At 39.4% G+C, this 288,358-nt stretch overlaps 4 protein-coding genes across 17 annotated transcripts; 1 reads left to right on the top strand and 3 right to left on the bottom strand.

Annotated features, from left to right (window-relative positions):
* The first annotated feature begins 41,035 nt into the window (after positions 1–41,035).
* Positions 41,036–52,727, top strand: IRAK1BP1 (interleukin 1 receptor associated kinase 1 binding protein 1). 2 transcript variants are annotated; one of them, XM_051615341.1, is made up of 4 exons: positions 41,037–41,369; positions 47,108–47,173; positions 51,264–51,394; positions 52,404–52,727. In XM_051615341.1, the coding sequence occupies exons 1-4, from the start codon at positions 41,094–41,096 to the stop codon at positions 52,672–52,674; spliced, it is 744 nt and encodes a 247-aa protein (XP_051471301.1). In that variant the 5' UTR covers positions 41,037–41,093; the 3' UTR covers positions 52,675–52,727. The 2 variants fall into 2 exon arrangements, with proteins under 2 accessions (XP_051471302.1, XP_051471301.1); XM_051615342.1 differs by lacking the exon at positions 47,108–47,173 and having other exon boundaries at positions 41,036–41,369.
* Positions 52,728–63,771: 11,044 nt separating this feature from the next.
* PHIP (pleckstrin homology domain interacting protein) lies at positions 63,772–169,648 on the bottom strand. 4 transcript variants are annotated; one of them, XM_051613752.1, is made up of 40 exons: positions 169,323–169,648; positions 169,118–169,176; positions 168,909–168,938; positions 168,694–168,753; positions 157,894–158,044; positions 157,686–157,784; positions 149,570–149,730; positions 142,793–143,014; positions 142,082–142,182; positions 135,469–135,539; positions 134,600–134,700; positions 134,452–134,492; positions 133,225–133,323; positions 131,216–131,369; positions 129,148–129,282; positions 115,479–115,607; positions 110,311–110,536; positions 107,217–107,354; positions 105,970–106,153; positions 105,188–105,311; positions 97,943–98,083; positions 97,205–97,281; positions 96,267–96,498; positions 94,516–94,635; positions 90,540–90,647; positions 89,999–90,123; positions 89,741–89,823; positions 85,273–85,384; positions 85,000–85,061; positions 84,145–84,300; positions 82,075–82,195; positions 79,968–80,093; positions 78,018–78,090; positions 77,570–77,620; positions 77,142–77,291; positions 75,364–75,516; positions 73,103–73,266; positions 72,347–72,627; positions 71,883–72,044; positions 63,772–70,096 (listed from the first exon to the last, which is right to left on the bottom strand). In XM_051613752.1, the coding sequence occupies exons 1-40, from the start codon at positions 169,372–169,374 to the stop codon at positions 69,453–69,455; spliced, it is 5,478 nt and encodes a 1,825-aa protein (XP_051469712.1). In that variant the 5' UTR covers positions 169,375–169,648; the 3' UTR covers positions 63,772–69,452. The 4 variants fall into 4 exon arrangements, 3 of the variants coding, with proteins under 3 accessions (XP_051469712.1, XP_051469715.1, XP_051469714.1); XM_051613755.1 differs by having other exon boundaries at positions 63,772–70,093; XM_051613754.1 differs by having other exon boundaries at positions 105,188–105,308.
* Positions 169,649–186,436: 16,788 nt separating this feature from the next.
* HMGN3 (high mobility group nucleosomal binding domain 3) lies at positions 186,437–210,691 on the bottom strand. Of its 7 annotated transcripts, XM_051614795.1 has the most exons (7): positions 209,869–209,959; positions 196,531–196,581; positions 190,542–190,571; positions 189,862–189,909; positions 187,440–187,553; positions 187,224–187,323; positions 186,437–186,926 (listed from the first exon to the last, which is right to left on the bottom strand). In XM_051614795.1, exons 1-7 carry the CDS (start codon positions 209,914–209,916, stop codon positions 186,913–186,915), a joined length of 405 nt encoding a protein of 134 aa, XP_051470755.1. In that variant the 5' UTR covers positions 209,917–209,959; the 3' UTR covers positions 186,437–186,912. The 7 variants fall into 7 exon arrangements, with proteins under 7 accessions (XP_051470755.1, XP_051470756.1, XP_051470758.1 ...); XM_051614796.1 differs by lacking the exon at positions 209,869–209,959 and adding an exon at positions 210,453–210,691 and having other exon boundaries at positions 186,437–187,323; XM_051614798.1 differs by lacking the exons at positions 187,224–187,323; positions 209,869–209,959 and adding an exon at positions 210,453–210,691.
* Positions 210,692–267,757: 57,066 nt separating this feature from the next.
* Positions 267,758–288,154, bottom strand: LCA5 (lebercilin LCA5). Of its 4 annotated transcripts, none has more exons than XM_051615995.1 (9): positions 288,067–288,154; positions 283,535–283,684; positions 282,241–282,580; positions 279,251–279,780; positions 277,620–277,757; positions 276,271–276,367; positions 275,134–275,279; positions 271,378–271,516; positions 267,758–269,800 (listed from the first exon to the last, which is right to left on the bottom strand). In XM_051615995.1, exons 3-9 carry the CDS (start codon positions 282,431–282,433, stop codon positions 269,001–269,003), a joined length of 2,043 nt encoding a protein of 680 aa, XP_051471955.1. In that variant the 5' UTR covers positions 282,434–282,580; positions 283,535–283,684; positions 288,067–288,154; the 3' UTR covers positions 267,758–269,000. The 4 variants fall into 4 exon arrangements, with proteins under 4 accessions (XP_051471955.1, XP_051471954.1, XP_051471958.1 ...); XM_051615994.1 differs by lacking the exon at positions 288,067–288,154 and adding an exon at positions 286,008–286,027; XM_051615998.1 differs by lacking the exon at positions 283,535–283,684 and having other exon boundaries at positions 288,067–288,101.
* Positions 288,155–288,358: the final 204 nt, after the last annotated feature.

Here is a 288,358-nt window from a genome sequence, read left to right as displayed (position 1 = left end):
AATGTTAAAAGTTTATTTCTTAACTGAGGGGGGGGGGGGGGAAATGGGAATAGTATTCCATAGTTAATCTGAGTCTATCTGACTGTTACATTCCTCTCACTTTCAGATCAACCACCAATAAATTTCAGAAGGTTTATTGTGGTTACAGGTGGGAACCTCAGCCCTGTTATGCCTGGTTATCTCAGTCTCACAACCCATTTGATGTGACCTAATCCTATAGTATTTATTTTCCCACTGAAGGCCACAGCCATTATTTCCCCTCTCATACATGAACAGACATAACAATAACAGCAAAGAAAGATCAGGTGACAGACTCTACAACATAAACGTCATAGTCAGAAATCTTCTATGCAATAAGCACCATCAACAACACCAAACTTAATCATAACTGGCAGTGGAACAGAATAAATAAACAACTAAAAGTTTCAAACACAACAATGACACATTGGGAGTAAAGATGAACACTCCAATATTTCTCTTAGGAGAGAGAAATTAAATGCCTAGTTCTATGAGGAGCAGAGATTATGAATCATAGAATCATAGAATCATAGAATCTTAGGGGTTGGAAGGGACCTCGAAAGATCATCTAGTCCAACCCCCCCTGCTAGAGCAGGGTCACCTAGAGCACATCACACAAGAACGCATCCAGGTGGGTTTTGAATGTCTCCAGAGAAGGAGACTCTACAACCTCTCTGGGCAGCCTGTTCCAGTGCTCTGTCACTCTCACAGTAAAAAAATTTTTTCGTATATTCACCTTGAACCTCCTATGCTCCAATTTCCACCCATTACCCCTTGTCCTATCACTGGTCATCACTGAGAAAAGCCTAACTCCATCTCCCTGACACTCACCCCTTACGTATTTGTAAACATTAATGAGGTCACCCCTCAGTCTCCTTTTCTCCAAGCTAAAGAGACCCAGCTCCCTCAGCCTCTCCTCATAAGGGAGATGTTCTACTCCCTTAATCATCTTTGTAGCTCTGCGCTGGACTCTCTCAAGCAGATCCCTGTCCTTCTTGAACTGAGGGGCCCAGAACTGGACACAATACTCCAGATGCGGCCTCACCAATGCAGAATAAAGAGGTAGGAGAACCTCTCTTGACCTACTAACCACACCCTTTCTAATGCACCCCAGGATGCCATTGGCCTTCTTGGCCACAAGGGCACATTGCTGGCTCATGGTCATCCTCCTGTCTACCAGGATTCCCAGGTCCCTTTCTCCTACACTGCTCTCCAGCAGGTCAGCCCCCAACCTGTACTGGTGCATGGTGTTTTTCTTCCCCAAATGCAGAACTCTACACTTGCCCTTGTTGAACTTCATCATGTTTCTCCCCGCCCAACTCTCCAGCCTGTCTAAGTCCCTCTGAATGGCAGCACAGCCTTCTGGTGTGTCAGCCACTCCTCCCAGCTTAGTGTCATCAGCAAACTTGCTGAGGGTACATTCTATACCCTCATCCAGGTCGTTGATGAAGATGTTGAACAACACCGGTCCCAGTACCGACCCCTGAGGGACTCCACTGGTCACACACCTCCAACCAGATTCTGCCCCATTGACTACAACTCTCTGACTCCTTCCTTTCAACCAGTTCTTGATCCATCTCACTACCTGATCACCAAACCCATACCTTAGTCTCCTGCAGAACTGTATCTTAGGATGCTCCCCTCTGGACTCTCTGAGGTCTAAGCAACATGGCTTCACGTCAGCTTCTCTCCTGATGGGGCTTGAACCTTCTGCTGCATTACCTGACCAACTATTTTTTAAAAACTTGAAGAGGTTTATTATTTTTTTATATTTTTACCATTCTGACAAGTTTGGATTAAATCAGGCCAAAAGTCTGGGGCCAGTTGGGGCAGGACTGTGGACAACTATCAACAGCCAGCCAGGCAAATGTAGGATGGCTTTGTAAGTCTTGTTTGCTCAGGAAAAAAGACAGGCTAAAACAAAAACTTGCCCTTGAGCCAAAAGTTGAACACAGTTATCATTTGCAGGGTTAAATGCAGAGGAAGAAGAGAGAAAAAGAGAGATAGACAGATGGACAGACAGACCATATTTGGTAGAGATTTGATACAGAGGTGGAAAAAGGGAAGTAAAATCTGAGAAGACAAAGGTTGGGAGAAGGCAATGGTGGAGGTGAATTTGCTGATGAGATAAGGAACTCAGGATTCTGCCAGGCCATCTCTGGCACAGCTTCTGTCACCTCATCCTTCTTCTGAGTTTTACTTCAGTGCTACAAAAAGGCTGCAAATCAGTTAGTACCATGTCTGTGGAGGCAGAAAGCAGAAGATGATCCTTGCCATGGAAGGATACAGGGAGGGAACCTCTAGCTCCACACCTGAGAGCAGGAAAAGAGGGAAAGCGCTACATCAAATGTAAAAAACCACCGTCATGAGAAAAACAGTTCCTTGGAAAGAACAGCAGGAGCCTGTATTCCAACAGCCTGGAAACAAAACTCTACCATGTCCACCAAAATGATCTGAATCATTGCTGAGAGCAAAGACAGAAATCGCAGGCGCAGTAAGTGCCGCTTACCTGCAAGTTATTCTGTGACTCATCTGTTGGTGTAATTTTCATCTGAATGATTCTCAGAAAACTTCTGAAACCCACTAAGAAAAAAAAAAAAAAATAAAAGAGGTAATGGCACTTTCCATTTAAATAACATCTCTTTCTTTGACCTATTCCATTGAAGAAGAGAGTGAGCTGTCTGCTTTCACTAGCCAATAAATTATTCCAAGTGAAGAAAGTACCAGACAGCTTTTAAGAACGTGAATTCATTTGTGCTAATGGACTTTCTGTAGGGCACATAAGTGTGTTTGAATGCTACCTCTGCTAAAAGCAAGGGTAGAAGCGCTGCTTCCCTGGGCTGTGGTGTTCTGGAGCTGCAAGTTTCTCTCTGGCTATTGCACTGTGCTTACCTGTGTTGCACTTGACTCAGAGCAAAGGGGAAAGTTAGGGAGGACTAGTTAGTGACTGACAAATCTAGCTTGTGTTACTGTCTGACTGCTGGCCTGTATGAAATTATTTTATCTCCGTAACTTCTCATTATCTCTTCAACCTCTTGTCTAGCTGAGTGTTTGTATAACATGTAAATCAGAGTACTACATTAGTTAGAAATGGGCCTAACTGAAGCAAAATTCGGTATCACATTCAGTTTTCAGCAGGTTGAGTTTTGAGGCACAAACCCAGACTGGTCTCATCAATACTTTGCAAAAGGAGATGAGTAATTCTCTTCTGCAGAAAGTCCTGGTAACACACATCCAAAAGTAGGAGCTCCATTTCCACTCAGACAGATCTGTTACATTCAGCCTCTCCTCCCATGAAAGGGAGTGTAAGAGGTCCCTGCTTTCACTCTGTGATTGCTGTAGTGACAAAAAAGACACCCATAAATCCTTCCCTCAGCAGCCTGAGAAGACATGGGTGAGGGGTATAAAAGACCAGACATGAGCCCAAGTGGATCTCCTGGCTTTGCCCATAGAGAGGAATGGAGGTGGTACTTGTATCTGTGTCCTCGATGACAGGGAAGTACCTCCCTTGAACCAGAGTCAGAAGAAGCTATGCAGGTATTTACCTTTGAGCCTCTCATCCCTAAAGCTGTACAGATTACATCCTGTATTGTTTCCTAGTGAAGACTAACTTGACTTGGACTTTGGATTTTAAATAAGCTGAAAACACAAACCCAAACCAACCAACCAAAACAAAACAACAATACACACACACCAAAAAAAACCCCAAACAAACAAAGAAACAACTTACAGGAGTTCCTACCTGTTCCATAAATCGCTAACTAAAGTTTACTACCTGGACCTTAAAGTCAAGGCTTTAACAGGGATTTGAAGACTGAATTAAATTAACTTTCAAGAGCAGTGTCATGGGGTTCTGTGCAGCACATGAGTATTCTGAAAGTGTTTTTCACAGAGCTGAGAAATCTGGCTTAACAGCACAAAGGTTCTCCTCTTAAAGCACTTCAAAAGCTTTGCCCTGGACTGAGGACTGCCAAACTGCTGCAGGAGTGGCACCTCCTTAGTCCTCTACTGGCCAGAAGTGGAGGCACTGGCCTCCTCAGGTCACTGCTCCTACAGAAGCCTCCCCGACCTAATCCTGAAAGGATATCCCAGCTTATGCTGAGCAGGGAAATTATATTGCACAGCCATGTCTCATTTACACACAACAGCTCTCCAGAAAACATGAGGCAACTTCTGGAAGAATGAACCCTTGCGTGGTTGAGTGTATGGCAAATGTCTCAAGCTTTAATTTCATCCTGTTCCCACTGCTGTGGGGCTCTGAACTTCAACAGAAAAGATGCTGATTAATAATTCAGCTCTGGGAGCTCCAACTAATTTAAAGGAGAAAAACATACCCTTTGAAAAAGATCTGATGGGAATCTTCTCTTTCAAATCTCTCCTCAAGACCTGCTTCTGCTGTGATATCTATCAGTCAAATAACAATCCTTGCATGTTAACAGCAGTCAGGGACAACACACATTCCTTATTAAAAGTGTTTTCTAATGCTTCAGAAACACCATGCTGGGTCCATGGATAATTTCTTGTGATATCATCTTCACTTTCTTTAATTCCTTATTGCCTCCTTCCTCTTTAAATTATTTGTTATATTTTTTACAAGACCCTATTCTCCTCTGGTGTTGGGGCAGCAGGGGATGCTAGTCAGATAGCACTCATCCTGCAACTGAAGTTCTGTGCTGATATCTGAATATTTGTTTTTCAAGGAATATTAATTAGGTCCCTTAAATACACATAATTATATTACTTGAGAAATAGAATATACTTAGCATGATCAAATAAGAGATTGCATCTGTCAGAATAACACTCTGTAAGGAAAATGCTCAAACACAAAACTCTGAATACTTTTTTCCCTTGGAAGTCATGCAAGATAGAACCAGATGTGTCATCATTTTAAGTTAATTTGAAGAGTTACAGAATCACTGCTTGTTTTACTACCCTTATATACATTGTAGAATTGCTTACAATATGAAAAATGTTTGCCAATAAAGTGGTAGGTAAAGCATGGCAAGCTAAGCTGAAAATAGTTTTAGGCTATTTGGTCTTGAGACAGGGGTTGTTTATTGCTGTGGAGGACAGCCAGCCCTCTTTGAAATCAATTAGAGCTTTGCCATCATGACTTCACCCAGGCCACTGTGCTGGGACACAGACCAGGGTTTCAGTTTGATTACCTGGCTGGAGTTCTTCAACCAGTGACACTCATGCACGGAAAAATTAAACATCAGCAATAATGAAATATCAGCTCGTTATCCCATTTGGGAAATAAATCTTTCAGTATCCTGGCAAGTTTGCATGAGTGGCTATGGATGGATTGTGGTCCTGTTTATCCAGCTGACTGTGACAAAGCCACTGGTGTATCTGAGAGCAGCTTTACTGATTATGCAGGAATCTCCCAGTTCACTCATGAGTGCAACACACTTCTCCATGGGCTGCTCCCTACATAGAGCCTATTGCATTCAAGACTACAAACTTCTCCTTTTGGATGCCCAAATTCACTTGCTTAAGTAGCTGTCAGTGACTTTTCTCCAGTGCTGAGTAACATCAGCTGAGGTTCATGCTTTGACCAAAGGACAGAGGAGCAAGGTCCTAGTCCCATTAAGACTTCGGGAGGCTGCTTGAGAGTACCAATTTTTCTGCCCATCCAAAAGCTCTTTAAAAGTTTCACATCCAGCTGAATGCTACAACCATGGCAGATTTTTTAATAAAAGCAGTGGAGTGGAGCTGAAGAGTATGATCTAGAGGTTACAAGAGAAAGCAAACTCTATCCTGGGCTGCATCAAAAGAAGCATGGCCAGCAGGTGAAGGGAGGTGGTTCTCCCCCTCTGTTCTGCTCTCGTGAGACCCCATCTGGAGCACTGTGTCCAGTTCTGGAGCCCCTAACATAAGGAGGACATGGAGCTGTTGGAGCGAATCCAGAGCAGGGCCATGAAGATGATCAGAGGGCTGGAGCATCTCTCCCATGAACACAGGCTGAGACAGCTGGGGTTGTTCAGCCTGGAGAAGAGAAGGCTCCAGGGAGACCTTATAGCAACCTTCTATAAGGGGCTACAGGAAAGCTGGGGAAGGACAGTTTACAAGGGCTTGTAGAGATAGGACAAGGTGTAATGGTTTTAAGCTGAAAGAGGGTAGATTTAGATTAGATGTTAGGAAGAAATTCTTCACTGTGAGGGTGGTGAGACACTGGAACAGGTTGCCCAGTGAAGCTGAGGAAGCCCCTTCCCTCAGAGTGTTTAAGGTCATGTTGGATGGAGCCTTGAGAAACCTGGTCTAGTGGGAGGTCTGGAACTAGATGAACTTCAAGGTCAAATCCAAAACATCCTATGATTTTAGAAAGTCTTTGGAACTGCCTGCTCACAACCCTGAACACATTAGAGCAGCCTTACTGCTCACCACTTCCAAAGCCACCCTGTCACCTGGACACTTTGCCCACCTATAGGACTTCCAGCAACCAGGAGGGAGGTAAAAGCTGATGCAGTGGTTTTTTACTATATGAAAGTCTCCTCAACAAAGCTACATTCCTTAATGCCTGAAAAAACCCTATATGTGAGTTTCACATCTTTTAGTCAGCATGAGGCTGTCTCCTAGAGGAGAGAGTCTGTTCTGTGCTGCCCTTTGGATTTCCAGTAGTGTTTCCCTTATGAGTTATCAAGGAGCATTCTCAAAATTCACAATTATCACAGCCCATATGAGAGAATATCAAGGTCAGAGAGCCAATCTGTAGAGCTGAATTATGCTAAACAGAATGCTACACTATGCACTAGAATATTATGCTAAAACCTTCACCACTGCGAAGCCTCCAGACCTCTTACTATGTCTCAGAACCAGTCTGAAGGTAAGGACTACAAATCACCTTCTGTAAAGCAGGCCAGAAATCAGATGTACACAGTAAAACAGCTTTATTATTATTATTATTATTATTATTATTATTATTATTATTATTATTATTATTATTATTATTATTATTATTATTATTAGAAGCCCATGGTTGCCACATAGATTGAGCAGCTGCTGTGGCTGAGATATGGTCATTCTCAGCTCCTGTTTCAAGCCAGTTGTGGTATTATGTACACCACCATTAAAAGAACATGGCAGAAATCACTGCAATAACTCAAAGACAAATAAAAACTGGAAGAGCTGCACCAACTTGATTTAAAATATACAAAAGCTACAGAAATCAGATTGTAGGGAGTTAAGTCTGTAGAGAAGCTTGCAAAAGCTGCATAGATAAAGATCAAAATTAATCTCTTTCCATCTGCCTTTATACTACTTGTCTACATTCCCCTTGGACCAAGCAATGTGCTTGCAGCCAGATCTCCTAGCTAAGCTATGGATTTTCTCTACAGAGTGTCTCACCTCCCTAAGTAAAATATGAGCTGGCACTTTGGACTTGCTGAGCCATAAGCCACCCAAACGCCTGTTTCTGTCTCTAGTAGCACAGAAAAGAGAGTCTACCCACCAAACTACTTACCACTGCTGCTGAACTGCAGACCAACACCAAGTTTTCAGGCATGTCCTCAATATTTTGCATAGTAGAAGAGTTTAAATATTCTGTTGCAATATAATAGAAAAACTCCTGACGAGAATTTAAACAGGCTTATTAAACCCGACTTCAGAACAATATAAACCAAGTGATATTTCAAACTATATCCTGAAAAATCACTGACCAACAGAAATTACTTCAAAATTATGTTACCTGTGCATTTAGGTTGTAGCTCCATCCAGGCTTAATTAGGTCCCATTGAATATAGTGGCATAGACCCCACATCTTCATCCTTTATTTGCTATCTCCTAGAGCCTGGATATTTAGTTTTTAATAATCTACAGATAGGAACACATGTTAATGTCCTTTTAACTTGTAGGCTTTCCATATATCCTTTTTGGCCACAATGCAGCTTCAGCACAGCTTTAGAATTGTTTTTACTGTCAAAAAAAAATCCAAATACCCGCCTGTTTTCTAAGAACGAATTCAACTGAAAGTGTACCAGTTTCTGGCATAAGCAGAAGATTGTAATGCCATCAGAAGGAGGGAGAAACATTTCCTGGTCACTCAAAATTAAAACAAACCCCACAGATTCTCCTTTGCTAGAGGAGAATTTGAGGGGTGTTAGGCATTCATGAGTCACACAAACTTGGACAAAATGCTCTTTCTACTGTCTTGCAGCGAAGTCTATGTCCCCAGAGTGCATCTGCCCACCAAAGGAGTATGCTATAGGAAAATAATTTATTTTATCCCCATTTAAATACTCATGTACAATTAAATAAATATGTGTCAAGCCCTGCTGTAATCAAGTACATGGGAAGAGCAGCACAGCACTCCAGGGCACCTATTGCCACAGAAGTGGTCAATGGCAAGTCAGGGCTGGGTTCACCAAAAGCCTTTAAGCTGGATCAGGAATGAACCCAAAGTATCTGGAACAAGTCCCTGAGCTTCACCAGTCACCACTCTGGCTATACTTTGTGTAGCTTATTTCACAAGATATTTATCTAAGGGGAAAAATATATATATATACACATCAACGTGCAAAAAGTCATTAAAGAATTCTAAATGAAACTAAAGTTTCCATGTGTCTCTCAACTCTTGTGGCCTCCCAAAGGAAAAAAAAAAAATAAAAAGCCTGCCATTTGGTGCAATGCAGTGTATTCCAAGGGTGAGAACTTTTGTTCTTCAGAATTATTTTTATAATGTCACCTCTGCCAGGAATGATTTAAGAGCTTCCAGATAAAGGAATGAATTTCATCAGAGGCAGAGAGTTCACCTCAAGACTCCCTTTAGCTTCTTGCTGAATCAAACACCCTCCCCAGCCCTCTCCAGCATCTTGCTGCTCTCTCAGAAGTCAAACTTTAAAGCAAAGGAAATTATTTGTGTATCAGTCTAAAGAACATCTTCAAAACAATTAAGAAATTAAACATAAGTGCACCGAGTAGAGATGAGCTCATTGACTAAGCTTTAGACAGCTTTAAAAGTGAGACTGTCTTAAATCAAGTGTATCCAAGCTACTCCTCTGAACAGATATTACTAAGTAGCACCACCATGCCTGCAGCAAGTAAGAACAAAATGTACCTCACATTTTCAGGAAGAGAAGGCTTTTGTAGTGTTTCAGGTGTCTTGCATGTGGGAATTGCTACTTGCTATTGCCAATGGCTAATTGTCATTCCTACTTGCATGTAGGAATCCTCTCTCTAAAACTAACTTACACTTCTTCCAATGCTACATACAACATGAGCAACCCAAAAAAGCACTATGCCAGGTGGCCAGGGGCTGGACTTGCAGAAGACCCTGGGATAGGAGCAAGGATGAACTGGAAGTGTCCTACACAAGTTCCTTGGGTTCATCATGCACCACTCAGGCTATTCTTCATGTAGCTTATTTTTAATGTTGAGGTATTCTTTTCTGTTCTACCAGGATCTTTTCACTTGGAGATGCTTGATCTGGAAGGATATTTTGTACAAGTCTCCATAATCTTCATAGTCATCCTACTTCTTACACATAGACAGCAGAGAAGCAGCATTGTTGGGTTAAGCTCTTACAAGAAAGGCCTCAGCTCACATAGTACTTGCATTTCCTAAGAGCTTATGTTAAAGAAAGAGGAACTCAGGAACTCAGACCAGTACATACTCAGGGAACACTGGTTAGGGGACTGGTGAAATGGAGATTCGTCTCAGAAGGGGACACTATTACAAAATTACTTATTCAGCTTAAAAAGTGCCAAGACACCACATCCTGAGACAGGATGTGATTGTGCTACAAATACTTCAGGGAGAAAACACAAGAGAAGAACTCTCCAAGCTCACAGACAGTGTTGGCATATGAAGAAAATGGCTACTAAGAAGTGAGACTTCCAGCCATCTGGAGGCTGACGTTCTGGAACAGATTTCCAGAAAAAAAATACTAAGAGGAAAACAGAAACCCTTGATCAGTTTCCAAGACAGGGCTGGGTGTGCTTGCAAAAGGGGATTATTTGGCATGGTTTCACAGAAGGAAATCCACCTCAGTACTGTACCTCCTGTTCCCAACCTAGGAATAACCTACAAACATTTCTCAGGAATCAAAGCATCCAAGGGCTGTTTAAGCAAACAGTTGATCACATCAGTCTCCTATGAGGTACAATAAAGCATTATAACGAAACTACAGCAAACTTCAGAAAAAAATGTATCTGAAATATTTAAGCATGAAGAAACAGACAAAGTGAAAGCTTTACATGTTCATTTATGGAAAGAGCTATCTACAGTGCACAGCATCTTGAAGGGCAAGGAATGCAATTAGTGCTCACTGCTGTATTTCAGGAGTCCTTGATCATTTCTTCTTAGCATGTCATTTACATATTAATACTGGAAATGCCATTTGTTTGTCCATTGCATTGTCACTCATTGATAAGCATGTGTCATTAACGCATACAAACAAGAAGCTTCCACCTGTCTGCTAGGAAACAGAGCCAGAAGTTATTTACAAAGGAGTTGTATCCAGTCTGTTTCATACTATAATGAATCACCTGCCTCATTAGTAGACATCTTTTCTCCTTCCACATCAAGCAGGCAGAGGAGGATCCTGATAACAGAGTTTGTTCTGATTACTGCATGCTGGGTAATAACACCCCAAGAAGTTTGGCTATGAGACCAACATGCAGATGTGCTGGAATTGTGCCCACGTGCCTCCTCAAGGAACCACCTTGTAAAGCTGTTCCTTGCAAACAGAAGTTAAAATCCAGTTTTTTAAAAAAACAAGGTTTGGGAAGCAAAAAGAAAGTCCAGGACAGTTACAGAAGTGCTGGTGAAGTCTGAAAGCAGGGCTAGCTACACAGTCACAACCTCCCACCACTGGCAGACAATCCAAGCCACGGCAGCCACCTGAGTCCTCTGGCACAGGCCAGCCTTTGATCACTCAGTCAACAGCAAAGACCAGGGTTGACTCCATGTAACCAACAGCATGGATACGAGCACAAATATTTTAAGACCCTTTGGGCAGACTAAAGGTCCAGTTGCTCCTGTAGGCAGTCTCTGGCAGTGGTTATCAGCAGGTGCTACTGCCAGGACACACAGCACCCAGAGAGCCCTGATGGCCGTGTCTGATGTTCCCAGCAAGCAGGTTTTTGAGGCTGATCCATGCCAGAGTTTGTTCTTGAAGGCCTTTCTTCTCCAAATCGACCCAAACCACTCAACACGTTTTGTACTTTTACATCTAATACATCATCTGGCAATTAGTTCCTGAGCTGTATTACAGGCTGTGTGGAAAATACTTCCTCTTGGCTGTTTTAAGGCAGATGTCTAATAGCACCATCACACCACCCATACTGCATGGGCTGTGAGACATAGGGAATGATCATCCCCAGCTGAACTTCACCACATACATCTCAGTTGTCTCTTTCACAGATTTCAGATTTCTGGTTAACAGAATCACAGAATCACCAGGGCTGGAAAAGATCTTTGAGATCATCAAGTCCAGCCTATGACCAACACCACCACATCAGCCAGACCATGGCACTAAGTGCCACATCCAGCCTTTCCTTGAACACATCCAGGGATGTGTTCACTGGGAAGTCCATTCCAATGTCTAATCACCCTCTCCATGAGGAAGTGCTTCCTAATATCCAACCTAAACCTCCCCTGGTGCAGCTTGAGGCCAGGCCCTCTCGTCTTGTTGCTTGTTGCCTGGAAAAAGAGCCCACCCCCCACCTGACTACAACCTCCCTTCAGGTAGTTGAAGAGAGTGGTAAGGTCCCCCCTGAGTCTTCTATTCTCCAGGTTAAACAACCCCAGCTCCCTCAGCCTATCCCTATAAGACTTTCCCTCTAGTCCTTTCACCAGCCTTGTTGATCTCCTCTGGACCTGCTCCAGCACCTCAATATCCTTCTTGAAGTGAGAGGCCCAGAACTGCACACAGTACTTGAGGTGAGGCCTCACCAGTGCTGTGTACAGGGGGAGAATTACATCCCTATTCCTGCTGGCCACACTATTCCTGATACAAGTCAAGATGCCATTGGCCTTCTGGGCCACCTGGGCACACTGCTGGCCCACATTCAATCAGTTGTCAACCAGTACTCCCAAGTCCCTGTCTGCTGGGCTGCTCTCCAGCAACTCTTCCCTCAGTCTGTAGCACTGCCTTGAGGTGACCTTATTGTCCTTCTCTGTGTCTTTTCTAGCTCTATTGTATCTTTTTGAAATTAAGGGCTCAGAAGCGAGCTCCCTATTCAACACCCTGCATATGCTTGGAGAGTGATTCTTCTCTTTCTAATGACTTTTCCAAACCCTCTTCTGGTAACATATCATATTGAGAGAGTTCCTCAGACTTGCCTCCTATAAAGGAAGGTTTTATGGTAGGACACCTTCCCCAGTGAATATTGATTAAAATAATTCATATTAAGCTTAATTCCCTTCTTTCACTGGGCTCCCTGTAATTCCCTTCTGCTGAGTCTGAGATGTCAGTGTCTTCATTTAAAATCAGCTACTCTAGTTCATACCTCTTCATCTTTAGACTTATAGAACTGGTAGAAAAGTACTCATATTCATATGAGTTTTTTCCAATACATACAAACTCAATCAAGCTTCCTATTTCTGTGCCTCATGCTTAAACAGATTATATTTATTAATTAGGTTTTTTTGTAATAACAAGCAGTGGAAAACAGGGATCTTATTTACCCATACACACTCAGTTATGCAGTCCCGTGTTTTATAGCGTCCTACACCTAAGTGTAGGACTCTATCCCAGAAGACCTAATACTCCCACTGATAAAAGATAAAAGCACAAAGAATAAACACAAGAAACTCACACTTACACTCCTCTGTAAATTAGTTGTTTTCCCACCACCAACCCCCCCAAAAATTAAATTGTATTGAAATCGGAAGGCTAGAGTATATTATTTAGGCACAGTCTTAAATGTGAAAGGAAGGTTTATGTTTCCACTCGGGGTTTATCATAGGTCTCTGGACACAAAGCAAGTGTTCAATGTCATTTTTATATCAACACATGCTGTCATTTTTCCTGCCTGAGAGACTCCAGGGAATGTGCTTTCTGCCTATCTGCAGTTGTGAAAGTATTTAAGCTGCCATTTATACCACAAACCAGCAGCAGGGAAAGAAAGAATGAAACCATACTTCTAAAACCACATAAAATACCCTGGCTGAAATTAACCACCACCACTTCAGCACTCACAAAAAGACAGCACTGTTATCTCTCTCCAATGATACTTTGTCTTTCACAAGTTATCTACATTGGATGCTGCTTTCATGATGAGGCTGACAAATTATTTCTTTTCACAGTTCAGCATCTCCAAATATTTGTCAGCAGCATTTGCTTCTCCTTACTTCTAAGTATTCTGTAAAAGAATTGTGTCTAGATCTACTGTAATGGCAATCTTATCCATGCCTTATAATGGTGAGCTTTTCAAACTTGAGTATCCATTGAGAAACTTCTGGCTCTAGACAGGCATATATACATCATTGTTGTATAACAATTGGGGTTCCCCCCAAGTAGTGTACCTGGTATTGTGTTGATCTGAGCTGCCTGGCTGCCCATTGCCTCCCCTGCCTCAGAACATAAGCATTAAGCTGCTTAACGACCGGGACCACCACCCAGATATCTACAACTTACACTGTTCTGCTCATCTCTTAACCTGCACACACTCAAATACCTGACAAGAGCAGTAGGCAATGAAAGTGTGTAATAAACACTCACATATGTACTCACACTTGTGTGTATGAATGTAACTCTGACAGCCCAACTACTAATATGCTGCTTGCAGATTTGACCTGAAGCCGTGAAAAGATTTTCCTGAATTATTACAGGCAGCAACTATCTCAAAAGCAAGCACAGTCTGGTCACTAATAATAACTCGTGTGTGCCTGCACACTCCTCAGGCAGCTCACAGGAAAACCACAAAACAGAGGCACAATGCCAGTGAGAATGTCAGCAAGTTTATACAGAAAGATCGCACGCACTTGGCATCACAAGGACACAGGTTTGAGTGCTCACTTCATCTTATGTGGGGCAGAGGCTTAACTACAGGCTGTACCTCTGCTACCCAGCCACCAAAATTTGGGAAGGGGAATCTGACTTTCTTTATTGAGAACTTTGGCATAACTGTGTGACCAAGATAAACTTCCAGGAGAAAGTCCATAGGCAAGGAAGAGAAGAGCACCTATCTTTGGGATCTTGTCCCTCAGCAGCCTGGGTTAAAAGCCACTGAGCTGGCAAAGTTTTGAGAGGTCACAGAACCACTCCATTCACCAGCACTGGGGAAGAACAAAAGCATGAGAAGTAGCAATGCCTAAGCAAATGCTCCTGCAGATATGAGCACTTTTTTGGGACTTACCTCAGTACAAAATTCCATAGCTGCCAAAATCTATGAACCTTTCTCACTACAAACCTCAGTAGGACTCCTTACACAATTAAGGACTAATTGCATGAGAAGAGATTGTTTGATGAGGTTCTTAGACTTGCATTTTTCTGGTCAAGTCATCAACTGATGTCAATTAGCACAGATTCAAAAAATCAGTTAAATTATGCTGAAGGCCCATTATTTGTGTGTTTTAGAGGAAAGGTAATGGAGACAAAATATTTTGTATGAGAAAATTGTGTCTCTACTAACATATTAGAATTCTTGTCAGCAGTCTAATAGGAAAAGTAGGCTGGTAATTTATTTGGATTTTCATTAACTTCTTTTTAAAGCTATTAAAGAAAATAATTAGGCATGGGTTAAATGTCAAACCTCTGTCCTGGCCTTTGAAACAGATTAAAAGATACAAATGTAGAAAATGTAGGCATGCAAATGGGAAGAATTTAAAAGTAGCTGTAGAGGGCAGTATTATTTAGTATTTTTAAGTTATTAGCAAACAATGACAGAATCTCAGAATGGTTTGGCTTGGAAGGGACCTTAAAGATCATCTAGATCCAGTCTTCCTGCATTGGCAGGGACACCTCCCACTAGATCAGGTTGTTCAGAGCCCCATTCAACTTGCCCTTCAATAGTAGCATCCTGTGTCATCAGATCAATCATAGAGAAATAGCAGGTCAACCAAGCATTTGTAGAAGCTGCCTTCTAAATCAAAGTGTGGTTACATTTGTGCTGGGACACTGGAAATAGGATGCCTGCACTGTCAGCACCTCACAAATGCAGCCTCATCATCTGAAAACAGCAAGACACAGAGAAGGAAGTAAAATTTCAAACTTAATCCATGTTATCTGCAAAACAAACAAACAAACAAACAAAAAAAGGTAAGTAAACCAGTTAGATAACTGAACCATAGGAGTACAAACATACAGTAGGACAGTGAGGAATATAAGCAGAAGAAAATTCCTGGCTTTTTACCATTACTGTGATGTTGCAGGCAGTAGGTGTATTAACTTAGCTAAACTTAACATTGCAAACACATAGTGAATTCAAAGCTCAAGTTCTCCTTAAAAGCAGACAAGAAGCGGTCTTTAGATGTTTCTTGAGGCTGCTACACAGATGTGAATTTTATACCAAATTCATAGCACATCCACTTCTTTTGCATGTTTTCAGCCACTGCAGAACACTTTGTCAATGACAGAACTTCCCAAGTACATAGGTGCTTTACAGCAAACTCACAAAATACATTCCTATTTCTGTGCAGAATGTGTGGTCAAAACATGGTGCTGCTTCTTACACCTTAGTCAACAGCTCTCTGGAGCAAAAGACACACTTGGGGTTGCTCATGGCATCTTCTGTCATTTTACACCACTATGCCCTGGTCTGTAGATAAGTCAAAGGCAAGAAGTCATCAAGAGATCCATAGCAGCTGTTTAAATGTTAAATAAGAAAATGTTCATACTCATCCATCAAAAATACACAGATAAAAATGCGAAGGAACAGTCGCTGTTTTAAATAGATAAAAAAACACTAAAACAATTGTTGTAAACCTGACTTGTGTCTCTAGCACCACTTCCTTTAATTCAGTGTTAGACTTGGGAAAAAAAAATTTTAAAGGGTGGTGGTGCTTCAGAAAAAAAAAAAAAAAAAAAAATCTGGGGCTATTTTCATGACTCCTGTGGTGATTGGAACTTACCTTATGTGATTAGCTGTCCAGACATGACATCGGAAATACAGGTCCTGCAAAAGACAGCATAACTTTCTTCAGGTCCAATGGCACGATATATTCGCTGCTTGGAAGGAAGGATTTGTTCAGTGACACAATTGGAACCTGGTTATGTGACACCACATGGGACTGGGAATAAACAGAAATCAAAGACAGCACCATGAGAAAGAACATGGAAGAGACCTAAGCAGCGTGTATCTCCAAGCAATGCGTGCCAGAAAAATGGAAGGATTGTCAAGGGAGAGGTTTAATTCTGGCAGTCTCCAGCTGTGAGATAGCAGACGTGTTTCATGAGTTTTCAGTTAATTTGAGCAGATGAAACTACAGTGTGAAGGAACTCTGCCTTCTGTGCAGAAGTGACACTCCTGGCTGGCTGGCCCCAGGCTGGATACCCCAGGGTTGGGCAAGCTGGTTTGCTCTTTCCCAGGATTCCCATCCTACAGAAATCTTGCTAAGTCAGTCCCATTCAATTTTAGGCAACCACGTCTTCCTTCTCTATCCTTTCATGTGTACCTAGAGCATCTATGCCTTGCTGGGACACTCACCTAGGTGGTACAAGGTGGTTCAAATCCTTTTGGTGGAGAAGGGAATGGAATTACATCTCACACAAAGTATCCCGTCCCTTCCAAATTACACAATAAAGATTATACATAAAGAAAACACTGTAACTTTCTCACTTCTGTTTTATGGGACATTACAGCAGCCAAATCTGCTGGTGGACCTCAGCTCATGTCACTGTGTGGGAGAGCCCTCAGGTTGGCATTGACACACAGTGAGCAGAGCACACAGACACCTGCACTACTGCTGCCAGTGCCACACAGGCAATGACATGATTTCTGTCACCACTGGGGCCAGGCAGTTGAACATTCTTTGTAAGTGCTGTGTTTTCTTTCTTAAAAATTATTAGGATACCGACATTTAATGCTCCCTGATTTGCATATAACTAAACTATTTTGTGTGGTAATTTTTGCTTTGTTTCCTTACATATTATTTCTATTGCTGCCATAGTCTTATGAGATTTGCCATCTGTGCCCTGAGCATTAAAGAACTCTATGGAATGCCACCTATCTTAATCCTCTTTTGACATTTTTCATATATAAAGTTCCCTTTACAGTGACAGGTTCAGTGTTGTTAAAAAAACAGCAGGAGAAAAACCCAATTAAACTTGCTGTTTTCCACTGAGCAAAGCACACACGCAATATGCCTGCCAGATTACTTGCTCTGTCCTTGCCCATACAGGACGTATCTACAAGATTTTCCCCTGTGGGTACAACATACCCCATTTCCTAAAATTCTGCTACTTTTCTGCAGAGAAATATAAATAAAATATGTCCATAATGGTTTTCTTCACATCAAATATATATACTGAATTTACATGAAGGGTGAACATTTAATATGATTCTCCACATCCTTGAAAGCCACTCGTCCTTTCAGTTGCACGTTCCTTGCACACACAGAAAAGAGTTTGTTTACCACATTTTTCAGGCTATTTTGGTGTGCAACTCCTCCACACTTACGTAATCTTTTAATTTTCTCACATGCACAATTACAGGAGGAAGGATGGACAGACATTTATGTTCAGAGAGCTGTACTCCTTCTTTGAGATCCCATCTGCACTTCAAAATCAATCATATTAAGGAACTCCCGGTGCGATTCACAGTGAACCCAAACTGATTTATAGCAGACCCAGAGTGCAATTTGTCTCCCAACACTTCAGCTGTCTGCAAGCTCAACATTTAAGGTAAGCAAATCTTCTCAATTCCCTCCATACTCAAAGGAATATTTTTTTTATACAGATATCTTTCTGCTGAGTGATACATCACCATGTCCTGTTTCAGGAGGTGCCAAGTAATTTTCTGGATGTCCCTCTCTGTCTACTGATTAAGAGACTAAATCACTTTTGTAGACTAAACAGATTACTTAAATGCAATTAATGTTAGGAAAGATGGATCTAACCCCCAATTAAATCGTTGGTTTTATGTCAGGAATAGCACTATGACAGAAATCTCAGACTGAACACTGCTCTGACAGTCAAAAGTCCAAGAGTCCTAGGTGTTAATCTCTGCTCAAACACTACTTATGGACTTATAACCAGAAAGCATAGATAAATTGCATTAATAGTCATAGGAATGACACCTTTCTCCCAAACTGTTGCTCTTACCATGACCTGAATAGTGTCAGGCCCCTTTTTCTTTGTGTTCTTGGAAGCTTCCACTCCTGGCTACCTGCTGGTCCAGCTGCAATGGGATGACTGCAAACAACACTTGCGTGGAGTGGTTACTGGCCCAGCAGAAAGGCACTTCCCATTTTGCCTGGCTGAGAGCTGAATTATTACAGAAAGAAGAAGCATTTCTATTACTTCCCAATAAGAACATCAGTTTCCTATCCAAAGGCTGATCACCTGAGCCCATGAAATAGTTTCAGGGCTGCAAATCCCAAACTCTCCTAAGCATCTAGAGGATGGGGAAGCAATGAGACAATTCTGTTTCCACAGGCTCTTTCAATGCATCCCTGTGGGCTGTCTATTGCTAACACCAACCCCAGGTGCACTCTTAGACAATCCCTATTAAATTCAGTATTTAACACAATCTTACAAATTATATTTCCAGAAGAGGTGCTTAATACTGTGTACAGGGTGAAAAAATTAAATGGAATTTGAGTGCCTGGCCCTTTCCTGAACTGCTGAATACACTTCCCTAGGAGTCTGGAGACACCTTGTGTGGAGATCACAGATAGTTACTAATGATCCCTTTTACAGAGAGTAAGTGCAAATTCCATGAGAGAAGACATAGCAACCATAATATCACTGGAATAGCTTTGGTAGTTAGAACATTTCTTTAGATGCATTATCATGTAGGCAACCCACTGACCTTTGGATTTTTAAATAGGAATTTCTTTTAGCCATGCTAAAGTAAAGGCATAAGCATCCAAACTGAGATGGATTTGCTCAATGCCTTGCAATAGACACATATCATGTAAAGTGAATTTCTTTGCTTTTTAACTTAGCATTGCTATTAGGAAAATAATTTGGAGGGTCTGGTGGCTGGAGATCTGTTGACAGAGGGAGGGAATATAATTCTGACCACACTTCCAGACAGCCTACAGGCAATGGTTCTTGAGAGAGACCTGCAGACAGTGGTGATAAATCCTCCCAACAGTCAGGTGTTAGGCATCTCATTGCAGTACAATCTAAATGAGACTAGGGCTGGAGGAAATTAAGGCATAAAATGACATTTATGGGTAATGCTTCTGAGGATCTGGCTGCACCAGCCACCATTTTCTCTTCCATCCTACCTGGTGGGTACACGCACAATGCAGCTCAGTGGTACCCAAATAATCAACATAGCTGGAAACAATAAGATCAGATCATCATTACCATAACCTAGATACTCTGCTCCTCAGCAAGAACAGGTCCTGCAGCATCTCAGCTATCCTGCTTGGGGAACTGCAGCCCTTCACCTGGGCTGCCCAGCACAACATTGCCTTGTGCCCTGCACACAGACCCTAGGAGTCAGAGGAAGTACAGACAGTCACAAAGATTAGGGAAATGACACCACCCCAAAACAAGCTGTCAGCCCACCAAAATCTCTCCCCTGCCCAATAGCAGAGAACAAGAGGTCATAAAAAAAACTGTACACACGGGGAAATCTTCCTGGAGGTATCTCCTGGACAAGCAAGGGCAGAATCAGTCAGGACCACACAGTCCCTTATTAAGTTCTCCTTACTTGAACACTGTCTCTCTTGTGGAAACTTCATATAACATCACTTTTATTAACCCAGGACACAGCTCAGAAGTGATCAATAAAACAGACCAAATATAAATGTCTATTCAGATTTGACAATCTACAAATGAATAGTGTGAAGCAGCTGAAATTGGGCACCTATGTTGGCATCAAGAAAGCCTCACAGGGCAGCATTCCTCAACCTACAGTCTATAAAATGTAAAATATACACCACAAAGAAAAAGGGACGCTTTTCATATTATGCATTGGAAAGATGAGAATTGCATTTCAAAGGCCTGGATGTGCTCCTAGCACAAGGGAACATAGCTCCTTTTGCCTTCACAAAATGAAGCCTTCATTTCTGCTGAAACCTTCCATCTGTGAAGCCACTGCTGGAGTTATATCAAGCTTTTTGACTACAAAAGCATGTGAACCCCTGTTCAATATCTCCGTGGCTATGTTTGCTCATGCAAATTGTACCCAGCAAACTCAAACCCAGCTTTTTTAAACATCAAGAAAAATCGTATGTTTGGGGGAAGTCTGTAGGTTTAAAATTCAGAGATATTCTTTCGTAACATTTACTCCTGGTTATTAATCCTTACAAACCACAGTTTATATCAGTCTGAGATCCAAAACTGAGCCAGCAGAGCCGGTCTTATAACCACCTCACTAGAACATTGCACCTGCATTGAAATAATGACTCAGCATAAGAGAGGGCCTAAAATTCTGAACAGATCACAATCATATACATAAGAGATCTTTTAATCTATATATTCATGTTTAATAACTTTGTTCATCTACTGAGACTAATGAACAGCTCACATTATTTAACATGTTTGCTGAGTTACTAGAGTTTACAAAACCATCTGGGATCAGTACTACTTTGTGTATTATTAATAAACTATTCCACTGCATTTTATTTTGTGCCGGGGACACATGTCAGGTCTATGTTTGAATCATGTGCTTGTAGTTGAACTCCAAACCCATGAAGACACAAAGACAAGCAACCACAGTCATTCTCCTGCAAACTCCTTAAAACCTTTCACGGGGCACAATATGAAGTAGAGGCTGTAGCTATACCAATGGTGAGGTGTGGCAAGTCAACCTGGGCATGGATATAACTGTTTTACATAGAAGTATTTTTAGCTTCCTGTTTAAACCTAAGGAAGGCACCACAATATAAAAAAGGCATCAAGCTATTGGAGAGCAACCAAAGGAGAGTCACGAGGATGGTGAAGGGTCTGGAAGGGATGACTTATGAGGAGCAGCTGAGGTCACTTGGATTATTCAGCTTGGAGAAGAGGAGGCCTAGGGGTGATCTCACTGCAGTCTACGGCTTCCTCACGAGGGGAAGAGATGGGGCAGGTACTGATCTCTTCACTCCTGTGACCAATGACAGGACTTGGGGAAATGGCAGGAAGCTGAATCAGGAGAGGTTTAGGTTGGGTATCAGGAAAAGGTTTTTCACCCAGAAGGTGGCTGAGCACTGGAACAAGCTCCCCAAGGAAGTGGTCACAGCACCAAGCCTGCCTGAGTTCAAGAAGCATTTGGATGATGCTCTCAAGCACAGGGTGTGATTCCTGGGGAGCCCTAACAGGGACAGGAGTTGGAATCGATTATCTTGATGCGTCCTTTCCAACTCAGCATATTCCATTATTCTATTTCCTCTGTAATTCTCAGGCTCAGAAACACACAGATTACAGGGAAATGCCGCTCACAGAGAATTGTTAGAGCCTTCTTGAGCACTAGCCTCAAAACCAACTTGAGGGGAAATTATTATTTTTTCTTGAAAACACATGAAACAGGATTTTCATTTTTCACTGACATTCTTGCTTTTGGTTGATTCATTGTTGTACTTGGATACGTTTATAAGCAAAAAAAAACCCGTTGAGTTTATTCAGAACAGAGTTTATCAGGCCAGCTAATCCTAAAACTTTGGAGGAATTAGTGCAGGATTCAGAAAGGATGATGAAAGATTGTTTTGATGAGTACCAGTCAAAATATTTCTGAAAACCTGAAATCTAAGGATCTTCTTAAGACAGGAAAACAGATAAATAAAGAAAAATTTACCTTCATAAATTTAACACTAAAGCCTTCCTGCAGTAACTTAAAATTCTGGCTAACCCAACAGAGCATTGCAATGAAAATAAACTAACTTATTTATATATTTGGCAGATGTTTTTATTATTAAGCATTTTGATTAATTAATAACAATAATTTAAAATATTTTACAATACACATTGGACTGGTTTATTATATATTTTGCTTTCATATTTTGATGACAGCTCGTATTAACTTCAGTAAGAAGCATGTCAACAATTGTGTCAAATGGCTTACTGTATTTTTTTGAAATACTCATTAAGTGTAGAATCAAATATTAAACATATACCTAAAATCAAAGGACTATTTCCATGTGTCAGAGAGCTGACCATTTCTTAACAGATAGTATAGGTAGGATTCAACTCCACTTGCTACAACAAACTTTAATTTATGTATCTGTTTCAAGAGAAGAATCTGGCAACTTCAACCTACATTATGTCTCACCATAATGTTCACAGTGTTTCATGAGCAGATCTATTTTATTTGCAGTTATTTTTTCTAAAAAAAAAGAGAAGCCAAAATATGTGTCCCAAGTGATAATAATTTCCATAAGAGATCACATGTGTCTTATCAGACATGCCTCCATTTTGACTACTAATTTCTTAAGAATTTTTGTTTGCAATGAACCAAAATGTAGCACTTGAATAAAGAGATATGGTCCACTAAAAGTAATAGGATTTATATTCTAATCAAATAACTTTATTTCAAATCTGAGTACAAAATCACAAATTCATTCAATATCCAAGTCTGAATTTTCAAAAGTATCTAGATAATAACTGCCTTAGTAGCCCAAATAAGCTTTCAAATTCAGTTTCAAATGTCATTGGCTAATAATGAGTTTGAAGGTCTAGCAGGAAGATTTTGGTCTTTAAACAGGCAGCATTACAGAAAATCCCAATATGCAAACTCACGTATTTTTAGAAGCCAAATACCTTTAAGGATCCAGCTACTAGTAAAAAAAATATCCTTTGAAAAAGTGATAAAAATGAACCCAGACCAACTCAGTAACCAAGCTGTCTGAACAAAGTGGCTGCCAGTTTATCTTCTCCATGGCAGGAAACAGAGGGTACCTTTTGTTTCAAAGCATTTTCCTTCTGCATAAAGGACACAACAATATTATCTAATTTATAATTATATGAGGAATGAAATGAAATTATTTCTGTACCTATTCTCCTGAATAAATGTTGGTCTAGATGTCTAAAGTTATGAACTTAATCCTAGTCAATGTTACCAGTCTTTGGTTTCGGTAAGAATGTGTTGCCTAGATACCGTCTTTAATGCAGTCCTAAGAGCAGCAGCTGGGATATAGGAAAATCAGGTTTCAATTCCTGCTAACTTATTGTTGAAAGGAGTAGAAGGAACAATAGAAGATATTTAAACAGTTCAGGAGGAATACAGAGGTGCAGCTGAACTTTGAGCTGTGTTCTCATTGCAAATAATCTCACTCAATAGTTTATTCAACTGGAATTATTACTCTTGAATCAGAAAATTCCGATTTTTTCAGAGAAAGGAGAACTTATGGAGGTAAAATTGTTATCTATCTCCTAGATTCGATTTTTCTAGGGGAAAGCACAGGGTAGACCTATCAGAGTATCAGAAGGGTGCCTTTTTCAGCCAGCAGACCTAAATGCAATACTGTCTTCACGGCTATGAGGAGGAAATGGGAGAGAGCAAGAGAGAGCAGTAGCAACAGCTACTTCTACAGATTCCCTTGACAGGGATTTTCTAACTTTATCATCTAAAAGTCAGGTACCTAAATGTCAGCTAGTCCCCTGGGATCCTTTAAAGTCAAAGAAAAGAAAAGAGGCACCTCCAGAAGGCAATTTATCTCATCCTAAAGTACATATCTAAAACAGGTTCAATGAATCACTATCTTCTTTCTTTCTTATCCTATGGCTATGAAGGGAATGTGACAAGTAACTTTTAGATGCCTGAGTTTGGTCAGATGACTCCTGCCCTAGCCTCATTTTTCACTCCACACTGAAACTTCACTTTTGCATTTTCTTCACCTTTGTGGTCTTTGGGTCTTGGTTCCCTGTCTTGCCACTGCTGCCAAGCTTCATGATGCCTGACCTGATCTCACTCACTGACCCAAGCCACTGCCCACTGGAAGATCCTCTTTGCTGTGAGTGATCTTTGGATCAGACCTTAAGAGAAAAGCAGAAGAGCAAAGGCCTTCATCAAGTTTATTACAGAGCAGCAAATTGGTTTACTCAAGTCTCTGCAGGGAAAGCTTTCCCTTGAATCTTTAAGACAGGGCCAATGTATTCATTAGACCCCTTCAGTCCAGAAGGCTAGCAGTTTTTTGACCTCATATCCTGCATTAAATTTTTCCATATGGTTGTTGTTCACTTCTGGCCAGTAGAAAGGCCAATGAGAGGTGCCCATCTGCCTCCAAAATCTGCACTGCAAGAGTCTTTCTGTAACAGACTGATGAAAAATGGACTTTCAGCCTAAAACAAGGAGCTAACCAGAATTTTATTAGGCTTGAGCAATATGCAAAGATATTGTTGTTTAAATGGGTCCACGATTGTCACTGAGGCAAAATGTGATTAATTGTGATTAACTAAGTGATTTCTTTCCCTCTCATGAGAAGAGGATCAGTTGAGCATATGAACAGTCAGCTCTTTCTAATATCATACAGCAACATCATAAGAAAGCAAATACAACCGGGGTTGCATTCAGTAACTGTATGAAAATTTTCCCAATTCTTCCACCCTGAAAGTGTAACATTAAAGATGTCTTACTGAAATAAAAAATTGCTTGCACTGTGCAACAAAATTGCTTGCATTATTCAGAATGGTGGAGAAGGGGAGCCAGATGATAAAACAATCTGGAAAGTGTGTTATCACCGAACAGGGGCTGTCATTCATGGAACTCCACCGCACATCACAAAAATGGCAAGAAAATGGACCCTGACTTGAGAGCATCCATTCTCTCTCATGTATGAGAAAAACAAAGCTGGCATGTAGATAATTTACTGACTTCCCTATATTAACAGAGCTCACATTGAAAGGCAGCATTTATCAGACCAGGAACTCAAAATCTGGCAACTTGGTAAACAGTGGCCCATGCCTGAAATGAACAAGGAAGGCTGGTTGAACAACAAAAACCTCAAAGCCCATGGAAGCCTACCTGAAAGCTTCCAATTTTGAAGATCCCAAAGGTGAAGAATAGGAATAAAAAGCACCATTGCACTTCAATGTGCAAAAAAATCTCATATACATACATAACAATTTTTGGTACAAAACCCATAAAAAGATTTCTAAGCAGACTAAAGGAGAAAAATTCACACTTTCAGTTCAGGTATATCTACCCATCTGTCTACAGAATTTAAGTAAATTAAACACACCAATGTGAACTTCATTAAATCAAACTGTGATATTCTTTACTTGATTCAATCAAAATCCAAGGATCCTTATCACTTTCTCATCAGAATTAACAGGTTACAGCCACATTAAAATGTGCAGTTATTGGAATTTCATTATTATGTAGTGCCATGCATTTACTATTATAATGAAAAATAACATTCAAATCTCTTGGTCCAACATGGATATTAAGACCAAATCAAAACTATTATCTAAAGGAATGGAAAGCAGCAGCTATTTCTAAAGTTACTCTGTCTTTCTCACAAACATGATGTAAATGAATGTTTTAAGTCTAAAGTTGGACATCATTTTTCCTACTCCTAGCAGGAAAAGCACTAGTTAAGTACTTGTTATGATGTGTTTATTACCTTTGCTTTCCTATATATGTATGTATAAGTGTTATACTATGCAGTTGCATTTTTAATATGAAGGTTAATGATGTTAGTGCAATATTGTGTCACTCTATGCCACACAGGTGAGTTTTACAAGTCTTTCACAGCTTTTGTCAATAGGAAAATCCACGTCCTTTCCAGTAGATACTGTCACCCAGGACAGTTAATCTAGTTTAAATACCTGTCTCCAACAGAGTCCTATAGCAATTGTTTAGAGGAAAAAACAAAAATACAGGGTGTGAATAGAGTGACTTCTCCAGGCTATACCTCCCAAGAAACCAGCACAGGCCTTGAGATTTCCTCTGCAGATGTTCATATCCATCCTCCCTATCTTCCATTCACTTATCATAAAAGGAGTTTCTAACCCATCTATGAACCCATCTATCCTAGTGCAAATGTAGATAACAGGTGTGACAGATTCTGCATGTTTTGTTCAGCATTAGCTGCTCAATTCACTTGAATACAGCACAACTCTAGAGAATGATTGGGTCAGGAGAAATTGTCTGGAGGGGAAAACTACTCTGGCACTGGTATGGACTGAGGAAGAGGAGACTGCAGAGTGAAAGAACAGGGAAGAAGAAAGAAAAAAGGACAAAAAGAAAGGAGAAAGGAAAAAAGGGAGAAAGTGGAAAGGAGAATAAGACCAAGGCAAGACCAAGAACAAGAAGGAACAACAATAGCATGAAAGCTCAGCAAGGGAAGCCTACAGCAGAGTAGGAAGAATGAGTCTATGTTAGGGTGTCAGTTGGGGCAAAGAGTGAGCTTTTGAAGAAAATCTTCCAATTGTCACATCATGGAGTGGTCTCTGAGCATATTAACTGGATTCTTTTTGGACAAAAATAAATTGGCAGATGCCCTCCAGGACTCTAAGTCCCTGTCTCAAAAGAGTATTCAACATAAAGGACCACAACAGACTTAGTTTGAAGTAGCTGTGCATACTGGGGGAAGTGGGTCCTCAGCAGCAACTGCTCCACAAACCTAGCTAATAGCTCCCGCTACTTGCCTATGAAATTATAGCCTGAAAAACTTCCCAATGGAGCAGAAGGTGGCACAGCAACCCTCAACGGTGACAGGGTGACCAAAAAGGACGGTACAGACTGTGCTACAACCTGCTATGTCTCCAAGTTGACTGAAAATACGCTTGGAAGCCAGGACCAGCCTTCAACATTGCAGCAGGCAGTGGACAATTTTTTTTCTTGAGGTGTTTTTTCTACTCTGTTTCACATATTCACTTTATTTTATTAAAAAAAAAAAAATACAATTCCTCTACCTTTACTCTAAAAAAAAAACTGTCTTTTTTAGTTTAAAAGCCATTTTGGCCTTCAGGGAAGAACAATAAACAGAAAAATCCTCAGTAGGGCCATTCCAGAGCTCTGGCTAGTTTCAGATCACATTACAAAAAATTATATTATCATGGATCATAATGAGAGTATAATCCATACTTACATTTGGTTGCTGGATCACTGCTAATCTCCCCCCAGGACACTGGGATGACACAACAGCCATATGCATGATTTGCATTACTGATAGAGAGCCCACAGATGCTGCATCATGGTCTACAATGCAGAGAAGCTGTCTATGCCACATGTGATCAAACACAGTACTGAGAAGACACATGATAAAATGCCCACTTGACTTTTCCAGAAGCATCATTATTTTTAAAATGCTTAAGTAATAACAATTGACCTTAACTTTTCATTTCCTGAAATGTTAAAACCTTGATTGGAAGGAATCAGGCTCAACGTTGTGGTCAATGGCTCAATGTCCAAATGGAGGCAGGTGATGAGTAGTGTCTCTCAGGGGTCAGTAATGGGATCAGTGCTGTTTAACATCTTTGTTGGAGACATGGACAGTGGGATTCAGTGTATCCTCAGCAGATTTGCTGATGATACCAAGCTGTGTGGTGTGGTTGACACCCTAGAGGGAAGAGACACCATTCAGAGAGACCTTGACAGGCTGGAGAGGTGGGCCAGTGCCAACCTCATGAAGTTCAACAAGGCCAAGTGCAGGGTCCTGCACCTGGGTTGGCATAACCCCAGGCACAAATACAGGCTGGGGGGAGAATGGCTGGAGAGCAGTCCTGAGGAAAAGGACTTGGGGGTGGTAGTTGGTGAGAAGCCCGACATGAGCCGCCAGTGTGTGCTGGAGCCCAGAGAGCAACTGCATCCTGGGCTGCATCAACAGAAGTGTGGCCAGCAGGGCCAGGGAGGTGATTCTGCCCCTCTGCTCTGCTCTGGTGAGACCCCACCTGGAGTCCTGTGTGCAGTTCTGGGGCCCTCAGCACAAGGAGGATACAGACCTGTTGGAGAGGGTCCAGAGAAGGGCCACCAAGATGATCAAAGGCCTGGAGCACCTCTGCTATGAGGACAGGCTGAGAGAGTTGGGGCTGTTCAGCCCAGAAAAGAGAAGGCTCCAAGGACACCTTAGAGCACCTTCCAGTACTTGAAAGGGGCCTACAGGAAAGCTGGGGAGGGGCTTTTCATCAGAGAAGATAGTGATAGGTCAAGGGGTAATGGTTTTAAACTGAGTGAGGGGAGATTTAGGTTAGATATTAAGAAGAAATTCTTCACTAAAAGGTTGTGAGGAACTGGAATGGGTTGCCCAGGGAGGTTGTTGATGCCCCATCCCTGGAGGTTTTTAAGGCCAGGTTGGACGAGGTTTTGTGCAACCTGATCTAGTGGTAGGGTTCCCTGCTCATGGCAGGGGGGTTGGAACTTGATGATCTTTAAGGTGCCTTCCAGTCTTATTGATTCTATGATTCTATGATGCAAACTACAGTGAAACAGGATCTTACACTTCAAAAATGAAAATACCCATATCACATTGTAATCTATTTCCTGGCTTACAGACCAAGGTCTTCATGGAGCAGGACAAATCCACATCAGCTTTCTAAATGCCAGTGTTGTATTTTGACCTCTGGCTTAGGTTTCAGATAAAAATCACACATAACCACACAACTCCCTAGTGATTGCATTAATGCACATGCTGAAAAGGATCCCGAATTTTGAGCTAAAGTCATCACAAACTTAGGCAAACAAAAAAATTTCTTCCACATCTACTTTTTCCTGAGAAAACAGAGCTTCAGCAATGCATTGCTAGGCACTTTAGAAAACTCTTATTGCTTATCATTGCTTTTTGTCAATTTTACTTTGTTTGATCAAATAAAGCCCTTTTTGGTAAGTGATATGCGAAATATAAGGCACTTTCAGATCAAAAGATTAAAAGCACTAGCTAAAAATGCTATCATCATTTCCACTGCAAAGGATTCAGAAAATATGAATCTTTTTGTTTCAGAGGAGCATGAAGTATATATACACTGGGGCTATAGAATGTAGCTTGAAATGAGAATGTAAAGTTGCTTCTGAAAATTGCAACACAGACCTAATGAAATAATGGATACTAAGAAATTACATACCTGTATTTTGCCAGTAACCCATATGTATTTATTTATTTTTTTTTTGGCAATGCTCAAGTTGGAGAAATCCTGCTGGAATCAGTCTCCAGAAAGACAACCCTCTCTTTTTCTCCTGCTCCTTTTCATACCATTACTACAAATACCAATTACATTAATATTCAAAACTCATCTCTCTGGCCAAGAAAAAGCACTCATATGTTTCCAGGTCATCACCCTGGACTGAAAGGTTATGAAAAGACCCTAAAGTGAAGAACCTAAACAAATTTCCCTCAGGGCCCACCAGCTCTACTCTCATTGGAGCAAGCACAGGCCCCAGGCTTTGGCTAAACCTGCCAACAAGGCTCTAGGCCCACAAGAACCTGTCCTCCACACTGGAGTTTAGCAGGGGATGGTCCCACGTTCTTCACGTTGCCCACACTTCACTAGGAAGGCTGTAAAGCTGTGCCTGTCTTACTGACGTGGTTGTTTCGACCTACTCTGTTCCTATCAGCACATGATGCCATATTTAATACGACTCTAAATTTGGAGTCGTTTTCATACAGCACAGATAAAAAAAATATGAGCAGTGAATTTTAAGCTCTTTCACGCAGATGGCAATGCAGTGTGAAATACCAATCCCTTCTCCTACACTCAGATAAGAAAGTATAAATGTCAAAAAAACCTGGAGATTTTCCTCTGAGGAAATGAAAAACGCAAAAAAGTTAGAAACCAGTGCCTAGACGGAACTCAGCAGCCCCCATTTTGTTATACAATCATGTTTATTGCAAGCCAATGAGTTGATTAACTGGAATGTGTAGCTCCAAAACACTATATTTTGCAATCTCTTACTGCCATCTTATGCCATTTTTTGTCACTGCACAGCCCTTGACATATTAAAAATTGCCAAAGAAATGTTTTCTTACATATAGCATTTCCCTTCATAAGTCTTTGTCATCCTATCAGCTCGTTATCATTTGGCCTTCATTTCTGCATCCCCAGTTCTTCAAGAAAATATTGAACACTGAATTCTCTTTGAAGTCGATGAGAACTGAGAGCTCTCAGCACTTCTGAGGATAGTGTCAGGAAGGCTACTAACAAGCTGTCCCCTTCAAAACTGTTCCTTCAGTTGCTCATTGCTTTTCAAACATGTGGCTTGATTCTCATTTGCACTGATTGACTTCAGGTTTTCCATTCAAGTCCTGCACAGGGACTACAAAGTAAATGAGGTCATTCAGCTGTATTTTTCCTTCTGTAAAACAGATGCCCATAAATGGTGAAAACAGATTCACAGTATATACTACTCATGCAGAAGTAATTTGGAAAAAAAAAAATGCTGATTTAAACAGCATTAAATGATGGAACACCAAAATGAGTGAGGCACAGGAAAAAACAGTGGTTTCTAATGAGCCTTACTTAAAAAAAAGATATATATATGTTTTGGACTTCTATGGGCGTCTTCTTTCTTGAATTCCACATCAAACTTTCACACCACTGGGTACCTTATTGGCAAAGCATAAAATTCAACCTAAACTCTATGAGTTAAATTGGGTTTTCTCCTTTTCTGGTATCATCAACTCTAGCAGTTAAATTTTCCACCAGCCAAGATATTTCCCCAAGCACTACCTGTAAAAAGCACTCGATTTCATTTCAGCTCTAGACATTGATGGTCAGAGTTTAGTAAAGAAAGTATCTTGTGGCTGATACATTAGAGCAAATACATGAATTTCTCTCCCATTCCCTTCTCCTACTCAGTTGTAGTGTTCTTCTTCTTGTTGCTACACTGATGAAAATTAACATGGAGCTCAGCTTCCCAAAACACCCAACATAAAAAAACCTTCCAATTCACAGCAAATTCTGCAGTCACATTTTATGCTACATAAATTCCATTTTCATAAAATGCTTTGACTTCAACTGTTCCCAGCCACTGTAATCCAAAGCACAATGTTGCAAGACAACTAACGTTTGTATTGATTTTTTGATACGAGCGGCGATAATTCCTTTTTAACACACTTCAGCGATCACTCTCAATGACAACGCAATCAAATGAGAGCTGCAAAGTGTTTCATTGTTTGGCTTTCCCTAATGCTGGAGCAATTCCTTTATTTCACTTAATAGCACGTTCACAGGAGAATCAACTAATGCAGTAAGACCCCACCATCTAAAAGCAAAATTATTTTCTTCTGTGCTCAGTTTCCTGAGAGACTAATATTACGCATAAAAAGGACAAATGGATGTGATGTTCTCCACTCTTAGACATCATTTGGTCCTCTACTCTGTGGCATGCTCTATTGTGGGGAAATCTAAACAATAATAAGTCACCACTTTCTGCTTACTTGCAAGGAGTGCAGAAACTAACCTTGAAAATTCCCAAAACACACAAGATTGGTATAAACAGAACCATATGGTTAATCTTGCAATTATCTGCTTTCCTTACTATTTGTATATCTCTCTGTGGTCTGTATTTTTAAAAGTAAGAGACCTAATGCATCATTTCAGGAGCAAAACAGGGCCCTTAGTGTAAAAAAGGCATATTAGAGTCATACTCAAGGTCATTAAAAGTATTGGCAGGTTTGCTGGAGTTTTTTTTCCCCAAATCTAAACCTAGTTATTTTAAGATCTTACTACTACAGAAAGAGGCAGAGCAAATCTAGAGAAAAAGGGCATGGATTAACAAGGCCAACCTATTTCTCATTGATAACACTGGTGTCCTGAAAATTGCAGGGAAGTACAGTTAGCAGATATGAAGTTCAACTCATACAGAAGCAGAAAAAATTTAAACAAAATGTAGTATCAGAGAATTATAGAATGGTTCCGGTTGGAAGGTACTTCTAAAAGTCATCCAGTCCAACCCCCTGCAATGAGCACAGACATCTTCAAATAGATCAGGTTGCTCAGGGCCGCATCCAATCTGACCTTGAATGTTCCCAGGGATGGTGCATCTACCACCTCTCTGGGCAACCTGTTCCAGCATCTCATCACCCTCATAATAACAAAATTCTTCCTTAGATCTAGTCTGAATCTACCCCCTTTTAGTTTAAAATCATTATCCCTTCCTTATCACTACACTTCCTGCTAAAAAGTCTGTCCTTTCTTATAAGTGCCCTTTATGTATTGAAAGGCTGCAGTAAGGTCTCTCCAGAGTCTTTTCTCCTGGTAGAAGAACCCAAACTGTCTCAGCCTGACATAACATATATGATATATTTTTAAGTGCTGAGGGGCAGAGATTATTCAGAGGGGAATTCAAGACATTAAAGTGCAGAGACCTACAATGTAATAACTTGCCAGCTTAACTTCAACAGCAAGCAAACACATACTCTAAACCAAAGATGATGCATTTCTTAGGCCACAGAGTATCCTACATATTCCCTAGGTATGCAGAAAGTGCCCATGGAAATTTAAGGTAAAAAAAGTTTCACAGTACAGAGAAAAATAAAAAAGTCTCTCTCTGATACCTTAAAAAAATATAATGCATTGTCTGGGGGGAGGGAAAGAAAGTTTTTTTTCTATGCATCATGCAAGGCTTTTAGACAGATCCTGATAATTTGTTATTTCTACATTAGTGTTTAAAAATATCAGTCCCTCAGGGTTATTAACTGCAATGCCGGTCTGCTCCACTTCACAGCTACTTCACAACTGCTTAAAAGTTTCTTCAGAAATCAGTCACCTCTACTTCTGAACTAATTTTACACTTTGCAATATTGCAAATCTTCAGATTCATAGGCCACATGCTCACAAATGTTCTCTTGAGATACAGCGCTGAGATAATAGACCTCTCTACCTTGCTGGAATTGTTGCCCTGATACCATCTGCTTTGACAGCTCTTCTTTTGTCATCCCTTCTCTGGCATTTGCTAGGCATTGTCCTACTGTCTCTGCAGGTGTTACCTGTTCCATTTTCTCTCCCTGGCACTTAGCTATTCTTTATTAGAGAGCCTCCAGAACTCTTCAAAAGCATTTTTACTGGCAATTTTTCCTGTGAACATTTTGTCTTGGCTGATCTTTGAACAATCATTTGGCTTCTCTCTTGCCGTATCACTTATCTTTCCACTAACCCAGTTGCTCTTGCAATTGCAGTAGCTATTCTAAAACTACTTACCTCAGACCTTCCTGCAAAACACTTGAGATATCATTTCTTTAAATCCCAGTTACTAAGTGATCTACTTTGTGTGTTTAGTTACTCATTCCCAAGCCACATTACATTACTTCTTCTATTTCAAACTCTAGAAACATCTTTTCTACTAACCAAAAATAAGAACAGGAGACATAGGTCCCAACTCTTCCACTCCTGGGCAGTTGAGCTGTTTGAGGACTGGTCAGTAGGCTGCCTGATCAAAGTGTCCCAGTGACAGGTAACTGTTGCAACAAGCATTTGTACTCGGGAGCAACCACACTGCTGTGCCAAGAGTCTGCTCTGGACTCAGGAACATCAGAAAGCCAAAGACACTCTTTGACAACAGAACACCACCTCTTTGTGTTGTGTAGGGTGGTATTCGGGGCATGTGCTCAGGATGGTCCCTTGCAGAAAGCCTGTGGGTTCAGGGAGAGGAGGTTTCGGTGGTTGTCATGTAACTTCCCCTTCCAGCATTTAGGAACCATGCTGAACTGTCTTTTCTGCCAGAGAAATAGCCTCTAAAAACAGACAAAAAATATCCAGGAAGATGAACATCAGGCAGTGAACACTGGTAGTGTCACTCTACAGTTTCACACCACATCACATCCTTGGGTATTTTCCTATTCTAAGTGTTTAATAGTAGGCTTAACTTTTCATAGGGAACAGGATTAATGTTTCTAGGGAAACCTTTTCTGAGGAAGGACATGAAGACGACAGTGGTAACACAGTAAATGTAGTCCTCCCATGAATTCCAGAAATGTGGGGGAAATATGTAAAAGGTAGAGAAGTAGGTGAAAAACACATTAGATTGAGTTAAGTGAGTTGGGAAAGGAAGGAAGCAAAAGCCACAGGATATAGCCAAAACCCAGGGTCTTCAAAGGGAAAACTGAACCCTCATCAAGGAAAATTTGAGGGGTAACAAATGCAAACTTGCCAAAAACACTGAGAAAACATCAATTCCTGTTACCTTTTCCACAAACTTCTTCTGTATGAGAAAAAAGTCTTGGCATAAAAGTTTGGGAGACATTTCCAACACCGTTTCACTTACCCTTTTAAGGTTGCCACTGTGTCACTATCTGCTTCTTTCTAATTTTCATTCCCATGAGTACCTGAACGCACCCACAGTCTCCTGCTGTCAGCTGCCCTGGCCTGATAGCTACCACCTCTAATTCCTCTTCTCATTGAAATTCTTGCATGTCATATTTCAGCTGATTTCTGAATTCTCACACCCTCCCACAGCTATTCCTACATAGAATCATAGAATTATTTGAATTGGAAGCAATCTTAAAAATCACCTAGCTCCAACCCCCCTGTACGGGCAGAGACACCTCCCACCAGACCAGGTTGCTCAGAGCCCCATCCAACCTTGAACACTTCCAGAAAGGGAATATCCACAGCCTCCCTGAACCACCTGTTCTAATGTTTCACCACCCTCATAGTAAAGAGCTTCTTCCTAATATTTAATCTAAATCTACCTGGCTCTAGATTAAGAACCTTCCCCCTTGTTCTACCACTACTAGCCCTTGTAAAAGGTCCCTCCCCAGCTTCCCTGTAGGCCCTTCAGGTACTGGAAGGGAGGTTTCCCTAGAGCCTTCTCTTCTCCAGGCTGAAGAACCCCAGCTCTCTCAGCCTGTGTTCATGGGAGAAGTGCTCCAGTCCTCTGATCATCTCTGTTACCCTCCTCTGGACTCTCTCCAACAGCTCCATGTCCTTCTTATGTTGTGAACTCCAGAACTGGATGCAGTGCTCCAGGTGGGGTCTCCTGAGAGAAGTATCGATTTTTAACAGTAATCTATTTTCTATTGTGTAGTTTCCATTACAGTAACAGAAATGTGAGCAAGTAGACAGATTCCAGGAATAGGCTGGATAAAAGCTGCCCTGGGGAAAAAAAAGCCCTGGGCACTTCAGCGTTTAAGGCTTGTTTACAAAACAGACCACACCCATGAACAAATAATAGGGTCTAAGAACTGAGAGACAGAAAGACATCCATTTGGGATAAAAACTCCTTTCCTTTGCAATTTGAAGCTGGAACAAAGGTCTCTGCAATAAGTTGTGAGAGACAGAAGTCAAAGAGATGGTGCAAACCTTGTTTGAAATAAAGGAACTGTGCTACTGGAAAGAGGGAGACTATGGTCTCTTAAAGCAGTGTTTCTGCCTTGCTGCTGATTATAATTAAGCACTGAGTCAGTGCATTCCTTGCATCTCCTTTAATCTTCCTTGACAAAAAGAATGTAAGCAAACAAGAGACAGTCAGGACAGCTTAGGCATCAGGAAGTGAAAAAATCTAGTATCAGAGAGCCTAAAGTCTGCTAAGGACTGCATGGAAAACAATATTTTTAAATTCTAGCCTTTTCTAATCTGCATTTTCTGATAGTCTAGGTGGCATATAATTTAACCAATTTTTATCAATCAGAATAATTAATCAATAAATATCTGCCCAAGAACAGCAAGAGGCTCTCCAGAACATGAAATCTTCCTGTCAAGATAACACAGTCTTCCAAGAGTTTGGTCAACTCACTTCTAAACTTCTGAAAGTTGTATAGCCTCTTACAGAGGTCAGGACACAGGGATTTATTTTGATCTTAAAATCCAGCATTCCCTAATTCTCCCTAGTTGTATGCTTGCCTCCACAAAGCTCCTTTAAAGTGTTCCTGCTGATTACAGAATTGCTAGAACTTCCTGGTAGTAAAATTACAGAGGTGTATTGCCATTGTGGGCAGTTAGCATTAAGATGCTTGGCAGTGCTTATATATGAGAAGTATACATATATGTTCATTCACAGTCATTGTGAACTTCTAAGAAAATATAAAATTACAGACAAGACAAAATATATATTATTTCTTTCACAACTCAGGAAACCTCAAACTATATTTTCAATAACAACAAACTGAGACTTAGTATTAAATTGTTAAGCATGTAAATTTTAATTAAGAATTGCTTATCATATTTTGAATTACATTTTAATTATCAGATTCTGCAGGATTACTATATTAAAGTTATGAATTTATTCATACTTTATTTTTTTAATATTGCTTTTTTAACACGTAATTTTTTTGCAAATATTTATTTCTTACAGAGAATAATTTCAGGCCCTTTCCTCACAAATACAATGAAGACCATTTCTGGGAGTCATTTAGCCTTTTTGTAATGTTCATGAGCTTGAACAGAGACAGTGACTTTTTTCACTTTTAGGTGCTTCTGGGCACAGAACACAAGACTTTTCAGTGACATCTACATGAGAGATCAATGTCAATCTTATTTCTACTAGCCTTAATCTAACTTTGTCTCTGGCAGCATTATTAGTGTCAGAATGCTCTGTGATTTTGAGCTTCAATCAGTTCTGACCAAAGAAAAATCACAGTCTCTTAACTGATCTCAGTAGAAACTGCATTAAGTTCTTTACAGTTTTACAGAAATGGTCAGTAATGGTGTTCCAATGGTTTTTTGTACTGCGGGCTGTTGGCCAGCATACTAAATCTATCAGCTCACTTCACAGACAGCTAGCTACAGTCAGAGAACAATTTCATTGCTCACATTATATACTGAGGTTGACTTGGAAAACCAGAGTAAAGAAATCTCCAATTTCACTAACAGGACCAATATGAAACTAGAAGTCAGATCACATCTGAGCCCAGCCTAAGCCAGTGGTTTTGTATGGAGTTACCTCTAAAATCACTTTATCCTGCCAAATCGCTATTTAGGAGGAAGCCTGGGAGGAAGAGAAATGACAGATGTCTTTTCCGAATCTGTGAGAGCTGAGCTGTCTAAAGGGGAGTAACAATGTGACAAATCCAGTGGTATTTCCAAGCAATACTGACACTTCATTCTTGGGCTGCAAATTCTACTCGCGGGAGTGTGTCCCATGTAAGTGACATCTGAGCAGAGACTCACTGACCAACCTCCTGAGCCACAGAAACTGTTAACAGCCCTTGGAAATTCTGTAGGCAATGTCAGAGTGAGAAGACCGAAGGCATTTCTTTCTCTATAGACTTCTGTGTGTTGTTAAAGGGAACGCCATTGTTTTGCTTTAAAACTCTCACCAGCCTCACCTCCTGTGAACACTAGGACGTTCTCCTCAAGCCACAGCAAGATATTCTCATTAGTCCATGCAGGAAAAAAAAGCCTCCTGATGACACACACTTCCTGTGTATAGGAGATTTCACAGAAATCATCTAAGTTCTACACTGGCTCCAGCTAATCCAGTAATTTTTGATCTTGGAAAGAAAACACCAGTAGGGGTGGGGCCACAAAATTTGTTCTCACTTCCTTCCATGCATGTTTCTTCCTGAAAGATAAAAATATGCTCTCTGGTGATAGTTATTAAGTTAAGAATTCAGAAATTTAGAACTCTGAAAAACTAATTTTAAATCTTGAATAATAACTTTCTGTTTTCTCAGATCTAACCTTCTCTAATTTTGAGTCTTGTGTGGTTTTAAAAAGGCAACAAATCTGGCTTACAGTGGATATTTATTTGCCCTACAGAGTGACTGTCAGCACCATGTAAGAAGTGGGTACCCGACTGACTTTGCATAAAAACGTTGTAAGGAATAGCCAAGTAATAGACAGACATGGCACAGGGCCCCCACTCATTAAATGTTATACAGCACAGCACAGCCAGCATCCGAGACACGACAGAAAGGCATCAGTCAACATGCCTACTGCAAATTTGTCCTTTCACAAAAAAGGCATTTGGCAGCAGCTTGAACAGATATTCCCTTGTCACATACATTCCAAACCTCAAAAATCCTACCTCACCAAATAAATCTATTTCCACAGCTAAATTCATAAGCAACGGAGCACTTCACTTGATACCATACAGAAATAGATCCAAACAAAAAACTCATCTGTTTCCTAAGGAAAAAAACAAATCCCCACACGCAATTTAGCACCTTCTCCATCTCTTCACAGTCTGCAGTTACGTTTTCAAGGTTTTAATTCAACTGTAAGTCAGCAGAATGATATTCACAATTAAATTAGCTTTTCCAACTCTGAAACAACAGTTTAATCCATCATTTTCAAAAATTCTTCCTACTCAAAGTGTAACTCAGAAAAATTTTATTATCCATAGTATATTACATTAAAATTCTGAGTGACAGACTCTCAGTATACCAAGTCGGTAGCTTTGCAAAGTACCCTTAAGAAGTGCAAAGTAAAAACGTGGGTATAGTTATTAAATTATCCTTAGTGCATGATGTTCTCATAGTGCATGCTAACTACTCAATAACACTTGACCTTGTTTCACAGGAAAGCATTTTTTCATAGATTAATTTGCATCTGAGGTAATTTTATAACTGGCCTTAGAAAAGGTCTTCTAGGATTTATCCAATTAAGCTCTTAATTATCACACCTCTTTGTAATATTTCTACAAGACACGCCGTGTTCCCAGAAAGCTGAAGACCATACGGCATTAAATTATGAAGGGCATAACACGTATGAAATGTCATTGCCCTTCTATATACATGCATGTGACTCCTTCAACAATTGTTGTCTGATACAGGCTGTCTTTCATAAAAGGCAAATCCCTTTTAATCAACTATTAACTCTCAGGATAGTCTTGAACACACAAAAAACCCTGGAGCCTACATAATTTGGCTTCATGACACTATCCAACATTTCTTTAAAAGCTTTATTTATTATTTCTTGATAAGCAGCATTCAATACTTAGAGTGTGTCTATTGATATCCTTAAATATTTAGATAAATCCTCTCAAAATATCTTGGCTAAACAAAAAAAAAAGGAAGCAAGCAAAGCATTTTTAACTCCCTGTTTAACAAAGACTTTGTTTCTGAGTAATACAAGCGTATAATTTCTTCTGTATTAATTTTCCTTTATATTTTATTTCTTAAAGTCAGCAGTGCCCAGAATTTATTCACGTAAGCTCTCAAATTGTTTTATGTTAAGTGAATAGGCACCATTTTTTTATTCTGTTACAAGCTTCTTCCTTGTCTTGTCATATAACTTTGATCAAAATTGTAGGTGTCTCTACTTCGGTTATTCCTGCTGAGAAACATGGAGTGTCATCTCCAGAGGTAATAAATACCTAACAGGTTCAATCCTTTTCATTAGAGGCTTTGAGTGTTCAGCAAATACGGAGAGAAAACCAGATACAAAGGCAGAAGACTCAAAACTCATGTGGCATGCAAAAGTCATTGATAACTCTTAAGGCAGATGTGATATTAATGATGGGCAAGGAAGTTTGTACAGAATCTCCCTAATCAGGAGACTTGAAGCACACACTGCACCAAGCAGATTAATGAGAGGGAAAAACACAGGGCTCCAGTTCTCTTAACATTTCTCTTTCCTGCCACCTCCAAATCTACATCCGTTTTGTAAAATCAGGTCTTCATGTCTTGTAATGTTTTCGTCTAGAAGGAGAGAATAGCAATCTTTATCTGTATCATGTCATGCAGACTTTCCAACACTTGCAACATGAATTCCGAAGGCTGTATAAACATACAGCATTGTCAGCTTCCAGCCTCAGTGCCAGACTCCAGATCTCAGGTAAGGTACCATAAATTTAAACAGTAATGACACAGCCACGGTCCTTTCCAAAAATCCCCATCTAAACAAGACCAGACACCCAGAGCTAGTCACTGAGCTAGTCATTTCACAGTCACTCAGACAGGCTGGAGAACCGGGCGGAGAGGCAGCTCGTGAAGTTCAGCAAGGGGAAATGCCAAATCCTGCATCTGGGGAGGGACAACCCTGTGCACCACTGCACACTGGGGCCTGACTAACTGGAAAGCAGAAAAGGACCTGAGGATCCAAGGGGACAACAAGCAGATGGTGCACCTAGGTGGCAAAGCAGGCCATCGGCATCCTGGGCTGGACTAGGAAAGGTGTTGCTAGCAAGGTGGAAGGAGGTGCTCCTTCCCCTTTGCTCAGCACTGGTGAGACACACCTGGGATGCTCTGTTCTGTTCTGGTCTTCCCAGTACAAGAGAGATATGGACAGACTGGAGAGAGTCCAACAAAAAGCAACAAAGATGACCGGAGCATCTCTCCTACGAGCAAGGGCTGGGTGAGCTGGGTCTGCATTGCCTGGGGAAGGTTCAGGGGGAATCATACTGTATGCAAATGCCTGATGGGAGAGAAGGAAGACCAGGGGGTCACAGGAAGACCCAGCCCGGGACCCAGTTACAGGACAGGACACATTGAACACATAAAGACTCTGCATGAATGCAACAAAACACTTTTACTGTGACTGTGGCCAAACAGCGGCATGGGTTGCCCGAAGAAGTTCTGGAGCCTCCACCTTTTAAAATATTCAAAACCCAATCGGACGCGGTCCTGAGGAACCCGCTCCGGCTGACACTGCTTGGGCCAGGGGCTGGGCCCCCTCCCAGGCCTCCTCCCCCCAAAAGCATTCCGTGACCCTGAGAAGCCGAACTGCACCCCCCTGCCCTCCCTGAGCAGAGGGCAGCAGGAGCAGGACCCGGCCACCAGCAGAGCTCGGCAAAGCAACCCCTGCCTGCTGCAAGGCCTCCTCAGCGGAGACCCAGCAGCGCTGCCCCTCCAACCGCTCCCGCCCAGGCCTTGCCAGCCGGGGACACAGAAACCCCCCCCGAGACTTCCCTCCACTGACAGCGACTACAGCCCTTTCTCCCCCTCACCTCCTCGGGTAGCTCCAGACCGGAACCCGCTGGGGAAATACTATAACTCAAAGCTGCCAGGAGCGGGGCGGCGTTTCCCCAGAGAACGCGCACCTAACACCTCCCCCGCTACCGCCCCGCTGCCCACCGCGGCCCGCCCGCCCCAAGCCCGGGGCCGCCCTGCCCCGCCTCGGCTGCTCCCCCGCCGCCGGCAGCGCAACCACCTCCCGCCTCGCTGCCCACCGCGGCGGCCGGCAGCGGGGAAGGGGCGGCCGGCAGCGGAAGGGCGGGCGCCCGGCGGGCCCCTCCCAGGGCTGGCGCCGGTGGCGGCGGAGCCGAGCGCGCCCCGCGGCCATGGCGCTGCCGGCCGCGCCCCCCGCCCGCCTCTTCGCCGAGCTGGTCCCGGCCCAGCTGCCGGGCCAGGCCCCGGCGGGACGCAGCCGTTCCCCGCCGCCGCCCCCCGGGCGGGAGGTGCAGGTCAGCGGCAGCGCGGAGCTGAGCGCCGGGCCGGACCGGGCGCGGGTGTCGGTGCGGCTGAGCAGCCGGAAGGGGGCGGCCGGCGAGGCGCGGAGCAGCGTGGCCCGGCGGCTGGAGTACATCGCGCAGAGCGCCCGCCAGCGCGGCCTGCCGGTGAGCGGGGCCGGGCGGGGCCGAGGGGCGGCCGGAGCAGCACCCCCCGGGCCGGAGCAGCACCCCCCGGGCCGGAGCAGCTCCCCCCGGGCCGGAGCAGCACCCCTCGGGCCGGAGGGGCCCGGGCCCCGGGGAGAGGGGTGTGAGCGCTCGGCCCCGGGGAGGCGGCGGCCGCCGGGGCGCTGCGGTGAGGGCCGCCCGTCTTTGGGAGGCTGCAGCTTTGCCAGCCTCTGCGGAAAGAAAAAAAAGGCGGAATGTGGCGCCCCCGGGCTCTCCAGCAGCTCCCTTGTGCTGCGTGGGAAAGCGTCCTGCTTGGGCTGTGGCTTGTCCTGGCGGGGGGCCCTGCTGGAGGGGCGCGCAGCGGCGCGGCCCTGTGCAGGTGTCAGTGTGAGGATGCGATTGCCACAGCTCGGCGGCAGGTGCTGCCGAGTTGTGTGTTGTTGGGTTTTTTTTTCCTTTTTCTTCATCCGCTGAAAGCAGAGAGGTATGAAAGAATTATCCGATCAAGACAGCCGAAGTGACAGAAGGTCCTTGTGGACTCAGGAAGTTCCTTTTCCAAAAGTTTTGGCCTCAGGAAGTAATGTTATTACGATAAAAAAAGCATAGATTTGCTTTCAAGGCTTTGTCCGCGCTTTGTAAGGGTGGTATCCGTCCTAGCAGTTTCGGTGCTGATGTTTTTGGTATGTATAGAACAGCTTTATACAGTGTTCCAAACCTAGGAGTCTGAAAAAAACTGATCTTTGATGGAATAAGGGGTTGGTTTTCAAAGTTATTATTGAAGTTCCCCAGGAAGTTTGTGCCTCTTGAGTGTATTCACAACTGAGCAGGGGTGACAGAGATTGTGATCAACACCAAAATGCTCAAGGTAGTAAAAGAGAAATAATTGCAGAAGGGTTTCCTGATACTGCATGATATTACAGGGGAATTCAGTATTAGTAAGTGCAAAGTAGGAGAGTAAGATACTCAGCCTAACAGCGATCTGTTTACAGTGCAATGACATGCCCACCTCTCGAAGGCTGCATTTGAAGAGAAGTGCTGACTCCAACTTTCTTTTTTTCAAAAAAAAAAAAAATAGGATTTACTGTTTTCTTTTAAAACTGATAGTGATGCTGCCTCCTTTTTTTCTGTAGTAGGTAAATAAAGCGTTGTTCAGGAATAAAGAAGACAATAAAAAAGATCCCTTAACCCCTGACTTAGGAAGAGGTCATGTAGCAGGTGTGGGACTAGATGGCAAGGAGACGCGGAGGCTGCTGTTGGCTTGATGTGTGATCCTGCTCCCTTCGTTTTTCCCCTGCACACAGCTGGGTGTGTCTGTCATGGGAATTCCACTGACACAACGCATTTTTATGGGATTACAGGTTGAATGCCTTCAGTTTCTACTAAGTGAGTTAATAGGACTTTAAAGTCTAGTGGATTTTAAGACGAATGGGAGAAAACGTGGCAAGTTATCATGCATTCATCTTTACTAGTAGAGAACAAGATAAGCTTTGTGCCCACCACCATGGTGAGCTAGCAGATCATGGGGTATTTTCATCCTGGCTGCAATTAAATAGCTCTTCAGAGTGTGAGTATATTAGAAAAGATATTTGGAGATATTTACCCTATGGTGAATCTGAATAACAGACGTCCAGTTTTGATGTGAGCCTGGTTGAATTAGGTAGCAGGGAGCACTCAACATATAGCACATGGCACACAAAAGGAGTAGGCAGGTTGTTAAGTAAGTGAGAAGGCTTTACAGGGTCTCTGCACAGTACTCCAGACTAGCAAAAAATCATTTCAAAATTAAGTATGACCAGGACAAACAAATGGTTGTATTTGGGTGCATGCAGTCAGATTCAGAAACGTAACAGGAGCAGGTAAGCAGTGGTGGTGGTAAACCAGGTGGTGGTAAACCAGGTGGAAAGTGGACTGTTTTTACATGAGAGCATTCTGTGTCTTATTTTAGTTCTAATAATTTCACGGTCATCTTTTGCTGTTTCAGAGATGCCATGAGTTGGAGAATGGAAATGTCAGTTCTTTCTGCTTACTTGAGTGATTGTGAAATGCTGCTTAAGTTGTGGGTTTCTCAGTGTTAGCAAAGTGTTAGCTCTAGGGAACTCTGAGAAAAACAAAATGTAGTTTGGGGTTATTTTCAGAGTAGTTCCCTGTGGTATAATTTTTAGTGCTTTTTTCCATCCAATTTTAAATCACTCCACTGCTGGAGCTTTTATCTGCCTTGTAGCTTTTCTACTAACAAATCTCACTGCTGGCAATTTGTTCTTAACTGCATTTGCTAACACCGCTTGTAGTTAATACCATTACAGACTACTGTAAAATTAATACCTCTTCACAATCTCCATATGGTTCCAGTTGTTGCAAGCTTATCTAAGGCCTCTTTAGAAATCAGCTGGCCATTTTATATGTTTATTTTTAATTAATCCAGAGAACAATTTCCTTAGCTCTTGTTGCTATCATAGGAGGTCTGTGAGATCATAACCTCTTGAGTGCATAACCTTTGCAGTAGCAGCAGCTTGCATTAACAGCTTAGCTGTTAGGATGCCTGGGGGCAACACCTAATTTCCATATATATTTACACAGGATTTTAATGAGAAATAGATGCACACAGTAGCATTTATTTATAGAGGGCTGTAAGTATATGCAGCACTGCAGAGCACAGAATCTGCTTTGAAGGCTGCAGGGAAAGTAAAATCAATGGGCAAACCAATCTCTTCTTACTCAGCTGCTCAGAGTAATGTTTTTTTACTCTTTCTCTAGCAATCTAATTTTATATTTAATCTGTTATTTAGGATTCACAGTTACGGATGCACATCCATACCATCAGTTAAAAAGAAAGATTTTGAAGCTTTACTCGGTTACCAAATTTTCCCATTTCAGTATATCTTTGAGTAAGAACCTGCATAAGGCATCACCTTTTTTTAGACTTCCCACTGACTTTAAGAAATACCCCCAAAGTAATCCTTACATTTTCTGAGTACAAATCTGCTTTTTACCTTTCCTAAAGTAACTTACATATACTTCTGTCATTTCTTGAATATGCATGAAGCAGCAGAAACTGCTTCACTGTAGATTTTTAGGGTGTCATTCTGTCCCATGCCAAACAGGCTGGAGCATAAGTACCAGATGCTCAGCTGGGGTACATGCTGGCTGTAGGTGCTTATCATCCCTAGTTGTTCAGGGCTGGATGGACTGTTAGGAGATACAAGCATACATCAGGACTCTCTTTAGTACTAAGAAGAAAAATGTTATGTTCAGGTGGAAAGAACTAACTCTTTTGGTCGTTTAAATATCTTTCTTTTTCATAATGTAAAGTTATATTGGATAGATCAATGCAATTGTACAAGTATATTTTAAGAGATACTTCCAGGTGTCTCAGATGTTTTAATTTATAGCTTTGCAGATAGGTAGGAGGAAGGGCTATGTAAGATTTTGTTCTCTTGGAAAAAAAAAGGAAAATACAAAGCAAAAGACAGCTCTAGACTTGGTGTTATAAGCTCAGTGGGATATTGACTTTCTTCTTAGTTTTCAGAGTTCTGCAGCAGTGATGGTTTATGTCGCTGCTGGCACAGAGAAGTGGCTGCATCAGCAGAATGCAAGTGTGATTCTGTTGAGAATTATTCAATGGCTTCTGGGGTAATTGAGCAATGACATAACAATTATGTTGTACTCAGTTTTCCTACAGTGATTCTTGGTGCACAGGTTTAAAAAACAGAGAAAGTTACTCCAGAAGTCCAGAATACCTGACACTTCAGAAGTGGAACTTGCCCTAAGTCACAGTGAAAACAGTTTTTCCTCTGGGTAGTGCAGTCAAATGGATAGTTCCTCAGCCAAAATACGAAACAGTAGACAGGAGCAGTGAGAAGAAAAGCCTTTTGCTTTTGATGTAGTCGAAGCCTGAATTCCAGTGTAAAATTCTCTCGTCACCTACCTGTCGTTTCTGTCTCTTTATCCGAACACACTCCCAAACCAGAACAAAGTGTCTAGCAGAAGATGCATCAAAGGAGGCCACCTTGTTGTGACTTCAGCAGTTATTTCGTCCATTTATTTCTTAACAACGCAGACAGCTAGTGTCAGATCTGGTGGGATAAAAATTAGCTGTGAGGGAAATGTTCTAGTAGGTGGCACAAAATGATCTTTCTCTCCGGTTGCGTTGATCCTGCACTAGCACCTGGAGCCACGGGATGGCAGTGTCCAGAAATACACAGGAACCTCCTGGAGGGCAAAGCCAAATGAAAAGAGACAACTCCGTTGAGCAGGACGGAGAACTTAACTTGTAAAAGGATTAAGGAGCGGGGACAAGGGAAAGCAAACGCACTTTTTCTTTGAGTTTTTATTGCAGCATAGTTATTTCTGTAAAATATGAGTTGTAGAAGAAAGCTTTTCTGTGTGGTTATTTCTATAAGATATGTAAGAGCTCTAGAAAATATCTTTCTGGTCAGTTGTACTTTGATTCTATCATAAATCATAAGATTTGCTCCTTTTTGTAAATTAAATGAGTTGGTGATGCTGGGCTGACTTGATCTCTCTTTAGCAAACCACAGCCAGCCAGGTGGCCAAAGTCGCTCAAACCTATGACTGCAGAGTTTTTAGTGACTAACTGGCCCTGGTTCTTGCCCTTACTAGAAGAGATTATCCAAAAATATGACTGTTGTGCTTGTATTTGAGCACTGAAATTCAGTCACAAAACTGAAATTTGAAAATTTGTTTCTTATAGGCTGCTGTGCAATTGTAATTATGGATCTAATTTCCATAGGATATTTGAAAAAGAAAATGCTTTTCATTATTCATTTCATTTTTATAAATTTATGCATGCCTGATACATGATAAACTTTAAAATGTGAGCCTCTGTAGGAAATAATCTGACACAAAGCATCTTTTGAGATGTGTCACCACTGAAAGCAAATACTGTATTCCTATGCAAATTAATTTAGTAAGTAAAACTTTTTCAGTAATTGGAAGGCTTATTATCTGCTCTCTTATGGCTCGTGGGTATTAAATGCAAAGTTATATTTACAGTTAAATTGTAAACTGCAGTTTTTGTTGTGTTGTAGTCATTTGACAATAAATTGTTCCCTCAGACTTTACTGAAGAGCAAAATGGGTAAAAGAAATGTGATTGTTAGACCACTAGCAGGTTGGTCAAATATTCAGGTGTAATTGGAGTTATTCTGTAACTGACTTCAGTATCTTATAAGTCTTACAGGCTTTGCTGGTGTTCTGTGCAGCCATTATGTAGAATAATATAGCTGCTGTTAATGTGAATGTAGCACAGCCTCTTTTAAGGGTTGCCATTCTGCCAGAACAACCAGTGCTCAGTCTCTATTCAGATCACCTTGCTACAAGCTGCTACTGTAAAAATATCTGTTAAATATACTGTTAAAATAGGGGCCCAAAATGCACTTTGCAAATAGTAGCTTTCAGAAAACAATCGAAGCTTCTAGTTTTTTGAACCAGGTGAATTTACAGTTACACACTTGATACACACAGCTTCTTGTTCTTTTCAAATGAATAGCAGCAAAATTACATTATAGAGCTACTGTATAATTTAGTTTAAATAATGTCAAGAAGTCTTAACATCCAGCTAGTTTTTAACTGTTTTCCACGGAAAATTCCAAATTTCTGTTGATAGGTCATAAATGATAAGCCGAAACAGTTCAACTTGTACAGGACACAATGTATATACATTTCCAACAAATGCTCAATTTCTGTCTTTTAAGATTATATTCTTATACTTTGTTTTAGGAAGAAAATATGACTATAATGGAGGATTTTAGTAGAGTAGAAAACACTTACCAAATGGAAGCAGAGGTATGTATTCAACATAACAACAAAATAATAATAAAAAATAGTAAGTGCTAATAATAATTTTAAAATAATGATAAGTGCCAATAATAAGCCAGGACCAATGAAAATTTGCAGATTGTCTTTCCTCATACAGAGGAGCAGATGTTCTGTACAGTAAAGGCAGAATAGGCCAAAGAAACTATGGAAGGACTGCAGCTTAAAGCAGAGCTCACCTTCAGTCTTCTGTTGTGTGCAGAACTTGTTTTCTGCTACTGTAATATAGAAATAACTCTCTTCTTCTGAGATTAATGTGTGATTTTTAAATCCTACATGATGCTACAGAAGGAATTATTTGGTTCTGGGGTTCTACAGTTGTCACTCTGTGGCCAGGTGAGCAAACCCACGATTCTGCACTGTCCTTCACCTCCTTCACCCACAGCTCTTCATGCCCTCTGATTCTTGCAAGAAGTTGCATGTAGGTAATCAGGTGATAGTTCAGTTCAGAAAGCTGTTCCAGTTTATTACTTTCTTTTTCCAGATTATTATTTTTTTCATTATTTTAGCTTCCTGAACTGGAGGCAATGCAAGACAGAGGACAGAAGCGGATGGGGGACAACAGTGGTGTGGCAGCCCTAATCTAGATCTGTTTAAGCTACAGATAAGCAGCACCTAGACTTTGGTCTGCGTGACTCTGCCATCAGCTTCCAGCAAGTAAAGCAAAACTAATTGTTTCCTAGGTAATTGACTTGGAATTCTGTAGGTAAAAAGTGCTGTGTTAAAGCTAAATATTATGGGAATAATCCCATTTACTTCAGAAGCCACTTGAGGGAGTATATTTTTGCATGTTCATGCTACAGTAAGAAATAAATGCTGTGCTGGAAACATTGACTGAGGGAAACAATGTGTTTTCAGTCAGTGGATCTTTTTAGAGCATCAAACTTCAATCACTACCCAGGAAATGGACAGATTCTCTTATGAAGTAAACCTGGAAGCCTGAAATAGAATGATAGCTGTTTTACAGAGCTGTCATTTGCAATCCCCTAAAACAGGTTTCAGTCTCTTTAGTTTGCATGCCTTGAGGCATATTCACATCTAAATAACAGCAACAAATACAGAAATAGAACAAAACTTGGAATTTAGAATGAGTCTTAAATGGTATGCATCTTTGTCATAATCTGAATTATTTTAACCTCATAGTGTAGACACCTACTGTCATGAAAGCTTAAATCACGTTGTGTTTTAGATGAGCCGTACTTAAAAATTAATAAAATTGTATGGAGTTACCATTTAGGTACAGACAACATCAGTCTTCAAGTAGTAACTAAACCAATTGTCTCCCTTCTGCTAATGATTTTTATCCAACAAAGGTTGTATGTGGAGAGCTAGTTACACGGGTTTAGTGTTCCTCTGTAGGCAGCTTGGACCAGCTGTGGTTGCTGTTCAAAGGCTGTATGGTTGCCTTGGACCTGGGTGTCAGAACTTGAAACATCTTACCATGGTGCTGCTTGCTGTTGTGGCTGCTCTGTACACTGAAGCAGCAGTGTGCTCACTCTTTATGCAGAGATTAGTTTATCATAACATACTGGTTTCAGTAGTGCAGCTTCATAAACCAGTGAAGTTCCATTGACCAGTGTGTTGGCATACTTTAACAACATAAATTAATTTAAAATTAACTTCCACTCATTTCTTTACTAAAGACTTTGCCATTGTGTTACACGTAGAATCATGGAAGTAATGCATTCTTTCATTCTAAAAATTCTTTTTACCATTTGTCTAATTAAGAGTTTTTAGAAGACTGAAGAAATTCCCAGACAAATAGCTGTTCTAAGGTGTAATTAAGAATTCAATATATTCTTTCAACTGTAAGGAGATAAATTTTAATTCATGCTATAACAAAGGCAAATATGCAGAAGGATGAAGTTGTGCATGAGATCACAAAGTTCTATAATATCTTAATTGTAATAGTTCATTTATTGCATGAGAACCTCATGGGATGAAGATTATGTTGGGTCTGTGCGTTTCCTAATATACTTGCCTCCTGATAAACCGTAACTTCTTGTCCTTTACAGCTTTACCCAATTTTGCAGTGTCTACATGGTTTTTCATACCTTTGTATTACTTTTTCACACTTTTTAACTTTAGTCATAATTGAATAAATTGAAATGCTGCTTTCCATTTTAATGCTCGGGTATCCTCCCTAAATGGAATTGGATCTAGCTCCAAATGAAAACTGTGATTTTTAGGGGGGAAAACCAACAAAAATTTAGAGTTATTGCTTAGTTGTTTTCTGCCGCTGAGTGTACCTGAGTGCCCAGAGCTGCACCAGTCTGAGTAGCTTATCTCTTGCTCAAGACCCACAGTTCTTTTGTTAGATCATTCTTTTATTTCTTCCCCTTGAGGCAACTAATCTTGTAAACACTAATAGCAACCTGGAAGACACTAGGACAGTCCTCACAGTGAGACTTTCAACTTTCCACAAAAGGCCACTATGACAGTTTTCTGGCAAAACAGCACAAGAGGGAGGGTATATGCTTTTTGTACATGGCAAGAACACCCACTGAAGAAAGAAATCTGTGCTTAGTCTCATCTTCAGTCTTGGTCCAAATTGGTACTGCTCCTTCCCCAAACTGTTCCAAGCCCCAAGTTACAGATGCACAGCTGATATGAGGATGCAGACTTGGTGCAGTTTTGCATAACAAAAAGCATTACCTTTTGTCCTTGTGGGAGATGGGATTGCCCTGCTGCTCTGTCTTGGTCAGTCTTTAAGGCCCTAAGCCCAGCTTTGGCTCACATGTATGAAGAGCTGCTGAGCCAGTGCAAGGATTCAAGCTAACATGAGCTACATGTACTGCACCAAGAGGCTACCAAGGGTAACATGATGTGTATTTTCATTACTTTGTGGTAATTTTTGGTAGCCATTTTTTACCTTACCCTGTATATGAAGTAGTCCCCTCCTCTCTCACTGAGAGAGTCAACTTCCTTGAATCACCTCATTTTCCACAAGGTAAATCTGTGGTGTGCACACAGGAAGCTACCACAATGCAGTTGATGTGCCATGGCTTGGATTTCTGTACCATATGCCTTCCTGGGATAGGCTGCTGCAGTTCATGCAGAAGTCCCAGGGGGTGACTGTACATCACGGGTTGGCAGTGGAATTTTCTTCAATACAGCTTTTTCCTTCCCCTCTTGTTGAAGCTGTGTTACTGTGCAGAAAGAAGGAGTCAGGGAGGGGTAAGAGGGAAGGTGGGCCTGGGTGAGAGTGCCGTACTGGCAAGTGAGGTTGAGGGTTTAGTTCTCCTAAAAAAAGTGTTTGAAACCCAGGATTTCTGATTCCTGAATGCTGTAGCAGTTCAGCATCATTGCTTCACTACTGCAGGCTCCTACCTGCGAAGTCACCACCTGGCTGGGACACTCCCACAAGGAGGGCTGTAGGACTCTGGACCGATAGTGATGTCTGCTTAGTAGCACTTGAGAAAGCACCTAAATTCCTGATGCATGTGCATTTAATGTTTCTTACTGCCAAAGCTGCTGACAGATAGATGTTCAAATTGCTTTTAATCCAAGTCTGAAGTGCCCGGTTCTCTGTAGGCATTGGAGTGAGTCTGTTCAGCCAAAATATGGTTTTGAGCCCACTGGACTGGGCTAGGCTTAGTTTAATCTCATAGTTTAGGCTTCTTGAACCTAGTGCTTGAAATTACAATGTAATTTTCATTCCTGCACAATGATTTCCACATTGTTTTGCTTGGGCTTCTGCATAATTAACATCTAGTAATGTGAAAAGGGAAGAAGCAGGATGCATCTAGTCATGTGTCCCAAAGCACATGCATTCTTCAGATTGTCTACATACCAAAAGTGCTGTACTTCCTCACAAAAGAGCATTTCTTAATCCTCAATTTTAAACCATTTTATGAATTTCTTTCTATTGCAAACTTAATGATAGTTTCTAGGGCTATATAAAAGCATTCCAAGTAAATAAATGTTGGGAGTTATATACAGGAGTAGTATGTTTAGTTAGTTTGTACATGTATGGCTTTACACTGATTTAAATACAAGTGTTGAATCATAGGGAAAAAATGAAAAAAAAATTACTTATCATGTCTGTGTTCACTCCCAGGTCTGTATGATTTTCAGTGATTTTGGAAAAATGCAGAACGTTTGCAATCTACTGATTGAAAAGTTAGGAACCTCTGTTACCATCTGTCCACCTCATTTCTACCATACACCAGAGGCCTTAGACACCCTTCGGTAAGTTCCCTTTTGTGCCACACATTTTACAGCCTCAGATAACAGTTAATGTGAATACATAATCTGTACTGTTTGTGAAGGGAGCAGAGAGTTTCCTTCATACCTATTAAAATGTATGTTCAAAGATTGCAGTATTTGTTTTAAATAAACTTACAAATTAATTCAGCCTACAAGATACAGCTTGTTCTTTCTACTGTGTCCCTGTGCAAAAGCAGAGTTAATAAAAACATTTCCCCACTGATTTCCATTGGAAGTGTAATTTACTGTGAATATGAGGTCAACAGAATTTGACTTTTGTTACATCAGCAAGTGTAGATTTAATCTGTATTTATTCATGAAGGTACAACTGTGTTACCAGACATAGATCTAAGTACCCTTGCCAACTCCTGTTACTCTTAGCTGCTGACATGATCTGAAAAGAACCATGCCCAGTGCTTGCGCAGCATCAAAATGTGAAGCTCATGGTCTTGGTTTTTTAAGCGTTAACTATTCAAAATCCTGCTTTTCCCATTGACATTGGGGAGGCAGAAGGAAGTTTAATCTTCATTGGGGTTTTGCCTTCTTTAAAGAACAGAATCATGCCTGCTCCAAGAAGTGCTCAGCTAGCTGCTGCTAACGGTTCTGGAGATGTCAGCAGTGTATCACAAAGGTATCTACACAAGAATCTGGAGATCAGGCCAGTGAGGTTATATAGGTCCTAGCATACCTTATAGCTGTGTCACCTGAGTGCCTGGAGCAAGGGTTGAACTCTTGCTCTGCACCACCACCACGGATGCCTGCAGCACGCAAGTGTTAGAAATGCTTCATCAGAGCTGATGAGGATGCTCACATCTTCTCCACACACTTCTCCCTCTAACTCCTAAACTAGCACCCAGAAGCTGGGGAAGGTGATGTGCCTTACATTTATGCAGTTACAGAAGCTGGGACATTAAAAAAATAAATGGTTGGCAGGAATTCTTGTGCATCAGTTGGCCATGCTTCTTACTGTGCTGCTTTTTCTACCTCTCAGCCGTCAAGTATGCGTTGCAGCTGTGGGAAACACGCGTCGGAAAGCTCAGGAGGTCTGTCGACTCTTTGGCCAGTCCTTGGGAAAACCTTTACTAATAAGAGAAGAAGAAACAAAAGAATGGGGAGGCCACATAGACAGTCATGTATTGAACTCCCCAAATTCACTGACTCTGCAGGAAAGAATCCAGAATGCTACTGTTTATGCTTCTTGTAGAGTGTTTGCTGTGTTTGAGATTAAGGGAAAAGAAAACAGAAGAAACAAGTTGCACTAGAAAAAGTCAAATACTACATGTTTTCTTAATAAAACTTTTTTTATTGTTGTTGAGTTTTTTTTTGTTGTTTTCTACTTTATTCTTACAATAGCTGGTAGAGTTAAAAGAGGATATTAAGAATGAGGTTTGCATAGTGAGCCAAAGTAGGAGGTTTCTTAACATGAATCTGTTGTCTGGACATTCATTACATGTACAAACACATAAGTACTGTGGTCACGAGGACAGATTTTTTTTCAAGTATGGCTGCATAATGTATTTTGATCCATCATATCCACTGAAATAGGCTTTTCTACCAGGGTGATGTATCTAGGAAAATGTTTTAAGTTGAATAAGCACCAGAATTAGTAATAAATACAAACTGATACTTAAAATAATCATTGAAGTTAGATAACTTCCAGTGGGATTTTTCCATGTGCCTTAACCTAATTTATGTCATCAGAACTGTAGCTTTCTCAAACTGCCAAAGTACTCTACAAACACGGAACGTGTCTCATGAGATATGTGCTAATTCTACGCTGGCAGTGATGTTTTAAAATCAGCAGTATTTCTTATTGAAGTAGTTGCCACTTACTTGTTGCCAGTAGAGCTATTTGGGGTTTTTTTTTCAGCTGGTTCAGTTATATAGTTCAATCAGGCAGCAGGAACAGTATAAAGAAGCAGCCAGGGAAATGGTGACGACAGCAAGTTGATTGCCTTAGGTACCACAGTATCCAACTTGAAGACACAAATCCACAAAGGGCAATCCAAGTTACATGCCTTGTCATGATGAAGAAAGCCACAGTAAGCAAGTTAGAACTGTTGACTGGGAAAGGGTCAGAACAAGTCTAAGCATTTTCTCATCAGTCTCAACTCTTCAGGAACTTACTCTGCCCCTCAGGCAGTAGGAAAGGCTGAGTAAGGACAATCCACAGAGCTTTTGAACTTGAGGTATAGGCATGACTCACCACTTGTAATTAATCTCAACTAGACAACTTTCAAATACCTGATTTTATGAGCTTGTTACCATCAGATCTTCTAATAATTGGTGAGGAGAATTAGCCTGTCATGCAGATGAATAAAACAATCTTGCATCTTAAAGGCTAGTTTACAAAAGGTAAATGTTTAAGGTAAGATAACTGTTTCTCCCCATGGACTATAAAGGTAACCAAACGTAGCCAGCTGACTAACATAATGCAAGGTGCATTTTTAGACACTTAAGTTAGAGTGGTCAAAACCCAGTTTTAAATCCTTATGACACTTCTCTGAGATAGTATCACTCCTGCTACTAAGTTCAGGCATATTAGCACATTTTATATTACAATCAGTGCCTAAAACAAAAACAAGGACTTGAACTAAGGGTTCTCCCAAATAAGAGAAGAAAGAGTGTTACACTGTTGGGCTCCATTGATTGAGGGGAGTCCTTTATGTGCAGTGGCACAGTTTAAAGAGCCATGGAGAGTCTTCAGGTCAGCCTTACTTACACAATTCCTTTGGTAACCTCCTCTGTTTGACCAGACAGATCTCCCCTTGGATCAGTGGTTCGGCTACTTGCTGTTATTTAAAATGCAAGCACTTCCACTATCCACAGTGTAAAAGAAGGCAATCACAGCAGCACTGGCTTCCTTGCAAAAAGGTGTGTGGCAGGCATGCCTCAAGGCCATTTTCTGGAGCAGAGTCTCTGACTACTTTAAGAATCATGTACCGTGCATAGGCTAGAAATCAAAAGCTACCAAGACCGTGATACAAAAACCAGAATTTTTGGCTCCCAGAGAGTTTTGCAGTTAAGAATCATAGAATGCTAGGTTGGAAGGGACCTCAAGGATCATCTGGTTCAACCTTTTTAGGTTGGGAGACATCATTCAGTCTGGAAAGCAGATGAGCAGGAGCTGTTTGAAATGCAGATTTTTCAGAGTGGAATTGAGAAAACACTGCGCTTTGCTAGATCCAGTAGAAAGAGATTAAATGACTTCTCCAATTTAGGTAGGTCAGTAAAATCCTAAAAAAAACCCTCCATGACTCTAAAAGCCAGTACATAACTGAAGTCAAGTTGCTAAAATACAAAACTAGGCAGTTGGAAACTCTGAAGTAGGCAGTACCTGGGTTTGGTAATTTATCACCTTTCAAAAACAAATACTTGAAAGTACAGCAGTAATTTATCTGCTTTCTTTACTAGTTTTCACTAACTTTGCAAAATAGATGGTATCTATTAAGCCAAAGGTCAGCCAGCTTTTAAACATACAGGGTAACAAGTTGCAAATGAAGAAAAAATAAATACCACCTCTAATCCCATAATAATTGTTATCTCTTCCTCAGGAACATAAGTTGTAAATTTGCCAAATCCATTTGCTTTGTTAATGAGGATTCGATAGTGAGGAGTATCTTTTAGATCCTGTAAAAACAGAAGGAAAATAAAAAGCCTCAAGGGGAGATGATGACTAAAGATTACATTACATAAATCTGGTAGCTCTCACTAGGCTTACAAAACTTAAACCCACTCAACACATAAAAGTTCATCTTTATGATCTTACAAACATCAGCCTGGAAAATTAAATATAATAATCAATCAAAATTGCAATATATTAAATTCTTGGCATATCTGAAGTATTGCTTAAAAGTCAATATTTTAATTAACCTTTTATCCCATAGATCATGCAATAAACATGACTCAAAATGCTTTTTGTATATAGGTCCCATAACAATTTGTTAGTCACCCTTCTTCCTTCAGAAGTGGCAACAAAGAAGACCAGAGAGCAAGAGGCAAATTCAGAGCACAATACCACCTCTGACAATCTTGGTCCTGATCCTGGACAGAGCTACGGCAACTTCTGTACATATATATAAAAATCTTCCAGCCAAGAAAGTAAAAGTGTGGCTTACTGTTATCTTTACAATGAAAACAAATCATAGGGCCACTACTATCCATAAACATTCCTGCCCAAAGTAAACCACAATCTAAACACAAAAAAAGTGATGGATGAATGCAGACAGATAACTGGAGTTTATGAAGCAGTTAGTATGGATCAATGTGACAGGCAGTGGCCTCTGCTCAGCAAATTACTAAAGAACTGAAAGTCAAAGGCAAGGAAAAGTTGGGCTGAAAGCCTGGCTGATGTTTAGAGGGGATTTGCAAGGACCAAGCTTAGCAGCTGCCTTGTAATGGTCAGGAGGCATTTTGCACAGCTGATGCACGTAACAAAACAAAACAACAAAAAAAATACACACTTAAACCATGTCATTACTATTGAAATTAAAACAATAAAGATGAACTCACAGAACAGAACAATATAAGGTACATAAAAAGAATCAGAATATTTGATGGGAAATACTCAGGTGTTCACCTGGGTACGATACTGAGAGGAGAAAAGGAGTGGAGAAAAAGATAACAAGGATGCAGGTGTTTTAGAAGCCAAAAATGAGTGGCAGGTGGATAAAACTACTACAGTAGGGAAGAAACAAAACGCACAAAACTAGGATGGAATGTCTGCCTCCAGCTGAACGTTGAATTCTCTGCTAAAGGCAAAGTTTTTAATTCTTTCTCATTTTCAGTCCTCTGACTTAAGGTTTAGTGCCTTCCTGCCACTTAAGCAGCCTGTCCAGCAGCCAACCCACAGAACAGGCCACACTACATTGTCAGACACAGCACTGCCAGCAAAGATTTAGCATCTCATTTGCAAATACAACAAGGACTTAGGGTAGAGAATTTCAAAAGCTTAAAGAATTCTAACAAAAAGACATTGATAAACAGATTTACATTCCAAACATCCAGATCACCAAAAACATTGCTTTCTAACTGAAATTTATCAAACACAATGGCTTACTCACATTTCTTAGGTGCAATGAAGAGGTTACCTATTATACCTACACTGGAAGATCAGATAAAGGATTTAACAACCTCTCAACTTCAGCAACAGAGCCTGAGAAATTCCTTCAAACATTATCTGTTGACACTGGTACTTTAAATACAACACTGTGTATGAAAAGGGAGCCATTCTAATATGAGACATGTCCAGTACAACCCTGACCACTGAAGCTTAACCAGTCAGTGGTGCAAAAGCAAAGCTCTACTGGGACAACAGTGCAGAAGAAGGGGAGGGGCTCTCAAGTACTTTCCATCAGGTTAGCAGGAAGTCTCTCTGTAGAAGTGTTTCTGAGGGTTTTTTTTAACCTGAGTTATTCTGTGTATGTATTAATAAAGAAAGAGTTAAATACATTCAAACCTGTTTTGCTGGGGGCTATTTGCACTGTAGCCATTCTTCTGGAGCTTTGGCTTTTACATCCCATCCAACGACAACTCCTGAATAGCCAGATCTTTTGTGAACTATTAGCTGTCCCACACTGAACTGAATACATTCAGGCTTTGGACTGCAAACATGACTGAATGCTAATTTAACAGAGAAAGAGACTTAGCAAGGATAAGTGTTTGATCAAGTCTGTTAAACACTTAAACAGACATTCTCCTGACTTCTACCAGAAGAGAAGCAATAGATTAATATGCAAAGTAAACAAGGGAACAGGTACTTTGTTTTTTCCCCCTCAGAATTTTACTATATTTGACAAAGCAGCATCCACTAAGGAACAAATTTTTTTATGTGTGCCCTTTGGTATTATGTAGGGGTCTTAACAGAGTTTTGGAACACATAAACTTTTGTATGTATTGATCATCACTTAAGCCTTACATACCATATTTTACAGTGCTTACACATGCTAACTGATTTTGCCATCGCCATCCATTCCACAGACACCTGCCACACCTTACCAATGCACTAAGATATTCACAACTCTTCCCTCCTTCCCCATCAAATTAAGATATTCACCTTCAGCTGAGGAGCAAGGTCTTTTTTTATTTATGAGGGGTTTTCAAATCAGAACTAAGACTTGTTGAAATGTTAAACTTGTATCTTCTACACAAGTGTTCTCAGAACGCAGAGGTTTACTGCAGCATTCAGAAAGTCATCTACATCCACTCTGCCTTCTGTCTCACTGGTCTCCAGTAGTGTCTGTGACAGTCTTCTCTGCTCTCTAGGAAAACGCACAGCTTGCAAGCACAAGTGAATTGTTTCAGTTGTTTCCAAGATCCTTCAAGTTCCTGCTGTCCTAATTAATGTCATTGACAAAATAATCTGGATGACTGTAATAGATTGAGTACATGTGTATGTGGGACACTAGGTTTATGAAAACTGCCTAGCAAAGGTAGCCATGAACAAAAAATAATCCTGAAAGAGGCTTGAGGGATCTGGTAAGGAACACGGACATACCTGTGCGTGTGATGAACAGCTGCCAGGAGCTATAATTTCCATTTCTGCAGTACCTGCTTTGGAGTCCGCAGCAAAGAAAAAACGACTCCCGGCTGTAGACACGACTGGTAGCTGTACATCTGGAGTCCTTGTCTTTTTATTGAGGGGTGGGGGGAGAGGAAGAGTCACTTGGACCAGCTCAGGGAAATAACCACAGCGCCTGCTGGGCTGGTGGGGACAGGACCTGAAAACCCCTCAGAAACAGCTGCTGGCACCACCGCAGCGCAGGCAGCCGGGGGCCGAGGGACGGCCCCGCCGCCCTCCTCCCGCGGGGCTGAGGGGAGCCCGCCCCGCCACCCTTTCCATGAAGCTGGGCAAGCACCTTTAACCAGCTATGAACAGACTCTGGGGACGTTCTTTAGTGGGAAGCTTCGGCAAAAGGCACCGTGTTAACATAAGCTTCTAACCTGGCCTCACCGCGTGCCGCTAACCACCTGGGCTTTCAGAGAGCACGTGGTGGTGGCCCCTGGCCTGATTTTGTCCCAGATGGATTAAGGCATAGCTGAAACCAAAGTTTCCTGCCTGGTTTTGACCTCGCACGTGTCAGCCGTCAAGCAGAGCCTCCCTCTGGGCCTGTGACTGCTGAGCTGCTGCGCGGGGGTCGAAGCCTGTTCATGTGTCTCCTCCTTGTCAGGGATTTCTTTGGTGTAACTTTAGCAGCCATCAAAGTTGTTGATGACACCCAAATATCAGTGTCGGGGCAAACAAGAGGATAGCCTCAAACTGCAAACCCAGAGAGGTGAGAGCAACAGGAGCATTACAGACGACAGGAGAAATGCAGCAGTTCCAAATGTCGAGTCTTACCAAGGGAGAGGAAATGTTCTAGTTGTCTCTTGCTGAGCATATCTGTAAAGGACAATACTGTGTAAAAGAAGTGAAAACATTAGAGTTGTACCTAGTTCAAGAATGTAGCTTACTTTTAATCATTTCTTTACAGAATCACAAAATTACCTTGTTTGGAAAAGACCTTCAAGATCATCAAGTCCAACAATTAACCTAACACTGACAAATCCTAACACTGATAGTCTTTAACTAAACCTTATCCCTGAGTACTGTGTCTTCAGTAACATATCTGTAGTTACGCTTTTCAAATTAAAAACTTACAGTACTTCTAAACATTTTTGCTTTAGCAAAAAATTTATTTTCCAGAAATAAATTGAAATATGCGGGAACTACACTGTGTGATGATACAGGCTGAAATATCTCCAGCTTTCTGTTGTGGAAAATACTAGCAATGTATAGTACAAATAAAGGCCCAATATACAGTATTATTAGACACCTAACAAATCATTCTGTCTCTTCTTCATCAACAGTAGGAAAAGGGGTAATGGTTTTAAGCTAAAAGAGGGTAGATTCAGACTAGATATAAGGAAGAAATTTTTTACAGTGAGGGTGGTGAAACACTGGAGCAGGTTGCTCAAAAAGGAGGTAGACGCCCCATCCCTGGAAACATTCAAGGTCAGGCTGGATGGAGCTCTGAGAAACCTGAACTAGTTGAAGATGTCCCTGCTCACTGCACGGGTTGAACTACATGACCTTTAAAGGTCCCTTCAACCCAAACCATTCTATGAATCTCTAGACAGGGAAAACAGTGTAGTACCTCCTGCTGTAGTACTCTCCTGCATTGGAGAGAGCAGGGGAGTGGTGGCAGCTTCTAAGTGCAGCACGTTGTTGACTGGAACAGTTTGCCTTGTTGGTTGTGCTGAACAGAGTTGTCTTGGGCAGTGCTTTTGGGCCTGGACTTTCTTGCTTTGGGGACTGCCTGTGGTTGTCAATTGTAAGGTTGTAGAAAGATGAGGGGTTGGTAAAAATTACAATAGTGATTTCAAGACAGCATTTGCGGAAAATACATCACGTGGGAACTAAGTGGCCAATCTTAGGGTTTTGTTTGCTGATGGATTGAAACCCATGCAACACTGCAGGTATGCCCAGTTGAAAACTCACATGAACACTGACCTAGACTAGAAATACAAATTTAACCTAAGAAAAATGTTTTTTAAAGATAACCAATCAAGTTGTTTCTCTATAAATAAAATAGAATGGAAATAGCTTAAGTTGGATAATTTAAATGTTATTCTTCAACCCAATTAAAATCTTATTATAGGGGGAACATAATAGGTTATGTTTTCTGAAGGTATTTAGGAATAGCTTATCATGAAGGTGTCACAGACCGTGGTCACATCAACACAAGAGAAGATGCCTGTTTATCTCCTACATAGCCACTGCAGTAACAGAAGAATGAGTTTAGAACCTAAATAGGAAAAACTGAAAGAATGTATTTCTTCTAGGAGCCCTGCTTTCCTTCCAGTTCAGTCAGCATCAAAAGGCAAAGCAAATCTGAGTAACAGGAGAGAAGAGAAACAGGGACAGAAAAGCATGTTTAGTGTCCGGAAAGCCTTTCTGCAAGTGGATGCTCAGTGCTCAGACTGCCGTGAACAGCATATTACCTATGCACCTTTTCAAAAGAGAAAAGGTTTTCTTCAGCTTTTTTCCCCAGCATGGAAAAAAAGCATGCCCTGTACCGAAACAGAGATCAGAGGCTGTTTTCTAGGGTTCTTGTACACAGAAAGATTGGGAAAACAAAAATGAGAATAATTAGCTATTGAAAAAGAAACAGCAACAAAAACCGGAACAAACCAAAAAGCCAGCCCCAAGCTTGTGACTCACTGATGACACTACCAGCTTTATCATTTGAGAGGCACCAGAAGCCAAGCCAGTACTACATTTACCATCCCTCCAGTCTCACTTCTCTGCTAACTGCAGCTCACAGCAGTAATTGCTGGCCAAGTTTTATAGATTTAACTCTGATATCAGTTGAGCAGCAAAACCATTTTCATTAGTACAGAGCTAAAGCTTTTCAGATGGAAGATCAAGTGAAACTCAAGCCGTCGAAAACCAGTAAGAACTACTTAAAGTACATATTCCATGCAGGCTTAGACCCCATACAGCAGCTGACTGAAAGTGCTCCAGCAACAGCATGTAGCAGAGAAAGTAATTTGGAGCAGATGGACAGAGCTGTGTTTGAAATACAAAACAAGCATTAGGCTTGGCTGCTGTCTCACCTCAGGTGCCTCCTTTCAGCATTACTTCATAGGATTTTCACCCATAATGAGATACAAGCCAGGTGATTAAGGAGTAGAGGCTTAAGGGTGGGAAAGCACAGCTCCCGTGCTAGCTGGTATTCTACACCAGTAGCTGAAGGGCTTCTAAAACACGGCAGACACTGTGCTTACTTGGTCAGTAAGCCAAGGGTGGGCAGAGCCAGCTAGTCCAAAGGCTGAGTGAGAAGGAATGTGCTGTACTTTTGGAAAACTGCTGCAGTGTTAGAGGGAGGTTGCACAGTCAGTACCTCCACTTGGAGGATCCTGGTCTGTTTCCTCTCCATCTCAGCTACCAAATGTCATCAGGAAACCACAGTCATGTGACAAAGATTTTGTTAATTTTTTTTTTTTTAGTGTCAGTTTATTTTTGTAAATAAATTAATTATTTCTAGCATTTTAGTCATATTCTAACTAGCTTTGCACTATAAGTTAGTCTTTATTATTTTTAATATTCTTGTTCAAAGTCAAATTCAGAGAACTGAGACAGAAGCACAAATTAACAGACAAGGCTGCCTGGCCCTTGAATACTAACATTTAGTTTGAACTGAGTGTCTTCAGGCATATGAATTGATTACCTGCCTCTGCTCTCGATTCCTCTTTTACTTGTTTTTTCACTCACATGCCTACCAGCTACAGTAAAATCAGAGGCAAATAGGACCGAGAAAAGGAAGCATGAAGGAAATTAGTAGGTCTGTTACCAGATTAGAAACAGCATTCCAGAATTCTCTACCCTGTCCTCCCTTCAGTGCACACACGGATTTCAAAGTACAAGACAGGATTCATAAATCCTCACTACACTCTCAAAAAGGAGCCAAGTTAAGCCTGTTGTGCAGGTATCTAACACACAAGATTTCTCAGAGCTAGAAAAACAACCTGACAGTCTGAGCCTTGAGTTTCCTGTCCACGTTAGTAAGACCTACAAAAATTACATTTTGCATGCTAATTTTGTGTAAAATAACTCAATTATATGCTATTTAAATTCCAGTCAGCTTCTACACTGCTTGTTGGTTTTAGTTTTCTGGCACTTGCTTTATTTTCACATGTGCTTCAAATAGAGACATTAATTTGTAAAGCCATTACACTTTGCTCATTTGTCTGTGGGAAAAATGACAATCTTTTGTGAAGATCATATTGATTGCCAGAGCAGAAAAGAACATAAGTTTTGGTACAAGAACTTCTCGTTTTGGAAACAAAATGGTCAGCTTCAACCATTATATATAAATTTCCTTTGTTTAATGAGCATTATAGGAGTGAATGGTATTAACAAGGTAATGAAGCATTACACAGTCAGCATTTAGCTGTCAGAGACCAACATTTCACAGCATCTGTTAATCCTAAGCCAAGTCTTGATTCCTATTTAAGTATAATAACCATGGTAGGTTTCAAAAAGGCACCTGTCACACAAGTGAGAACTGGGATTTGATTGTATTTGAAGGATTCTGTACAGGATTCTGTTACACAGAAAAAGATCTTTTAAAAAGACTGTAGGCCTTACAAAATCTCCCTTAGAAGACACAGTTATGAACTGCTTATGGCTATTCACAGTAACAACACTAAAATCAGACCTAAAACTAAAACCCTGGCCCTGGGGTGGTTTGTTTTGGAGGAGCACACTGTCATTATTATAATACTGCAATACTGAAGATGCCTATACAATAAAAGTAGCACCTCCAGTACTTAACAGAAACATGGAGGGAAGTGTGTTGCATTTTCAGAATTCTAAAATTACTTCTCTCCAAGCAGAACACACCAATTACTAAAATTCACACAGATGCTTCAGACACCAGAGGTTTTTTGCTCATTCGGTAAAACAAGCCTTGCTTTTACAACAGACTTGTGGATGTGTCTGGAAAGCTACAGGAACTCAATTCGTTCCCCTCTGACCATTCCTCAGCCCCACTGCTCAGCAGCCCACATACCTGCACCTGGGAGGGCAGTGAGGGTTTCTTCTAGCACATCCTTGTGATTTCATGTGAGGCAGATAAGGAGGAAGAGATCATCTGATAAAGCAAATGATGCATAAAATGAAACAGGAGCCACACGGTGCAGTTTTTGAAATACTAAAGGTTTCTTTTGTCGTCCACCTGTTGAGCAGAAACATGCAGGTATAGACAAACAAACCCCACAGCACATCCTGCCTGGACACTGCTATGCACTGCCCGTTCAGGGCAGCAGGACCAGAGGCCAGTATCTGCCTGCAAGAAGGTGGGGGACTCCTCTCTGCTTGGCTGTTAGTAGCTTCTCCTAGAGCTGTTGGGAAGCGGAGATTCCCACACAGACTAGATGCAGCTCCAGTACAAACAGCTGTCACCTGAACACAGGTGGCTTCTTGGGAGGATGAGGGGTACCCTGCTGCACGTGCCAACTGAGCGAAGAGGACTGGCAACACGTCTTCAGTGCCAGATGCTAGTGCCTTCATATTGCCACAAAAATTGTGTTTTTTAGTAAAAACCCCTACAAAATATCAAATTTTCTCTCTGTCATGTTTTGGTTGTAATTTTGTCTGCTCCCACAGAATACATGATACCATGCTAGCATATACTGCTACGCCATATTCACAGAATCACAGAATCCTAGGGGTTTGGAAGGGACCTCGAAAGATCATCTAGTGCAACCCCACAAGGAATCAAAAGGAGCTGACTTCAGGCTGTTTTGAAGAACACATAAGCAACTGTCCAGTAACACAGTAAATCCCTAGATAGAAACAAACACTGTTGGACAGCTTAGAAAAACATGTTTTCTATTTATTTAAAAATAAGTTTGTAGTTACTACATTGCAGTGACAGTAATCTTACACATACATTCTAGTTTGTATAAAAGGATTCAAAGTATTATGCATCAAAACTAACATAGAAAGTGTCCACATAACAGTAAAGAAATTTCCAATCCATATGTACAAAAAAGAAAGGGCACTGTTATCCTGGTGAGATACTTCAGGTTATAACATGGTAATCCAGATTTCTGGAAGGAAAAAAAACCTTGATAAAGCTAAAGAATTATAGTTTTCAAAACTGTTACTCATTACATACAACAGATTTGGGTTTTACATAATTCTGTACAAAATAAGCATAATTTTTAATCTGAAAATGTGTCAGTTTAAAAATTAACCTTTCTAGGTAATTTCCTCGAAGTTGAGCTCCATTCTATACATATTTAAACATTATGACAGAACTTAATTCACACAAGATCATTATCCAGTTGTCTGCCACACTTCTGCAGTTTCAGTATGGTCCAAAAATGTAACTTCTGTACGGTCCCAATGTATTAGCAAACCAACACACAGAGTTGTAAGCACAAAAAAGTACACGTACATCATACAGGCATGTGTACATGATAGGTACTCACATTTATTTCTACTCCTAACTTGTTTGACCTCATTCTTTTTTCTTTGTGGGTAGAAATTTATAGTATAGTACTACCCTTCCATCCCTAAAATGTATTGTTTGCACTATTTGAAGTGAATTTCCTGATGTATTTATCTGCATTAAAAAGGATTCAAATGATTACTTGTCTCACTATCTACCCCCTAAAAGCTAAATTTATTCACCTTTATTTTATTGCAGCATATAAGGTTTCCCTCTAGAGTGCCTTGAGGCTGTTATACCCGTGGGGAAAGAAAAAAAAACAAAAACCAACCTTATTGCCTTTTTCTGCAATTTAAGATGTGTTTTAATCCAGCTTTCCTCACATTTCCTCCTCTTAATACACTAAAGTGACAGGGTGAATCCCCACATTAAAATAAGCACCTAGAGATGAGCTCTAGTTTAAAAGCTACCTGTTATTTTCCCCAGACGTAGCATACAAGCTGTATTCCTGATTCAGAAAGAGGAAACTACATAAGCTGTCAATACCAAATTTGTTACTGGAAACACAGTGTCAAGCCTTGGCCAATTTAATAAAATTTAATACACTTTCCTCTGTGTATGAACAAGTATGTATATACAGTAATTTACAGCAGAAAACTAACAGCCCTTTTATCAGTTGAATATCTAAGTCCCCTTGGAAACCAACCTGTTAAAAGAACTTCTGTGATAAAGAAAATAGTAATTTTAAAGTTAATTTGTCTTCATTAGGTAGTAAACAGAAAACGAGCTTTTGCTGTTCGTAGGTGAGGTTTTAAAGCCCTCTAACTTCTGCATCACAGCACTGTTGCAGAGTTGTATTTAAATTCTTCTCAGATACTCAACTGTGTTAAAAAAAAAAAGCCAAAACAAAAAACCTCTGAAAAACTACTGTGGACAGTAGTTAGTTACCTTAGAATAAGGTAATGACTCAGGACACAGTGTAAGCATTGTGGCATGGCTGTATCTTGATTGACTGGTAACATGTTAAAGCTACCTCAGCAAGATTCACATGCTTCAAACTAAATGTGGATGTTGGTGAAAGGGAGCTTAGAAACCTCTAACCTCCAATTCACCACGTAAGTATGGGGTGAAAGGGTCCCATCCAGCTAAGCCTACTGCTTTTACAGGACCAACCATTTAACATGTGCCTAAATTCAAATTACACACTAAAGCACTTGCTTGTAGTCCTTGATCCAACAAATGTGAGCAAAAGATTTAACAACGTGGTGTAAAAATTGTAAGAAGCTTGAAGTTACTGATTGGACTATTTTTTGTGTTGTGTATAGTAAGACAAAAGCCTCTGGCACAGAATGAGAATTGGTACTAGAAAAATATTTGTACAGCAATACAGTAAGTTGTCTCTACACTACAATTTATTTTGTTATAGATATCAATATATCCTACGTGCTGCATCAGGGTCCTTTATCAATTTAAGTTTTACAAATATTAAGCCATAGTAATATTTAATTCAACCAACTCAGTCTTACAAGTCTATCAACAAACTGATCACATGTACAAACCGACACTGTACAAATAAACATATGCAGATATATATCACAGCAGCCTAATCACTGGAGGAAGACATTTTTCTGTCAAGTTGTATCACTGGTTATTGCCGAGTGACAAAGAGCTCTAGTTCAATATTGACAATAATGAACACTACAGTGGTCAAATTTAAGTTCCGTTCCCAGAGAACACACTAACAACAGAAACAGAATGGTGAAAGAGCTGTGAAGTAGGTAGGCACAGGCACAATGATTTCTGTTAAACACTTAGAGCACACTGGTATCACAGAAACAGAAGTTATTTCTTCATTGGTACTTAGAGAACACTCTGTTATTGAGATACCCCTCAGTGGTAAATACCAATTTTAATGTTTCCCAGTATAATGCAGCAATACCAGAAGAGTATCCTCATATCCATGTCAAATATAAATGAATTTAATGAATGTGTTAATTGCCACCAGGTCTGTAAGACAGATTACTCTGACCCTATGTCATATTTACAATGCATATGGAAATGAGCACACAAGACTTTGATACTCCATTTTATGAGCCAGCTGTTAGGTACTTGAGATGGCATTATAAACCATGCATATAAGTATAGTTCTTAAATTATTTCAGAACATGGACCAACAGTTTATTGCTCACATTTAAAAACTTAAGAAAAAAGATCTTCTTCTGTGTTAATATAGTATGTCACAACCTCAAATAATACATTTTTCCCCAACAAAAATGCAGTCTGATGGTGACTAAAGTCTCATAAATAAAATTTGAAACTTAGTGAAATTAAATTATAAAAATAGAGCTTTAAAATAAATCTGGTATTAAATTCTAATAATTTTTTAATGTTACTTCTATTAAAAAAAAATTGACTCAAATGATCCACAGTTTCTTTTCAAAGCAAAAATATTAATGTGTCTAATATAAATTTTAAAAAGTTACTGGCTAAAGTCACTGGTATTACTGGGTGGGAAGTAGTACCCATGTTCTGCAGGTAAGGCCTTTTATCCTTGTAAAATTAAGATGTACAATTTTCTACCTATTGTTAAGGGAACGCATATTATTTCAGCCTCCGAAATTTACATACAAGGTATTTCTGATATATAAATATATACATAAGCATGCCATATAAAACATTATTACAAATGGAGTAAATACAGAAGTTGAATTTTAGATAGAATCTATTTCATATATTACAATGCAGATAACATCAGGAAATTACACATTTTCAAATGATTGCCTTCATCCGTGAGATCTGACAATATGAACAAGTGGAATCAATTAGCTTTGCACTGGGAAGCTGTATTGCAACTGTATCACCATCGCTTCTTATCTTACCACACATTTGGTGACTCCATTTTTAACTGAATGAAAAATTCTTGCTAGAGAAAAATTAACGTACCAACATACGAAATGCAAACTAATTTCTGCTCACTCAGATTTACACCGTAACAATTCAAAGAGGATCTGGAAAATATTTTAGTCACTTTTTGTAGCAAAATGCACAGTGAACTACAGAAAAGTAGGTTTAGTAGATACCAATTTGCTATCCAGAGTAGCATGTTTCTATTCCTCCTGGGGCCAGATAACAGTGTTACTTGTTCAACCATTCAAGCTTTTTTTGTAATAGAAAATAAAAAGAGAGTGAAGAGTTAGGCCTCAAATAAGTATACAGAATCTGTGCAAATTTACTGTCTTAATTCTGTATGCCCTCCCTTCCAGATATTGCCAATGATGTTTGGGAAAAAAAAAAAAAAAAAAGAGTATTATTATAAAGTAAGGGTGTACAGAATTGAGGTTTCATTTCAGATTTATTTTTCAACTAATTTAAGGTCACACACATCAAAAAAAAAAAAAAAGAAAAAAAAAAGAAAAAAAATCTTTCACACTACCCAAATTTCCAAATTAATGAATAACCAGAACAGTTTGGTTACATTTTTGTACCATACCAGATCTCAGAAAATATGACAACTTCTGTATTTTGTTTCCTTAAAACTGGACAATACTTTAAGTGATAGAAAATGGTATTAAAGTTTGTTTGTAAAGGTATAAAATAACTAAATGTACCATAAACAAATAAATAACTGCTTTTCTTTTCCAGAGCAGTACATATAACAATACATTCCCCTAAGTCATATAGTTATCGTTTACAATAGACAACTTAATTTTACTAAGGATGCAAGAAATAATAGAATACAAGGCACAATCATTAAATGGAACTTTTCTTTAGGGTGTATATTGACTTATGTCAGCGTGATATACCATAAAAAGTGCAGAAAAACACAATGTGCAATGAGACCACTGTATAAAACATGATTGCATAAAAAGTGATTTGGCCTTTTAACCTTAATAATTGAAAATAACCAATCTTCCCCTTAAAATTAAACTATAAAGTATGACATTTTAAAATTTATTTTCAACTCTAGTGCTATCTAAAAAATCCTGAAAAAAATTTATACCTGGGTAATATTTTATATGTATGTGTTTATGTATATATTAATATATACACATACACTCTTCTTTGTAGGTCATTTTAGCCTCTTAAGCACGTCTGAAGTTGTAGAAACAACAATCAATCTGGATCAGAAAGTAAACATCATAATTCCATACCTGTCCTGTAATTTCCTTGAATCCTTTAACCAATTATACATTTTGTCTAAAACATCTCTGTCAAAGGACCCCACCAGTGCATTATTTTCTACCAGAAGTACCAAAAAGGATACATTTCAGAACAATGTTAACAACTTACTATTTAAAACGATACACAGCTTTTATCACTGCAAATGTTATGCTGTACTGACACTCAGAAAGAAAGAAAGGCTTTCCACTGCACTGATTCTCAGTCTTTGGCACAATAAACAGAGATTTAGCGATTGATACAAGAATCAAGGTCTGAAAAATTAGACATTAGTCAAACTTTTTCCAATGTGGATATATATATATTTGTGATTACATTTTTGCTATGTTTGGCAGAGCTTGGATAAACCAACTGCCTGTGCTAGGCTTCTTTTGCAGTTGAACGTTCCATCACTACTGAAATTAAGCATTTTCAGATTAGCAAAGTTTGGTATTTTTGTATTTAATAGAAACCTAAGTGAATTTACTGCCACTTTTTCCAAACCCTGCCTTCCTACGCAACTTGACTTTATAATACAATCAAAGCGTACCTTGCTCAGTTAAAAATAGACATCTCTTTTCAGTTTGTGGCATTTAAAGTTCTATCACCTTTTTGTAACTGTGTAGAGATACTATGCATTACTCAAGCAGAGTAGTTCTCAACTCTGTACGTCGGTCAGAAATTGCGTCAATTATTGTCAGCTGTGAACAAACAGACTGTTGAAATGCATAACCTATTTGGAGGGCAATAAATAGCAAAAGTTTAAAATATATATTTCTTTCAAGGCCTGTTCTCTCAGTTTATTTTTTGCTAATTTTTTTCTCCCCAAATCAGAACATATTCTTCTAACCCATAATAGCAGCAGGGAAGCAGAAGTCTGTTCCACTGTTCCTTAACTGTACCTACTTCATAGCATTCTGAAGTAAAACCCTTGGTAAAAATTACCAACCGATTAAATTAGCTTTTGCTTTTTCAGTCAACTTTCGGACTCTGCCTCTGCTAGATGTTCCAAAAGTCAAGGAGGTGTCCTCAAACAATAGCTGCCTTTGCTCTTCCTCAGAGTCATCTTCATTGTAAAAGGCTGTCCTCCTACCCTGGTTTCTAGTTCTCATGTGTGGTTCAGAATCTTTAAGCTCTTCAGACCCCTCCTCCATTGGCTCATGTATCTTTTTCCTCCTGCTTCTTGTTTGCATTTTAACATTCGCAGGTACTAGGAGGTCTGAGCCTTGCTGATGGGTCTTCATCTTCCTTTTTGGCTTTCTACCCCCACGGCCTTTTTTTTGTAGCAAGTCTTCCTTCATATTATTTTCAGAAAGAGAATTGCATGCAGTAGAAGCAGATGCTTCTTCTGGTACATCCCTTGTGGTCTGGATTGTATTCTGCTCTGCAACCTTTTGCTGTTCAACAACTTGTAGCTTTTTTGGTTTTCTGCCTCTTTTCTTGTGCACCACTTCACAGCTACTGTTATTGGTCTCCACCTTCGGTTTCCGTCCAGGACCTCTTTTCACTGGAGGTTTTGAAGGCTGTCCTCCATGTCCATTTACCTGAATGCTTCCTGATGCCAAAGCATTATTCTTGCAATCTGCTGTAAAGAAATGAGAGTACTTATCACATACCAGATTTGCATTTAAACACATTTTCACACTGCCTCAATAAAACTCTGACTAAAATATCTGAATAGATTCACAGTGATTGTCAATCTGTCAAAATCTAAGAAACCAAAAGTAGGGCTCAAAGAGCTTCATGCCAGTATGCAATGAGGACTAACTTCTAGTTGGGTTTAGCTCAAGGCAGCTTGAAGAGGAAAAAAAAGGAACAGCTGAAGTGTTTTTTCTTGGCTGATACACCACCAGTGGACAGACAGAAACCTCCTATATGGCATCTGCAACAGCAAAAAGTTGCTCAAGAAGCACTGCTTCAAGCATCAGGAATGCTTCATAGGAGGTCATCTATGGAGAAAAAGTTTCTTTCAGCCTGAGGCAGCATCCTTTATAGCTAGTTAATTAGAAGCAGGGTTATTCCAACAGTAAGTGAGGAAAAGAGCAGAAACTTGGAGGACTTTAACAAAAGAATAATGCAATTTGTACAGATTTCTCACACTAACAGACACATGGCAGAAAGTGTTTTCTTGAAGACTTTCATAACCTATGAGTTTTTCTTGGGTGAGTAGGACTCAGCTTCCTCAGTGGGGCATATCACAAGGACCCCTTACAGAGATGTTTGGATACCACAGCCCTTGCCTAGAACATGACCAGGAACAGACTCATAGCCAGCACAATAGCACACCCAGTCAGTCCTTCCATGGAACATTCACACACAGCTCCTGCTGTGTTTAAATGTGCCCCATCATGCACTGAAAGCACAGGCCTCCACTGTCCTATGAGTAGATGTGTAGGAGAGAAAGGATTACATCAACATGCAGATGCCTCTAGCATGACCAAACATCCAGTTTGCTAATGGGTAAACACTTAGCCATGCAGTGTGGTAACAGCTGAGGCCTTTGAGAAAGCTAGTGAAGGGAATGGACAGAATATTTATCAGACCAGAAGCTGCTGTTGCAGAAGCATGGAAAAGAAAGAAAGAACAGATAATCCTCTGGGCAATGAGGACTACAAGGAGTAACCAGATTAATTATCTGGGGCCCAATTTCCACACTAGTTTCTCCATCTTCAGAAAAAAGATGCTTAGTGGATCTAGCTGCTTCACAGCAGCTTCATAACAACTCAAAGCTCCTTCATAAACAGGAAAGTTTCTGTGTCTAGATCTTAATTCAGTCTCCATAGAAGCTTTGAGTTTTAAGGTATTCAGACACCAAAAGAGCAAGTTCAGTCAGAAGATTACATGAAATGAGGTCTGATCAGTCCATACAAATAAATAAACATATGCAATAAACACTGCATAGTTCTATCTGGCCGTGGCTAAAAATGAAATAAAGAAATTGCAGCTGGGACGCTCTGGTCTTTATGCTCATGGTTGTGGAGAGTGTCATCACACTCAGTGTAACTGACTCAAATCTAACCTATGTAAGTTTTATTAGGTAAAACCCACAGGATTTAAAATGTGACCCTGCAGAAGTTTGCTTTGGAATCTGAGGACCCATAAATGACCCTTGTAATAATCTAAATGAACGTACAGATATGTTAATGTATCCAAATTGGCTAGACAGCTCGGTTACCACACCATGAGATGGTGTTAAGAGTAGACAAAACCACATTAATTTATCAAGAAGGAAACAACTGTGTCTGAGTTGTTCCATTTGACTTCTCTATTCTACTAAATCATAATGCATACTAATTTCACCACCCCCAAATTATCACAACTGAAGTACAACACCACAGCCACTGCATCAATAACTGGTGGAGAAAAAGTACCTTGTTGATTAACAGTTGAAGATTTTACTTTGCGCTTGATTTGCTTCTCTTTCTCAGGATTTTCTCTTGTGGAGTTAGTCCTAGTGTTATGACTGTAATCAGATTGAGTAGGGATTGATAGAATATTCTGGTTCTTGGAATGTTTGGTTGAATTCTCCAGTACTACAAGGAAAAAAATAAATAAAAATAAATTATTCCAGGTAAGTAGTTTATACCAGATTCTGGCTAAAAAGGAAGTTATGTCCTACTACAAACAATTTGAATCAGTGATCTAGAAGAGAGAAAGCTTGCTGGGAAAAGTGACACAGCCTAAGTTGTTCAGTTTCCTTGTGACAAACCTCAAAGGCCCAGCAGCAGCTCAAAAAAACAAAAAGTCTTAACAACAGATTTCCAAAAAGCAAGTTTACATTTAAAAACATTCACAGCTTACAAAAACCCCCCAAATATTCAAGAAAACAACTTGCCTGACTTCCCTGGCCCTGCAGTGGTATTCGGCTTTGTAATTAAAGGCTTTATTGTTAAAGGCTTTGCTCCTGAAGAAGTCGATGGTTGCTCTGTAACAGCCACATCTGCTATCCCCCTAGTGCTTCTAGTCCGCACCAGGGAAGAGGTTTCAGCCGCTTTTCCGTTCACCTGAGGTGGAGCATGTCTCAGGGCTGTTGACCGGGCAGGTGCAGAAGATGAAGAGGTGGCAGAAGTTTCTGCCTTCAGCTGAGGTTTTATTAATCTCCTCTTCCTTTCAGGGCTGAAAAAGGAGGAACAATTTGTATCCTGGGTGAGCACTTTTTTATTTTACAGGAATAAATAAAATTAATTGCTAGTGTCTGAGATCGTGGGAGTAAAACAATCATCTCCGTATGAAGTATGTTAAAAAAAATGACATTTACTGTGGAAATTCATGTAGTTGTAAGCCTCTGAAAAGTGAATCTTTACAATAAATGCTATAGTTATATGACAAAGCATGATGCTGTAACTATCCTAACGATGCTGTTTTACTGTACATGTTTAGCAGTTATTTGAATTTTAAGCACTTACACTAGGATAGCTCTAAGTAAAGTTTAAAACTCTTCCACATCATAGGGACTTGCATGTCAAAGCTATCATTCTGCAATATAGGGAATAGTAAAGGAAGTATTAAGAAAAAAACACAGGAAGTTCTACTGTTTAGGTATGTTAAACTTATGCAGTGTGTCATGAATACTATAAAGGAATTACTGTACCTGGATGCAACACTACTGGAAACTGAGCTGCTTCTGCTTCTTTTTTTCCTTCGTTTCTTTATCGTATTTCTTTTATGAAAGCGTAGGGCAGATTTATAATCTGATAAAATAGAACTTATGTGTTCCTCAAAGAAAGCAGAAAGGCGCAAACTCATGCTGTAGATCTAAAAAAGAAAAGCCAGTAGACAAGCAAGTTTTACACTTTTCCAAAATATCACTTCATGTATTTATCGTTGAACAAAAGCTAGAAAAATAAACTGATTAATATGGAAATATTCTAAGGAAATTCTCCTGTCAGTCTCAACAAATGTACACTAATCCATGTGCAGGTTTGCTTCAGCTATTTTCATGGGTTTGAAACAACTGAAGATGACACGCAAGGAATAATTAGAAAAGCCACCTTTACAACTGCCTTTCCAGAAAGCATCCCCTCCTAGCTTCAGCAGAAACCACAAAGAGAGATCCTTAACAGAATTGTATTGTATCATGCCTAGGCTCAATAAATGGAATTTTCTTCTGTACTAAGTTGCATCCTTATATCCTACATTTGAACAACAGCCTATTCCTCTTATGGATCAATTGATAAATACCAGTGAACTGGTTGCAACAGGTACAATAAATGTATTGGAATTATGTAGATGCACGTTTTTTTCCCATTTTTTTTTTCCTCTAGCCTTAGATGATTTACAGAAAGACCCAATCAAATTCAGCGTAGATCCCAACTAATTATGTGAGCACAGTTGCTACTAATTCTGGAAACAAAACCACAGAAGTGAACTGTCTAGTTACTTCAAGAGAGAACATAGCACCTTCTCTGAATAAGATGATATTGTAACAGTTGCCTACCTAATGACACACCAGACAAATAACTGGAGTGACAGACTAAACAGTAAGTGTGACAGATTCCAAATGCATTACTGGAGAGGACCTACAAAGAAATTTTGTAAGAAAATATGTAAAAAAAAAACCTATATAAAAATGTGTGTCTAATATACAATGGAAAAAAAATGCTGATGGGTTTAGGTTTACACTTCAAGTAAGCATCAGTGATGTGAAGTAAGATGCTGAAAGTATCACTGAATGATAAGTCAGAGTAAAAACATTGCCATTTAACAACTAACTACATGGTGCACAAACGGAAAGTTTTGAAGTTCTGGATTACTGAAATTCTTTACATCAGAATCTTTCACTTCTACTTCAAAGTAAAATAAAGAGCTACAAGTTTACTACTATACACTATACCAGTCAGTCTGCAAGAAACAGGAAAACATAAGAAAATGTCAGAAGAAATCGTTCACTACAATCTGTGAAACCACACCCAAGCAAGATTATGTCAAGCATTCTCCTACCTTAGTTTGAGGAAATCAAGAAAAGACAGATAACACAAAAGAATCCAGACCTGCCTAAAAAGCCCTGCCCTTTGATGCAACCAAAAGACAAGAGACTCATTCTTAGGCAACCTGAATAGTGGGTGGGATTGTCTTACTACTGACTGAAGAGAGAGAAATGCCTGATCAGTCCTTCTTGCTAGTCACCTGTGATGGAATTTGTTCCTGTGTTTTAATGAAGTCCTGATGATCTGCTGTTTAGAAAAGCCAAACCTGAAGGCTATTAATAATTCTAGTCTAACACCTAAGGTGTGTTAGTAGAAGAAAAACTACACCGAAGCCTTGAACATGCTAAGGCCACATTTAAAACTTTCCCTGCTAACAGATACTGCACCAACCAGTCAATTTGAGAGAAAACATTAACTACCACTGGCAGGGCACTTCAGTATCAGCTCAGTAAGAACAGCTCCGTAGGCTCATACTTCCTGTTTCCTAGAAATATTAAGTGCTTCATTGCAATCTCACTGCGTTCTGATGAAGAGCATATAAAGTCATTATCCTCTTCTCTCTATACCTGGATATTTCAGGTTGGGGAAACCTACAAAGCGGAGGAGTTTGGGGCTCTGCATATGTTTTGAAACATGTTCTTTCCTTCAATGTGGCTCTCCCTTTAGATAAATTTTCAAATATTTACTTTTGAAACATACCTGCACAACATCACAACTTTAGGCATTTAAACAGCATGTGTTCCTTTCCTTTAAAATAAAACGCTTTACTACTGTCTCAGAAATACTCATATCTGAAGATGAGAAAGAATTACCTTTCTTCTTAAAGTAATCAACTACACTGTCTCTCAGGTTTTCCGTCCTCTTTTTCAGACAGAATTATTCTTTCAAATAAAAAACAAACAAACAAAAAAAGACAAAGTCTTACCCTTGATCTTTTACTTGGTGTATAGGCCTTGGAGTTGCTGAAAATAAGTCTCACATCTTTACATAACTCCATTGGTGACTCATAGTTTCCAGCTTCCAGTGTTTCTCTAACAGTAGCAAAATCCATGGGAGTGTCAATAATATCTCTATAATCCTGTTAAAAAGAGCAAAGTCGTGTATTACAATTTTTTTTCCAAGTCTCTTAAGTATAATTTTCATTATTTAAACCAAACATCCTCTTTAAATAAGTATAGAAAACCGCTAAAGACATTTTGCTCCTTACTACTCATACACAATGTAACTCTTTACAGAAAGACTCATCAGGATTGAGGTTAGAAGTTAAATGATGCAAGATTGAATTAATTTTGTAACCAGATTTACTGAAATACAGGGCTCAACATTTTTTATCCTAAGGGTTATATTACTGACACAATGTGATGAAGACAACCATGATATCAAAGTGTGACTACAAACTCTCTGGCTGGCTTTACAACTCAAATGTGGTACAAAGCCTAATACTGTTTTTGCATATCAGCTTTAAAATATGAGGTTTCAATATTTGAACCTGATCAGAGGCTTAGCATATCCCTGCTGAAACCTGAGCAGTTTCCCAACTGAAGACCTGACAATTTAGGAAAGTAATATTAAAATAATGAAAACTCCACAGGCTTAAACAAGGCCCTGTTCAAGTAAATGACAGAACTTTCTTTCTAGACTATGGAAGAAACAGAGGAATATTCCTATGACAAAACGCTTAAATAACAAAATAAACCAAAAGTTAACTTAATCCATCAGAGCAAACATAACCTGTGTGAGCACTTCTGCATGTTAAACAGGTTTGTGGCACCAAAGAGCAGACTGCTTCATGCTCAAGCCTAGTAAACTGCTCTCTACCAGAACATTTGAGGATCTCAAACACAAAAGGCCACTTGTAGTTGCCCAAGACATTACGTAGTAGTTCAGGACACTTCAAAAATTATGCCTGCAGAAGCACCAAGACAGACCTACTAGTGACTTCCAAATGAGAAGCATTTCTTTTCTCTCATTGGGATTATTAATTTCTGCCAAGTTACTCACCTTGGAGTGCTATCTTAAATAAAAACTTGAAGACATGCTAGAAGGAAAGCATGCAAACCTTTGTTTTGTTACTTAAACTAGCCTAAAAAGCTAGAAGAGATCCAAGGCAACCAGACTTTTGTGTTAAAATACTCCACAGTTGCAAACGGCTGCTGATGGCTATCTGAACTCTTAAGTGTTACCACTCAGGCAGCAAGCAAAGTTTTGGAAAGTTATTGTTACTACAGTTAATGGTTTACTACTGTTCTTCAGTGGGTACATTTTCTGCATCAAGCCCAGATGACAGTGATATGAAAATTACTAGTTTTTATACTTCTGAAATTAAAAAAATAAAAATCACCCACTACATCTGTCACATGGAACAACCAAACACATACACTTCATATATGAACATTTTTCACTCAGAAAACTGAAGATGCATCTTCACTTCAAAAGCTATCATTTACTTAACACAGGCATCCCTGAATACAAAACATTTTGCAACTAAAGTATTTAAAAGAGCAAAGAAGTAGAATTTTTTTTTTCATTACTTAAAAAAGACAATAAACATTATTATCAGATAACAATCAAGCACTGAAAACAATTTCTGTCACTAGAGCTGCCTGAAGTTTCAATTAAATAATTGGAAAAATGGGTGCGGTTGAAAAAACTCAAACACCTAATAACTGGATTATAACCAGACTGTCTTTTTGAAGTACTCACTGGATATTCAAGGAGATCCACTGGTTGTCGAAATGGTTCAGAATCCTCACACTGAAAGATGAGATTCAGCAGCTCCTGACACTGCTTCTTCCATGACTGAATGTCGTATGACTGAGCTCTATTACGTAGCCGCCGCTTCGGCTGATGATCCTAAAATTACAATATTGTCTGGTATAGATTAAATAAACTAGCTGCTTTTACAAAAATTAATGGAAAAGGTACTCTGCAGGATGTAAATTCTGATTAATGAATTTGTAACAAGCAGCAGCAGAGAGAGAAATGCTTTTACATTCAACAGCTCAGCAGAACATGTCACTTTCTAAAAGCTGACATTAATGATAAAAAAAATTTCTGTTTTACATTCCTTAGTTTATAAATGTTTTGTAATTACTTATAGCACTCTAAATCTAAAAATATAAAATATTTACCTTTCTTTTTCTAGTAGAAGTTCCTGGCACATTTGTATCTTTCTCTTCTTCCTTTGAGCAAGATAATGAGTCGCATAAAAAGGTTAAAAAAATATAAGCATATATGAGTAGGTGAGTTCTTTCATACTTCACTTATAATTTGAGTCTTTACAGTTCTATCCCTGTCCCTCTGGGAATCATTTCAATGTGACTGCCGGCTTTGAGACCCTCTCAGAAGTCTAAGCAGCATCTAAATCTAAACTTTTATTAAAGTTAAAACTCTCTGCACTAGAGGAGGAGGCTGGGTTTTACCCACTTTCTTAGCTGACAAACAGAAACATTTAAATGACAGAAAAGTGCACTCCACTCCTTACAGTGACTGAAAACAATACTTTCATATCCAGTAGGTCAGAGACAGCAATCCTATTTCTCCTGTCTATCAATGCCAATGCCTGACACAACCACTTACCTCATCAGAGTCAGACAACACTTTCTTCTTCATTGCATTGTATAATGGAATTATGTCATAGCAACTCTGGTCTCTGTGTAAAAAAAGAAATACACACTAATGTTTATTTTCGATCTTCATCTAAGGAATCAATGGTATTTTGCTTAGAATAAGCAAAACATTTATGTAGCCATTTCCAAATAAAGTTTTTAGTGTTACATAAATGCTAAGAGGACTGCAGTAACAAGAAAAGCTAATCTTCTGCTCAAAAACCTGTAAAATATTATCTGCACTCTGTAAAATACAGATCACTTAACCGTGTCAAAGTGTAAAATTAAAAATCATAATCCTTTACCATGAATTCATTAGCATTAGAAAAATCTGATACTATACCACATAAACAGCTTTGGGGCCCATCTAGCTTTGTAAGAAACACATTTAGTGCACAAAAGTGCAATTTAATACATTTAGCACCCATAATGTAAGACATTTGGAATGTAATGTCTATTTGTGTAAGGACTGTTATTGTAGAAACCTGCATAATTAACTCAGCAAAGCAAAAAACTATTTTCAATTCATATACAAAATAAAGCTCCTACACTGGAATCATACTCCATAATACAGGCTACTGCAATTATCACTAGAACAGCTGAGGAAAAAAAAATCATCTAGCAACACCACCCCACCTCTCTCCCCTCACACCCCCACTTCTGCTTTTCAAAAGACCTAGTTAACTTAAGAAACTAAGCCTTAGATTCTTAGAGGTATCTAGAGATTTCACTCTCATTAGAACCATGGGGCTTGCCTTCCATGGTTCAGGCCTTCTACCCTACAGTTAGAACCTTAAAAAAAAGTCTGGGCCTTATATGTATTGCTAGTTAATTTATGAGTATATTAATAGACACAAGCTATAGGCCATTATTAAATAACAAGATCCAAGTGTTGTGCTAATATAGCTAAGCCAATTAAAAAGACACTTTGAAAAACCCTGAGCTGCTTAATTAATCAGACAAAAATCACACAGGACAAAGTTGTTAAAGAACAAAATTAGTAATAGTGAAGTTGTTTAGATACGTATCTGTTCCTAAGGATGTACTTCACTAAAACATTTAACACCTGAAGCAGTTAAGTAATTTCCACTCTTCAGCCAGTATCACAAATCACAGGCACTGAAGGTATCAAAGATTTATGTATGGAGTCTAAGTCCTAGTTTTCCAAATACATAATGCAATTTTAATATTCTTAAGAACACACAAAATTAAAAAAAAAAACAAACCAACAAGATTCAATTTAACACTAACTGAATCACTAAAAATGTCACTCTTTTTGTTGAAGCAATGAAGTATCTTGCTGTTTCTACAAGGTGGGAACAGCAGGATTCCCTGTGCACAAGCAAATCAAGGCAGTGGACACAGTAAGCTCTTCTTACAAACTTCAGATCTGCAGATGTGTCAGCTGACTGAGAAATTTGGAACACCTTTCACTGAGTTTTTCTATAGACAGTAACAAAAAAGAACATTTGAAAGACAACTATTTCTGTCATCTAAAGCCTCCAATTTTTATTTTCCATATGAAACATAACATTCAATCACACTACAAACTGTAAAGACTTTAGAATTAAATGCCTGTAATTATGTTAAGATAGGCTGTATTGAAACTCAAAATTAAAACCCTAACTTATCTATAAATGTATCTATCACTCCATGAAGATTCTCAGACTTATTTTATCTTTTAGCACAGTCTCTTGAAATAAAACACCATGCCAATCTTTGCCAATCAACGTATTATAAAACTTCAGCTTGTTTTGCAAACTTTCTCATTCTGTCTTGAGATAAGCTTTATTCTTTTCTGCCCAACAGCAGACAACCAGCTTATTAAAGCTGTAGAACTATTTCACTTTAAAATCCAGTTCTGTAAAAGGCTCAATACCTTGGTAAGTGGCAGGAATAACAGACCTACTAAACAACTCACTTTATGAAGTGTAGCAGGAGATCTGTGACAAATTTGGCAGATTTGACAATAGGGCTTCCAGGTTCATTAAATGTGCGAGTATTATGTTCTATGTATCGGACTTCCCACATCAATGAAGAAAGGCGCCTGTATTGGAAAAGAGGGAAAAGGGGAGGGGAAAAAAACACAGACTTTATTTCTAGTAACACAGATGAAACAGGAGAAAAAGCCTTACATTTTTCTTCCAATGTATTATGCCATTGATAATTTTTTTACATTAAATCAGCATGCACACTTCGATATGCTGTCCTGTGTGACCAGAAGGAGCTTCCTCAGGCTTCCTGCTCCATGTCATGTCCTGCTGTCATTTATACAAATGGCTTTAAAAATACATAGCTGATGCTTCTCAGGAAAATTCTGCTTCAGCTTTTATTATTCCTTTATTATATACATAACCCAACTTATATCACACCTCTCCAGTCACAGCTGAGATTTAACAAAACAGTAATATAAAATTATTAAGTATACTTTTTTCTGACAGATTGACAACTATCAGAATTCCTCATACAGCTCTGATTTAATGACCTAACCACAGAGTAGCCACAACGTTATTAAAATTTGCACAAAAGCAAAAATAACTGAAAAAAATTTTATCAAAATTTTTAAAAAGCAATTAAAAAATAAAATCCATACTGTTTCAAATAAAAACTCTGACAACACAGAAATCACAATTACATTCAATCTTCTGTTTTCATGCTAGTAAAACATGATGAAAAGAGATGCTGCACAAGTAGAGTGAAGTGGGGCATCATTTAAGATGTTTAGAACAGCATAAGCATTTAGATGCAATATGATCATGTTTATGGGTCCAGCACTTAACTCTATATAATGCCAGCAGTGACTGGGAAAGATAATATTTTTTCTGTTTTATTTTGTATTCTATTTTGTATTTTCAGAAAACATAGAGGCATGCTAACACTCCTGAATCAGAAAAGAAAAAATATGTTCTGAGGTAAGTCTCATGAAAAGCTACCAAAATCAGAAGCAATCTGAACAATCCCTCCCTGCAGAAGGTAAAGGAAAAAGTTTCACTGAAAAGCACAACACAGGGTGGTTGCTTATTACCTAACAAGGCCTTGGAAATACTACAAACTAACAAAACTGCATTTACTGGAGAAGATACGGTCATTAACAAAAATAAGTGCTTAGTCTTCTGACAAGAGAAACAAAATTCAGTAAAATGTCCTTGCCACCTCTGACTGCAAAGCAGTGCATTATGGAAGTCAAAGCTGGATTACCTTATATCATCACACCATAAACATGGAACAATAACTGTGCAGTAATAAAAGCTAGGTTGGTTTATCTTTAGATGATAACTTATATTAATTTAGAATTCAATCTTCAATTAGTATGCATGAAGTACTACAAATTAGTTTTGAAATTTGGCCCAAAACAAAATTTTATCCAAGTTTATTCAAAACAAGTATTTGAGGGACAGTGATTTTCAAACCAGAAATATCCCAAGAAACACAGAAAAACGAAGTAATTTAAAGGAGTATAATCCTACCCAGTATTTACTGCAAAAAAATACAGCAATTGCAATCTGTTTAGGACAACATAAAAACAGTGTCAAATAGTTCAATATTGTTTTTGTTGCTCTCCAACTGTTTAAAATTTCAAGGCAAAAAATTTAAGAAGCTATTTTCTTTGCAGCTTCTGAAGTGACAGTGCAAGATTATTATCTTTTTTTTTAAAGAGCATTAGGACAAAAACACTTGACATATTTCTCAGGTTTCACTTTAAAAAAACTGATTTTAAAAAAAATTAAAGTGGAAACTTAATCCTTCTGATTAAGTCACTTTACTGACCTCGTCTGCAATTTGTATCTCACATGATGCAACTAATTTGCATAAGGGGTAACCTGAATGTCACATAATTTTAAATTACATTTTGAAGATGACATGTTCAATCCTTTTTAAAACTGTATGAAATGGAAACCTAGATCCAGGATAGAAGATGGGAAAAAGCGGAAGAGCACACCTGAACTCATCTCCTAGTTGTGTGTGACAAGACAGAGAGCTGCCAAAAATACAGTACTTCAAAGCAGGAACTGAGAATCGGATCTAACCTGTAAAATCTGCTTTCCAGTCTTTGTTTAATGGTACTGAGGTCTGTGGGATATGCCACAACGGTGCAATACATTGGGTAAGCTTGAAGATCCACGGGTGCCACAAATGCAGAAGCAATATCTAGATAGAATTAAAAAAATAATAATAATAAAAAAAATTTGACAACTCCAGCTATATACTCCAAAAGTAATTCTGCAGTTTAAAGATTTTCAGCTCCCCCCCCAAGATATACTGTTTCTTTATGTTTGAAACAACCAGCATTTTCCCCAAAATAACAACTACGCTAGATATTCTGCACAGTTTGTGATATTTTTACACATCAAAGTGCTTGCTGACGTGTGTGCTTCAAGTACAATCGTTGCAGTGACAACCCGCTCCGCTGCGCACAAAAAGCCACACTCCTCACAGGCTTGGCAAATGTATGCAAAACACACACATTAGTAAAGTAGATTTAAATGCATAAATCATACATATATGAAGACATGCAATTCAGTATTGTTATCTACAACATGGACTTGCATAATTTGGTTTCATATTGCCACTCTCCCATCTTCAAACAAAACGATCATTAAATTCTTACCATAAAAGCTACAGTACTATTTCCATCTCATTAGGATACAGGGAAAACCCAGACTCAGAAAACAGAAACACCATCTTGTGTCCCTACCTAACAGCAAAGAAGCCTTCTAAAACTAATCCACCATAATGCTAGAAGACTGCTGAGCAATTTACAAGTATGTACACCTACGAACTTCTTTTTTTTCCTCCTGTGCTTAAAAGCATCATGCTAATGTTTTACACCTCAAGCAAAAATACAGTAATACAATAACATAAAAACCCTTTAAAGTCTCTAAAGTCTTTAAAAGCAGAAAATGCTGTTGTTAAACAGACTGCTCTTCTTCTAAAAGCTGTTTACTTACTCTCATGTATTTTCTAGCAACCTCTACTTTGCACTGATATGCACCACAGATGCTAGTTAAACCCCAAACTGAGCAGTAGGCCACACAACACAGCACAAAATATAAACTCATTACAGAGACAACACAGTGAAAACAACTCAAACTTCATTTCCTCAGAGTTTTTAAAAAAATGTAATTCTGTAATTTGGATTACTACACTGTGTGGATACTTCCTTTCCTTTGGAAAAAATGGAAGCTAGATAGCAAATGCAGTAGGTCACCGAAGAAGTAATCATGTGGTAATCATGTGGGACATTTAGGTATCAGAAATATCTCAAGACTTAAGAGTTTTCTGGCTTTTCTGAAATGTCTTGCCTTGCTTCAAGTACTTCCAAAATCAGTTAAAAAAATAATTATCTGTGACAACTTAAATGTTTAATTTATGACCATTGCTACCCAAAAAACCTAAGACACCTTACTTAACACATTTTGCTCATCATGAAACATCCGAGACTTACAATTCAGCCTGTATTTACTGATGGATCTCCACCTCACACACTCACCTTAGATCAGTGATGTGTTTAATGTTTTAACAGTTACCTTTCCACAAGCTGCCTAGAAAGAGTAATTGCTCTACAACCAAATAGCAAGCAGCTTTTCATAAGGAAAACAGTTACTTCAGCCTCAACATTCTGCTTTTTCCTAACATTTTGCACAACTAAAGCAATGCCTGCAAGAAAACAGGCATTAGAAAAAGCTACCAACACAGGAGAAATCTACACATAGATATCTGTTCTCCAAGTATATAAGATTTTTTTCCTATCTGTCTATAATCTAGTTAATACACTGTTCACCATAAAGTTTGCAATTTTAACCTCAACAAGAGGTTCTGATAGCTAAAGTAAAAAAATCTGTAAAACCCAAACTCCTAGCATATGTCAAATTTATCTATCAAAAAGCAACAGTTATGTTTGAAAACAGGAGAAAATTTACGTTTCGTATGTGCTCACTACAGGAAAAATTTAAAAATGTGCAATGAGAAAGTTTTGTTCCAGTTAAGGGGTAAAAAGGTATGTTTTATCACATTAATTTTGGTAGTGTCAGAAGTATACATGAGCATAGTTTGAAACATATAACACAAAAACGTTTCCTATGTTATTCAGGATTTACCTAGAGTCATGAGTTGGTTTATCCCTGCAATGATTCGGTCACACTCCTCGTCTCGGGTCCTGGAACCCCACTCTCCATCCAGTGGTTTGTAGAGCAACGTTCTACGTTCATCATCTGTTAAAGGAACACTAGTTCCCAGTTCTTCTGGAAATACAGCTAGAATGTAACATGAAAACTAAATAAAACATAAACCTTGTCTTTTGTGTAATACATATATACCTGCAATTCAAAGATATGTAACATCATTTTACTAACCAAAATAAACTCAGTATTCTTGGATTTCCTCAAAAGACATTCTGGATGCATCCAGTATTCTTTCTGTATATTGCTGCATACTAAATCCAAACCGTTAAAATGCAGTTTGGTCTGCAAGTTCTCCATGAAACAAGATTTATCCTCTTCCAAATAGCTAATGGGAGTATTTAATTTAGAAACCACTAAGACACTCTTTTACCACAATTGAATTTTTTTCTTTGTTATTTAAAAAAAACAAACTAGAATTCTTAGCAATAAATTATTTTGGTCATAAAACACTCAGTGATTTTCAAATGGAGTTTAAGATAATGACTTTTATGTTAATGCTAAAAATCAACAACTGTACATCACCTGTACATTCTGTAAGATTTCTATTTCCAACACACACTTAGTCTGCCTGAGTCTGGTTTTATGGTATTTTGCAGTTCATTTACCTTGATATACTTTTATTATTGATTTAAAGATGTTCTTCAAATGCAACTGGTTTGTGGGCCTTTGGTCCACTCCCAAAAAAAAATGTGATTATTTAGGTAAAACGATACAACTTTTTTCTTCTTTACATACACCTTTAAAGCAAATTGTATTATTAATGTACCATACCATTAGTTGGTATCAGCTCCATGTCCCAAGGGCTCATCTTCTCAGTATCCCCATTGTCCCAGCTTAAAAATAACCACAATTAAGTTATCCACTAATATTGCTTCAACAATATAACTATTTAATGCTTGTAACATAACTTATTTATATACCACAGTATTATAATTAACTGGTACTGTGAGATGCAGAAATGAATTTAATGAAAGCAGGTTGCTCAGTCAGTACTTCAAATAAAGCAGCTAATTTAAATAAAAGGTTGAAGATAAATTTGCTAACCAGACATTGTAGCACTGAAATAAGCTATCAGGATAATCAGGCTGAAGAGGTTCCTGGCTTTCAATTGTTCCAAACCACCAAGCATCATCTATCACTGACCTGAAACGATCACCTAGGTAAGAACACAAAATAATTTCATTAATACAAGGCACCTTGCTCCTACCAAGAAAAGCAGGTTTTAGATACCTTTGACTTGATTTTGAATACAGAAATCCTTTTGAACACGTGTAGCATCAACAGGCAAACATTAGTCATACTCAATTTTTAAAAAATATTACTAAATTCTTTCTGAATGCTGCCTTTAAACCAAAATAAAAATTAATATGGCATTTAATAAATAATTTGCAAATCTATCAATATATTCTCTCTATATTATTTCTTTAATTCATATGAAAGATAAGGCATTTCAATGCTCTAACTGTAAGACTAAACTTCACTTGCATTAAACACTACATGCTACCTTAAAATAACTGAGCATTATGATGCTTCTGTATGGGGAATATATGCTGCTGAGCTTCTTCTCCTTAGTTTCTGAAGTGCTTTTTCAGCTACCCAAATGTAACTCTGAGATTAATTCCCTTTACTATGCAGGCAATTTGACTGATAAAAGAATAAAATTTATTAAATCTTCTTCAAAAGGTTAGGAAAGTAATTTACTGTGACTCGAAATGGTTTCACTACTGCAAAGCATTTGCCTAGCTGACAAAAAAGGTCAGAAGCATTATTAAAAAAAAAAATTACACATGAGAATATGTGTAATACACACCACCATCAATTCTAACATTTTCTATGACACACACCACAAAAGTTAGAAACAATTTTTAGTGGAATATTCAGTTCACTCAATGCAAGAATTAACGTAATTTGAGATTCCAAGAACTGCACATTTTTGTTTTAATGGGATTTGAATATAGACACACTTCCTCAACTGATGCAGTGTTTGTTCTATTTCAGTATAGCTACATTCTGCCCAAATGCTTGCTGCAGTTGTCTGAATTCATAGGAAGTATATGTATTGTCAAAAATGTTCTGCTTTCTTTACTCTATTTAAAAATAAAAGAATTACAAGTAATTCTAGTACAAAGATTCCATTAATAGTTCTAATTGTGCTGATTGTAACAGAACCAAGCATACCAGAAATATCTGAAATGCAAGATGAAAAATGTAAATAAGGGTTCATGATTTATTTTAAAGAAATAAATTATTCTGAAGAGCTCTTGAAGTACAGTCTCCCAATATGGCATTCCCTAGTTTTCAGTTTTACAAAGAAATGTGTGTAGGTACAACTGTGGATGCCTTCATGGGGCTGAACACCAAGCAGTTCAAAACCACTTAAAGGAGTGTACTAACTGGCAGCTGCTTTCGATTTCTCAAGAGCCCCAGCACTGCTATAGACAGCAAAAAACAACATGACTGGAAAATCCCATGGAATAAGATCTTAAGTCACTATTTTTCCAATGTCCTCTGTGTAGTCTCATTTATGCAGACAGCAGGACAAAAATTCTTATTAGAATAAGGATTTTGCATAATTTTACAGAACTATGAGTCACCAGAAGACATTCTCTTGATGAAAATATAAAATGTATATTGAACTTAATTGGCTGCTACGTAAGAGACAAGTATGCAAACCTGCCCAAGACACACCAAAAGATACAGGAATCCTACTAGAATAGCTTTTAGCTCAAGTATTGATCTTGTAAACTGTAATAAGACATAGATATGCAATAAATAGAATCTGAGTAGAAGTAAGAACCTGTAACTTCTCAAACTTTCTAAGTTTGTCCTTTCTGAAAGGATTAATACATAAATATACACTTAATATTAAAAAGTATAAATATCTTAGATAAGCAAATATCCTTACCTCATACAAACAAAAATTGTTAAGCCATTAAAACATTGATCAGAAAATTTAATATCCAGAGACTCTCCAAAAAGTAGCTATAAAAATACTGATTTGTAGGCTAAGTGCCAGAAATCATAGAAGAATAAGAAAAGATAGTAACAGTAGTCCTCAGAGACCAACCAGCATTTTGGGGATTTCAAATTCACGTGGTTAAACACTCAGAGACAGTTTCATGTCCAGTTCTAACGAATTTCTCCTTATCTTGGTAGAAAGTATTATCTGCTTTCAAGGAACACTTTATATTGTGTTCCACACTGCAACAAACAGTGCATGGTTTATTTTAAGTACATAAACTGGTAAAATATCCAAACTGTCAATGCAGAGAGTAGGGAAGCACACTGGAAGGCCCCTGGAAGACCTGGAGCAGCTTTAACAGCAGTGTCTTTGCTATCTCTGCTTTAGTAGTTCATACAGTCTTAAAGGAGGAGACTATTTTACCATGATTTTTACCACCCAAAAGAGGAACTGAAGAATGAACTCTAAGAAGTGTGCGTTAAGAATTACAAAACAGTATTAAAAACTACTGGCCTGAAACTCACATTATTTAAATTAAAGGTTTGAGAAAACCTCCTGGCACTTTCAATACTTTTGTGTAGCTCTGCAATTTTCTAGAAATACAGCTGCCAGCCCAGCAAGCAGATGCTACTTGTGCTTGCAGTCTTGAGAGAAGCAAAGGTAACATTTCAAAGCCCCTCCACTACTCCTGTATTTCTATCATGACATTTGACAGATGACTTCTGACTTTTGGGAAAACATGTATGGCATGGCAGAGCAGAAGATCACAGATCCAATAACCATGAGGAAAGAGGAAAGCTTGGTGATGTATTAGTAGGTGCTGACAAACCTTGGCTCTGAAGGGATCTTTAAACTGAATTTATCTTTAAAGAAGAAATAAAGGTTTAAATTTCCTATTGAATCACAAGCCTAGGGCCTTCATTAAATTGCCTACAGAACTGAAGATTAGCTATCTTTTCAGACAATGTAAAGTAATGCATGAGATGGTATGGAACTTATTAAAATGGTATAATGTAATTTATACATCTACTGCTAAGGCACACATCCTAAGCAAGAATAACAATTTACATCAACACACAGGAGATCAAGTCATCTTTCCTGGCAGAAAAATCAGGTATGAAACAATAAAAAAAGAGCTTTTAATATCCAGCTGGGACATTTCTTCAGGTTACTAGGCTACAATGAACTTGGACAGAAAACAGCTAACAGGCTAAGAAAGCAGCATATTGGCAGAAATGTATGTTGGATCAGTTTTTGTTATACAGGTAATCAGATACACAATCACGTTGTTGCATTAAAAGTCTCCACTCTCCTCTATGATGCCTCGCCTGAAGTGGCAAGAAATGCTGCCAAGTCAGCTGTGTACATGCTAGCCTGGCTCCTGAATGGAAGAACCTCAGGAACTGAGCTGGCACAGTAATTGCTGCTACTTTACAGAAAACATGTTTAAAATTGAGACTTCTTTAAAAAAAGAAAAAAAAAAAGAAAAAAAAGGTGGCTACCAATATTTCACTTTTGGGAGGATGTAACTTTGCAGAATATACTGAGGTACTGGAAAGGACAGTGCCTGTAATTCTGTACATGGCACCAAATACAAATTCCTCTCTTGGGGGAACATATTACAAAAATTACATCCTGAACTCTGAAGAATCAGCAATACTTGCTTCATTCTCTAAGTTTCAGGGACAACCTAAGACTGTTCTTATGAATAAGAACATATGTATTTCCTGACCTCCTGGAAAAAGAAAAAAAACACCTTAAAGGATAATTTTGTCATAATGCAGCTTTCTCTTCCCCTAGTTACATTTAAGTGTTGAAAGCTGATCATTCTTATATGCAATTGTCATTATATGGAAAAGATGACCAAGAAATAGATCTGACTGGAGGACAAGCCTCTGTCATGGAAATCCTCCAGTATCAAACACTCTGAAATAACTAAAGTACAGGCAAAAGTAACACAAATCAAAAGCAACTCCACATCACACAGCTGTGAATTATAATTTTAAATAATTTGAAAGATAAGAAAAGCTAGTAAAAAGAGACGGGAAGGGCATTCTCTTTGTACAATCTAGAAATTATAAATTTCAAATATTGGAGAATGTTGTTTTCATATTTCAAGCAGAAATTCCAGAAAGTGACAAGTAATAAATAAAAATGTCTAAAATTCTAAAAATGCAGTTATAAAAAAGCCTTCAATTAAGAAAAAAAAAAAAAGGCAAGCCATATGTAGGGTACAATACATTATCCGTTACCAATAAACACCGTATTTCTAAAAAGCACTGTTAATTCCTCTCTCCAAACACACAACTGAGATTGCCTTTGCACCTTCTTTTGCAGATCACCTAAAGTATTCTTTTTGTTTGCTGTAGCTTCAGTCAAGGACAAAGTAGGACTCCACATCCAAATATGGACAGAGGTAATTCTCTGATTTCATAGCCGTATTACAATTTATTTACCGTAACCTACTTTTAGTAAGTTATTATTAAAATAAGTAGACACTTAGAAATACAAACAAAAAACAACACCAAAAAACTCCCCTGCACAACTCACCTATATTCCATCGCCTGTGTTTTGCATCATCAAACTGCTGCCTCAACACTAGGAAGTCTATGACATCTGGCATATCATGGTACCTGATTGCAACAGAACACACAACTACTAAGCGATAAAACAGCAAAAGCACAAAGTGAAGCACTTACCTACAAAGTTAACTCTTCAAAAGCAAAAGCTCAAGTATCTCTTAACTCTCAACCCCATCTCCCACCACAATAAAAGCCTGCAATTTGAATATAACATTGCTTTCCTTACTTCATGGTGAATGATCCTCCAGTTAGTTTACCCGTATCAGGGTCAAGAAAAGCTAGTTTAAGACAGCAGAGAGTAGGCAATCCCACTTCATACTTAATCCCAACTATTTTCATCAGCTCTTGCTCCTGGAACAAAGAAAGTGTTATGTACCACCACTGAAGTTAAGATGACTATAACAGCTTTCTGACACATGAAAATATGGGTATACTAAGACCACCAGATTTCTGCCAGAACATGTCAAAGTCAAGTATTTGAAATTTTAGTCTTTCAAAACACGCTATTAAATCACAATGTAACTTGTTTGAAAAGTATTTTACTATGAAGTGTAACCACCTCATCTGCTCAAGCAGATGCTAAATAAATACAGTTTAATGTCTGATTTCATTTGACTATTTATTGAGCTAACTCTTTCCCCCTCTTTTAAAATATGAAGAGCACAGTATAAACATCTGTATCAAGCAAGAATCTTCTTTCAGTTAGTTTTAGTTTGTTTTTTTTCTTAATATTAAGTTACTATGCAAAAATGAAAAAGAAGTCATACCCGTAATTCCATTTTATGCCATGGTTGTTTTTTGGGATTAATACTATATATTTTGTTCTTCTTTGCCATTACAACGTATGCTTCATGACCTTGTCGGAAATAGTAGACCTAAAAATGAAATGTGAGGAGCTGAAATGCAGCATATCACTGCCATGCAAGGCATGGATTTTTTTAGTCAACTTTTTTCCTCTGTTTTCCTGCAAAAGTCATAGATTCTCAAAAAATTAAGGAGTGGAAAATTAAAGCAGGTATAATTGAAATGTTTACAGAAAAAGTAGGAAACATTTAGAACACTATTCTACCTATGAGCAAAATACTGTGTTACACAAGAGGACAATCAAGTATCACTAAATTCACTATCTGGCTACGAATATATATATACATATTTATTATTTTTTTATAAGAAACACATTTTAGAAGGAAAATCAGCTGTTTGTACTTATTCTGGTTAGATTTTGGTGTTTGTTTCCACATCACCAAACAAACCATCTAACCAAGATGTGACCAAACTGAAAATAAACATTTCAAGTACTTATTAAAAAATTTCAAATCCTTCCACTGTAAATCGCCATGGTTCAGACATTCAGAGTCTCTTAGTTCTACTTTGATCCCATTGTATATGGTACCACGTGGATAAATATTTTTGTTGAAAACAGTAACTGTAATGAGGTAATAAGCTGAAAGCCTTGAACACATACTCAAGGAATGGATCTGAAACATGAAACAGAGCCAATGGAGGCTACGAGGATGATTAAGGGACTGGAACACCTGCCTTAGGAGGAAAGGCTGAGAGACTGGAGGCTTTTCAGTCTAGAGAGGAGAAGACTGAGGGGCAACCTAATGTCTATAAATACACGAGGGCTGGGCATCAAGAAGGCAGGGATAACCTCTTTTCACTTGTGCCCTATGATAGGACGAGGGGCAATGGATTAAAACTCAAGCACAGGAAGTTCCACCTCATCATGAGGAAGAACTTCTTTACTGTGAGGGTGACAAGAGCACTGGAACAGGTTCCCCAGAGAGGCTGTGGAGTCTCCTTCTCTGGAGACTTTCAAGGCCTGTCTGGACATCTTTCTGAGTGATCTGCCCTAGATTTTTTTGGGCCTGCTCTGCACAGGGGTTGGACTCAATGATATTTGGAGGCCCCATTCTGTGATTCTGTGATTAACAGAGGTTTTTCAAACTAATTAGGACAAATATCTGGCAATAGTTGAACTCCAGGTATGATGCATTCCAAATAAAAAGTTCTCTAAAAGTGCCCCAAGCCATAACCATGAAACTTCTATCAAGTAGAATGAGGGAACAATATCTTAAATGTGAAGGCCTAACACAATGAAAAAAGTGGAGTGAAAAGCGCTCAGTAAGTTTAAAAATACATGTATACAAATAAACACACTAATATTTGTATTTCCACATGCTTTCCAAACTGTTGTATTAAAAGTAAGTGTCTATCAAGCTTCTACATTAACAGTCACTGAACTTCCCTAATGTAACATGGCTATTATTTATTTTTAAATGGAGAAGGACTCTTCAGCTTCACATCACGTATTTTTTTAAACTCTTGTTTTTCAGAGTATTCAACATGCACAATATTCTCACAGGGAAAAAAATGCATAGTAGTTATAGAAGGCAGGAAAGCTGTGAGAATCTCCTGTCAGAATCTAACTGGCAGGAAAAGGAACACAGGCTACTGAGAGACAGATCTAAAATAACAACAACTGAAATTACACTTTCAACATTGTGACAATTGTTTCCCTTACCTTCCAGTGAATAAAACAAACAAACAAAAAAATCAACTTAGTGGCAAAGGCTAGGTACAATTCCTCCTACACTTGCTGTTTCTGATACAGCTCTACATAAATTCAACCCACTGTTTGCAGAAGTGAAACATTTGTACCCTGTAAATGGCTCTAAGCATTGCATCTTCTGTAAGAACAAATTAGACATCTATGGAAAAAAGGATTTGTGCCTTTTTCCAGGAAATTATATTTTAATCTTGACAAATTCCTGCTTCTGTATGTTTTGTGTAGTATCCAGACAGACGCATTCTTTATCACATTAATGGCAGAACACTACAAAGAACATGCATTGTATTTCGATAATCAGACAGGGAAAGGGCAGTCCCATCTCTGGTGTGTTCCCACTGATCCTCAGGACACATGACAAAGGTCTGTAAATGGCAGCATTCAGAAAGTGAAAAGGGATGGTAGGTGCTATTCTTATGCACAGAGTATAACTGAATACAGCACAATCGGTTTTTCTTACTTGTTTGAACAGAACAAATCTGAAATCTCTCCTCCGAAATGTTATAAAACATACCAACCATCCACCAAAATGTTTGAAGGCTACACAAAGCCTCTTCTCATCATATTTCTCTAATTTAACTGATCTTTTATTTCTGTGGATCTCAAAAGTGACTTTCTAGATGCATAGCGTCCTTTCACAGCTTAAATCTGGAAAGGGCAAGTGTCAAGAGATGGAATTTTAGACAGAACAGCTTGATTACAAACGTCCTCTCTTGGACGTTCCCTTGGTTCAACTGCTATTACCTTCTAGGCAGGAATTTTCCTGTTCACCAATATAAAGTATTTTTCAGCAAAAGAATGTAGCCTACTTAGATATTCCTAGTACACATTGCTCAAGCTATTCAGCAGGTGCCAAACACAGCAGCTTATCTTACTAAACCAATCAGATGTTAAAAGTAATAAGGTATGGATAAATCCTTGGCTGCTTCACTGTATCCAGACTGAATCAGGCACCAAATACATTGACTTGGACTTGATCTTTTGAATAGCAGTCTCCAAAACATGCTTGCTGGAGGGTGTAAATAGATAAGCATTTTCTCTAGTTACAACTCCTGACCTGAAGTACTCCTTCTCCCTCTCACTAGCAATGCAGATGTCATTTTCGCATAGCTGTGCAGTGAACTGCATGAGTGAAGTGATCCAGGAAAAACAGAACTAATTGCACATGCAACCTCTGCTCCTGGTTCAGTTTCTAAGGTGGCACCTACAAACAGCTCTAGCTCAGGACGAAAATTAATCAACTTTGCTATGTCAACTATTTCTCCAACTGAATTCTGAAGGTGTGAGCTATCCAACAACCCTGTTTAATACCTCAGAAATACACAGCTCCCTGAAGAGCCAACAGTCTACACATTGCAGTATAAGCCAGTTATTTCCTCTTATTTTAACCTGAGGGGACTTTAGGAAATATGCACTGCATCTAGTTTTCAAGATTCTCTTCTACCTGGTATCACTTACTTTCAACTCACTGTAATGTTCACATGCTGCAGATTTCAAAGTAGAAACTGGGTGGGTGCCCTGTTCCTACTGTATTTTGAAACATCTGGGCCATGTTTATTAAGTGTTTACAGTCTAGTTCATATACAATACACCTATATAAAACTTCTCGTGTGGTTTTCTGTTGTAAGAGACCAGCAGGAGTTTTCAGCTATCAGAAACACAAGTGAAGAGGAAAATACTTGCTTCAGAAGAAATGAATTTTAAAAAGAAAACACAAAAAACCCCACACTCCCCCAGAAGTTCAATTCCTGGTGTTCACTTTAAGTCCTAAACTGAAGTTTTCCAAACAACTTAATTTCCAATTTCAGTTCTTACCTACAGTCCAGCATACAAGATGCTCTGCAACTACAGACTAGTTTCATTAAATTAAAACATCTCACACCGCTTATATAAGTGTCATTTAACATTCTGCACATACTACAATGAGTGTTGCTGCAACAGCATAGAATAAAAGAAAGTCAAAGCAACACAGAATATTTTTTAAGTATGGGAAAGACTAAAGGAGACAAAAGCAAATTTTAGCCATATCAAAGAATGTTTTGAAGAAAATCCAAAGTATTCTGATAAGAAATAGTATTAAACACGTGGAAAAAAAAGGCATGGATGAAAATTAAAAAAAAATTTAAAAAAAGCTGAAAGAAGCAAGAACATAGAGGGAAAAACTACAATACCTCATCCCCCATCTGTGGCACAAATGGGCATCGACGAGGAACAGTGTCTGTAATCCATGCTGAAGGCAGCCATTCTTCCAGTGTCAAACCATTTTCTGCCAGAACTCCCACAGCCAGCCTCTGAAAAAAATGCACGTTAGATTAAAATGAATAAACTAACATTTGGGTAAGACGTGTATATTGGAAAGTGTTCTATCAAAATCGACTGCCAATTCTTAAGTATATTTAATGTAAAACCAAAATTAGTGCCAGCGTGAAGAAAAATCTTACTTCTTACAGTAACACCAAGACCCAAAACATTAATAAGCTGAAAAATTAACTGTGTTTCTAGGTGGTTTTTTAATTTATTGTTTTGGGGGATTGGAGGTGGGGACTCTTCTAACGAAGACTGAATTTATTAACACTTCAGTAACAACCTCTCATGCCCAAAAAGTAAAACTGAAATATGCCATTCTCTTTAACCATAAGAAACTACAACTATACAGCTGCTTCCAGTTAAGGAACACCACAAAATGAGGAAGAGCTTAACGAACATAAACAAAGGTAAAGCATGTGGAAAAAAACCTGGACTGTGTACATACATGTTACCTACTAGCATATTTACTACAAGGTCCTGTAGAGCAGCATTTTCAGACTGTGTGTCCACATCTGTAACTAACTGGCTGTCAACCAGTCTTTTATAATGAAAATCTAAATTAAGAGATTTCAACCATTAAACCCTGTCTGTTTTTCTGATCTCATAACTTCTGGATTCAGACTGTGTAAATGCCAAGAAACGATTAGTATTTAAACTACAAACAGCGACTGTGTATTAAAAGTAGACTAACCGAAGAGTAAAGACTACCACCTAACACCTTGTACATCTTACCAAAGATTCACAGTAAAGCTGATACTATGCCAACCTGCACAAACAGCTGTTTTGTCAGCCTACCTTTTAATAAGGCCCAAAACACTGAAATAATATTCTTAAGGAATGATGAGGATGCCTAATCTTATAAATAAACAAAATAGTTATTTAGTTACTTAGATGATACAGTTGGTTTCCTTGGGTATCACAAAAGTAGAAGCTACGAGCTTAAGAAAGCAACTGGTATCTGCCAGATACACCACTTCTGTCTCTGTAAAGAAAGAACCACCCAAGTTTTCAGATCTAACAACTAAAAAAAAAAAAAAAAAGCACCAAACCCAAACCATAGTCCCCCAAAACCACAACACACTCAAAATAACACGTCACTGAAAATTTCCAAGTACTGATATAAATCTGGATGACATGGCTAGATCAGAAAGCAAACAAAAAACAGTCAACAAAAGAACTGTGATCAAGTGAAACTTCCATTGAGGGAAGTACAGTAGCAAGCATAAGGCAAATATTGAAAAAAAATGACATGACTGTGCAGACCTAAAAGAAATTCCAGTCAAGCAGGGCAACAATCAGTACAACTGAAAAAATGCAGGCACATGTTAAACCAATACTTGATACATCCATAGAGAGAAAGCTTCTGTTCTGAGAGAAGATGGCATTAAGGACATGAGAAATGTTACTTAAGTGAAACACATCTAATTTAAAAGACATATCATTACAGCAATCTAGAATTAGATTTCCAAGAGCCAATACTTCTAATTTATTACTAGTAAAAGCTCTGATGTGTTTTCAAAGTAGAAAAGATTAAGTTGCAGAGGTAACTGAGTCATTCATCTAATTCTAAGACAGCAGGAGTGAGCATCCTTGTAATATACCAAGAACATCTAACCTTTTGTTTTCTCTCTTTGGGTTTCCTCTTCTTTGGTGATGTTGATGGTCCATCTTTCTCCTCAATACCTTTTTTCCTTTCCTTCTTAATTTGCTTCTTTTGTTTTTCAGGTTCTTCTTCATCCTCTGAACTACTTTCTGCTTTTTTTGTTTTAATTTTAGGAATTTTCTTTGGTGGTTGCAGATTGATTCCTGCATCTGCCGTCCAGTCAGAATAATCACTAGAGTAATCACTATGTATGATACAGCAGAGAAAAGAGAAATTAGGAAAACAAAAAGTCAAAAAGCAATTCAGAGTGCCTTGGATTATAGAATATAACCCACTATGAGATTATAGTTAACAATCTAGATAAATAAAAGAGTTAAATAGTTAAAACCAGGGCCTAAACACCTATACTCTACCTACAATTTAAAAGGTAGGAAAGAAAAAGCCTTGAGATCACTCTGTCTTGTAAGAAGCTTAACTTCTAGCACCACTAGAAGTAAACCCACTGTTCACTTGGTCAATTCAAGGTGATACATAATCAAGTCTGGATATTGTTCTCAGAACATCTGGTTTTGAATACCTTTGAACAAGGTTTAACATAAAAACAAAATCTGCTTAAGAAAGAAAGCACAGTTTGAAGCTAACTCAATCTTTGCTCTCTAACAGAGACTATCACACAGCTCAGACTGATAGTCATAGGAAACTGCTACCACGTGCCTGGAACACCCTCCCTGCAAAATCAGTTGGAAGAAGGTCTCTGGCAAACAAGGATGAAACCTTCCCTAAATTTTAATTAGTAATAAAGATAAAAATGAAATCCTGAAAGTTTTAAATTATTTTAAATATTTTATTCTAAATGTGCACAAGTTTTACTTATTACTAATTAAATGCTTACAGAGAAGATTATTTAAAATTTATCAGGAATTTCCTCTATAAGGTATACTGTCACTTACCTAGAACTGCCATCACTGTGCCATGCTCTTTCATCATCTTCTGATGTTCCACCACTGGCAACAACTACTTCTCCTTCCTAAGAAGAGGAGCAGGGCAGAGGAAAAGGCAGGGAAAAGAAAGCATTTTCTTTGGAACTCAAATACATGACAATATGACTAAGACTCTTCCAGGCTTTGTTTGTGTTAGAAACATATAGCATTATAAAAGATTTCTGTTGTTAGAAAAATACTTTTTTTTGCAGATACTTTAATTAACTTAAGTAAGTGAAAACAAGTAAGAAAATATCTATGCCTGGATAGATGCACAATGTAGAGCAACATTTTTTGAACACACAGCCAGTGGAGACCTGAGTGCTTCTCAATCTCCATCTAAAAAGGCTAGCTTACTTTTGAAAAGTATTTCCAGCCCTTTTTTAACATAGTATTTCCACATCTTTTCAATTAATATAACACAAAATCCCAGTACAAATCTTACATACTCTTATTTCTCCAGTGTAGCTAACAGAAGCACAGAATACTTGAGGCTTTGGAGGTCATGTTGTCCAACCTCCCTGTTCAAGCAGGGCCACCTAGAGCTGGTGACCACACTGACAGGCCATATGGGCTGTACTAACTAGGCTCATAAATACAGGCTATATTTAACACTGCATACACATACTTTGAAACATGTTTAATTAGCTGAAACAAGAATGAGTGGAAATGGAATATATAAGATGGTGTAATGAATAACAATCTTACATCTGAAGAACTGTGTCCATTTTCTAACTCTTCAGCAGGCCTTGCAGTTTCTTCTACTGCATATCGTGTACGGTAGTTGTGCTGATTAGCTTGCTGTTTTCTTGAGTCACTAGTGTCTAGTAAATTATCATGAGAATGATTCTGTGGAGACATGAAAGTCAAAATACAAAAATTTTTAGCATACATTTTATTACTACATGGCATTTTCCTGAATAATAGTATTCCAGGAAGCCGCTTTTGCAACAGCAAAAAGGCAAAAGTTTCAACATCACAGAACTCCAAACAGGACACCAGTCCAAACTGAAGATCTGCTAAAGAAAACACTCTACATGCATAGTCGTAAGCACAAGTAGTTCAGCATATTAAACTTTCTTTCCAGATATCAAAGAAAATTCTTATACTGAATTATTAGAACTCTTCATTCTCTACAATGTATCAGTTAACTACTGACAGGCAGTTAAGAGAGTGTAACAGTTCAAAATTACACAGAAATGGCCATCAGAGGAAGAGAGACTCTTACAGAGAACTCCAGGATGTGTTACTCTGCAGCTGAGGGGACAGATGTATTAGAAAGGAGACTCATCCAGTCATACAGCCCTCAGCACACCAAGATGACTATTACTGAGTGAAGGCCTTTAAATAGTATGATGATGCATGGAAGAGTTCAAATGAGTAAGTCAGTTGGAAAGAATGAGAGTTCTCATGAAGCTTGTAAGAATGAAATAAGGCTGTAACTAAGAAATACTTCATACTCCAGTATAAAGTGATATCAACCCTCCCATAGAATACACATTATGCAAACAGTTGCTCTCAACACAAAGTGTGTAATCTTATATTAGTCCCCAAGATCTAGCAAAAAAAAATGAAGACCTACAATCTTGGTTTCAAGAGTTTTGTGCTCACTTCTTTTGGCACCCATATTTGAACCTCAGTCTAGCTCAGAGCCAATAAAACAGTTTCTGGACGCACTCCTAGATCCCACAAAAGGAGGTACACTTCCTCAGTGCTTTCTTTCTTCCATAAAGGACATCTCAGATATATGATCTATTAGGTGCTGATATAGTTGAAAAAAAAAGCACCAAAGATGAAGAAAGCAGAACTGGAGCAAACCAGAGAAAGGTAACAGTATTATCTTGGATTTTTTTTTCTTTTATAGTAAAGAGAAGACCATTCCTGTCAGGTGTGATGAAAGCTGGTTCATTAGGTTACATTTTCTTGTTAAGGAAAAAAACCCAAACACGTCTGGTGAAAACTACAACTTGGGTATGCAGCAGTAGCTAAGATTTAGTTTTCCTTAGCCACAACAGTTTTCTTTACAATACACAACTCTGACAGCTAGAGCTTTTCTCCTACCCTCCCGTTAGAAAATGTATGTCTTTTCAGGCATGACTACAACAGTTCAGTAGTGGAGGCCAGCACACCATTCCGTACAACTGCAATACAGTTTTCACCAAAGCACACAGAACCAACACAAAACTGCTCTATGCTCTATTCAGTGAGAACTGTTCCTGTTGTTTTGTCCAGTTAATTCAAACTGGGGAAGCTACCACTGACAACACACCTGCCAAAGACACTTCTAATGGGACTGCTCAGCAATCGGCACTTTAACACTGCCAAGACTTTTGAGACCTGAGGCGTTTCTTCTTCTGAAATCAAACCATCAGTACATACCAGATCTCCTCAAGCTGCTCTGACCTGACGCAGCACAGCTCCAGGGCAGCCCTAAGACTAGTGGCTGAGCTCATCACACAGCCTCTGTCCCTCAGGCTTCTGAGGCTGCTCACTTCTCATCAAACTCTCAAGATTCATTGCTGAAGCAGAGATCACAAAAGCCAGCGTTACAGCAACTTGCTTCTGCTACTGAATTGTGACTTTTTTATAAAGCTCATCTTAGCATCATAAAACATGGTATGAGGAAGCATGTACAACAGAAATTGAATAAATCCAACAAAACAAATTAGTTAAGTATCCTTTACAATAATGAGGACATATTCTGTGGAAGCTACATTACAGCCCAATTGCAATGCTCACGTTTTCCCTCTAGAAAAAAAAAAAAAGTCTGAAAAATTTACATCCCCGTTTCTATTCAGGTGAAATTTCTCAAACGGTTATTATAAATATAGCATTTCCCTACTTATGCTAGAACTACAGATCTTTGGAAAACTGAAAAACTGAAGCACTTTGCATTACATTCTGCTGCTGGAAAGAGTTCTCTCTTGGCAGTTCAAAGCTTGAGGGTGGGGGGAAAAACAACACACCCCAGAACTCCCCCCAAAAAATCACTTTTTCATGGAAGCAAGTTAACATCTATATGTATAAATATTGGGCAACAGTGATGCCAAAGGGTAACAAGCTGCTTTGGGAAAGATGCAATGCCAAAACAAGAATGGAGGGGAAAAAAGGAAACAAAACCACAAATAGTTATCTGTAAGTAACAGAATGACTGAAGTTGGAAGGGGCCATGTCCAACCTCACTGCTCAAGCAGGGACCAGAAAAGCGACCATAAGGTTTACATCTTCCACAACTTGCCAAAGAATCTATTTTCACATCGCTCCTATTCAATACAACTTTGCCAAAATCTGCTAAGAAGCTGCACTTCAGGCAGATCTTTATTTATTTGGGGGAGGGGTGGAGTGTGAAGGTTTGACTGAAAAGAAAGTATCACAAGGTTTTTCTGACAAAATATAATCTATCACCAACATTTTCAACAATGACTGAGGAAAGACAGCTGATGGTCTTCCCCCACCCCCAATATATATCCTAAAGAAAGAGCTTGAAATTGGACTCCCTGCTCTAATGGGAGGCTTGGAAATAAAGATAAGCTGTGATTTGAGGTTCACTCCTCACTTTCATCTTTCGATACACTTTGAGGAACAGTCATTATACACTGACAAGTAGCCTGTCTCATATCCAAGGCTTCCAGTCAATATTTATAGATACATTAGATACATTTTGTCAGAAAAGTTCTGCTAAGTATAAATTATGGCATTTCCTTTATTTAAGGGGGATAGATACAAACATGTAATCTGGACATTGCTGAGGGTCTTTGTAGCACCATTTGTGAAAGATGCAGTGGAAACTCAGTGGTGTCCTCACACGTCAGACTACTGCATTCAGTTGTCCTTATGACCCTGACTCCACCAAGCAGCACAGCTTTGCTGCGCTTTCACACAGGGCTGTAGCAAATTTGGAAAGGTTTGGCTGCAGCAATTTCATAGTATTTCTTCACCAGTAGTATCTACTTGTGAAAATGGTTCCTCTTTCCTTTCAACGGCAGCAATTAGCCTCTATCAGAAAGTTAAGCAGGGGCAGGGCACAAGCCTATGTTCAGCACCAAAACTCCAACATTAAATAGATGCTCACAGCCTCTTTAAGGTAAAGAAATTAAACTCTGGCTTTTTTGTCTGCATACGCTTTTCACAACATTATGTGTGAAATGCTAGCTGAGAAAAATCAATTTGTCAAGTAGCCTGAGTGTTTTTATTCTTAACTAGATAAGCTATTTAAAGTCTTAACCCCAACATTCACCTCTGAACTTAAATTTATCCTTACTGAATTTCAGTTCTTAGTTTTCCGGAGAGGGATGCTTTTGCATTACTGAGGCCTTTGCCCAAATTTAACCTTCTTTAATGACCTAGAGCTCTTCCCAGATGACAAATAAAACAAATCCTCCAAGCTGTTAGTTCATAAAGCAGTTTTTATTTCACAGAATCTGGAATTTTAAATATCAGACTCCTTATGTGAATTCCATCCAAGCTGCAGATATTGTTAAAGAAGAAAGACTGAGATATAATTCTGTACTACTTTTAACACAACCTATAATGACTCAAGAATAAAAATTAGTAATAGGACTTTGGCATCTCCTCAAAAAGTAATTACAGCTGCTCTGTGTTCTTCCTTACTGACCTACACTTAAGCTTGTGATCAGAAATGCTAACATTTGGTACCATCTTCCTTTCCATTTTAGTTCTCTATTTTTGACTCAGTTGGAAGGGAACAGAAGAAAATATTATTTTATCATTATTATATGAATGGAACAGATAAATTTCAAAAGTTGGTATAAAAAAATCAGTATTTCCTACCGGCATGAATACAGCTGAATTTGCATGAGGACTAAGTTTTAATACAAACATTGTTTACTATGTTACCAGACCAGTTGACAGTACTGCAGAAATGACACACTTTCTAGAATTTGTAACACTGTAATTCTTAGACCTATGGATTACTGTAAGATATTTCCTCCTGTATTTTGTTTGAGGTACTTCCCATCTCCTCTAGATCACATATCTCTCATTACACCCTTAAGAACTCACTATGCAACACAGAAAGGCCTCCAATCTCTTAACACTATTGTAATAAAAATTACAAGGTATCAGCAGTAAAACCTACTGCCTGCACTCAAGGAAGAGGAAGATTTACACAGTACTCTTCAGTTCTGTCTTTAACCTTACACAGCTTGTATTTAAGGCCACAGTCACTGTAAAGAAAAGCAACTGAAGAGCTGACACAACTAAGTTACTTATTTCCATATTTTAAAAAACAGAAAAATACCACACAACAGCTCTTGGAGTGCAGACCATCTTCCCCCTCCTCCCAGGTGTTTATTTGACTTTACTATGGACACTACAGAAAGAGACAGTTTCAATTCACCATTCCTATTTGCACTCACTACTGAGCAAAAGTGTTGCTCATGCTTGTCACAATCAACAGTAAAAATTGCTAAAATCTGAGCAGTTTAATTGGGAGACTCAATTACTTCAGATCAAGCACCTTTTCCTCTTGCATATTTGTTTATTTAAAATCCATTTGATACCTACTCATTCCTGAATCCCTCTGAGATTCCTCTCAAGGGATTTGAATTAGTTTACTTCTCAACAACCTGAGTCCTTCAAAAAAAGATACATTTAATAAAGAATAAGCTACGGCAGGATATGATTTTTTTGTCCCGAGACAGGATAAGAAGTACTCTCTAGAGTCTAAGAAAGACTAATTTAAATGTTCTGAAAGTGTTACTGAATTCAGCAATAATTTCTATATGGAAAATTTACTGATGTGCTTAAGTGCAGAGACCGTGACCATCTGCTTTTTGCAGTATTTCCTCAGGACAAAGGTGGGAATTGACTAAAGCATTTACCAAGTTATCTCTCCCTCAAATTCTGGGCATCAGAATCCAGATCACAGACCCTGCAGGGACTGAAATAAATGATGGGCACATACCTCTCTAGGTAAATTTTCCTAAGCAAGCTTTTTCTGTGAAGGATTTTAAGGGTATAAATAACTATGATAAAAACATGGGGCTCAAAAGAATCCAGTGCTACCTTTAAAGTTTAGAGACTAAAAAACTCTCTTCTGAGAAAGATTTTCAAAAACATGCGTATCAATTTTCTTTGTTTCAAAGATGTAAGTAATTGCTGAAACCAAAATGCTGGACCTACTAGCCTACTCTATTTTTATGTCCTAGTGATATTTTAGGAAAACTGTAACCCAATTACAAATTTAAGGGTAAGTTGTTAGGAATTCACATTGCCAGGAAGATCTTTTGACTGAGATGCAGCCAAAGGGAAAAAAGAAGAAACCTCTGAGAAGTGTAACAGTTTAATTAAACTAAAAGAAAGTATGTAATTCAGCATGAAAACACACTGCCTCATGACAATTTTTTCAAAACCTGAATTCGTGAGGCCCATTTTTCTTTTATTCCCAAGAGTAGGAATTGCTATGATTTCTGATGTCCTGGTATTTCTGTAATGAGCACTGCCATAGCCACCTTCAAAACCCTACGTGGCAAAGAGTTTCCTCCCTCTACATACAAAAACTGGAGATAAAACTGAAAAATAATTGGTTTGCTTTATTCTGGGCAAACATACTTAATGTTGCTGACTGCAGCATTGAAATAAGCGTATCAGTACCACCTCTTAGGATAGCAAAGCACGCAATTTTAATACCAGAAAGATACCGAAGAAAAATTCAAGAAATGTTATAAAGAAACTGAAAATTATTAGGGAACTGTTTGGAGGTGGGGCAGCCTTTGTCTCACTTCTTTTGAAAGCTTTAATTTGGTTGACTACAAAAAAATAAGGAAAACTGAACACTGAAATTTATTATCAAGTAGAATTTTGCCCATCTTCAATTTACTCCTCCTAGTGCATATAAAATTAATTGATTATTATTAAAAAATACAGAAACCCTACTAAGCATCTGAAATGTATTTATTTTCTGATTGCTTTCAATCTTGGTCCTTTCCTCCCCAATAAAACGAATAATAAACAGCACAGGCAGTAAGGACAGCACTCTGATAAAGTTAAGAGCTGCAGAGTCTTTTGTATACTTATTATTAACATATCCTTTTTTCATTTTTCCACCTTGAACCCCAGAAGTTATTTTTACTTTTCAATGTGCATTCTTGAAAGCCTCTATTTTACTAAGCTTTTGATTAAGAGTTGAATAGTCCCATGTAGCACAAGTGTATGACAGAACCCAAAGCATGGGTTTCTCCTTTATAGTTGCTCAAATCTTTCTGTATTACAAACCAGAGTTAGTTATTTAGCTAGAAAAGCAGACAGGCATACCACATGCACAGACAAAAGTAATTTCTAACAACAACAAAAAAAAGTAGAATTTACATCCTTCACATTTTCTTATTAGCACAAAGGCATAAGCCTAAATTTTTTTGCAAGTTATGTGAAAACATCAGATCAGTTCTGACAATTTCATTTTTAATGTAACTCATTCCCTTTTATTTCACCTATCTTCTTTTCCTCTTTATTGAAAAATACACTCCAGTGCTAGCAAGAAGCCTGACTTAGAAACACCCTATACAAAACAGCAGTATCAGGGTACCATGAGAGGAACCAACAATTCTGTATTTCAGGAGGTATTTAAATGTGTTAAGAGCTATGACTCAAGTTTTAATCTAACCTTTCCACAGAACAGTATGTCAAACAGCAGACAACAGTAGCAGAATGTATTGATTAACACTGACAGACTCCCTACAGCAAATCATGTCCCTAGCACTAGATTCCAAGGGCTGCCCACTTGGGAGTTCTAAAATCAAGCCCAGTTGTTTATTCAGAACACAGTGAAACATCAGTAATGACATGCCTTCTCATTCTGGGGGAGGTAAACAAATTCCTCTACCCCTGTTTTTTAAATGTAAAACTGAGAAGAGGAATGTAAATTTATGCACCCTAACACAATGAGTTAAATTTTATGCTTCTCACTACAATAAGGTACAAGTGGCTATTTACCTTAGGGAAAGTAGGTATTTTATTTTCTCTTGGCATGTGACTTGTTAGATGTTTTCGTTTCTCTTCTGACCGATACACTCTTACTTCTTCTTCTCCCTTTGCTGTTCTCCATTCTTCCTGCCTACTGCAAGAAGAAAACTGAGATGTTAATTTTAAAGCAAAATACTACAACTGAGTCTAATAAAAAAAAAAAAAGTGGTGTTCAACTCTTACTCTTTGAACAGTAGTTCTCTTTACAGACAGAATGTAGCATCAAAATTACCCTCTCTGAACACAGATTTCAATCTTATTTCAAAAAGCTAGAGCAGGTTATGTTTGATTGTGGCTAGTATGGTTTTCTGCCTTACTGATGTAAGTATTCATCAAAAGAGTTAATTACTGAATGAAATAAAGTTCTAGTCTGGAAATCAAAATTCACCTCAGGCACCTAATGGATTAGCTCAGTGTCCCAGTCATAAAATGCTGTAAAGTGCCAGAAACAAATAGAGTAAAAACAAAACAAACACTGAGAAACCACTGAGACAGCTAGATCACATATCCAAGTTAAATTTACCCTGTCATCTACTAAATGGCTTTTATTCACAATACGTTTATAATTCTCAGATTTTTCAAGAGATATGCAAACAACTTTTTTCAAACTGTAACAGATTTTGTAAGAAATATGAGACCACGGAGCAGACAAATACCACACAAATAGTTCTATGGCAACATGAGTTCCAAAACTTTTCAACTTAACTAAGTTCACCAAACCAAAACTCACTGCAAACTTGGCCTGTATTTACCTGGCCACACCAGAAGACAATTCAGGCACCACAACCCTTCGACTCCAAGCCACAAGGTCTCGCTCAGTGGCTATTTCACTTCTCGGTGCATTGCTGTGCATCTGACGCACACCTTCAATTTGTCCACTACGTCTTAATCCTATATTTGGCGGTGAATGTACTTCTGAGGTAGAGCTTACAGATCCTAAAAAGTCAAAAAGCAATAGTTGTACTTGGTCTGAAATTCTAAGGGAAGTATTTAAAAAGAAAACCTCAAAATTAGAGGAAAAAAAATACATGATCTGCTACTTCAAAAGAAATAATGTACTAACTGAATGTAACTATTTCAGCAATTTCCATAGTCACCACAACACACACACTTAAACAGCTGCTGGGCTGCAGCAGTATCTAAATATTCAAATTGAAAAGGAGCAGATGTATCAACAATCTGAAGTGAAGCAAATGTTTATTTTTATTTGGTTTGCTTTTTCTTTGGAAATTCTTCTGAAAACATTCACGCAAAGCTGACTATTGCTACTGCACTCTAGATACATATTATAAAACAGTGAGCTATCTCACTGAATCAGTGCATTCTTTAAACAGTCTTGCACTTCCAAAAAAACTGGAGCCACAACACTAGAAATCATCAGGAGTCAAAGCTGTAAAATTTACAGACAAGAAATTGAAATGACCGAAAAAAAAAACAACAACCCACAACTAAACCACGCACACATGCAAGATCCTTCAAAAACCTACACTGTAGCAAAATTTCAAAACATTTTCCACATCTTTACACACACAAACTGTTCTTGCTTACTCAGGTGGATTGCCAATCATGATTTCTTAAGCGTTGAAAACTACTGTGTAATCTAGTGCAGGATGTTGAAAAGTGATCAGCTGTACTGAGAAACAAGCAGATTCTTCCTCTTTTCTCCCTCCTGTTTCCTTATCTGAGACAATTCAGATTTCAATCAAGTAGATTGCCAATTCCAGATTAAACAGTAGTGTAGTTACTTTTAAGGGAACACAGGTGCTGCAAGTTCCCTGAGTGAGTAAACAATAATTTTAACAAAGATAAATTCATAAAGTTAAGAACCCTAAGTGGAAGAAAGGTAAAAAAAGATGGGAGAGCTGTATTATTTTCTGTGGCTCCTCCTTTCTAGTAGTTCAACAAAATGCACAAATCATGCACAATGAAGTGCCTTACATTTTCCAGCTCCCAGCTGTTTCAATAGAAAAGCCACAACACCCATCCCCCACTAACCTACCTCTGCTTATCCGGCTGGTACTACTGGTTCCTGCCTCCCCGGAACGTCTCTGGTCCTGCTCTTGCTGAAGTCTTTGAATCATGCTGTCCAACGGACTCACTTCTTGATTTGCTTGTTGACTAAGAACTTGATTCAATCCTGTAAAGTAAAATATACAAAAGAACAACACACAAATATTGATTTGAAGAAACAGATGTTAGAAACAACTCACCTAAGTTTTAACTTTGAAATTTACAAGTACAGTATATAATCACATGTAAGTTGTGGGCTAATGCATATTTCTGCAACAGCCATTTTTTAAACAAGACAGCTTTTTGCTTAATATTGAGAGCACGGCATTTTCTGGGGCAGGGTCTAGATGACCACATGTCACTCCTAATAAAAGCTTAAATTTGATCACATGCCAACAAGTCACAGAAGCTTCATACAACTGCTGTTTGTCAGCTTAGTCAATGTAAATTGTTCAAATGCATGCTTAGCCTGTCACAAACGCATTATAAAACACTGTAGTGTAAGCCTCAACATAAGATCTACATTGAGAAGGTCTAACTGAATAAGAAATTAATTTTCTATACTGGAGAACAGTGAGTACTAAAAATGCTTGACTGAGTTCAATATAGGCATAAAGAAGACAGGTTAACTAATGCTGATTTTCTTTGCTATGTCAAACAGCCAGGATATCTCCTTTTGGGTAGGTCTCACAGAAGTGATTACAAGGTGATAACTGTTTCTGGGCAGCAAGCAAAAAGTACATCATGTAAACATAAACACCACAAAACCTCTTACACTCACCATGGTCAAAAATTAGAAAGGTATGGAGAAAAAGGCAAGGGACACAGTATTCATTTGAAAAGGAAGTCAGATACCTCCACACAGAATACTTAGATTCCCATTACACAAACAAGAAGCTCTGGTCAAGAGAAGCAGAACTTGAAAAACTTTTTAATGAGAGATGACAATATTGAAAGAAACAAGTTACAGGAATTATTTTTCCAGCATGATTTTGAAGAGGTATCATAGTATAAACTGGATTTAGCAAGATCAAATACAAAATATTACAGTAATTGTGCTATGAAGAGGTTTGATTATGTGGCTAGACAGAAGCAGCTGTCTCTTAATAGATGATGGTATGCAGAAAGAACAGTTAAGAAAGTGCTCTAAGGGCTTCAAGGTTAGTCTGGTTGAAGTCAACCTCCCTAAAGTAGCAGAAGCTTGGAATCATGGAATGAGCTCTGGTATAACCACACCTGGATGTCTTCCGATTCATGTGACAAGACCCTCAGATTTATTTGGTGATCTCATGAGCCAACTGTCTACTGAAAACACTGGGAAATACTAATAATCCAAGAATAATATTACATAAGGAAACTGCTACCTAGACAAAATTAATGTTCTCTATGCGACTAGCTTATGAATTTTTGCTTTCACAAGTAACAGCAAGTTGTTTTGTTTTTTTAATGAAATAATAAAGGCACTGGTACGTATTTGATTTTTTCAAACAATTTGGTTTAAAAGAGCTTCACATACATCTAAGCAGCAGATCAAGCATGACCACCTGAATTCCCTACTCTTACACACATGCCTCTACAGAAAACTTGACAAGAAATGAATTGACGGTGCTCTGAAGGAGATCAATGAAATCCCACAATAAAGTTTCAGAATGCAAGAAGCTTCCTTAGTGGCAGGAAACATATGAAATAGATGAACATAGCTTAGCTCTGCATAAGACTGCATGTATTGTTGCTGAAGTGTAAAGAGGTAGAAAAAACATCTTCTGTCTCTCCAAAATCTCTGGCTGTCAGCCTGGCTGATGGCTTCCTGCTATTGAACAGAACACTATGGACATCATATTCCTATAGGCATTCATGTGTCATCCAGCCACGGCATTAAACTTAGTATTGCTGTGTCTGAAGTCTTGAGTCTGTGAAGAGTCTGACTTGTTTCAAGGTATTATACTGAAGAATGTGCATATGACATTTTCAAACGTGGAGAATTTTAAAATGTCATGGCTCTGTGCTGTAATTGTAACAACAGGGTAAATTCGCATCCTTCCTTGGAAATCAATTTAGCTTCAAAGCCACTGGCTAAGAAGGTATGAGAGAAAACACAGCATACATTTGCCAGAAAGGATTTTATTCCTTCTTGCAGTTCCTTCTCAGGTAGCATTTGTTCCTATAATTTTGGAGGAAGTAAGTAATAATTTTTAATGAGCTTTTATGTAAGAATTCAATAGCTTGTTAACCTCTAGTCTACAAATGAGGATAAAGAGATCTTTTGGTAACAACACTGTTAGTTAAACTTCCTGGAATGTCTGACACAAAATATGCTTAAGTATATGGGGTACATATAAAGCTCTTTACAGGCACAGTCACTTTTTCTGTATTTTCAAGCATATTCAAAAACAATGGTTATCTTGAAAACATTTAAAGCCACTTTCAACCAGTCAGTTTGCTCATTCATATGAATATCAAACTAGTGACATGTAACAAGCAGGCATTGTTTTTACATCCCCACCCATGTGGGCCACCTTTCCAACAACCAGTCACTGGCCCAAAATATACATGTTCCTCCCATACTGTGTGCATGGAGAAAACAAATGTCAAAGAACTTTCTAGGTTTTGTATCCTCATAAAGTCTGCAGAGCTCTCAACCAAACTATCACATCTTAAGTTGAATGACTTCCTTCGTCTCAAGGGGAAGATGCTTTTGTATGTTTAAGGTGTCCTCTCAACTTTCTCATCTTGTAGGTATTATCTGTTACAACTGCTCTGCAGAAGATCAGTCTACTTCCTAGGTTTTCTGAAGCAGGAAATCTTACCCCAAAGAGATCAACTGAAAGCTCACTCAGCATCACACACTGTTCCAATAACAAAATGAGCTCTAAGCTAACTGGCATTATAGCATCAACTACTACTGACTTAATCTGTGAAATATTGTTAGTGAAATTGTCACAGTCAGTGCTGAGGCCACTGCAATTCTTCCACACTACATGAACTACTATGCCCATAAATGAAGAAAAAGGAAGAAGTGAAAGTGAAAGTGTAGAACATCTGAAGGTAATGACTACTGTGTACTGAAGTAAAATTTTCCATACCTGAAGATGTCACTCCCATCTGAGGAATAAGCTGTTCCTCCCTGCAGTTCTCACGACCAGGAACTAGTCTTTGATACTTTGCAGGATGAGGGTTGCCATCCACATCAACCAAAAATGGGGGAGGCATAAGGTGTGGAGCCTGCTGTGTCTGTTCATCCAGGACAAAGTTGTTGGCATCACGGATAAGGGGCCGATAATCACTATGAAAGAACATCTGATCTGCTATCTGTAAACAAAGTCATTTTGTAATTTTTTTAAATAATCTATTAAAAAAAGCATACAGGAAATAGCTACCAAAAGTGTTTTTAACAATGTTACTATTCACTTTTGCAGAAACACAGTTATAAGCCAATCTGCTTATCTCAGTTTAAAGTGGAAAATTTAATGACTCTGATTTTTTTTTTCTCTATTACAGAGCAAGAAAAATTATCTACATGTACGACAGTGGGGAGCATTTAAAGAATAGGGGAATGGGGCAGTATTAAATGTTACAAATTTTCTTCTATATTCTGAATATATGAATATATATATATATTCTGATAATACAAACTGTGTCATGGACTTATGAGCTAAGGAGCAGGAAGAGGAGGAACCGGATAATATTTATCACATCACACCATTGCCCAATATTTTAACATCAGCAGTCACATGTATATATTCCTATTATAATGCCAGATATGTGGAAAAAGTTCCAGTAGATAAAATGAAAATGATCTAAAGTTGAATTCTTCAGGCTCAAATACATATTTTTTTATTTCAGTCCATTTGCTCTCAATTTATTCTAGATTACTTTCCACAGACACTCAAGACTGAGAAATTTTTGTCCAAATAGTCCCTTGCTGATACATGAATCTCAGTATCATGCAACCAGAAAGACAGTGAACCACAAGGAGAAAAGTGTACAGAAGACAAGCTGATGTGTATGCTATACATCCCAACTGTCAAGAAAATCCCTTGGCAGGTCATGTACTCCGTTTAACTTCGAACAAGTAAAAATAAAATCATAAAACTAACATTCACACAAAATAGATTTCCAATGTGGCATAAGACTTATTAAATAATTGACTCAAAGCATAGAGATCTCAAGAAAATCTTGTCTTGTGCGTTAAAGACAGGCATTTGAGCATGGATGGAGGAATGCCTGAGATGTCGTAAAGCATGCTCTGATTTCTGAAGTGAATGCTCTACCATGACTGTCCATAACATAGTTTCCAGTAACTTGTTATGTAGAAATCAGTAAGGCAGGTTATATCATTTACTCAGAGGTTTGGTCTCTCGATGACAAAGTTCTCTCTTGCATGTGACAAGACCAGGAAGGAAATATGGTGACAAACATCTGCCCATTGTTACATCAGCAAGTGCCTACATGTATCCACATGAAGTGGTTTAAAAATAAATAAATACATAAATAAAATCATAGGAATCATGAGATCCAGAGCCCCCAAACATCAGAAAAGTAACAGGAAGAAAATTGGCAAGATGCATGAAAAGATACCATCACAAAGAATTCACTTCAGGGATTCAAAAGGTGTGAAGTGCGTGTGAAGAAGGTGACATCCCACTGCAGTAAGAACCCCTGACTGGATGAGGTCTTGTTGCCAGATTCTTTGTTAACTTAACAGAGGCTGAATGACAATCATAAAAGTACTTTTATGTGCCTGACGGACAGAATCAAGGCCTGCTTAACAATTTTGTTCCTTCAGCTCAAATAGCTGAAGGGCATCAAAGAGAGGATAAAGATTCATGTCCTCTCGAAGAACTTAGGGTCTTCCGTAGAATCATAATGGTAGGGTATCCAGTACCCTCATCTAGTGTAAATCTTCCTATTAAAGTACTTCCCACACTGAGAAAGAAGAGTTTCTAATAGCATGATCATACAGACTGAGTTTTCATGTGCTGTGACTTGGCTACAGAGTGTTGTCTGCATTTCAGGTTTGGTAAGCAAGGGAGTATCTGAAAATCCTTCCTTAGATTCAGTGACCTCAACCAGAAGAGCCTCTGATGCAAAATCATGAGAGACTTGGCAATTACCCTTCTGTGTACACTGCACTGCAATCAAGCACAATAGAGAGAATAAACAATATTTTTTTATTGCATGAGATAAGAATGGCATTTCATGGAGAACCCAGGTCCAGATCAAATGTCAGGTAGAACACTGGAATGTCCCTACTGGAATCTGGGTCTATGATCTTACCCTCAGGCTATTCCAAGTCCTGAGAAAAATCAGAAGAAGTAGATGTTTTAGAGAATCTTAAATGGCTATGTTCAACAGGCAGGCATTTAAAAGTATTAGAAATTAGAACTATTTCTTGATGTACTATTAGAGATCAAATTAACGACAAGAAGAAGATACATCACCACTTGGATGACTTCTCAAACTCCACTTCGGATTCAGTGGGAAAGCTTTCCACAAGATCAGAGGTCTACAAATAGATTCTCTTTCAGCAACTACAATCCATATTCAGAACACCCAGTTTCTCTAAATGGGCACACCTACATAAACGCAAACAGGTTTCCCCCCTGCTACTGCACTAATCCATCACACAGGAGCTGCTAACTTGCAATAAAGAACTGTGGTTTAGGCAGTCTACAGGAACTAAAGCCTTAGAAAGCTCAGAGATCGATTCCAATCTAAGATTTAAAATCAACAAAAAGTCACCTTATGCTTTAGGACAGTTAGGCATTCCTGGGCCAGCTTCCACCTAAGCAAGAACTTATTTAAGTGCACATGTCCTATTGACAGTGAGTTCAGCTCATCTCTCTCATCTCTGATGACCTTCACACACTCAGAAATCTCAGCTGAGATTGGCTCTAGGTTCCCTTAACTGGGTCAAATAACAAAGGAGCCCTAAACAAGTAGCAAATGTATTCTTCCCCCTCCCCACTGCCCCTCTCTATCCCCAGAGTTACCTCACAAAAACATCTGTCAGCAAAAAAGGAAAAAATAAAACAAACTAAGAGCACCTCTTTGCATTCATAATGGCCAAGATCACACTGGGGGAAAAAAGGCCTGGGCAGTGGTTCCAGTCAACTAGGAAACACAGATACTGTCAGAATACAAGATGGAGAAACATACATGTGGAAAACCAGGTGCCTGATCTCTCAGCAGAGCTAGCACTACCTCAGCTATAGCCGTCCTGAGTCCAACTCCCAAAGGCCGGAATACAGGAGAAGTTACCACACTCCCTTCTGTAAAAACCGTTCCCCAAGATGGATGGAAAGCACTTTAAAGCAAAAAAACCCACAGATCCTACCAGAGTATATTCTCACAAAGTGTCTGAAAAAAACACAAGTATCTGAGGGTGGCAGGATAGAAAAAAAGAACACCTTATCTCCAGCACCCACCTGCCTGTAGGTTTATTTTTCCATAAAGTCAGACAGAAATGGAAAGGGGAGATGGAACCAGACAAGGAAGAGACCAGAAACTTCCAAGCTAAGTTTTCAGAGAGATGAAAAATGAGATTAAAGAGGTAACAAATATAAGTCCTATTTGCTCCCATTTCTTCTATGACCAAGAAAACCAAGATGACCACTGGCACAGTAACAGCTGGAAAGGATAATTTTAAAATGACCCAATAAGTGAAAAAATGTACACATTTTCTCAGAGGCTGCACCCAAAACTCCAACAGGAAAAAATCTGTAGAATTCAAGAAGTGAAAAGCGATTCCTTTCATTCTATAAACAGATCTAATCGCTCACAAGGTAAATTCTCAAGTGACAGTGTAAAGGAAATTCCTGGTCCATCACAGTAGAGACAAAAAGACTCAGTTTCAATTTAATTTCCAACATTTCTGAGTAGCAGAGGAGTATACACTTCAAAGATGACTGGAGGGAAAAATGAACCCGGAACAGCCCATTGGACATGGTGAGAAAAAAAAAAATGTTACAACAGGCTTTAAAGTTCCGAAGAGCAAGAACTCCAAAAGACAAAGACCTTGAAAATTATTTAATAATCCTGGTTTTCCTTGCTTGTGGTTTGTCTCCTCGTTTATTTCTTTGGGATGGAAGGGAAATGCCCAGCTATTAATAGCTGAGGGATAGCAATAGCAGCCAAGTACCAAGTACTTCAAATTATAGTTACAAGACAAAGAAAAGAAAAAAATCCTGAATATGCAAATACTGCTTAAACGAGCACCAAAATAAGAGCTGGGAGTTTACAGAAAGAAATGCAATGGTTTACAAGACAAAGACTAAAATTCCTTCTGGTCTCCCTTCTTCAGCCCTGTGTTGCTGTTTGCCAAAGTGCTTTCAAGGTCAGCCAGAGTCCAAAGATCCAAAGCAGGAGGCAAGATCCAGAAGCCAGCATTTCATCAATAAGCTTCCAGTATCAGCTACCAAAAGCAGAAATGAAAATCCTGGAGCATATACATCTGCTTCAGTCTTAGAAAGAGGGAAAAGCAACACACTGTTTCCTGGGTAGTAAAAGAAGAACTAGGACCATGTGAGCATTCCAAATTAGATAACCTGCATGGTTCACAGGGTACATTCATCCACAGAGGAAAAAAACAAACATGTATCTTTATAGTCATGAGAGTCTGTGGCAAGACACCCACACTTAGAATACACAATGTAGACTATAACATTAGAATAAAGACACAGTATCTTAACTACACGGTAACGGTGAACGTTGTTGTGTAAGCACCAACGCATTCACAACAGAATTTCACTAGCAAATATAAAACTATATCACTAGAAGAAATAGTACATTTATTGTAAATAACAGTCTCCCAGCCTATGCAATATTAAAATACAGAGGGCAGGATTAGTTCTATTACATGCCCCCTAGCCCCCTTTTTTAATATTAGTTAAAGCAAAATGTTCAACTATTATTGTTTCCACTGCACTTCATTCACATTATCCATGTTGATCCCTTAGTAGACACTTGTAACATTGTCACTTAAAAGAGTAGACAGTGACTGATGAATTTTTTTAAGTTTTTAAATAATTTTCAATTTCTCATTTAAACAGTAGCTTAACAGTACGTTTTCATAGTTTAGAAAAAGACAGTGAAAGAAAGCTCAATGTCAACAAACAGAATCTGAAATACTCCTTATAAATGGCTCAAAAATTGTGTTAAGATACACCCTCTTGAAATGAAGCTCTGAAGGAAAGTTTGCACAAACGCATTCAACATAGACAAACATTTTTATTTTCATCTTGCACTGTACCTTGTCATATTTGCTACTGGAACCAAAGCCAAAAATCAGAAGGTGACCGTGAGAATCAGTACATGCAAAATGCTGTCCATCAGGAGAGCACTTGCAGTCAAAAACTGCACCATGTCCTTGTCCTTCAATCTGAAATACATCAACATACAAAATAATTAAGTTACCAGAAATAGTTATCAATTATGATTCGCAAAACTGTGGTGGTGATGTTGAAATTTATTATAAAATCTGTAAGACAGTATACTGCTAGATAGAAGTTATTTTAAAACATACTTTAATTTTAACCTATTCATTTAATTATCAAATTTTGTAATAATGCTCATGAGAGATGCCAAATTGATAGTAGTAGAAACTGACAGACTTTATCCACAAAGCAGGCACAGTATAGGAAGTGAAAATAAAAGCTTCCCCTTGAACGTCCTGCTAATGAGCCTAACCAGAGAGCTGGGTCCAGTTCAGGGCTTTAGTCACTACACTCTTCCAATCCTCTGCCTTTTTGCTAAGCTAGCCCAGTAGCATTGGCTGCTGCGGTGTTTCAGAACACCTGCCCGCTAGGAAACGCACTGACATAGACAACCCACATTACACAACTTAGCAACTGCCTGTTTCTGCAATTCCTACTCCTAATTTATTGGAGTGGGGGAGGTGTAGATTTGTGTAAAAACTCCACTTTTTAAAGGAGAACTGCAAAGATTTTAAAAAAGGAATTTTTACCTGATACTCATTTTCTGTTTTCCAGTTCCATTAAGCCAGAACAAATGGGTTTTTGTTTTTCCCTGCAACCTGTCAATCAAGCAGAGGTGACCAATCACCACTCTGAATTTTCATGTCTTCAGCACCTCTTCAGAAAGCCCCTTTCTATTCTCCCCAGCAAAGCACTTTTGCATTTTCTTTAGAGACACCAAACAAAATTCTTTCCCTAACTGTGGCAGGCCTATACAGTGCCAGAAAAAAACAATGGTATTGAGCCTGCAGCCAGTAACACTATGCACTTCTGTAGCACCTTCCAGAGGCCACCAGTATTATTTTAAAAAGTTAATGAACCAAGCCTGGAAAAACCTGTGAGGTAAGTACTCTTCTTACTAACTTACAGGCTGAGACAAAGGCAAGAAGTCCAATTCTTTCGCCTGTGGTCTTACAACACATCCACACCCACACTCCTGCACACACCCCCAGTGTCAGAGGCTGCTACACCTACTATCAACACTTTCAGGTATTTGACAAGGTATTTTCTTACTACGGGTACCTTCCGTTAAGTCAAATGAGTTTCTGGATTAGCAAAAGAGGAACATAAGTCTATGCAAGCTTTATGTTGTTTTGCCCATTATTCCAGAAATGAATCCTTAACAGAAGTATTCTATAGAAAGAGATGGAAAACAAAAAGTTTCAAGTGAGTGACACTAACACCACAACAGTTAAGAAAGCAGAAATAACGTAAGCTAAGCAAGATCCAACAACCAAGGCAAAGTTACAACTTTGTGCTGCTTTTTTATGTAGAAAGCTCACCGTATTACAGGGAGACACTTGGGGAGGCAGGTGGAAAGGGTAAGGAAATGCAGACAAGATTAAGCTTTTCAGATGTATAGTAAAAACCTGGGAAAAGAGTACTTACACAGAGATTGCTCTTCCCCTTCCCTTCCTCCAGCAAAGGAAACATGAAAGTTTCAAGCTTCCTAACGAATTCAAGTCCTTCATAAATAGGAGTTCAGGGTTCTCCCAGAGCCTAAGATTTGAAGATTTTTTTGCTTTACAAAGGCAAAATAGGCATGCTATGGGAGAACTATTTGCTCACCATTGTTAGGGGAAAAATAAGAAATAGAAGAAAAAACAAAACAACAGACTATTAAAGATGATGGGTTTTTTTAATCCTTCCCAGCAAGAAATTATTTGTAAGACCATTTTCAAGAAAACCCTGGGAATTAAAGAGACTTAATTGGAAGAACAGTGAACTACGACTACTCAGTGATTAGTACAGTGCAAATAGTTTTATTCTAAGTGTGGCTACAATCTGCTTTCAAAAGTGCTTTTGGAAAGGATAGCAGTAAGACCTTTTAGTACATCCACTCAAGTCTGATGTACAATTATTTGGAAATAAAAGATTTTTAATATTGTAAGAACAAAACTACTGATGGGGATAAATTTCCAATACAGCAGTCCTGTTACAAATTAAAGGACAAAGCATGCCAGAGTGTGTAGTCAGTAGAATTTTCATAACCAAAGCATTCTGGCATTAATAAATTATACTTTACAATGGATTTTCTTCAATGAAACTAACACAGAGGAATGAAATTAAATGTTAAGTTGCAAAAGGGGAAGCTGTAGTAATTCAGTGAACCTGTAACTTCAGCAAGTTAAATAAAGAACTTCAGCAAGAAGGCAGATGCTTTCCTCACTCCATTTCTTTTAAATGCAAGATGCAAGAACTATAAAAAGACCATATCTGAAGCAGATAATCTGTTCATTCTGTCTGGAACATTTCCCTGCTGAAAGACAAGATATCAATGGTGAAGGAAAGAGACTGTTCATGAGAACAGAGAAAGCACTGGTCAGTTAAGAGCTGTCCCACAAAGGGTTTCCAAGAGTGAACATGTTAAGATGCTACTGGTAGCAAAGGAAGTAGCAAGGATTCCTTGGTCACAAACAAGGAAGAACCAGTGATGCTACACAAAAAGGACTAAGGTAAAACTACTTTTAGTCTTAACACCAAGAATTAAGCTATTTGCTCACATTTTAACTAGTAAGGAAACAGATGGACCTTGGTACATCACAAAGAGAGGAATGTTAATGAAATAAAGAGAATGAAAATGGGAAGTTATTATTTTCCTTTCAGTGTTGAAGAGAGCTTATTGTTCTCCCCAAAACCAAGGAGAACAGATGTGAAACTAGTACACAAAGTAACACATCTTAGATCCATAGAAATAATTTGTTATATGAAAACAGAGTAGTCTCAACTATACAGAGAGCTCAATAATCCACCTTTCTGACCTGTTATCAACAGATAGTATTTCACACTTAAACCCTAGTTTTTAAGAAAAGACAAAGGAGAAAAGGAAAATAAATAGAGTAAAATTAAAATTAGTCAAGAGTATAGAGTACCAGGTAAACTTAGCAGACTTTCTTCAGTAAAATAACTGATTTTTAATACAAAGAAAATACAATTCATTCAACCTAACTAGGTTTCACAGCCATACGGCACTGAAAACTTCCTTCAAATTGAACATACAGTGATTACTAGAGGAAATGCAGAGCAGGTAAACTTGCTAAGGAAAAGGTAACAGTTACTGGTTTTGGAAAGGCATAAAGAGCTGAAAGGATGTTATCAGTTAAACTCCTCAAGCCTACAGAAAAAAAAAAAAAATAAGAGCCTGTTGATTAAATGAACATTAGGAAATCATCCACTGAGAACAGATTTGGAACACAGCACAAATGACAGCGACTGAAGCAATTAAAAGTCAACAGGACAAAATGCCAACAGGCCATGAATCTAGTAAGATTATTAGAAATAACTTAAATAACATACTAATACACATACTTCCAGAAACAAAAAATTGGAACTTGTGTTACAAAATAACACTATACGTTTCTGTCACACTTTCCAATACAAGACAGCTTAAAAAGTCAGTGAGCTAAGGCTCTACTAGCCTGAGGTAGATAATGTTCTCTCATGTCCTTCACACTGAGAGACTGAGGCAACTAGTTAGAAACACAAGGAGAAAGATCACTGTGTATTCATTACAATGTATTGCATATAATGCAACAACAAAAAATCCTAAAATATACCAAAAGTCTGTCTAGAAAAGAAAAGAAAGAGCACACATGCTAGACAGGCAGATAACAATAAGAAAAAACTCTTTCAAAGCAATATACATAATTTTTGCTTTCCATGTTAAAGGTAAGTAAATTCTAAGAGGAAGAGTTACAGAGAAATGTTTCAATTCATCATAACACAAAACCTAAGAGCTCAGATTCTTCACATGGACACTAAGGAGAGGACTGCTTTATATGCAGGTACAAAAAGAACTTCAGCAGGAGAGAACTACTCTACATAAATGCATAGGAACAAATGAAGATTAGTGACGAAGCAACATTCAAACTTGAAAACTGAAATTTAGATTCTAATGATCACAAAAATGGTATGCCAGAACAACTTTCTAAAACTAGCAAAAAAAGCAAAGTAAACAAATAGTTATTAAAAACATATAATCTCTTTCATAAGTGATGAAACTACATCGTAGCTGCTCAAGTCAAACGACTACCCAAGTATTCTGAAGTGCTTTTGCAAGTTTGTTGCCTTTGCTTTATGAAACCATTTCTCATCACAACATGCTTACAATGGTAAGCCAAAAAATAGGTACCATTTTCTGCAAAAGGAAGAGAGGTTGCTGCAGATCTGGAGGAGTAGAAAAGAACTTAGTTTTTATTAAGCCAGTTTAAAAAAAATATATATCAAAATTAACAGGGCTTCTACACTGCTTCCAGAAGGGTAACAAAGACTCAAATGGTAGGAAGAGGACAACAAGTAATTAAGAGTAAACATTTACTAGAAATGTTTCTGTCTTCCTACCATCCACGTCAGTTATCCATTCAGGAATGCTATATATATTTTAAAGATAAAGATACTAATGAAAAGATCTGAGAGATCACCCACCATATGGATGCCTGAAGTTACATAAAGGCTATATAAAAAGGATTTTCTGCCTTTAAAAAAAAAAAAAAAAAAAAAAAAAGGGTGGACACAATTTTTCTTAATAAATATTCTACAAACTCAGTACTGGCTTCTACTTGGACTACTAGAGCATTATGCTGGCTTTGCTCTTCAGGATATGCTTTTACATACTACTCAAAGGTAGAACCTCTCAAAAAAACCCCAAAAACATTTCAATAGGAATCCACACTGTCTGATTAAAAAATAATACATCTATAATCTTATTCTAAGTAATTTTGTATTTCAGGAGACTACAAAACCAGGTCTAAAAAACACAACTCCATATAATCCCAGCAAAACTGGAAGTCGCTTCAGAGTTTATGAAGGTCATACATAAAAATAACCACTTTAAAATCTCTAGTTAACACTTGAGATTACAGTGTGTTGTCCATGAGCGAGCAGTTGCCTTTTCAGACATTAGTCCAAAAGAAATCACCTCATGGGGCAGAAAATCCACGTACAGATCATTCTGCTGAGCTGCCCTAGATGGAATCTGATCTTCCATTTTGCTCTTCTGACAGACATTCCTGTTTTTTGGTATGCCATTTAGGCTAAAACTAATCAAGTAGTTATCAACAAAGATCTAGGTGGGCCATGCAGGTTAACTCATTAACAAAAAAGAAACAGTATTGTAACTGATAATGCTGTTAGGGCTTCAGAGTTTAACAGACTGCGCTGAAAGCAGAAGTAGCATTAGAAAGTAAGGAACTGCATCACACAGATGAGAGAAAGCTCACACCTCGTAAGATGTGGTAGGAAAAGCATTAAGATACACAGACAGAAGGAGGCACAGTATAGGCATTAAGTGTTAAGTAATTAAGTGTTCACTCAAAACTAAAAATAAAGGACAGTTAACAACCAGCTCTCTGAGGGAGCAGGAGCACATGAAAAATCCAATTACAACTTAGTAGCCTCTGCTTGATTGACAATTTGCAGGAAGAAACCCTTTTGACCTGTAACATTCGATGCCACAGCACTGGCAGTAAATTTTAAGCAAAACAAGGATTAAACTCTACTAAAACATTCAAACAGTCATTAACAGGGGATGTGTGTGTCCAAATTCACAAAAACTAGACATCATCATCATTATGAAATACATTACTACTATCACCTCCATGAGGTTTCCCAATTTTTCTCACTGATTTATATAAAAACATAAGACACGGGAAGAGGGCAGAGAGACTTAGGGGTGAGGAACAACCAACACATCACTACATCCAGACGGTCTGATTCTTCAACTGTAGTGCAGACTCTCCATTAACTTCAAGTAGGGTCAAAATTACACCCTCTACAATTTCCATAGTATAAATCAGCAAAAATTCTTATGGGCTGCTTGAGCTTGACCTTTTTATGGTCAAGTTTTGTATATGACAATTTCAGTCACTGCTTATGCTAATAGCTTCAAATAAACCAACAATATATCCAAAGCTCACAAACCTAAGAAAATATTTCTGTTAAAAAATATCAACAGATATATTACGTGTCAGAAAGTTGGGGACAACGTGTAAGCTTGAAGAAGGGCCATGCAATGCAACTACCATACATCCTATAAAAGTAATTAAGGACCCATTTGGAAAGAAATGTGGAACTAGGAATAGCATCAGACAACTTTACTTTTAATTAGACAACCACATAGCTACAGATGTGAGGACAAAAACCTCAGACATTAGCTTCAGCAATCTTGTCCTTAATTCCTTAATATCTATGTGGCCAGAATTTTCAACCTGAACACCAACATGTGTTTTGTTGTTTGTTTTTTTTATATAAAACATTTCTCTGCATTACCAGTTTTACACTGATTAACTAGTACCTGGCTATGAAAAGGCATATATTTACCATGGTAACTTCACAATGTAGGTAAAGCAAAATTAGTATGAATGCATCCCCTTGCCTCAAGCTTTCTCACTGGATGCATGACAGTACACATTTCAATTTCAAAACCAAGTTTAATGCTCTAAACACAACTTAATGTTTTAATACACATCACTACATTTTCTGATGTAGCGCCAGCATTTTTAAGAAGATTCATTAAGACACCATTTGGAAGAGCAGCAGCACCTTAGAGCTATACAAACCATTATAATAACATAACCAGAACAGGGTGGCCTTACAAGGCAGGTTAGTATTTGCTTGCTGATACTATCAGCCTATTTGTTTTCAAAGGCAATCAAATGGAATAAAGGAATTTCAGAGATCATCTTCAGAACAAGCATATCAAATGCATTTTTTTTATTTCCTCAGCCCAAGGCTTCTCAAGAAAAAAGCAACCTGAAAACTAAGGACCAAAAAGAGGTCCTTTTTTCGTCACTATAGCTCAGTTGCAAGAGCCTGGATCTAAACTTTAAGGTAATCAAAAGACCTAAAAATAACTAGAGTATTCACAAACAAAAGCTCTGTTCGTTTGATCATATGAAAGCATTACATACTTCACTACATAAAAAGACAGAACTTAATCTAATGAAAGCTATTGCACTAAAGTAATTAAGGTGTTAATGGGCAGTCACTGTAACATCACAAGATCCTTCCAACACACCTTTTCTTCCACCTAACCTTTCTAGCAATAACTGTTAGAAAGACAGTCATGCTGTAACCCATTAAGCGTGGGAAGCAGATACTGGAGTCTCATCTTCTCAAATACAGAGACAAGAGATCTTCTAGTGAAATAAAACTTACATTTTACCCAACTATTACTTCAGGAATACCTGACCTCTTCATGTACCTGACATGGATGCATAGAGATTAAAAAGGAAATTTAAAATTAACTGATAATTAAAGTAACAATGTATAGTCCTTTCTATAAAAATTAGCATTGAGGAAGCCATTATACATATTTGCTTGAAAACTACATAATCAAGCTTTGCTATTTTTTCCCTTTTCAGAATATTTTCTCTTTAATTTGTGCCAAAAGATACTAAGTTGGTCTTAAGTCCAGCTAAGAAACCCTGATCAGCTTCCTCAAGCACAGCTCTGCATTTTAATATTTCACATATTACTAAATTAATATTAAAATTGCAACTGCAAAAACATTAACTTGTTATAAAATTGACAATTTTCAAGTCAGCTGCTTAAAGTATACTTGGTTTTATGAAGGGTTTTTAATACAGATGGAAGAAACCATGCTCATCACACTAGCCAAATCTTTGAATAAGCTATTTAACATTATGTGAAATAAACACAAAAGTGTTTCAGTCCTTACTTTGTTTTTAAAATGTTCATACTTAAGGTGTAAGTTTCATAATTTGCTGCTATTTAATAAGCATTTTGGAATGAACACACGCAAGTCACAAGCCTCCTAGTTCTGGATACAATGCCTATTTCCATAAAATGTAAGCAATGTATTTTACATGAAAGCGCGGGACTATGGATCATGTGCTTCCAATAGAAAAGTGCCCACAATGCAAGCAAACAGCTAGGATTCTGGTACAGAGATGTAGATTAAAATATGCCCCAGGAAACAAAAGTTCACAGAGGAATTTTTTTTCCTTCCTTCTTGTCAAAAAAGAATCAGAAGCTTGTTTCAAATGACTAGTTTACAGAGCTTGAACAATAATGCATTTCTGAAACACTCATGGTGTCCCATATGCTGTAATGAAATGTGTTTCAGACATCCTGGTCTCTAAATTGGAAAGATACGGATTCGATGGATGAACCACTCGGTGGATAAGGAATTGGCTGGATGGTCACACTCAAAAAGTAGCCATCAACAGCTCAACATCCAAACAGACCAGTGACCATTGGCATTCCCTAAGGGTTGGTACTGGGACTGGTGCTGTTTAACATTTTGTCAGTAACATGGACAGTGGCACTGAGTGCACCCTCAGCAAGTTTGCTGCCGACACCAAACTGTGAGGTGAGGTCAATATGCTGTAGGGAAGGGAGACCATCCAGAGGGACCTTGACAAGACTTGAGAGTTGGGCCCATGCCAACCTCATGGAGTTCAACAAGGCCAAGTGCAGATCCTGCACCTGGGTCAGGGCAATCCCATGCACAAATACCAGTTGGGCAGAGAATGGATTGAGAACAGCCCTGAAGAAAAGGACTTGGGGTGTTGGTTGATAAGAAGCTCAACATGATCTGGCAATGTGCACTTGCAGCCCAGGAAGCCAACTGTGTGTCCTGGGCTGCATCAAAAATAGTGTGGCCAGCAGGTCAAGAGGTGATTCTCCCCCTCTACTCTGCTCTCCTAAGACCCCACATGGAGTACTGTGTCCAGTTCTGGAGCCCCAGAGATATATAGTGTGACCTTTAAGTGTCAAAGGCTAAGGAGGTTTAGCCTTTCAGGAATTCAGATAAAGTCACAAAGGTAAGAGGATTTTGAAGTATTCAGATCAGTGAAATTTAAAGCAAAATCATAAAAATATTCTTTTTGTATCAGTACTTCAAAGTGTTCTTCAGAATATGATGACAGGACTAAGGTCACCTTTGCACTGAGTTCAAAGTGGGTTCCAGAACTACCACCCACCCAGAGTGTGTTACAGAGAACATCAAAATATGACAGTGCTCAGAGAGTCTTAGCACTAAATTATTGTACAAAGAATCAGCCCAAACAAACTCTTCACAACCACTAGGAGGAACACATTAAGATTACAAACAAGCAAAAGTCTGACGCAGGCATTCAGGCACACAGGAGGCCCCTCAGGCACGTGAATCATGTCAGTCATAAGAAAGCCTACTACCAGCTACAGCAAAGCCCAGCTTCTCAAAGATGCAACTCACAATGAGAGTCAACTCAGTACAACAAAAGAACAATACCTAATCATTAAAGATCTTTTGGTTGTTGGTTTTGTTTGTAGTTTGTTGGGTTTTTTTTAATCTGTTGACTGGGAGAACCATTTCTTAGCAGTATTCCCACTTGATTCATTTTTACATGACACAAGAATTTCTTAAATGCTGTAAGGTTAATCCTTATCAACTAGAAACAAGCTTCTCAGTGCAGTAGTTGCAATGCCTGCTGAGTCACGTAACAGGTTCAGACAAAGCCATTACATTCAAAGATATAGTACAAAAATCCAATATTATACAATGACTGTAAAAATGCTTGCTCTCCAATAGTCTCTCATTCTTGCTACTGTAGGACAGCTTTCATACTTACAATGACATACTTTTAAGTAACTGCAGTCACCATATGTTTCTGCAACTGTTCATAAAGCTCTGCTGTAAACAAAACAAAACAAACAAAAAAAAGAGAGAAAGATAAAAAGAACAGAGCTACAGACCTGAACATATCCTGAAATCTTTTAGGGAACTTTTAAAAATATTCTTCTACCGGGTAGCTCACTCATGGGACAAGTACTATCAGTTTTACCACAGGAGAATCCTACACTCTAAGGTTCCAGACACTGCCTTTTGCAAGCAGTGTGAATCAGCAGAAGAGCTCAGTCCTAAGAGGTACTGCTTCAAGGAAGCAATTTAAGTCCAAAAAAATACAAATCAAGGGCAGCACTGTAATACCATAAACCTGTTTGGAGTCAGATTCAAGGAACACCAGTACTTCATATCCAAACTGCAACACCAGGAAAAATCCAATTACCAAATCAAACAGAATTGTCATGGTTGGAAAGGACCTCTGAGATCACTGACTCCGACCATCAACACAAAAACAAAACAACAACAAAAAAAACCACCCCAAACCAACCAAACAAAAAACACAAACAAAAAACAAACCACAAAACCACAATGTTGGCCACTAGAGCATGTCCTGAAGTACCAAATCTACACAGCTTTTGAATGCATCCAAGGATGGTGACTCCACCACCTCCCTGGGCAGACTGTTCCAGTGCCTGACCACTCTCAGTATAGAAATTCTTCCTAATACCCAATCTAAACCTCCCCTACCGGAACTTCAGGCCATTTCCTCTGAACCTGTCAGTATTCACTTGGGAGAAGAGGCCAACACCCACCTCACTACAGCCTCCTTTCAGGTAGTTGTAGAGAGCGATGAGGTCTCCTCTCAGCTTCCTTTTCTTCAGACTAAAAGGACAAACAAAAACTCATGCACCCACTGGACACTACTAGGCATCTCCTTTTTGATGTGCAAGATTTTCAAGTCCCTGTAGCTTTCTTTTTCCCCTCACACATTCTCAGAATTGAGAAACTTCTGCTTAAAGTCTACAGGAACTGTAAGCATTGAGCTAAGCTACAGCACATACTATCTGAGTGCCAATCCTGGCATTCCTAACAAACCAACAGTGGCAGGACTATTAAGAAGGACCTTAGTGAGAACACCTGAAAGAAAATAGATCCTATGACAACTGGTGTACACTTTTTATTTATGACATAACAGAGCAATAATCCCACAAGTTCAAGAGCTTGCCTGAAGCTTAAAGCCACTTTTGACTTTACCTAGATGATGAATTCCATAACCAGGAAAACAAACCTAGAAGCACCTAAACCCACAGGCTACAGATTCATGCCTCTCCACAGTGGAACAACTTCAAAAGAAGCTGGAAAAAATTCCTGTCTAGACAGTTATAGCTGAGACACCCTCCTGGGTAAGTGGCAGGTGTTGAACTGAACACCTTGCTACTGAGGAGAGAACAGAAACTAGGTCTGCTATTTCTCAGTTCAACAGCTTAACATTAGTTAAGGCAATCCCAAAAGATGACTGCCACCTGCTCCTGTGCCCTGCTTTTTGGAGAACAGGGAGCTCTCTCAGTTCTTGGAAGGGTGCCTTGCTGCACAAGGAATCCAGATACCTCACTGCAGGTTTGAGTAAGAAACTGCATTCCTAACGTAACTCTATGTATGATATCACACAGTGCTTATCACTAGACAACCTCACCACCATTCAGTGTATTTTTTTTTCCTGGATGACCCACTAAGACACCTAAATCTCATTTACTGCTCAGTAAACTGAGGATTTGGTAGGATACTGCATTCCACTTCAGAGACTAAGGATCTTGGTTCCCAGTAATTTAGGTGCCTCAACAGTTAAGGCCTCCAGTGAATCTAGGCCCTGGGAAATGAGGCACAATTTAAACATTTGAAAGGATTTGTGCTGTCCTTTTGTAGCAAAAAAAAGTGTGGTTCCTCCAGATAATGTTCCCTGTCTCATCCAAAAGAACCCAATCTGCAAAATCTTCCCACCTCTGAATAAAAATACTGTTTTTCAGAACTATGAGATGACATATTGAGCAAGTCAATAAGGGTCACAGCAGTTATCAGAATAATTTAATAGTGGCTAATCTAATGATGTTCCCAGCTATGTCAGCTAGGACACTGGGAGAAGACTGGCAGCTCTGTACGTATTCATGCCCTCCCTTACTGAAACAGGACGTCTAACATTTGCAAATCTGCAGAGGTGACTATGCAATCAAGTCTCATGGTCTAGAAGCATCTCCCCCTCCATATCACCTAAGAAAACCCTTAATTTCCACCCATGTCTTTTGAAGCATCAAAGACTGGTGAAATATTCAGAGACTGTAGAGAGGTGCCTGTCCTGCATACCTGGCTCATATGACTTATTCATTGGTTTGAGACAAACTGATTACCAGATTTACAATTCCCCTCACCTCACACAGCAGGCAGACTTTCTCACATTCATTTCCAGCATGAAGCACAGATTACTAGCTGCTGAGATCTGATTGTCTACATGTTTCTCTGACTCCAAAGATCTGAAAATGTACGTGACTTTTAACTTTTCTAGGTATTTGTGTTGTATTGTGTCCTTGAAATAAATATTTCAGTCTCACAGGGAGGATACCTAATGTCACAGGCATCTGTAATTCATATTCTGATGGCTCTTAAATGGACTTTTATAAAATGCAGATGTGCTCAGCCTCTTTTGACCTTAAATTTCACGGAAACTTATGAGATATCCATCGCAACAGTGGAAAGGCAACCTAACCACATAATGAGAACATACACCTCAATTGGTTACAGTGAATAGTACCAAGTAATGAAGATCTGTGCTCATAACTCCAAGATGATTGTCTGGACCCTTCATAAATTCAGTTACAGAAATCAATGCAGAGAGAACAACATTGAACCTAGGTCAGTGCTGAAGGAGTCAGGGCTGCTCTCTCCCATTAAGCTTGGCAGAATTTCTTCAGAGACTTTATGAACTGCATTGTACACTGCACATCTCAAAATCTTTTCTACAGGTTCAGAGTGACCTTCCTGGCTTGACTTAGTTTCTAAACGCCCTTTATTTTTGTAAGTACAACTATGGCAGGTCTCTTCTTCAGATGATCTTCTTTATGCTGGTCTCCAAGACTGCCATCCCACTACAGCTGAAGGCTCAATGAAGTCAATTTGCCTACTCTCAGCATTCTCAATGATTTTTCATATTCTAGAAAGACTTTTGTAATTTTCTCCAGGAGACAAAGTATGAATTGCACAACACATCATTACCTTTTTGAGGAAAGAGGTATGTACAAAGACCCATGTAATACCAAGAAACAGATGGAAATACCAGTTGCATCCATCTTCCAGAAGAATAAGTTTAGTGAAGAACAGACCAAATTTGAACCCCGCATGTGGAGGAGCTCTACACAGAAAGGCTGACAGTATCCAGTACAATGGGCCAAGGGAGCATACAACAACATTGCATGAAATCAGGTGACTCCTGAAGAAACAGCTTTAGCCAGATTGAGAATTAGTAATGCAAAAATAAATCAAATTTCACCTTGGTTCCCCAGACAGGAAACAGAGCACTAAAGGAGGGTCTCTGTCATCCCGTCTCTTACACATCGTCTCTGACAATGTAAATTAGCACTCCAATTTCACATGGAAGCAGCATATATAAAGATGACACTACAAAATACAGCTGAAGAAACAACTTTTTACATTTTACAGATTTAATCTCAACCCCACTAAACTGAATAGGAATTTCTCTTGACTTCACTGGATGCAGGATCTTGCCCTATACAAATGCATGCTTCAAGATGGCCTATATAAGAATGTACTAAAGGCAAAGTTTAGAAAGGTTGCTTTGGCACATCTGGATAAAGCATAATAATTACCATATTGAAGTAAGACCGGATTTTGACTCCTCTTGCCAAATCCCAAACTATGACATTTCCATCATGTCCAGCAGAGAACAGAACTCTTGGATCAAATGGATGGGGCTCAAGTACAAACACTTCATCTTCATGTCCCTGCAATTAAAGATATAGCAAGATGAGCAAGAGGATTGTCTCAAATACTTAACTCAGGAATTCAGTATGATAACACTGGCAACTGCCAAGATTCATCTATGAAACTGTCCAGCAAACCACAACTACTTTGACCACACATTTCTTTTTGTAGCAGTGTATTATACACTTCCTTTTGCAGATGTCAGACTAAGAAGTCTGTCAAGTATGCCACCTTCACAAGTATGTGCCAATAGTTTAACCATAATTTTACATTACTAGAATCCACAATGTTTGGTATTTCTGGTCTTAATGCTCCACAAATTTCAACTTGTTTAGGCAGAGTAGTAGATAAAAAGTAAATTTAATTTAAAAAAAGAAGTTACTATAGAATCAAATATGTAACTAAAAGTTAGGGAACATAATCTCAGAAACTAATACTACATTTTAAAGCTTTGCGTGAAATATGTCAATCTCTAAATCTCCACTGTTCAGTGGATAAGGAACTGGCTGGATGGTCGCATCCAGAGGGTAGTGGTCAATGGCTCAATGTCCAGATGGAAAATGGTGACAAGTGGTGTCCCTCAGGGGTCACTGCTGGGCCCAGTGTTGTTTAGTATCTTCATTAATGATATCGACAGTGCCATTGAGAGCACCCTCAGCAAGTCTGCTGATGACACTGAGCTGGGTGGTGCAGTTGATCTGCCAGAGGAACAGGAGGCCATCCAGAGGGACCTGGACAAGCTGGAGAAGTGGGCCCAGGTGAACTAGAGAGCAGCCCTGTGGAAAAGGACTTGGGGGTACTAGTGGATCAAAAGCTGGACATGAGCCACCCATGTGCAGCTGCAGCCCAGAAGGCTAGCTCCATCCTGGGCTGCATGAAGTGTTGCCAGCAGATCAAGAGAGGTGATTCTGCCCCTCTACTCTGCCCTGGTGAGACCTCACCTGGAGTACTGTGTCCAGCTCTGGAGCCCCCAACACAAGAAGGATATGGACCTGTTGGAACATGTCCAGATGAGGGCAACAAAAATGATGAGAGGGCTGGAGCACCTCTCATATGAGGACAGGCTGGGAAGTTGGGGTTGTTCAGCATGAAGAAGAGAAGACTTCAGGAGGACCTTACAGTGACCTTCAATACCTGAAAGCGGCCTACAAGAAGGCTGGGAAGACCTGTTCACCAGGGCATGTAACGATAGGACAAGGGCTAATGGTTTCAAGCTAGAAAAGGGTAGATTTAGGTTGGACATTAGGGAAAAGTTCTCCAATATGAGGGTGGTGGATCCCTGGAAGAGGTTGCCTAGAGAGGTAGTGGAGGCCCCATCCCTGGAGACATTCAAGGTCAGGCTTGATGGGGCTCTGAGCAACCTAATCTAGTGTGACATGTCCCTGCCTACTGTCTGGGGGTTGGACCAGATAACCTTCAGAGGTCCCTTCAAACCCAAGATATTCTATAATCCTATGATTCTAACAGAGCACCTAGTTACATAGATTTACCTATTTTATCAGTTAAAAAAAGTATCAGACTTAAGTAAAAATGTTGGATTTATTCCAGCTAGACAATTATTTTTTTGTACTCATGGAATGCTTAGGTTGCAGAAGTGTCTCCGGTTTAAAGAGGACAAATTTATCCAGTAATGTATTTTAAAGTATTTGTCATATTAAATAAAGGTAAAAAAAAACCCAACTGCTTCATTCTCTCCTTCAAGAGAGCATTTTAGGAAAAAAAAAAAAAGTCGTCCAAAACTGGTTTCAGACATCTTGAACAGTCATGGTTATTTGTGACTTTAAAGCTTTATTTTCTAATAAGCATCTGACAAACATGCCTATTACAATTCAGTTAACTGGATACATATGTTAAGGGACTTTCAGACAGAAAAAAAATGTATAAAGAAGAATTTTGATGATGAATATGCCAATTTTGTATTCAGGACTGATAAATCAAGATGAAACACCTTACCATAAGAATATGGATGAGTTGTCCAGTGAAAGAATTCCAAACTTTCAGAGTCATGTTATTTACTGCAGTTATAACAGAGTTGTCGTGGCGGTCCCATGCCACCATGGTCACTTTCAGCTTTGTGATTTTATCTTCAACTCCTTGTAAACTTTGTCTAAAACAAAAGTGCAAGAAGTTTCAAAGCAATCCTAGTTTACCAAAATATTTATGTCCCTCAGAAGTTAAAATACTCCTGTATTTTGCTTTATTAAGAATAGAAGCATTGCTTCTTCAAGAAATTGGAAAAATTAGAGATGTTTTTCATTATGTGGCTCATATAACCACAAAATAATTTTAAATGTTTAAACAATGACTTTAGTGTACTCTTAATATCTTAAGGAGTATGTTGATCTGTTTTTCCAGAAAATACCCTCTGATACATGACCTAACCCAATTAGATTTGATAGCTACAGTATCTGTTGTGACATTTGAAGACCAAAAATCCAAACTAGTCAACCAGTGAACAGTAGCTCATTCAGGAAAATCTCTGTAATAAGTAGTCATAAATATAGAGAGAAGTATTCAGCTACCTTCACATGAGTTAGATTCTCAGGCTATATTCAGTACTATACCACCACTCTTACATCACTTTACTACCAGCAACGATGGCACTTAACTTTACATGTATTTTATTTTTATCCCTATGAAAATCAAACACTAGTCATCTATAACAATCTACCAGAATACTCAAAAAACTACATCATTGTCAGTGTGGTTGAAAGATGAAACACCACTGAATTCTCTAGCACATACATTTCTGGGAAAATATCAACCAAATGTACCAATAGCATGTTACCACCAAGTAGGAGACAAAACATAGAATCTTCCTTCTAGTAAGCACTACAATACACTGCACAATAGCATATATATTGTACAACCCAATAATATAAAATGTAGTTATAGTCAGATTCCTTTCTAGAATCAAGGCAGAGCCCACGAGGCTTTATAAGTTGAATTTACTCTTTCCTTTCAGTGCAGCAATTTAATTTTCTTTGATAAAACTGTGCTTGTGCAGAAAAGATCAAATTTGGAACTGCACTTAACCCTCTAGTCAAAAGGACAAAACAGAATTCAGCTAAAGGTACTGTAATGAAATGAACAGTTCAGCGTCTCGAAGTTCAGCACTTGTGACCACAATGAAGAAGAATCCTTTCCTATTTTTCCCATGATCGGATAGAACTATTTTTACAGGCTGCATTTTCAACAGAGAGTAACTTAGCCTGCTCTCAAAGTACCAATGTTTCATACACTCTTTCCCAACAGTTTTATATTCATGTTTTGTTACATCTGCCCACAACTGACAAGATACTGTCAAGAAACAAGAAACATCTAGCTAAATTACAGCTTATTCAGCCTTGTCTTCCATCCCTCTCTTGGTCTTTCAGATATCCTTCCACAGGATTACCCCTGAAACAACTGAAGTATATTGTACTGAGTCATCCTCCATCTCCAAGACTACTCAGTTGCTTCTTCTAGCATACAGAAGTTTTCCATACCTACAAAGCCTTGTAAATCCTCATGTTGTTTAAAGAAATGAGAACCCATTACAGAGCAGGCGATTTATTTGCTCTGGTATGTGGTATGAAAGAGCCCAATGCCGCTTTTCTGGGCACACAAGACTCCACAATATCCTAAAGTCTTACTAAAATGCAAGCAATCTCACTAACATATCTGACCTGGTATTCTTTCTCCAGAAATAAATAACTGTGTAAAAAAACATATAAATGTGACCCTTAATGTGGACCTATTAGCAGGAAAAGCTAGTTTCCACAGGTGAATATGTAGTCAAATATTTCTTTCATTTGACTTCAAGAGCTAGGCAAGCATATTGTGCATTTAAGCAATAATAATTTAAGATGCTCTTTCCCAAGCCCCCTTTTTTCTTTTTTTTTTTTTGGGCTACAAGTTAGCAATTTTTATCAATGGCCTTCAAGTATTTATCTGATAGCAGATCATTTTACATGACTTACCCTGCTGGGCGAGTAGCCATATCTAACAAAATGCTTTTCCATTCTCTTCGTTTAAATTGCCAGATTCTTGCTGTTCCATCACGGCTTCCACTCACAAATCTAACAAAAAGGGGGAAAAAAGTTACTCAGGGATCAAAGGCAGATCTGTACAGAAAGAGATTGAAAATTGAAATTACAGAATTTATAACTCAAAAAAGGAAGCTGTAAGTAAGAAATCCAAACAGTTCCAGAATGCTGTACAACCGCTTTGAGGACAAAACCACTTCCTGTCCCAGTAAAAAACTGAAGGCCTGCAAAAAGTGGAACCTGCTTCCCTATGCTGAGCCCCTTCCAAACCAACTGTACTTTGACCTTTGGTGCACCTTGCTGAGTTATGACACTGCTCTGACACAGCGACACCATAATCCAATGAGCATCCTAAAAACTGACCCTATCACACCAGGTAAAGCTAAGGAAGAAATCTAAAGGGTAAAAACACCTGAAGGGCCAGGACAGCTGTGCAAGAAATACAGACATGATTTAAAACAAACAAAACCTACTCCAATTAAGCTTAGCACTGTATGTTAAGTAAGTAGAATTATACTTATCTGAGTGTTTCCCAGCTTTAGTTTATCCCCCACCTTTCCTTCCCCCTTTCTGAGGTGCAGGGGCAGAAGGAGGAGAAAGAGGTGGATGGAGCACAAAGAAGCTTGGTTTACCACTATTTGTATCGTAATTCAAGTGTAGATTAGAACATCAATTAAATAAAGTGTCAGAAACTTCATAAGCAACTGAATTGTTTTCTTTAGCATCCTTGAAATCCAAAACTTAAAGTTGAACATTAAAAAAAAACTGGCTAGCTAAATAAGATCTTGTTAGCTCTAATTTGAGTTTTCCTGTATCCAGAAGTCACTTAATTGAAAAAAGTTTTAAATATTTAAATATATCTAAAAATTGATCTATTGTATATGTGAATATAAATACATATTTCTTCAAGAAATGCCTTTTTATACACCTTTATTTTGGCAAATTAAAAATATTTTAAATGTTCATTACAATGACAAGAACAGTACAACTGAAGCAGTGTTATTAAAGCAAAACAGAATCCAATAATTATATATTATTTTACTGGCTGAACCTCAAAGCAGAAAGAGATTTTTTTTTTTAATAACCATTTCCAGAAACTTATATTTACAAACATCTACAAGGTCAAAAATATAGCTCTGAATAAATAAGTTATGTGCTTACCTGCTACTACTGTTAGAAAACTGAATGCTGTCAACTTTGTCCTACATAAAAGAGTTGAAAAAAAAATCAAATACAATCCCAAATTATCCAAATTTATACAAATTAATATATTAATCGCAGACATATATAATTTTTAAAAAGTATTTACAGTATGAAACTCCAACTCTGATATCTTCTCTGGCTGACCTGATCCAAAGTAATAAACCCTAATGATGTGATCTGTACTCCCAGTGGCCAAAAACATTCCACCTGAGAAAAACAAACAGATAGGTTTTAAGAAAAAAGGCCAATCTAACGTTATCACAGTATTTTCAAATTGCTGTGACATCAAATACTTAAATTAGTCCCTTAAATTTATAGCTGTCTCTCATTTCACCTATTCCCATAACTGACCTTTAAGTAAAAACAAAATTTAGAAACTCAAAATTACCTCACATTTCCTGTCAGATAAATATGCATTTGCAGATGTATCTGAAATACTTACTAACTACAGTAATATTTTGCAACTGAGCCCCTAGAACCCTCAAACGTAACAAAAACTGAATGGAACTAGAGCTCCAGTACACTTTCTGAAAATGTTTCTATCATTTTGATTGTTTATCCAATTACTTATGCTGCATTCTTCAATTGCCAGCTCTGGAATCAATGAAATTTAGACCATAAGGACATGATAATCAACACCTTCTTGTCCCAATCGCTATAAATTCCATCTCAGATAAAGCCTACTCTCAGAATCACCCTCAAAAAAAGATATACATTGTGTTTTAAAAGACTTTCAAGTCACAAGAGACTTACTCTCAAACATTTTTTATTTAACTGTTTTCAACAATTTCCCTCACACAAAGAATTAAAGCACAGCTTCTGAATTTCTATTTTAAACATTTGGGATTTTTTTAGTAACGACTTTAACTCAAATCTATCTTATTAACAAGAAATATGCTACTTCATTTTACTCTCCAAACCACTTCTTATATTGATACATTGATGCAAGGGGGAAAAAAAAAAAAAGTCTTTTACCAGCACTGAAAGAAGAGCAGATCATTTGGACTCCGGGCCGAGGGCGTTCTGTAAACTTTGTTGGCCTTGGACTACAAATAAAGAAACAGTTAAATAACTTCCCAATACGACTTTTTTCTTTTTTTTTTAGTCAATATCTTAGAAATAAAGCACAGAAGGACAAAATTAAATATGAAGGAACAGATGGCTGCCCATCTCTAAACAACCTCATGTTGATTATGCTTCATGATCTGATCTTTAGGAAACTAAGACATCCAGATGGACTAAGTAAGTAATCCATGTATCGAGGAGAGCTGTAACACAACTTAACTCCCATACCCCTCTGATATTGCTATACAGAACACTCTCCTTAAGTCACTGGCAAAGCAGAACAGAAGACACTAAAGCAAGCTGCCCATTATCTTCAGTTCTAAACCCTGGGTGTACTGGAACTCCAGTTTTCTCCTGCAGCACATAACTGGCTTTTACAAGAGTGAAACACAGCTTGGTGCTTTTTATAGAAGGGATACGTAAGAAATTTAAACAAATTCAGAGTTTTTCACAGTATTAGAATATACCAGTGTCTTCAGAGGATGTGTATTTTTTGTGGGCTAGTTTCGTATACTGCCCAAAGAATGTCAGGATAAAGGCTAGATATTTGAAAGGGATTTTGTTTCATAGCCTATGCTTCCTTTCAGGCATTTCAGAACCTTAACGTGCAAGCAGAAGAGAAGTTTCAATGGATTTGGCACTTTAAGAGTATATAAAAACAAAACAAATCTGATCTGGCTCTTCAATCACTACCATTCTGCTCATGCACTGCAGCAACCTCAGATCAGTAGGTGGTCCTGCATAGTATGCCATTTGCAATCTTCACTCAAAAATAAGCTTACTAGAGAGCTGCAGCATTACACCCACAAGTGTCATCACTAAAGATGTTTTAACATTAAAAATGCATATTCAATAACTTATCTAGATTTTTCTCATTTCAAAGCAAAATTGTCCATATAATACACTTCAGCTGAAGGCAGATATAAAAGAGATCTTTCTCCACAAATCACCTATTGCTATCTCAAAAAAAAGCATTAAACCTTAGCAGTGCCTATGCAGAAAACAAAGTAATAAACACCAGGGATACCAGGTAAGAAATCTTTCTCCAAATTGTCCATTCAGTACAGGCTGATTCTGGGAACTGCCTTTTAGGAGCTTTAAGGTAACTCTTTGCAGACTGGTGACAAGGAAACTTCACAACAAGATACACTAAACAAGACAAAGATCCATTCTACAAACAGTTGAAACTCTTCTTAACTGAGATGCTAACATAAAAAGAACTACCAGATGATTCAATATGCAGCTTACATAATTTGGAGCAAGTGTAAATAGATAAATAGGTTGCTGTTTTCTTCCACTGTGGTTTGTGAACTCTGCCTTTGGAGTTAGGACAGCTGCAAAATAGAGCAAGTATGCACTTATGTTCTAGTTTGGATAATCAAATTAAATTCTCCAACATATGTCTCTCTAAAGTGCATTATTTTACACTAGAGCAGACTTTGCAAAATGAGCTGGGCAATCATTACTTTTGGAAAGCAAGGAAAGTGGACCAAATTGTAATTTCTTGAAATATACAGGAACCAAGCTAATTATTTTGCTTTACAAACATTCTCAATCTAATTATTAAGTGGCTGGACAACAATGAGATACCTTTCTCAACATTTCATAGATATCGAGAAAAGCCCTGGTAAACCCTTTTGCTCCAGGAGGAGACCTGTATTAACTTCAAATGAGATCCAGAAATGAGAGGGACTGCAGTCAATAAATAATCTGCACTCAGAACAACAATGAAGACAATCTGTCTATGTGTCTCAGCTAAGGGACACACTCACCCATATACCCATCTCACAAGTTCATCTTCTTCAAAACACAGCAACAGTGCAGGAATGGTTAACTAATCCAAGTCCTGCAGACTGCACTCACTCCGGAAATGTACTGGCTCAGGTAAAACTTCCCAGGTAACAGATGTGTGATATAACCTCTCCAAACTAAGTCTTCGTTCACAAGCTAACGAACAAGGCTCAGCATATCTCAATTCTGATGTATGATCAGCCCCTTTAACACCAAGTGCCTTCTGCTTACAAAAGGAGATGGGAAGTATCACACCACATTGATGACAACTGAGAAATCAAGTTTTGTCCAAAGCAGGAACATCAAAATCATCAGCATGTGTTTTTTTCTAAGTCGTTTTCTTCTTTTTAAAATTGTGAGGGGAAAAATAGAAAAGAAGAATAGCAGTATAGTAAGTTCCTCTATCCAAATCTGTGAGACAGTTCTGCTGCCTTGTTCATATGTACTGCCAGTAACAGACTAACACTGGAAACTCATGAGCCAAACAGGTGGCAGAAGAATAAGAGAACTCAGAATCTCTCTCAGAGAAGATATATAGGCAAACATTTTGCAGTGCAACTAGTTTAACTTTAATGCACTAGCCATTTTCCATAATTCTCCCTTAAGCTCAACAAAGATAATTCTTCAATTTCTAATGACCCATGGCCAATTTTCTTTCCTCTTCCTACTGTCAACTGAGACAAGATCTGACTGGTGTTTTCTGTCACCATCCTGAATAGTAACAGGAGACTAAATATGGGAAAAGTCTTGATTGCCTAATTTTGTTTTGTTTTCCCATCCCGTTTGGGCCACATTTCTTGACTTCCTTACCTGTAGCAACAACCAACCCTACCATTCCTCTATTTGGAAACCAGATTCATCTACCTAGAATGTTACTGCTTTTAGGCATACAAGGTAACTGCCTGGTGAGAAATCTCTTCAATAAAAGAAGAGAAGCACATAGGAGGCTCTGTAATACTGCAGAACATGCACTCACGATAGCCACAGAAGCACGTGAACAAGGCTGATCACTCCCCTCTGAACATGGGAATTTTGTGGTCAGTCGTGCCAATGTTTATGTTTCATCCTATGGCACCCTATCTGTTGTGTCTTTTTTGCACTTTATCAAAAGAGAGCTCTGTCACCATGTATCTCCTGGCTGGGCCATATATGTGACCTAGATACTGAACATGCCTCAATTAAGAAGGTTATCAAAAAATTGGGAAACCAGAATGGGAAGCCTCTAATTTCAAAGATGGTATTAATACTGCAGCACAGCTGCTGGTGAAGTTGAATACATGAATTTTTGTGATCTAAGAATGAAACAAAATAAAACATTTGCAGCGATTGAAAGACAAAAAACCCCAAAACAACAAAACAACAGAACTGGGACAGAGCACTAAATATTATAAGGATTAAAGGATATCAAAGTGCCTTTTAATGGCAAATGCTACAGTTTTCAGGGTAGGGAGTTTTCCAGTTCTTAATTATCCGTTTAGATAAAATAACTGCTCCATAATATTTTGATCTAATTTTAGAAGTGGAGAATGAAGAACAATTTTGAGTTTCCTCATCCCCTGAATAAGCTGATAGAGAAAGACAGCCTTCAGGGGGAATTCTTTCCAAAAGGCACTAAGACCAATTTTCAGTTAAAGACATGGAGTTGAACCAGTAGACTTAGCCATTTAAGCCCTGTTCCCCTGAAACAGTTTTCAGTATAGTTAAGAACCAAACTGATTATTTTTGAGAGCATATCAAACACAGTGGTGTATCCAAATGCTCACTTTCCCATATTTTATGAAAAAGTTCAGCAAGTACTGCTGGCATTTTCAATCATCTTGAAACTACAGTCAACCATATGATCATCATGAGGCTGCTAAACAGCTCATAATCTTAACTCACTGCCAGATGATTCAAGTAGTGCAGAGTATAAAAAGCAGGGGGTGGAGTGTGTGTGTGTATATATATATATATATATGTATTTTACTTTATGGGTTCTTTTGAGCAGCTGAAATTTCAAGACTTCACCACCAGTCCCAATCTGAAATATCAAACAATTTTGTAACACCCTTTCATCACTGACAGCAACAGTATTCTTGAAGGACTGGCTGCAATCAAGCTCAGGAGCAAGAAATCAAGTCTTGACTTAAGCATGTGATAGCACCCTTGCCTGGGGTGGGAGGGCAGCTGGAAATGAGATACAGGGCTGCAAGCTCAGAACCTGAGTAAATTATTTTCTCTGCCAGCTTTCATCCTTTTTAGAGACTGAACAGAAGTAAGCCTGTATTTCTTCCTATAGCCACAAAAGGAAGGCCAAACTTCCCACCCTGCCAGTAATTCTCTTACAGATAGGCTACACATCATGTTTGTCATACAATAACCTCACAAAGTGCCTTACAAAAAAAAATTAACAGGAATATATCTTCCCTTTGATGCTCTTACATTGCTGCCATTTCTTTTCCCCCCAGCATATTACTGAATGGATGTGGAGGGAACCTGACACATTTCCACAATTCTGGAAGCAATTCCAGATCTAAAGGTGTATGGAAGTGCAAACACCTAATCCAAAACTGTATGACAACCTACACCCATTACTGAGACACATGTCATAAAACACACCCTATTCGTGAAGAATTACACTGGACTCTTACTTTGCTAGTATCACTACATATGATTTACTGGAATAAACACAATCCCAGTTAGAAAAGTTTACAGTTTAGCAAATTAAGTAAAACCTTCTGTAGCTAACAAATTCTACTGAATTAGTATACTGTTCAATTCAGGAAAAGCTACATTAAGACTTTCATGGGTGTCCAACTATTTTGATATCATAAGTGACATGCAGTTATGGTCCAGCCCCAAAAGACAGGCCTGTTTGTTATTTAGACTTTACCATATTTTTGTCAAGGCTTAGCTTTGATCAAACAGCATCAATTACTTCAAATACGTAACAGCTCTACTAAGTTCAAACTAAGATCTAAGACCAGTATCCTGCCTTCCAGGTAGTCAAAAGTCTATGTGTAAAAGCAGAAAAAGCAGGTATCTTCATATAATGCACCAGAATATCCTGTAGCAAGGACCTGCATACCTTAACTGCTTATGTTGCAAAGAACCATCTCCTTCCAAATCTGGAATCAGCTATCTTCACTGGATACCCTCTAGTACAATAAGGGCACACAAGCAATTACTCTGCACTCTGTCATTAAGCAACATGAATCACTGGCATGACTTGGGTCACCAGAGCACCTCCTTGCTGTGCTGCACAAGACAGCTGAACTAATCTGTTCTGTCTGTACTGCTGTCTGACCACATCTGCTGCGACTACTTACATGTGTAAGCATTACTCTAAAATCTTGTATTGCTTTAATATTTGCCAAGTGCATCTCACTGAAAAACTATATACTATATTTACATATCACCATGGACAGGCATTAGTTGAAAAACCCCTACCATAACTGATGACAGCTTTCTCCCTCCCTTAAGTTTTCCCTCAAGATAAAGCCCATCCAACTGGATGATTCATCCAAACGTCCATGACTGCTAAACATTCATATTCCAGTTCACATAGTATAACACCCACACAAATCTCATTAATTCTCCTATTCTTCAATGACAGAATTAGTTTCAAAATTCAGTTCCAGAGTCATATTTTATTTAGGAGAAGAAGAAAAAAAAAAAGTAAAAAACACACGTGGCCTCAAAAGGTTTAAAAATATCTTGACAAGAGCTCAAACTTCAGAAACCTTAAGAAAAAAATGTGGTAGCAACTCTTCCCCTTTGCATTTTAAAATAAGCATGCAAATTCCTTTGACTAGAGCATGCACCAGGGAGCAGAGGTTTAACATCCTGAGAAGCATCTTTATCTACAATATCAAAAAAGGACAGCCAAGAGAACATCAAAATACTTAAGGTCCAGTAACTAGAGAAGTGGCAAACCTACTACAAGCCCTGCATAACCTTGGCATGCTGCAAGAGATTCTAACAGAAAATACAAAAATTACAAGCAAATGGAACCAACCTACTAGGAGAATACCTCTGTAAGAACACATCCCATCCCCAATGCTAAAGTATTAGTGATTGCTACAACTATTTCAAACTTTGAGCTACAGGTGTTTCGTGATAAAGGAAAAGAAGGAGCAAAAAGCATTTGAAAGCCACTGAACAAGTTAAACTTAAAAAACCCTATCTCTATTTGAGGATCCTGACATTTTTTATATTTTACGCTTTGAAGGCTGAAACTTCAGACTCAGCTTCAGCCATCAATACACAGCTGCCCAAGAATGCTGCCTCCTACCATCCTACAGTAATGAGCAACTATGAAAAGGTAACAGACACAGGAACAATACCACATCCTAATTTATCACTAGGGACATTATCTCCTCCTAAAAAAAGAAAAAAATCTGCATTTTCAAGTATAAATTGCAATAATTTTATCAGCATAATTTTCATTTCATTTGGGATTAAGAGCTCCAGTTTTGACATTAAAAAATCATTAGACATTTTTTTACTAAATTAACTGAGATAGAGCAAAACTGGGTATAGTTACTTGCTTCACTCCACAAAATCCTCAACAGTATTTACATTATCAACTTAGTCCTTAAAAGTAAGCAAGTTACATCAGAAATAGATCACACTCAATCACACAGTGAACCAGCCAATGACAAGTTTTGCTTTAGTCAAATATTTCTCCAACATTTGTACAACATTCTTAATTACAAACAAAGAAATAGCAACAAATAAAATAGCAACTAACTTTATTTTAAGGGTGCCAGCATCCCACAGCCAAAAGCATATTGTTCCATCTGCCCCGGTTGAAGATAAGTATCTCTTTGAGCCACTGCAGAGTGGAGAGAACTGGAGGAAGTAAGGGAAGAAAAAAGAAAAGGTCTCCTGTTAATCTGCTCCAGATGTGCTAGTAAGTTTCTCAGGTCAGTGAATTCTCACCAAAAATTGTATGTATCAAACCATACTTAAGTGAAAAAACCACCCCAATAAATTGTAATGAACACCCATGGTTTTTGGAGTCACTCACTTCCTTCAGAAAAAACCTTCTGGGTTACCTGCCAAGGCACTCTGGCCTGGGTTCTCCCTCTTCATAACACAAGTTGTACAACAGCATGCAACTCTAAACAGAAACAAACCAAACTATTCAGCAGTAACTGCAGTTTTTACTCAGTGTACTTGTGCTCATCATAGCAGTCTGCAAAGGAATGACACTTCAAACCAGCACAGCCCACATATCTCATGCATTTTTTCTGAACAAGGATTGTATCTGGCATTTTTCAAGGGTCAGGCATTTTGACAATAAACACATCATTTCACAATATGTATCATAGAAATTCCTTCTCATTTCACAGCATAGTTGCCAGGCACACATTTTTACTACATGGAACAGTCTTGGGTGGTACCTTTTTCAGTCAAATGCATTTTATCACTTAGGTGAGTTCAGAAAACTAAAACCTACCTGCAATGATGTTATAGAGGCACTGTGGCCCTGCAGAACTGCTAAGGGTGCACATGTTCGAAGGCACCAAACTCTGATCATTTTATCACAGCTCCCAGCAGCTATCATGGTGTTTTCATAGTTCACTGCCATGTCAGATATTTCAGCTGCATGCCCTCTCAGGGTAGCCAACAACCTTCCATCATCTGTTGCCCAGATTTTCACAAGGCAATCATCTGATCCCTGGAAATAAGGTAAAAATAATTTCAACCACACCATTAGCTGTTTTGGTGTTACAATTGACTAACACCATAAACTAAATAACAGAACTGATGGCATTTGATAAATATTCCCCTGCTACTTTTAAGAGTTTTCCACACAGCATTTAAAACACAACATTAGGTTACATTAATTCTCAACAATATAGACTTAGCCTGATGCATTTATAATACAGATCATAAATCCTAAGGCAAATTGGATTTATGCACTTAAAATGCAAAAAAGAATTATGAATTGCTATAGTGTTTGTAATTTTGCATTATATCCACTCATGTTCCTTATCTTACTAGCTTAATCTTCATGCCCTACCAATCTTAGTAGTATACTTACCACAGTAATAATAAGATAAAGAGGCTGTATGAACAGCTATTCCATTATTAAGCTGAAGTATGATAAATCTACTTTGATATTCACAGTAACAAATACTGAAATGACCACTCTTCTCACAAACTTCAGAGACTTCTTCCACTTACTCACATTTAATTTACATTTTGCTGATCTTCACACATCACTGTAACAGCTTCTTGCCTATGTGCAGCAAATTCAAGGTCCTAGCAAAAATTTCAGAACTCAGCTGTTCATTTTTCATTGCATTCTTGCACCTCCTTGAACGCCTGAGTATCCCCGCATCTCACTCAATGACATTTGAATATTGCACAGAGACACTGATGGAGATTTGTCGTATATCCTTCCTTCATTCGCTTAGGGGCAAATACTATCACCCACTTTTTACAACAAAAGGTACTCATGGTACAGGGACCAACAGTTGAGGGAAATGGGAGTTGTCTAGACTTGAAAATAGGAGCCTTAGGGAGAGACATTATCATTCTCTACAGCCACCTGAAGGGAGGCTGATGAAAGGTGGGTATTGGTCTGTTCTTCCAAGGAACAAGCAATTGGACAAGAGGAAAAGGCCTCAAGTTGTGCCAGGGAAGGTTTAGATTGGGTATTAGGAAAAAAATATTCACTGAAAGGTTTGTCAAACACTGGAACAAGCTGCCTAGGGAATAGGTTGAATCACCATTCCTCAAGGTATTCAAAAGACATGTAGATATGGTGCTTAGGGACATGGTTTAGTGGTGGACTTGGCAGTGCTAGGTTAACAATTGATCACAAAGGTCTTCTCCAACCAATAGTATAATTTTAAGATTTTTAGAAGACTGGTAAGTATTTGGTGAATGTAAACATCTAAGAACCGAAAGTCTCAAAAATATTTAGAGGCTACTGATACTTTTTTCAATATTACAGATTTTGTAAACAGGTAAATTACATTTATTTTCCTTATTTAGTACACTCTTTAGCCTACATTCACATAACTACAGAAATCCCACACTGTCATGGGTCAATTTAGCTACTCTTCTGGATAGCCCAGTACCAGGATACTCAACATGAAAGTTCTCATGGACACAGCCACTAAGTGAGAAGAAGAGCTATCCCACTGAAGAGCCAGGCAAATGCTCCAAGAAATTATTTCAGAATGGAAGCCAGATACATCCTGCAGTTATTGAAATGCCCAGAAGGATTTGGAAAGTTAGGGAGGGTTGCCTTTTTTACATGAACACTGACTAGCTTACTTATATTAATGCTGATGAACAGACAATTTCTTTCCCCTTATTTCCTTAATTTTTATGTAGTTACTACATTAAAAAAAAAAAAATCGGTTCTCTACTTTAAAAGGTAGCTAAATTTTACTCAGTACATTATCAAATTCAAAACTAGTACCTGAGAGGAGAGGAATTGCACACGTGCAGTTACCCAACTTTTAAACACCCAGCCTCACCTGTAGTAATACCCTGCAAACCAGGCAACTTCCTCAGGCTTACTTTTTGTTTCGAGGAAAGAAGATTCAAGGACCTCTTTAATTTACAGGTGTTTAACTAAGCTTAAATGCAGTTGTCAGCATTAATGCTTATGAAAAGGCTGGAAATCTCACTCATACTGAATACTGTGACAGAGACACACGGTGTTATTTGTTAAAAGGAAAGAATAAAAGGGTAAATTATTAGCTCAGACACAGAAAGCTTTTGACAATCATAATACACACAGGCTAATTTCACTTATAGCTTGATTTATTCACTAAGTTGCTGAGAAGCTGAAGAGAAGGGAAAAATAGGGGAAGAAAGCTGGTAAACAATCTCAGTAATGCACATTTCCAAATCAATTCCAATGAACAAGTTAACACAAACAATTCCAATGAACAAGTTACCACAGAACTAGCAAACCTGCTGTTTAGAGCTTTACAAGCAATTTAGAGAAAAAAGACCTCCATTTTTCTCTAAACTCTACTTATAAAGTTCTAAGCAGATTCAGTTTTAATCCCTTAAAACAAACATAAAAGCACTCAGAATCAGGGTTTTTTTCCCCATACTACTCAATTAGTTTCCTTAACTGTTCCTGTGTTTCTAGATTCAAATTTGCACTTCTATATCTAAACCTTCAAAAAGTTCCAAACTCTACACCTACAAGATGAAATTACTATCTGAAAAATATAAGCTCGTTCTGTTCAACTGTTATGATGCAAGACTTAAGAGTATGAAGAAGCTTGTGTATTCTTCAAGAAAGCATAGCTGCCACCAAAAAAAAACACCCCACGAAGCAGAGGAGAAAAAAAGGGGCACACAAGCATGTGTGCAAAACTGATGCTGACAAACAGCCTGACTTCACAAAAGGATGACCTGACAGGAGGGAATCCCAAACCTCCAAAATACTATATTGGGTAGAAATCACTCACATGTGGATTAATCTCTTTCTCAAAGCAGTACATGCCTGAGAAGAGAACCAAGCCTTTAGTATTAATTGATCATAGCCTAAAAATCTCAAACCACTGGTGCCATTTTTCTTGGAGCTGCATAAATATTAAAAAACCCCACTGTCTACAAAACTAGACATCTTACATAAAACATGCTTCAGCAGTTTTCACATTGTACAGATCAATATTATTAATAAACTACTGAGTTTACAGTATGCTTACAGCCTGCAATTTTACTGGATGAGCAAACAAACAAAGACAACAAATAAACCAAACCCAGCATTATGAGTCTCCTAAAACACTGCTTGTAGAATACAAGTGATTGAGAGCAACCTGCACATAGACAACTTAAAGATGTAAAACAGTCAGCAAGAAAAGCTACTTCTGGGACCTAATACCATCTGGAGGATCCCCAGAGGTCTATTTAATAACAACAAACCAAAGAAATATGATCAGCATAAAACCAGCCTTGTTCCTACCAGCTGCACATAGTATAGCTATAGAGGCACATGTTGTACATCCCCATTGCAGAGAAAAATTAAGACACTGTTAACAGGTCTCTACAAGAAAAAAAGAGGGGGAAAAAAAAAAAGAAAAAATATTAAGGTAGAAGTGTAAATTATTAGCATCTTGGCAAGATAACAGTATTAGAGTTCAAATAAATTAATGAGATTCTGTCTGAACTAAACAGGACAACTGACAACTCAAAATACTGTTGCAGTTTTATTAGCAAGGGCATTGGCTTACACCACAGCTCATATATTCAAGGTTACGTCTGCAACTGTTACAATTTATGTGACTATTAAAAGCATTTGTCAAAAGTGAATCCTAGAATAAGTTCAGCACCAAGAGAGAACTGATGACAGCATTTCCAAGGTATGGAGTAAAACTGGTTTCATTTCCTACCATTACAGAGACTTGTGGCTGAAATGAAACTGCCAGAAAACATACAAATTAATCTTGGGTTGGAAACCTTGCACAGACTATCACACAACGGTGTTTACTATTCCCTAGAAAAAGTATTTCAGAGGAGACAGGAACAAAAGGCCGGGGGAAAGGAGATGGCCATCCTTCTTTACAGTCAGAAAGTTAAGTAGTGCAGGAAGCAGAAAAGAAAACATGTTTCTATTAGGCTGCAAGGGTTCTGCATGTCACACATTTCAAGAGATCCAGAATACACAGTCTCAGAAATAATTAATTTTTTTTCAGTGATGGCTGACAGATTTTCAGCTGTGTCTTTGCACATAAAGAGGATGCTTTAATTGCAGTTAATTAAAAACAAAACCCCTAAATTACCAAGACAACACAGTCAGTGTATTATTTTTTCTATATTCAGAAAAAAAATAAACAGGTAAGAGGTTGATCTCTAGAAATCTCCTGTGAAACATGTAAAAGAATGTAAATAGAAAGTCGCTGCATGACCTACTAGCTAGTAGGAAAACTGCATAATATCCTGTTTTGCCTTTAGGCAAACTTAAGAGCATCTTCCTAGCAAAGACAAAATCTCCCAGAAGAGTATGACTCAAAAATGTGCTGAGAACAATTTCTTTTCTTTTTAATTTGAAACACAACATAAACAGAACTTGAATTTAGAGGCATTCTATCCTTCAGAGGTCAGGAAGAAAATGAAACAGTTATCATTCATCTACTACAACCAATTATAAATCTAAAACAACCTCTTACCCAGCTAATGTCACACTGAATACTGGACGTTGCAGAGTAATAACGTAAAGCAAGAATGATTCCCTACTGATACATACAAATTTATATGCTTGCAACAGAAGTGTGGAATGAAATTTGCCTTACTTTATATTATAAATTCCTATTTCTAGTTACTACACTGGAGACTTCAGAAATTGTAATGGTGCAGATTGAAAAGAACTGGCATTATTTCATTATACGCACACAATTACAACAAGACAGTTCATGATTGTTTATTCAATGACTACATCACAATTGCTACAGCAATTTGCATTTTACTGGAATGCAGAAAGCAGCCCTTTAAGTTTTCCATTTGTCAACAACCACTTAAACATCTACACAAAAAACCACTGGATTTACCTGAGAGCACTAAGCCAAGAAGTTATGCCCCAGGCCCTCCAAAATTAAAATGCACCAGCCACAATTAATTTCTATGGACACTTTATCTAACTTTAGATTGAAATAATGATATAAACTGGGACCTTTTTCAAGCCATCATACCAGGACCCCAGTATATCTGTCACCATAGGACTGCCAGCAAAGCTTTGGGGTTGCAGAAGCAATATTGCTCCCTCCCATTTTATTTCAGGTTCTCCTACTTTTCTTTTGGAAATCAATAGCTGTTACAGTCAAGGGAATTCTCTCTTTAATCACTTTTAAATCAGACTGGAAAATGCAAGGGAATGTGCAACAAGAAACGATGACTGCAGAGGCATTCACAGGAATTTTAATACATCCCTGGCAGACTAAAGATTTGAGGAAAATGGGAAAGTTTTAGGAAAATGAAGAATCAAGAGACCTTAACGAGTTTTATGCACTGCATCTAGGAAGCAGAAACAGAAGCCTTTGTTTAGAGGTGAACAGGGTGAGTGTGGTTTTTTACACTTGCACACATAAAAATCTCTAATCCATTCTGCCATGTCACATGGCACCCACAACAGAGTGCCCTTTTCCTGATAGGTTAATCATACATAAACTACAGGAGATAAGAATTTAATGGCTGACTGGTGAGGGACTTAGCTTGGCAATGAAAAATAAATAGAAAGAAAGTCTCTGCTATGTGTGAAGCAACAAATGAAAGAACACACAGAAGTCTGTTTAACACACTAAGTGTCCGATCCCTGCAACCACAAATCCCTGTACACAACAAAGCAAGGTGTATTTGGGTAAAAGGGCAAATTATATTTACAATAATTTTAGAAGTTAGAACAGCAATGCATAAAGTAGGAGAACTGAACTGTATTTCCACCCTCGTTGCCAAGTTTCTGCCATGAGGTTAGAAAGGACACAATCAAGCTCCTGGATCCACAAAGTTACCAGTTACATCCAGTGTTTGTGGAAAGGCAGTAATAATAAAAGCAGCCAAAGTGTAGCAGACTGGCATGAAATGGTTATTTATGAGATCTTTGGCTCTACAAAAATTGACTGCTTACCAAGAAATCCAAATTGCAGTGACACCTATCTGATTTTGTAATTCCCATTCCTCAGGAAACTTGAAATTTCAGTACTCATTTCAGACATCCTTTTCATAATTATTTAAAAAAACCCACAAAACTAACAACAACAAAAAAAAACAGCAAAAAAATAAAAAAGGAAATAGTTACAAACTAGGCAATAGTTACTGTTAAACTTAGCAATCATGCTTTACATTTAACAAAAGTCACAGAAACGAGTCAAAATAATCTTATTACATATTGATTATCCTCTGACTTTCCAACCAAATTTGGTGGTGGTGATTCACTCTTTTACGTATGTTTTTGCTAGAGAAAACAAGTCCAGAAGAAAGAACCTATAAAGAGCAATTCCTTTCCACAGAAAATAACCTGAATTTTCTGACTGAACTACACAGATCAGGCAACACCACCACATCTAGCTTTAAGACATGCCTGCCAGACCTATTTTAACATGCAAATTGGCACAGCTATTAAAAAGCGTATTTGGAAGTAACAGCAGTAAAACATTTATCTGCTCTTCATACACAACATCAGCACATTTACTTTTTGGAAACAATTAGGTGGCATGCTATTAGTACTTTTAAAATAATAAATAAATAAAGAGTTTGCACTTACAGTAAATATTCGCCTGCCGGTCCGATCAAAAGTTACACAGTATACAGAAGATAAGTGTCCTAAAATTCGTTTGTGCATCTTCATATGTTGGTAGACTGCAGTAGGAACAAGGCGTTCCAGTCTGTATTTCCCATTCAGCTTTCTTGAAAACAGCGTATCCACTATTGAATGGGGAAAGAAAGAAGAGACAGCATTTATATTAGGTTCCTAAACTATAAGAGTTTTCAAGAAGGGTAAATTTATTTCAACACTATACTCCTTGCTGTATGAACAGCTTACTAGGGTATCTCATTTTGCCATAGTTAGGGAAAGATACATACAAAAGCAACATATGATACAAACATGCAAAAAAGTACCAAACTGCAAGGTAGAGGATAAAGATGCAACACAATTTTCAACTTTAAGTGCCCAAACATATGCTTCCCACTTGGAAAATTCAGGACTGAGGCAGGTTCCAGGGAGGAGTAACCTCCCTCAAATTTCACAAGCATAAGAACTTTCACAGAACTGTAGATGGGTAAACATTCAAATCTTCTCCAAGGCAACTTGGTTTTTTTAGGTCTACATAATCAAACATTTATCCATTACTTGCAAGACAATGGATTTTTTTTTTTAAGAATATTGCCACCCAATACCATTAAACAAACAAACAAAATAAAACTAAAAATTGCATATAAATGTACCAAAACCTTGCAGAACATTTTTATTTTTACTAACAACCTTGTTCAAAGGGCTTGGGATTCTTTTTCAAGTTTAAGAGCTAAGAAGGTTCAGAAGCAGGAATGTACTTGTTCTAACAAAATGGAAACCTTCAACCAAGAACTTCAGTAAAGACAATAAAGTTCCATGTTATGATTAATGTTTATGCATCCATGTAAACAGCTCCCTGTATGATCATCATTAGGCCAAAAAAACTGCAATAGTGATCCACTCTGTATTCCAGAGAACTGTGATAAAGCACGTAACATATTCGTATCTCCAGCTTCTGAATTCATGAAAAGTAAAAAAAAAATAAAATGCCCAACAATGTCCACAGTACTACACACACAAATTTGAGATCTATCAGTACAAAGAGGCAGTTGATACTTTTATCACTACTCTGGTTAGGCATTTTTTGTATGTGACCATTACTACATTTCTACTAGTGAACTGAGCCCGACCAGGGCAGGGGTCTGGGCACCAATCACATTCACTCCCTACCATCAATGGTGAAACAGCTATAAACTTCTCACATTGCTTGGTTTCGGCCCAGACCAACTGGTTCATGAATCAGCTCAGGTCAAACTACATTAAATATGCAAACTTGATGCAAAATACCAATGTTGTCCAAGACTCAAGGAAGTTCTCCTAGTTGGAGAAGGGACAGTTAACTGTGGCACTTGTCTATGCTCCACCACTGCCTTAAGTCTCCACTATATCCTCTTCACCCTCTCCTCATACAAGAAGATGCAGCAGCATTCGCTTCATGACAAAGCTTTTCCTTGCCAACAGTCTACTCTGGAACAGCAGGAGAGCAAGATCAGCTCAGTCACAAGATAAATCTACTTTCTATTTCTGACAAATCATCTTACATTTAACAAAAAGGCAAAAAAAAAAAATAAAAAAAAATCACCAAACCTAAATAAATACCTACACAGAGTAAGGAAGGTCTCTGTCACAACAATATAGTGAACTTACACAATAATCTCAGCCTACTCATAAGTCATCTTTTGTTTTCTTAATATAAGATGGAAACAGTTCTTGAAAATCAGCTTCTAGCAATGCCTTCAAATGCAACCATAGCCCACAGAGGGTAAAAAAGCTTAACTAGAAGGTTAATTTGAAAATATGTTTTGTTCATAAATCAGAACTGTAAGCACTCTTCAGAATAAGACAACCAATTATTTCATATAGGCTTGTAATTTCATCTTGATTTCAGTAAAGCATTTGACACTGTCTCCCACAGCATCCTTGTAGATAAACTGAGGAACTGTGCTCTTGATGATCAGGTGGTGAGACAGATCATGAACTGGTTGAAAGTAAGATGTCAGAGAGTTGTGGTCAATGGGACAAAATCTAGTTGGAGGTCTGTGACTAGCGGAGTCCCTCAGGGGTCAGTACTAGGACCAGTACTGTTTGATATTTTCATCAATGACCTGGATGAGGGAACAGAGTCTGCCCTCAGCAAGTTTGCTGATGACACTAAACTGGGAGTAGTTGACACACCAGAAGGCTGTGTTGCCATTCAAGAAGACCTGGACAGACTGGAGAGTTAGGGAGGGAGAAACTTGATGAAATTCAACAAGGGCAAGTGTAGAGTCTTGCATCTGGGGAAGAACAACCCCAGGTACCAGTACAGGTTGGGGACTGACCTGCTGGAGAGCAGTGTCGGAAAAAGGAACTGGGGCATCCTGGTGGACAGAAGGATGACCATGACCCAGCAATGTGCCCTTGTGGCCAAGAAGGCCAATGGCATCCTGGGGTGCGTTAGAAAGGGTGTGGTTAGTAGGTCAAGAGAGGTTCTCCTCCCCCTCTATTCTGCATTGGTGAGGCCGCATCTGGAGTATTGTGTCCAGTTCTGGGCCCCTCAGTTCAAGAAGGACAGAGAACTGCTGGAAAGAGTCCAGCGCAGAGCCACAAAGATGATTAAGGGAGGAGAACATCTCCCTTCTGAGGAAAAGGCGAGGGAGTTGGGTCTCTTTAGCTTGGAGAAGAGGAGACTGAGGGGCAACCTCATCAATGTTTACAAATATGTTAAGGGCGATTGTCAGGACAATGGAGCCAGGCTTTCTTCAGTGATGTCCAGTGATAGGACAAGGGGCAATGGGTGCAAACTGGAACATAGGAGGTTCCACGTAAACATCAGAAAAAACTACTGTGAGAGTGACAGAGCACTGGAACAGGCTGCCCAGGGAGGTTGTGGAGTCTCCTTCGCTGGAGACATTCAAAACCTGCCTGGACAAGTTTCTGGGTGACCCTGCTCTGGCAGGGAGGTTGGACTAGATGATCTTTCGTGGTCCCTTCCAGCTCCTAAGATTCTGTGATTTTTAATATACATCTAAACTTATGAAAAACTTTTTTGAAGTACCTGAGATAAATTTCAAGTTTGATTTTGGGTGAGGTTTTTTGTTTGTTTTTTTAATTACTAAAGAAGATTAACAGAACCTAAGCCAGTATTTCTTATGATTCTTACTGACATGAACCGGCAACAGGCAACTTGCTAATATCCCTGGGAAACTCAAGAGGTGAAACACCCTTTGTTTAATAACGACTAACACATTGGAGAAAATAAAAGGCAATGCTCTGATACTGGAAACAAGTATTGGTGGGAGCAAGTTCCAGCATAGCACCTCTCCTCATTGGTTCCTTTATCACCTGCAGAAGGAAGTTACCATCAACACATTCCAGAACCTCTGGGATTGTTTATGCCCTGCTGTGTTGTCCTTCCCAACAGATACTGTGGTGTCTGAAGTCTCCAATAAGGACCAGAGCTTGTGAAGATGAGGCTACTCCTGTCTGTCTATAAAGGGCCTCATCTGCTCAGTCTTCCTGGCTGGGTTGCCTGTGGCAGACCCCCACTATAACATCCCCTGTCCCTGCCCTCCCTTTGATCCTGACCCATAAGAGCTCCATCAGCTCTCCATCCATCCCAAGGCAGACCTCCATGCACTCCAGCTGGCCACTAAAGAAGAGGGAAACACTCCCTCATCTACCTTGCCTGTCCTTCCTAAAGAGCCTGTATCCTTCCATTCCAACACTCCAGGCATAGGAGTTTCTTTGAGAAAGGGCACATTGTAGACCCAATGCCTGCTACGTTCAGCAACAGAACAGCCAACTGATTTTCTACAAAGCTGTTTTCCAGCCAGTCAGCCCCCAGTATCCACTGACACATAAGGTTATTCCTTTCCAGGGGCAGGACTTCTGCATTTCCCTTAGTGGAACTTCACTAAATTCCTGTAGACCCATTTCTCTAGCCTGTTGAGGGATCCTCCTGGATGGCAGCACGGACCAATACAATGCATGGACTTCAATGCAATCCCACTTACTTTCACTATATATTTCTTCAGTTTGTCTTTTACTAAAAGTATTGTAAGACTTCTATAGCTCATTTAGTTTTGCTTAACATGAAGTCATTCACTTTAACATAATTAACTTTAGCCTTGAATAAACACATGTAACAAGATGTTACTTTTACACAGATCCTTTTAACACAAGGTGGTCTTTTTTTTTTTTCCTTTAATTAACAGAATAATACACAAAGTACTCTTAGGTCAGCTTTTAGACCTAAAGTATGTATTTCTAAAACAGGTATCTATACCACTTTCAGAACCTTATATTCTCTTTGCAGCCAAAACAGCAGCAGCATTTAATACAAAAAACTGTGAGAAAAGTGAAAAACACCTCAGAACTTCTCTTGAGGTGTTCAGTAAGATCACAAAATACTGTTTTTAAAAGGCAGATGTATTCACTGGTCAGGAAAAACATTCTTTGTTGTCTGGGGTGAACAGCCAGCCTCATTCAGGTCTTCAACACATGAGTAACCAGCTTCCCCACATCTTTGAACTCAGAGCTTTCAAAGCTCTATGCTTCAGATCTGTGCTTTTTCAGCAGTTCCTGAAAATTACTGAAATAAAAGTTAATTTTCTGTTTCTGCATCCAAGAAGATGGGACCTTTAACAAAACAAAGTAGCATATGACACAGCTCTTTTAGTTCTTCATTAAACACTTCAACTTTTAGTAAGAGATGTTGCACAAGTGACAGCAACTGAACAAATATTATTCTGACTTCAAGTTTTGTTTCTCTTTATGATGTTCTACAGATATTCTGCAGTTTCTAGAGAGGTACAGATGCATTTTAATGTTATATAAACAAGGCACCTGGCACAATGTACACAAAAATTTAATTCTGAAGAATCACAGAACCACAGAATCTTAGGGGTTGGAAAAGACTTCTGAAGATCACCTAGTCCAGCCCCCCTGCCAGAGCAGGTTCACTTAGAGCAGGTTGCACAGGATGGCATCCAGGAGGGTTTTGAACATCTCCAGAGACTGACTCCACAGACAGTGACTCCACAACTGCTTTGGGCAGCTTTTTTCAGTGCTCTGCCACCCTCAAAGTAAACAAGTTCCTCCTCATGTTCAGACAGAACTTCCTATGTTGAAGTTTGTGTGACATTACCTCTTGTCCTGACACTGGACACCACTGAAAAACACCACTGACTGGCCCAATTCTCCAGACACCCACCAAGTATTTATAAGCATTGGTAAGATCCCCCCAGTCTTCTCCAGACTAAAAAGACCCAAGGCTCTCTTATGAGGAAAGGCTGAGGGATGTTCTATCCCATCACCATCATAATCACACTGGTTTCCCAGGCTAGGAAATGAATGAGTATTTCTGTATGCTCAATGAAATGTAAATTAAGTTTTCCTAGACAAGAGGGAAAGACTTGAGTATCTTTTCTGTTCCTCAACAGTTAGTGAATTCTCCACCTGAAATACATACAGCCTGAAGAATAACAGGTTCTAATTTTATTTCATTTTTTTGTTAAGCAAATACATGAAATACAGCATTCCAAGGGGAAATGAAGAAGTTATTTAAGGAAAGAGAACAAAATTTTCTAGTTCAGTTAATAAAAGAAGTGTCATTCCAGTTCAGGAATTCATTGAGAAGATCAGACTTGAACAGAATAAACCAAAACAAAATGCTTTAACGCACAGCTCTGAACCAGACATCCAAAAAATCCAAATACACTTCACAGTTAAAAACATTCAGTTACCAGCACTTATCCAATGTTTGGAAAAGGAAATTATTGGCAATTTAAAAAGTGGTATGTTGAAATAACTGTAATTTTGCAAATTTTCAGTGCACTGCAAAAGGTTCAACAAAAATAGTATTTATTTAGAAAGCCTAATTTATTCTTCCCTGAAATAGCCTGGAAGTTATTTATCTTAACATTTAAATCCACTACCACAGCAACTCCACAACTTTCTTTGAACTCCAGCTGACATGGGTTTCATACAACGGTCTCTCTTCAGTAACTATATAACATGGAACAAGCTACAGGACAATGCAAAACAGTCCTCTTCCACTCTCGTTTCTCCAACATGTTCTGAATCATAGAATCATAGAATCATAGGGGCTGGAAGGGACCTCGAAAGATCATCTAGTCCAACCCCGCCGCCAGAGCAGGGTCACCTAGAGTACATCACACAGGAAGGCGTCCAGGCGGGTTTTGAATGTCTCCAGAGAAGGAGACTCCACAACCTCTCTGGGCAGCCTGTTCCAGTATATTCCCAAGAAAAGGACAAGGTAAGGCAACCACCAAAAAAAACGTGAGCTACTAAAAAGCTCAGTCCTCCAGTCACCTTGTAGGAATAGCTGCTAATCTAGCTCAAGATCTTCCAAGTCTACAATCTTCAAGACAAGGCACAGACACTCATTATGGGAATTATTCCACTCAGCGACAACCTTTTCTCCCCCACATCCAATGCACAACATAAAACCAACTCTCTACGTGACTACCAAAACAGCAGCTCTAAGCATTACCATATTGAATGGATGCAGGTGATATAAGAGGTTTAAGTGAACAACCTCTGACCAATACACGTACTAGCTGAGGAAGTTCTAAAAACTTAGTTCTAAACACCCAGCAAAACCATGCTCTCTTCCTATATTCCAAGCACCTACAGAAATACGATGGAAAGCATGCAACTTGTGCTTTAAAATCAAAGTGCTACCAGGACACCAAATACTTTGCCATCTGACCAAGTCAAAATTGGCTGTGCTCAACCTAAGAGCTCCTCAGCTGTAGAATGCTTCTGCTGTGAAGGGAGAGCTACAATTCTCTGGGTAAAGTGTAATGGTGTGCATTTTGAGATTTGATTTTGAGTTGCTTCAACATTACAAATAATACAAATAGCCCAAATTAGGTTTTCCCAATTACATTATATATATAAATAAAACAGATCTTTCTCAATTCACGGAAAAATTGCAGGCTACCAATAGCCTTCAAAATGAATTTGGAGATTGAAAAAAAAGGAAAAATAGAAAACATGGAAATGGAAAAGAGCAAGTTACCGCAATAAGTATGCCTTTGTTCTGAAAAGCACCTGGCTATGTATTTGTACATTGTTACTCAACAGCTCCTGCAATGTATCATCAGTCTTCTCTTTTTTGCCAAGACAAAATCCCTTGTTTTGCAACAGCAGCTGCACCTGATCAGGAACTAACCCACTGGACATTCTCATCCAACACTGCACAACTCTCTGCAACTACCATTTTACTATAAACCACTGCTGTTTTGAAATCATCCACACTGTTATCAATCTTCCCACCTGGACATCAGCAGAGAAAAATGACAAAACAAGTAATTTTGCACATTTGCCTACCAATGACAAACAAAAAATGGTGCTCCTTAAAAGAATATCCTAAAAATACCACATCTTGATAATTCTAGCAATTAAAAAAAGTATTATCTTCTTGTTAAGAGGTTGACAGTTAATGAGCATGTTTTCGTGACAATATGAGAGTTCAAAAATAATAACTAAAAAACAAAAACAATACCCCTGACCTCCAGCTTCTCAGTTTTTCAATGGTACAGACAGCACACACATTATTCCATGATATAGCTGAGCAAACTAAAGCACAGCTACAAAATTACTGAATAGACCAGAGGCCAGAAAGAATACTTTTGACGAGACACTCAAATCTTTCCAAAGAAAGCTATTATAAATTGACATAACTTATTCTCCCTAACAATGGGTGCAGGTCATGCTGTCCTGTTTTAAGCTGTTCTACAGTACTAATTATTTATTTACCAACAGCTTTATTACATCTTTAATAAGAAGGGGTTTATTTGTATGTATCGACTGTTTAAGTTTATTTTATTTAATTTCATACTTCAAAGACAAAATTAGCTTCAGAGCAGAACTTGTTTATGCATCTACAATACCCATCTTCTCCCCATATACAAGTGGTAAATATGACAACACAACATCTTGATAAAAATACTACTGAAGGTAAGGTATATGACACAAACAAGGATAAATATAGACAGAAGTACTACTTAGTTCTTATGATCACAATAAGTCACCCTGGGAGATATTCAATGGTAATACCAGAAAAAAACTGACTCACCTATACTAGGTGGACTGCCATAATTTACAGGGGACTCTGGAGGCCTCCCACAATGTAGTGCAGCAAGAGCAGATCCCTTCCATACAACATGTTTGCAACCTGTTTTAGAGAATTAAACAAAAAAGGTAGGCAAGCGATTTTTCACGAGAAAATGCAGAAAAGGCATGAAATATCAAGAACTCTTTAAATTCCCATTAAATGTTCATACTTTTGTTTGTACGAAGCAAAGACTGTCTGCCAGCCCCTAGTAACGTCTGCACTCCAGGGACACTTTGGGGAATTTCTTGCTCTAGAAGTGGTCCAAGTCGATGGCATATTTGAAGCAAGTGATCAGGTGCCAAGTGTCTGTAGTATTTCACCTAGTGTATGAAAGAGCAAACAAAACGTTTGATAAAGAACAGAAATTTTTTGAATAATTACTTGGTTTTTTTTCCAGATTGTTACACAAATTCCTAGGAAAATTGTAGTGTTATAAAGTTTTTTGTAGAGAGAACTGTTGGTATTTACTACTTTCTGACTTAAAGGCACAGTTGGTCATAGACTAATAAGCTCTTTCATAATCACAGTGAAAAATGAAAAGTATATATTAAATATTATATTTAAAGAGTGATCTGGTTGATTTAAGTTGCTGTAAGATGAAGAAGAGACAAAGACTGTAAGGACAGCAACATTTACAGAATTACTGCAAGTCTCACATACACCAAATAACTCATACAGCTTTGGAGAAGACAATGCAAAAACATTCTCTCTCAACTCACATAATTTACAAGACCTCATCTAAACTCCAAGACTGGATTTTTATTTTTTTTTTTAATCTGAAGCTTTTAAACTAGAATGCTGGCATAAGTAATTCAACCTTAAAATTGGTATACATGGTTCTCTTATTAGGTTACAAACATGACGCGTTTTGCAGCTGCAGAGTACCAAAATAAGCTTCTACTATCTCAGCAATGGATCTTCTCACCACTTGATTATAACAATGTTGAACTGGTATTAAAGACTGCCCAGACAAAACTAGCTCATTCTTTTGAACTACTGTCATTCTAGATGAGAAGACCATCTTACATAACAAGAAAAAAAACGCTTCAGAATGTATGTGACAACAGTAAAATCCTGTTAACACAAAGCTTTCAGTTAAGTAATAGTATTTTTTAAACGCATAAGCTATTGTCAGCTCAGACTATAACAAAGACAACTTAAAGAAATAAAAATTAAGAGGGATGATAGAAACTCAGTTTTATTCAATTCTTGTGCAGGATTTAGCATGCAGTAGTTTTATCCTCCTTTTCCAGCCTGAAATATGTCTTCACAGTTTTACTTTGCAGAAGAAAAAAAAGTATTCCAGTAAAAGTTTGTGATGTTTTGTAACTCGGCAACTAGAGACAGCTCTGACTGACATTTTAGGCAGAACAATGCTTCTGTATTACACCCAGTTAACGGGAATATACCTCACTCATTATCAACTGTTCTCCTATCTTGCTGATGCACCGCAATTGCTTCATGTATTCTAGCAACTTGTTAACATAAACAGTGCTGGTGTCTGAAACAAAGGCTCTGGAAAAGTCTTGCTTGCACCAGTAATTCCCAACAACAATGCAACGTTCAGCTGAAGAAGGAAAAGTTTTCTCTGCTGCTCCTGTTGTGGTTTAACCCTCTCAGCCCTACACTCACTCACTCACTCCCCTGCAGTGGGATGAAGGAGAAAATCAGAAGTTTAGGAGGGAAAGTAAGGGAGGGAAACCTTGCTGTTTTGAGATAAGGACAGTTTAATATGTCATGCAAAAGCTGCACAGCAAGCAAAGCAAATTAAGGAATTCATTCATCACTTCCCATCAGCAGGCAAATGTTTAGCTGTTCCCAGTAAAGCAGGGCGTTCCTTCTGTGAATTACATTACACTTACAGAAGGCCTTAAAAGATGTTTGAATCTGACTGCCTAAATTACTTTAAAAATTCACACAAGTTAAAAAAGTAAAAGACTTTTCTTTAAAAAAAATATTTTTTTTTACAAAGTTACAGTTGATTGTACAGATTAGCTCAATTAAAATTACTACATTCAATGTCATCAGACAGGCACTCTGCTAGAAGAGTGGCAAAAAACAAACCACTACATTCAGAACTAGCTATTTTGATTTTCTTACCAGTAACATGCAAATAAAACTTGCTTTTTTCTACTTCAAGGAGGACTTGTAATCAAAATACACAGCTGAGTGCCCTAAAATGAGAATGGCCACAAAGACAAACCCACATAAGGTTTCTGCCATCAACAGCCCTGATCCATTTCCTTAGCCTTTGTTCTCCTTCACTTCTATCAAAAGGAGCACAAAAACTTAACCAATTCTGTCTTCTGCATAATTCTGTCTGAAACCAGACTTCATGTCTGCAGAATCTGAACTTGTGTCTCAAAGACTAATAATTAGTGATTTTTCTGTTTAGCCACAAGTATTAAAACTACATTTGCAATACAGTTGCCATTCTATCCTGCTCAAGAGCCTTCGGTTTTACACACTCAACAAGTGCATAAAATCTAAAGTAAATGAAGCAAATTGGCTTTGACACATTCCAAAACTACAGCCAGTTGACATCTTGAGTCATTCTTCTCATGATTTGCCATTTGCCATGTGTTCACTTTATTTTAGCAGAAATTAGGCAGGCTCAATTCCTCATGCAGTTTTTAAAGCAAATATTTTGAAAAGAGGGATCTATTGGTATTATTCTTGATCATACCTATTAAAGAGCTTAATATATACCTTACACCCACACCATAGTCTCTCTTTATTTAAGTCTATTTGTCAAGTTATGCAGTAGTTTTGTGACGCTTCTGCACACCATTTGTCTGAATAATCATCGTTCACTACTAAGCAAAATTCAAACCAGCTTATTAACAAACCGATTTCACACTACTAAGTGAGCTGTTTATAAACTATTCCATGACTATGCACAGTCAATGTCTGGTGCTCATTTTCCTACACAAGACTGAAGCACACAAAATAAACTTTCAAAAACAAAAATGTAAACTTCATTTCACTGTAAATTCTGGTAGGGAAAAACCCTCTTATTTCCTTATAGGTTTTATTAGGACTTCTTTCCCTTTTTTTCCTTCTATGAAGAAGTAAATGGTGGAAATTAATTTATTAAAAACAGGGTATGAAGTAAGTTTTCTCCAGGTGAAGTACTTTCTTCTCCATCAGAAAAAACAAACAAACAAACAGTGATTTTCTCTTAATATAAATATAGTTCCATTTGAAAGGGACCTACAATAATCATGATCTAGTCCAACCACCTGACCACTTCAGGGCTGACCAAAAGTTAAAGCATGTTATTAAGGTCATTATATCCAAATGCCTCCTAAACACTGACAGGCTTGAGGCATCAACCATGTATCCATGAAGCCTTTTCTAGTGCCAATTTCTATGTGTGACTATAAGCAAACAAAAAAAAACAAAAAAACAACAACAAACAAACAAAAACAGAAAAGAACCACAGTGTGGTAGCAATAACTGAAGAAAGAACAAGATAATTAAGTTTATTTAATACATTAAATGACAAAGAGTGGCTTGAAAACTTAAATGATTTGGATTGTTCTAAGGTGCAGCCTACCAGGAGACAATTCTTACAGTGACAAACTGTGGAAAGAAACTAGAACCAACACAAAATATACCTACCGCCATCTGTCCTCCTCTTAAATAATAACAGGAAAAAAACCCCAACACAACAACAAAACAGAAAAAAAAAAGAAACACCTCCCTGTCAGGAGTACTTTCAAGTCAGATTTAAGTGACCAACAAAAAAAAAAATTTTTTTTTAAAGGATGCTTTTACACGCTTTGTCTGAAACAGGAAAGCTCATGACAACAGAATAATGGAAATGTATCTTGATATCAATGTCTGATTCCAAGAGGAGAAAGTAGAAGTAAAAACAAACAACAGATGTACAAATATTTAAATTTCATATAACTCTAAATGAAAAGTGAAAACTGGACTCGACAAACAGGAATTTTAAAATTTTAAGCCAAAATTATTATGTCAAACAGTATATAAACAGCACAGGTTTTTTTCCCCTGCCAATCCCACCTAGCTGAAATTCTAGCTGGTCTCTTTCCTCCTCCTTAGGCTTTCTGCAACACATATATTCTGCCCTTTTCTTCCAACAGAAATGCACAGGAGATACGCTTTTGTAAGTATAATAATGCACTATCTTTTTGTTCAAATAGACTTTTCACATAAGACAATAACATTTCTTAAACATTGCTGTAATGAAAATAAAAACTGTGTTATAAAGTACAAAATTTTCCAACCTTAAGCATAAAAAGTATTTTCTAGAAGGTAAGAAGCAGCACTAGCCTCCATCTCACCCTTTACCTACTGCCCCAACTTTACTTATTCCAAGCAAACATCATGGGAATACAGAAAATGCAGCTACACAGCTATTTGAACTAACATTCAAGTCTTTATTACCTTTGAAATACATCTAAGTGCTTTTATTTTTATTCTGCATGACTCTGCAGAATAACTCGGCATCAGAATCACAATAAATGCATTGACAGAATCAAGCTCTGACCTAGCCTCTTTAGTTAGATTTGTAATACATAATGCAGCTATTTGCTGCCAGTGTTTCAGATGTGAAGTAAAATATTACCCTATTCTGGATTCTGCTGTAAGTGCTATGCATACTTAAACGTTCTCCCAAGTATTGCTGTGAGGTTTTTTTCCCCCCTCTATGCTAACAGTTAACATGTTTAACTACCAGTTTCACTGTAAATATCTTTTAAAAAACCCCACATTTCTACACAAGGACAATTAACAACAAAACCTAAGTCAATCAGCTACCCCATATTTCAAGATGCAAGAGCTCAATCTCACTAATACCAGCAGCTACCACAGCTAAAAACTATTCTGCTGCGTAACATATTACCCCAAACAAGCTCCAAATTGAATTACAGTAATTGTTGTACTATATCAGACCATCAGTCTAATTGACTACCCTGTACAACCAGCCACTGCCCTATCACTTTAAAATTAGTAATTGCAATAAAGTGCAATTGCTTTTCTCTGAAGCATTCTCATTCTGTGTTTTGTCTGGGATTTTTGTGGTTGTTTTTTTTTTTCTTGTGGGGAAGACGGGGACAGGAAGAGAGAACTGAAGAGTTAACTATTTTCCCCAATATGTTTATTTCTCATGTACTTTCTAATTATGCTTGAGATATAAGTATATGGACATTGAGCCCCTATTTCTTATAGGAATGCTGATTATTTTACTGTGAGATTACTTTTTACCTAATGAAATAGACCTATATGAAAACATCCATCCCAAGAACATACCAGATTTTTTAACTACTTAATGCTTTTAATAGGTCTGAGGCCAGAGCAGATAAACTCTAACCTCAGTAAAAACAGACTGCTGCAGGCTTCCTACAGAACACACAAGGTATGAACATTAGTAGTACTTTCAGCCTTACAGACTAAGACCTTCAACTGTATCTGTTACTGTCAGATTACCAGTACCTATTTGCCTATCTTAAACTCCTTCATAATGTTCCATGGTTTTTCATTGTTTGTGGGGTTTTTGGTTTTGTTTGTTGGATATTTTTTTTTACATGAAAGGTACCCCTTAGAAATGTTATATTCCTCTTTAGCCCACCTCTCCTCAGTGATTCTTACTCTCAGTTTGAAAGAATTAGCACAAAACAGTTGATATAGCCAATCCTCCTGATTATCTGTGGAACAAACATGTGGTACTCCAGACAACAAACAAGAGTTCCTTCTTCTCAAAATACAATAGTTTGAACAGAGGGGCTTCTAGCATGACCTAAATACCCAGATATGAGAATAATCTTTAGAACAGAAATGCTTGTATTTTAGAACTAAAACAAATAATTTAAGTTGACATCTAAGAGAAGCACTGACAATGAGATCAAGCACATTGGTAAAAATCACCATCATTTAACCAGTTTTCTTATCTCCAGTGCTGTCAGACCCCCTGCCAAAACACAGTATCGACTTTCCCCAAAGTAGTGTTAGTAACAAAAACTAGATGATGATGCAGCTCTCTGATTTAATGCAAGTTTTATTTTTGTTCCCTATTCTTTTAATTTTATTATTTTTATTTATTATTAATTTTATGTATTTATTTTTAGTTATATTTAATTATTTAAATTATTAATAATAACTTATTGTTTTAATTATTCTTTTAATAACTTCACAGCACAAGATTTCCTGAAGAAACAAACCACTTACTACCCGGTTACTTATTAAGAAAAAGAAGTATTAAACAGTAACCACAATGTTCTCTGAAAGACTTTACTGTCTTAGGTATTATATGAACAGTGAGATACAGTGTCAATATACTTAGTGTCCCGTTTCCACAGATACTCCATGTAACTTCGTATACCTTTGCAGAACCAGAAAGAACAGTGGGATGGCCTGAAAATACAGTTTAATAACTGTGGGCAGAGGAAGAGGAAGGTACAAATGTTAGCAAAATAGTAATAAGCAGTTCCTGAGAACAAGGCATATTGCCTACTAAACCCGTTGCACTGTCTTCCTATTTGATGTGAATTCCCTGCCTTATCCCTCCTTCACCACCACTATGAATAAAATTCTAATTCCACAGAGCAAATGAGTTATGTGAATAGAATAAATCTGAGCATATACACTATGCTTGTACCCTAGAAGACCCTAAAAAAAAAAAACAACAACAAACAACCACACACACACAAATAAAACAAACCCAAACAAACAAACAAACAGCCACCCTCTATGGTAGCTCTAAATGGTTACAGTAACTCTTTAACAGTTGGCTTCATCCAGCTGAAGTCCACTTTGCTCCCAAAAGGAGCAACCCCAACACATTGCACAAGCCTTCCACGTGCACTCCTGTCACCTCCCATCACAGCTGTGGTGGGACCCACGCTGCTGAATGCAAACAGAGAGCCGAACTATCTCTAGAAGGATTTTTGTACTGTTCTTTTTTCAAACTCAGCTCCCATACTCGCCTGATCGCACGTTTTGGATGACCACTCATGCCTACACAAAGGATGCAGCAGAGACACATCGCTTTCACTCACTGGGTACAATTAGAGCAGCTACACCCATAGTGAAACTGCAACATGAAAAAACAATTACCCTGGAGTCAAACGATGCACCACAGCCATGTGTCGAGGCCCTAACAAATGTGTTTTAAAGCCTAACTACACGACACTTGACCAACATATTTAACCACAATCTACAAACAACTCACAAGGCTGCTTTGGTCTGCTGAAGCAAGCTGTTAATTCTTAAAACACCTCAATTTCTGTCCCCTGTCATGAGAAACCCTTAGTCTTTCAAAAGTAAGGTGAAAAAAATATATATATAGGTGGCTTACAATAAGTAAGTTTTCACAACTCATAAATACAAAACATCCTGAGAACTGTTACTGAAGAGTCCCACCACCCTTGGTACACCCAGGCTGAAATGGCCTACCAGGGATTCAATTCTCAGAAAGTCTTTGATTATTGCACAAACACAAATCTTAATACTGACAAAATAAAAACAGATTGGCGCTCTAAAATAAGCAACTACACTCTCAAAGCAAGATTCAAGTGGTTTATATGAAAAATTGTTGACTGCAGAAAAAAACAATACAGAAAAATCTGAATTTAAGAAAAATCACTTAATATAAAACAGAGTATAACGGCATTTCTGAACTCACATGTTTTCCTGTAATGTTATAAGCCTGCACAGCATGCTATAAGCTTGTAAGAAAGCCAAACATTTACTTTCACTGACCAAAGAGAAAAATGAAAGTGATTTACAAGATTAAAATCGCACTAGATTTAACATTATTTGGACTAATCAGGTTACTGAAAGAAAGTATCCAAGGCCATGAATTTCAGTCTAATAACAGAAAGTTAACTCTAATAAGAATTCCTAAATGTTTTCAAAACAAGGACAAAAACAGGATCACAGAATCACAGAATGCCAGATTGGGAGGGACCTTAAAGATCATCTGCTCCAACCTTTCTAGGTAATAATATAGTGTAAATGAGATGGCTCAGCACCCTGTCAAGCTGGGACATAGAACTGTCCAATGTAGAGGAATCCACCACTTCCCTTGGGAGATTACTCCAATGTCTAATTGTTCTCATGCTGAAAAATTTTATTTTGGAGTCCACTTGGAATCTCCCCAGAAGTAACTTGTGCCCATTACCCCTTGTCTTTCCTATGTGACTCCTTGTAATTAGCAAGTGTCCATCTTCCTGGCAGCCACCCTTTTAAGTACTGGAACATGGTAATAAGGTCTGCCCTAAGCCTTCTCTTCTCAAGGCTAACCAACCCAGTTCTCTCAGACTCTCTTCGTATGGCAAATCCTCCAGTCCTCTGATCATCCTTATGACCCTTCTCTGCACCTTCTTCTCAACCATCTCTTGACAAGCTATCCACCTAAGCAGATGTATAATAAAAGGCACGATTTTGCAAACAACAAAACAGAAGGCTGGGATTAAATTCCATCTACTGTTACACAGAGCCTTTATTCCCTCCTAGAGTACAAGTCAGACCTCTAAGACTACATTTTCTGGTATTTTTAACTCTTACCTTTTCTCCCTTCAGACCAGTCTATGATGTTTAATAAAAGCTCTAGGCACTGAAATCTGAGAAGTGGTACCAACACATGAAACACGTGCCCTTCTTCAGAAGAGCCAGTATCTTAAAGCTAGATTTTTAATAACAAAAATGAAAAAACAGAAGACTAGCTCATCAGCAGCCTCTAACTTTAAAGCTAAAGATTCTTCCCTTTCAGATAAACAAGCTTTTGTTTAAGGAACAAGTTGTTGTGAAAAACACTTCTTTTGTACCAAATGTAACTGTCACCCTGCAAATACATTTCCATGTCAGCTTTCACAAGCCTAAAATGTCAAGTAACACAAAGTTCACACATCTTTGACAACTGAAGCAAGAACATACAAAGAGGAGGGGTCAGATGCTTCCATAAAGAACAAAGTAATCGATTTATTTTTCCCCCCTCTTCCAACGTCTAGATAGACGACAAGGCAGAAAAGGGCACATAAACACTTATGGGGGAGTGAAGGAAAACTTTGTTAAGAGAGAAAACCCAAAAAAAAGGAAGGACCCAGCCAGCATCACATCTCCAAATACTTGTATTCAGGATCAAGTTTAAATTTTGAGGAAGCACATTTTATGTCATTACATATCTATTCTGACTAAATTAGTATTTACCTGCATTCCAACATACAAAACATGTTTCTTGGATAGAAGAGTCTGAATGAACTTACTTATCATTGCCTTCTTTAACCTTTAAGATACCCTTTTCCTCACTTTCTTCATATTCTTTTATATTTTGACTATATAGAAAAAACTCAAATCCATTCCACATTAAGCCTGCACCTACAATTCTTCATAATTTATGGGCTAAAAGAGAAAGATCCATGGGAAGTTTTACCAAGCAACTTCTGATCATTGTTTGAAATTAGTAATACAGCCTTTGAAACAAATAAGAATATAATAATTCTTAATGCATATAATGAATATAATATATACAGAAGTACCAGCACTTTGAAATTCTCTGTCAAAATTCTTTATCATCTTTGATTTCAGGAAAACTGAAAAGTACTGGTATGTAGCAACATGTTTTTTATCAAGTCAATTACTACCAATTTTTCCACATGACAGGAATTAAAACACCTGGACCAGTGCACCTCTTGCTCCAGAGGGAACTAACGCAATAAGCATGTCTGTTCCAACTACAGTAAATACCTATGATTCATACTGTAATATCTGTAAGAGAAATAAAGCATATACCAACAGTCTTTATCAGACACTTTACAGATGGTAACTGCTCCATCTCCTTTTGTGTGAGCTCAAAAGTTCTCCACATGTCTAAGTCTCAGAAATACTGGACTTTGCTTCTGCTATGACCAACCAAAAAGCCTGAAGAGGAATCTTACTTTGAACACCACCAGCAGGGTTCAGTCTCTCTCTGAAATTCTATTCAGAAATTCAGACTAAATTATACAACAGTGCACCTGTAATGAAAACAATACCAGCAACAAGTTGATAACAGACACAATTCAGACATCTTAATTGCTGTTTTCCCAACTGCTGCAGTTCATAATGTATTAGAAAAAAAAATATATATCCAGGCCCCTCTCTGCTAACAAAACTACACCACTGCAACTAATACTTTTTTCAAACACTGATCTAAACCTGAGATGAAAAGAACATACTGGGAGATTTAAGGGGGGGAAAAAAAAAAAAAAAAAGGCAAAACAAAGAAACACGTAAGTGGAATCTGTGATGTGAAGCTGACGAGTCCATCGATTCCAACACACCTACCAGGCTGCGTCTAAAAACGCAAAGCCGCACAGCGCGCCTCGCCGGGACACACACCGCACCGGGCAGGGCGCCCCGGCCCAGCCCGCCCCCGCCGCGGATCCCATCCCCGCTTCACACGCCGCCAGCAAACCGAGCGCCTCAGCACCCGGGACTCGACCTCCCGCTCAAACCTCTCCCGCCGCCCCCAGGGGCCCGGCGGGGACAGGGCGGCCGGCGCGGCGGGGGGAGCCCGCGCCCATTGTGTGCGCGGCGGGAGCGCCCCCGCCCGCCCCGGCCCCGCCCCGCGCCGCTCCCGCCCGCACCGCGTCCATGACGTCCCTCGGCTTCCAGCCCGGCCAGGCCGGGGCTCTCGCGTTACGGCGCTTGTTGTTATTTACCCCCGCGACGCCGGGGCCCCCCGTTACCCCTCCGAACCGGGAGAAACGGGGGGAGAGAAAATAAAGCGATAGGGGGACAGGTTGTTTTTGTCTCGGTGGCTGGTTTTGTGTTTGTTCGTTGTTTTCTTTTAAATAGAAATCTCCCAAGTTGTGGTGGCGGTGTTGGCTTTTTTTAAGTTGGTTTTTTTTTTTTTTTTTTTGCGGGAAATTCAATTTTATCCTCGGGCCGCTCAGGGAGAGCGAAGGGGAGGAAAAACTTTGCCGGCCGCACGGCAGCCCAGCCCGGCCGCTCCTCTTACCAGGTTCTCGTAGCTGCGGGGATGCTCCTTGCCCGTCCAGTCCGTGCGCTTGGGCAGCAGCTGGGGGAGGGAGGAGAGGACACCCGGTGAGCGGCTGCCCCGCGCCGCGGAGCCCCCGGCAGGGCCCGGGATGGGGCGGGGGAGGCGGGAGAGAGCGAAGGAAGGGGGAGGGAGGCCGCAGGCGGGGCGAGCGCCGGGAGCGCGGCGCCGCTTACCTCTTTCTCCGCGACTTCTCGGATCAGGACCTGCAGCAGCAACAAAGGGGGAGACCAGGGAGGCGGTTTTACAAAAGAAAAAAAAAAGGCGAAAAGGGAGAAAGAAAGCGGCGGCGGCGGCTGCGAGGCTCCGCCGCCCTGCCCGGCCGCCTCCTCCCCGCCAGGCCCGGCGGCGCCATCCCTCCATCCCTCCCTCCATCCCTCCCTACCTGAGCCGCTTGCTGGCACGGCCCGTCCTCCAGAAAGCGAGCGATGAGGAAGTAGAGCTCTGAGGGGGAGAAGAGAGGCGGTGAGGGCTGGAGCTCGCCCCTTCCCCGCGGGCGTCTTCCTTCTCCCCCCCCCCCCTCCCCGCCGCCCCTCTCCGGCTCCCGCCCGGTTCCCGCCGCCCGGCACGGCGGCTCTCCCGGCACTCACCCGCTCGCAGCTCCGCCGTGTGCCTGCCGCCGCCGCCGCCGTCCCCGGACATGGCGAGGCGAAGACCGGGGAGGGGAGGGGGGAGAGAAGGGGAGGGAGGGAGGGGGGGGGGTCGGGCCGCGCTCCCGCGGCAGCGTCGGGGCCCAGCAAAACGCGTCCGCCCGCCCGGTAGCTGTCACTGTTCGTTCGGCAGGAGGACGAGTCTCGGCTCCACCATTCAACCCGCGGGCAGGAGGAGGAAACAACAACTCGCAGCACCCGCCGCCAACGCCGCCGCTGCCGCCGCCGCCAGCCCAGGCGAGCGAGCGCGATCCCTCCGCTCGGAGAAAGAGTCCCCTCCTCCTCCTCCTCCGCGCCCCCCTCCTCAGCCCTCCCGGCCCCTCGCGCCGCGCCGCCCCTCCCCCCCGCGCCCCTCGGTGCCCGGGGCGGGGGAGGCCAAGGCGGGAGCGGGAGCCGCCCGCTCCTGCTCCTCTCCCGCCCCGCCGCCGCTGCGGCGCTCCCGGCGCTGCCCGGCTGGGGGGGAGAAGGGGCGAGGGCGAGCTCTACGCCTTTATTAGCGGGCAGGCGGGCGCAGGCAGAAGATGTCGGAGCGGCGGAGGCGGGTGGGCGGGAAGGCGGCGGGGGAAGCGCTTTCTCTGCGAGGTGCGGGCGGCGGGGACGCGGAGGGATACGACGCACGGGGAGGAGGGGCCGCGGCAGGGGCAGCGGCGATTCGCGGCGGCGGGGGAGAGGCTGGAAGTTCCCGAGTTGCCGTGTCGCAGAACTGGGAAGCGAGCGAAGCCAAAATGCCCCCCGGGGAGCGCTGCCCCGCTGGGGAGGCGGGCTGAGAAAGCCCAGCCCTTCCCCCACGTCCCCCCCCCCACCCCCCCCCCCGTTCCCCGCCGCAGGCCCCTCCCGGGCGCGGGGCTCGGGCGGCCGCGCGGAAGTGCCGGTGTCGCGCGGTGCGGGCGCTTCCCGCGGCATCGCGCCCGGGGACGGGGTCGCGCCTTGAGGGTGGGGGGGTTTTGGAAGCCCAACAAACCCCGGAGAACCAGAATCGCGCTTGTCCCCGCTGCTGGGCGGCGCTGCTCGGGGGCGGGTGGCTGCTCGGCGGCCGCCGGGCTCGCAGGGCGCCCGGTTTGAGACCTTTCCTTGGCGGGAGGCGGGGGGGGGGGGGGGGGGGGAGATATAAAATGCCACAGCCCCAAGCAGCTAATCACGACTTTATTCATTGTTCTTGCCGCCAGCCAGATCAGACACGCGGGCCTGACGAATCTTCTGGCTTCTAGGAGCGGTGGCAGGAGGAGGAGTGTTGCCAAGGCGAGGAGAAGCGAGGGATGGCGATGCCCGCAGCCTGCGGCCGAACTGGAGGTAATTCGCTGGCAGATCGATAGCGTACCGAGAAGCTTCCTGAAAAGCTGCAGCACCGCACGGGGCCCGGTTATAGCGCTTAAATCCCTTACTTACTGAACGTGCGGTAGCCCGACGGTACCGGGCGGACGTTCGGATTTGTGCTGTCCCTGTTTGTTGGCTGCTTGCAGTCAAAAAGAAGAATAAAATGTAAATAAAGCAGACGCTCGCTGATAGTTACCTTCAAAAATTCCCTCTTGGGTAAGGAAGGGGCTGAAAAGGAACAGAATCGCTTCTCTGTAGGGTTTGCAGTGCAGCTGTGCTCTTCCAGGCTGCGCCGGGGCCTCGCAAGAACCGGCGTGTTTGTGGACAATAAGGACGAATTTAGCAGGGATCGATGTAAACAGGGGAAGAAGCTGTCAGGTTTTTATTTTTTTAATAGTTATTTTGTGCCGTTTATTAGCTGATGCAATTCGTGCAGCAAAAGCACGTTTGAGAATGTATAGAAATTGTACAAAGAACCTTTTGTGCGTAAAGACCCTGAAGCTCTCAGCTACTTAACTTCTAACAAAATTCAATTTGCACTGTGTTTCTGTGCAGCTGAGGGGAGGCTGAGTTGAGCATTATTTATACAAACGTTCCCAAGGCCCACGAGCTCGGCGTAGGAGCTTAACTGCTTTGTGCTTGGCACAGCTGCCTGCTGCAGCCACCCCTCCGCTTTATTGCAGAAGCGTAACCCTGAAAGGTTAGAGAAAGGAGGCTAAAATGTCTCACTTTCCCATAAAGTCATGTAAAAAAAAAAAAAAAAAGTGATAAAAATTAAGATTTACGTAGCTGATGCCTGGTTGCTATGCATTTTGACAATTATCAAATGTCCCAGAAACGATTAAAATCGTCAGCTAGCACTTGGGCTGTAATCGTTAGGGTAAATTAATTTTGAAATATTTTTTTAAGAAGTCGTGCATACTAGATTTGATCACTTAATCTGTAGCTATGCTCACTTTATATATTTAAAAATGTTTCAGTGTCTTCCTAGTTTTTATAAAAATAACCACTCTTGTGTTACAGCTTTATTTTAAATTCACACTTAAAATAATCGAAATGACAATGAAATAATATTTACTATCTAATAAAGATTTTAAAAATACAGTGACTCGAGTCTTTTCTTAGCAATGTAAAATAGGTATTGCAATATCTCTTGTAGGTGGTTCTCACAACAAAGGGCTGTGTGAATAATGTGATTAACATTTTAATTTCCCTTGATGTGGACATAAAGTACACTTATATATGACACTACTAAAACTATAAACCAAGGAACAGAGAAATGTTAACATTTAAAGAGCCTGAAAGCAGAGGAAAGCTATCCTGAATATATCGAACTTCCCTGCTCTTTTGGCAACTTGTAACTTCTCCTGATGCAGTTCAAAATACAGCCCACAGAATCAAAAAGTTCTTAGTGTTTTGACAGTAAAACAAGGGTTGTGTCTTTTATTTTATTTTTTTTCGAGCACCAAGTAAAAATGGAATCCCTGTCCTTGCCTTGAGCCTGAGCTCTGCAGTACTCTGAATAATACTTAATAAACAGCTTTCCCAAACACGTATTTCATGTTTTTTTACAGACAAAATCTGAAGGGGTTTTTGCTTGTTTGTGGCTTAACATGGAAGTCACACAGGCCCCACGAGAAGATGCGGAATTATTGCTCTTTGGTGATGCATGTTAGAATGAGTCTTAAGACTTCTTGCAGCAGTAACAAATATTCCATTAATTTTTCAGATATTTTAAGAGTTGTTTTCTTGAGGTGTTTTGTTGATGTTTTTTTCCTTGTTGCAGTTAAATTTAGGATGTTTTTATTAGGTACAATTGGAGAAAAATATCCTTGTCTCTGAATTTTTACTATCCTCATTGTTTTCCTTCCAAATCCTTTTCTTTCATGTGATCTTGTCACTGTACATTACCCTGTAGTAAAAATATGTCAGTTCTGCTTTGTCAGTGATATTTAATGTTTTTAGGAGATATTTCTACTCTGAAAGGTCAACGTTAAAAAATAATAGTAGCAATGGAATTATTTTCCTTTGGCAGCTATAACAATTATTAAAAAGAAAATCTCCAATTATTTTAATCTAGTAATTTGATTATTTGAACATCTGACATTTTTACATATTCTTTCTGCAAATGATGTGCCCTGCTGGTTTATTTTCTGAATTTTTCAAATGGGAACATTCACACATTCACTAAAATAATTGTACAGAAAAGCAAGAATAAAGTTTATTAGATTTTGCTGTTAACAAAGTTGATTGTTAAAACTTACAGTTAGTTAAGGACTGATCCCAAGGGTGGGTTGTTTGGGGTTTTTTTTCCTATACCTTCGCCTTATAAATTCTCAACTCCTTCCCCCCCCAAATAGTGATACAAGCACATTAAGTATCAATACAGATACGTTAGAATTGTCTTGAAGAACAGGTTACTTTTGACAGATAAGACTGTGTTATCTTTGGTTTCTTCTTGATTTTTCTGTATCTTGATAGTTTGGGTTGGTTTTACTACTACTGTTTTTTCACTCAAAATCAGTTACCAGTATGGCTTAATAGCTTGCAACCAGAAAAAGTGCATTACTTGAAGCTTAATGGTGGCAGGTCTTGACATGAAAATCCTTTCCAGCTTTTGTGAAATTTGCGCTTTTCTTCATAGACAAAGGAAAGTATTCAGGGTTTGTAAATTGTCAAGCTGAACAATGTACCTAAATATTTGAAGCTCATTATTGGTGTGGGGGAAGCTCAGTTGAGAGCAACATAACGTATTACGGAGCTTTCCTCAGGTTTTGTTGGTTAGTTGTTTGAAGCTGACTGTTTTGATGGTGGGTTGTTCTGTTTTTTTCACCTCAAATGAGAATCACAATTACCAGTTGCTTACCTTTTTGTCAGTGTTGAATGTTACTCTTGAAACCAACCATTAATCTTACAATGGCAAGAAGTGAGTGATGGTATTTCAGAGGCCAGACAACTATTATTGTTGTTGTTATTATTATTATTATTACTGTGTATATTAAGTATCTGCAGAAATAACCAAATATGACAAAATATACTATGAGTAAATTCCTTCTGCAGTTCTAAATGAGAACTTACAATTTAACTAAGTAACTTCACATCAAAATTCTTGTAAGTACTCGCTTGTTCATGCTTCTTGCCAAGGATATATCCTTTCTGCACCCTGCATCCCAACTTTCACCTGTGGAGTTCCTTATAGAGTGCTCAGCTGCTGAGTATTCTGCCCCTAATAGATACTACATCATGAACTGTATGCTTCTATTCTTCATTTTCTTTTTCTGTGCACCCCTTACCATGGAATGTGGGGTCTTCCCACCATTTCAGATCTTGAAAATAGCACAGACTGAGGTATCTGTATTACCCAAACTACCATCAGCATTGACAAATTAACACTTCATAAAAGCACACAAATAGATTACCCTCTGGTAAGTATGCTTCTAGGGCTTCTCATGTGCAGCTAAAAGAGTAAAGTAAAATCAAGTCAGTTATGGAGACATCATTCATTTTTGTGTAAAAATAAGTAGTAAATGGCAAATCTACTATCAAGCTTTTGAAAGTAGATCCATACGTCATTTATATTTTGAGCAGTAAATGAATCTGGTTGAAATTAATCCAGTGACCCTGAAAACCTCTTTAGTATGTTGTTACTGAAATAAAAATGAATTGTACCTGCCATGACATTCTTTCAGTTTCACTATTATACCTTAGAGTACAAAAAACTTCCCTTACAAAGAGAAACTAAGAATTAGGGTGATGTAATTTCTACTGAATAAAGGAATTCTGTGTTATGGAGGGGCTTTGTTTGGGTTTTGTTTTGGTTTAAAGCAATTTAATTTATGCTCTTGTATTTTGTAAAAGACTTTTGATTACATTTACTGGATCAGTTTGATGGTACAACTTTCCATGCTGAAATCATTCCCTAATTATCCAGATAATTTTGAGAAAATTATTAAACTGTACTTAATTGTTTGTTATTGGGCTTTTTCTTCACAGAGAGTCTTGGATATTTGCCATGTTCAGTTTCACATCCATTTGATGTCTCCGAAGTTTTCTGAGAATTCTAAGGATTATGTGGGGGTTTTAAGTGGAGTTTTCAAAAAATTACATACAGGGTGTATTTTAGAGGAGAGCTACTCTGTAATGAAAATAAAAGCAGACAAAAAGAATGTTTACAATGTTGTTGGTATATTGACAATTATTTTCTTAGATTATTACTTCTACAAAACTTCTGAAAATGTTTGCTGTTCCTGTACTTTCTAGGAAAGTATTCCAAGGTGCTAAAGCATTTTTTGTTAAGCAGAAGATTCTCAAAATAAGATGTATCATTGATTTGTTTCACTGGTTTCATATTAGAGTTCTAAGTCTAAGAAGACTTAAAATAAGTCTTAAGTGATAAGTTTTACTTATACTGATAAAAGTTTATCAAGACACAAGTGTCCTTCAGTGACTGTCTTCCTCTAAATGAAAATCTAAGATTTCTGCTTAACCAAGCCTGACAGCCACTTGTGATTACAGGTTTGGATTTTATTTTTTTCAGTTAAAAGTAGTATCCTATTATAAATGCAACTTTTAAAAATACAGATGAGTCTGTATTTTTACAGATTGGTCTGATTGATCTGATTCCTCAGAATGGGGCTGGTTATGAGTAGTTTTGGTATAGAATTGGAATTTCCCTGAAGTTAATACAGTGACCTATTAAAGATTTACATCTATGTAAAACATGAGAGATTCTGTCATATTGTTATCAGAGATAGGGTTTAATTTACTTGTTATTGTGTAATTACAGGAAAGGACAAAGGAAAAAATACTCAGTTTTTACAGGTACTCTTTGTGCAATTTAGATAAAACCAGAGGAGGCCATAAGAAATACCAGAGACATCTAGCTAGAGAAGAGCAGAACAATGTAGACATCTAGCTAGAGAAGAGCAGAACAATGTAGGTGAAACTTCATGATATTAGTATTGGAAGAATATGCAACAGTCATGCTCCTTTTGGGCTCCTAAACCAATATAAGAAAAAAGCTCTACTTGACAGCAAGTAGTAAATCTTTTAAAAAGACCATTCCATAGATTACATATTCAACATTGAGAATGTGGTAATTTTTTTATAGAACTGTAGTGTGAAACTAGTGAAACAAAACAATGACACGTCTTCTGTTGGAATACTGCCTTCAGTCTTATCCTCAAAAGAATGGGAATTAAGAGATATACGAGGAAAATAGTTATGATCAAGAAAAAAGTACAAAATACCAAGGAAATTAAGTAATATATTTGTAGCAGGCAGTATTTAAGTATGGTATACAAAATTTCTCTGTTTCAGAGAAGACAAACAGGATCTTCTCTAAACTCTAGGACATGATTCAAGAACTGAAATAGCTGAGATTTCAAATTAAAAATTATGGGTTTCCCCATCACAAACCATAGCCATCCTGGATTCAGTTTTGCCTCAGAAATTGCTGAAATGAGGATTTTCACACTCTTCAGAACTGACACTTTCATAGGTAAGAACATTCAGTGGCAGTACACATACATAATTAGAAGGATCCTTAGTCTGATCCAACACAGCCTTGCTACATTGTTAGCTTTAAGACACTCCTTAGTTTTTCCTGTTTCCTTCGAGTGTTGTTTGATTTCATTTAGAACTGTGATATATTATTTCCATGTAGTTGAAATATCTGTTTTCCCCAAAATAGTCATGATGTCGTGCAAGTAATACCAATATTTGCTCTTAAAGATTTTAGTGCTGTTAGCTTTGAAGAATTTGGCTGACAGTGCTTACTTTGGGTAGCATATGTGCTTTGTCAATCATCCATGAAATACACGTCACTGAGATTCTGATCTCCATTTATTGTTCAGTCCTCTAAGAAAATGCTGGGCTGCTGATGCAGATTTATCAGTATTTTGTATTCCTCTGTAGCATCTACTCGGTGCCTTGACAGGATTATTTTTAGTTTTTCAGGCTGCCCAGATAAACTGTGGAAGAGTTTCAGTGTGCCAGATAGCATGGTGTACTAATTGAGATTTACATTGTATAAGGTAACTGCTGACTTAAAATCATGGAAATCAGTCAATACAGACTTGAGAGCACCAGAGACAGAAGTGTGATTAGACCACAAATGACCCTTGCATATACATGCTTCTGGTTACGTGTTGGTTTCTTTTTTTGCTTCCTTGTTTTTAACCTAGTACTAATGTAAGACGGAGACTGGCACATGTGCCTCCCTTTTCCCAGGTCAGAACCTTCCACGGGATTAAAAGATTGTGCTCACTCTAGCTCAACTAATCTGTAGTTTCCCAATGCAAAAAGGAGCAGCTAATTTTTATGGAGGCTAAGAACCACCCTCTTGCAGGGGTATCTACCCAGGTGGTTAGTGCATTCCCTTCTGAGGTACAAAATACTGTTTTCTCTTCCCTGGTCAAGAATTTGGATGGAAGTTGGATCCTCCCAAGCACCCCAGTGGATGAAAAGTTGTTGGATGAAAGGCACAACCCCCACTTTGGTTTGGGACCTGGTCTGGTAAGTGTGCTCTGGAAACACCCCATGAATGGGGTGCACAAATGAGACAAGCAGATCTGTGGAAACTGACCTAGTCAGAACAGGCAGCACTAAGCATACTCAGAAGTCTTTTAGACACCCTGGGCTTTTGCTGTTGGAAAATTAACTATCTACATTTTGAATGGGGTATCTAAATATTACTTTGTAGTTCGACTGTTATACACATTCTTACCCAGCTTTGGGTCAGCTCATCATGGATGGGTGTTCTTGCAGCAGGATCTGGAGTGTGTGTTTCTGCATGTGTGCATTTTATTAAAGCTCAGACTTTCAAGATCAAATGAAAAAGGAACTAAACTTTGTCTTTCACTGTCAAGTTCAGCAGGCCCCTTTAAGTAAAGCACTGAGTAACACTAAAACTCAAATAATGTGAGGAAACACGATGTCTTACAGAGACTAGATTAAGCATTTAAAGAAATACACAGGTATTTTTAACGGTTCTAATTTTGGAGTTGGTTATTCTGGTTATAATAAAGCTAGGTTTATTTAGTCCATGTATCAGGTTTTTTGTATATCTGTTTGAATGTCCTTTTAAAGAAAAATGACTGTGAAGGATTCATTGAGCTTTCCACATAGATACAACTAATGCTGGAATTACCTAGTTAAAATAGAAGTCATGCCAAACCTGCATATCAGCATTTGAGGAGCTGGGACCCACCAAAGTCTAAAAATACCAATGTTCTTTTTATTTGTATGCAAGGTATTTTTGCTCTTAAGCAACACTTGGGCCGTGTTTTAATTTGTCACTATTAGAAATGAAAGCTCAGTTTCTCAGTTTACTTTCTTCCAGATCTGAGTAATAAAATATAAAAATCACACAACTGGAGAAATAAAAAAGAAAATATAATTTCTCCCATGTAGTCAAAAACAATTCACTAAAAATATCATTAGGGTTTGAGAGGAACAAGGGAAGGTTGTTCTGTTGAGCTGCAAGAGGAATTACCCACACAAAATCTACATAACACTGAAAACAAAATACTGACTTTTTAAAGAAAGGATCACATGGATCCTGTTCATCATAATTTCATGAGAATTTAATCTTGATGTCTCAAAAGTGTTCAAGGATTGACTGGATGGGACTTCGAGCAACCTGGTCCCGTGATAGATGTCCCTGCCCACGCAGAGGGGTTTGAACCAGATGATCTTTAATAATCCCTTCCATCCCAAACCATTCTACAGTTCTATGAAATTAAAGATTACATTTCAAGACATAATTAAGTTTCAGGGAATATCAGTTTTGTACCAAGAGAGTTGCCTAATACATTACAAAAACTGTTTTTTGCAGAGCCTGCTAGTTGTCAGGTTTTTCTAGTTTTGGTTTTGCTGGTTTTAAGGAATGAATAAGGACTGTAAAGAGAAAGTGAGAAAGTAGTAGAACTAGCAGAAGTCAGAGGTAAGTCACCTATGCTGAAGCAAAATCCTGAACAAGGTGGAAAGCCATTTAACAATTTGAAAAAAGTAAAAACATTGGACAGTCCCTTAGAAAAAAAGTTGTCAGTTTTCCATCATTCAGGTAAATGCCCAAGTTAAGGAATCATTGATTTATGCCTGAGTTCAGAATCAGTAAATCACAGAGGTTCCCACTGATGTCACAGAACTGCCACAGCAGGTTCCCAAACACCAGCAGGACATTCCTTTTCCTCAGACTCTGTGTAACGGCTGCTGAGAATTTTAACAACATGGGCAGTTGGTTTCTCATGCCGAGACCCAAGCTCCGGGGCTATTTAAGTTCTTACTTAAAATTTATTTTCAAAGTAGTAAATGTTTTCAAAAAGATCAGGAAGACATATTCACCTACCTAATCCCATTTAAAAACAAAACACTACATGCTTCTTAACAGCAGCCATACTAGCAACCTGAAGAGTACTAGTGCCCACTCTGTTTTTGAGGCCAACTGCCTCGTGCCAGTGACCATGTCCATATTATTAAACTCTTTTAACCACCAAAACAGGATGGTTGTGTCTGCATTGTCAGCTGGGGCTGGGCTAATCCCTGAACCATGCCAAGGGTTGCTCAGGAGAATGCTGCTAGGCCTGGACCAAGTGCAGGGACTCTGCTGACAACTGAACAGTGTAAGCAGCACGCTTCAAGTCTCCAGCTCTGTGCCCTGGCACCTTTTAATTTGCTAGCAGAGTCACTGCCTTTGCAACAAACAAAACCTCAGACTGCCATTGTGCTTTTATGCTAAAAAATCAGATGTCTTTCAAGTGAGATATAGTATATAAAATATGGAATACATCCAACACAGATGTCTTTTGTTAGGAAGTTCCAGAGGCAGAAAAAAATCCTAGCTAGTTTGTAACAAAGCCTAATACAACTCAGTCCATTTTTGCTCAGCCAACAAATTATTTGATTCTTCATTCTGTCCAGCAAATAATGAGACAACTGTGAAATGCTTAAAAAGATCATAAAAACTTCTCACACTAAAGATCACTGAAGGAAGAGTTGATGTGGAAAACAAACCTGAAAACAGAAAGTATAAAGCTGCCAAGTTGAGAGGAAACAATGTAACATTAAACAGAGTTAAACATAAATTACAAACTATCATAGATACTCACAGTATGTCTCAAACCTTTACAGTGTGCTGAACTGGTAACTAGTCACAGATAATTAAGAGCTAGTTGCAGTTGTTTGCCACAAATCTATTTAAAAGTACTTGAGGTATACTGCAAAGGAGACACAATAGGATCAAAGACTGTCAGACCTTACTAGGACCAGGAAGGCCAGTGCATGAAAAGCACTGAAAATAATCCTTAAATGGGATTTTGGCATAAAGCTTCTTGTTACGTTGTTCTCATCTAGTGAAAATAGAACTATTGGGGGGAACACCCAGTTTTGAAAAGAGGAATATATAACAGAGCCCTTTATTCACAGCCCAACAGTAACATGAAAGGTATCAACCTGCTAAACATGACAGATGCACTGTTATAGAGATATATGACACCAAATGCATTGTTTAATTGCTTCATGAAATAAAGGGGACAGTCAGTATCTTCCATGCTTGTTGGTTTAAAACAAGGCTATTGTTACTAGTGATAAAGTGAATCAGTCATTCAATTTTGCAAGAATGCAGTATTTGTGCTACAGGCTACTTTCTACATACTGCTTCACGAGTTCCAGGATCTACAGACATAAAGCCCCACAAAAGGGTGAACCCAGCGCTAATACCGAAGCATTCATCAGATGAGGAATTTTTGCATTGTTGTCACTTAAAAGATCCAGCATTTAAAAAGTAAGTCAAGACACCACCGTGATCATGCACATGTGAATGGGGCAGTGGCTTGACAGTGCCCAAGAAAAGTGTCCTAACATCCTGTCCTTTGGGATACCTTTACAACTGTATTCAGCTGCCACTGTAATTGGCGCTTGCAACTCAACATTTAAAATTAGTTTCATACACTTCCCATAATCCTAATAGTATCTCCATTACCAGAGAGCCAAGTCTCTTGTAATTAATTCCATTAACATTATCCACACCCACTATCTTTGAATAATTATTGCCAGTTTTCTTACTTGCTGAGGTCCTTTAACAGATCAAGCTACCAAACAAGTCACAGCCTGATGCAACCTCTCTGAAGAGCGCCCTTTCTCTCCTACTCGGTACCAGAGTAATCTGCAGCATTCATGCCATTCCCTTAGATGGACTATTACTACACACAGGTTGAGAATTCATGGCCCACACCTCACCTTTGCTTGGAGAGGCCAAGCAACACTCATCTGGCGCATGGCCACTGTATAAGGAAGTCTCAGAGTAGCAGCAGAAGTGCTGCTAAGTCCATGTGGCCTTCCCCTGGCTCTCTAACTTAATTTGCAATCTTCCATCTCACCTCAAAGGCTGGTACTTGTTGCCCCTGCTGTAGATAGCAGACTACTCAGTAGCACTATGATGCCAGACAAGACTGCTTATCCTGTATGATCTCCTCCATGCCAAATAAAGGGCATGAAACGTTTTCTCTTCTACCCTCATCTTTAGATGAGCTGAAATGTTGACACAGACTTTCATTCAGATCATGGAGGATGCTCTCCTGCTGGCTTTGGAAGGGAGCCTGTACTCATGAAGCCTCTCACGGTGAGGGCCATGCTTGGCTAGACTCACAAAAATCACTTTCAAATTGATTATAATACATTTATCAGTGTGTGTAACATGATGTGATAAACTTTAATAACCAGGTTCTGGATGCTGTCTCTCAGAACTACCTTACAGTTTAAACTTTCAATACCTAGTTCCCTTGGCAGATGAAGGAGGCAAAGCTTCCTCAAAGACTCCAGATGTCCATCAACACAACTAGTAGTTATCCTCCAGGTGGAAATCTAGCACTGATACACAAATGACGCTTGAGTGCAAAAAAAGGAAATAAAAAAAAAAGTTGCAAGATTTACCAGAACTGTACCCCAGAGGGAAAAAAAAACAAAGTACACCCAGTAGCTGGATTGTTGATAAAAGACATGAGGAAAAAAAAACAAAATAATAATCTAGTGACACTCGAGGCTTGATTACACATGCAAAGAATTTTGTTGTTTCTCTCTTGCACCTACTCCTTGAAAAAGCAGTTTCTCTTGTGTTGTGCGAGATCTCTTCCTCCACACCCACCCAGATCCTAGGGCCAGACTTCTTCCCCTCTTGCCACCCCAAGCCCCAGCTTGTCTTCCACAGAACAACATCACCTTGCAACCACTGCAGAGTATTCACAAATCCAAACATGAGGGAAAATGTCTTCCAACCTCACCCTGGGACAACCCACAGCTGCCACAGTGGAAGCACTCCTCCCTCTTGGGAACAGTAACACAGCCATTTGTGACATGGCTGTGAACAGAAACCCAAACATTTTTCAGATATAACTCTCCTTTCTTATTCTCCATTATTCTAGATGCAACTGACAGATTTACACCCATTTCTTCATCTCCAATCCTTATGACTCCCTTGATGTTATTTTAAAAGCTCGTATCATCTCCCACCTTACACAATGTTACCAGAAAAAAAAAAAGGAGGACTTTGGTTTTAAGAAATTAGATCCTTACAATATTTTATTGTAACTTTTCTAAAAAAAAAGCTTACAATGGCCTTCCAGCTTAGTCCCAGGAAAATGCAATTCTTGTTCTATAATCTGTATTTTGTGAGGAACTACAGTAACATTTTATATTGATTTCAGAAAGGAACCAAGGACTTTGACAAGATCACTACTTTCAGTCTCTGTATCATCATCTTAAATTATATTACTTTCCATTAAATTTTTAATTCTTAGAAGATTCATATTGGGCAGTTTAGTAGCTGAAATAATCCAACACAAACTCCGTTTTTATGAGTCCCAAGTCTCAAATTTGTTTTTGAATGAGAATTGAAACAGTGATAAAACTATTGCTAAAAGTGCTACCACTGTAACTTAAATGCAGTAGTAAAACTAAGCACAACGGCCTCATGCACTCAAAGTTTCTTTTTTGAGCATGAAATTAAATTACTAGCTTTATCCTTATCTTAGCAGGTATGCAAAGAGGATTTTGCATTCACAGTTGGAAAAAGATGAGACTAATTAGTATCAACAAATTGGAAATGCACTGTTAGTTAAATCATTTTGCACCTGAACCTGTTTATAGACACTTTAAAGGTGCTAACACGAGAGTATTCTGCTGTACTAGTCAAATGCTTGATATTCTCTGCATGTTACATATGAACTACTTTGTTGCCAATACTATAGTTCATCACAGTAATGTATCAAAATAGACTTCTCATCTTGTCAATTTTCTATAAACAGCAGTAGTAATTTTATTTTGATTTATTATCAGTGCAGAACTGGACTTTATAGAAGGTAAACAGTTGGAATCTGAAAAGGCAATTTGGCTATATCTAGCCAGGTAACAGCTTCACAGCAAGTTCAGTGTTTCTGAAGAAAGCAAGATGTTTATTATGAAGAACAGCAATAAAATTCTTGCCTTTACAAAAATATAAAGTCACTGAACACGCTACTGCTTCTCCTGACCATTATGCATGCAGTAGTTTAACCAGCAGTTCAAATATTGTCCAAGTTTTCCAACAAATAACAGAATGGTGATAATAAACCTCAAGCTAGGAAGATGACAGAGTTCTTGCCAATGAAGTTGTTTACAGACAGTATCCTGTATCTTTTTGTGCTCTGATTCAAATGTAGAAGTTTACTAACTTAGTTAATATAAAATGACACAGTAGGCTAAACTGTCACTTAAAACCTGATACCCATCAGCTGCCCAGCAGTATTCCAGACACAATGACAAGTGAAAATACATGTCTGATAAAGCAGTCAGATCAAAAGCAATTTATTCTGAAGGTACATAGGACTCCTTCACATTCCCAGTTATTTTATCCTTTTTCATTAGGTAACACCTTACCTTTACAGAAAACAGAATGGCCAGGTTTTTCTCAGTTGCATAATCTCTTCAGGGTTATATCAAATTTGTTATTTCCGTAGCAATTTAATCAAAATTGTGGCTATTGAAGCTTGGTATCATGATTGGAGAACTGGTTTATAGAGCTGGATTGTAGGATTGTAGATTTGTAGGTTTGGTTTTAAACAATGTTCTCCCTTGAGTCTCAATGAACATTTAAGTCATGTTATTTTCCCCTTCTAAGGCTACATTTACAAACCAAATAATAAAAATCACCAAACTGAGCATACAAAAAAATACTTTTCCCATTCCACTAGAAATTTAACTCTTACACATATGCTATATATTTTAATAAGGGATATTTATTTTCTTGGTATTCCTTCTCCCTTTCCCTATATTTTCTTTCTGCAGTTATGAACTGACTCAAAACCTCTCAAACTTTAAAGTTGAGCAAAACATAGGAAACCAACTTAATTTTCACTTCTGTTTAACATAAAGATTCATTTTTCATTAGCACTCCCCTTAAATGCCAAGTGTAACACTGTGCTGGCATATGCAACCATCCCAAGGTTAGTCCAGGATAAGGAAGAAGCAGAAAGTACCAAAACCAGAGAAGTTATACAAAACTAAGGGCAGGCAGACCTACTCAAGGGTGACTTTTTTGATCATTCATTGTCTTATTTCTGATATACCTGCCTTCCTGACCTTTAAAAACAGTTCATCCTTCCCAAATATTTTTTTTATTTCAATGTACTCTGAACTACCCATCTGTTACAACCCAGAGAAAACAAAAATCACGTTCAGGGATCCCTTCAAACCTTGTGTGTGAGTGTGAAGCAGGCAGTCAGTGAACACTGATGATTCAAGTTTCTTCACAGCCGAGATGCAGCACTTGGCACTTTCAAGTGCCATTTCAAAACTGAAATACTTACATACTTCCTGAAGGTGCTCTGCAGATCACCAGCTGCCAACAAAGCCCCCAGACAGGTATGTTTGAATGTGCAACCATTCTAATTTTAAGAAATATGTTCTAGAACTAGATACTGTGCTTTGAAAATTTTCCTACCTCTCTGAGAACTTCACACATAGGTGAAAAAGATAGGAAAGCGTAACATTTACAAAGCACTTTAAAAAAACAAAACAAACAAACCAACCAAACCAGAAAAGTTAAGTCAATCAGTAGGACAGTGTGTTTCATGAAACTTCACCCAAGTGGATTTTCTGTCACTGAATGCTTCTAACAGAACTCTGGCACTGAGCTAAAATCTCCTCATCTGGTCAGGACGATAGAAGAAATCTCTGCCAAAATTACTCTGTTAAGATATGTGCGATTAGTTTAAGACTCCAACTTCTGCTGACCTTTTAGTAATTAGGTAAAAGGAGCTCTCCTGAAATAAACCTGTCCAGAGATGTATCAATGTCTTGTGATGCTCATACCTAAGTAAAATCTAAGTTAAAAGGGTCATTTCAAGAACTCAACTGCCTAGATAAGATTAGGCAACTAATCTCTTATTCATACAAAATGATGAGAAAATACAAAATGCCTCCTCCCAGGAATGATGATTCTGTGAAAAAAATTCAGACAGTTAAATGTCCCATGACTACAGTGTGTAAAATAACAGACTTTCAACAGGGTCCACCAGGAAGCCAGAGGAAGCAGTGAGCAGGACTACCAAGTATGTATCACTGAATAACATTATAGACTTTCCTTCTCATTTGGCTACCAGTTTTGCTACAGCCCTCTGTCTTCCATGACCAAAACAGAGATTTGTTTCCAAAACTAAGGTCATTATGCAGAGAACATCCTCCTCTTATTTATCTGTAGTATGCCTATCACAAAAGCAGCAGTAGCACTTATCTCAGTGCAGGTCTTAACCACTGTTCTAGCTGGCATACAAGGTTTTGGTAATCAATCTTAAAAGTTTAAGTCTAGAGAGGCTGGGCTTCTTTTCTGTTTTAATTTTAAAAGGCAACTGGAGATTTCTTCCCAAAAAATAAATAGAATGCTAGGTCAGGCAACAGTCATTTATTTATTGACTTCAACAAGCAAAAGGTATCCTCAGACATAATGGCCACCCCTTGAGCAATACAAATCAATGCTACTGGAGAACAGGGAACATCTTTTCTCTCACCCCTCCCATCCCAGAAGTAACAATAGAAATTCCAGAGGCCTTAGAGAAAAGAGAAGGAGGAAAATTATAGAAGGAGCTTAGAATGAGCTGCAGAGTTGAAACATGGACACTAAAAAATCATTAGCTAATCCACTGTATCACCACAATCACCTCAAAAATATCTTCCATTGTTCCACTTCTACCAGGTACCAAATATATAGCGCTGTGTAACAGCAATGACAAGGTATTAACAACTGTCCTCAGCTGAAGCAGAACAGCAATTACTATTTATATGATATTATATTTGAGGCTGCAGATAGAAAGGTTTCCATAGAATGTGATGCAAGTTAATGAAAAGAGAGTGGGGGAGAAATAAAGCTACTTTTAAGTTACTGTACACCTCTATCAATCAAGCAATTCATTCTGTGTTGACAGCTTGGTACAGTCAACATTATCCTGATAGAGCATGGCAACTGTACTCATCCTGTGACAGTGTCTCTGAAGAATGTATCTATGAAGAATGTAAATCATTTAAATCCCAGGCCACTGAAAATCCCAACCTGCTACTCCCATGTGGGTATTTTTTAATCAGACATCAGCAAAAAAGCAAACAGACTGCATGCAAAACAATTGTTGCTATATCATTTAGGCTTCCTTGTAACAGATGAAAATATGAGTAAGGCATTCCTCAGATTTATAGACAACATCACGAGGCTGTAGTTTTGCAGGCAAGGAGACCTTTTATTTTAATCCATTAAAAGAACCCAAAATAGTCAGCAGGTGGCCACATCTATCCATGTTTCATTAAAATCACATAAACCCTAAGTACAAAAGCACCACTGATTATTGCTCTAGAAAAACTGCATGAAAAATTCAAATACGCACAGTAAAAACATCACCATATGCACAAGACTTAATTTCTTAAAGCAAGTGTATGGAATGCTGATCCAATTTTACACACACCTTGCAATAATAAGTTGATATTTATATTACTTGGCAACAATGGGAATTTCTAAAAGCACTGTTATGAGAAGGGAAATGTTCATATACAGTTTAATATGTCAACTATCATAGTCCTAAAAAAATTAGCATTTACAAAATACTTGATAAAAATATCTTTTAAAAGTTGTCCAAGAGGTACATAAAATCAACCCAAAATTTTCAAGATATTTCATTCATTCTTGTCACCTACAGATTCAGTTTTCTGAGCCTGTGGAGAAGAAAGAAATAAATTAACTACTGTAGTAAATTGCCATTACATGCCTAAATACCCAAACTACCCTTAGTCATTCAGTTCCTTATTTGCAACAGCTCAGTTTCAAACCTACGTCCATATTACATTGACACAAACAGAACAGGTACATTCACACACTTTGCTTAAATTACTGGTCCCAGCTTTTCAAAAGCAATACAAGCCTTACCTGTCAGCTTCCATTGCTCATACTGAAAAGCACCACACTACTACCTGCTTCTATTCACTGCACACATGCTGAATGCTCTACCGTACCCTTAACTTTCACTGTTTCAATCTGCCCTTTTACTGACAGTGTGCTGGGTGGGGCACCTCTGGATGTTGAAACACTAACAGTTGAGCGAGAGAAGCGAATCTGCAATAACATTATGGGCAATAAAAAGAAACATTATGAACATGCTATCAATGTCTGAAAAGCTGAATAATTAAAAAACACTGATTCAATCAGCAGGAGGTATGTGTGGAAAGTACCTCTTCAGCTTTATTTTCACCATTTTCAGATGGTGTAGTACCTTCCTTTGCAGCTTCTTGCTTTTCATCCTTCTTCCCTTTAGCACCTTTGTTGGCCTTTGTTCCAGGTTCCTTCTGACAGATGATTAAAAACATGGACATAGACACTGTATGAGTAGCCAGTACCCTACATCTTTATTTAAAAGAAAAAAAAATAATAACGTGAACTAAAAAACCAAATCTTGGCTAGCTGCATGTGCTGGACTGAAACAGAAAACCAGCTAAAGACTACCTGGAAAAATCCGTGTTGATAAAAGTTAGATAGGCACTCAACACTTCTAGAAAATGCTGATGTCTATTTCTTTATTGTTTCTGCTAATTTACAGGGATATAAAGCCCCCTCAAACTAGTCTGGTAGAGCTGAGCTGTATTATATAGAAGTATACCCAAGATATCGGCATGAACAAGGCCAATTACCATACACTGAAAGCTTATTCAGCCAAGCACAAACAACACACTGTAACAGCACTACACTTTCGATTAACATGAAATATTAAATTAGATTTAAAAAATTAAGCATTTTTGCTGGCTGTCCTTTTGTTAGTTTGATGACATCTATGATGTTCATTTCATGTTAATGAAAGGACCAACACCCTAGGGAGGCAAACACTGATACAATTCCATTTGCAGCAACACAAAGCAGAGAATTTATCAAAAGGAACTATTCTAACAGCTACAGTTTCATTTGGAGATTTGCTCTTAAAGAAAGTATATTTCAACAGATAACTTTTTTTAATCTTTGCACTATGTATATATTTGTATTTGTGATCTAAGGATAGTAGAATAGATTAATGATTTTAAGTGCTATGGGATAAAAATTTAAGTGTTATTTAATATTTTACATTAGTATTTTGAGTCGTTCTGATAAACACTATGGAGATCTTCCATGTGTTCAGTTGCTCAGACTTCTTCATGTTAAATGGCAACAGTAGCTGTGAACAGGGATATCAAGGTCAGTCTCCCTTCATTAACTACCCTTCCCCCGTAATCCCCAAACAGGAATGGGGCAGGGAGGAGGGAGGTGCCAGTAATCCTACTTACAGGGCAAACAAAATTACTCCTTTCACCCTTCAGCTTCAATGTTACACAGCGGATGTAATATTTTACTGAGAAGGTTATAGGTGGTGTGAGCACAGTCTTAACTCTTCACCTACAAAAGAACATGCTCTGGACTTGACTTAGTAAATCCATAGTTTGCAAGCTTTGAACACTAATAATCAAATCTGCACCATCTTCAGCTGCCTATTAGCAGGTTCAGAGTACACAAGTGCTGTTTTCTGTTTAAGAGACCAAGATTAATATACTCCTTAAAATGCGATCCAGTTAGAGCTTGGGAAAAAAGCAAATTACTGTAATAAAAAGTTACACTGAATAATATCGTAAAGAATTTGAGTTGCCTGAGACGAGCGTCAAGTGTCTCTCATACAGCTTAGACTGACTGCATAACACCAAGCTCATTCCACAACATGGACATCAAGCCCTAGAAGCTACCATATTCCCTTCTTTAGAAATACTCTTTTTAAGAGAGGAGCAGGATGGACTCAGCAGCCTATATCAATAATTTCATCTGATAAATCATCAAGTGTCCAAAGTCATAGAGTTTTACTTAAACACATAGACTTTGTGTCCTGATACTTCCCCAACTGAGATAACCAATAAAAGGACCTGAAAAATTTAAGTGTGAGGAGTGCTCAGTTTCCAGTATGTTGGGTTTTTTCCCCGATAAAGCAATTGCTCTTATTTAACATTCCCCTCGGGCACAAATAAATCTACAGATTCTGAAGTACATTATTTATATGCAGAAATCCTGAAAAGGTACTTCAGACACTAATAAGATTTTAATTTGACTGTAACTGACCTAGAAAACCCAAAACCATTCAATTTAAATATATTTAATTTCACCTTTAATTATAATTGTGCATTCTCTGCAACAGCCAGGCTTCAAGAACAGAGAAGAGTTTCTAACTGTGAAATTAGGTACTGCCCCTCTAGACAAGGAAACAGGATGGCACAGAGTAATCTCAAATCCTATTGTAGAAATTGCTGGATCTCAGGTAGAGCTTACTCAACCAAACCTGTACATTTCAGGGAAGGTAAAGATCTGTCTTAAACTAGGAAATCACTACAAACTAACATGGTCTGCAGGCAAGACATTTTGTTTGGGCCAGTAATGAGGCCAGGAAGGAGTGAACATAAAAAAAATAATTATGTAATTTGTGGGTTTTTTTCAGGAGGTGGGGTTGACAGGAGCTGCGGGAAGGGCAGGGGACCTGATGCCTCCTCACAAAAACACGCTGTGAATCAAACTGTTTACAATGCAAAGGAAAAATATACTTGGTTACTACTGGCTACAATGATGGCAACTAAAAAGAAGAATATTTACCTTTGTGGTTTTTCTTGGTTTGGGTTCAGGTTTTGGTGGAGCAGGTTTCTATAAAACATTTTTAGTTTCACAAAGTGTTAAGACATATTACCAGAAGCCACCCAGCAACCTCCAGACTCCACCTTCTCCCACCCCACATCTTCCCTTGCTTCCTACTCATTGGTATGCATCTAAAAAAAGACTGCAAAACCTTCATGTACAAATGCATCTTGTACAAATTTTCACTAGCTCACTCATCCAGCAGTCAAAGCAATTTGTGGGTCATTATAATAAGAAATAATGTAGATCAGCAGGAACTATTAGGAAAAAAAAAAAGTCAGATATGTTCTAACAGAGAAGAGAAACTAAAACCAAATACTAGTAACGGCATCGAATGACGTCCTTGAAGGACAGCTCTTTCTCCTTTCCAGAGAAGTAGTTGCAACTACCATCAGCCTGCAAAATGATACAAAGTCAATACTACAACATAACAGACAGTGTTGCACTCAGGTGGGGAAATACATCTTTTTGTCAGAACAACTTGAAACCAAGAAAACACAGGTAACTTTAGCTCTAGAGTTCTTCCATGTCCCTCTGCAAGAATACAAATTTAATCCAACAAAACATAACAAACTTGTTTGGTGTGAGTAACCATATGTGCCTAAAAAAAGCATACACCAAGAGGTGTTACACATACTTACAGCTGACAATCTTGCTGATCGTCTTGTAGGCTACAGAAAAAGAAAAAAGAAGGAGAAAACATTTTTATGGGCTTACAGCAAACAGTATCCAAAGTATCAGTCATTTCATGGTAACAGCATAAAATACGCCACTACCAAAATATGTCTCTACTGCCAAAGACAATCACATCTTCCTCACCTTAGACAACCAAAATTTTAAAGGGACAAAGTGATGTGAAAAGTAGCAATAATAATTATTCAAGAATCATAATTTCTAAATCTCTATATGGTTAAATACTTTTTCCCCCTCCTCTTTTACAAGTACTTCCAAGTCCCTTGCTGCTCTGTGAAAGGTTCACAAATACAGCAGGCTTGACTCCCAGCGCACAGGACACTGAAGTTTTCTCAGAATGATGTTTCTGTAATCGTAGCAGATGCTACCTCTAATAGCAGGTAAAAATACCATCTGATTAACAGCAGTATATAGTTAACATCCTTCCCTAAAGGATACCAGAGTGCTGAAATGTCAGAACATGAAACTAAGTCCTTCTACTTCCTCAGTTCCCCCCCACACACTCAGTCTGCAAGTTCAAGTGCACAAAGGCAGATGCAGCAAGAGAGGGAGAAATTTTTTCTTCTATTTAAACATAATTCTCAAAAGGAAGGAAGGAAGTCAGATATTCTGCCTTCCTCCAACTTTATCACTTCAACACACATTCCTTATTAAATTTGATTTCACTCTGTTCTTTTCACAAATTTATTACTGAAGGTGAATGAGGTCTTAGAAATAGTTTTAAGCTCATTAGTTTATTCACAATATTTTTGTAGTCATTACAACAAATGAACCCCGGATCCAGTGACACAGCATGGTTATAAAACAGCATGGTTATAAAACAGCATGGTTATAAAATATAGTTAATGTTTGGTCTTTGTCATAAAATTAGAATCACTCTTTTAGTCAAAATAAAGGGACAATTCAACTGAAAAAAATATTCAATGTAACTCAGCTGAAAAAGTGAACTAAAAAAATCATCTTAGTTACATATTAAGCATTCAAGTTGAGCTGAAAAAACATGGCTCCACATACCTTGCAAGAGGAACAAGCCGTTGTTAGTATCTGAAGAATGCAATAATTTGTATTCATTGGAGCCATTTAAGTGTTCTTAGTGGAAGCAGTACTGAATAGTTCAGGATCTGCATCCAGTAAAGTAGAAGTCTTGTCAAAACTCACCTAAAGATATTTTCAGCTATCCAATATGTATGCCTTCTGAACAACAACAACAAAAAAAGTAAACCTCTCTCTTCTTGGCAATTTAGAGTACCAACTGCTTGTTGATATAAATCTATTTCTATACCTCAGCATTTGGGCACTAGAATGTTTCGTTAGTATCTACTTTTAAAATGATGTGACGTTGGTTTAAAAAAGTTATAGTTCTCTCCCATTTCCCCATTTCTGCTCTGTCACTGGTTTCACAGAAGGCCTGTATTGCCTAAGGGTGTCAGCATAAACCCTCAGTTCTTTAAAAGTGTCTGACAACTCAGTCGTTTAATTCTCAAAGTTCGTATGCATTTCTTGTTATCTGATTATAAGGAGGGAACTGCAGTCAAGGCAGCAAAGGTTGCATTTTAATGTGCTTTTGGAACCTCTGTCCCCCTCCGAACAGCTGTACTAAACCAGAAACTAGAAACTCACCCAACAGTCTGCTCGACACTGGCCCACTAGCAAACTTCTACGGGAAGTCTACAAGATGGAGCAGACACAGAACACCATTTTGCACTTTCCTACTGTGCCAGCTTCTGGCAACCTACAGCCGCAGACTTTCTAACCTGAATATTATATCGACATCATGTGTTTAACAGACTCCATAAATTGGAACCTATCAATGAATTTGTATAATAACCTGATGAATCCGTTTACACTTTCAGTTTCTGTAACATGATGATGCAATTCATTCCATACTAGGAGTATGTGCTGTGTGGAAAACAAAAAGAAAAACCTGCCCCCTCTATTGCCTTCCCTTTAAACTTCTTGCCTCTTACTTTCACTCGATTCCTCTTGGTTTTGTGTTACATGAGTAGTAATTCCCTGACTGCCTTTCTCTGTGTTACTAATGATAGTATAACAGAGGTGTGAGAAAGTAAGTCAAGAATCCTATAAAATCTGGGTTGTTTGGTTTGGGTTTTTTTGTATTTGGGGTTTTTTTTAAGCTGCTCAGCATCCTCTGTTTGTTCCACTGTACTTGGTATCCTTTTCATTCTATCACAGCCTTTTTAAGGAACTGTCAGAAGAACTTTAGTCCCACATCTGAGAGCAGAACAAATTGATCTTGTGATACACTGATGTTTTACACTGTCCTCTAGTATTTTCCCCCGTATTCTAGTCACCTTTTGTTCAGAAGAACTGACATGTTCTAGTAACTATTCACTGTGATGTCACCATCTCTCCCAATTCCCAGCTGATTTGGTGACTATCACTATGTTTTCCCCTCCTCCTTGTCTATTCATTTGCATTTCTCCATATTGAATTTCTATTGATATTTTATCACCTAGCTTCCAGTGACATGACAGCCTTCTCAAATTCTCACTTCTTACTACTCTGACCATTTTTTGTGAACTTCAGCAAACTTGTCACTTCTGCTAGATCACGCATGAATATATTCAGCAGCACAAGCCCAAACACAAATCCTTCCAATATTCCACTGATTTCTCCATTATGAAGGTTAATTATTTCTTCCCTACCCTCTTCTCATACATTTATCTGCTACCAATTCTTAGGAAGATCTTCCCTTTAATCCATGCTAGCTCAGTTTCTTTAAGAACCTGCTTCAGGACCTTTATTAAAAAATATTCTTAAACATGCAAGTAAACTATATCAATTGGCATGTTAACATCCTTAAACCTGTTGAGTTCTACAACTAACTCAACTGCCAGAAGTATGACTTCTCTCTGCAAAACCTGTGTCGACTCTCCCATTATACCTTTGTCCACATACATTCACTTTATTTTATTTTTTTTTACTAGTTTTGCAAGTTAGACTGTCAGACTTTATTTTCCAGAATCTCTTATCTAAAATCCTGGGAACATTTCATCACCTTCAGTTACTCTGGTACTGAGGCCAATGCAATCAGCAAATGACACACTGCACTTAACAGTTTGGCAATTGCTAATGAATACACTCTAGTTCTCACTCACACTCAATTTAGGAATGTCCTCCAAACTTTACATCTATCAGAAAAGGATCCACACTGTAAAATCTCTGTAAGAATTCTCCATAGCAGGAGTTTCATTACTGTTTTTCAGCTTCACATTTGCCATGCTGGAGGGTTTGCTCCTTTCTTCATTATTTTCCATAAATACAAAAAACACCTTACAAAAAGGATAAACTTGCTTTTTTTTGATACTAAGTCATTCTGGTTCAGTGTGGGTTTGTTGTTTTGTTTTTTTCTGGCAGGGAGGTGGGAAGTGAGGGGTTTTGAAAAATAATATGCATTTCTGCAATCCTCTAGAAGGTGTACCAAAAAGCTTCTCTGCCACTTGAAACCATAAAACATTTTTAGCTGCTCCTTTTAATAGGCTCTCATTTTTTATAAAATTGTCTTTCTTGATACCTAGTCTTACCACAGCAGAGTTTATTTAGACTTACGTTCCTGCAAGAATGATGAACCTGAATATCATATGGTCACAATTACAGAATAGTTCTCTGACAACTGCCTTTTTAACTAGTTCCTACATACCACTGAGGACCAAATAAAGAGCTGATTATACTTATATTGGTCTTCTGATTTCATAGTCAGAATAGTTGTGGTTGGAAAAGACCCCTTAAGACCATCAAGTCCAACCGTTAACTTAGCACCGCCAAGTCCACCACTAAACCCTCACTGCTATTTCTGCACATCTTTTAAATATATCCAGGGACAGTGACTCAACAATTTCCCTGTGCAGCCTGTTCCAATGCTTGACAAGCCATTTAGTGAAGAATTTTTTCCTAATATCCAATCTAAACCTCCCCTAGTGCAACTTGAGGCTATTTCCTCTGTCTTACTGCTTGTTAGCAGGGAGAAGAGAGCAACCCCCACCTCTTCACACCCTCCTTTCAGGTAGTTGAAGAAAGTGATAAGGTCTCCCCTCAACCTCCATTTCTCCAGACTACACAACCCCAGTTCCCTCAGCCACTCTTCCATTTGTTCCTCTAGGAAGCAAGCATTTATAGTTTTAACTTTCTTGTCTCTGTAATGCCATCCCATGCCTTACACGGAATCTCTGAAGGGTGAAATCCCCGCTAACACTACTTCTGCCATCAGAGTTGCCCATTATACCAATGTCCTCATTTAAAGCCAGATAGCCCAAGTTGCCCACATTTAGATTTGCAGCTTTTGTAGTTTGGCTTGACTGCCTGCTTTCATAGGCATGAATTAAACATAGCTTTATTTCTCAAAATTGCTCTTTACCTTTTCAGATGCAAACTTTTATGGCTTCTGTGCTAGTCCCCCTCTCTGCTCTGATAGGGAGCTCTGACTTCATCCTACATGCTCTCAAAAACTTGCCATTCTCCCCTCAGATGTTTAAAATAATTCAGAAGATCTCCTCAGTTCCATCCACACAGGTCTGATTTGGTTCAGATTGAAGCCCTTCCTACATAAATTCTGCCTATCCTAAGAGCTCCCACAGTTTCTAATCTAATCCTACAACTATTTTCATGATTTACACACTAAGAGCTACAGGTGTATCTACTGAGAGTATCTTCATCTGCTTTGGTTGTTCAGGGTTTTCTGTAGCATCAGCAGCCTCTACTATCTCACCTTGATTGAAGACTACTCTAAGACATCTTTCAGTCATCAGGCCCTCTCCAGAGAGCCCGTGTATTTCTGTAGGCTTCATGGTCTTCCTTTATCTTTATTCTAGCAATCAGGTCTTAATTATTTAAGGGAAGGAACTTTTACTTTTCTGGCTCTTGAAGAAATAATATTTAAACTTGGACAGAGAAAAGCATTCATTCAGAGCAATAGAGATTATACTTTTTTTTAATCCCCTATCATTTATTCAGCCTTTTTATACTTAAATAAAAAGAAACTAATTTGTCTTCTAGGAAATCCCAGAGGAAGAGACTGAGGTATAAAAATGCATTCCCCTCAGACCTCCTTTTTACTTACCTGTTTGGTGTTTTTTTCAGGACCTTATTGTAAACATTACTGTTGTTTGAAATATTTTGACATTTCTATTCTACCATCCTTTTCTGCCAGACTGAGCAACAACTAACTTCTCAATTCAGAAAATGCAAAACTTCCTCAGACTATTTTTCCTGTTCAAATATGCTCAAAGAGTTATACAAAGAGCAATTAATTGTTAATTAATTTGAATATTCACCCATTCTTTTCAAGGTCCTGATTTAACTTTGTCTGCCTCAAAGGATGACAGCCTAAGAAAATGAAACCTCATAATTTTCTACCTGTTTTGTTTCTTTTTAAATTCACATTAAGGGCTGTGACAAACTAGCAAACTTTACCATAGAGGTCAAGGTATAACCAGCTGTCTCCTTGCCTTCTCTGACAGAAGTTACTGTGCCCTTAAAACAAATTCAGACAAAGAAAGCACACTGATGTGTCAGCTGCTCCAGTTTAGAGCCCAGTATCTTAATTGAAGACACCCTTCCATCAGTCACTTATGCTAAGAATAGTTTTGAAGTAGACTGGTTGAGGTGTGCACATTAACTCTCTTCTATCAGCCCACTACAGACAGAGCAACAGTTCCAGGCACTAACATCCTACACTGTTGCCACAAGACCCACCAGAGCCTGTCTATCAAAGCCCTAAGTGTTTCTGAAATTTATTTTGTGTACTCGTAAGTTGTATGAATCCTCAGTACAACAAAAACAAATTATGTCAGATAAGATGCAAATGTGGTTTACTGTCGTGATTCCCACTGAAGACATCTCACCAGAAGTGCCAGAACAATGCACAGTCTTTGCATATGCAAGACTGCAGATCATCTAAATAAATAAACAAATACTTGCCTCTTGTTTAGTTACTTTTGCTGCATCCTTGCCTTCAGCACCCTCTGGAGACTGAAAGAAAATATTAAGTCAGTGCTTTTATTACAGACTTCGAAGTATCCATGCAACAACAAAAGAAAGACTATGATGAAGATTCTATTTTCTATACATTGCAGCAACTTAAAGAAGTCTCATAAATTTGTTAGTATTTACAAGCAGTATTGTACCAAAGCCAGTCTAGATTTTCCAAGCAAGAACACAAGGACTGACCAGCACCAGGTACATACATTTTACATCATATCATATCACCTAACACACCATCCCTCAGTGGTCCCTCTAGCCAATTAACTAAAGCATTCCCAGGCTCCAAAGGGAGCTCCATCTAATCAGCAGACACTAGCACAATAGTATGAACTGGAAATCTGAGGTTTACTGTACTAGGGCTTTTGAAATCCCTGAGAAATTTAACATGTTCCCAGACATGAACTTAACTAGTTACTAGATGAGCCCAAAAACTCACAGCATTAGTAAAATGAGTGATTCCTCTACCTCATTTACTCTTTTTGTGCCTCAGGCTCAATAAGCTGGAAGCTTTAACAGCATCTTTCCCTCATCTCCATCAGAACAACTAAAATCAGTAAAACACTAAGACACTGACAGAAAAGAACGAAGAAGTATCTCACTAGAACGAAGTATCAATCTGACCCTTCTAATGCCCGTCTCAGAGGTATTAGAGAAACATTAATTAAACTACAGGAGAGGGAGGGAAAAAAAAAGGGATGAGGGGGGAGAAAAATCAAGCTTCTGTCTTCTGTTTACAACTCAAGATGTATTACTTCATATTTTGCAAATGACTGGGTTTTCACCTAGAAGCAAAAGATTAATGGGGAAGCAATGAGCAGCAGCAGTTATGAGAGAACTACAAGAACAGCATGTGTTTCAGAAAGGCATTTAACAGGCGGCAGAGAAGGCAATTTGGTTGCTGTTTTGTTTTTCAGTAGTAAAGGCACACGATAGTTATCTTTTGCCTTGTTTTTCCACTTCAATCCTATCCCACACCTCCCCCCAGATTTTGACATGGAAAGTCTTGGAATTACACAGTTAAGGTTTGCAGCAGTTGACCGCTGCCTTCTCCTGAAATTGGGCTCTAACATACTTACAGAAAGACACCCCCCACCAGGGAATAAAATGTGGCTTTGTTACTGTGCACTCTCCTGACTGAAAGGACGCATGCCACAAAAGAAGCTGGTTTAAAAAAAGCCAAGGACTGATCACCTAAGTAGCTAGAAAACAGCAGGAAGTTAAGCAGCACTGCACAGCGTAGAGCAACTCAGAATAGCAACAGAGTCAGTCATCCAAAATGGAGCCTGACTGTTCCCTACGCTACTGCAGCCTCACCAGCCGCCTGTAGGGTTGTTTCAGGTTTGCAATCCTAAAAGCCTTTTCCTTTGGTTACTAAAGAGTTGCTACAGCTGAACGGTGTGACGCTGGGTGCATTAAAAGCCTTAAGGAAAACAAAACCAAGTAGTTCCGTGACAACTGTCAGTAACAAAATCCTGTTTCCTACAACTTCCCTCTTCAGCTCACAATACACTACACCCTCCAGGTACAGCTTTTCTGTGGTCTGTGCATTCATAACATCTATTTCTCATATATGAATTTTCTCTAGTCCAACGAGCTTGCACTGCATCCAGTCCCTGGGGGGGGGGAATTTGAATGGTTTCTTTCCTGTCCTGGGCACCTGTTTCTCTCAGATTTTATAATCTTTTCCTCTCAGTAGCCAAAAGGGTCAAGATTTACAGGAGTAGGATAGAAAGACATCAGAAACTGACACTCCAAAATTATGCTATCTTACTCTGTTTCACTTTTGGGAACCACTGAGCTTTGAAACAGGGTTAAATCATCACTATCTGGCATTGCCACATGCCAGCAGCCTTGCAGGAACCACCCAGGAGCAAACTCTCACAGTTAACACACAGGAATTTACCCCGTTCTGTTTAGCACTAATGGAAGACAAGACATCTACATTGCTGACAGACAGGGCAGCCTGATTTTAGATGCCAGTATTATTGCTTGACAACAGATTTGTAAAACTCCTCATGAAGTTAACCACAAGGTAGGGGCCAGACATTGTATAAAATACTCTTAATGCAACCACAACCACTGTACACGACTAGGATATATTATGCAATATACTCAAGTTAAGTTAACTAATCAGCCCAGTATTCCCTCTCAGGTTAGAAAACTCAACTGCAATTCTGAAGCCCACATAACTTTTTCCATGGAGGGACATGTACAGTAATAATCTCAGAGGTGTGAATAAGCAGCAAGGGGTTCTGACATGCTCTCATTTCCATTTCAGACGTGCTCCCTCCTCTCTGCAACCACTAAAAGTCCAGGTGTTTGGAGGCTGCACTCATCCTCCCAGGGCCTTGGCTCGCCAGCATGCTGGCAGAGCTGTGTGGGAGGCCATGTCAGGAATAAGGTAAGTGATCAGCTGAAAAATAGCCTGCTGCTTAAACAAATTTATAAATATTATAAATATATATACAGATTATAAATACATAGTCTTCCCTGCTCCAGCAGAATCATTTTACTGCACAGCTGCACAAACAATTGAGCCAGTACAACAGACAAGAACGAAGTGGCATGGGGCAGTTGGAAGCAGCATGGGACTCTTTAAGCTGACAGACACACCACAAAAAATACGGATGATACGGCTACACTATACTTGTCAAATGACTAACAGAAGCTTATTTTTCCTCTGAGAGTCCCACTTGGACATTCCAGTGAGTCCCAGCTGATGCAGATCTTCATGCTAGTTTTTGCAGTACTTTCTCCTCTCCCCAGGAACCAGAGAGATTTGTACACAAATAGATTTGAGCCAGGCATAGTTCCCAAAGAACTTGGCATGCCACAAGCAGTGACTGTCTGCACTAGTATCTGGTAGTCACAGGACTTTTATGTAGATACTACCAAAACCCTTAAGTCCTTTTCCCTGAATCTTACACAGGAACCCTTCCCCATCTTTCATCCTGGTGACAAACTATCGACGGACCTCTAGTTTCACAGCTAATGTACTAAGTAACCCATCTCCTTGGCATGTTTTTCCACATGACGTAACGCTATGGCTCACGGTATTTCACATGACACCCCACTCACATTGAAATGCACCCTGCATACTGCGCCTTAGATCATAAACTAGTCAGGAGCAGGACTGTCCACACTGCAAGTTCTGTGCAGCCAAATCAAAGACCAATGTGAGCACTGAATCACTTGACAAGGGCAGTGCTCCAACCTCAGTAATTCTTCAGCTGTACTCCATCACATGCCTGTATTATACTCAGAAAGAAGTCCCTATAGGCCTGCTGTGCATGATATTGTATGGATGCCTACAAGAGACAAGACAGATAAAACAAAAAAGCAAAAACGAACATGGATAATAGTGACTTTTTTTTTTTTTTCCCAGTCATGGAAGTACACAGAAGGAAAGATGCTGTCTGGCTAATTCAAAATATGCTTTTGACATTTAAACTAATACCAAGTTTTAGGTTCAGAAGACCACACATTGTGTCACACCACAATTAGCACTACATACTGCCAATAAGATTGTAAATTAAGCTATAGATAAGCTCTGTAAGATCTGTCAGAGCTGCATAACTTTTATATCACAAGATTAACCTGGAAGGTTGCACACAAGATTCCCTGTGTCTATCAGCAATCGGCTTTTTTGCCCCCCCCCTTTTTTTTTTTTTTTTCTTCTTCCAATTTGCTTTTTCTGTGTCCCTTTTTAAGGACAACCTAGAAAAATATTTCTACAGGATTGAAAAAACAAAGGAATATTAATAGATGATTGAAAACATTTAAAAAAATCAAAGTAGTATTAAAATAGAACTTGTTTGTATACACAGTTCTTGCATTTCATCAGCTGTGAAGTATATATACATAAGATCAGGTGTTTCCATACCAGGAGAACGCTGGGTTATCTGCAACACCAACACCATTACAGAACTTGTAAGTTGAGAACAGAAGATTAGGTAACTGTTTTAAGGGAACATTTAACAGACCATACAGGCAAATTTCCTTTGTTTATTCTTCTTAAGGCTGGGTCAACCCGGTAGACATGCACCACAGAAGAAACAAAAAGCCTCAGTTTCTCTAATAAAAACCCTGCAATAAAGCAGGATGCAATGAGAGCACAGTAACACAAAGTAGGGAAGTTATTGGTACCTGTTTGAGAGATCCAAAGGTACAGCTTCGAACTCGCAGTGACCAGCTTCTGGATAAGTATTTTGTTTACACAGGAATACATTAAAAAGCATGAAGAATGAGAATACAAGTATGTGAGAAATAACAGTCAGTACAGAAGACTGCTTATAAAATTGAAGAGATTGTTCATTCTCCGAAGGATCCTATTACGAGCTGAAACACAACCCTTCGGCTCTGATGGGACAGAAATTAGTACTTTCCTACCCACCTGAACAAAAAAAAAAGAAAAAAGAAGAAAAAGCAGATGCCAATTTCATTCTAGCTACCTGTTAAGAAGTTTGAAAGGCAGAAAGCACTGACTGTCCTAGCACTTGAGCATTCTGTATAGCATTTCCCCCCTCTTCTGCAAGCTGTTTTTGTTCAGCCACATTTCCATCCGCTGCCTGCAATGGGATTTGCCTGTAGATACTTTCCTGACTCGCTGTTCCAGCTGTAATTTCCATGACGTAATGCTTTGGTCATTCCTCCAACAGCTTTTTTCATCAACCAAAATATGATAAAGGCTTGCACAGTGCTAGAAAAAGACAATGTATCAAGTCCTAAGCATTTTTTCAAGGTTTAATGCACTGTTTTCCTAAAATTTTTCCTCCCCTCATTTCCCTATGAGTAGAACTCTGCATTAGACTACATTTAATCCAATGTACTGCTTCCCCATACATGCTTGATCTTCTAATTATTTGTCTTCAGAGCAACTCTGAATTTTGTGCCAGTTCATAAATGTAATTAAAATGCTGTTTATTCCTTGGCTTAAATTAATGAAGACTATGTGTGGACTAATTAAACACCAACCAACTCCTGCAACACCGTTCTAACCATTGTTTCCTCATTTAGCTCCCCCAGCATCTTATCTTTAACCTTTGTTTATAGTTAGTTCTTTGATCTGTTTTCAGTGGATAGAACAGTGTTCACTGCCAAGCCAATGTGAATTAACTTTGCAAGTAAAATTAATTATCCTGAATAAATGTTTCTTCCTACTACACCCCTACATTTATTTTTTTTTCCTACCAAGAGCCTAACCCTGGAAAAGAAAGAAAAAAAAATGCATGCCCCTAATTTAAAAAACAAGCAATTCTGCCATAACCACAAGTGAAGTACAGAATAAATCTGGATAGTGGCTGGATTCTTCAAGCTTATCCAGAATGATACCTGTCTTGCTTCCTTTCAAAAATCTGAGGTGCTGGGTTTGTTGTTGTTTTTGTTTTTCTTTTTAATATACTGCATATGTGTGTACATTCTTCACTAAAAAAACAGCACAACAACGAAACAAAAACCACTTTGCTTAAATATTGATTTTTTAAGTATATGATATTTTAGTCTTTTCTATTAAGAAGTATTACCATGAAATACTATACAACATGTCATTTTCAGGATTTAAGGCCCTCCATCTTACATCTAGTAAGTGTAGAACTTTTAATTTTCCAGGTCTTTGGCAGAGGATGTCAAAATCCTGAAGTTCTGAAAAGACAGTTGGTACTTAAAAGTTTTCATTTAAAGAAGACAATTATTATCCCCTGGTATTAAAATGCAATTAGGGAGAAAAAACAAATCAGGGAAAACATTTCCTGATCAAAGTCTCCATTCTTGCTTAAGAGTTTCAAGCCAAGCAGAGTGAATAGTTCACATGCATTGCATTTTCAAAAATAAGTATGAAAATAAGAATGTGAACAAGCCAGTTAAAAACCAAAATAGTAGTTTCAGAAAATGCATTTTCTTAAATTCCTTATTCTTAATAGGTAACTTCTGTGAGCTTTATGCTCTTCCAGACAAGACAGAAGAGACAGAAGCCTTAGGCCTGGGGTGTATCTAGATATTCAAAACCAGTCAGAATAAATGCTTTTCCAAAAGAGGAAATTCCTTCATTATAAACGGAGGTTTTGCTATTCCCACTGAAAAGAGGTCAAAGATTGAACGATATAATTTAAAACACATTTAAATTTTATAGGACATTTTAAAATTCTCATAACAGGTTTGGATTATATTTTTCCTTCCAAGTTTGTTTTCCCTGTAGTAAATTTTTTGGACATGACATCTTCTATCTATATAAGAGTGAAGAAGTATGAGCCGTTTCTAGAGGCTGCAGCTCAGATTTAAAAAAAAAACACAGCATTGTAATTTAAAACTAGACAGACAGTTCCTTTTTCAGACAGTGAAGTAATCAGCTGCATTTTGAAAAATACAGATCAGCCATGGGAGCAGTGAGCACAGTGCATCTGAAATTGCTCAGTTTTCCCTGAGAACTCAGCTAGGTAGCAAGTAAATTCTTGTCTCAGTATCTGCTTAACCATTTTACTGCCACCATAAAATAAAAAAGCAGATTCAAAAAATATGATGGATGAAATTCAATCCCTAACAATATTATTTCTCTGACCTTTCAAAGCTGATGCCAGTACTGCAAGTGAGATGAAGCCGATAGACTCATGAAAGTCTACATACAGAGCCAGAGTTTTGAAACCCTTGAAGATTAGGTTCTGAAATCTGTACTTAAATAGAACCAGATCAGATCTGCAAAGCAAAACGAACACAAAATACTTCGGTTGGGGGGGGGGGGGGAAGGGAAAGAAAAAAGAAAGAAAAAAAAAAGTACTTAACCATAGAGATTAAATTTAGACTGTTACTGTCAATAACAACTGATTGCTGAAAATAGCCACCCCTGACAAAGAAAAGTACTCTGAATGACTGAAAAAAGGCTTATAATTCCTCCTCCCTCAGAGGGCATAACTGTGATAAAACCACAATAATCCAGAAAAGAACCTTTTTTGTTTGTGTTTCAACGAACTGGTACCACAGAATATCGAACCTTCAATATGACGAGAGCGGGTAGGTGCCAAAGGCACAATTGGTAAAACACCTTCAACATCAACGTCCGAGCTGGTATTAAAAGGAATATTGCTCTTTTGCAACAGATGCAGTAGAGATACAGCATTTTTTCCTACTACAAATAGAGTACCGACACACCTGCTCAACTCTGCCTGAGAACTACAAAACGTTGCAGAGTTAAAAATTAGTTACGACACTATTTCCAACTACAGATACACTCTTGCTACTAACTTGCGTAGCATTAGGACAACAGAGAAAGCTGGGTGGGAAGAACAAACACACCCAACAGTCCCAACAAAGTTGGTGTGGTTGGGAACATACAGTTTGTTTTTTTTCATGCAGACAGATCCCCAACATTCTTAGGGAATCATGCATTTCATATTTGCAGCTTGCACTGTTACCAAGTACACCCACTCTTTACTACAGGAAGACAGGAGCTATATCTCCAAGTTACAGGAGTAATTAATTGGAAACTGGTAATTTTCAAAGATACAAAAGGAAAAAAAAAACAAAACAAAAACTAAACCCAAGTCAAATGATTCCCTCAATAGCACAAGGACACAATTTGATCACTGAGTTGCTCTGATTATCTAATGAATTAAAGAATACTCCTCTATACACTCTAAGTTAGAAACAATCAAAGAAAGGCTGGCTAAAGCTGCTGTCTGATGAACACCTGGCTGCTGCATGGAAGAGTTTTGCCCTTCCCAACCTAATCATTCCTGCCATTAAGCTATCTCAACTCTTTGTGCCAAGGTATGGAAAACCAGACCAGTAAACAGGTCTGGCCAAAAACTATCTGAAGCACTTAGGATAACCCACCAGTTAAATCAGAGTAAGGACAGGAATTGGCACCTGGAATTACTTTAGGCCTGTTCATGCCAGCTTGAAATATCTGCTGAGCTACAGTCCAAACTGTAAAGTCCTGTGCTGCCAATTTTGCTAACAGTAAAACTGGCATAAGAGCATGTTACTTTTGCATGCAGCCAGTTCTCATTCACAGCCCTACTACCTTCTAACAGGTTACACACATTCATTGTGCCACTGTGCAGCATCTATACATTGGATCAGTAAAATTACCCAGGATTAAAAAAAAAAAAAAAAAAGTCAAAAGCACATATTTATATGTCATATATGTCACAAGCCTCATATTTATGGGCCGTAAATCACTGTGCTAGCTTAATGCAGTTAAAGAACAGAAAAGAAATGGTGGCCACAATGGTCCTATAAAATGCTAATTTCCAAGAGAAAGCTCTGGATCTGGATTGTTCACATTCTACACAAAAAACACTGTAATCGTGTCAAGCCAAATTCAACTTCATCTGATTCCTCTGAAAGAACAAGGATGCACCTTGGAATATACGAGGCCTACTCATATGCTGCTACTGCTTGGGTACAGAACAGCCAGCGAAGTGAAGTTTTTCAAGAAAAGCAGAAGACAAGCAGCCTTAAACCAAACAGCACACACTACTACATTCTGTTTACAAACAGGACATTTTTATTTTTTAAACTTAATAATACTGATAGTCTAGAATAGAAAACAGTATTACCCTGGTTGGCATGTTGAACTACTGTATATAAAAAGATGACCTGCATCTGGTTAGTTTGAACTCAGAGGTGATGCTTGTTGCAACATGGCATAGCAGCATTACTCAAGCATGTTTTTATTTCAGTGCAACTCAACACTGCTACCCTGTATTATATCAAAGCATACCATATGCAGATAAAAATTTGTGATCTTTTCTGCTTAACTTTTCTATGAAAGATGTGGAGCCTTCAAGTCAGCCTGGTCAACAGATACTTCGAATAGGCCAACTGAGCAGTTTTTGACTGCTTTAAATACACCAAGGTTTAAAATTCTCAATAGTTACAAATGTAGTTCAAATGATACAATTTCTAAAACTGCCAAATGACAAAACATCCTTTTCCCTTGTATTAGAAGACTCCTGCAACCTTTAAGATGCCCTGGCACCTCTATTCTGTTTGCCTCAGTCAAATGTTAGGTAGGAGTTTGTCAAAATCAGGGGTACTTCCAAAGATGCAAAGAAAGTCATCTTCTACTGTTGCCTACCCTGTTTTCCAGTAGTTACGGAATGGTTTAGCACTGATTAACAGAAAAGAGGACAGAGAATCTACCTCTTCAGAGCTCTGACTTCTGCTTAGTCCTCATGTAGCAGGGGGAGCTCAAGCGAAAGTCTGGAGGGTAAAGTGGGACAGATGGAAGTGGAGAGTGCAGCAGCGAAGACATCTGGATATGGTGCTTATCCCCTTTTCCCTTTCAATCTGTAACCACCTTCAGAGTGTGAAATAAAACACAGAATCTCCCCCATGTTTATGGCCCACTGCTAACAGTGTGTCCTGTTAGTTGTGTTCTACAATGCACCATAGTGCCTCTGTTACAGATCAAGAACTTCCAACCCCAGTGATGATACAAGATGTTGGCAAGGTCTGAGTCCCCACAACACTGAAGCTTCTTTCCTGCCACACAGGACTTTGGAATGAAGATAACCTTAGCAGAAAAAACACTGTAATTACAGTGATGTTCGTGCATTCAACAGGAGAGTTGGAACGTATGATCTTAAAGGTATTTTCCAACCAAAAATGAATCTATGACATGGACTGATATACAGCTGAAGTATCAACATAGTGAAAGGGATGTGAAGTGCGGCTGAAAAGTGCCTGGGTGGACTTCACACTGCTTAATTGTGAACACAAACTCACTTGCTACTCTTTGCACGAGATCTACACTTCATTCCATGGACCAAACAGCAACAGAGTGGAATTATTCAGAGCCACAGCAAATACAGCTGTGATCTGCAGGACCCTTGGCTTCATGAGTTAATTGGTGTTTGATCACATACAAATTGCTCCAACAAAATTTTAGAGAACCTGCTTCAAGTTGCTCAGTTTCACACCACAAAGCAAGAAAACAAATTTGGAGAAGTTACACCAAATGCACCACTCAGAGCACGGGAGGTGCCTATCAGGGGGACTAAAAAACCTGAACAGAAATCTTAAGCTGAAAATCCAAGATGAAGGGACCATTCCAACAATTTGATCATTTACTTCCGTACTGCACTTCCCTATCAGTGGATGAGGAACAGTATTTCTCTTTGAATATTCACAACACTTCAAACACACAAACTCAAATGTATGCAGGATTTCACAAAGATAATTTAATTTAGGTTCAGACAAAAAAAAAAGGTAAGTAAAATGTAATGGCTCCAGGTTAGAACATGTAAAAACGTGTATTTAATCCCAAGGATTAGAAAAAGCACTTATTAGATACCTGGTTGGTAAAACAACTAATAAGGTAAGAGTGACAGAAAAAACTATCACACGATCATGTAGTTAAATGCACTACCACAGGACAACCCTGAAACATGGCACCTTCCAACTTCCACTGAAGAAGCAGCATTCCAAGCAAAATATTCAGTGGGTTTGGTCGTCTGTACCAAATATAACCAACTAGTCTTGCTGACTTTAAAGAAAGTGAATTTACATAACAGAACAGGAACCTGCCACAGATGTTCTCTACCACAATTTCACAGCATCAAGTGTACTCTGCAGAAATTTAACATTCCTGACTACAAGAAGGCAGCAAATAGTCTACTGAAGTGGCTAATTACACCACGGTAATTTTTATTTGCTCTGAAACAACAGAAATATTCAAAGATGTTACATTATTTTAAAAAAATAAATTAAGAAGTTGCATCTAGTCCTCACATCTAATTCAACTCCAAGTGTTCTCAAAACAACATGTGAGGCACAGGTCACATTGCACAGAGTCAGATTAAAGAACAAGTAGTGTCATTTTAGAGCGCAACCCTAACAAGTCACCACTTGACCTCTTACCATCCCTTGGAGATGGTGCAGATTCTACTTATAGATGCAAGTGCTATTCATCTTGATGACAATCACATTAAATCTGACGTATGTATTCTTATGTGGATGTATGTCACCATATCATGATTCTCCTTGCCATCAGATGCAGAATGGTTCTTCATCCTTTCATGGCCAATGCTGAGACATCTTTATTTGGGCTGTTTCAAGGTCAAAGAGTTTTCCAATATGACCCAATTAGTAATTCCAGCAAGACAAGCAACAGAACAAAACACCCCAACCCATTTCAAGGCGTTTGTTGCTATCAATACCACAACAAGCTGCCTGGTTTTATCCCACACTGGCATGCCACTCTTCTTGTGAAACAACACAACATGTTATTACAACAGACCAAGGGTGCAGAATTCTGACAGGAAGAGTCCAGGGTTCAACCTCATTTTGTTTTAGCAGAGTACTTAACACCATCTCAACAGACTGTAATTTCTTCCTTTTCTCTGTGACCCTCAAGCTTTAAAGCTTGTAAAGATACCACAATACCTTGGGCTGCAGCCCTCTAGAAAAGGGACGAAAGCCTACATTTATTTTGTTCACAATACTATTAATGAACATAATTAAAGAACATTAGGGCCTCAGCAAGTGACTCCAGTTTACAAAGAGATGAAAAAAAATGAGATTAAAAGAAAAGCAAACAAAAAGGACTATCCAGTTTAAATGACTAAGCCATACAAAAAAAACAGCTAAAGGTGGATTCACGCCCTATCTACAATACTATTTCTTTCCTTATCCTTATAACTGTGCAATTTCTCAGTTTGACTTTTGGTGCTTATTTCCTTACAAAACTTGAAGAGTTAGCAGCCTTTTTTTAAGTTACAAATTTTAATAGAAAAATTGACTAGTAGCTGCATGTGATGGTTTTGACGCCATGTTGAAGCTGACTGGTGTAACTATTCAGTTACTGGTGTAACTTCTCACTCTGGGGATGTCATTCTGGAATAAGGTATCATTTTTTCTCAAAAAGCTAGGCCTTTAATCATAAACCCTTCCTGGAACCAATGCTTCCCAAAACCCATAATTCATATATAATCTTAACATTTAATTTTTTATCTATATAATGCTAGTAAATTAAAATTTGCTGCACTGTTAAAAATCATCTCCATAGCCCTGATCCCCATATGTAATGCTTTTATTACTCTTTTTATAATCTTCTAGAGAAAAGACATGTTCTCATGGACTTACAACTTAAAGATAGGTTCTCTTAAAAAACATTTCACAATAGACCACAAAAACTTACATGACTGACTTTAACTCTACCCCCTCTTAGGAAAGGCAGCCTGAAATATCAGCAGTGCAAGAATACAGAAGGGCAAAGGAAAAAGTGCAGGAAGTTTGCAAGGTTTCCTAAGTTGGGGACAGTCCTATGGGTACAGGTTTATTTTCAGCTTTTTCTTGACGACAAGTGACAGCACTAGAAGAGCAGAAGCACATGAGCCCCATGTGAAGGCGTGATGGCAGAAGAGCAAGAGGAAAAAGTACCCAGCCTTCACAAACTTCAAGTCCAGTTACCCCAACCAAGGCAACCAACTCCACGGTTGTATCCATTTCCAGAACAGGAATCAGGTTCTTAACGATTAACTGAATTATTCCGCAGCGTACTTGACAATGTGACATTTTAAGAGCTCTCATAAGGCATAAGAAAAGGGAAAGAACTGAACACTGAGCTACCTGGAAGTCATCATCTACCCATAACTTTATTAAAAGAGATCCGAGCCCCAGACCAGATACGATGTATCAGGATGTCACAGGCGATGTGCGGGAACACCCACCCACCCCCCCCCCCCCCAACGCAAATCGCTTTGCTTTTGGTTGACCTAGTTAAAATTAAAAGACCGCAGCTATTATTTTTTGTCACGGCGTGTGTTACTGTCAAGTCTCTCGTTACGCTGGGCCAGGGCCAGCAGCAGCAGCAGCAGCAGCAGCAGCTCAGTCCTCGCCGCAGCTCCCCACAGGCCCGCCGAGCCCCGGGGGCCGGGCGGGCGGCTCCTCCGCCCCGCACCTGGCCGGGGAGGGGGCCGGCCCACCCTCCGCCTTCTGCCAGCAGCAGCAGGCTCCGGGTTGAAGGAGGAAAGCGAAGGATGGAAAAAAAAAACACCCCGTCACCCCGAGCCCGCCCCGCTGAAGTTTCTCTGCCTTCGGGGAAGGCGGTCTCACCACCGGCCGCCTCCCGAGGAGGCTGCCCGCCCCGAGGTGCCCGGAGAGCAAAACATGGAGGGCGGCGGGGGCCGGCGGTAGCCCCTCAGCCCCGCCATGGCTGCCCCGGCCTGGCGGGGGGCGGCGGAGCCGGACGCTCCCTCAGGAGCCGCCTCCCCGCCCCGGCGGCCGCCCCCCGCCCCCGGGGGCCCTGCCCGGATGGGCGCCGGAGTTGGTACATACGGGTCTGCCGCGGGAGGCGAGAAGAAGGGTGTAGTTTGTTTTAAACATGGCTTGCGTCTCCCCTCCTCCTCCTCCTCCTCCTCCTCCTCCCTCGGAGCCATCACCCGCGCGCGGCGGGAGGCGGCGGCGGGATCCGGGCGCCCCGGGTGGGGGCTGCGCCCTCCCCGCCGCTTCCCCCCGCGGCGCCGCCGGAGTTTGCAAGCAGGAAACTCCTCCCGCCGGGGCCAGGGGCGAAGCCGCAGCTGCTGCAGCGTTTCTCCCCGGCGGCGGAGGCAGGAGGAGGAGGAGGAGGAGGATCGGGGGAGGGGGGGGGGCAGCCAGAGTTGTGATAACGACTTCGCACCCGGGGGACGGGGGCGGCGCCGCCCAGCGCGGCACCGCGAAAGTAAACAGGGAGCGGCGGGCTGGAAGCGGCTTGCAACAGGCAGCAGAATACCCGGGCGCAGCAGCAATCCGCGGGCTGCGGGACGGAACGGCGGCGGCGGCGGAAGCCCGGGCCCCGAACGCGCCGTTTCGCTCACGGCCCGGGCCCCCCACCTCCGCCCGGGAGAGGCGGGACCCGCCGCCCGCCCGGGGCGTCTTACCTTTCTCTTCGGCATAATGTCCCTGCTCCGGGCCGCCGGAGTGAAGCGACGAAAAGAAGCTCCGGCAGCAGCGCGGATCCGCCCGGCGGTGGTGGCGGTGGTGACGGCGGCGGCGGCGGCAACGACGACACCGGCGTGGCTGGTGCCCGCAGCTCTGCCCGCGCCCGGTGCCCGCCGCGCCGCCCCGCCGCCCCCGGCGCCCCGGCAGCCCCCAGCGCCAGCGCCCGCCTCGCCGACGGGGCGGGCAGAGCGGGGCAGCCCCGGCTCCTGATTGGCTCCCCGCTGGCGCCCCGCCCCCCTCGCCGCCGGGAGCGGCTAATCAGGGGCAGCCCGCGCGGGTCAGAGGCCGGGCGCGCGCGGGGACGGTTGGGGCCGGCGGCGGCGGCAGCTCCGGGCCCTGTGGGGAGCGGGGCCGGGCCGGGACCCGGCGGCCCCGGGGGGAGCCCGGCTGCGGCCTGCCCGGCGGCCCCGGGGGGAGCCGGCCCTCTGGGTGCTGCCGTCCCTCATCGGCGGCTGGGAGGGCGAACTTTGGCGGGGGAGGGAGGAGGGGTGTCTTGGCGCATCGGGCGGACTGCGTGCCGCCGGGCAGCGGAGGGGCACCCGCTCAAAAAGATGCCGTGTTGCTCGGTGTTGTACTGCTGCATGCAAGCTGTTCGAATTTCCCTTCACTTTCTCCTTCCCCCCCCAGTTCCGGTGTCTTCCTCTTCAACCGAATCCTGCTGCAGTCTTTTCCCCATCGCAACCCGTCGCCCTTCTTAAACGCCGGCGTGTATTTATTTTGCCGTGTAAACCTATTAATCCTCCAGTCCTTCACATCGGAGGAAGCTGTTTCCTCAAGTCTCCTCTTGTGTGAGATCACCAGCAAGAAAAACCAGCACTGCTGAGAGAAATACTCCATTACAAGATGGTGTAATCAGTTCTTCAATGAAGTTCAAATGCCAGCGAGTACGTTTTAAAAAAAATAATAATGACAAAAAGAAAAGTTAATGACTTGCTATCAGCTTGCAACAGAAAGATCCCTCTTCAGCAACTGCAGAATAAACGGCTGAAGCCAGAGGTTTGCCGAGGGGTTGGCCACCTGCCTTTCAGCCAAGAGCTAAGGATGTGGCAGCCCTAGGCCTGATTTTCATCTTTGCCTGAGGTGATCTGAAATCGTACCTCTTGTTCTCCCAAAACATTATTTTGACAACAAACTACAGCATCTCTGGCGTATGAGAGTTTAGATTCTCCGGCTGATACTGTTTAACAGCTTTGTTGAATTTATACTAATTAATTTGTACTAATAGTTCACCAGGGCAGGAATCCAGCTGGGTTTGCTCCCAGCGAAGTAGGTAAACCACCAAAGCAGGGAGTCACACCCACTTGTTTGCATGCTACTTCTGTATATTTAAGGAGTTCATACAAAGTGTTTTACTTTCGCGCAAAGACAGAAACACACTTCAGCAGGAAAGGCCTGTGCTAATCAAATGGTCCTCCACCTTACATAGTGAAATGCCTAGCTATTTATTAACATAGGAAGGAAACAAGTTGGAATAACTGTATAGCTTAACCTCTCCCTTTTTCTTTTTTCACACGTTCTCCAGCATTTTTCCTTGTGTTCTTCATTATGTATGGATGATGGGAGCAACCTCTACAGCATAGCTGCAGGCTGTGCATTCAGAAAGAGGGGCCAGAGCAAGGCCTCCAAGAGCTACACACAACTGCAGTGATGGGCATAACCATAATACCCCTTCCTATGCCACTCAAAAATCTGCATTAAGCCTGTATGTAATTTCAAACCAAAAGAAGCTGGGAGAAGGTTGCATGTTGAAAGATACTATTAACTCTACAACTACTTTCCTCCTCGTTGTCTTACATTCTTTTTTCATCTTATCCCTCTACATTTACACTTCCAGGATAACTGAAGTTGAGAGGGACGTTGGGAGGTCACCAAATACAGTCCCTCAGTTCAGTTAGAGCAGGCAGCTGAGGGCCTTGCCAAGTTCAGAACATCTCTGCAAACAAAGATTCCATAACCTCTCTGGGGACCTTATGACAACCCTTCTGTTCTGTCCCTGCTTATGCATAAGTTTCATTCTAAAACTGTCCTCACCTTCTTTCTACAGTCACTCCAGTTTCTTTACATTTTCAGCTAGAAGACAGGAGTTCTGTGAGAGCAGTAGGAGCCTGGGAACAGGCAGAGAGAAAGTCCAGTAGAGTTCAAGAAGTAATTTTTTTCCTGGCTTTATGGGAAGGGGAGAAGCCATCCTGATGACATTTCACTTATAATTAGCTAAAACTAATGAGCAATGTAAAGGTAAAGCAACATTTTAACAGGAAGATAGTGATAGAAAGAACTGGTGGAGCTGGTAAATTATTCACAGCTTATTTTTTTCCTCCATTGAACCAAACTCAGGTTCAATGGAAACGTTGCACCTTAGGATGAAATCGCTCAGAAAAGCTGCTGCTCTGTAGAACAGTCCAGTTGGTCTTTTTCATCACTCCCTCAGTATTTTCTAGGTCCGTACAGAATTGTTTCTAGTCACTTTCTGTCACTATAAGCCCTATCAGATCTCCAGGCAGTGGCAGGTTGTAGGGGAAATTGACTGAGACATGAGAATAGCAGCAGATTGGTTTTCTACTACCCATATACCAAGCCATCCCGTGTCTGCGTTACACTCTGTGACAGAATTTACATTGAGACTGGCTGCCCTGCTGCTGCAGCCTTCGGTTAAAAAGCATGGGAATTTTCTGGTAGTTCCCTCTTTCTGCTGCAGTTGTCTTTTCCAAGCTTACCTGATCTGGTAGTGTTAAAAGATGCCTCATCTTAAAAGCCGTTACACTATCAACAAGAAAAAGGCTGGTCTGTACTAAAAATGCAAAAATGCTTTCTTCCAATATGTGATAAAAAACTTCTGTACCACAGATGGGGGCCGTGCCAGAAAAGCCATATTTTGACCATATTTGTGGTTGTCCTAGAAATTTGTTTATAGCTTATTTTAACTTCACAACTGTTTCTATTTATAAGTAGATAGGGGATGCAACTGTATCACAGTACCACTTTTCTAGACTAATATTTAGGAATTACACAGATCAAAGTAATGTAGCCTTACATCACCTTTCATGTCCAAATGATGACACTTGTAATACAGAGCCACCCAGATACCCTTGGAACTGTAAAAAGAGACGTCATTGTGATCAGTTCCTTATAAATGAGTATGTGGCTCTAGGCCAATAATGCAAAATGGTGAAAGTAAGAGGTTATGGCTATACAGACTAAGCAATCTACACAGTCAGTTCCACTCTTTCAAACATAGGCATTCTGAAGTTTGGTGATTATTTTCTTTTATTATCGTTATTAATATCTGATGCTATTTGGGTATTTCTCTTACTTCAGAATTGTTAGTTATAACCAAAAGTGATCTGTGACAGTTACTTTTGAAAAGAACCATGTCAAAAGCTTCAACTGGTATGAAGGAGTTCCCATTAAGCATTTTAAATTAGTTTCAGAACAGCCTTATGGCTTACCTCTGAGTAAAAAAAAAGAAGCTGAAGAACTCCACGCTCACCACACTACTGTAGTGATGATTCCCAACCTATCGAGCCTTTGGAACATGTCACAGTTCTCAGCAAAACAGAAAGAGACACCAGCTTTTTTACCATACCAATAGATAAAAGTGGAATTAGTTCCACAGGCATAATGGAAAGGCAGTTGAGTTTGGGAATCTAATAAGTCCCATCTTTTGCCATAAATTCCTCCTGTTTATTTGTAGAAATGGAGCAGCTGATATGCAGAGTTTCCACAGAAGTTAGTAGGAACCACACCAGTGAAATTTGGAGCAGAATTTGGCTAACACCACATGCCACAGAGAACTCAGACTATTTTGTACACTTCCATGCTATGATCAGCCTATGAGAATGTACCCTCAGCAAGTTTGCTGATGACACCAAGCTGGGAGGAGTGGCTGACACACCAGAAGGCTGTGCTGCCATTCAGAGAGACTTAGACAGGCTGGAGACTTGGGCGGGGAAAAACCTGATGAAGTTCAACAAGGGCAAGTGTAGAGTTTTGCATTTGGGGAAGAAAAATGTCATGCACCAGTACAGGTTGGGGGCTGACCTGCTGGAGAGTAGTGTAGGTGAAAGGGATCTGGGGGTCCTGGTAGACAGGAGGATGACCATGAGCCAGCAATGTGCCCTTGTGGCTAAGAAGGCCAGTGGCATCCTGGGGTGTATTAGAAAGGGTGTGGTTAGTAGGTCAAGAGAGGTTCTCCTCCCCCTCTATTCTGCATTGGTGAGGCCGCATCTGGAGTATTGTGTCCAGTTCTGGGCCCCTCAGTTCAAGAAGGACAGGGAAGTGCTTGAAAGAGTCCAGCGCAGAGCTACTAAGATGATTAAGGGAGTGGAACATCTCCCTTATGAGGGAAGGCTGAGGGAGCTGGGTCTCTTTAGCTTGGAGAAAAGGAGACTGAGGGGTGACCTCATCAATGTTTACAAATACGTAAAGGGTGAGTGTCAAGAAGATGGAGTTAAGCTTTTTTCAGTGATGACCAGTGATAGGACAAGGAGTAATGGATACAAATTGGAGCATAGGAGGTTTAAGGTCAATATCAGAAAAAGTTTTTTTACTGTGAGAGTGACAGAGCACTGGAACAGGCTGCCCAGAGAGGTTGTGGAGTCTCCTCTGGAGACATTCAAAACCCGCCTGGACGCCTTCCTGTGTGATGTACTCTAGGTGACCCTGCTCTGGCAGGGGGGTTGGACTAGATGATCTTTCGAGGTCCCTTCCAACCCCTATGATTCTATGATTCTATGATTCTATGAGTTGTTAACATTTAAGAATCACAGAACATCTGAGGTCATAGAATTACTGATGTGGGAAAGGACCCTCCAAAGATCATCATCCACCTCTGCTCAAAGCAGGGTCAGGTACAGCAGGTTGCTTGGAGCTGTGTCCAATTGGGTTTTGGATATCTTTGAAGATGGAGACTCCACAGCCTCCCTGGGAAACCTGTTTCAGTGTCTGTCCACCCTCACAGAATGTTTTCTTACATTCAAATGGAATTTCATGTAGTTCAGTTTGCACCCACTGTCTCTTGCCCTGCCACTGAATATCACTGAAAATACCCAGCTTCTTTACTGCCTCCCATCAGGTATTTATGCATGTGGCTAAGATCCCTCTGAGCCTTCTGTTCTCCAGATTGAAAAGTCCCAGCTTTCTCAGCCTCACCTTGTACATCAGATGCTCCAATTCTTTCATCATCTTCATGGACCTTTGCTGCACTCTGGTATGTCCATGTCTCTCTTGTACTGGGTAGCCCAAAACTGGATGTAACACTCCAGGTACATCTTACCAGGGCAGAGTAGACAAGAATCACCTTTCTTGACCTGTTGGCAACACTTCCTAATGCACTCCCGGACACCATTGGCTACAAGGACAAAATGCTGCTCATATCTAACTTGTTGAACAACTGGACTCAAAGGACTTTTTTCTGCCAGCCTGCTTTCCAGTCCATCAGCCCCCAGTGTCTATTGGTGCACAGTTATTCCTCCCCCAGGAGCAGGACTTGGCATTTCCCTTTGTTGAATTTCTGTCTGCTCATTTCTTCATCTGTCAAGGTCATCCTTCAGAGGTGGCAGTACACCCATCTGGTATACATATATCTGTACATGTGTGTGTATATATATATACACATATATATATGTATATAAATACACATCTGCAAACCTCCTGAAAGGGCACGCTGTTATACCATCTATGTCAGAAATGAAGGTGTTAAACATTAGGTACTCCAGTACTTACCCCTGAGGTACATCAGTAGTGACCAGCCTCCAGAAGGACCTTATGCCACTAATCCAATCCCTGTGATCACACATTGCCAGACTTTGGTCTGGCAGCTCAGCCAATTTTCAGTCCATCTTATTGTTCACTTATCTAGCCTACACTTCATCAGTTTGTCAATAAGGCTGTTACCCCGTCATAGAAGACTATCAAGTTGGGCAGGAACTACTTCTCTTTCACAAATTCATGCTGACTACCCCAATTGCATTCTTGCCCTTAATATATTTAGAAACATTTGCAGGATTATTTTCTTCATCACATTCCAATCACCCAAAGAACTTCTGTTGTTGGTTAACTCCAGTTGGTGGCTGAGCACCACACAGCTGCTTATTTATTCCCCTCCAGCCCCAATGGGAAAGGGGCAGAGAAAAGGAAGGGTAAAAGCAAGAGAGCTTGTGGCTCAGGATGCAAGTTGTTTAATTAGCAAAAGAGAAGTGAAAGAAGAGAAAGAAAACAAAAGAAGTGATCCAAAGGCAATCCCTTTCCTCAGGCAGGCCAATGCTTAGGCAGTGCGCCAGCTACAGATGGCTAACCTGCCTCAACCTATTCCTTTCCCTTTTATGTTTTATCTCCCTCTCCATGTTATATGGCATGGAATAGCTCTTTGGGTCATCTGTCTGGTTCTGTCCCCTCCTAATCTCTTTGGAGGGACTGGGAAAGGGGGGGAGAAGCAGAGTAAGAAGCAGAGAAGGCTTTAACTCTCTGCAAACACTGTTCAGCAATAGCTAAAACATTAGTGTGTTATTATTGGTCACAAATCTAAAACACAGCACCATATGAGATCCTATGAAGAAAGTTAAATTCATTCCAGGCAGACCCAGCACAGGAACTATCAGATACAGCTGAGCACCTATTGTCAGCTCCCCAATGGTTTGTGCCAGGGAGCTGTCATCAATGCATTGCAGAAGCCTCCTGGGATTGCTCACACTCTGCCATGTCACCCCTCTAGCAGATACCAAAGTGGTTCAAGTCTGCCAGCAAGACCTGGCTCTACAAACATGAGGCTTCTTCACATTGTTTAAATAAGACCTCATCTATTTCTTCCTGATCAGGCAGCCTGTAGCAGAAACCTGCCCCAATATCATCCATAGTGGTCTGCCCTTCACCCTATCCATGAGGTAGGCTCATTGCCTGTCCCCAGACAGAACTCCATGTATTCTTGCTGTGCTGTCACATCAAGAGCAGCTCCCACTCTTGTCACCCTGGCCTGCACCTCCTGAAGAGCTTGTATCCATCCGTGGCAGCACCCCAGTCCTGTGAGTTCTCAAAACATCCAAGCAAAACAAGCCTGTTCGGAAACTTCTTTGGCATCTTCTGTAGCAACTTTGATTCCAGAGAATCAAGAACAAATTAAATAATAATAATAAAAAAATAAATAAAAATTAAACACTTCAGAAAGTAGTTCTTCAGGGCTTGTTGAACAAGTAAGACAACTCTCTTCAGATATCAGAGATTGCTGTGTGAAGTCTTGTCAGACAGAGATCTCTAACATTCACTGTGACTTTTATATATGAAAAAAAAGACTGGGAAAAAAATATATAAAAAGCTGAGGAGAATCAGCGTTTCATGACTAACAAGTCTTTTAAGCCTTGATCCAGTAGTGAAGTAGAAACACTCACCCTGGAGAGCCAACTGCGTATTTAAGTTAAATGACAAGCACAAGTTAAATGACCTATTTATACAAGCACGTTGTTTTGTGTGACTTGCTGAAGCAAGAGCAAAGGCCATCCTCTGCCTCTGTCTTTGCAACACCTCTAGCCATGACGCCTTCTAAATACTAACATGGACATCAGATTGTCACAGCTAGCAATATTCTTACAATATTTTCTCTCTCCCTCGACTCTGCTTCTTACGGTCCTGCGTACAAAAGCTGGACCAAGAAAGACACCACCTTTTGAGATAAAGTAGTATTAAAAGTAATAAATATTGGATTAATCTGCACAGCCAGGGGAAGTCCCTTTCTGATCTCAGTTAGGCAAGAATTCCAGATAAGTGATTCCATCACCTTAAACCTTTTCCTGAGTCATTCTACTTGCAGCAGCAGCATCTTCAGAATTCTGACTTTAATTCTATGCCAGCCCTTTCTAAAAGCATCCACAAACACACACCTCTAAGTATATACTCATACTTCCAGTGTGATGCTTATATTTGTTTTCTGAATGCAGGCAACTTACCTTGAATACACTGCTTCCCACTATTTATTTCCACGTTTATTCTTAGCACATCTAAGCCTTTCTAGAATGAAGCAGCTAATAAATGAGAAAAGAGAAGCACCCTGAAGTGCTTTCCACATTGTGGTGTACATCAAGCAGGCTAAAATAGACATGACTCCTCATCAGAGGGCTTTAATGAAGATCTTGCAGTTGTTTCACCTAGCACTGAACCTGGTGCAATTAGAGATTCCTCTCAGGTCTGGTGATATACCAAATTATGTGGCCACACCCTGGTTCATAATTCAACAAAATGGTTGTGTTAGAAACAGATGTATTTAGAGGTATTTAATTAATAAAACCATTTAATAGACCCAAGTCTGAGAGCAGTCACAGACACAGTGTGGGGTCTGGGCAAATGCTAACCCCCAGTTAATGAAGCAGGGCAGTAATCTGTTGGTGGGGGCAACAGACTTCACTTAAATGCTGCTGAAACAGCCTATCTGACTGCAATTGTACTGCAGTCCTGCCTTCAGAGAGCTAACTGTGGTGATAGTTACAACTTCGCTGAATCAAGGGACTCCTCCACCCAGTTGACCATAAAAAGCCTCTGAAAGCTGCTGCCCTCAATTCTGCCAGCCCAGTATTTCAAACAGTCACTCTGTTTCGGTTTGGGCAAACCAAAATGGACCTGCAAAGACCTGTCAGTGAAAGTGAGTAGGCCTGGCTCATTTCAACACAGGTTGGAGAGCAATCAGACAAGTTACACTGGCAGAACTTGGGAGGTGGAAATCTATAGTGGGGGTGGTAACGAGGAGCTGGGGGTGCCCCAAGTGGCCTTCGCTCAGCGAAGCTACAGCCAGAACTAGCTGTGTAAACACAGAAAACTGGCTGCCCAGAGCATCCTCTTCAACTGATGGAGAAAGGTAGGCAGCTGCAAGAGGTGCTTCATTCTGCTCAGGTTCTGAATCACCCTTTGAAATGTAAAAAAACATAAGCATTGGGAGGAGATTCATAAATCTAGACTAATATTTTGCCCATAATATAGAACAACATTTCCATCACTATCACACTTCTCTGAAATACTAGAGGTGATTGACAAAAACAGCAAAGAATTTATTTTAAACTTTAATAATCAAGCTTAATTTTAAGGCAAGTTTAGGTAAGTGACAGTTCTTCTGTTAACATACAGTGAGAAAAAAAAAAAAACAGAACCTACTGAATTATTTTGATTCCACAGCATTAAGCCCTGCTTTCAATAGTCAGTAATAATTTATCTGTAGGGAATATTATAAAGGGCCTAACTGGATCAGATAAAATTTAATAGTTACTTTAAAATTTCTCTAAATGTGCTAAGTATACGTTTATTTACTTCTGTAAAAGGTAAGTTAATTTTTTTGGTGAAGACACTGTGTAAAGTTCATCTTAGTTGAAGATGTGAGGAATCCATCTTGACTAATGACAGAATCCTGCTACAATCCAGGAACAAGAATATTGCTGGCCTTGACATTCAATGGAACTTTGAAAAGCTCAGGCCAATGCTCTTAACATTCTGGATTGAACATTGATTCTCCACTGATATTCTGGACCAGCTAAACAAAACCTAAGCACTTCAGCATCACCTCTTACTAGCTCTTTTCAATCTTTGCTTAAGAGTTTCTCTCCAATCAATTAATCTTTCTCAAACTGGAAATATAGTAATCATACACAAACTGTATCTGCAGTGGCTTCAGTTCCTGAGATTACAGCAATGAGATTGCTCTTGTCTCTCCTTTAAACTGAGGTAAGAGTCTGCTGTTAGATGTTAAATATGAATCAGTTATCTCTAAGTTTGCACTAGGGATGTAGAGGTTAGTTGATTAGCTGTTTTGTAGCAAGGAAGAAGTACAAAAATACATTAATTAAGTCATTCCATCTTCCTTGCATATGTTTCCCTGGGCTAATAGTGCTTGCCCCTTTATGTGTATATTTCATGATAAATATGTAAATAATTAATTGATTGAGCTGAGGGGAAGAAAAAGACAATGAAATCTTGTCAAATAAGGTAAAATAGCCAGTGTAATTTAAACGGAAATTCTACATAAACTGTTACATAATTTAGTAAGTAAATATATTAACCAGTAAGTAAACATATTAAGTAGCCACAAAGTCATAAATCATGTTTGTTGGTATATCAAAGTCTAGTCATAGCAGTCAACAAAGGCATGAAGAACACTTACTGAAATGCAAGAAATAAAGATAGTATATACTTCTATGAACTTTGTAAATTATGGCTTTTCATTGTTGAAAAATATGTTTTGTTCTCAATTAGATGTAACCATTTGGGAGATTTTCAGGTATTAATGTTCAAAGAATGCTTGAAGTTCAGGAATGCCTGATAGAAGTGTTACTGGAAGGGTGCTTGGTTCTGTACAGTAAGCAGCACAGAGTCATTGTACTGGAAAAGCATTTGTTGGGGAAATTTTGTCACTATTTAAAGAAACCCCCGAACAAACCTGTATGTGCATGCAGGTTGTATGTTTCTGCTATGTTGTGGTAGGATACCTTTTGAAAAATTTTGGTATGTTAGATATGGCTGTATTTACAAAATCCTTGCGTTGTTGTGGGATGTTGGTTTTTTTACAGCATACTTCTTGCACCCATTCATATTTTTTTCATTACATGCAGATTTTTTTTTTTTTCCCTGAGAATTAATTTCATAATTATCCCCTCAAGTAAAAACAGGTGTGAGAATATAACTAGTTTGTCCATTTCTGCTACAAGTTGGCTCCTAACACCCTGAGATAAGTAAAACAAAACACAAAAAAACCCCTAAGCACCACCACTCCCCAAGCCCACAAAACTTTGCATCCTCTTCAAATCACTGGTGGGATTTCCTGAAGGTTTGCTGTCAGCTCTCTGCTGCCACTGAAAACAATGAAGCCCTTGTCTTTGATAGAAACGAAGCTGAGCACTTCTGCAAATCCTTTCCCTGTCAACTGCAAATACAGAAAACATTTTGAAAGTAATATGTGTTATGCTTTAAATGTTTATGAGTCTGTATGGCTGACTCTGTAAACACCCCATCACCAACTCAACTAAAAAGAAAACAATCTTTCTGAAAATTCATATTGCTGATTCTAGTCCCCAAATGATAAACAGTCAGCTATTGCATGCAGTTATCTTAGGGGAACCTGTACAGCTGGGTGAACAGTGGAAGTCAGCAAATACAGTAGCAAGTGTTTTCAATGGGAAGCTGAAGGGATCATATAGTTGCTAACTTAGGTGTTTGGAATTTAAACAGTGGAGAAGTTTAGTGAGGAGAGGGTTAGCTGAAGTTGACTGAAGCTAGCTTTTTTCTTTGTTTGTTTTTGCTTATCCCATAGCTGGGGCTATGTACCTGGTATGGCACTTACAGATGCCATACAATGCCAAAGTTAGAGCACTCTAACTGAAAACTTCAGAAGTCTATAACATATATCAAACATACTGCCAATTTACGGAGGAATTTTTTTTTTCCAGTACAGTGATGATGTCAAAGCCTTAAGAGATGTTTCTTGCATGCTCTAGTAGGTGAGGCAATCACTCTCATGGGGATCAGCTTTGTCTGTACAAATAGTGTCTCCTGGGTTCAATTTTCTTCATCCTAATTGCTAGCAGAAGTTGTGAAGATTGTTTTTTGAGGGTTCATGGTACTATCTCCAATGAAGACATTGAAGTATTAAAATATTTGTTAAGCTGAGCTTAGATGTACTGCTTAAGTGAATTTCTTCCTAAGTCCTGTAAGAAGAAAACCAAGCTGCTTGAAGCATCATATGCCAATGTACTCTGAAAGCACTTCTACACTTTACAGCATCTTTACATGCCAGAGACATGTCGTTGATGGGGAGGAGAGGTGGGCTTGTTGTGCTATACTGGATGCGATTTATGTTAAAATCTTTCCTTGAATTAATAAGTAAACTCAATTTTATGTTTATACGTATATACACATATACAATATGTATAAATAAGTATGGAATAACATGTAGTAGAAAATATGAGACAATATACATAACCTCATCTTATATACTGTAATATATTACTGTATTATATGTTACATATGACATGTTTGGTTTTTATACAGAATAAGATAGACATCTAAAATTTATGTTGTTGATTTAAGGTTTCTCTGCCTTCTTCACTGTAAGTATGTCTTGGTCCTTAGAGAGGAAATGAATGGGGTCACAGCCTCAAGCCCATCTCTGCAGCTAGATTATGAGCAAGACATTTGCTGGTATTACTGTTACCTTGTACTGCAGATGTAATATCTGTGTTGTGGAACCAGTGTGCCTGAATGATGTGCTGTAACACACAGCATGTACTTCATACTTCAGCATGGAGCAACCAGCTTCAGTCCACTCTGGTTGGTAACCCTCCATAACACCCTTCCTTATGTATTATAGACATGCTTTTTCCACCGCTGACTGGAAACATTGCTCAGTTTTGGCACCAGGGAGACACGGAATAGAGAGGGGTACAAATAATTAAATGTTGTTCTTACTGAAACTAAGGGGAAACCACCCCAAACATTTTGTTTAATAACTTAGGGTCAAAATTTCAAAACACAATACATTAAATGATCATTCTGTTGTCCTTGGAGAAGATTGTTGCAGTGTGGAGTTCAGACACATTCTCAGGACATATCAAGAAATATCATGAAAAGACCTAGACTGGTTGCCCTTGGAATGGTACATAACAAGATAAATGCAACATAACAACCATAGCTGAGAAATCAGTGTCTGTCTTGGGAGCTTTCATTTAGGTCTAAAAGTGAACATCACAGTGTTGAAACTTGCAGTCCCTTTGATCCCATGCAGGATTTATTAAATTTCTGTACTAAGCTCAGGTCCCTACACAATGAGTGGTCAGGGGAAAGCAGCACTAAGAGAGAGCATTTACAGTCAGCACACTCCTAAGGTTTGCCTTGCTAATACCCAGCCAATGCTGACTGGAATTCCAGCTCTGCTCTGGGACTGAGGCATTCAACATTAAATAAGGGATCTCTCCTCTCCTCAGGCCATGTGGCAGCAATGCCTCTTTAAGAATAGGAGCAGATCTACAAACTTGAGATCAGTAGTCTTTTGGCTAGGATTTCTGGACATCTGCAGCCTGTTGGAGTTGTGACTGCCAATAATTTATCAGCACCAGAGGAATGAAAAAAGTCTTTGAGTTCCACCCAGTGGAAAAGAGGATGTGATCCTAGGCCTCTCAGCCTTAGGGCCTTTACCCAAGAGGGGAGAGATCCAGTTTTTTAGGTTTTGCTCCAAGAACTGTTAATTAATTTTCTTCACTGATTGTTTCTTATAAAATGCAGAAACTGACAAAGCAGAAGTCAGATCCCAGGTGTTTCTCTAAGGCCAACCAGTCTTCCTAATTATATTTCTCCTTTCTCCTCAGAGAGACAGAGGAACATCTTGGTTTTGGTACCTCAGCTGATGCAGGTGAGATAGTTGCTGAGCTGCTTCACATACACCTGTGGAATAGACCTGAGAGATTTGTAGAGATATGTTCTGGATGAGCTGAGGTTTTTGGATTGTCATTTTGAATTCTGATTCAGGCTCCGGGTTTGGAGCCTGAAATCACTGTTGTCTTTTTAAAATATTATTTTCTTTTAGTATGCATATCAGTATTTGATTTGATGGATATCAGCTGGAATTAGCCACCATCACACAGTACAGATGAGATGACAGAGAACTGAAAAATTAGGCAAACACAATTTCACAGCTGAAACCTGGAGTCAGCAAAATAACAATGAAGATGAGCTCACTTATGGATCAGGTAACACAATATAGCCTCAAGTCTCAAAACCAGAACAGAAGTTTGCCAGAAAGTATGTGTAGCCCAGTGATGAATTGCTAGGTTAGGGAAAAAGAACTGCAAGATGAATTTCCATGGCTCAGTGCTAATACTAATTTAGACTTCTATGGACAGTGCCCTGCTGCAAGTGTAAGACCTATGTAGTCTATGGAAGAGATGTGACTTGGTTACTCTGCCAGTGCCTGGAATTATTTTCCTGCTCTCTTCTGGTTTTAACTGCATAGTTGTGAGCCTTCTCCGGATGGGCATGAGTCAGCTCCAAACCATAAACAGTGTAGCCATGGTTAGTAAGCCTGAGCTGCTAAGCCTTTGCTGATAGCGTGGGCACAACAAGTTGTGTCTGCTTGGAGCACAACCAAAGCAAGCTCACATCTGCTTGCAAAAAAAAAAAAAAAAAAAGTGTAAACGTATCCTCTCTGTTCTTTTCCTGCTTCTTCCCCTGCCTTTCTCTTCTTTCTCTCTCCCTTTTTCTTTCTCTCTGTCCCACCCACACCCATCCACAAGAGCACTCACAGTAACTTCACCTATCCAAGCCCTCCACCCAGATAGTTCAAATTCCTGAGTGGGATCTCACAGGGCACACATTTGTTTAGAGTGGTAACAAGTGGCTGTGTTTTGGCATGAGGCCCCTTGCACAATTCCTTACAATGAACTTGAACAAAAAGCAGTTGTTACATTCATCTGTTTCAACAATGTTTTATGCAGCCAAAGAAGTGTTCCTTTTTGCCAGCTCAGAAAAGGGTGCCACAGAGCATGGTAGGGGAAGCCACTGTACTGAGCTCCAAACACCTTTTGGGCTGTACCCTGTTCAGAAGGGACAGACTCACCATAAGTTTCACTAAATCCAGTATGGCAGATGTCAGTGCTCTGCAGCTCAGCACAGACTCTGACTGTGGAAATGTCAACAGCAGTCCTGCTCTGTTGTTGACAGTGGCAGCCAATGACATATGAATTTTGAGTGACTTTTCCTCTGGCTACAGGATTCAGGTTCCACGGGGTTTTCTCATGCACAGGATAAGTAACAGGTTACTCTTTTCCCTAAATTTTCTTTTAATCTAGCCTTTCTTCCACTGGCTAGGTACTAATTATGTTGTACATCATCTGCCATTTTTCTGGCATATGCAGCATGCTGGCACAAGTCAGTGGAAATTCAACATTCATTAAGGTTAGACTGTATTTTCTGTGTATCTCCTCTGTCTTTTTTTTTTTTTCCCACTAAGATCATCACTTACAAGACTGAGACTAGCACTTAATTTTACAGCAGGAAGCCCTACATGTTAGACAGCAAAACTACATAAGCTGCATCTTGGCTATCATTGTTTTGATGCCTGGGATTTAGTTTTCCTGAGATTCAGGGATTTTTACCAGTAGGTTTTGAAAAACATCAACAACCTTACTCACCTACACACTTGCACGAGGACTGTGTTCCCAAAAAAGCAGCACTTTTTGACAGAACAACTATGAAAAATGCCCAGAAGTAAAAGGATCATCACAGAACACATCCCCTTCTCTTTTTAAAATATATAATCCCTACAGGAGATTACTGATGGGTGAATATTAGAGCTAGTCTGCTTTCTAGCTTGAAAGCTTGTTTCTCAGGGAAAGCTGTCTTCTGGCAAATTAAAGGAAATGGAGTTTCTCAGGATTCTATTTCCCCTTGCACAGAAGAAACTGATATAGAACAAAGGAATCTTGCTTATTCCTCTGAATTCTTCCTCTATGTGTGTGTCTTTCCGTGTCACGTTTTTATCCCAGAGGCAAAACTCAAACACATCAGCTGCAGACCATAGCATTTTCTTTTCTGATGTTATCTACATCTCAAGGAAACATCAGGAAGTTAGATAAATATGGTTTCTCTCTCTGTCACTTATTCCTGCTATCTGCTGGATGTCACAGGTCCTGTGGGTTCATCCACATGCTCTATACCTTGGTTAAACGTGGCATCACTGTTCTAGTAGGAAGATATTTACATAGATCCAATATTTCAGCATAATCATAAGCTTATATTTTCCATAAATCCACTGCAGTCAGACTGGCACTGGATTTCCCATTTTAAAAAAGAGAATAGAGAAAGAGAATGTAAATTACTTGTCCAACATTACATAAATCCATGGTCACTCAAAATCTCAGTTGTTCCCTGGCAGAACAAGGGTTGATTTGTTTAACAAGCCAAAATAGTGCCTTAATCCTTTCAGTACCTTGTTATTGTGGAATTAAGTATCTCATAGTACCTAAAACAAATACAGATTTCTCGTATCTGCCAAGCATATACAGAAACTTCACAGTATTTGGTCTAAATGGAACAGTCAGGGATAACAGATGGAATATAGAGCTCCTCCTCCTTCAAAACAGGTTTTGGGGCTTGGAAAGGTCAGTCAAAAAAGACATCAAGTCCCACATGATTTTACCTGCCAGAGAAGGTGAGAATTCTGTTCCTGTATCTTCTGCAAGTTAATTTCCTGTTCCTGCTTAACATCCTGGACCTTAACAGCCTGCACTCCAGGGCTATGCTATGTTGTAAGGAGGGACAATCCAATTAATTATGTCCTACCTCACTTTCAGCTTTTAGCAAGTAATTATTAAACAAAACCTGGTTGAGGCCCCATTAGATTTAGGAGTCTTGTGCGTCTTGGCATACATCAGGACTTACTGATGTTGATAAATTACTCTTCTCTGTCATGGTTCTGAACAGATACACCAGGTTTGTCCCATGTTCCTTGCCAAGCCTTGATCTAAATGTTGGTTTTTTTTCATCTAGCAGTATGGGGTGGTTGTTCTTTTGTCTTGAGCTGTGATATGGAGATCAGAAGCATTTGTCTGGCATTTGTCTAATGAAGAGATCCATTGTTTTCTATCCTCAAACTGCTGGGGGTAAATCTGCTTCAGAAAAGCTCTCCTGAACTAGTACAGTAAAATAAATTAAAAGTAGTATGAGCCAAGTATGGCCTAGGATATCTTCACATGGAATATCCAAGAGAACCTAGGTTGCAGTCTGCAGACATACTGCTGCTAGATCCAGTGCGACAGAACTGAAAAGAGGTAGGTGAGGAATATATTGCCTATGAAAAATCTTGGGTGCTGCCCCCTTTCCCTATCCAGCACCTATTTGTGTTGGCCACTCTTTGAAGAGTGGTTGGAGGAGTGATACACCAACAGATGAATAAGGGAGTATGTTCACAGCTACATGGTAGTAGACATAAACTGATGATACTAAGTTTGGTTTGGTTAAATTTCAAGATAATTGACAGAGTGCTCAAAGCCCTGGGGCACTTGTGCTATATTTTAGGCCAAAGGAAAACCAAAAAAAGAGGAAAAACCAAAATTACTGACTTTTCCTTCCTCTCATCCTGCTGTTTCCTAACAAGGAACTTTGTAAAGTGCTTTAACTTGGTTTCCAGACTAGTTCTTGAGATCATAGCCACAACAGGCAGAAGTCTGCTGTTTCTCCCACCAGTACTGAACTGGAATTACTTGTGTTTTTTTCCTCCTAAATTAATTTTAAGTTCTTGTGAGTCATTATATTACTTGACATCTGAATTTAAAGCATCTGACTGTTAAGTTCCCTTGCTGCTAATGTTCAAACATCAGTTACTGGCAAATACCATGTAACGTCCATAATAGAATTGCTGCATATACATGTAAAAAAGCTTTAGGTTTTGCTTGTTAATACTGGGTAAATCAGGCTGGACTCTTTTGTTATACCCAAATATAAAATCTAATCTGTTTATACCACCTCCATCCCAAGCAATATTCAAATTTGTGCTGGTTTTACATGAAAAACTACAGTAGGGGGCGTATGTCTTTTAAATTCCAAAGAACTGCCTTGTAAAACTATGCTTGTACCCCATCTGTTTTTTTTTATGGAATGGGTTTTACAAGCTTTTTAGATTATTCCTCATTGAAGTCTCTGTGTGTTTATAAAAACAAAGTATGTTTTCCCACAAATAGTACTTGCTATCCATTGTTTACTACCTGTTTTAAAAAATTGTTGTCTGATGAATAAGCAGAAAAGATGTGAACAGGTACCCATCAGAAGTGAAAACCCCTAAACAGCTGAGCTTATAATATTGTGGGAAAATCCAGAAACATTTTTTATTAAAAAAAAATAAATAAATCAATAAGCATTTGAAAAGAAGAAACCTCTCCAAATATTACACACCTAAATACTATCATGAATGTTGTTGAAAAATTCACAAGGACAAGAAGGGCTTAAACTGATGAAATGTGATTACCATAACTGAACAGCTTAATAGTTCATGAGCAACTTCCCAGTTGCAGAACTTCTTATTCCTGATTTGGAAGTGGTTCTCTTTATTCCCATCACTGTTCACCACCTTCTAGGGGAAATTCACCTCCACCTGACCAGACTTTTGCCTCAGTTGAGCTTGTGAAAATCAGGTCCTGAGTATCTAAATGGCACCTTAAGCTTTTCTTGTGTCCGAATGTCAGTAGTACCAGATATTTTTATACTCCTTCTTATCATTATTATTGTTCTTTTACATGTCAGCCTGAAGGTATAGTAGTATAAAGTGGTCTAGATGTCAAGATATTTCATTATTATATAATAATCCGTTTTCTCTGCTCTTCTTATCTTTACAGTAAAAGTTGACATATTTCTTTAGAAATAATTTATTATTTTACATATCTGATTAATATAATAACAAACCAGGACACACATTTGCAGAAAAGGATGACGGACCTAACAAATAACCAAACAAAAGCAAAGACTTAATTGCATTATTTGCTGTTAGGGTCATATTTTTAGTAGTAAATTTTTGTATGGACCATCAGAGGAAAACCATTCCTGGCTTGAAGGAAGAACTGCTAAATTTCTAATCTTTTTTTGACTTCTTCAGCAGTTAATCAGAATGATTCAGTGCAAATAAAGCAATTACATGCTTTTTTTATGAGCATGCAAATTTAAGTGAACCATATGGTTTTAGACAAATCTGTCTATGTTTATTAGCACATCTTTTTTTTACAGTGTGTGACAGCTGAGTATGTTTAGCAGATAACCTTGTATGAACATACACCAGCTTATATGCACTATCTAATGCAGAGGTCTCCAGCAACTGTCATATTCTGTACAAAACCTAATATAAAATTTATGGCAGATATTCAGACCAACACTTCATTCTGACCAAGCATTGTCTTTTGTACTTAATACATACAAATCTGTTGAAGGATAATATTGATTATTGTATAGCAAGTGAATCTCACAGCTATTAATTATCAGTGAACTAAAATCTAAGTGACATAATTAGCTTGAGAAACGTCTGCAAGAACATGCTACACTGTATCATATATCAAAGGTCCCAATAACCCAGTATCCTGTCTCCAGCAGTGGTAATAGGTAGCAGAGAGAATCCACCAACCTCATTAGCACTGAAATGGGTGCAATAGTATCAGAAACAACTGGCCAAAGTACAGCAGGAGTTTGATTCATCTTCTTTAACAGTAGCTGTCTGCAGTGTAGATGCCTGCATCTGAGCTAACTGTCTAGCCTCCCCATCCAAAATGAATCACTGGAAGAACTAGAATTATTCATTTCTGATTTGAAACATTCAAATGTCTGCTTCTCTAAGAGGAACCTGCAGACACTATCTCAGACATAGACATATACATGGACCTTACATTTTAAAACACTCAAATCCTTATATGTGTAGGTAGGACAGGGAAGCCAGGGGGACTCCATTCATCTTCTCTGCAAACAAATACAAGGGAGATGGCTCAGGTAAAACAACTTCATTCAGACTAATTCATCTGGACATGTAAATGATAGCCAAAACTAACAGAGCTCATAATCTTTAGAGTAAGAGAATTCACCAAGGAGCTCATAATTGGTGATGAAACAGAAGGATTAACAAAAGTGGCCTGTACTTACAGAGAGGATGTTACATGGATAAATTTTGATAAGCTGGGAAAACTACAAAGTGAAGCAGGTTGGGCTGAAGTGCTTAGGGAATGGAATGCTTTAACTGGATTTTTCTGAGGTAAAAACTGCAAAAAATTAGTATGGAATTTTTATCCAGAAACTGGTAAGAAAATATGAACAATTGGGTTGGACAATAACCACCTCAAAAGGATATTAGAAATAAGTAGACATTCCTAGTGAAATGCAAAAATAAAATTAACCATTTCCTGGATGCAGAACTAAATTGCTGAAAGTTACGATGTATTAGATATTATAAAGCCAATTAAAATTGTGGATTTTAATATTAGTTATATAACCAAAAAGAGAACCAGGAAAGAAGAAGAGAGGTCTTACATAGGAAAACTGTGCTTATTTGCTTTTTTTGCCAGTATGTCTGGGATAAACGAAACAAAATCCATTTTGCATGTACCAAAAGTAGATTATACAATAACACATTTTTAAGACAAAAATATTTTCTCTGTGTTATCTCTGCCTTTAAATGCTTTGATCAACTTGGATGTTGCTTACTCACTTTCTGTTTCACACAGAGAATCATGAGTTTATGAAGAAGAGGATGTATATAAGAACCAAAAAGAGGATAGTTAAAACACAGATGACAGGAGTTTATGCTGAAAATGTATCCATAATACTAGAGGGAAGTATGTAGCAAAATTCCTCCAGGAGCAGTTTTGGTCTTTCTTGAGCTCTAATTTAATATTTTCACATAATATATATTGTCATGGGAAAATGTGCATATTCTAATGAAGTCTGATGATGATGCAAAATTGAGAGGCAACATTTAGAAAAGGATTTGAATATTGAGGGTATAAAACAGAATCTGAGAGTATAAAAGAGGACTGGAGAAGAGTTTGGGTATGGAATGGCATTTAACATTGCCAAGTGCAAAGCAATAGACTTAGAAATGAAGAATGGGAATCTCTGCTATTACATGGGTTGTCATAAGATGACCACAGGAGAACAGATGATCTGATCCTGAAAGAGGCAAATGTGATTCCAGGACACGTCAGGATGTGTCAGTACCATTAACAAAGCTGTCCCTAGACTCTTCTTGGTGGACCACCAATCTCTGGTGCAGTTCTGATGATCATTTGTCCCCGGAATTGTTCCCTGCAGACAGAGATGGCTTCTAGTTGCCAGGTTTTGCTTCCCTGGGTCTTCACATTCCTCCACCAGCCCAGAAGGCTTAAGACTCTCTTTAAGTCCACTGGCCTGATGCCAGGCCCCAGAGTAAGCAAATTACTCCAAGTAATATATTCATCATCATGCTATAAAAACAGCACTCTGATGGGTCCCACCCAGGACAGGCCTTACATTCACTTTGAACTGAAACCTTATTCCACCACATACACAAACACACACAGAGTTATTAATATTACTATGTTTTAGACCAAAAGGGTCCCTGTGCTGTCCCTGTGGAGACCGAAGTCAAGTACAGTGCATTGTGTACACGAGCAGCCTGTGCTTGAGGAGACTTTATTTTGGACAGTGTGGATGCTCTGCACCACTGGGTCAGAAGGTCATCTGGGAGGATGCCTGCAGACACAGGCCTGGACACAAACTGCCTGTGGACATTCAGGACCAGCACCTGCTACTGTGCTGCAGTCTAGGCAGCATTTCTGGCTGTCACTGGAACACACCAATTCCTTTCCTGATCTTTCTGATGCAAACTCTCAAAGCAGCTCTTGCATGGGGATACAATCCTTTTTCCTCTGACTATCCTAGGAAAGGGAGGGACTTTTTACAAGGGCTTATAGTGAGAGGACAAGGGGTTATGGTTTTAAACTGAAAGAGGAGAAGTTGAGGTTAGAGATTGGAGGAAATTCTTTAGAGTGAGGGTGGTAAGACACTGGAATGAGTTGCCCAGAGAAGTTGTGGAAGCTCCATTTGTGGAAACATTCAAGGCCAGGTTGGATGGGGCTCTGAGCAACCTGGTCTAGTGGAAGGTGTCCCTGCCCCTGCAGGGGGTTTTGCAACTAGATGATATTTAAGGTTCCTTCCAGCTCAAACCATTCTACAATTCTATGAAAGCTGGGCAGTTGCTAAAATCCCTGTCTAAGGATTCATTGCCCCTTTGTCAATCTAAAGGATTGTCTTGCTAAATAAGAGAGGTGTGGGACCAATGCCTCTTAGGTAGTTACTTTATATCTTTCTCAAGACAAAAAAAAAAAGAAAAAGAGAAAAAAATATTAATTCCAAATGTAAAGCAGATGTCACAATTGCAAAAGTGTATAGAAACAAAAAGAAACTGCTTAATCTGCTCAAACCAAGATCAATATCTAAAAAAATAAAATAAAACTCCGTCTTTACAGTCAGTGTTTTGTAGGCATATTGGGTATCTCTACCCTGGTAAACACAAAGGGCCAAGGAGTGAATTGTAACACTAGACCCCATGCTTGTCCTATTGAAAGTTTTAAGGAAACTAAGCAACTCTGGCTTGAGGGGCAAGTGCCTGCATGGATAAATAATTGTTTATTTGTCAGCTTACACCTGGCTTTGCTTTTGACCATTCTAACTTACTCTCTGCAAGATAAAGTTTTGAGAGTAGTTCAATCCAGAAACAGATTCTACTAGGCAGTTAGAAAGAGGTTATCAGGCTCGAGTTCTGACACAATCCTCCAACAAAGTCTCCTTTTGCATTCTAGACAACCCAACACAAACCCTTCAGTTTCGACTCCAACGATAGATGTGACAGGCTGCCACCTAGTTCTGAAGTTGTTTCAGAGACTGTGCATTTTAAAAAAAAAGGACACGAGATAATAATTATTGGGGGTAATACATAGGACCCAGAAGAGACTCAATGCCAAATACTGTGTAGTGGGGGTATGGCTGATTTCTCTAGGGAGAACCAGCCCTAAGCCTTGGGGACCTTTGCTAGTCAGTGTCATCTGGCCTCAGGGTCAAGCATCAGTCCCAGTCCTCTCATTTACCAGCACAGATGTACCAACCTCTTAACTGATTTTGTCTGCTTGTCTGCCTGTCTCTTGTCTGACAGTGGGAATCATCTCCTTGTATAGAATCCTAACTCCTACAACCAATGCAGCTTCTTCAGAGGTTTCCAGGGAATCTCTTCAGACTGAGTCATCCTGCTCCAAAAATTACTTGCACTTAGTTATTAATGGGATTATTTTCCTCCTGTTGATTCAGGAATAGACTCACCTTTTCAAGGATGGAAATGTCACACTGACCGAGCTGGTGTCATCTATACTTGGCTGACCTTGCCTTTCCATGGAGTAGAACATCTTCCTTTGTCTATGATTCGGTGTACACTTCAGTGCAAAATGTCTCCATCTACTGAGCTTCTGTTTTATGTCAACCTGTAAATAGGATAATGTACTACTTGCAAAGATTAACATGAGTTTAGTGCACCTCATTCATTATAGATTTTTGACTGACACAGGAAAAGATGATAATCTACCACTTTGGATGGAAATGAGTTCGAGGTTCTCCTTTTTTATGAGAGGAGACAAAAAAGTTTGGCTTGGGTAGCTTAGCAAAATAAGAATTGAGGCAAACAGAATTGTAGGATAATTCAGGTTGGAAGGAATCCTAGGAGGTCACTCAATTCAACCTCCTTCTCATTAGACAGACAATGAGGAAAAAAAATACTACTTTTCCTGCATGAATTCTACAGTCTGAAAAAAAGTGAAATGGAGACCAAGAGAGTAAAATTCCAAAGCTCTTGATGGAGAGATACAGATAAAAAGATTTCACTGGGTTAGATTTCTAGCTCCTAGTTACTGCTGTCCTCCTTTCTTGGGAAGCTCAACCTTTGCTAAGCAGAGAGTTAGTGCAATGCTCTGTGTTACTGTGTTGAACATCCTCTAGCAGCACATTTGGTTTGACATTAAAAGGAAAACAATTCAGCTAGTGAGCTGTAGAGTGCTACTGCCTGCTCTGAAACTGTGGCTTTGCTTACTGCCTTCTCTTGACATTAGGGATCAGATCACAGAGACTCTACTTTTGTTTACAAATAATTTATTTTTGAACAAACAGTGCCAGTGCTGCTAATGCTTTTGGGCTGGCTGCAGATATAATCATGTCTCTCTTCCATGCCTCAGCTAATCAACTGGAAATGAACCTTGGTGGGAAGGTCCTCTGAGGTAATCAGCATAATGGTCCCCTGTCAGCAGCATGGATTTCAGGAGTATTCTTCGTGCATATAACACTCTATTGATAGGGATCAGATTCTACAGTTAGGGTCTATGATTTTTAGGGATTCAGACACTGTCAGGAGGAAAAAAGCATTTCTCTCTTCAAACAAAATGAATTCTGCTGGCATGTTCTGAATAAATCCCATTGAACCACCTTGTTAGCAACTCTTAATGACTTTCCTGCTTCTTTTGACTCCCTTCATGAATACTTTTCTTCCAAAAGAAAGACTAGACATTATTTTACAGCAGATACCTGCTTTACATTGGGAAGAGAAAGATTAATCATACAACAGAATCCAAATATTTGAAAAATAGTTACCCAGACTTCTCCCTCTAACAATCTAATTCTTCCAAAATTATCTTCCACTTTTCAGTTGATTTGCAATTAGCTGCAAATCCTTAATATCACCTGACTGATTCAGACAACCAGGATTTCATGACAAAGCAATGATGCCCTAATAGTCTATGACATGATAAAGTATACTTTCTAGAGCTATGTTAACAAAATAAACATTAATTTGCATCTCTAGTGTTATGTCAGTGTTATATTGTGTGTACTCTCATACTATATTGCATTGATTGATTTAGGAAAGTTAAAAAAACAAAACAAATTATGAACAGATTTGAGAAATAAATATTTAGAGTTATTCAGAAAGAGAAGATGAACTCCCAAAACATGATTATCTTTTCATAGCTTATGCAGCTTAAGCAGCAATTTGGGTTCAGTGGGACTTTAATTTATTCCTGAATTGTTTGCTTATCATTTGATATTAGATTGCCTAGTAATACATTATTCTCTGCTCTTTTCAAAATGTAAGGTTACAGCTCAATATGTACTGAATGAAAAGGCTCTATCAAGTGTATGTTGTCTTGCCACTGCAACCAGCACAAAAAATGACAAATCCACAATAAAACTAATCATGCCAGGCAGTAAGATCCCTTCCCTCTGTTTTTGGGAGCGGTGCCTTTTGCCAGCACTGTACCTACATTTTAAATGATGTTTCTTTTACTCATTGTTTTCCTTCAAGTTCCAGTCACTGGCCACTTATCACTGTTTTGTATTCTTAACTTCTTGTCTTATGGAATTCCTCAAGACAAGGCAGGAATAGAAACACAGCACTCAAATTCACCAACGACTGAAGCAACCTACTACTCATGCATTCACTAGAATTAAGGAAGCCACTAAGGAAACATTTGTAAATGCTGTAAGATTCATTGATAAATACATGCAGATTATTTTGCTTGGAGAGGACTCTGTCCTCTGTTTTCCATGTGCATACATCACAGCTGAAGACTTGGGCTAGGCTTTTCACCCACATAAACTGTTCTTTATTTATTTTACAAAGAACTAACAGAAAAAATTGCAAGTGTTGTATTGCCCTTTGCTCAGGAGTGCCAGTCCTCTAGCCACAGCCTCGATGCTGTCCATCACTCCCAACAGCATTGTTGATATTTAACAAGTATTACAGAATGATAGAGGATGTTCACCCTCTCATTTTCAAAATGCTTTTGGGAATAATGTGCTCCACTTGACAGGGCATTCCTGCTGAATGAAGCTTGAAGGAAAAAGTGTCAGCTCATGGTCTTTGTCAACAGTCCCATGTTTTCCCTTAACATTAGCTCTGTACAAAGCTCAATACTGAAACATGATTCTATGCAGATTTTCCAGACTGACAAGCAGAAAATTGGCCAAATGTATATTCCTAAGCACATGTTAGACTGTGTTAAGCACTAGCGGTTTAAAAAATTATAAAGACAAAGAGGGGAGGCACATCCATCTTCAAGTGATGGACTTTCAACAGATGATCTAGCACTGAGGAGTCTCACTGGCACTCCATGTCACCCTTGAAGAAACTGTTTGACACCAGCACCATCATGAGTAGCTTCCAGCCCCAGCAGCCTGAGGGTGGATGGGGAAAGGGTGCACTGAGCCTGTTGCTCAGATGTATGTCAGCATTATGGGTTTAATGAATTGCCTCGTCACAAATCCTGTGGGAATGGCAGTCCTGTGGGGACTGCCCCCTGTTTGCAGGGCTTAGGTACAGAGCTTGGGATATATGTAAGAGCCTTGTCAACAACAGGGCTGTCCCACAACCACAAGCAAAGTCAAAGCAGTTTATTAACCCTTCCAGCAGCATTAGTGCTATCTGTGTTTCTATCACGCTTGGAATGAGAGGAAAGGATGGCCATTCTGGAGGGGGAAACAGGATGGAACAGAAGATGATGGGCTTAAAACCTTCTGCTCTTCTCTTTCCAGAGACTAGAGATACTGTGAAAACACAGGACTCTTCAATCTAGTGAGGAGAAAAATAAGGATTTAAATAAATCATGTGGTAGGTAAACTGAGCTGTTATTCACTGAAACCTGCAATACTGAAACCAGGGAAATTCACTGAAATGAGTGATAGAGCATTTTAAAATACATACAGGAAAGTACATCTTACACTGTGGATAGTCAACTTCTGTAATTTGTTGCTACAGGGGGTCATGAGGGCAGATGGTATCACCAGCTTCAAAAGGGGCTGGACAAATTCAAGGCCAACGGGTTGATAGCCAGATACCAAAGAAAATGAGCAGGGATGTACCGTGTGATCCAGCAGGTGTGGTTTATGGTGATGTGTGAGTGAATGAAAACTCAGAAAGTGGCAAGGCTCCTGTGCTCTCTCTAAACAGTCTCTCCTACTGCTGTGTTCAGCAATAGAGTACAGGTCTTAGTGGGCCAGTGGTGTGGTCCATTTCCTATGTTCACACCTAGAAGGACAGTAGCAATGGAGGAACTGGAAAACCATGTTCCACACTTGCAAGGTACTGGTGTGAGGTACAGTTTTCAGAATACATCTCACATCATATTGTTGACATTCAACAAATCCAAGTGCCGGGTCCTGCACTTGGGTCACAACAACCCCATGAAAGCTACAGGCTTGGGAAAGAGTGTCTGGAAAGCTGTTTAGAGGAAAAGGACCTGGGAGTTCTGGTTGACAGCTGGCTGAATATGAGCCAGCAGTGTGCCCAGGTGGCCAAGAAGGCCAACAGCATCCTGGCCTGTATCAGGAATAGTGTGACCAGCAGGAGTAGTGAAGTGACTGTCCCCCTGTACTTGGCACTGGTGAGGCCACACCTTTAGTACTGTGTGCAGTTCTGGGCCTCTCACTACAAGAAAGATGTTGAGTTGTTGGAGCATGTCCAGAGAAGAGCAACGAAGCTGGTGAAGGGTCTAGAGAACAAGTCCTACAAAGAGCAGCTTAGAGAACTAGGGTTGTTCAGTCTGGAGGAAAGGAGGCTGAAGGGACACCTTATCACTCTCTACAACTATCTGAAAGGAGGTTGTAGCAAGGTGTGGGTTGGTCTCCCAAGTAACAAGGAAAAACCTCAAGTTGTGCCAGGAGAGGCTTAGATTAGATATTAGGAAAAATGTATTCACAGAAGGAGTTGTCAAGCCTTGTAACACGCTTCCCAGAGAAGTGGTGGAGTCACCAACCCTGGAGGTATTTAAAAGACAGGCAGGCATGGTGGTTAGGGTTTAGTAGTGGACTTGGCAGTGCTAAGTTAATGGTTGGACTCGGTGATCTTAGAGGTCTTTTCCAACCTTAATGATTCTATGATATTGTAAGCATTGTCTGTTCAAGACCTGGAGAATGAGATAACTTCTGACTTCTGCTTGGCAGCCAAGCACGGCTGTGGCAGCATCTGGATTGCAATTTGGAAATGTGCCTGTGGGACTGGTCCTACTCTCACTAGGCTGAGAAGACAAACCTCTGTGCTTGATGAGGTTGCCTCAACAGCTGCACAAACAGCCACAAATTGTCATGTTTACAAAGGCTGTGAAGGGAACCTCCAGCCAACCCTTGTCAGTCTGAGCATGGAGAACAGGCTTCCTGAATGCTTCCCTTGGCTGCAAGAAAACTAGGGGTTAATGTGATGCTTTAATACTACAAAGCTCTGCTTTGTAAGGTTGCTTTGAAGCAATTCTGATTTACAGCAAGTAATCACATAGCTAATGAGTGTTTTTTTTAATTGAAGAGAATGAGCATAATCTAGTTATAACAATTTTAGAGGAGTGTGACCAGTTTTTACACTAAAGCTGAACAGGATGACCCAGCTAATTATAGTTCTGACAGCCTGATATCAATCCTGGGCAAATTAATGGAATGGACTTGATTCATCAAGAATTAAAGAGGGGAATGCAACTATTACCAGCTAACAGGGGTTTCCTGAATACAGATTGAATCCTACTATGTTGGTTTATTTTTTTTTAAATGAGATTAATGTTTAATCTATAAAGGTAACAGAAGAAATAAAAATGATGTGACCTGATATGTCATAATGTTTTGACTGAGAAATTGTACAAATCTAAAGTGTACTGGTATCACACAGCATGTAATAAAAGAAAGATAAACTACTTAACTGGCAGTGTTCAAATATAGTAATAAATTTGAAATAACCAGTGACCTGGTGCTTCTTACAGGTGCCACGGGGTTCAGCTGGGCAGTCCAGACTTGGACTAACTTGGACTAACAAAATTCTGATGCTAATGCCACCTTCACACAAGGAGGTATGAAAGCAATAAATAGCAAAGAGGCTAAGACAGACAGCAGCATGGATTGCTCTTCAAGCATATTGAACACGTGCTTCAGAACCGTCTGAGGGAAACTGTAAATCTGTGAGACAAACAAAGTAATGTGGGCAATGCTTGAGAGTGAGGGAGTAGGCAGTGGCTGTGAAAAGAAGTGGTGGATCAGAGTTGCAAAGACATGACTACAAAGTCTGACTGTGGCCAGTCATAACACATGCAAGCTGGTGAGAAAGCTCGAGTAGCACTGCTGCACTGCTCGGTCTCCCTTTTTTTGATTTCTTGATTTTGCTTCTGTAGAAATAGCTTTTCTATAACATGCTTTCATCTGCTCACTCTCTGTGGGGTATCTCTCTTTTACCCTTAGCAACCTCACCAGTGCTGGACTTTTTCTGGAGGAACACAGCACAAGTTTCTAGGACTGGCAGGGTGAAACGTGTTCTGCAGGAGTCCATCTGTCTTCACTGAGAGAAGACGAAATCTAGAAGCTGGCTTAGACTAAGCCCCTTCTTTCTAAAGAGCTGAAATTGAATAAAATTAATCCTGCCTGATTACCCAAATTTTAGACATGCTTAGATACCACAAATCCTTTTGAGTGTGAATGGTTATCAGACTATCTGGCACTGAAGCTGATTAAGCTTTCTTTCTAGTCAAGATAAAATACTTGTTCAAATGGTTTTGAGTGGTTGTCTGTGTTCTCTGGAGCTGTCTATGATCCTTCAGACCAAAAGAACTTGCAATATTGAAATGAACACACTTTGTGCCACAAGCACCTGCCATATGACATGAAGGGCAAAGATAATGCATTACAGAAGGTAATACACTGCAAACTATTTTCAAGGGCTCAAGTAAGAAACAGGTACATCAGAGCATTTTTAGAAATGCATTAAAGGAGCTTTGAATTGAGAAGCCAAATGAACATTCAGACAGAATTCAGCAAAACAAATGTTGGTTGTAATCAAAGCTATGTATCATAAAGGATAAATTGCTGATACAATGTGAAATTATGTGTGATCCTGTTCATTGTTCTAATTGGTTACATCTTAGTTAAATACCAGGAAATTACTGATCTCTCCTCACAGATGCTTTGTGAGTTTGGTGTTGATGTAGTCAAGCAATTTTAACAGCTGATTATTACAACTGACTGACTGAAATTAGAAATTTTATTTAAATATTTTTGATGACATAATAGCTCTGTGGATAGAGTATTTCTTTCCTCAGGTATATTGCAGGTACATAGGCCATATAGAAAAAACCAAACATCTTTCTGCACTTGGAGTGAAATCCTTTTTCACTGAAGTCAATGCATTATCTTAAGTGCATGTGGATTTCCATCCACTCTCTCCACTATTTCTGATTTTTATGAATATTGAATAATTACACTCGACACAGTAGTAAGAATTGTCTGTGCTTGCAGGGTGGGACCCCTGCATAGGAACTGGGGAATATTTATGGAACTCACAAGGGAATACTTACAGAGCTTGTTCAGGGTTGTCAAGAAAACTGTTAAAAACTCCTTTAGCAGGAATAGTCTGATTTCAGACAGTTCCAAATGTATTGAGAGGATTGTTGAAATATTTAATTCCATCTCTTTCTCCTGAGTATTCATTAACTTTGGAAGAAAAATTCATAATATAAGCTTAGGGTACCATCACTTTAAGACATCCATAGCTTGGAATGACTGTTTGGTAAAATGGCAAACCTTAACATTCATATAGCAATAAATATTGCAAAATTCTACTCATTTTGGCCTCAAACTTCCTGGAGTTAATTCAGCTTCCATGTAGAGAGTATGCTACAATGATACTGTTAAAAGTTAAATAACTACAGTGACATACATTGCAATGATGCCTTGACCCAGCCTCCTGCCATTCAGGGATCAGAAAAGTAATGGCTAACTTCAAAAGGTATGTACAATCAGACTCACTCGGAGTTTTGCACTAACTGCACCACAAAGTGAAGCAGGGAGTAAACCACTGGGAGGGGTTAGTGACAACATTTATTACTGGCAATAGGAAACAGCTATGGCAGCCTGAATTCCTAAAGAATCCCTAAAACTCAGCAAGCAGAATGATGTGTTTTTCAGAGGGCCTTCAGAATCTGTGTGGAAAATTTTGTAGGCAAACGAAAAACTAGCCTATCCCATCTTCTTTGGACACAAGACATGGAACTGAAGTAGAGGGGGAGTACTAAAGAAAAGTTGTTTGGTTTTTTTGCTTAAAGAGATGTCTAGATGTAGCTGTAACAGGCCATGTGGCAAACATTAAGGTTTTAAATATCTCATAAATAGTTGTATCAGTTTATTGTCCTGTATCTTGTCCTTAAAGGATGTTGGACCATTGAGGGACATGTAACTTACAAGTATGGAAGCAATGTTGTTGAAAGACTGTGAATCTGAAGAGGGTATAAATATAAATATCAGGAACATAAATACATGTATTGAAAGCACATTACAGGCAATAATTCAGGATTTTCTATCATTTCGTAGCTCATGAGAAGAAAGCAGGTGATGATTTTTGGATTTTTTCAAAATAAAGCAACATTGTGTGCATTTAAAAAAAAAAACAAACTCCAAGACTTTTCCATATTTATCCCAACTGGAGAAGAAACTTGTATGGGAAGTTCACTTGCACCTCCATGAAAACAGCTGTTTGAAACTCTTCCGGCAGCATGGAAGTAATCTTCCTACAACCATTTCTCCAGGCTCCCATTCCTGAACGTAATTCACTACATGTAATGTAATTAATTTAGAAAGAAGGAAGAGCAGTTTTCCCAAAGGAATTTATTGACTGACAGCTGTTTTACATAACCAGAACAGAAACAGCAGTGGTGGAGCATACTCCAGCTAATGGACATTTTTTTTTCTTTACTACTGTTTTCCTCAGCAAGATAACTGGAGAGATTAAATTCAAATTCCTCCCCCTAAACAATTAATTCTTTATCTAAGCATATATGTTACAGAACCTTTTGCTTTGGGGCAATAAAGAGCACTCAGTGCTCAGTCAGTCTGCAGGTCACCAAGGTATTCCCCGGAAAGATCAGCATCACAAATCAAGTATCAGTTGAAAAATCCTCCTTCCCCATGAGAAAATGGTAACATCTTAGATGATACTATTAGCTTTGTGTAACTGTGAAGTAAAGAAAATGCAAGGACCCCAATAATGTTTGTAAAACTATTTGTGAGTGCCTAATGAGGGAATCTATACTAATAATTATTCAAGCCTATTTGACTGAATTTGTGAGGTGAAATGGAAAAGCAGCATAAAGAAAAAGTAAATTATAATTTGACACTTTTCTGCTGCAAAGTGCAGTAAAGAAGGGGTGAAGAGTAATAAATATATAATAAATCAAGTATTTGACTGCCCCTGAATAAAGGTTACCTAATTAGTGGGAGGAAAAGAATCACATCTTTCCTTCTTGGTTCATGTAATACACAGGTGACTCGTGGACTGTGTGTCTAAATTTCCATTTTTGTTTTAAAGGAGAAGCTGAGTATTTTTCTCATCTAAATTTGGAGAGGACCACCAATGTGGCAGAATTTCCACCCACAAACTGTACATGTAGATGCTCAACAGTAGGTGGTGCTCCCAGGGTAGAAATGTACATAGTCTAAAATGCAAATTAAAGAGGATTTACAGAGGAAGGAGAGCACTCTGGGCTTTTAATATGGTAACTGAAGAGCAGCTGAAGTGCAAGATCTCTAAAAAGATATGAAATGTATACTAACTGATTTTTAAATCCTCTGCAACAACATGACCACTCAAACAAACATGGAAGATGTGTATTTTTCAATCTGTTCTTTTTCTTCCAAATATTCACTCAACTAATTGTTCACTCGACGTACACACCGACTATGGAATTTCTGTCCATGTGCTTTATTGACGAAACTTCACTCACATTTGCTGAGAATGTTAGCATCAAATCTAAATTACCTATATGGTTTTCTCAGTTGTTAAATATTTGATCTGTTTCATTAGCAATTGTGCACTTCAAATACTCTTTTTGAATTACATGCTAGATTTATAGCACATACCATGGGATTCTTAAAAATTCTAGAATCTCTTCAAAGTTATAAATGGCAATAGAAGCAAACATTTTCTGTTGGGTTTCTTTGCTGTAGGCATTCTTCATTCAATGTATGTTTTTCAGTTTTGTGGCTTGAATTTTGTGATACAAATATGGTCTCACATTCTTTTTATGGCCAGAGAGCATTACATGGGGAACATAACTCAGTACACTCAAATTCCAGCTTGAATGGCATTGGCAGAGCATCCTACAGTTTTTTAATGAAATATGGCACTAAAGTTAAAATTGCAGCTGAAAAGAAGCCACAAAGATTAAGTGTCCTGAATAGCTTTCAAAGAGGAGAGTGCTGGGGCTTTGGGCTCTTTTAGTGAATATTGAACTTTCTTCGCATGTTTATATTTCTGTGGGAGTTCAACGACATTTGCATAATATACTATTTGTTTATACACAATCTGACAAATCTGGTAATTTGCAAGCAGTGTATTTTGTTAATTATAGTAGGTGCTTTGGCTATTTATGTATTTGAGCAGCTTGAGCTAAATTGAGAGAATAAAACCAATGAGGCAGGAAAGTCCAATTAAAAGTACATTAATCAAATGCCCCCCCAATGCCTTTCTTCTTGAATACATATTGTTCCACTTTATGTAGAGTGCCTATTTGATGTCAATTGTCCTTCTGTATCTAAGGCAGTAGCTTGTTCAGTCAGTGTGCAGTACTAAGGGTAATTATCAAGTGCCTGGTTCTGGATATTTCATTTTATATTTTTATAGATTTTATCGTTCATTTAAATTTTAAACCATTCTTATTTTTAAGAAACAAAACAGAAATGAGAAACACCATGTTAAGAAATTATAATTTAAAACACAGGCTGCTTTTGATCTACCATAGCTGTAGCAGACTGCCTTCTGATCTGCAGTGAAATAAGTAGAAGTAGATTCTGAGGGTTTTCACATAACATTCAAAATAGAAAAGGGCTTCAATAGAGCACTTAAAATTTGTTCCCTTGATACCTGCTGAACATTATTAGCTTGACTCAGCTTCTAGTATAATGTCATAACTCAAGAATAGATCTGTGGGAGCCTGCACAAAAAGTTTATTTTGCTGTACTGATACATCTCTCAATTAAAAAAAACAAGGACCTGCAGCTGTTCTGAAACAAAAATCAGGGAGTCAAGTAGTCTGAGAGCTGGACACAAGAATTCCAGCCCTTTGCTCCACTGCAGCACCTTTATATGATGCCAGGCAAGAATTTTAGGACCGGATCTCAAAAAGCAAAAAAGGAAAACAAGACTAGATTCATGCAGAATTTAAGATCTGAATCTGTTCTCTCAACTCCCTGGAGTGCCTTAAGCCTGCTGTTTTTTGGCTCCTTATATGCCTAAGACAAATCCCTGTTTATTTAGAAAGGGGCCATACTTCAGATGAGGCTGAGCAGTGTGGTGTCTGCCCAACTATTGGACTGTCCAGGGAAGAGGCAGTGAGTGTCTGGCAGGCATTGCCACCACATCCCAAAGGCACAATGACAAGACTGGGCTCCTGACAGAACCCTGCTGTGCTCACTATCAATACATAAACCCTCAGGAGGGTTCTCAGATGCTGCTATAGATAAATAAATGGAAGATTGCCAGAAAATGGTACATTAAGGTCAAATATTTCTTTATCTGTACAGGGCTGGAAGCTCCTGAGAGGAGTGATTTGAGCTGAAATTCTCTCAAGCTGAAGAGAGTTCTGGAACCAGCACTTGGTTTTGGTTACTCACTGTTAGATGACTGTAAAAGGTGAGTCCCTCAGCCTTCTCTTTGGGTGAGAATCACGGGGAGAGAGAGCTCCTCCTTCCAAGCAGGGAGTGTAGGAGTCTGTCTGCAGAGGCTGAGCTGTGAGTGCCTGCATCTCTGCATGAAGCATGGGAACCAGAGAAAGGGCAGGACTGCAGCCACACATGCTGTACTCATCAGCTCCTGTGTGCTACTGCTACCTGGTGCTGCACTGATTGTGACAACTTTACATGTTTGAAAGCAAGTTCCAAAGTTCCACTAAGTTCCTTTGGATCCCTTTCTGAGCTACCTTGCCATGGACACATCTGCCTCCAGTCCCAGCTGAGCCACCTGGAGAGGTTCCATCCCTGAGCTAGCTTCTTCCACCTTAATTCCTCTTCGCATGCCCCCTCTATACAGACACAACTTCTTTCTCTCCCTTTCCATACCTCTTTGCACCAGAGGTTGCCACCTGCCTCAGCCTCCCAGCTGAGCTACTTATAAGCCATTCCTGACAACAGGAGTCAAGCTGGCAAAGACCTAAGTTAATTCTGTTCAAGCCATCCAGATAATTGCACTTAAGACAAACTGAGAAGGGTTCACGTGAACAGGTCGGATAGAAGTTCTGAGACATAAGGGCCCCATAGTCAGCCCTGCCAGTGATGAAAGAGTCCTTGTGAACAGAAGGAAATCCAAATAATTTTTGGTAGGAGACTTAAAGGTATTGCTTCACATGGGCATTAAAGCTGGACTTGTCTTTAATGTTCTTCTAGCCATGGCTAGTTTTCTGTACAGAAAAAAAAAACAACCCAGTCTGTCCATTATTTCTATTCAAATTACTTACACAATTGTTTGCAATAGCTGAGTATTCAATGACATGCACTAATATTAACTATTGATTTTCCCTTCAGTGAGGAGATTTTCAGGAGGAGATTTCTGAATTAAGTGAAAGGACTTCATTATTAAATGTTATATAACTAGCAATGCAATCATCTTTGGTGGCTGCTTTGCCGCAGAATATTTAAAACTGGAGAAATATAATCCCATGTTAAGCTAAGCCTTCCATGGGAGAAAGAGGGTTTACTGGAGTACATGTTCAAGAGATACAATATTGACGATTTCACAGGATTGAAAATGTGGACTCCTGAACAGTAAATCTAAGCCTTCTGACTTGCTTTTTCCTAGTTATTTTTAGCATCTGTCTTAGAAGTAGTGCAGACACCATGGTGTCCATGTTCCCTGGAAACTGGACAAGTTTAAGGAGAACATCCCTGAATAACAACGTTTGAATGGCACTTTCAACTCAAAAAGCCCTTAAAACAATGATCACAAAAACCTGTAAAGAAATCACAGGGTAAGACCATTGCCAATGAATTTTCTTTCACTATATGTAATTCTAAAGAAAAAAGACAAGTTTCCTGTGTCTTTAATGAGGAGTGAATAAAATGCTCTCAGGTATATGAGTGCCCTTTTCATTAGTAATCCTTCTCTACAATCTGGCATGTATCAAAAAACAGAAAAAAATTATTGATAGTACTTTATGCCTTGGGCTAATTTGTTTGAATTTGAAACACTCTACTGAACCAAAATTAAAACATATGCTCTATGTATATTTTATGCAGGCACGAAACAGTTCATACATTAAGTATTCCAGATAGATAAACTTTTTATAAGTAAATTAAGGTGTTTTTAAAAATGTGTATCTGATTTACATAGGGTTATTCAGGCAAAGCAAGTGTGCCTTGCCTCAGTGCTGCTTTAAAAGTAGACTTGCAGAGAACCTTGAATGAAGTATTTGATCCAAACCTCTGACACTCAATGAGATATGTCATAGGAGCTTTCAAGTTCATTCTCATATTGCCATGCCTGGAAAAAAATGCCAAGAACACTAGCAAATGTTAAAAAAAAAGAGTCCATTCTGCCTCCTAGCAAAAAAATTCCTCCAGCATTCCAGCAAGGTAGTTTGATGTGTTATTTTGCAGAAAGGGAAGTCTGAAGGACAAAGAAGTTAGGAGCACTTGCCCAAAGCCATGGAGTGGGTAAAAATAATAGAAGCACAAAGAAGGCAGAAAAAACCTGACTGCTTGTCTCCCAAAGCAAATTAGTAATTCTTTCCAGTGCTATTATTGAATGATAAGAGTCTTATATTCCCAATTTTCTTACCTCCAATAGGATTCCCTCATTGTCCAGTAACGTTTTGCTGCTTAATTACCTCAATGTTAATCAGAGGCAGGATCCCATTCCTCAGCCAAAAAATCCTCCTGTGCTTAAATTGAAATAAGAACAAATCATTTAGATGAGAGAGAACCAAAAATCAAGATTTCTCTCACCAGGAAAGAAACACTGTAGGATGCACTTACTGAGCAAGCTGTGTGCCATGTAGGGCTGTAGGCTTCAGCTGTAGGGTTGATTTTCCTTGTCCAGGCATAAAAAATGATACCTAAACTCAACATGAACTAAAGAAGTCAAAATAAAATTATAATCTCACAGAATAATTAACTTTCCACAGTGTTTTCTAAACCTTGCACTGTAGATCAATGTTTTCAGTGTGCCTGGAAACATGATTCTCTGAATTGGCTCTTTGGCTGCCACACTACTGTACTGAACTCTGCTATCCTACTAAATAATATATCCTACCACAAGATATCCACTCTTTTATTTGGCCTGTAGAACTGAGGGACTCTCCTTTTCCAAAATTGCAAGTTATGGCATCATGAACTGATTATGGAGCATAGCTGAGGGTCTGTATACAGAGCAACTAAAATGACAGTTTCTGAGAGCTTATCAATAGGATCTAATCCCATTGTTTGATTCTTGATTGCCAAGTGACCCCAGTCTATATTTAAATATAAAATAGAAGTTTCAGAGTGGATTAAGTATGGTTTTCATGGTCAGCCAGTCTTTAAACCTTGGCCGGTGCAAGGCTGTATGTCCATGCCAGGATCCTGGCTGTCTCTGCCACTGGCTGAGTCCACCTTGTATCTGGCAGAACTTCCCTGGCAGCATTTTGAGCTCCAGGCTATGACCCAGAGCTAGGCATCTGTTCCTCTAGGCAGACTGAAGTCAGCTAAAGCCCTGGGTGCCTACTGCTGTGTCTGTTCCTGAGGCAAGCAGGATCAGGGTTTTGTTAAGGAGCTCCCACTCTGTCTTCTCTCCCCACCGCAGGCCATTTTTTCTCCCTCTCTTCTGGACCATGACAACTGGGGCAGCTGGAAAAAACAGGGAGAAAGTTCTGCCTGATCACATGACAGACCATTGCACACTGGAAAACATTAAATGTAAATGCAACTGAGATTTCTTCTGGAAGTAACAAGCACACTAAGAGTTTCTGTAAATAACTACCATATTTTGAGCTAATCCTAGGAACTTGTGCGCAGCAGTGTAAGGGCGACCACTGACAACCAGAAGTCCATATGTTCTATCCATATAGAAATGGGGATTTATTTATTTATTTTTATCTTAATCAGGTCTTCAAAACCAAATACCTACTCTGTAAATTGATGGGAAGTATGTTATTTTTGGCCTAGACTTGCATTAACTCAAAAGTTGGGGAGAAAACGGTTCTATTTTATTTTTTTTGTTGTTTCACTATTCAAATCCACAGATGCACTTCCCATCATTTGGTTCTTTTCCTGTCAATAACACACAGATCCCATGGAAACATGCCAAAGATTTTCTTAGCAACCAAGCCTCTTGCCTGATATACACAATTAACTACAACAGTCTGTTAAAAGTTTAAAATAAACCTGTCTTTTTATTTAGAATTTAAAGTAGTGAAAGAAGACTCACTAGTAATTAATTTAGCAGAGTTTCAGAGGAATTTATTTATTTATTTGTATGGAGGCTGAGCACTCAAGAGATGTCATGGTGAAAGCAAGTGTTGCTGTAAAGGCAAATCTGCTGGGATCAGTCCAATGATTGTGAGTTCAGGTGAAGTAAAAGGACTCTCACCAGTTGATGGTATTGGCTCCCCTATGATTAAAACGTAAATTGATTCATGCCTTGCTAGCACACACTACTGCTTCAGAGAGCACCCTTCTCCACCAAGAAGTAGTAAATTCCTTTATGAAAGACAGGATTTTGACAAGGTGTTTCTGGTTCCAAGAGGGTAAAGATTTTGGAGAAGAGTATGCGGACCCTGGACACAGCTTTCTAAATCTCCGGAAGATGAGGACTCATCACATTTTCAGAAAGCAGAAGTTGTGTATCTTACATCTTCGTATTTGGATACATGAAATAGAACAAAATATCACAAGTCCTGCACCTGGTCTGGGGCAATCCCAAGCACAATTACAGGCTCAGTGGAGAAGGAATTGAGGATGGCCCTGAGGAAAAGGACTTGGGGGTGTTGATTGATGAGAAGCTCAAAATGAGCTGGCAATGTGCACTCGCAGCCCAGGAAGCCATCTGTATTCTGGGCTCCATCAGAAGAAGCATGGCCAACAGGTCAAGGGAAGTGATTCTCCTCCTCTGCTCCACTCTTGAGGGCTACAGGAAAGATGGGGAGGGACTTTTTACAAGGGCTTGTAGTGAGAGGATGAGGGGTAATGGCTTTTAACTGGAAAAGGGCAGATTTAGGTTACATCTTAGGACAAAATTATTTGGTGTGAGGGTGGTGAGACACTGGAACAGGTTACCCTGAGAAGTTGTGGATGCTCCATCCCTGGAAGTGTTCAAGGCCTGGCTGGATGGGGCTTTGAGCAGCCTGGTCTAGTGGGAGGTGTCCCCTCCTCCCCATGCAGGGGGGTTGGAACTAGATGATCTTTAAGATCCCTTCCAACCCAAATCATTCTATGATTCTATGATTTCTGGAGAATCTTTTTTATCTTTGCTTAGATAGTCAATCCTTATTGACTTCAAGATCTCTGAAATAGACCCAGGGTGCAGGCTGATGGTATATGAAAAATAATAATTTTTAGAAGCAGTGTATATAACTGCTATGGAAATAAATAAAACAGCAGTATCTGGAGTAAAGACTGACACTCACTTCAACTCAGCTTCTTAGAGGCTTGTGCAACATGCTTTTGTCACAAGATAACCATCCATTTATGTTGCAGCCATCAATAAACCTAGACACCTTGAGGTCTCTCTGTAGGTATTAGATGGAGCTAGTGTTTAAATATCCTATTTCTCCAACAAACCTGAAACTAAGTATCCATGATCAGAAATTTTTCTGGCACTGAGAAAAAACAGAACTCTTAAGTCAGAGAATAAGAAACAAAGGAAAAAGAAAACACAACATTTAGCCTTATCTGCTGAAGACCTTAACTAGCCCTTTATTCAGGTCTTTTCAATAGTTTATGAACAATGGCAGCTTTAGTGATCTCATAGAAAGAATTACTTCTCCAGTAAACCTGTTTGTTGGAATTTAATGATATGCCTCCAAGTACAGTTCTCCTGATTTGTGCCTGCTTTTGGCAAGTACAGTAAATCATAACAGCCCTTCACAAGTGACCCACAAGATGGAATGCAAACAGTGGTGTGGAATGATCTAAATGGCTTTGCTACAGCTGACAGGAAGGTAGACGTTCTTGAAGTTCTGCACAGCTGTGCAAAATAGTCATGAAAAAATAAATACTAATTATTGGTTTAGCCGGTTTTATAGCAAAGTTATTAAAAGTAAAGCTATCTAAAAAGTAAATTTTACATGCAACTTTGAAGACAAGGAATACTCCAGTTACCTGGAGCTGAATGGCTTGAGCTGTGCCCCGCTGCAATAGTTAGCAGTCTGTGCTACGGTTCTGGTGCCAAATGTTAGCACAGAGGATCACATTTGCATGGTAATAAAATGCAACGACCAGTACCAACCATCTCAGTTACTCACCTCTGCTGCCAGGGGATGGGAAAAAGGCTTCCAAAGCCATTGTGAGGAATGGGCCAGTGTGCCTCGGTGCGTGGCACCTGGGCCTGATGCCACTTCCAGCCTCCGTCCCTGTGTTGCAGAGATGTACAATGACCTTGGGATAGCAGAGACTTCTTTGTTAAGGTTTGGTCTGTGCATAACTTTCTGAAATAGTATTGTAGAAAACGGTCTTGTAGGTAAGGAATTCAGCCCCTAAGTCTCCCAAAACACAGATGGGCACAATTTCTTAGAGATCTGATATATAGAGAGAAAACACAAGAGAAAAGCCTAACTTTTTACTTCATGTTCAGGTTTGGTTTGGCGGGCTTTTTGGTAGCAGGGGAAGGGTGCCAGGAGTGGCTCAGAGGAGAAGCTGAAAAGCTTCTCCTGCTTCCAAAACCAGCCAAGGAGCCATTAGAAGGACAATAGATGCACCTCAGCGATTAACATACGAAAGAACAGCTGTAACACCTGAGCAGAGAGGCCCTTAGGGGAGAATAGCTGTGCAGGAGGAGGAGAGCGGTGCTGGTGGTTGGTGAGGAAGAAGGGGAAGAAGGTGCCCAAGCAGAAGTTTCCCTGCAGCCCATGGCGAGATGGCAGCTGTCCCCCTGCACTCGTGGAGGAACGTGGTGGAACATTCCTTGAAGGCGCCAGGAGGGTTGAACTTGGCCAGTGGACTTGGATGTTGTGGCCAGTGGATTTGCTGCCAGTGGACTCTGATTGTGCAGCTTTGGAAGACCCCGGGCCAGGGGAGTTCCCGAAGGAGCCCGTGACTCTCTGGGAAGCCCAGGCTGGAGCAGCTCCGGACCTCATGGGAAGGACTCATGAAGGAGAGGTTTGTGGAGGACTCTCTCCCATGGGAGGGACCCCGTGGGGAAGCAGGGAAGGACTGTAAGGAATCCTTCTCCCTGAGGAGGAAGGAGCGGCAAGAATCACCAGCCTGTGAACTGACTCTAAACCCCATCCCCCTGTCTCCCTGTGCTGCTGGAGGGAAGGAGAGAGAGAAACCGGGAACAAAGTGATTTGGGCCCAGGAAGAAGGGAGGGGTGGAGGTAACATAAGCAAGCCCTGCTCTGTGTGTTGTCTGTGTCCTGTGTGTGTTTGATTAGTGTGAATTTAAATTAATATTTTTTCCCCACGTTGAGTCTGTTTTGCCTGTGACCTAAATCGTTGAAGAACCCTCCTTGTCCTTTGTCTCAACCCATGAGCTTTGTCCTTCTCATCCCAGAGCGTGTGTGTAGGGGGGGAGAGTTGAGTGAGCGGCCACGGGGCTGTTCTTTGTTGTCGTGTTGGGCCCAAACCACGATACTCCATAAGTTATTTGCTAGCTGTCTGGAATAAGATTAGTTTTCTGGAATAAAAACAGTTGTTTGAGGTAGAAAAAAAAATTAATTCAAACTGAGCCATGCCACCCTGGAGCCAACTGCTTTTAAGGCTGAGGAAGTCTCTCCCTCTGTGCACAATGTAGGAGTTCAGTTCTCATTAATTTCAATTAGAAGTTGATGAAGTTCTTTGGTTTATTACACTGTCATTTGCACTACATTTTCTAATTGCAGTGACATTATATATTCTCACAGACAGTAAGAAACTGCTCACAAGGGATTTTATACAGTGTAAGACACATAATGAAACTCAACTCATTATTATTATTAATTATTTGTATGACTTTATTGCTTAGGAGTTGTATTCATGGATCAAGACCTCATTGCACGATGCACAAAGCCAGAACAAAAAAGCCATTACTTCCTTAATTGTTGCAGATCTTAAGTTGTTAGTGGCATTCCTTGGCTTAAGAGGATGAATTTGATTTTTCACCCTTCCAAAACCTAGGCAATAATATCTGACAAGTCAATTAGGTTTTCCAGTGAGTGTTGAAACTGCCCTCTGAACATCTGTTAGGAATCAATGCTCTCTCTTTTCCCAGTGGATCTGGAGGGGTGCTGGCTTGTCCACATCCTTATGGACTGGCTCTACCAGCAGAGCATATTCCAGATGGTAACTGTCTTTTGGACAAAGCATATATGGAATGGGGTCAGAGAAGAACAAAACAGTGGGGAAAAAACTAAACTCATTTCAGTACAGAGGCTATATCTTTAGGTATATATAAGGTGTGTATAGCACACTTCTTAAACAGGAGGGGAAAAATAACTGCCAAAAACACAGCACCTTGTTGTCAGCCATGTGCAATCCTGAAGAGAGTATCTCCTTGGAGTAATTTTAACAAGCACTGTACATGCACAAAAAGATGCTCACACATCTGTTAGAAACACTGACCATCAGCTTCTAAATTTCTAGTTTCTAAAGGCTGCCAGTTACTCTGAACACTGGGTGACCTGGAGCACACACAATCTTCCAAGCCCCAATATTGAAGAAGAACCTGAATTAAGGACCTCAGAAAAGATGTGGTATTTTGTAGATGTTCCCTGTTAATAGAATCAGAAATAAAGCAGTTTTCTGAGCTGAGATCCTTCAGAAGTATTTCTCAAAGCAGAAATTCCAGATTTGCTGCGGTATAGATGTAGGAGGATCTGCACTGAGGTTGGTATATAATAGCAGTACATTTGAGCTGGTAACTTCCTAGACATTTTTATCCAAGGCTTCTCATACCAATGAGAAAAAAAGAAAAAAAGAAAAAAAAAGAAAAGGAAAAAAAAGAAAAGAAAAGAAAAGAAAAGGAGAAAAGAGGTTTATCTTAACCTGCAACATAAAGGCCATTTTGGAGTCAGGAACCACAAAAGCAAAGTATTTTCAATAGAGGATGAAGAATCATGTTGAATGTGAGGAATCACGCAGAAATCATTGCTTAATTAACAGAGAATCACAACAGCTAAGATAAGACATTGCCACAGAGGAAACCTCAGATCACCTGAATACCCCACCCATCCAAGCAAAGGGTTTGCATTCCTTCCTCACCATTTAAAAATAAAAATTAAAAAATAAAATCAGGAGAAGTGTTTTTGTTCATTTCATAGTGGAATTAAGCCAGAAAAAAAAAAGTCAACACTTCTAAGGATAATAATACATAAAGTGGGATTTTGGAAGTGCAGACAGCTCCAGAACTCCATCTTAAGTAGTAAAGTGGAAAGAGAAAACAGAGAGGCTTCAAATGAGCCATTCTGGTCTCTGCATAGGTGCCAGACACAGAACTGTAAGCAGCATGGGGGTGAGCAGGTGAAGTGCTGCTGGCCCAGTGGGACACCTCAGTGGGACAGCTCAGACCTCCCTGTCTCTAGGTTGGCTGCAGGGGTGAGGGTCAGGAAGGGACCTGGCTCAGCAGTCCCCCCAAAGGGAGAGAGCTACAGTCCAGGCAGGGGGATAAAGGGAAACCCAGCTCATCGACCTCACGTGCCATGAAAACAGCTAAGTGGCTGTCCTGGTTTTGGCAGGAGAATCCCTCTCAGCACTGCTCTGAGCATGAACTGTGCTACAAGTGTGTTGATTGAGAACATCAGGGCTATGTTTAGGTCATGAATTTTCCATGTTCTTGTTTGTTTTTTTTTATTGGAAGGTGTGAGCTATCAAAGATTTGGTGGAGTTTTTCTTAAGGAATACTCTGGTTTTAAAACAATTTTGTTATTAAGTTCTTACAAAATACCAGCAATGCCTCCTCTGGCAATATTCAACAGCTTTTGGGATGCAGGATCCTCATCCTGATCCTTCTTCTACCACTCTAACAAATCCTCCTCAGCTGTCCAGGCTGTTCCATGTTGTATAAATTACATATCTACCAACCAGAGAAGGAAACCTGTTCTTCACTTTAATTGGGAGGCAAAGGATTCAGGTCAAAGTGCCAGCCCAGTGCCACTTGGGTCTGTGTATTTAATGCAAGGGTTACAAAGGCCTGGTAGACATTACACAGGAGGTCAGAGAGGTATGCACCCTTGCAAAGATGGGCAGCCAGGCAGGCAACCTATGGCCTTTCAAAGCCCCATGTGTAGGTGACTGTATCAAGCCCCTGATCAACACAGTTCAGCTGACTTGGGGCGAGGCACTGGCTTCCAAGTGAGCTGAACTGGCTCCATGGATATCCATCAACTGAAGAACCTCAGACATCTGATGTGCTTTTATAACCTACAGAGAGATACCTACATTTAGGTTTCTTAATCTGTACCTGCTCTTTCTCCACAGAACTACCACGTGGGCATTGTAGAGGACTGACCAAATTCCCACCCTGCAGGTGGGCTGCAATATCTGAATCCATGTCCCATATGCTGAGCCACCTCCAGCTCACTCGCCCTGTGTGTGAACAGAAAATAACCTTGAAAAGTCTTGGGTTTGTCCCAGAACATAATAGGAGAGCTTTTGAAATCTGAAATAATTTTGCAACAAGGGGAAACTGTTTCCTACCCATCTTTAGCTCCAATCTTAGCAGGTGACAGAGACATTAGCATGTGAAAGGAAATCCTCCCTGTGGGTTGATGGGACAAGTAAGGAGATCCCAACTGTTTTGTGTCCAGCTCTGGAACCCTCCCTCAACAGAAGAGGGACATGGACCTGTTTGAACAAGTTCAGAGAAGGGGCACAAAAATGATCAGAGAGCTGGAGCAGCTCTCCTACAAATACAGGCTGAAAGAGCTGGGGTTGTTCAGCCTGGAGAAGAGAAGGCTCTGGTGAGACCTCGTAGCAACCTTCCATTGCCTGAAGGGGCTACAGGAAAGCTGGGGAGGGACTGTTTACAAGGGTGTGTAGTGATACAACAAGGGGCAATGCCCTTAAACTAGAGCAGGGTAGATTTAGATTAGACATTAGGAAGAAGTTCTTTACAATGATGGTGGTGAAGAACTGAACAGGTTGCCCAGAAATGTGGTGGAAGTCCCTTCCCTGGAAACATTCAAGGTGGTGCTTGACCAGGCTCTGAGCAACCTTATCTAGATAAAAAGGTCCCTGTGCACTGCAGGGGGGGCTGGACTAGATGACTTTTAAAGGTCCCTTCCAACACCACACATTTTATGATTCTGTGATGATTACACGGTTTTCTCAGATAAAGAAATGGGGTCTTTCCAAGATTAAAAAAGCGAGTCTCAAGAGAGCAAACTGACCTTCTTACTCCATAAATAGCAACAAAGGATGATGGGAAGAGAGACAAGAGCAGTAGTCACCTAAAATTAGTGAAGAAAGAAGAGTACGTCAAGATGGAGAAGCATCAGTGTGAAAGCAGAGCAGCAGTGACCATACCCATGAGATGAAGCAAAGGGAATTAATTTTCTCATCACTAAAAGATGCTCCCTAGAAAGAGATGGACTCAGTATACAGATACATATCCCACCGTCTGTTCTGGAGACTTCTCTCACATTTTTGTGTCTGATTTCAGAAAAACACTTTGTTGTCTCATCCTCTCACAAACTGAGAAGAAGGCAATAAGCTGATTTCTGCCAACAGCAACTATCTTTTGACATACATTTTTTAGCATTTAAAAGTGTATTTAGTAAGAGAAGCAGGAAGGGAAAAAAACATAGCTATGTAAAGGAATGTAAAAGGCATTAAAAGCATTACAAAATTAACCATTCTTCTCTGAACCTAATATCAGTTCTACTAAATGTAACAACAGAGCAGATACAGGACTTCATTATTAAACAAATGAAAGGTGGGACAAATGATAAAAAGCAGTAAGGAAATAAGAAAATCAGATTTTTTCCAAAGCAACTCAGTACAATTTTGGTCACCTCACAGATCTGGTTGATAAACACACAAATGCCAATCCAATATATGAAATACATCTGCACATACAGGAAATGTCAATTATTATAATTATATTTCTGCTGAATCATCACTAAACCAGCAGATGATAAAACTGACTAATCTCAAACATAAGTACAACTAGGGAATCCTCCCTAAGAAACTGCATTTTTAATGTGTTGCCATGTCTCTCCACATAATATTTATCAGTGAACTGCAAGAAGATATAATACTGGTGATAAAGTTTGCAGATCAAGCAAAAATTGGAGGATTGTTAAATAACAAAAAGGACAGGTCTTCCCTCCAGCAGGTGCAATAAACTGAGAACAAACAAGCGAAGAGAATTCATTTACAGTGAAGCCAAATAGTTACATACTTGGAAAAAGAACATAATGTGCTTATGGGAGCAGAGATTACATCCTGGGGAAAAGAAGCTGAGGAGTCCAAGTAGATGGTGAATGAATCATGAAGCTTCAGTGTAAGGTGGTGGCTTAAAGGACTAACATGATCACTGAACACATAAGGGATGGCACACTGACTTAGAGCAGGAGCTTCTATGAGCTCTGTATTTCACACTGGTAACTAGAAAAATAACATTTCTGGCCTCAACAGAAACAATGAGAAATTGTCCTTCATTTTAATCCTTTGTCCTCATGCTAGTTAGGTGTGAAAGGCAGTTAGCCTGTGAAACTGCAAAATATCAGGGACTGTGGCTCTATAGTGGATATATACATTTTTCCCTAAGTCCCATTGGTTATCAGCAACACATTGGATGACAAATTTCATTATGATGTATTTGAGTAATTATGAAATTGTAATACAGCTCTAATCAAGCTATGAGCTTTTTGTTGCTGCAGCCACATTTTCATCAGTGTTTTGAGCAAACTACCATAATCAATCATAAATAATAATTATTAATTATTAAGAGATGAGGCATAGATCATATACCTGGATCCTATCTCCCTTAGCTTTGAAGCTGCTCACATCCACGTGCCAATTTCAACTGAAAATAGTTTCTAATAAAGATACTAACAGACATCTGCACCTATTTACCTCTGCTCCTCAGGAGAGGGCTCTATACAAACTTGGAGGGTATAAGCACAGTACAGTAATTTTAAAAATCAGAAGCTTTCTTGTAACTAAAGCAGTGAGAACAGCTTTCTAGAAGGAAGCACAGGGCACAAAAAACAACTTATGCTGAAACTGAGTTAAATTGGCCTAAGTCAAGAATTATATGACATGTTTTCTTGTCTGAACATGGGACTGGGTTTCATGATGAAGAGGTCCCTACTGCTCTGCTGCTGTGACACTGAAAGAGAGGCTGTGGGCTAGAAGCAGGTGTATCCAAACTTTGTTTGAAAGTTATATGAAGGTCATAAAATAGAATAAAAATGAAATATATGGAACAAATTGAGAGAGCATTAGGAGACTGGAGCACTGTGGGGTTTTGCACAGGATCAGGATCTAGGTAAACTGAAGAACATCTAAAATGAGAGAGAGAAAAAAAAAAGGAAGGCTTGAAAAGATTATAAAAAATAAATGGCACTGGCACTGCTTTAAAGCAATGGACTTCCTGAAAGTACAGCCACACCAACCAGCCGTTCATTGTCCATTATGAAAGTCAGAAGTCATCCTAACAATACAACCACGTGTGAAGGAAGATGAACCCTCAGAACTGTGTACAGAATATTGTGCAATGTTTCCACACAGGCAATAGTTAAACCTTTTGGAGAAACCAGGGTTGGCTGCAACAGAAGTGTCCTGACCATCACTTCTACGATCAAGGGAATGATAGTGGTTTGAGCAAACAGGAGTTTGATGCCTTTGGAGACAGGGAAGGGAGAAGCCCTAGATCACAGGATGTTACTCATAGTGTAGAGGAAAAAGGGAGGTCAACTTTATTTTTTGGAAATGAGATTATTTTATATTATTAAAAAAAATTAAAATTACACCAGTGGCTCCACACAAACTATGGGCTTGGAAAAACTCAGTAAGCCCTTGTACTGAGCCTGGCCAAAAAAATGCTAACATGAGCTGAAACCAAGTACCACAGTGACTGCAGAGACTGAGAGCAGTAACCAGGACAGGATTTAATTGAATAATACCTCTCTTATTCAGGAGGAATACAGCATTTGATGTAATGTTACAAACAAGCTTGAAACTCATGGTCATATTTATGGAGATTTGAAGAACTGTTTTTCTGAGCAAATTCAAAATAATGAATTGGTGCCTTCTGTGATGAAAATGAAGATTTTTTTTTTTTTAAAGGAGAAGATGAAATACACATTTGGAACTTCCATTATTTCACCATGTATTTTTATTTCTTAAATGTACTTTTGTTTTCTTTGAGTACTCTAACTTCTATATTTTAAGGTTTTCTCCACAACCATAGGAACAAAACACCCTGTTTTTTCAAAATCAAAGTTAAACATCTCATGGGAGTCGCAGCCCTGAAATGAACTGCAGTTCCCTGAGAGTTAGGATCACAGAGATATAAACATGCCTGACAAAGAGTGCTACCCAAATAAACTAAAAGTTTGGTAGAACCAACTTTTCTTTCAATCTGGTTCTGTTGATTTAACGAGGGAAAAAAGACATGTTATAACATTCTAGAAGAGATTTCACATTTTCAATGTGTTGCAAAAGTGAGCTTGCAAAGGCAAAACAGTGAGTCCCACTAACACAAGATACATTTATGTTGAGTTTCCTGAATATTGGGTCCATCCTGGAAGTTTAATCTGCTGGGTGTTATGAAAATCACCAGTGGCAGGGATGGAAGAGATAAGTGATGACCTGGTGAGATTCATACCTAGGATTTCATACCTAGGGACATCTGCTGTGCTGCCTTGCACCTATTGCTGCAGCCCTGTGGGTGCTTCATGGTACTTGCAGAAACCCTTTGCAAGCCATCAAAGGATGGCTTTTCCACTCTTCCAGCTTTTCTTCTGCCTTCAATGCAGTCCTCCCACTCTGCCTGTGCCAGTCAGCCTGCTCCCGCTGTAGGCTAAAGGTACCTTTTAAGCCAAGGATGAAGACAACACTATGAGCTTGATCAAAGACTTGGTTCAGAGGCTGTAAATGCCCAGAACAGTCCCCGGGTTGTCTGCAGTGCTAGAGACTGCTCACTGCAGCCCTGCAGTTAATTAACTAAGTAGAAAATGTAAATCCATGTTACCAGGACTATCTTGATGCAATTGCACAGAAGATTGTATAAGTAACCAGAATAAGGAGTGAGAGAGAAGGTAAGTATCTGAATGACCATTTTGTTGGATGTTCTTTAATCTCCATGAAATTACAAGTATCTGGACAAATGCAAGACATCCTTTTAAGGGTTCAGTTCCAAAATTAAGCTCATGTTTTCTTGCAGAGCAGACATTTATTTACACAATTATCCTGCTTACATCACTGTGGACTTCCTTTGAACCATGCATTCCCTCAAGCTGGGAGGCTACAGTAGGAACTTCCTATACTTCTCTGATTTCTGTGCTTCTTCAGTAAAAAATAAGCAGCAGAAAAATAGATTAAGAAATCTAAAGCAAGTTTCTTCATTCTAGAAAGTAACTCTTGTCACCCTTTGACCTCCTAAAGCTGCACCCTTTCAGCATCACTTCATCAAGCAAGATGACCACATGGCTACATCCTTCCCAGCTTGGGTACAGCACACAAAAAAAGGGAGGGAGAGGGAGCAGCATCCCAAATATTTAGAGCAAAAAACACTCAAATGGACCCTAGATGTCCAGATGTGGATAACAAACCTCAGGAACAGCAAGTACAGATATTTACGTAGGCTTCAGGGAAGTCGATGGTGCCCTCTAAAGGAATCTCGTGTGATACACAGGAGCTCTTGACAGCTGTTGTACCCACCGCCCATACAGCCACTGACTGAATAATCCATTAAAGATTTCTGAGAAATAATTTAAATAACCAATAAGCTGAAAAAACACGGAGTCTTCAATATCGCTTCTGAACTAGGGAAAGGCAGCCTGTGCAAAGCTCAAGTTTTTTCAAACAGTCATTGTCTAGGCATCCTAGTCCCAAAACATGTAAATGTTGGCAGCAAGACCATGGGTCTTGACCTATCATGGGTCAGGAAAGAAAGCAACATCAAACTAGCAGGACAGCCTGCAAGTGGGCCATGATATATTTAATAAAACCTTATCCTGAGCTAAATAACAGAACAGCAGCAAGTACATACAAGGCAGTTAATAGAGCTACTCAGGAATGAAGCATGTGATTAAACAAGCATGAGAGAGGAACTAGAGCTCTGTGTTTGGTTCAGCCTCAGCCAAGAGGAGATTGCAATTACTCTGCAATTCCCTTATAAAATTCAACATATTCTCTTTCAAGACAATAACACATGCTTTGTTTCAAACTTCTGGCTGAGCTTTGGCTGATTGCACCAGCTGAAGGACATAATTTGGCCAAATCAGGAAAAGAGCTATTGATCTCCAATGTACTGATGTGCAGATCTTATCCATGGGTATACACTATTTCAGGACAACAGTCTACTGCCCAGGAAGATTAATCCTGAGTGGAATTAAACAGGTACTGCAAAGCTTTGTTTCTCAGAAACTCAGGACAATTATTCCTAGGTTTTGTGACTGCCACTCATTAAAATGAGGATTCGTTTGATGAGGTTTTGGAGGAACTCTAGATCTCAGAGCGCAGTTTATAACCAAGAACACAAAACTATTAATATTGCTTAGAATTAAGTATTTCTAGTGAATGGTGTAAATTTTGCTTAGTTTTAACTGTGATTTCTTTTTCCTCTAGATTGCAGGAATATTATTAAGATGCTGTGATTTATCAGTTAAATCAGTTACCTCCTTTGCTTATAAATGTTATATTCATGTACCAGCATATGTGGTGTATTCACTAAAATACAAAGAGATGTGGGTTTTTGAAGACGTTAGAATATTACTGGGAACATTTTCATCCCAGATTTATGTATTTCTTCAGTAGAAGGAATTCCACACTGTTGTTCATTTCAGGACTGAAGACTGGCTGAATGCCTTTTTCATTAGAATACATAGATGTGGATACACAAAAATGGGGATGGTGCCTTATAATATGTAAGAATGTGGACCTTTCTAGTCTAACTTCCATCACTGACCAGTGTGATGCTGAGAAGGCCTTTTGTACTTCTTGTTTTTCAGTGTGGTGTAAGGCCAGTAGGTTTGGAGGCACTTAGGGACAAAAACGTCTCTGAAACCAAGTGTTGTTGCTGTTATTCTAGATGATGGATTCTGAGACAAAGAAAACACACCAAGCAAACAAACCTTGCTAGTTAAATAAGAATCATTCCCCAGGGCTCAGGTGCTTGGTTCACACAGGCAGTTTGAGGCTTAGTTTTATGCTTGTTTTGATTGAGAATTCAAAGCCAGAGTTAGCTTTACATCAAGAGGAAATTCAGGTAAGGGAGTTCAGTTTGTGCCCTTTGCCAATCCAAACACGATTACTTCATGCTGAGTAGTAGTAATTAACCAGTCTCTAGGGAATTACAGCACCTGGATTCTCCATTTTTGCTACCGTGAGAGTTATTAAGCAGCAAACTGTGAAGCCAACAGCTCGTTAGCAGCTTTCCAAAACACAGCAGCACATAGCCTGGGTCTCACAGACTCCAAGTTCATTGCAGTGAGGAGAACAGCAATAGAAACAAGACAACTGGCATGAAGGGAGAATGTCTGGGAGGGTCAGGGGTGTGGGAGCAGCTGGAGGGATTGGTAGAAGGGCTGTAAAAGGCACCCAGATTAGCAGGTCATCAATGTCCTAGCACAGCTTTTCTTTTCAGGTTATTGGAATAGAAGGAGTGGCCAATATCCAAACTGAAACAAAGATTTAAGCCATTGAGAGAAAAGATGTAGTCAATGGGGCAGAATCTAGTTGGAGGCCTGTGACTAGTGGAGTCCCTCAGGGGTCGGTACTGGGACCGGTGTTGTTCAATATCTTCATCAACGACCTGGATGAGGGCACAGAATGTACCCTCAGCAAGTTTGCTGATGACACCAAGCTGGGAGGAGTGGCTGACACACCAGAAGGCTGTGCTGCCATTCAGAGAGACTTAGACAGGCTGGAGACTTGGGCGGGGAAAAACCTGATGAAGTTTAACAAGAGCAAGTGTAGAGTTTTGCATTTGGGGAAGAAAAACGCCATGCACCAGTACAGGTTGGGGGCTGACCTGCTGGAGAGCAGTGTAGGTGAAAGGGACCTGGGGGTCATGGTAGACAGGAGGATGACCATGAGTCAGCAGTGTGCCCTTGTGGCTAAGAAGGCCAATGGCATCCTGGGGTGTATTAGAAAGGGTGTGGTTAGTAGGTCAAGAGAGGTTCTCCTCCCCCTCTATTCTGCATTGGTGAGGCCACATCTGGAATATTGTGTCCAGTTCTGGGCCCCTCAGTTCAAGAAGGACAGGGAAGTGCTTGAAAGAGTCCAGCGCAGAGCCACAAGGATGATTAAGGGAGTGGAACATCTCCCTTATGAGGAAAGGCTGAGGGAGCTGGGTCTCTTTAGTTTGGAGAAAAGGAGACTGAGGGGTGACCTCATCAATGTTTACAAATATGTAAAGGGTGAGTGTCAAGACGATGGAGTTAAGCTTTTTTCAGTGAAGACCAGTGATAGGACAAGGGGTAATGGATACAAGTTGGAGCATAGGAGGTTTAAGATGAATATCAGGAAAAATTTTTTTACTGTAAGAGTGACAGAGCACTGGAACAGGCTGCCCAGAGAGGTTGTGGAGTCTCCTTCGCTGGAGACATTCAAAACCCGCCTGGATGCCTTCCTGTGTGATGTACTCTAGGTGACCCTGCTCTGGCAGGGGGGTTGGACTAGATGATCTTTCGAGGTCCCTTCCAACCCCTAGGATTCTATGATTCTATGATTCTATGATTCTATGGTGGAAAGAAAAAGAACAGTCTGGAGCTCTTGGCAGCTCGAAGAAGGTGAGAAAGGACAGTGAGGAAATCCTAATGGCTCATAGAGGTGGGACAGGACAGATACAAAAATCATGGGCAGTTCCTAAAGGGCACAAAGGGCACTTCCAAAGCCAGCCACCCTCCCAAGTCAAAGCACTGACCAGGAGATATGAAGACTTCAGAACAGGCAAGCCTTGTTCTCTGGGTTGCAGTAAGGACCCCTGTCCAGGCTGGGGGCCCAGTGTCTTGGTGCCTGGCCACTGGACAGACTGCTTGAGTACATGCATCTTTGTGCTCCCAGGTGGGTTTGTCAGTATAAGGAAAATCAGATTCAAAATCAGACCACCTCCCTTTCCTATGAGGCTCTTCTTACCCTCTTGCCACTTCTTCCACCCACAGGTGAGAAGAAACACAGCACATGGCTGGCAGGGAGCTCCAGAGTGAGGAAAGAAACTGTGGGAGGGGACAGAAGATAAAGGGAACTTTGGGAGAAGATAACTGTGATGCTCAGGGGACAAAAAGCAGAAGACTATTCAGAATGAATGAATGAATGAATGATGATCTGTCAAGAGGAAAGACACAGTAGAAGCAGCAAGAGGAGTTTATGAAAGTTGGAGGTAAAGAGAAGAAAGAGGGTTGTGGGACAAGATTCACAGAAATTACATCAAAAGGTCCCGAAGACAAAGTTTGGACAAAGTGTTTCAGGAAACAGAAAGATGAAGAAAAAGGCTGTTGGAAGGATGTGCACGCATGAAGCAACTTTTGTGGAGAGAGTCAAGTTAGGATTTGTGTCCTGGATGCACTGCCATCGTATTCAATAACAGATGGATACACAGGAGGTGTCTGAGGCAACTTTGTGCAAGTAGCACGAAGGAGCTTTGTGCAAAGGATTTCTGCTGGAAAGGAGCATTAATACCAGTGGGATGTGGCAAGGATGACGGAATCACAGAATAGCTTCAGCTGGGACATTGGCGGGTCATTTGGTCCAATCCCCTGCTCAGAGCGGGGAGATAATAATACACAGGTGATTAAAATTTCCCTTGCATTTTCAGATGGAAAGTTAAGCCTTAGCTACGGACCAGAAATGCATAACCAAAGTCAAACCTTCCCTTTTTTCTCTATGGTTGATGTTCCCCTCTTGGAGCAATGCTCAGCTTACACATTACTGGAATTGCTACTATTATTGCTCTCGTTCTTTGCTATGGAGCACAGAGGTTTTTTGCACATCAAAAGCAGGGAAAGGACAACCATGACAATCAACATGTGGCTTGCTCTAAACACACATGCACATCTGATGCTAGCACAAAACAAAGATAGGAGAAATATTTCTCATGCAAACTGGGATGGTGGTTAATCAAGTGAATCGTACCTTTTAGAGAGGTATCCTAGCAACTTCCCAGCAGCTACAAGTCCCAGCTGACAGTGCACACTGATGCAATTTTTCTGCTCCTGCAGACATCAAAACTTTGCAGCTAATCAAAGAGATAATTCAAAACAGGAGACCACGTTAAATTCAATCCAACAGAAGGGAATTTTATAAATGAGCAATGTCACCCGGGGCATCTCTTATGCTTGGTCATCCTGGAACAAGAGCAGGTTAGGCTTAGCAGAGCCATGTAACACTGGGAACAAAATCTCCCTTCCTGCAACTGACAGCACAATTCTCCTGAAGGAGCTCACTTCTGCCAAGTAGATTTTTGCTACTCTCTGCTTTAGACCACTATGCAGAATTTATTACTATTTCCTTGAATAACAAAGGCTCACCCCAAGCACTCTCTAGAGCACAAGTATCAGGAAAAGCCCTGCTTTGTAACCATTTGGCCCAGGATGTCTCCCTGAATGAATTCCTACTCCTAACATGCCAGATTAGATATCCTTTCACACCTCCTGAAAGTGCAAGTAGGCTCTGGAGTAGCTGGATTACACCTTCTGTCTCAGCGCCAGCAATGAACTTGAGGCTACCAAGCAGCCTAAGCACATCCTCTCCAAGAGTCCTTGTTTTGAAAGCGTTACAAATTTGCAGTTCCTCTCTTCAGGCGTGTATGCAACAGGCAAAACAAAATCGAAACACAGCGGGCAGTGAGTTATCCATGGGACAGCAACCTGCCCTTCTGGCCAAGGCAGCCAATGGAGTCCTGGGATAAGAAGGATTAATAAGAGTGTGTCCAGCAGGTTGAGGGAGGTTCTCTTCCCCCTCTACTCTGCCCTGGTAAGACCATACCTGTAATACTGTATCCAGTTCTGGGCTCCCCAATTCAAAAAGGATAAGGATATGCTGGAAAGAGTCCAACTGAGGGCTACGAGGATGATTAAGGGACTTGAACACCTGTCCTATGAAGAAGACTGAGAGACCTGGGGCTGTTTAGTCTTGAGAAGGCTGAGAGGGGATCTTATTAATGTCTACAAATATTTGAGGGGTGGGTGTCAAGAGGAAGGGGCCAATCTCTTTTCAGTGGTGCCCAGTAATAGGACAAGAAAAAATGCATATAAGTTAGAAGACAGGAAGTTCCACCTCAACATGAGGAGAAACTTATTTACTGTGAGGGTGACAGAGCACCCACGCTGCCCAGAGAAGGTGTGGAGTCTCCTTCTCTGGAGACTTTCAAGACCCATCTGGATGTGTTCCTGTGTGACCTGTTCTAGGTGGTCCTGCTCTGGCAGGGGGGTTGGACTAGATGATCTCTAGAGGTCCCAAACCCTAACATTCTATGATTCTATGATTTATTAGGGTTCTGAAAAATCACTTTTTTTTTTTTTTAACTCTTTACCTAGCCCAAAGATGTCACAGATCTGAGAAAAAAAATATCCAATACATTTACACGTTTCACAGTTCGTTTTTCTTACCCCTGTAACGTTCTAGGCTTCAGTTCAGAGTTGTGAAATGCATCCCAAGTCCTCCTCCTACAACTTAAATCTCTTCTCCTGGATTACAGACGATCTACTATGCTCCCCTGAAACTCCACTCTTTATCTCTCAAAGACAATAAATATTTCTTCTTAAATCTTCCTGTTTTCTCTGTCAGGTGAGCACTGGCACCTGACCACCTCCTCAGATACTTTTGTTTAATGATCAGTCTCCTGGGAAACAGAACTGGAAGACCAGTTTTCCCAGGGCAGTAAGCATGTCCCTGAGTATTTCACTAAAACATTTAATGAAACTTCAATGATATTTCCTTGGTATAGTGGAGGAGTTTCCCCCATCACCTTTGGTGGTTCAGAAGGAAAGGAAAACACAACAGCTGCAACAGCCATATGATCCAATCATGTAACAAACAGAGTCTACAACTGGACATGAACTTCAAATCATACACAAATCATTATCAAAGCATTTGTGATCTACTTTTTACCACTGAAGATGGATTCTTTTGCAGTTAATCAAATGATGTTAAACACTGCCACCACCAAAAGAAACATGCAGACTTTTTGGATACAGTAGTTGAGGTCAGGGGTCAAGAGGACTACAGGGGATTCATGTGCCCAATCATAAGGTCCATAGACCCTTTTAATATCTTGCAGAAGTTGCTTGCAGGCAGCAGAAAACTGCTACTCAACAGCAGAAACACTGCTTACAGACATTAGAAGGATCCAAAGTTTTCCCCCCACAAGCAGAAGATTCCCTCTCAAAGCACTGACTTTATTTATTTTAACTGCAGTGGTATTTGCATACAAGTAACTCTAAAACTAGAGAGTGCAGCAAGAAAAAGAGAATAAGCTGCAGAGATAGAGAATGAGGGGAAGAGGGAAACTATACCTGTAATACTTTTCCCAGCAGATTATTTTCACCTTACTAACACAGACACACGTTTCTTTTTGGTGCAAGTCACCACAGTGTTTGCTTCAGAAAGAGTCTGGTAACAGGATTTGAACTTAAGAAGGGGCTGATAATATGAAACAGCTTAGAAAACATACATTTGTAATTGAAACAGCAGGGCACATCAGTTCAGCATGATAGTTAGAATTTGCCAGATGTTAGTGGGTTGACTTGCAAAGAAACAAAGAACAACTCTCCACAGTATTCCCTCAAAGAAGTCATTGCAGAAGAGTAACACAGATTTTTAAATCCACTGGTCAGAATTGTCCTGATATTCAGACCATCTGCAAGCAAAATGAACCAGCTCAGTTCTGTGGTATTATAACCAATATAACTGGAGCTGTAAGCAAGCAGGTGAACATGAGATGCTCTTCACTACAGGGTGCCTAGTGAGAATGGTCCCACACACTGGGTCTGATCTGTGACTAATTTTCTTTATGAATGGAGGAGCAAATAAAGTTATTGCATGATGCAGAGCCCAGCCTTCCTTTTCAGAAGAGCCATTGTGTTCAGAGAAATCTTGACTCTAACCATCTTGAGATGAGAATTCTCTGTGTTTTAGTATGTTTTGAATCAGGCTCCTAGGGAGCATATCAGAGAGGCATTTCAAAATCTGTTGTTCTAGTAAGGATGACCTTCCACTTATTTTCTGGAATGCCTCTCCTAAATCCTCCATTTCCTACCTGTTAAATTTGTGTGTGTGGCACCATGAAGTGAATAACATAATTAGCAATACTACTATAAACACGCCCCCCCACCCCCCAGTATCAATAACATGACATAAAAAGTTAGACCTTTGTGTTAAAGATGATCTACACACAAAAATTTTACTCAAGTCATTTAATAAAACAATTTTGTTAAAAAATTACTTAGTAATTATTGGAATTTTACATAGAAAAATCAGAAAAATTACAAAAAACTGGCACTATATATAGTAACCTGAATATATGAAAAGTTTTAAACAAATTTGGTAGTAAGGTCCACAGAAAACCTATGCACAACAGAGATCACCCATTCCTGAGTTAATAGCATTTCTGTTAATGTTCTTCTGAAATAACATGACTGCAGTGTAGAATATTCTCCTTCTACCTGAGCCTTTGTGCTAGGTACATTTCTTCATCCATTTCCTGACACTGATGTTACACGTGCCTTCTCCTGACACAGTTAAGAGGCTCTCCAAATGTCTGTCTCTGAGGCCTAACAGAAGTACTCTAAATGACAAGCAGTGTGTACTGTGAGCAGCCTACAGAAGACAAAACCCCAAAGCTTCCTACACTGGCTAGCCAGAGACGCTCATCCAGCAGCTGCCCTGAATGCCAGGGCTGCCACAAAAAAGCTTACTGCCTTCTTAGCCAACTCATTCTGCAATAAATAATAAGATTCCCCTGGGAGAAATATAATTTTGCTTAATATACTATTGCACATCATTAAGTCTCAAAAATTTTGGAGAGTGATGACAAGAGAGGGTGAGAGTAAGCAAAGGGCAAGGGTGAGAGAGAGAGAAGGATGAGGGAGGGAAGAGAGTGCACAAGACAGCAAGAGTGAGAGGGAGCAGGAAGGGTGTGAGAGCTGTGAGCAAAAGGCCCAAGAAAGTGTCAGCCTCTGCAAGTCCTTCCATTCCTACAGCATCCCTACCAGCCCTGTGCCACCCAGCCTGTCGGGCCCTGAGCCATGGCAGCACAAGTCAGATGGTGCCACACAGCAACAGTGATGGTGGGCCTGGAGCCCACATCAGGGTCAAAGCATCTTCTCTGATTGCCTGAACTGGCCAGTCAGCACCTATCTTGTCTATCAAAGATCCTCAGGACACCTTCTCTGTCTTTCTGCCAAAGAAAACACTGCCACATCTCCAAAGTCTGTATTTGGATATTACATTTCAGAAGACATTTCCTGCATATAGGTTAGGCTGTTCTATCAAAGTGCATCTTTCCTCTATAAATATACCCATTTATGTAAATTTTTCCTTCATAAGGCTTTACAATATATCTGAAGTGTTTCAAAATATTTATCTAATAAATATTACATGAAAATATTTTTTCAGTGTTTACATATGAAACATAAAAAAATATCAATGTAAGATTACTTCTTCAATTTCATCTTCTAAAGAACCAAGGGTCTGAACTCCTGCCTTACTTGCAAAGTGTTGCAAACTGTGTCTGGTTAGGTTTCTTCCTTCACTGAAAAGCTCAAAGTCTTCTTTTCCTTTGACTTTACTGTTTTTATCAACAAGAGGAGCATTACTAGTGTCCCAATCTATGTCAAAAGGTGTTGTATCTTTAGTTTTAGAGAGAAGGACGGTACTGGCACTGCTTCCAAAGAGTTGTTTCATTAAACTGGACTTCCTTTCTTTCTTACTACTAAAGTCTGCATTTTCCTTAACATTTTCTTCTAAGTTGACACTTTTTTGAGAAAGCCAACTTGGTCTCCCTAAACCTTTCCCAAAGGAAGGTACATAACTACCAAATGTTAGCCCACTACTTAAATCTACGGTCCTTAGGTTACGTTGCTTCTGCCCTTGTGCTCTTGTGGCATCGTCCTGGAAATCATCCATGGGAAATCCATTAGTAACTTTGCTGGGAATGTCAAAGAATTGATTAGCTTTTTCTTTTTTCTCCAGGAAATCGGATTTTCTTGCAGTATTTATGAGTGGTGATTGGGAAGCAGGTTTCATGTTGGTTACATTTTGAGTTTCTCTATCAATTTCTTGCATTTTAGCAAGCAGGAATGCCCTTTGGTGCTGCTCTTCCAGCACTTCGGTGCTTTGTCTCTCTACTTCAGGTTTGTGGATTTCTGTCTCCATCTTTGTCTTCTCTTCTTTATCCAAAAAAAAGCTGCTTTCCTTTTTCATTTTGTCTTCTCTTTCCCACTCTGCAGGAAATGTTTAAAGATTATTTAAAAAGTTTTAGGTTTAAAATACCTTTAAAATAATATTTTGAAAACAATGCAAACAAAATCCACTGATTTTTTAATATGGGTTTGAATGAACAGCATCACTGATTTTAATAGTTGTGACTTGCATAGTACTTTATTTTTCTTTTTCAGCATCACTGACTTCAAGATGGTTCCATGATGTTTGGCTTTTTGGTTTTTTGTTGGTTTGTTTTTTTCCATAAAGGGAACTACTCCTGTGAAGCTCTCAGGCCATAAACACCTTTACACAAGTGTTCTGTGCATCACCATGTGAGCTCAATGACATGGTCTCTGCAAATACCAAATGCCAGGTTTGCACAGTAATATAGGGACATCAAAGGTGCAAAACAGTAAAGAATTTATAGACAGAACCTGCAAATAGTTGATGTGTACAAGAAAAAGGAAGCTTCCCAAATCTTTCTCTATTTGAAATATCTTTCTGTCAAGACAATAGATATGTGTTTGGCCAAAAGTTGAATACATCCACTTGGGCCCTTCAACACACTGCCATTGCCCTTTGAACTCTTTATTGACATTTCTGACATGTTTGCACCAAGTTCCATATTGTCTCTTGTACTTAAGATCAAGCTTACAGAAATAACTGCAACAGTTCAGTGAATATATTTAATATATTCTTATTTTTCAATAGCATGTCATTATACCAAGTTAAGTAAGGAGCTACCTTTCTGTATGTAAGGTGGAGAAAATATCAGCTCATACTATAAGATGGGAAGGGAGGTCAGAGTCATCTTATTTAGAGACACAACATAGCAGATTCTTGGCTTGTTTAAGTTGTGCACTGAAGTCAGTGGAGGTATGAGATTTTACAGTTTCCCTCTGAAAGAAGCTATAGATGTTGAGAATTCTTCTGTGTCATCTAGAATGAGTATTTCTGTTCATTAACTATAATCAGTGAAAGAGTATTTTACCATGACAGCATGCAGTCCGTCTAAAATACTTTAGAATATTAAGACTTATGAATGTAAGTCATTAAGATCTTGTGAAAACCGAATGAGTAAAAAAGCAGTATTAAAATATAATTACAGAAACTGGCATTTCTCAAATAGTCCTACCAAATGATTCAGATAACCACAATTGAAAAGGGAAACTACAATTTCAAATTATAAAAGCGAAGTAGACAGGTACTGAAAAAACAGGCCATATTAAGGAGAGCAGATTTGTTCTACAATAGTAAAATTCTACTGCCTACCTCCATAACATCTAGCAAGTCAGAGATAACATCAGCATTTACCTGCTATGGCATTGTTTTGTAGAACAAAATCTCTCAGGCTTCAGTATTTGTTAGTGGCCAGCATGTTTTGCTGCTGCACACTTAATCACAGCTGAGTACAGGATACAGATGACTCTAAAGCCAGTATTTCTTTCTGATTCTCTTTGCATAATACAGCTGAAAATAATTTTCCACTGTAGTGATCTCTGCAAAATCATTTTGCTGTTCCCACAAGACACTAGCAGCCCTACTTCATTAGTATTCTATGGTGTATTTTCCAGCCTCCAGCTGCCCATATCCTTACCATCATGTAGTTTTTGAACTCTCTCCTCTACAGCCTGCATTTCCTGAAAACGTTTCAGTTTCTCTTCCCTTTCCCTGTCTTGGTCTTGTCTTAGGAGGTCTCCTTCCTCTTTCCACTCTTTGTCTTGAGCTCCTTCTTCCTGAAATAAATTGACAGAACACCAGAAATTGATGAGGGAAAATAATCAGTAAAAGAAACGAACAATCAAAATAATATGAGCTTCTATGTCATTCTGAAATCACATTCTGACTGCTAAACATAAAAAAGAGCAAGTGAACTAAACCAAGCCAGCTTTGACAACCCAGGAGTTTGGCTCCAAAATCTTTTTGCCTTTAACATAGTTTTATGTATCTCAAACAAAATTAACAGACAATCAACTCTACTCTGTATTACACAATTCAGGAAAGCTGCAGCTCCAATGTCAAAGCAAAATTATCACTGTTGGGACAGTTCATTTGAGAAGTCAAAGTTGTAATTTTCAAAGTCTTTAACAGAAGACCAGAACCCACCACATATTCTTTCAACAAGCAAGCACTTAGTTACCCTCTATTCCACAATCTCATCTTCTAACTCAAGTGAGTGGGTTGCAGATTCAGTTTCACAGTGCCTCTTAAAGTTATGGAGTACTAGGTAACAGTGAAAGAGAAAGGTTTAATCTTGGCTGAAAAATTCAGCTAGGGAGCATACACACACATTCAAAAGGAAAGAACCTGCTGAAAATATATTAGTGTCAGCAGTATAAATCACTAGCACAGAAGAGCAGTGGCAATGAAGTGAAGAGAAAGCCAGAATAATCCAACATGTGGAGGCTATCTTTGCTGCTTGTGCTTATTTTAGAGTGAAATAAGCTTCTAGATTAAAATACACTTCTAAGATAAATAAGATAAATGGTTACTAGTTAATGAGCAAAGAAAATATAACTATTAGCCAAAACAACTTTAAGTATTTTCCCTTCATGTACAAGATTATCAGTATTATATTTAAAAAAAAAACCACCATCACAACAGCTTCATAAAGAGATGGTGGCCAAATATTTCCTAGAATCATAGAATGATTTGGGCTAGAAGGGACCTTAAAGACCATCTAGTTCCAACCTCCCTGCATGGGCAGGGACACCTTCCACTAGACCAGGTTACTCAAAGCCCCATCTAGCCTGGCCTTGAACACCTTCCAGGGATGGGGCATCCACAACTTCTCTGAGCAACCTGTTCCACTGTCTCATCACCCTCACAGTAAAGAATTTCTTCCTAATGTCTAACCTAAATCTGCCCTCTTCCAGTTTTGATCCATTACCCATTGTCCTACTACAACACACCCTCATAAAAAGCCCCTCCTCAGCTTTCCTGTAGCCCGTTCAGGTACTGGAAGGTGGCTACAAGGTCTCCTTGGAGCCTTCTCTTCTCCAGGATGAACAACCCCAGCCTTCTCAGCCTGTCTTCATAGATGCTCCAGCTCTCTGATCATCTTTGTGGCCCTCCTCTGGACTCACTCCAACAGCTCTATGTCCTTCCTGTGTTAGAGACTCCAGAACTGGACACAGTACTTCAGGTGGGGTCTCACCAGAGTGCAGCAGAGGGGAAGAATCGCCTCCCTCGAGCTGCCTATCATACTTCTTTTGATGCAGCCCAGGATACAGTTGGTGTGCTGGGTGGGTTGCAGTCACACTCTGCCAGCTCATGTTGAGCTTCTCATCAACCAAAACCCCCAGGTCCTTATCCTCAGGGCTGTCCTCAATCCATTCACTGTCCAACCTGCAATTGTGCTTGGAATTGCCCTGACAGACGTGCAGGACCCTGCACTTGGCCTTATTGAACTTCATGAGGTTGTTACCAGCTCACTTCTCAAGCCCGTCAAGATCCCTCTGAATGGCTTCCCTTCCCTCCAGTATGTTGACCACACCACACAGCTTGGTGTTGTTAGCAAACTTGCTGAAAATGCACTTAATTCCACTTTCCATGTCACCAACAAAGATGCTGAACAGCACTGGTCCCAGTAGGACCCTTGAGGAACACCACTCATCACTGGTCTCCATTTGGACATCAAGCCGTTGACGGCTACTCTTTGAGCATGCACATCCAGCCAATTCCTTATCTACTGAGTGGTCCATCCATTGAATCCATGTATTTCCAATTCAGGGACCAGGATGTTGTACAGTACATTGTCAAAAGTTCTGCACAAGTCCAGGTAGGTGACATCAGTTACTCTTCCTTTGTTCACCAAGACTTGTGACCCCATCATAAAAGGCCACAAAATTAGTCAGGCAGGATTTGCCCTTGGTGAAGCCACGTTGGCTGTCACCAGTCACCCCTTTGTTTTCCATGTGCCTTAGCAGAGCCTTCCGGGGGATCTGCTCCACGACCTTGCCAGGCACAGGGGTGAGACTGACTAGCCTGTAGTTCCCTCAATCTTCATTTTCCCCCTTTCCACTTTTCCAGTCAGTGGAAACTTCATCAGACTGCCCTGACCTCTCAAATATGATGGAAAGCAGCTTTGCAACTTTATCCACCAGCTCCCTCAGGAGACGCGGATCTATCTCATCAGATCCCATGGACTTGTGCCATGCCAGGTTCTTTAGATGGTCTCAGACCTGCTCTTCTCCTACAGTGAGTATATCTTCCTTCTCCCAGTCCCTGCCTTTGTCTTCTGTGACTTGGGTGGTGTGGCCTGAGCCCTTGCTGGTGAAGACTGAGGCAAAAAAGTAATTGAGCACCTCAGCCTTCACCATATCCCACATGACCAGGTCTCCTGTTTCCTTTTGAAGAGGGCCCACATTTTCCCCAGTCTTCCTTCTATCACTGATGTACCTGTAGAAGGTTTTAAAATTTAAAATGCTTGACTTAGAGAACTGATGGAAGCTCAGACTTCCCAAATCTAATTTACATTATATAAAGCAACAGCCATAAACAAACTAGAGAGATTTGTAAGACGATATCCAGTTGGATTCCAGGAGCTGCCCTTGTACCAGCTGTGTTGCTCTGTAACTCACACACCCAAGAAGATGCTGGAAGAAGGCAGATGTTAAACTAAACTACATCCGTACTTACAAAAAGAATTTTGGAAGAGAGAACATATGAATAAAACTGTCATGAAAAAGCATCAGTCCTATCAGGAAGCCAGTCAAGACCATCATCAGAGTATTATTTCTGACAAATAGTCCCAGCCTTATGTCATCAGAATTTGTACCAGAATCTGTAATTCTCATTTGTAATACCTTACATATCCCTTTGATTTTAGCCTGAGGTCATGGAAGTATTAGCAATACTGCTAATGATACTATTTTATAAAAAAAAGGGAAATGGAAAAACAAAAAAATCCAACCATATTCACAAAACTGGAAAAAGACAGAAGAAATACCAGCACTATGACAATAAGAGGAAGTGTTAGATTTACGCATTGTGAAATAAATCTGGAAAGTAAAAGAAACCACAACTAAGACCAGAGCAAAAAGAGAAAGAAGGCAGGCAGCCCTCTTACAACAGATTGCTCAAATAAGGACTCAAAATAAAGAACAGGGGACAAAACCAAAATGAAATCTTAAAAACTTCAATGAAATGACAGTGGTGGAAAAAGAAACCAATTGAGTTAATGGTTATCAGTAAGACACAAAACAAGATGAACTGTCACAAAAATGTCAAAAAAATATTTTATTTATATTTGTATATTTACACATATTTTCTAAAAGAGAAGATCTGCATTAGGCATTCAGCCTGGTAGGTGAGTTATCCAACGCAAGTCTCAATTTTTAATGGAACTCACTGTTTTAGGACGAATCCCTTCTTTCTTGTTTGCTGTATCACTACAGGCAAGTTCTGATTCTGGAAGAAATTCTATTGGTGAGAAGGACCCAGTGGTCTGTACACCTTTTGTCAGCTGCATTCCTTTTTTAATATTTTGGTTGTTGGCTGTAGAAAAGACAAACAAAACAATGTTTTCACTTGAAAATTTCTCACTAGCATCTGTAAAAACTAATTAAAAAAAAAAAGCATTGAAAACTTCTACTGAAAAAAATCCTCACCTTAAAGCTACTTTTAAAGTCATTACAGTGTACTGAATATTGTTAAAAACCCCCCACATATCTCACTTATCTTACTGCTTTTCACAGCAGGTACACAGAATTAAAATTCACTTATTTGCACCTTTGAAACACATACACTTATCTCTATGGAATGACATTTTAAAAACTCTGAACCTAAAATGGAATAATAGTAGAGTATCTATAGGAAAATGAGCAGCACACAAACTGTTTGAAATGCTGGCATTAAATATTTAAAACAGACCCATAAATTTTTGGTTTTTTTCTGACAAGCAGATTCTACTGATCCAGTGAAAACAGGAAATACACACACATATTTATGTGGATAGCATAAGGCTTGAGGCTGTCTTGTCACACCAGAAGAAATCACTGCACTGATACTTTTAGAAGATTATGTTCTGGGAATATATACTCTTTTGAGGGAGAACAGAGTGCAGCACACCTGACAGACAGTAAATTTGAATTAGCAAAAACTAAATTAAAAAATCACCAAAACATTCATAGTAGTGAAGTTATGTATTTTCAAAGCCTGTAATTTACTGTCATGTAGACATTATCTATGATCTATTGGAGAATTTACTGAACAATCTTTCCCTCCTCCTTTATCCAGAAATACGTGGAGTTAAGAAGGCTGTCTGATGAAGTTCTGGGTGTTGGTTCAGCTACAACTACAGAATAGTCAAGCAAACAAGGTGTCCTTCTTTGTAACCAGGGCTGTACTGAAAGCTGCACAATGAAGTAAACATTCTTGAACAAGCAGTGGTAGCATCAGACACAAAATGGCATGAATGATAAAATGTAGCAGAGTGATTTAAGTGTCACTACTACATTTTCTGCCTTTATTGCTTTATGTAAGTTACCTCGTTTTCTTTGTACAAGATCTACATCCTTTCTTGGTGACAGCTTCAACATACGATTAGCATATATATTTTTTGCTTCAAGCTCTCTTTCTTTTTCCTGTGAGTAAAAAGTGTTTATAACACGAGTTACTGATGTTTCATTTACTAGTCGCTAGCAAAGACTGTAAATTAAATTAAAAATGCATGTTGTAAATAGAAACAGAGTAAGCAATAGTTACAACCAATGTTCTAAGAACAATAACATTCCTAACTTTTCTTATGCTGTAAGAAAGTAGGTAGAACTTTCCTCCCAAAAAAATCACCAGCAAAATATCCTGGGGTGAAAAAAACCAACCCACCAGGGAAAATAAAACTAAATGCCAATGTTTCCACAAGCTTGAGTAAGACTCATAACATATATATATAGATTGCAGAACTGAATTTTCAGTATTGTCAAGTGTTAAACTTAGCCATGCCAGCAGTGCTACTTGTCACAGGACATGCCTGTAGCACGGCGCAGAGGCCCAATGCATCGTAGAGCTTAAGATACATTCTTTTTTCATGGTATTTATTGAATAAAATAGAGAAATGAACAGTGAATTATCAGATATCATCTGATAATAAAAATATCAAGTTATTAAACTCTCCCCTAGCAAATCAGGCTTAAAACACTCGAAGCATAAACAGTTTTGAGTTACTGAGGCTACTGTTACTTGCTTGATAGCTAGGAAGGTGGTAAACTGTTGCATCCCCATTATCTAAGTATGTTTGAGACCTGGAGTTTCAAGGAAATTCTCCTAGAAATTAAGCTCTTTAGCTCAAGTTGTGTTTTGGTTTTTTCTTTCCTAAAGATAAACTGTCTAGGTAGAACATAACAATATTTTCAGCCCTTAAGTTTAGAATTTGGGCAATGATAGGGTGGTGGGATGCAAATAAACCTTTCCACAAATTTAAAAACACATGCAGATATCACAAATACATGAAGTTAATCTTTACACAAACCTACTGTAATGCAAGTACATTAGTAACATAAAGTACTGTATATACCCACACATTTAATTTTAAAAATCAAGCCTTCAAAACCTAGTTTTCCAGTCAATCTTGTGGTTTAATAGCAATGTTTGGCTATGTACTTGATCTTGCTTTTCTTAACAAGTGCTAGCAATAATGATTAACTCAGAGACATTCCTGCTATAAACACTGTAGGGTCAGAGCACAGAACATTTTGATTTAAAGCAGGAAAAGAACTCACATGTTGTATATAATTAAGTACACATCAGAGAGTGCAGTCACTGGTAAACTGATTACAGATACTTCCAAAGATAAAATGCCATAACATGGTTAGCAACTTGCATTGCTTCACATTTTACCTTCAGCTTCTGACTTAGTTGATGAAGCTCTTCTTGAAGAGCTCTGTTTTCTTCTTGAGTCTCATGCATCTTTTTCTTCTTTGAATGTAACTCTCGTTGAAAACTGCTACCACTTAATTCAAGATTTTTTTCCAGATCCTTCAATTGAAAACAAAATTATTATTTTTTTAATAACAGAAGCAATTTTAATAGTCAAATTACTTAAATAAAATTACAGTAAATGAGTAGGCTGAATTCAAGTATCAGCACCACCATTATTATAACACTGAAGACAATTAAATCCTTCATCCTAATTTTGAGGGAGCAGACAGAGCACCTGCAGATGCTGCAGCTCATCCTTCTGGAGTATTGAGAGGTGATTTAAGAACATAATGGGAACACACAGTACTTTCTGCAAAGCTGTTGGCACAGTGGACCTCCACATCTCTTAAATCAGATCTCAGACTGATGGTTAAGGAACAGAATACCTCCCTGAATATGCAGGATGAGAGGGAATAAGGCAAGAAATAATTTTTAACCTTTCTACTAGAAACACATTTTTGATTGTGACTTCATCTACACACGCTCACTTTGCAATTTCTGTTTTAAGTGAACCTGTGATGATAAGAGAAGGAAAAAAAGTAGAAGAAAATCCCTTCTTTTTAGAGCATGATTCATTTTAACATTATCCAATACTACAAATCCTGAAATACCTGATCATAGAACTACAGATGCCAGATGGTGAAACTACAGGGTGAGGTGATCTGGGTAACTCAGCAGTTTGTATCTTGGTATTTTGGGATTTATTATATGAAAGCTTAGTTTCCAGATTAATCCTTTGGACTTCCAGATCTATTATCTCTGTAATGTCATTTAGATTTAATTACTAATGTAGACACCAAACTTTAACATCATTTTAATCACCAATATATTTTTTGCTAAAAATAATACTGCATTCAACTACCAACAGTTTAATAGTATTAACATTATTATTTTTAAGTAAGATGATTTTTTAGACATATTTACAATGTAGGCATGTTTAGACATGTGTACAAAAATGTAAACAGTTTTGCTGAACAAAATTAAAATACATTGCACAAAATTCTCAAAATGGACACCCGTAAAGTGTGCTATAGGTCATTTTGGTATTAAAAAAAATGTGCTGTAATTTTGTTCAGCTCAGCTCTCAGATATGCAGGATAATGGACAACCAAACACTGCGTGAATGCCATTCACAACATTGAGAAAGAATTACTAAATATATGTTTTTTAGAACTTTAGTACACAGTTCCCTAAATTTGCAACAAATGCCTGTCCTCCAAGAGGAAAAATTAGATTGCAATAAATTTTATTACAGCTGTATGCATTTCTGAAACATTATTACTAGTTATAAAAGCATTTAAAAGCACAAGCATCAAGTATATATTCTGACAAAATATACTTCATTTGTAAATAGAAATGTGAATGCAAAACTACCAAGTAGGTAACTATACAATCACTTTGGAAATAATTTACTTGATGCTACTTATGTGTAAAACAAAAAAGAATTATTTTCTATTTGCTCCACAACTGTGAAAAAATACAATTCATGCAGCTCATTATGGTAAGAAATACTCGTACCAGAATTTCTTACAAAAGTAAAGTTATCTCACCTTAATTCTTTTTTCACTGTCCTCTAGCCTGCTCTCTGCATAGGCCAGTTTCTTTGCCAGGTCATCTCTTTCAGCAAGGTGCTTATCTGCAGACAGCTTTTTCAGTTTCTGCAAGACAGTTTTTGTTCTGTACAGTTCATCTTCTGAATCTTTCAGCCGTCTCTCTGTTGCTCGTTCCTTCTCCTGAGATTTTCGTAGACGCTCCCTTAATACTCTAATTTCATTGCTGTGCCGAGCCAGGAGCTGAGAGATTTCATTTTCTGTATCTTCAAACTTATTCAAGGCTTTCTCCTGCCTGTGCTGAAGCCTCTTCAGTGCCCTGTTTTCCTTCTGCAGCTCATCTAGTTTGATGTGGAGTTCAGTCAGTTCGTTTTGGAGCTCATTGATTTTCAGCAGCCTAGCAGAAAGAACTCTTTTTGTAACCAGATCTATATCTTTTGCAGGCGAATCCCTAGTGAGGCTCTGAGAACGGGCACCCCACTGCAGCCCTCTTTTGCTTGGTGCATATTTGGAGCCCAATTTCTTTGTGGCTGAGAGACAAAAAATAAAAATATGTTTACAGTAAGAGAATGCAATTAATCTGTTCAGACATCCTTCTTGGAATAAAGCTCTGCCTGGAACAATTTTACTACACTTAGCAGAGATTGCAGCTTTCAAACCAGACAATAAAAGTCATATATATGATAGACTTATGCTCCTTTTGATAGGAAAAATAATGAAGATTTATATTTGTGATCGACTTTAAGAGGTAATATTTGCAGCCATCAATATAGGACCATTGTAAAGTAATAATCTATCCTATCAGAAATAACAGTCATATCTTGTTAATATTTGATGACATTTATTAAAATGTTTTAGAAATACTGTACTCTTATGCATACAATATTATCAAATGCTTTTAAAATGGCAACAATGAGATGAGCACTAGCTAGTTATGCATTATGCAAGATGTAATTCTGTCAGACGAATGCAGTAGCATTTTCAAATCCAGCTGCCATGCTCACAGACAGAACAGCAGATTTCAAAGGCTCAATGCAAAAAGCCTCCAAAGCAAAATTACAAATCCCATGAAAATTCAGATCTCCCCTGAATAATTTATTCTTATATCACAAGTTATTTTCCACACAGTATCCTTATTTGATTACTAGAATGCATCACTTGCTTTTCTGTTTGAAATTATTATTTTATTCTCATTCCCACAGACAAAAGCGAAACATTTTGTTTCTATCTTATTAGCCTCTGACACCACACTCAAATAATGAAGCATATAATCCACAAAAAATATCTCATAAAGCAACTGAACATATAGAGAGTACATAATTCATTAAGGTACATCAGTGTTCAGAGGAAACATACTGAGCTGCAGTTTCTACTACAGACTTCAAAGCTGGGATATGGCAACGGTGCTCTACATCTACACACAGACAGTGAGTGTGTGTGACAGCAAATTCTTCACCCCTTTGGTGCTCACCATGTTTCTATTTTACAGAGAATATATTACATTAAAAAAAAAAAAAAGCTTTAAAATATTTTATTGGAATATCCTCTAAATGTTTTGCACAGATTCTCATTCCTTTTCTGCTTGATGCTCATTTTAGCCACAGCTTGGGCAAACAAAAGAATGTGGAATTTTCTTCCTTTACAAAGAACACCTATGTCACGTTAAGGTGTGAAAATACTTTCTACTACATTCACTGCAGGAATACTATCTACTACATGCACCCCTATCACCAACTAAGGGAATTCCCATTAATCCTAGACTACCAGCCCCTTCAAGAATTTCTGCACATTTAGGGCAGAATAGAAAATTCCAATGCAAAATTTGCAGTTTTGATGTATAGTTAAACTGGGGAATAGTGTCTTTCAAGAACAACATGACATTCACAATACCTTCATAAAATAATTCTGTTAAATTCTGGGTATGTGATCAAAGGACTAGTAATTTGCTTGCCCCCTCCAAATTAAATAGCACAGTGAAACTGCAGTTTTTGTTTCTTACAAAGCTAACCCACGGCTGCTGTGGAGAAGATGCTACTCTGAACACATAGAGAAGCTCAGCAAAACACCAGTTGCACCAGGACACCAACACTGTCAAGGATCTGAAGAGACAGGCTCCCTGGACAGCTTCAGCACTTAGATCTTCTGGCACGCTCTAGATCATAGTATTGACCAAATGATTCACACAGTATCAAGCACTTAAGAACTAAATACAGCACTTGCTTGAGAAAGGCAGGATATGCTCTGACTTCACCAGAAGATGTGTGTAATTACTTACAACAAGCTGTTAAAGTGTGGCAGAGAGGCTTCAGATCCCTGTCTAACCATTCTCTCTCTTTTTGTAAATATATTAACTTCCCCACAATCTCAACCAAGAAAGTAGCTTATGTAGGTGAGGTGTGTGTGAGGGATTTCAAAGTTATTTCATCTCAATTTGGGAATATTTTACCCTCAAAAAGGACCACAAAAAACTTTCTTCTGAATTTCCACATGCACCTCACTTTCACCAAAAACATTTTTTCTGTCTTGCCACACTAGAGGTCTTTCATTTGTTTGTTTTTTGAAAGTAACCAGTATCACACTGTAAAACTTAGTCAAGTACGCTTCCCTGCAAGAGAGATATTTTTAGGGGCAGTTTGTCAGAAAAACGTTAACAGTTGTCTCTCTTCTGCTGACTGCATAGTAAGTACTTGCCTTGAGTCCTTAACCTCGAGTCTTTTTGTCAAGGAGAGCATCAGCATGATTCAATAAAAGGCTAGTAAAAAAGTAATGTTTGCTTGTTAAGAAAAATATTAGTAACTCTAAAAATCACCAAAAATCCTCCTCATGCAGGAAGAGGTTCATTTCAGTCACAGTCTACCTGGCATTTTTAGCATAATTCACATGAAACTGATTTGTAAGTTCTCATCATGGTAGCTTCTTTTAATCCTGTTTTCAAAGATAATTAACTCTTTAAAGCAGTTCCAAAGTGGCAATTTCTGCTATCTACCTACCTTGGTAGTGTACAAGGCTATTTAAAGTCTGTGGCTTTCTTTTTTCATGGCTTGTAGATGGATAGCTTAGTGTTGACGACTGGCCAGATGAATGAGATGCATTATCTTCATCTGAATAATAAGAGTCACTATTTTGATCCTCATCTGATTTCCTGTCATGTTCAGAATCTGGGGTCCTTACTCTTTCTCCCATTTTTCAGATTTATCTGCTTTCCAGATTCTTCTCAAAGACTGTTCATTTTGACACAAAGGAACTTTTAGTTGGCACAATGGAAGCAGCTGGATTATTTGCTTGGATTTATTGCCATCTTCATCTCCATAGCATGAGATCTTTGCAGTTCTGTTAAGAAAGCAGTCGTTATTCACAATGCAATTTTTCTGTAACAATTTAGAGGGAGGAAAAAAGTGAAAATGTTTTGGTTTTTTTAGTTAAGAGAGGTGAAAAAAACCTGTAAAATTATTCAGGATTCCAATAACTTTATGGCACATGCTGTGTTGCATTAGCCTTATTATTTATATTATTTGTGACAGACATCACTCCAGGAATGCTACTAGCATTACACTCAGTAGTTTGAGGCACTTCATCCCCAAAAGAGAAATCAGAAAATTAATACAGCTAAATCTAGAATAAGAAATTACTTTCAGGTTAGAGGGAGGGGAAAAGAAGCATTTAGAAATTAAATGGATGACAAGTGAAAGCTTGACACTATTCAGGAAAATATTTAAAACATATTTAAAAACTTTTTAACCAAATAAATTAACAACTTATGTCACTAGAACTGATATATTTGTAGAATTTTACTACATCTTCTGTATCTCAATTTCTGACACTCCAGTGATGTTAAATAATGGGCTTGGAAATCATTTGTCCCTTTTGTCTGGAGGACATTCTGTTCCCATCCACTAAGGAGCTTGCAACTATGTATTTGCCCCAGAAAGTACTTTCGTACCCTACAACATTTACTGTTTCATGCCTTCAAGAGGTGGCAGGAGCACACATATTTGTGCCACATGCTTTGTAAGAAAATGCAAATATAGCCTTTGGGGTTTTTATATCCAATAAGAGAGACTACACTGCTGGTATGCGACAAACATTACACCTGCAGCAGGTATAAAATGAGAAGGGCTGCTCCTGCAGCCTGTCTCCTGATACAAACTGAAAAAATCCCATAATCTCTAGGTAAATTCAACTTATTTTGCATTTCTAAAAATACTTCCTGAGAATATAATGGAGCAAATATATAAATATATGTATGTATGTATGTGTGTATGTATGTATGTATAAAATCCTTACCTTCTTAGTCAAAAGAACTTTCTCATCAGTTTAGGAAGAATTTTTACTACGCTCAGCCTCCCACGTCTCGTCTCTCTCTCCACTCTTCACAGCTCTCAACCTAATTTCACCATCTATCTCCCCTCAATCGAACTTCAGGACATCAAGCCTCTAAGGGGTGAATAAATAGGATCTGCATCAGAACCCATCAGTTCTGCCTGTTGAACAACATAAGCTCCTAGCCTATTTCCAAATGGTAAAGCAAACTACACACAAAAAAACTGAGCAGCTTTCAATCAAAACCCTTCTCTGCAGGGCATACAGTACAACTGTAAATGAGCTGTAAATTTTTCACTATATTATTTCCCAATAAAATAAACTTAGCATGGTTCTTGGCCTTCAATTGCACTGTCTATATACATGCAGAATTGCATAGCCAAGGAAAACAGAAGAGTCAGCTGTTCAGACAGATTTCAGCACAATTTCAAGCTTTCTGGCCCATGCTCACTCTTAGCACAACACTGTCTCCAGTGACCAGAACCCATTTGCCCTCATAATCTGTACAGAAGGAATTAGAGGAATAAATATCCAAACAGATTTCTAGACTGGGAAGTTTCTGGGAAATTAACACTGAATTATTTACTTAAGCAAGTCAACTTTCTGAAATAAGATTTTTAAAGAACCTAAATATTTTCCGAGTGGTCCAAATAAATTACATGCCTAAAACTTAGGTCAGAGAGGATTCTGATGAAAACTAAAATTGCACTGCAAAGCCCAGAAAGAAGACAGGCTGTGCTTGAGATCACTTGTCCTAGAGACTGCTAAACACATGCTGGGAAGTATCAGTTACTATGAACGTTCAAATGATCAGTAACAACTGTTCTTTTTTCTTCTGAAATAATGCAGTTATAATTGTGTTATTCAGTTTATCTTTAAGTGTAATGAAAACCCTCAGATATGTCCATGAGTGCAAAACTAAGATCATGTAAGAATATTTTCATATATCAGGGTGCATCTCTGCTCCCAAAGTTGTAAGTCCTGGCCTCATAAATATCTGTGTGGAATGTGTATGATTTTGCTCCTTGAAGAGCAAACCAAGCCCAAACTGAAACACAGGCAGAATTTTGGGGGCCTGTTCTCTACCAGATCCACAAGCAAGACTACACCAGTTCTGTCTCCACAGGACAGAATCTCAGGGAATGCAAAAATCACAAAATAGAATAGAATATATTTATGTTGAATTAGTAAAATAATATAAAATATAAAACCAGTACTCTGGAGCACTGTAACACAGAGCTCATATTATTACAATCATCCTGGAAAAAAAAAAAAAAAGGTAAGAACAGTAGTTCTGTTTGTAATCTATGCAAAGTGTGGTACTGTCATTGATGCCAAAGCCTTAATTTCCAGCTAACAACATAAACCACAAACATCTCAGACTTTGAACTCATTTTGTGTACTAAGAGATCGGCTATAGTTTACTTAGCTGCAACAAAACCAATTAAAAACCAGGGAACTTACCTAATTTGTTTCAGCTTTTTGATTAGTATTGTACAATTGGCTGGCACCTCCTGTTACATTTACATTTCTAAATAACAAGCAGCAGTAACAAGCAGTTACTCTGCAGAGTGAACTATCTACATCCCTTTCAAAAAAGCAGCATAGAGGAGTACAGGCAGAGAGTGACTGCAGGGGCCTGAAAGCAGCAAGACAGGACAATACTGGGGCCCTATAACAGCTCACTTGTGTTTAATTACTGAGCATCAACGGGATGCAGCCTTGGGTACAACCAGTTTTTATAGGAAAGGCATAGAACAAAGAACAAGTACTCAACATATGTTAAACACACCACACGCAGTAAATCCAGATGTAACGTGGAATAATGAATCAACATATAGACTAGACTAGAACAAAAAGCAGGAGTTGATAGGCAAAGGTAACACCAGAGAAAGGGTTTGGTACTAGAGCTTGTTCCTATATCACTGTCACCAAAAAGAACCTGAACTGTGTTAGTATCTGGACTAAGTCTTTGATTAGACCATCAAGATTTTGATTAGACTAAATCAATTGTCAGCTCTGCATCTAAGATGTGCTCCCTGTTTTGATCATCACAACATGCTGAATAAAGCAAACTGGTTGGAGTTCAAGTGATCTGGTCTGTTATTTGGGTGCAAGGCTGCTCCAGGACAACAGGGTCACAGGAGGCATTCAGAGGAGTCCTGGACTTCTGGAGTTGGCTCATCAGTATTAGAGGCACCACCACACCTACAGCAAGTATCTTAAACAGTGTAGACATAGCCAATACACACCCAAAGTTTGTCTGCCTTCAGGACATAGAAGCACAGAAAGAGATCAACATACACAGACTTTTTCTTGAGAAGAAATATGAATGAATATGAATGAAAACAAACGAGACTGCATTTAGGGAAAACATAAATGCCTACAGTTAAATCACCAGGATGGCTAATTATATATATCAAATAAGAACACTCACTTTTGCTTACTGACTTAAAGCTGATCAGTTATTTTATAGTCCCACAAGTGTTCACTGAAGAGGCAATAATCTTCTTGACAAATGCTTTTCATAACTCAGTGTAAACAGACAAATTGTAAGAACTGGAGGATTAGAATTATCCATCACTTCTGTACTAGATATTCCCCTCTTTTAAGAATATTTGCCAAGTATCATTTTGACATAATGTGTGTCAACATAAATGAAAAGTACTTTTTTTATGTGTTCCGGGAAGTACTTTGAAAAGCAATGGGCTGAAAACAAATTGAAAAAGGTGAACCAACAAAAGCTACCTTGACAAACTGACAAAAACATTTTCTGAATCTTCAAATGGTTTTCCGGTTTATAAATGAATAATATTATCATATTTTCCATACAAAACAGGAAACCTTGCTCTGTTGAGTCTTGCCAAATTCATTTTTCCATCCATTTGTAATGTAATTTGATTAACATAAAGAATGCACAGTTTATCTCGAGAACAAATGAAAACCTAGGATGTTTGAGTTTTACTTCAGTTAGCCTAAGGACTGTCTAATTAAGAAACGTTTTGGTTCATTGACTTCCCTATTGTTACCAACAAGTTAGAGTTGATTATAAAATAAGTTCAACTCATGTGAGTACGATCCACAGAGGTATTTTCCCCCGGTACATTTAATAAGCTCGTGAGGAGTGAAATATTGTGGCTTAGCAGTGGATCTGCTAAGCTCCACCACCACAACCCCAGTCTGCTCCCCCCAGAAGCTCCACACATGCTTTTAGAAGCTTAATGCATCAAGATCTGATGAGTACAGAAAGGCTGAAGTAAATCTGGGACTTGTATGAACTGTAAAACCAGTCTTCTTTTGTAATGAGAAGGGGAATTTAATAGTCTTTACTTCAACAACTTCTGCTATTGCTATTATTTCCTTATTTTGTATTGAAAACACGCTTATTAGTGCAAAAAAAACCCAAACCAACAGTCAAGCTCCACGTCACTTTGAAGGACATGGCACAGAAAACAGAACACAAAATAACTGCAATGGTGACAGAATACTGTCTCCCTATCACTAAGTAAATCACAGAAACAGATCTTGAACTACTGGATTACAGGTATTAAGCAACAGAGAGAAAGGAAAATTATCCTCTAATAAGGAGAAAATATTTTATTAGGGAACCTTTCCACAGCTGTTCACTTCACTTCTAGGTTGCATTTCTTGTAAATTCACCAGCTTTTGGTGAATTAAAATGCTGTATGGTTTTAAAAGCCAATGTTACATTTACCTGACTCTGTGACAACAATACTTAGTGTTACCTCCCTCAGCAGGTCTGAAAATGAAGCAGCTGCTGCCTGTCTCAGGTCAGAGACGAGGAAGCAGAAGCCCAGATGGGTAAGATGCAGGCACGTACTACGACCAGGAAAAGAGATTACGTTTCTAATCCTCTACCAAGGAGGCCCAGACCATCGCTCCTATCTCCACCTACAGCTCCCAGGTGTGTAGATTTACCCAGTCCAACGCAGCCAAGAGGCTCTTTGGCTGCCAAAGCGTCAACAAGCGATTTTCCTACACTGGGGAGAAGTTCTTACGGAAGATACCGAACATTACTTCAAATGAACGCTTTTTTGGAAACAAACTGACGACAGCACCCGGGAGGGCGCTCGGGGCGCACCCGTTTAACCCCGCAACCCGCGGCTTGCGGGGGCGGGCCCGGCCTGGCCTGGCCTGGCCTGGCCCAGCCCCGCGGCCTCAGCCCCGCGGCCTCGGCCCCGCCGCTGCCCGCTCGGGACCTGCCTCCTCCGCGCCCCAGCTTCTCCGGCGGCCCAGGCGTCCCCCCAGCTGCCTACACCGGCACCGAGCCTGTCAGCCTGGCACACACGCAGCACGTCGGGAGCAGGACCCGCAGCTGCGGATCCCAGCAACACCCCCCCCCAAGCTCTCGGCGGATTAGCCTAGGCCCAGGCCCAGGCCCGGGCCCGCTCCCGCTCCCCGCCGCCCGCAGCCCCTGGAAACACCCCCACCTCCTCCCTCCGCCCCGTCGCGCCCGCAGCCCCGGCCCCCGGTACCTGCCGGTCCGCCCGGGACGCGCGGCCGTTGCCACGCGACGCTTAAAGGGGCCGCGGCGGGAGCGGCGGGAGCGGCCGCGGCTGCCCCAGCAACGGGGCGGGCAGGAGGCGGGCTCTCCTCCTCAGCCATTGGCTGCCCGCCCTGCCCGCCGCACGGCGCGGGGCGGATCCCGGCGGCCGATTGGCTGCTGCCGAGGGGCAGCTGCTTTTCTCATTGGTGGGAGGCTGCGATCCGGGTGCTGATTGGATGAGGCGCTGCAGGGGAGACGCGAAGGGGGCGCGGCGGGACGTG

The sequence above is a fragment of the Apus apus genome, chromosome 3 (genome assembly GCF_020740795.1).
Source record: "Apus apus isolate bApuApu2 chromosome 3, bApuApu2.pri.cur, whole genome shotgun sequence".
NCBI classification, from domain to species: Eukaryota; Metazoa; Chordata; class Aves; order Apodiformes; family Apodidae; genus Apus; species Apus apus.
The sequence above is the reverse complement of the archived record's forward strand: the minus strand, read 5'-3'. Positions and strand labels throughout refer to the sequence as shown.

Excerpts from the sequence above, each read along its gene's own strand:
- IRAK1BP1 (XM_051615341.1), top strand. The coding sequence starts at position 41,094 with ATGGCGCTGCCGGCCGCGCCCCCCGCCCGCCTCTTCGCCGAGCTGGTC. Across the intron at positions 41,370-47,107 it reads CCCGCCAGCGCGGCCTGCCG|GAAGAAAATATGACTATAAT; the intron begins GTGAGCGGGGCC and ends ACTTTGTTTTAG. Across the intron at positions 51,395-52,403 it reads GAGGCCTTAGACACCCTTCG|CCGTCAAGTATGCGTTGCAG; the intron begins GTAAGTTCCCTT and ends TCTACCTCTCAG.
- PHIP (XM_051613752.1), bottom strand. The coding sequence starts at position 169,374 with ATGTCCGGGGACGGCGGCGGCGGCGGCAGGCACACGGCGGAGCTGCGA. Across the intron at positions 157,785-157,893 it reads TTTGCTTCGTACAAACAAAA|GTTGCAAACATGTTGTATGG; the intron begins GTATGAACATTT and ends TCTCTAAAACAG. Across the intron at positions 73,267-75,363 it reads CACCAAGTAAAAGATCAAGG|ATCTACAGCATGAGTTTGCG; the intron begins GTAAGACTTTGT and ends TTTCTTTTTTAG.
- HMGN3 (XM_051614794.1), bottom strand. The coding sequence starts at position 209,916 with ATGTTTAAAACAAACTACACCCTTCTTCTCGCCTCCCGCGGCAGACCC. Across the intron at positions 187,554-189,861 it reads AACCAAGAAAAACCACAAAG|AAGGAACCTGGAACAAAGGC; the intron begins GTAAATATTCTT and ends ATCATCTGTCAG. Across the intron at positions 187,324-187,439 it reads GTGAAAATAAAGCTGAAGAG|ATTCGCTTCTCTCGCTCAAC; the intron begins GTACTTTCCACA and ends ATGTTATTGCAG.
- LCA5 (XM_051615995.1), bottom strand. The coding sequence starts at position 282,433 with ATGGGAGAAAGAGTAAGGACCCCAGATTCTGAACATGACAGGAAATCA. Across the intron at positions 275,280-276,270 it reads TCTTGTACAAAGAAAACGAG|CCAACAACCAAAATATTAAA; the intron begins GTAACTTACATA and ends TCTTTTCTACAG. Across the intron at positions 271,517-275,133 it reads AAGGGATTCGTCCTAAAACA|GAAGAAGGAGCTCAAGACAA; the intron begins GTGAGTTCCATT and ends AATTTATTTCAG.